Source organism: Tenrec ecaudatus, chromosome 13, assembly GCF_050624435.1.
Source record: "Tenrec ecaudatus isolate mTenEca1 chromosome 13, mTenEca1.hap1, whole genome shotgun sequence".
In the NCBI taxonomy this organism is placed as follows: domain Eukaryota; kingdom Metazoa; phylum Chordata; class Mammalia; order Afrosoricida; family Tenrecidae; genus Tenrec; species Tenrec ecaudatus.
Window position 1 is genome coordinate 69266804 of NC_134542.1, and position 251732 is coordinate 69518535.

The window sequence follows — 251732 nt, forward strand, 5'->3', positions numbered from 1 at the left end:
GAGGAAATTTCTGTCGTGGAACCAGTAAGAGATACTTGCACCCAGAACAAAGTCAGGTCGAGTCTACAGGGTGGTCAACTGGCCAAGTGTCAGGTTGGATCCAGCATAATCAAGCTTATAGGGGTCTCTGTTTGAGAGTAAGGCTGTTCGAGACTCTTGATTGTCTCTAGATCGGCTAGAGCCCATCTGTGCTAGTGGCTCAGTCTGACCAGATACTTGCAGATAGGTTCTTTGGGCTCTCACCATCCCTCAAAAGATTTTTGTTGTTGTTATTCAGAAAGGTAGACTTATCCTAACTCTTCATGGCTAAGAGCAGGCAGATCTGCGTTCTGATCTGTCTTGACATTTCCAGGGTCTTGGAGCTTGGGCAAACAGCACAGACATTCCGAACCTGCGTTCCCTTATGTAACTGGCATTAAGACTAATCTCTCTGCCATAGGTCTGTAGGGTGCTGCTGGGAAAGGTCCTCAGTGCAGTCTCTGACCCCTGACCCTTCAGGAGTGGTTAGCAATAGGGATTGCTGTAGTTAATTGTGTGAGGGAGCAAGAGATGGACTTCCAAGATTGTGGACTCATTCAAAGTGCTATCATCTGGAGAATGGACAGGAAAGTAGCTTTATTTCTCTTTAACTGTATTTTCAAAGATTCAACCTGCTGAGGTGGAGAAGGGACTGGACTTAACTGACTGAGCAGCATATTAACTGTACTGCAGCCCTAGCTTTGCCACGAACTAGCTCTTGTAAGGGCAAATCATGCATTTCTTCTTCTTCTTAAAAAAAAATCATTCTATTGGGGGTTCATACAACTCACATGCATTTCTTTCCTCCTAAAATCTAGGACCGTAAATCCAGTTATGCCTTCTCTCTCTCTCTCTCTCCCGCCCCCCCCCCCACCGCCCAGTTATGACTTCTCTTAAGCAAGAGTTTCATCACCAGGAGTTCACAATGCCTATCCATGCGGAAGTCCCTGATTGGACTAGAAAACAATACAGCATCTAGGTATCTTCAATCCCGCCAGGGTTAAGTATTTAGACTCTGGGAACAAGCTACCATGCTTAAATTCTGACAGTACTTCTCAGCTGTGGGATCTTGGACTGGTCATTTATCATGCCTCAGTGACCTCATCTGTAAAGTGGGGGGTAAAAGCTTTACCTGCTTTATGAGGTTACTGCTAGGAATAAATGAAATAATAACTGGGAAACATTTAACATGTGCCTGGTAATTAGCCAATAACTATTCAATCTGTATTACCCAGAGAGGTCAATGTATTTTTTTAATAAATCATTTTATTGGGGCTCATACAACTCTTATCACAATCTATACATACATCAATTGAATAAAGCACCCTTATAGATTCGCCCTTATAGATTCATTGCCCTCATCATTCTCAAAATTCACCTTCCACTTGGGTTCTTAGAATCAACTCATTTTCCTTTTTTCCCTCCCCCTCCCTCTCTGCTCCCTCCCCCCCACGAACCCTTAATGACTTATAAATTATTACTCTATCCTATCTTACACTGCCTGGCGTCTCCCCTCATCCACTTTCCTGTTGCCTATCCCCCAGAAAGGAGGTTACATGTAGATCCCTGAGACCAGTTCCCCCTTTCTACACCCCCTTCCCTCCCGGTGTCACCACTCTCACCGCTGGTCCTGAGAGGTTCATCCGTCCTAGATTCCCTGTATTTCCAGATCCCTACTGCACCGCTCTACATCCTCTGGTCTAACCAGGTCCACAAGGTAGAACTGGGATCATGATAATTGGAGGGGAGGAAGCGTTCAAGAACTAGAGGAAGGTTTTGAGTTTCATTGTTGCTACACTGAACCCTGAGTGACTCATCTCCTCCCCACTACTCCTCTGCAAGGGATGTCCAACTGTCTACAGATGGGCATTGGGTCCCCATCATGCACTCCCCCTCATTCACGGTGATGTGATTCCCACCACCACCCCGCCTTTGTTGTTTGAGACCTGGTCTCCTCTGCCCTTCACGATCACCCATGTTGGTGTGCTGCTTCCATGTGGGCTTTGTTGCTTCTGGGCTAGATGGCCGCTTGTTTACTTTCAAGCCTTTAAGTCCACCATCAGCCTTCTTCACCACACTAATGCACACATTCGTCTTCAGTGTTTATGTGGGGAAGGTGATCACACAATGATGGTTTTTGTTCTTTGGTGTCTGCTACCTGGTCCCTTCAACACCTCGTATTCACTTAGGCTGTGTGCTTCTTCTCTGTGGGCTTTATTGCTTCCGAGCGAGGTGCCTGCTTGTTTGCCTTCAAGCCTTTAAGACCCCAGATGCTATATCTTTTGATAGCCGGGCACCATCAGCTTTCTTCACCAGTGAACCATGTTTTTGTGGATGCTTTTTTTACCTCCAATTTCCTTTTTTTTCAGTCTCCCATGTCCTTAAAATTTTTTTTATTAGTTGGGATTTAATGCATATATCATATAAATGCATTTTTCAATCACGTGAAGTAGAATTGTACAATTGGTGCCACAGTTTCCAAACATTCTTCTTCTACATGGACCCCTTCCCCAAACCTCCCTTTAACAAACTTCCCTACTGTACCCCCACCCCTCTGGGTCTCTTATTCTACTTGCTGTCCCTATAGACTCATCAATCCTGGGTTTCATGTACAGAAAAACAGAAAAGCACGTAACACAGCTTCAAGAGGTGACCTCCAATGACATAACAATTCTGAGATACACTCTCATATGAACAAACAAACCAAACCAAATATACAGAGCGTTTTGGAAACCAGATCAGGTCCAGCCTGTATTATAGGGGATCTACTGGCAAAGTTTTAACTGTTCAGGTCAGATTTATGTCTTTGATCTTCTCTACTCCTCTCTCCCATGCTTTCTGTTTAGTGACCACTTTCCTCCCACCCCTCAACTGTAGATAGGGAGAGTTCTCCAGAGGCTTAGTTCCTATGCCATTTCCACAAATGTCTCCTGGGCCCCACTGTCATCCATCACCTTCTGCACACCGGATCCTCACAATGTAGACTCTGGCACTACTCCCTCCTTCAGCTTCGGATAATATGGATTCCGATCCTTCGGTGGTTGATGATGGTGTGCTTCTTTCTTTTTTAAAAAAAGTTTATTTATTTATTTATTTAGATTTTAACAATTTATTAGGGGCTCATACAATTCTTATCACAGTTCATACATATACATACATCAATTGTATAAAGCACATCTGTACAGTCTTTGCCCTAATCATTTTTTCTCCTCTTTTCTTTTTTTATGATGGTGTGCTTCTTTCATATGGACTTAATTCACATCTCACTTAGATGGCTGCTTGTTTGGAGACAAACCTTTAAGACACCAGACACTATTTTATCTGATAGCCGTGCACCATCTAAATTGTTCGTCACATTTTACCCATGTATCAAGCAGGGCCATGAGGTAAGACCTAATTGTTCTTAAGTTGGAGCTAGGATTTCATGTGAGCCCAAAAAAACTCATTCTTGGATCTATGCTTTTTATGTTTCCTATTAATTTACTGTAAGTTGGGAGTTAATACATTTGGCCTATCATTCCATAGTTCAATCACTTCAAACAGAATTGTGTACCTGCTCCCATAACCAGTCTCCAAACATACTTTTCCTTCCTGGACTCCTTGATATCATATCCCCTTTACTTTCCTCACTCTCCCTTTCCCCACATCCCCCTCCCCACCAAATCCTTGTTCTATTTGGCTTCCTATAGGCTCAACATCCATGTCCTTTTTAAAGGTCTGCATTTCAGTAAACCCTTGCACACCATTATGACTTTGAGCTAATATTCTCCTTAATCTGGATGATTTGTTTCTGTAGTTATCTTGTCCTTGTCCACTTGAGACTTAATACATGTTCTTTTTAAAATGAAAATAAAATATTATCAGCAATGTTTAAAAGAAAGAAAATACTAGAAAAAATACCATGCAATTATTGTGTGTTAAATGAAATAATTCAAATAAAGTATTTTATGTGTGCCTAATTTTAAAATAAAACAGTGATTATTACCAGCTCAAGGAATTTTACTAACCAAGAAATCCCTTATAATTACTTTAAAGAATTTTTTAAATTAAAAGATCATTTTATTAAGGGCTCTTACAACTCTTATAACAATGCATACATCAATTGTATCAAGCATATTGGTACATATGCTGTCTCCATTCTTTTCTAGATATTTACTTTCTATTGAGCCTTTGATATCAGCTCCTCTTTTTTTCATTTAAGAATTATTTTTTTTCACAGAATATTTCCTAAAATTCTGAGATGGGTGGTAAATGTACATATCTTATATGCTCCTCTAAATGTTATTTATATATTTGCTGATTGGTTATAATAAGTTAACAATTCAGGGATGTCTTACAGGGTGAGATAGTTAAGTTTTATTGTGCCAACCTGGTTGATAAACACATTTGGGGTTAATTGAAGGGTGGAGGGATAAATGGCTTGGTGGGCCTCACCTTTCTACTTCTTGGACTCTTGCTCTCTGATGGTTGGACCAGGGTGCAGCTGCCTTAGCCAGTTCCCTGCTTCAGTTGGCAAGGCTCACTTCCTGCAAGACATCCTTGAGGAGAAGCCACATGGACCTTCCACGATGCAGTCCTGGGTGCTGGAGCACCCGTGTGGAGACCCTTGCCAGTGCTGAGATGCTTACATGTTCACTGATTTGGTTTTCCTCCTGCAGTCGGCATCATAGTGTGTGTTTTGTGAGATGGACGAGGACTTTATGAATTGGTGTCAGATATATGGGTTAATGTTGGACTTGTGGGCTTGGGCAGCACTGGGTTGGGATGTTTCTTGATGTGCACTTAACCTTTATATAAATCTCTCTCTTATACATGAGTTTCTGTGGATTTGTTTCTCTAAAGTACCGAGACTAACACACAGGGAGTCCGCAGAGAGAGAGAGTGTGTCTTCCATCTCCAAGGAGGAAAACCACCAATTCCCAGAATTCTCAGGAGAAGGCCACACTCACACAGAGGTCTCACTGACTGTCTCCAGATTGACAGGCTAGACTCCACCCCTACACTCTTAATCCTCAAATTGACACCAGATTATGTAACTACCACACATATAGTAAGAATTTTTTAATATGCACAAAAAGCATTTTCTTTAATAAAAAAGCATATTTTATTTCAAGGGAAAATCGATGACCTAAAAACTGCTTTCATAGATACATATTTTACAAAAGAAATTCATAATGAAGATAACAAGAATCTATACTAATTGACTGAAAATCCAATCTGCTTCAAGTCATTTTTTTAATTAACCTGTTTGCACAGGGCTATAAAGTTATTAATATTGTTTAAGCGATAGCATTCTCCATCTGGCTGTACATTGGAATCAATTGGAAGATTTCAACAGTTGGCGGTGGCCAGCCCTTACCTCCGGAGATCCTGATTTAGTTGGTCTGAGATGGATCCTGGGCTTCAAATCTTGAATTTCTGTCACAGGGTCTTCAGCGAGCACTGGGTGCTGATGGGGAGAGGAAAGGCAACTCTCACAATGGTAAAGGTCCAGCGATAGAGCTGTCTCTATCAAGCCGGTCTTGTATTCCTGACATTAGAGAACTACAGCTGTAGCCGATGGCTGCATTGACCTGCACTGTCCTCTGTTGTTAAGGTGCCATTGAATCAGTTTTGCATCATAGTGACCCCATGGACAGCAGAATGAAACACTGCCCGTCCTGCACCAGCCTCACAACCATTGCCAGTTGATCCTCATGTGGCAGTCACTGTGTCAGTCTGCCTCATTGAGCATCTTTCTTTCTTTTTTGCTTACGCACCATAGCAAGCATGCTGCCCTCCTTCAGGATCTAGCCACTCTTGATAACCTCGCCAAAGTATTTGAGATGAAGTCTTCTTCCCAGACAGATTTGTTTGTTCTTCTGGCAGTCCATTGTCTAGTCAATCTTCTTTACCAACACTGTAATTCAAAGCCATCAGTTCTCCGGCGTTACTTATTCATTGCTTTCCCATGCATATGAGGAGATTGGAAATACCGTGGCTTCTGCCTTGGACGAGGTGCACCTGTGTCCTCACACTGACACGTTTGCTATCTAACACTTTAAATAGATTTTGTGAAATCGATTTGCCCAAGGTAAGATGTTGTTTGATTTCTTCATGGGTGTTGATTGTGGATCCAAGCAGAATGCCTTGACAAATTCACTATTTTCTTAGCTTATCAAGATGTTGCTTATTGGATTAATTGTGAGGAATTTTGTTTTCTTTACCTTGAGAGGCAATCTACCCTAAGGACTGTACTCTTTGATCTTTATCCCTAAGCTCTTCAAGTCCTCGCCACTTCTAGCAACTACGGTCGTGTCATCTGCACATTGTAGGTTGTTAAATGAGCCTTTCTCCAAAACTGATGCCACGTTCTTCTTCATGTAATCCAGCTTCTTGGATTATTTGCATCAGCATATAGATTGATACATATGACAAAAGGAGACAACCTTGACATATACTTTTCCTGAGTTTAAATCATCCATTATTCCCTTGTTCTATTCAAAGGGCTGGTTCTTGGTCTACGTACAGGTTCCATTGTTCTCCATGTTATCCACAGTTTCATATCATCCACACAGCCAACTGTGGTTGCATAGTCCATAAAAAACATGCAAACACATTTCTGGTATTGTCTATTTTCAGGCGAGATCCAGCTGATATCAGCAATGATATCCCTCCTTCCACGTGCTCCTCTGAATACGGCCAAATTTCTGGCAGCTCCCTAATAATGTGCTGCTGCAAATGTTGTTGCAAAATCTGACCTGCTTGTGGTATTCATGGGGCTATTTGGCCATTTCCGAGATCTGTTAGACAATCTTTTTTTTGGAATAGGCACATGTATGAATCTCTTCCAGTCTATTGGCTGTCTTCCAAAGTTTTGGGCAAAGATGAGCAAGCGCCTCCAGTGCTGCATCTATTTGGTGAAGCATTTCAATTGAAATTCTGGTGCCTTCAGTGTAGCTTGGACTTCTTCCGGTGTCACCACTTCTTGATCATACGCTACTTCCTGAAATGGTTGAACACTGCTTCTTCCTGGCATAGTGACTCTATGTATTCCCTCCATTTCCTTTGCCAAACCTTTGAGAATCAGAGCCCGGCCAAGTTGGCATAAAACCTTAACCATCATAGCCAGCGCAACCCTCACCTAGCCGCCGGGCTTTTGTTACCACCAGAAGGACATTGTTCATGTTCAAAGTTGTTGGATTGATTGTAGGTATTAAAAACGACTGTGGCAAATGCAAATGTCAGATGACAAGATAGTCCCTGAGTCAGGAGTAGGTGTATGTGAAACATGAGGTAAGGACTTTACACAGTGTAGCTCACTTGCTTACACCTATAACTTTTGAGGTGGATGCTATTATTATTCATGTTTTATACATGTGTGAATGGGTGAGTAAAATAGACAGACCTGAATTTCTCCAAAATAACTTGCCATTTTAAAAAGTACAATAGAATCTACTATGAAATTCCCATTTTCCATGACCAACAAATAATTCTGTCGAAATCACTCACCAGCTAGGGCTTATTCAAGGTGTCTGGACATGGTGGAGTGGGTCAGGTCCGGAGCCACAGTGATTGCCACCATTAATCCAATCATCCCCTACTTGATGCTTCTGCTCCAGAATGGTCCTTCACTGTTCACTGGGTCACTTTGGCCCCAGAGATATCCTTCATCAACGTCCATCCTGATTTTGAGAGGGTGTATAGCTATTCCCATGATCTGTTCCCCACAGGCCCCTTCGACACCCAGGACATCTTCAGGGAGCTAGGCTAGGCCTCTTTTTCCTCATAGGATTCCAACCCCATCTTCTTTCAACCTTTCATAGATCCAATAATACTTGGGAGTCCAGGCGAATGACCTCTTTTCCTTGGACATATAGAAGCCTTAACATCATTTTCTGGAACAGAATGAGCCCTCATTAAAAGAAAGTGTAGGAAACACAAATCATTATTGTCTCTTCTGGGGCCAAGAAACACAGAATTCAGAATACAGAGACCAAAAAAACCCATTGTGGTCAAAGTAGATTTCAGTATATAGCAGCCCTACAGGATAGAGTCGCCAGGGTTGTCATCTTTCCCAAAGATGGCTACATCTTCCTTCCATGGAGTGGCCGGTGGACTCAAACCACTGACCTTTTGATTTGCAGCCAAGTTTTTTTTTTTGTTTGTTTCATATGATGCAGCCAAGTTCTTAATCATTGCACTACCACCTGGATGTTTGAATATTTCTTACATGAGAAAAGGGAGAAAGACAGACTTTGCCTCATTTTGCTGATGAGCCCACAGCAGCCAATATACAGATTAATCATTTACAGTTCATTATGGTACAGTGCTCAGAAACTTTCAAAGCTGGTGAGACTGCATCCTGAGATATTTCTCTTTTCATCAGAACGAACCCATTGATCCCAAAGACTCTCTGGTCCCTCAATCCAAAATATGACATTCTCACTGAGAAGGTTTAAAATTAGACACTATAACCTGTCTTGGAGAAGTAAGAACAAGCCAAACCCCAATAAATAACACTCCTGTGAAATAGCTCAGTCTTCACCCACAGTTCTTCAACAAACTCTCCTCTGCCTCTTTGAATTTTTTTAGATTGTGGTGGAAATACACACAAGAAAACGTTCAGCAACACAACACTATCTATAGGCTTAATTCAGTAAGGATCAGTAACACTGTATTGTTTGTTCTTCAAGCAATACATGGCTTGGTTTTTAGGAGACTTCTTCAGTACTTACAAGTTAGGGCCTTCCCATTAATACTATTCTAATAGTAACATGCCTACTTCTAAAACCATAGGACTATCAGTTTAGTCAACAAGAGATTATAGATCTTTGGGGACCTCTGGAAGGATGTCAAGGGTCTTACTTTTAGCCTGGAGACCATAACTGTTAACTGTACAGTTCAGCTGGTTTGTTTCTGATAGTCAAGCTTAACAGTTCTTAATTTTTTTAATTTAAAGAGAACATTTTTAAGTGTTAATGAGGCAAGGACCAGATCAGTACAGAGACATATCATACAAATGAGGGAGCCCATTATCATCATGCTATCCAAGGGTTTGTCCAAGACACAGAGCTTTAAAAAGAACAGGAGAAGAAAAATAGAAAGAACAGGAGAGGTCAAATACCACTGTCACACGTGAAAAATGTTTGGCAGCAGATCAGTACTTCCTAGGTTCTGGTTGAACTCCCAAAGTGGGAACACAAACCATGAGTGGGACCCACACAAACACTTGTTAAACAGAAGAGCTTATTATGATGCCAGTCCAGGGGATAAGTCTAAGGTTTGGAAGCTGCTCATCCTTCTTTAAAAATTAAAGGGCAAGCCTTTCTAGAGCTGAAGGTATTAGATTTCACAAAAGACTTCATTAGGTCTGATGAATTAGTGGTAAGCAAAAAAACAAAAACAAACAAAAAACCCTCGGAAATGAAAGTTTATAATATATGGTGAGAATCACGGGGCCATTAATTCAACAGACCCCAGCGAGGACTGAGGACTCCTTGGTAGGAAGAGAGAGTGGACACTTTGATTTTCTAAGGGACTCATATAGGAGCCTTGGTGACACTGGGGGATAAATATTAGGCTGTTAACTACAAGGTCAGTGGTTCAAACTCACCAGCTGCTCCTTGGGACAAAGATGAGGCTATCTGTGCCTGTAAAGATTTACAGTCTCGGAAACCTTATGATATGGCTACTATTTTCAGTCCCATTTGTTTTGTACTTCCAAAGAGGCGGAGTCACACAGAGGTTTGGTGAAATAAGAGTTGGGGTTGAACTCAGACTGTGTAGCTCTTAGTCGGGAAAGTTAATTATGACAGGCACATTCAGACTTTATTATTGGGAGGATTGGAGGGATTTTTTTTCCTGAAAATATCATCTTTATTTTACACGCAGCCTCAGCCAGCCTCCCCTGTGGGGTGCTACTGTGCCCTGGTGCAGTGTGTCCTGCAGCGGCGGTGCTGCACCATCAAGCTTGCCAATGGAGCACTTTACACTTTTAATGTGTACAAAGGCAACAGCAAGAGTTAAACATCCTTTTCCAGCCTCAAGTAAAACAATTACCTTAATCATCCCAGGGTCCAAGGGTTGGAGCTTTGTGGGTTTTTTCCTAACAAATGGTTTTCTGGGAAGGCTCCTAACTAAGAAAACACCTTGGCAGATGGGTAAAAAATTGACTAAGTAGTGACCATCATGCTGGGGGCCTCATGACCTTTGGATTACTGACAGTCCATCTACTTGGCAGTCTTACAGGCCTGCTGGCCATGAGCACAGTTTTAGTAACTGGCTTTCAAGCCAACACCTGGAGAGACTTGCCATGCCACAACACAACGACAAAATGTTGGAGTGATATTTGGCTAGCGTGGCACATCCAATGACTAAAACCATACATGTTCATGTTCACTTTATTCAAGTCACCAGCAGTGTGACTGTTGACCGACCAATCCAAGTGTCTCCTTTGTACAGATTAGACAATTAAAAAACGAACAACAAAACCGTTTGTGTGTGTGTACGTGTTGGGTGAAGGTTTAGAATGCAAATCAGCTTTCCATTCAACAGTTGACACACACTTTGTTTCCTGTAACTGATTGGGATCTCTACAGTGTAACATCAGTTACCCACTTCTCGTGACCTTGGGCTCCCCGTTACCACTCCGCCTTCTCTTCTAGCCTTTCTGAACTTCGTCCTCTGCTCCGTGCTGCCCTTTTACTCCAGTGGTTGGGAGTTGTAAAGACGCTTGCCTCCTCTGGTGCTGTTGTTTGCCTTACGTTGAGGAGTAGGTTCCTACTCAAAGCGACCCAGTGCACAACCGAGCAAAGCACCGCCTGTCCTGTGCCGGTCTCACAATTGTTGCTATGTTTGCACCCATTGTTGCAGCCACTGTGCCCATCCACCTCCGGGAGGGCCTTCCTCGTGCTGGCTCCCCCTACACTTTAGCAAGCATGACACCCTTCTCCAAGAGTAGTCTCCCCTGATAATACATCCAAAGTAAGTGAGATGGAGTCTCGCCATCCTTGCCTCTAAGGAATATTCTGGCTGTACTTCTTCCGAGACAGACCTGTAAAACTATTATGTGTTCATCGCCCTTGCTGAATGGAGGCTAAGGTCCGCAGGCGGGAGTACCACCAGTATCTAGCAGACCAGTAAGTTTAGCCTTTTTTGTAACTCTACTTAAATTTTATTTTTAAAACTCAAGATACTCTTTTCCATTTAATAATAGGTATGTGCTGTTTAAAAATGGGCAAAGACTGCATCTTTAGTAATACCTAATGGTCTCTGGATTTCTTTCCACCCCACCTTCCTTACTAACGTGCATTGATTTGAAAAGTAATGAACCACTTTTTTATCCTTATTGTTCAAATTAGTCAAAATAATATTCGTATGAAGACACTACACCACTACCGTTAATACTACAGTCTAGCAGGACAACTCAACATCCAACTCCCTTTAATACTGTCTAGCAGAAGAAAATAACTAGTTTAAATTTTAAAATACATTTACAAATCAAACCATCCCACCGACTATGGCCCTTGGACCGACAACATGAGTAGTCTGCTAAAGCTGCCTAAGCACCTGTGGATAGTGAGGAGTGGGTGCGTGTGGGAGATCACAGGCCAGACCGCTGGGGTCTGGGAGGATGGTGGGGAGCCAGGAAGGAAGGCACAGAAATGTTGGGTCTTGCTTGTCTTTGGGCCAAAGAGCGGGGGTGGGATAGGTGGGTGGGGGAGCGGGCCTTTCCACTGGCATAGAAAACAAGCCTGGTTTGGTTTGGTTTTTATGATTTTGAGTTTTACTTCATATTTTTCTCCCACTGTATTCCTTTCTGATTCCTTTCAGAGCAGTTAGTAGTGATAGCGAGACATCAGTAAGTTTCTTGGGTTGTGCATGCTGATGCTCCTGTGGTCCGTCACTCCATGAGACGAATGGTTTCCAGGCATCTCCAATTTTCTTTGCTCTTCATCTGGACAGGGATCGACCCATGGGTGCAAGACCATACATGTTAACACACTGTCCTGTGGTAGCTTTTGAAATTCCGTGTATCCCAGATAGAGTATTGGGTGATAATTCGAGCCCCATCATTTAAAAGAGTATCTGGTGATTAGTAATGATTTGTAGTATGTAACGAAGTGGACACCACCACTGTGCTGTTCACATTGTTGCTCCCAGTCATTCTGTCTGCGTGTACAGCTGGGGTGTCTTAGCTTCCAAGCTCTTTCTGGCTTCCATGTTTCTCTCTCTGTGTATGCTGATGTGAACCCTTGGTTACAGTCTTCTTCCTGTGTGGATAGTCATTTCTTGAGATGCTGCTTGCCCTTCAAGGACCTCCTTGAAATGCTGCCTCTTTCGCAACGTCTTCTTCGGTAAACCCAATGGGTTTGCTCTCTTCTGCAATCCCTTGGCACTCAGTCCTGGGTGTGTGACACTAATTTAGTGCTTGAATTTGCTCTTATTTCCACATGTCTTTCACTTTCCTTTATAGGTCGGTCAGCGGCCAGAAAACTTGCTCCGTCGATGGACAGACTAGTAAATGTCTTCTCAGCTTTGTGAACTGTGCTTCAGAGCAAAAGCAGCCAGGGAAAGTCTGTACATGAACTAGTGAGGGTGCGTTCTAGTAAAGCTTTATCTTGTGACATTAAAAAAAAATTCTCAGCCATATAAAAACATTTAAAGCAGATTGTGGGGATGATTGTACACTCTTCTTGATATGATTGAACTATGGAATTGTATGATATGTGGATTATGTCCCCAAAAAACTGTTTTTGCAAAAGTGAGTGAGGTGGGATTTGTGTCATCTTGCAGAAGTGGAGCAAGACATTCTGAGGTCCTGAGAAGAAAGCAAAATAAGCAAGCCTGAGAAGGACATTTTCGTTTACATCGATTGCCACATAGGCAGATTTTCTAGCAAAAATAAAGCCAGGAAAAACTGGCTTTCCACCTCTGGCCTTCATTACATTCCTCTGAGCTAAAATGAAGATGAAATAGAAAAGCCTTCGCTTCTAGTACTGTTGAATAGTTAGGAGAATTTCTTTTTTTATTATGGTAAATATAGATGTAACAAAACATTGGACACTTAAAAAAAACATTTGACATGTTAGTGTCCTTCACCAGTCCAGTTCAATGGCATCGATTATGTCTTATTACGCTGTTCAATACCCCCAATGAAAGATATGAAAATAATAATAATTTATACTTTATCCAAGGATCGTGAGTGTGGGTAGGGTGGAGGAGGGAGGGAAAAAAAGAGGAGCTGATACCAAGGGCTCAAGTAGAAAGCAAGTGTTTTGAAAATGATGATGGCAACACATGTCCAAATGTGCTTGACACAATGGATGAATGGATTGTTATAAGAGTTGTAAGAGCCCCCAATAAAATTGCTTATTTTAAAATATTGCCTTGTTTTTTTTCTGAAAGAAATAAATTATATCCCAGGAAACAGGTAGAATTAAAGACCTAAGTAAACTTATTGCCAACCTCAGATTCCTTACTCCTGCTGATATCAGGAATGCCACCGATCGCTGTTCGCTAATAGCAGTATGCTCGTGTGGACACAAACCAGTTGGTGACCACTGTTTGCACTGCGGTGAGTCAAGGCATCCGAGTAGATGTCATGGAGGTGAAGAGCTAGACTGAAATCTGTAGACCACATTCAGTGATGGTCTGCTAAGAACTCATCTCCTGGACAGTCACATTTTTTTGCCTTTTCTGTAATATCTGCACTGCTAAGACTGGTGTCAATCTATTATTATCCAAGGAAAGAAGAAATGAATATTCTTGCCTTCCACTTCCACCTTCCATTAAGGCACTCTGGTTTTCATTTTAGATTGGTTTCAACTGAAGGGGCTTATGGCTAACAAAAAATGATATAAACTTGGCAAACAGAGAATATTTTCTCAAGGAGAAAAAGCCAATCCTACAAGTCCTGAGTGTCATAAAATGCAGAGTCAGGGACTTTGACAGAAGAGCACAGGTCACCTTCCCTCAGGGTCCTGGAAAAGTCCACTCTCTTGTGGTCTTCAACCTGTTACAGTGTAACCAACTATAAGAAGGTAGGAATCCGGTTGAGCAGTCAGGATATCTGGGTTTGGAGTCTGGCTGTTCATCAGTTTCGTTGGTGAAATTTAAGACATTTCCTAAATGATCTTACACTGGCTGGGAGGAATAAGGTGATTAAATAACCTCTGGAAAATAAATTTTGGCTGATAAAAAAACAAAACAACAAAAACACCAAACTCATGGCCATCGAGTCGATTTCCACTCATAATGACCCTGTAGGACAGGGTAGAACTTCCGACACTATCACTATTTACGCAAGTAGAAAGCCCCTTCTTTCTCCCTCAGAGCTGGCTGGTGGTTTTGAACTGCTGACATTTTGGATTGCAGCCCAATGCATAACCACTATGCCACCAGAGCTACTGCTATGGCCAATAAGTATTCTTTTTCTGTTTCATAAAGATAACATGTGTTCATTGTAGATAGTTTAAGGAATACAGAGAAGTTTAAGAAAGAGACAGTCACCCCAGGTCTCACCATCAGGAGCCAGCCACTCCTAGTATGTCTTACAATTGCATGCGTTCAGACTAGCGCTCAACCTTGTCCTTGATCGTAGGCATAACTCTGTCTCTCTTTACACACACACAAACACACCCCACCCCACCCCACCACCACCACCACACCCCCATCACCACCCCCCATCACCACCCCCACCCGCAAGCGCAAAATTTAACTTTGCAGACTAATGTAAAAGACGTTATTGCCAACATCAACATCATGTTTAATGCTTACAATAAGCTAGCTCTTTTCATTTCTAACAACTGAACTGACAGCAAGTAAGTTAGAGCCAATTTAAAAATAAGGTGCTTTTGCGAACAACAAAGGTAATTAAAAAAAATTATAAAGTCCTAGTTCTAAGATACTTTTTTCTGCAACTGTGGGGTGGGGGCCGGGGGTGGGGGACATTGTCTAATGACTGGTTAGAAGAATCATACAAGCAAGAAGGAACAACGGAGAGCGGTCTCACTCCCCGCGGCTGGCGAGTGGAGACAGGGTCCAGATGAAAAGCAGCCGACTTTGAGGCCATGGCGGAGAAACCACTCCGGGACGGCCAGCACCCTTATCTCTCCCGCCCGCTGGAAGGGGAGGAGTCAGGAAGCGCCTCAGTGCTCCAGCTTGAGAAATAACCAGCATGTTCTTGAGAAATCAGCCACAGAAGGAACACGTCCAGTCCTTTTTTCCTAAAGCAGTAAATCAGTTTTAAAGAGTGTTGTGGTGAGTCACGTGTTTAGAAGCGTTCTCTGTCAGTGTACCCATAATTGACATGGCCAGAGAATCGAGGTGGGGAAGAAGGACCGATGGCCTGCTGCTCCTCCTTCCCCCTTACTGTTCATGGCAGGTTGCACTTTTACCCCGACCCCATTTTAGGGACCTTTCTAGCAGCTTCATTTTCCTTTTAGGTTGGGGCATTTCACGGGTTATGTGTGACTTAAAGATGTCATGTGTAAACTCATTTGAATTAAATCTAAAGAGTAAGTGGGCCCCGACAGCGCTGGGAGGAGTCCCAGGGTGATGTAAATGGGTAATTGTGCCAGGTGCTAATCAAAAGGTTGGAGTCCAGGCCGGTGGAGAGAGAGGCATCTCGGGAGAAAGGACAGGCAAAGCTCCAGCCATTGGAAACTCCTGAAAGTACAGTTCTACTGGCCACATGGTACCACCATGAGTTGGAATTGACTTGATGCTAACTGCTACGTCTTCCTTCCCCCATTAGTTGTACATAAATAAATATAGACATAACAGAGATGTAACAACGTCTGCCAATTTAATGTCTGACACATGTGCAATTTCATGCCACCCGTAACATTAAGCATGTTGTCAATCACCACCAATGTCTGGCTTCTGAAAACATCTGGGAAGTCTCCTGCAAACTTGTAGCATTCCCTCCTGAGGATTCATGCCGGGATTAGGCCAAGGCAAAGACAGTCACACTTTACATACATACTAGTACAAATGTTACTCTCATTTACACTCCCATCAGCAGAGTATGAGCGTGCCAATTTTTTTCATGTCTTTTTTGTGATGAAGATATTGTCTATAATTCAAAACAAGAGAAAGAAATAGTATTAAAGCTTAAATTCTGAGCACTAAATTTAAAAATATCACTTTATTGGGGGCTCTTACAGCTATGTCTTGATCAGTACAATTCCTAGCAGTTGTCTTAAATATTTAAAAAAATTTTTTTTGCACCCCGCCCCGAGCCCGCCGCCCGCCCTCCCTGTCTTAAATATTTTTTTAACCTTTGCTCATAAAATAGGCAAGAATGATTTCATTCCTATTTCCCCTTAATTTTCACATTTTGAGATTACTAATGTGGACTTCTCTTTTTAGTGATGATGGGATACCTTGTATGGGACCAAGTCTAATGGTTTACAAACATTAAGCAGTGCTTAAAAGCTTTGGAGAGCACTTGAAAAAGCATGGTTCAATAGAGTAGGAAAACCCCGAAGTTAAGTTGGAAATTTTCTGCTACATTTCCAATCTCAAAGCATTTCCAGTTTGTCCAGTGCATTGAACAGGGAGATTGAGCACGAGCTCAAGATCCACAAAGGAAGAGGGAAAGTCCTGCAGGCACTCCGTGCTCTGCATTGCATGCCTGAGGAGCTGTACCCGAGTACGCATGACAAACCTGAAACAGGTGAGCCCTCAGGACGGCTGGAAGCCACCTGTGATACACCGACTCCTGAAGGACCCAAGGTTGACCCCTTTCCTAACTTTCTGCTTAAAGGAAAAGAAATCCTTTGTAGAGAAGAGGTCCTTCCAACCTGGAACTGAACCTAAGGATCATCTTTCAACCCAATAAGAGACAGATCTGTGAAGTGAATAATTATACCAGCGAGGAACATACTCCTCGGTCCCATCAACCAGATAGGACCAAAAGGACAGCATTTGCCAACAAACACAACTCAGAAGGCCCGAAGTGGACCAGCAAAGAACCATCAGTAGTTCTTCTGGCCCTCGGGTAATGGAGGCTGTGGTGGGCCTAGCCCATTGGACCTTCCCCGAGTCTTTGCTTTTCTTTACCCTCCTTTGCTTCAGACAGGGAGAGAGACCAATAGTTGTGTTTTAGATGGCCACCTAGGTTATGATATTTCTAGGAGAACAAAGTAACAAGTGTTTTCTCCCATGAGGCAGTTGGTGGGTTCAAATGAATGGCCTTCCGTTAGCGGTTGAGCACTTAAGCACTGTGCACCATGCGGGCTATAGCAGGGACCCTTTGCCTCAAAGGCGTGGAAGAAAGCTTGGTAGTCCTTACCTTCACTTAAAGAATTTGCTTCCTATGCCAGCCATTTGAGGCTTTGCTGGATTAGAGATCCCGATTCCCAGAGCACGGATTCAACTAAGGGACATATTCAGATGGCCACTGAACCTTAAGGTATGACAACTGTCTGGTTGCTCGGATCCCTCATACGGGCTTCAGCTCCAAGTGGAAGCTGTACACCGCCACTGCCCATGCTGTATCTTTTACCGCCTGCTCGCAGCTTCTCCTGCATTGCTGCAGACACTGGCGGATTTTACAAGCTCACGTGCATACATACAGTCACTCATTGAGGCCGTTCTCCCACTGAGTCAATTCTGACTCACAGAGCTTTGATAAGCAGGGTAGGATTAACTGCCTCTGTGGGTTTCTGAGACGGTAACTCTTTACAGGAGTAATAAGCTTCATCCCCCCTCCCCCCACTGAGTGGCTGGTGGTTTTGAACTGACCTTGTGGTTAGCAGCCCAGTGTGCAGCCACTATGCCCCCAGGGTTCCTATACACAGGGTACAAGGGACTTAATGCCCATATGGAACAATCTCGACCAATAAGGAATGAGAGTGCATGGGTAACTGCTTCTCCTGGTGGACAATTCTGGGAGGCACTCAGTATTTTCACCCTTCTTAGAGGGTCCAAGAATGACGGAGCTCCAGTTACCCATAGCAGTGACATGATGGTTTTTCCTTCCATCCTGCCTCACTCTCTCTAATCCCTCACTCTTACTTCCTGGAGCATCCCTTGAATAAATTATAGAGTCTTTGTATCATGGAGCTACCTTCAAGGAACATCCAAGCTGAGGTACTCTGAAGGCGATCAAAACGGCATCATATTCAAGAGCTGCCAACTAAAGCTTACCCTTTCTAAATCACTTAATCTTTTGGGATTCCGCTTTCTTACCTATAAAATAAGAGTAACTATAGTACCGACTTCACAGAGTTGCTCTAAGGATTAAGAAAGTAAATACCCATAAAGAAGAAGAACAAAAACCCCAAACCTTGCTGTGGAGTCTATTCTGATTCACGGTGGTCCCTGCGACAGAGGAGAACTGCCCCAGAGGGAGGCAAAGCCAGGATCTTCACAGAAGCCCACTGCCACATCTTTTCCCTGGGAGCAGCTGACAGGTTTGAATTGCTGCCTAGGGTAGAGGAAACACTATGTAAGTGTTAGCTATTGTCAGATGATTTTGCTAGTGGAGTTCTTAATTTTTTGTTAGTTTTCAGTATTTCCCCCTATAGCATTACATCAGTCCTCTTTGGTTGCTATTGGTTGATACTGTCAAGTGAGTTCCGACTCATAGGGACCCTGTGCATAACAGAAGGAAACCCTGCTCATAGAGACCCAGTGCTCAACAGAAGAAAACCTGCCCAGCCCTGACCCATCCTCAGAATTGCTGCTATGTTTGAAACCATTGTTGCAGCCACCGTGTCAGTCCATTTAGTTAACACTCTGCCTCTCAGGCATGATGTCCTTTCCCAGGGATTACAGATGTAAAAAGATGCTTTCTCAGTGGGTTTTTCAGCATGGCTCATGCTGTGTTTTTGAAAACCTGTAGATAACACCACCAGTGCCAAAAAAAATAAGGAGGTGTTCTAAAGAAAATAAAATTCTGCATAAAACAATGACAGAAGAGCCAGGTCGTCAAGATTAGCACGGACACTAGTAGGTCATGCTGATAGTATTGACCCTTTTTACCTTTGTGGTTTTGACCCCCCACGCCCTAGTCTGTCATGAGGAAAACATCAGACAAATTCCAATCGAGGGAAATTATACAATATACCTGCCCAGTCCTCTTCAGAACTGTCAGCATCGTCAAAGACAAGAAAATTCATTGATGAGAAACCATGAAAGCCAGCTAAGAGGAGCCCAAGAGACACAACTTAATGCAATGCCTGTATTCTGGGTGAGATACGGAATAGAAAAAGGATGCTAGATAAAGACTAAAGAAAGATGAGGGAGGCATGTTAGTGTCATGTCCTACTGAGTCAATTTCAACTCATAGCCACTCAGTAGGATGGAAAAGAATGGTTCCATTGGGTGTCCTAGGCCAAAATCTTGACAGGGCAGATGGTCAGGTCTTTTTCCCCATTGAGCAGCTGGTGGGTTTGAACCATTGACCTTTGGATTAGTAGTCTAGTGCTTAACCATTGCATCACCAGGGATCCTTCTTTCCCTCTTGCTTCAGGTGTTTTGTACAAATAACACAGGAAGACATCTGCCCCATTGGTGATGGCAGCCCAGTCCCTCTGTTGTAAGATGGAAAATTCTATTCTCGAGTCTTTCTGGGGTCAGGACACCTTTGGGAGCTTCACCTGGAATCTGAACTTGGATCATGTATCAGACCCTTTGCAATGAATGCCTGAGCCTGCTTGCTTCCCAAGGTTGGGATTGGCAACGTAGGAGAGTGGACTGAGCTAGCAGGTGACCCACCTTGGTATCTTAGGGCTTGGCATCTTTGGGCTTAACAAGAGTCTTGATAGCCTTGGTGTAGTGAGAGTCCTGGCCTTGGCCTTGTTGGCCTACATTTGCTTCAGGCTCTTCTTGTGCTTCTTGGAGACGTGTATGATCCTCAGAAACTGGGGTCCATCCATGAAGAGATTCATATAGTTGAGATCAGGGTTTCTTGCGGTCATTTTCGTTATTGGTTATGTGTGGGCGGGTTACTCTTAGGTCGGCACTAATGAGACGACCAGTTCTGACATGGGAGAGAGAGGAGGCTTCTCATTTCCATAGAGCGTTACAGTCTCGGAGACCCACAGAGCAGCTCTACCCTGTCCTGTAGGATGCTATGACGCCATGGCAGTGAGTTTGCTTTGGAATTTGATACCGATGCCCACTGATCCTGAGCACCAGGGACCAGAAGAGAGCCAGGGATCCTTTTAGAATAAAATAGTCTTACGTTAATAATTATGTGCCAGTGGTTAATTAATTATGAAAAGTATATCAATGATTCATTAATTTTTGAAAAACATACCATCCTAATGCACGATGTTAATGATAGAGGAAATGGTGTGAGCTCCATGGAGCTTTGTACTGTCTTTGCAATTTTTCTGTAAATCAATTCTAAAATAATAAAAAGTTTATTTTAAAAAGTGTAAAGCTTAGTGGAGGAGGCATTGGTGTAATCAAGTAATTCGTGCCATGTGACAGGACGGAGAATAGAAAAGAGACTCTGGAAGAAGTGGAGGGATTTCATTACACAGGAGAAACATTTGATCTGGGCTTGAGTCAGCTAAAGAGAACAGAGCAGCGGGGAGGGAGTAGAAGAGGAGAGGAGAGGAAAAGATGTAAGATGTAAACATTTTAGAAGAAAGGAATTGTAAATAAAACAAAAAGTTATGTTACATGTACTTAAATACAGCATTAAATTGAGCGAGGCTTCCGTCTGTCATGCATGGATCCCTATGAGTCAGGTGACCTAACATGGCATCTAACAATGATGTGAAGATGCAACCTTGCATGCCGAAAGTAAAGAGGACTTGAAACACGGCCTCACAATGGCTGCTAGGTGTGAGCCCGTTATTACAGCCCCATTTCAGTTCATCTCATTGAAGACCTTCCTCTTTCCTCCGACTTCTACTTTACCAACCACAATGTCCTTTTTCAAGGACTGATTCTTCCTGGTAACATGTCCAAAATATGAGAAACAAAATCTTGCCATCCTTGATTCTGAGGAGCAATCCAGCGGTCCTTCGAGGACGGGTGAGCTAGGAAGGCCATCGCTACAGTGTCGATCCCAACTCTGAGTGAGCCGATTGGACTCACAGGATTTCCAAGGCTGTAGTTATTACAGGAACAGATGGCCACATAGTTCTCCTAGAAACAGCTGCTGGCTTTGAACCAATGACCTTTAAGTTTGTGGCCAAGTGCTTAACCACTGTGCTACCAGGACTCTATACAAACCAATAAAACTAATATTCATTGTCCCTATTTTGAAATGCTGCTTGAAATGCCTCTGCTTCTTTTGGTTGGTCTTTGCTGTGTTGACTTGTCTTTTTCTTCTGGTTTCATCTTCTGGTTTAGGAAGATGAAATTAGCAGATTTAAAAAATAATAGATTTAAAGGTTTTATTTTGACCTAATGTTCCCGTTAGGGTGCTTTCTTTGAGGGTTTCTCAGTATTGCGCTATTGAACTTGTGAGGCAGATGATTCCTGGTGTGTCTACTCGCCTGTACGTTGTAGGTGCTCAGCAGCACCCCAGTCAAGGACAGTAGAAGCCTCCATTCTGAGACAGGCAAAATGGTGTAATGTTGCTAAATGTCCTTGGGACCATTTAAGACTCCTTAGGCTGCTAACTGAACGATCAGTTGTTCTAAACCACAAGCCACTCTGTGAGAGCAAGCTGAGGCTTTCTACTCGGAGTAGAAAGGTATACAGCCTCAGAAACCCACAGGGGCAGTTCTACTCTGTTCTATAGGTTATTATGAGTTAGAACCAACCTGATAGCAGTGAGTTTGGTTATTTGGGATTCTGTTTTTAACTCACATTGGAAGGATAAATGATAGGTCTTAAACTCAAAAAGCAAACTCACTGTCATCGAGCCATTTCTGACTCATCGGGATACGACAGGGTAGGGTAGGACTGCCCCTGTGGGTTTCCGAGACTGGACATGTTCACAGAAGTAGAAAGCCTCGTCTTTCTTCCACGAGTGGTTGGTGGTTTCAACGGTTGACTTTGTGGTCGGCAGCCCAACACGTAACCACTATGTCACCGGTGCTTCTATAGGCCCTAAAGCCAGGTTGAATGATGGTGTTGGTGAAGAATATTGAAAGTACCTTGGACTGCCCAAAGAGCAGACAGATCTGTCTTGGAAGAAGTACAGTCAGAATGCTCCTTAGTGGGAGAATGAGGAAACTTCATCTCACATTCTTTGGATATGTTATCAGGAAAGACCAAAAAAACCCAAACCAGATTGTGGTAGTTACATAACTTGTTGTCAACTTGAGACTTAAGAGTGAAGGGGTGGAGTTTAGCCTGTCAATCAGGTCGCAGCTTGAGGACCTCATTTGGAGGCACTAAGGAGATAAATAGCTCACTGGAGGCGGGACACACACTCACCCCCTGCGAGACATGCTTGCTGACATGGAGTTACACTAGAGCCCTGGAGCTGAAGGAGCCACGTGGAAACCCCTGTCAATGTTGAGATTCCTCTACCACCACTGGATCCACAAGACTTTCCACCCAGTGGCCTGTGATCTTCCTGCATTCGGCATCATTGCATGTGTTTCGTGACTCTGAAAAGGAATTTATAGATTGGTATAGGAAAATATGGGCCAAGATCAGACTTATGGACTTGATCTGGACTGGGCTGGGATGTTTTCCCAATATTCAATTGTTCTTGTAGATAAAGCTCTTTCTTACACACCTGTGACTCTCCTTAGATTTGTTTCTCTAGTCTACCCAGACTGACACAGACTCACTGACATCTAGTTGGTTCTGACTCTTAGATGCCCTATCGGACAGGACAGAACTGCTCCTGAGGGTTTCCGAAACTGTAACTCTTTATGGGAATATGAAGTGTCATCTTTCTCCGGAGGAGGAGCTGATGGTTTCTACCTGCCAACCTAGCCATTAGCAGGTGTAACTGCCCAAGGTGTAACTGCTACACCCCCTGGGCTCCTGGTCAGGAGAGACTAGTCCTTGGAAAAGCACATTGTGTTTGGAAACGTAGAAAGGCAGTGCAAGAGGGAAAGCCCCTGGAGCTGGATGGACACAGTGCTTGCAACAAACGACTATGAGGATGATGCTGGAACTGGCGGTGGCAGTGTTCTGTTCTGTTGTGCAGAGAGGGTCATTCACTATGAGTCAGAAATGACTTGAGGGAACCGTTATAAAACCACAGAGCCAGATCTTGCTAAGAAGATGGTAAAAGTCTGAAATGATTTCAAGATTTTTTTCCCATAATACTCAAGATCTCAAAATCACTTCAACATAAATTGTATCCTGTAAGGCCCCTCCTAGTACTGGTATTTAGAGTTTGATTCAGGTGAAATGCCAAAAGTTACCGAGCTTACACCATTTTATGGAGTTCATGCACCCAATGGGCTCTGAGTACCTGCCATGTCCCAGGTCTTATGCTAGGCGCTGGGGATTTGGTGGTCAGCAGGACAGGTGTGGTTCTTCTAATGTAGATTCTGACTTGAGCTTTTGTGCCAGCCTTCAAACCTATGGACAATGAAGACTGGATTTATATGTCACAATGACACTGAAATAATTGTCCCAATTATCATTCTGCCTGTATGTACACCTTTTATTCATGCATACACCAGCTCTTATCTTACACCTTCCCATAACTTCCAGCCCTTTCACAAGCCTTGAGATAAGAGACAGATTGTGAGACTGATAGAATTATATTGGTCTTCTCACCCTTAAGAGTCACTACCCAGCCAGATGTTCCCATTGACCTGTATCCTAAAAAATTGCTGTTAAGGAAAAGGAATTTAAATGCAGGGAGGTTAACCATCATGACCCTGCTACTGAACTCCTGAAGGCAGTGGTGGTTAAATTGTAGATTCTCACCTTCCATGCACTATTCCTGGACAATTTGCCTCATGTACAGCCACTGTCTATATGCCAGTGATGGCTGGGGGGATGCTATGGTGTTGGAAGGTTTCGATGCAGAAGTGGACTAAGGTGAACTAGGAAGAAAGGCTTGGCCATCTACTTCTGAAAAATTATCCAAGGAAAACCCTAGGGGTCCCAACAGGAGGCTCCCCAACTATTCAGGGGATGGCGTGGGATTGCTCCATGGCCCAACAGCAGCTAACAGCATCGACTGAATTGTGCCCAGCCTTCTCATCCCTGAGCGCATGCAATTCTTGACGCCTGCTACTGGTCGCACCAGAACCTTCGTGCCGGCCTTAGTCCCAGTTCACTCTGAGACCCCTCTTTGTGATGGGTTTTTTCATCAGGAAATGTCTTAATTTGGGGAAACTTTTTTTTTTTCAAGTTAGAAACTTGTCACGATTCCTGTTATTTCTTTAAACTCTTGCCAAGGCTGTTTACACTCCATCTTAGCCCAAAATGTCAAGGAGCGACGTCAGATCTCTTGATGTTAATCTATTGGGAACTAGGAGGATTCCTTGCCACATTCTATCTGGTGCCCCCGTTTCAGGTTTGGAAAGTATTGTTGCTAAACTGGCTGTCCTTCCAGGTCTCCTGTGGCTTTCTCGACCTTAGCCACACAGCAAGCACAGGCACTGGCGTATACTGCAGCAAACGATGCCTCCCCATCACCTCCCCCCAAAAAGGAAAAATAGCTCTTCTGGGCAGAGCTTTCATAGTATGCATTTCCCCCCTAGATGAGCATTTAGCAATCTCTCTCTGAGTTAGTGCACCCAGTGGCGTCTCCTGGGAAGGTTCTCTCTGGTCACAGTAAATTTTTATGTAAAAGCAGTTTTGCTTGAACTTTGTTTTTGGTGATGGCTGAAATTTTGTTTTCTGTTTGGGGAAAATGCCACAGAAACTGTTGTGATGCTGAACACCACTTACAAGGGCAGTGCTATGGGAAAAACTCAAGTGTAAGAGTGGTTTTCTCATTTCAAAAAAGGTGAAAAAAATGATTAGGGCAAAGACTGTACAGATGTGCTTTATACAATTGATGTATGTATATGTATGAACTATGATAAGAATTGTATGAGCCCCAATAAATTGTTAAAAAAAAAAGAAATAAAAGAGAAAAAAAAAAGGTGAAATGTCGATTGATGACAAACCTCGTTCTGGATGTCTGTCAACTTCCTGAACAGATGAAAATGTCGACTTATAGTGCATTTGGAGTTTGTTTCACCAGGTTAGACTGTTAATCGTGTTTTCTATTTAGAGGCTATGAAGAGATATCCTAACAGTGTGTGACAAAAAGGCCTGATTTGTGGCAGATGGGGGGCTGGTTTTGCCACCACAACAATATACCTGCTCATGCAGCCATCTCAGTGCGTCAGTTTTGGGCGAAAACCAGCAGGCCTTTCTTGCCCCACACACCTGACCTAACCCTGTGTGACTTCTTTTTGTTTCTGAGAATACAGAGGGACATGAAAGGACAGTGATTTGATGATGTAGAAGAGGTGAAGGAAAAAACGAGGGAGATACTCATGTCAGTCATCCAAACAGATGAGTTTGAACAATGTTTCCAAGAATGGAACTTCAGATTTGACAAATGTATTAAGTGTAATGAAGAGTGCTTTGAAGGTCATAAGGTCGTTTTGTTTAAAAAATCCAGTTTTTTGGGGGGGCACCCCCTCGTATACTTGCCAATGTTTTCATTCTCAAGTACAGTGTTTCTCAAATGTAACCGTACCTGCTCATGAGGTTATCAAGCCAAATGTTGGTTTAAAAAGGGGGCGGGGGTGAGCAGGGAGAAGTGTAAGTGTTATAATGACCCAGGGCTCTTTTCTTTTTTTCCCTTAAATCACTTTATTGGGGGCTCGTACAATTCTTATCACTATCCATACATCCATCCATTGTGTCAAGCACATTTGTACATTTGTTGCCCTCATCACTCTCAAAACATTTGCCTTCTACTTGAGCCCTTAATATCGGCTGCTCATTTCCCCCTCCCCCCTACCTCATGAATCCTTCATAATTCATAAATTATTATTATTTTGTCATATGTTACACTGTCCAACGTCTACCCCCACCCTCTTTTCTGCTGTCCATCCCCCAAGGAGAAGGCTATCCGTAGATTCTTGTAATGAGTTCCCCCTTTCTACCCCACATTCTCTCCACCCTCCAGGCATCGCCACTCCCACCACTGGTCCTGAAGGAGTCATCTGTCCTGGATTCCCTGTGTTTCCAGTTGCTATCTGTACCTATGTACATCCTCTGGTCTAGCCAGATTTGCAAGGTAGTATTGGGATCATGATAGTGGGGTGGAGGAAGTATTTAAGAACTAGAGGAAAGTTATATGTTTCATCCTTGCTACCCTGCACTCTGACTGGCTCATCTTCTCCCCACAGTCCTTCAGTAAGGGGGTGTCTGGTTGGCTGCCCATGGGCTTTGAGTCTCCACCCAATGCTCTTTTCTTGTGGATTGTTGTTGCTAGTAGCTCAGAGCATACTAGGGTTGCTTGATATGTGAAATACCTTAAGATCTATTTGAGCATATTTTAAAGGTGGTTTCAGCCTGGATCCCTGTTCTGCAAGGGGTAGTGATCCTCTCAAATTTGCTCAAGTCCATGGGGGTGGGATCGGGTGGGTGGTTTCTACCTTACAACAGATGAACTTCCAGAAATTTAGGCAGCTCCATGAACCTCTGTCTCTCTCTCTCCTGGTCCTTAATCTCACCCTCAAGGCTGGGAAACAGGTAGAAATCTGGGTTAAATAACTACTCTATCCTAAGTTGGTTCTGACCTACACCGAATGCCTCATTTTTAATTTAAATGTTTTTTAGTTTCCATTAATATTTCCTTTTATGATCAGTATTTGTATAAATCTATCTTTATTTGTCTTTGGGGTTGGCAACATTACATTTGAGAATGAAAACAGTGGCATGCTTGTCACACTGTATGAAATACATCTGCTAACAAGATGTGACCATAAAAGGAGGGCTGTGGTCTCCTTTAAGTAAGAATATTTTGTGAATTGGGGACGACCTGCTGTGGAGGTCAGCCTAGCTGGATTGTCATGTGATGTATCAGGGAGACGAGGGGGCCTCATCCTGCAGGGGCTCATAGGCCCCTATTGGATTCTCTCCCAGGAATAATGGATTTTATGATCAGGGGAGTGAGTGACATGGTCAGTTTAATGACTACAAAAAAAGTGGTGTTTTTTTCTGTTGCAATGGGGAGAAGAGCTTCGAGGAGGCCAAGAAAACACACAAAAAAAACTCTGCCAGCTGCTCGACTGAAGGAAGTCAAGAGAGGTCTGAGGGCACAGACTGGAAAGTCTCCAGAGTCAGCATGGAGGGCCAGGAAAAGCATTCTAGCGGAAGGAAGATTTTAGGATGAGACAAGAAAATTGAGTAGGAATTAATAAGAATTTTGGAGGGGGGGAGAATGTTCTAACGAGCTGTAATGACAGCACCAACACTGCGGAGAGAAGAGGGGAGCTGCTCTTGTGGAATGGACCAGCTACTGCTGCGCTTTGCAAACTTAGAAGAACTATAAGAAAATTTTAATATAATTTTAAAGTTACAGAAAAGTACAAGAATAGCATAAGAATTCCTCACACACCTTTTCCCGTTTTCTCTATCATTTTCCCTCTCTTCCTAAAACACTCACACTTCAATTTTTTTTTTTAATCATGTGTGATTCAGTCGCAGAATCACGCTCTCAATCCTTGAGGGTGTATTTTTCTAAGAGCAGGACCGTTTCTTTATTAACTATAGTTATCACTGTCAGAAAATTTTACTATTCAATCTAGAGTTCACATGGAAATGTTCCTGTGTTTTTTCTGTTTTTTTTCCCCCCACTAATGTCCTTTAGCGCCAAAATTACCCTCTCACTCTATGATCCAATCCAAGCCTGTGCATTACATTTTTGTTGTTGAATCTCTTTTTAAAAAATCATTTTATTGGGGCTCATACAACTCTTATCACAATCCATACATCCATCCATTGTGTCAAGCACACTTGTACATTTGTTGCCATCATCATTCTCAAAATATTTGCTTTCCACTTGAGCCCTTGGTATCAGCTCCTCATTTTTTCCCCTTGCTCCTGCTCTACCCTCCCCTGTGAACCCTTGATAATTTATAAATTATTATTTTGTCATATCTTATAGCATCCGACGTCTTCCTTCACCCACTTCTCAGCTGTCTGTCCCCCCAGGGAGGAGGTTAGATGTAGATCCTTATAATCTGTTCCCCCTTTATCCCTCACCTTCCTTCCACCCTCCCTTAGTCTCCTATCTTTCCAGTTCTTCAGCTTTTGTCTTTCATGACCTTGCCATTTTAGAAGAGGCAGACAGGTAATTCCTAGAAGGCCCCTCAGTTAGGGCTTGTCTGATGTTTCCTCCTGATTAGGTTCAGATTTTGCATTTGGGCTGGGCTATCTTGGAAGTGCTGCTGTGTCCTGTCAGGAGGCACCAGTTGTCGTATTGTCTCTGGTTCACTTTGCTTGCTATGTTGATGTCATTACTTGGTCACTATGGCATCTGCTGGCTTTCTCCACTTAAAGTAACTGTTTCTCTTCCTCACTAAAAAGTAGTTTGTAGAGATGTATTTCAAACTTTACTTGATTCACATGCATAATAAGAAATATATTATACACAGTGATACAGTATATGCACAGGTACTTCTACATACAAGGAACTTTCTAAACGCTCATGGAAAAATGGGATTAAAAGATATTAACTCTAGGTGGGACGGGAAGGCAGGGAAGATAAAGCAATGGGCTAGACAATTCATGGGTGTGAACTTGGGGTCCACAAGAGAGAAGAGAAATCAAGGAGCAAATGAAAAATAAATTTTTGATGGATTTGATTAGTGGTTTAAACTGTTGACGACCAAGTTGATTATCTGAAATGTACACCCTCACCTAGTTTGCAATAACAAATGTTATATACATGGTGGTGTTTTCTCACAAACTTTCTGCTATATGAGGGCATAACTGAAACAGTCGTTTCATAAGAAAACAAACCCTCTGCAGGTTATTTTAGTGTCTATTCTGCTTTCAATTCAGTTGAAAATAGAACTTGTCTTGGTCTACTAACTGATTTCCTAACTTTCTAGTGGTTTCTTTAAAAATAGTTTGTATTGACATATTTCACATATACAATTTTATCATTCAGTCAAAGGAATCTTTGTGCAATCATCATCACAGTCAATCTCAGAACATTTTCTTCTTGTGTCCATTATCGCTAGCGCCCTATTTCCCACCATCCTCCTTCCCATGTCCCTGTACAACTATCAATCCAGGGACTGTCTCTATAGCTCTACCTGTCCTGGTTTTCACATACAGAAAATCACACAAAACATAAATAGGAAGCGAGCAAACAAAGCCCAACAACAATGACTAGACATAATATGGAAAACATCAATAAAAAAGAAAGCAGATATGACAAAGCAATAATAATTTATAAATTATCAAGGGTTCATGAGGGAGGGGGAGAATGAGGGAGGGGAAAACGAGGAGCTGATATCAAGGGCTCAAGCGGAAAGCAAATGTTTTGAGAATGATGGCAACAAATGTGCTTGACACAATGGATGGATGGATGTATTGTGATAAGAGTTGTATGAGCCCCAATAAAATGGTTTAATTAAAAATGTATAATTGTAGTTTATACTCCCACAGTGAGGATAAAAAAGGTAAATGGATTTGGAAGACAAATAGGTAGATTCAAAACTTAGAGCCAACAGAATTCCATGTTGATTCCACATGGGAGTGGGGAAAACGGGCAAAAAGCAAAAATGAGAAATTCTGGCTTGGTCCCCAGGGTGGATAGTGGCGCTCCTTACTGATATCAAAATCACTCATGTTGAATTTGAGGGCTGGACACTGGGTAGGAACTGGCCAGTGGGCAGTTGACTGATGGTGCTCAAGAAGCAAATCTGGTTGGATAAGGAGCAAACTGTGGTTGGACTTTACCCAAGGATGTTTTATAACTTCATGCCCACATGAAGCAGGAAGCAAGAGTTGCTTCAGGTGTTTTGAAATTGTTTCCAGGAGCTTAATGATAGGAGAATATGTAAATCAATACCAAACCAAAAATACCTAAACTCACTGCTATCGAGTCGATGCCAACTAATAGTCATCCTGCAGGACTGGGTGGAAGTGGCCCCTGTGAGTTTTAGGAGACTGTAACTCTTCATGGGAGTAGAAAGCCCAACTCTCTTTTGTGGAGTGGCTAGTGGTTTTGAACTGTTAACCATGCACACCGCAGCCCAAAGCATAACCACTACCCAGCAGGGAAAACAACACAGACAAGTCAAACAGAGAGAGAGAGAGAGAGAGAGAGAGAGAGAGAGAGAGAGAGAGAGAGAGAGAGAGAGAGAGAGAGACAGAGAGAGACAGAGAGAGAGAGAGACAGAGACAGAGAGACAGAGAGACAGAGAGATTGACAAGGGAATCAATTAAGTTAAAATTTGTAGGGCAAACTTCATTTTACAGCCCTTTATCCCTTTTCTCTTAATGTTCAAATTTTCCATAAGTCTTGTAAACGAGGGGGGTTCAAGACATCCAGGGAGAAATTCCATTTTTTTGCATACGGTTTTCCACAAACTTGTGAAACAAAGCCCAAACCCAAACCCGCTGCCATGGAGTCCATTCTGACTCCTAGAGGCCCCACAAAGAGGGTTTCGGATGGTTTGCAAATCTCCACGAGGTCAGACAAGTTTCTTCGCAGAGACAAGTTCTTCGCAGAAACAAGTCGGGGAAAGTACACTTTTGCATTTTATCGAAAAGCGCTGGCTTTTTTTTTTTTTTTTTGCCGGTCCAGAGGTTTCATTTGCCACACCTGCCACAGGCATTTTCCTGGGCACATTCTGGGATTAGCACGAGTATAGATAGGGTAGGCTGCGGAAGACGCGTTTTCAAGCGTCACGAGCGTGAGACCGTAGTGAGAATGGGATGCGCGAATGGAGAAGTATGGATGCGTGCGTGTTCCCACACGGTCCAGAGGATGGTCGCTGGGCTCGGTTAAGGGGCCTCCTCCGCTCGCCGTTTCCCTCCCTTCCTGGGCAGGCCCCTCCCACCTTCTCCCCCTTCCCCGGCGTTTCTCTGGGATTAACCGCGGCGTCGGCGGCGGACACAAACGCAGCTGGCGAGTCCGCTCCGCCAGAGCCCCGCTGCGCAACCATGTCAGGAATTCCAGCGAGTTGGCCACACAACACAAAGACAACAACCGCGAGGGAAACCCTTCAGGGCAGAAAGGAATGTTTGGAGCCTGCTGCAGAGAAAGGACACACACACACACACACACACACACACACACACAGCCTCTCACATGCAAACACGCACGCACACGCACGCACTCTTAATTCCGTCCCCGGCTCGCGCCTGCGTGCAACACACACACACACACACCATCTCACATGCAAACACGCACGCACACGCACGCACTCTTAATTCCGTCCCCGGCTCGCGCCTGCGTGCAACACACACACACACACACCATCTCACATGCAAACACGCACGCACGCACACGCACTCTTAACTCCGTCCCCGGCGCCGTGCACTCCCACGAGCGCGCTGAGCGCCCCGAGCGCCCGAACCTCCCGTGCGCGCAGCCCTCGGTTCCTCCCACCGGGCCGGCCGGCGCGCAGCCCGGGGCCGGGCGGTATCTTTGTAGCTCCGAGACGCCGCTCCTTGAGCATTCAGCGCGGCCCCAGCCGGCGTCGGAGCGGCGTGACCCCGGCGCGGTCTCGTACCACCGCTCCGGCCGCCCGGAACCGGCATAAATCACCCGCGGAGACTGGAGCGTAGCATCTCGGGCCCTCACCGCGCCCCTCCTCCACCGGGGTGGCTCCCCTGGCTCCTCAGCCCCCTGCCCCCTCCTGTCCCCGAGCCTGCCTCTGCCCAGCGCAGCCCCAGCGCCGCGCGAGGGGACGGGCGGCGTTCTAGGGACCGGGCCGGGCTAAAACCTCCGGACGTCCACATCTAGCCGCGAGTGCTCGCCGTTTCTCCTAACTCAAAAGCCTGCTTCCTCCCGGTCTCAACTCACACGCGTTAACCTCTCCGCCCCCCAAATAGCACCTTCCCCGGAGACTTCTGGGACCCGTGCGCTTCGGACCGTTGGGGTCAGCAGAAGTCAGGGGGAAGGGCTGGCAGGTTCTCCCGCTGGGGCCGGGGCTGGGGGCCTCGGGTTGCCAGCGCTGCCGCCTGCATGCGCCCTCAGGCTACGGGGAAGGGCTCCGGGAGCAGCTTCCCTGCACCGGGACGGGACGCCTGGGTCGCGCGGGCGAGGTGGTGCGGGGACGACGCCAGATCCACCCACACGCCTCCCTCCCTCTGCACTCCGGGACGGAGCTCCAGCAGCGGCTCAGGCGAAGCGCTTAGAGAACCGGTTCTCAACCTGTGGGTCGCGACCCCACTGGGGGCCAAACGACATTTTCACCTGGGCCGCCCGGTTCATAACAGTAGCGAAATGACAGTGATGAAGTAGCCATGAAAATCATGTTATGGTTGCGGGTCATCACCGCACGAACTGTATGAAAGGGTCCCGGCACCAGGAAGGCTGAGAACCTAAACCGCCCAGGCGGCTTCCTCTGAAGCTGTGAAAGCTGGGTCCCGGCAGCCTCTTCAGAGTAGGACGCCCCTCCTTGTGTTTCTCCTTCCTACACGGAGGCACCCACGCACGGGCTTGGGTTCATTCTTTTTCAATGTTACCTGCCAGTGCACGTGTGCTGCCCTTGACACTTAAAAGTTGTGGACGTTAAGAAAAGCCAACAAGGAGCCAGCCCCACTCCCTAACTTTCAAAAACAAAACGTACCCCCGTCTCCGTAGCTTCATGGAAATCGGGGTAACCAAGAGATCATGGACACTCAAGAACCAAGCCATTCAGCTCATGGATGGGGGTGAAAAATCTCACCAGCAGGTTCTTCTCCCCTCTCCCTCCACTCGACTTTTTCTCTGATCGCCCCCTCCCCGTCAGTCCACACCCAGCTTCTCTTCACTCTGCATCTGGTTTCTAAGACTGTGCCCACGCAGAGTTGTGCCGTCCAATCTACTTTTGCGTGGAGGCAAATCTTTCTGAGGAGAGGGCAGCGCGCGCGCGCGCGACGGCGAGGAGTGTGTGCGCGAGTCGTCGTGCTTGCCGGACACCGGGGAGCGTGCGTCAGTGTGCGTGTGCAATCGAGCACCTGTTCCCGTGCGTGGGCCAGGCGTGGCCCTTTGCAGCGCGCGCACGTAGAGTGCCTGCTCTTCGTCGAGTTGCAAAGTGCAGGGGGCGGGCCGGGCGGCAGGGGGCCTGCCCCGCTGGATTCCCGCATGCTAGTTCCGGGGCGGCAGGGTCTAAAGGGCTTTATACTCTGCCCGGAGGGTGGGGACTGGCGCCGGTAGAAGACTGGATGCCTGGAGGGCCCGCGCCGGCTTTCTGCCACTGGGAGCCGAGCGAGGCGCGGTGCTGAAGGAGCGTCTGCTCGCCGGACCTCTGCCGGAGCCGCGCGCCCCGCGCGCCCACCTTGTGCGAAGAGGAATCGCGACGCCCCTGCAGCCGCGGCGGCCCAGCGGAGAGACCGCAGCGGGGATGCAGCGCCCGGGCGCGGCCGCGGTGTGCGCGCTGGTGCTGACTCTCACCGCCTGCGTGCCCCTGGCCAGTGGCGCAGGTAAGCACACTCGCCCGTCCGCGCCCAGCCCAGCGCAGAGCCGGGAGCCTTCCGAGGGGTGGCTGGGTCCCATCGCGGCCGGCGGGCATGCCGGGCGGCGGAGGGGAGCGCGGCGCTGCAGGGGCCAGGGCTGGGCTGCGGCGCCGGAGCGGCTCCCTTTGGGGCGCTCAGGTTGCCCTGCGAGCCGCTAGCTAGAACGCCTCGCCAGCGCACCGGCCCCGGGGCGGCTGCCCACTTGAGAAAGCAGCCCTGCCGGTTCCGGTGACAGCGCACCCCACCGGGATCCCCTAGTCTTTGTTCCCACGGGGGGAGGGGGCATTTCCCCACTCTTCTGGAATGTACTTTATGGTTGCATCTCAATCCGCTCGCCCCCCGGACTTACACTCGCCCGGGCCGAGCGGTGGTCCGCTGCGCTCCAAGCGCACATTTTCACCTGCCACGGCCCGCCCGGGAGGTCCCTGCGCGCGCCCCGCGCCGCGGGCTGGGGCAAGCCCCTCCCCCTCTCCGGGGAAACTCGGTCCTTCTGTGACCCCCAGGGGACCGCATCTCACGGCCCAGATCGTTTACGAGTTCAGATAAGTTTGGAAGGTGCGATTGGCCGGGCGAGCGGCTGGGACACGGGCGGGTTTTCGGAAGGGGTTTCCTTTCCGAGCCGGGCGTTTTGTGTGGATGAATGGGTTTGAGAGCGCGCCTGCGAAACTTTTTGGCGAGAGTTGCTTTGCACTCCTTTAGTTGTTGGAGAGGCGAAGGAGGGCGAGGGAGGACGCCGGAGAGCGTAACACAGTGCAAGGGAAGAGGGCGGAGGACCAGCGAAGCAAGTGGAGAGGAAAGGGGAGAAGGGCCGAGAGAAAGCGAGTTAGGGAAGCGAGCGTGCAAGTGAATTTGCAAAGAAAGGAAGAGGGAGGGAGGAGGGAGGGAGATCAACCCGCGAGGGAGAGCGGGGATGAATGGGAAGGGCGAAGGGAAGGCCGGGGAACCGGCGAGCCCTCCCTGGGGCTTTGCGTTGCTAGGTAGCGGCCGGGAGCTGCGTGTGACCGACCACCAGACAGACAGCGGACGCTGCCGCCGCCACGGGACTAATCTGTCTGTGGGGATGGGAGCGTTCCCCCTTTCCCCGCCTGCTCCGTCATTCCCGTTGGACAACTTAATTGTCCTACAACGAAAGTGAAGTCCCTATTGTTGTAGGATTAGGCAAAGCAATAAATTGATTTCCCCGGATCACATATTGGGGTTGACCGGTGTTGAAGCGGTGGGGGGAGGGGAAGGCTTGTGGATGGGCCGTGGCTTGTATTCAAATGGTTAATCTGCTTTCTTTTCCTCAATTCTTAGCTTAAGCTCTTTAGAGGGAATCAAGTAAGTCATTATACAGCAGCTCCTAGCAGCACCCATTTCAGACTTTCTGGGAAGAAGGTTGGAAAACCAGCGCCGGTGGCATTGCAAACTTGTTCGGGAAAGGAAGGGAAACGGGAGACTTAACTTCCTTTGAACATCAGAGTTGGTAACAGTGGTTTTAATCAGACCCTGCCTAGGGTTACATATAACGCCCTAAATACAGCCGTATGATTTATTATATACTCCTTTCAGTGATTGACCAAAGGGACCCTTGACTGTATCTGGGAATATTCACACACAAGCACACACGCTCAAAAACAAGCAGATATCTATTCCCTGGGTGGATGGTAAAACCACTCAAGTAACCTGTATTTCTGGGAATTTATATGTACCTTCCATTTTTTAATAAATACATATATAAAGTTAATGCAAAAATCCCACGATCTTTTATTCCACTTTTCCATGAACTTTTGGAAGGCTGCCCTTCCCCAAACATAATTACACACAGGCCATACACTTAATATATGTGCCAGGCCATATTGCCGCATGTTACATTTAGGACACCATGTTCGTGATACGCCTTTGAGGTAGTAGGCAAAGTACAGAATAATTAAGTTACCCACCCATGTCACACTGCTAGACAATGGCAGACCCAATCAAGCCTGTAATTTACTGTTACAGCATGATCATCTCTGATGCTTTATTTCTCTGTTCTTGTATATTGAAACATCATCTAAGTTACTGGTTATATAGGGAGCCGAGGGCTATTTGGCAAAATTTTACTATATAAGGTGTAGACATTCACCTGCTGCTTTATAACTGTGGGCTTTTTTTTCTTAGAAAAAATTTTTTAGATTTCTAAAACCTGAACCCATTTCTCATTTTTCTCCTTGACCATTTTAATTAATTAATGTTTTTCCTTGATTATTTTTATTCCCCCAATACTTTTATTGGCATATCTTTCACATATCACACAATTCAATTAATCACATCAAAAAGGGTTGTTTAATCATTACCACTTTTCATTCTTGTCCTCATCATTATTTACTCCCAGTTTGCCCCAACTTCCCCTGCCATAACCCCAAGGAACCATTAATCCAGTTACTGTCTATAGATTTATCTGTGGCTTTCCTATACAGAAAAAATAAAATAAAAATAAAGAAAAAGAAACTAACAAGAATAAAAAAGTAAAACAGATATAAACCTCCCTTGAAAAGAAAGCAGAAAGTATGAAAAACTAGAAGAGATTTAAGTAGATCACAAGGAAGGCCAAATGACAGGGTGTTCCTTGACTACTTGCCTTGTGATAGCTTGAGATTTCTAGATTCCTGTTTTATCCTACTTATCAGATGAAGAATGTTGACATTGTGGATGCCTTCTTTAAAAGTACCTCATTCTAGGTGAGTTAGTTTGAGTTTAGAGTAACACCAAGGAGCCCTGGTGCTGACTTCGGGTTGCTTCTGGAGCTGCTAACTTCACGGTCAGCAGTTCATAAACGCCAGCGGCTCCGAGGGAGACACCGGAGGCATTCTGCTCCCTTATAGATTTAAAAAAGCCTCAGAAACCAAAAGGGGCCGTCCTGCTCTGTCTTACACAGTCACTATGAGTTGGAACCCACAGTAGCTTAAGGACTCCTGGTGGCACTGTCAGGTAAGTGTGGGATTGCTAACCTCAAGGTGGACAGTTCAAACCTACCAGCTGCTCCCTAGGAGAAAGATGAAACTGTTAAAGACTTCTAGCCTTGGAAACCAGACGTAGCACCTTAGAGTTCGAATTAACATGAGGGCAACAGGTTTGGTTTGTTAAAGTAGCATTCTTTTCTGCCTACTACTCACTCCAATTTTCATATGTGCATAGAAAGGCTCTGTAGATCTTTCCTACTCACTTTTCTTTGAGGAATACCAGATCCAGAACGTGGCTCAAAGTTGTTTGAGAAAAGGATATAGACCTTTAAAATCATATTTTTAAATCCAATACAAGTTCATGTTCTTAATAATATTAGCCTGTACGGCTATTCCATCTCCCAGGGAAGACCATCTGCTTAAAAGAATTGTGGGACTAATAACCAATGTGCAACATTTGGGTTCTATCACATCTCCTATTTCGTAAATTCCTAACATTTCCATCTTTCCTAACTGTTGACTTTTCTTTCTCTATGTGGAAGGTCTTCCTTCTCAGTCCTTATGGAGCCTCTACCTTAACTCCATTCATTCAAGTTCTATTTAAAAAGGAATTTAGACATTTAAGGCCAGATGAAATGTTAGCTAGTCAATTTGCATTATTTTTCAGATAAGCTAATTAAACCTGGGCGGTGGATAGGGAGGGGGAGTGGGCTGTGGAATGTGACGTTGCCGAAATATGGGCCCAAGCCGTATCATTCAGTATTTCTACGCTTGATCTTAGCCAAAATGCCGAGAAGCATTCCTATTTGAGCAGTTTAAGATGCAGATCCTCTGAAGGCCTCATTGAGATGGATTGACACAATGGCTGCAATACGGGCTTAGCATTAATTGTAAGAATGATGAAGCAACCCCCAGCATTTTGTCCTGTTGTAGGTAGGGTAGCTGTGCGTTTGAGTGGTCTCTACCACGTCTAACAACATCCTCGGAATGTCTGCAGTGCGGTCGGTTGAGGAGATTAATTCTAGAGTCTTGTTGTGATGATTCCAACTTCATCTGGTGACATTTAAAAAACTGGATGGTTATCAGTTTCAGGCTTCAGGGCACTTGTATGATAATTAAACACAGTCATATGCCTTGGCTTTCGATTGGCCCACAGTTAGGTCACAATGCCCCAACTCCCAAGAACCTCCGTATCCATTTGACTAATTCTTGGGTTAACCTAGCACACTTCTAAAGATCTTTGGATTTTGTGGTGCAGCCTGATATGCCACCAGGTTGTGGTTAGGTGCCAGCAAGTTGACCCTGACTCATAGTGACCCATGGCAGCAGAATGAAATGCAGCTGCTCCTGTGTCATCCATCCTCACAATCCTTGCAGTGTTTAAGACCCTTGTCGCAGCCATTGCTGATCCATCTTGCTGATGGTCTGCCTTGTTTTCGCTGACCTTCTACCATGCATGATATCTTTCTCCTTCATGAGCATGGACCCTCATGCCCAAAATACTTGAGATGAAGTCTAACCACTCTCTATTCTAGGGAGCATTCTAGCTCTATTTCTTCCAAGACACAATTGTTTGCTCTTCTGGCAATCTGTGGTATAGTCAATACTCCCACTAACACCGTCATTAAGGGAGACTCCGGATAGGGCAAGATATGACAAAATAACAATCTATAAATTATCAAGGGCTCATGAGGGAGGGGGGAGTGGGGAGGGAGGGGAAAAAAAAGAGGACCTGATTGATGCAGAGGGCTCAAGTGGAAAACAAATGCTTTGAGAGTGATTAGGGCAAAGAATGTACGGATGTGCTTTATACAATTGATGTATGTATATGTGTGGATTGTGATAAGAGTTGTATGAGCCCCTAATAAAATGTAAAAAAAGAAAAGAAAAAAAAGAAAATGATTAGGGCAAAGAATGTACAGATGTGCTTTATACAATTGATGTATGTATATGTATGGATTGCGATAAGAGCTGTATGAGCCCCTAATAAACTGTTTAAAAAAAGAAAGAAAAGGTTAGATAGAACAGAGGTGGGCATTTAACAATTGCAAAAGCTTCCTTTCTGCACTTAAACCAATGTAGAGAATACAATTATTCTATTTGGAAAAAAAAATGTAGATGGCTCACAAAAAAAATGCACCCATCCTTTCATTCTTATTCGCTGTCCAGCTTTTGCATACAAGGCTATTAAAAACACCGTGTCTTAGGCTAGACACAGGTTAGTCCTCCAAATGACATCTTTGTCTTTTAACCCTTTAAATAGGTCTTTCAAAGCACATCAGCCTGCTGCAATACGTCATGTGAATTTTGACTGGTGCTTCCAAGGGCATTGACTATGGATCCAAGTAAAATGAAATTCTTGGCACCTTGAATATTTTCTCTATTTATCATGATGTTGCCTATTGGTCCAGTTGAGAAGATTTTGTTTTCTTTATGTCGAAGTATAATCCATACTTACAGCTGTGATCTTTGATCTTCATCAATAAGTACTTCAAGTCTTCTTGCTTTCAGTAAGCAAGGTTGTACCATTTGCATATCACAGGATATTAAGTCTTCCATCCTGATGCCACATTTTTTCATGTTGTCTAGCTTCTTTGGATTATTTCTCAGTATACAAATTGAATAAAAATGAGGGAAAGACACCTGCTCTGCATGATTCCAAACCACCTCTTGGTCTCTGTACAGGTATCTCATGAGCATAATTATGTGTTCTAGAATTCCCATTCCTGACACAATGTTATCCATAATTTGTTATGATACCTACAGTGGAATGTCTTGACATAATCAATAAAACACAGGTAAATATCTTCCTGATGTTCTCTGCTTTCAGCCAAGAGCCATCTAATATCATCCATGCTATCCCTGTCAATGTACTGCTCCAACCATTTTAATCTTTAAAAATTTACCTGCATGGGATAACAGTAAAACTGTTCAATAATAGTTGCAGTCTATTCTTTGGAATAAACACAAATATGGGTCTCTTCCAGTCAGGTGGCTTCTTCCAAATTTCTTGATATAGATGAGTGAGTTTCAATTATATTGAAACACTTCTTGTTTGTTTTTGTTTTTATTTTTTGGGAAACATTTCAGTATAGTTATTAGCACGGAGGAGCCCTGGTGATGTAGTGTTTATGTGTTGGGCTGTGATCCGCAAGGTCAGCAGTTCAAAACCATCAGCCAGTGATACATGGGACAAAAACAGGGCTTTCTACTCCTGTAAAGAGTTACAGTCTCAGAAACCCTGATCTATAGGGTTGCTATGAGTCAGTTACTTCTATTAGCACGGAATAACTTTTTTCAGGTTCTCTCTGTGAGTACTATCTAAGAATATTGACAGGTTTAAAAGTTGCATTTAAAAAAAAATTATGTTATCACTTCTAATAATGATACTGATAATGTTTCGTGGGTAACCAGACATACATTGTAATAATTGACTTTAAACTCACTGCCATTGAGTCTGTGCTGATTTACTCAAAGCAACCTGCTGTGAGTGTCCAAGACTGTAATTGTTTACAGGAGTAGAAAGTCCAGTTACTCTTAAGGAGCTGCTGGTGGTTTTGAACTGCTCACCGTGTGGATCTCAGCCCAATGGATAACCACTACACTACTAGGATTCCGCAGAGGGTGTCTGTTACATCCTAATAGCTAGGATAGATTAAAAAGAAAACAGAGCGTGCTTACAATTACACAGGGTGCTGAATTGAAAAGGACTATACAGACTGACTGCATAATGGCGAATAACTGAGTCGCGAAGCCTTGTTCAGTGTGGGAAAGTGTTTGGAGTTTTCTTACATAGCCAAATGGTTAGATCAGATCCTCATAATTTTATGATTTTGAGGGACTTAAAATAGTTTCTACTAGTATAGCAAGACATGTCTACAGCATCTGCATTTATTGTCGACAGGAGGCTCCTCCATACGTACACTCAGCATTAGAGGAGGCTCAGGAGGATGGCCAATGACAAGAGTCGTGTAGATCTAGAGCTAAAGTGGGCCGGCCGCATCTTGGCATTTAAAGCCCTGAGGTAGGCATTCACCAGCTTCTCAGAGCCCTGCCCTGGGTACTGCCAACATCGAAGAGGATCTGTTTCTGGAAAATGGTTAGTTTGAAATGTCAAGGGCACTTCTTTGGTCCATATGTCCCATGGGGGCCCATGCAAGCATTTCCTAAGGAATTGGTTAACTGTCTTGGCATTGTAAGACAAAGCTGGAAGAGCTTGGAGGATCTGATTTGAAAACTGGCTCTGCCACCTACTACCTGGGCCATTCAGTGTAACTTTCTGGGTTGCTTGGGCCACTTTCTCCCTCTCCTAAATTCGTAAGATCAGCGTGTATTTACCCCTCATGGTGAAGCTATGCGTTGATGTGATGTGTGAAGTGTTTTATGGACTGTGAAGTCTCCTGCCGACTTCGGTCCACCATTCCTACCCTTCTTCATCAATTTGACTTTTTCCAAACTTAACCCTGAGATTGCTTGGCTATGAAACCACACACGCTTGCTTTCTCCAAATTCAGAGGAGAAAGATATTGTAGTATCTTGGTATGCTCTTAGCAGATGATCTTGTGAATGATACATCTGTGCAGATCAGCACATTGTTTTGCGGTAATAAATAACCTTATCTATTCATCAGGACTCTGATGGAAGTCTTATCTCTAATAACATGAGATAATAACATGTTGGCAAAATACAGAAACCGAGGTCAAGCCTCCTGCCGTCCAAAGGGATACTCTCTGAACAGGCACAGAGATGAAGCTGAACTATATGAAATCACTGTTTTCCTAGATCAGAAATAGTCCGATGCTGGCAGTTTCATTTGGTTCAGCCTCCTATAAAATGGAGGCTGAGGTTGTTTTGCCAATCTGAGTTCTCTTCCTCTCTCTTGGAGAGGTTTTGAGGAGATTTCGTTGTTTCAAAGCATGGCTGTTAGAGGATCCCGGAGCCACATTCTTTCCTGTCGTTTCTACTGGGAAGGAGCAAGGCTTCTTGTCTTTCTGCTTCCAGCCAGGCTCAGTTCTATCTTAGGGACTCTCTCTGCCTGGGTTATGTATTCACTGGGGATACAATCACTATGTCAAGGGCCACGAAAGTTGCTTATGGCTTAGGCTTTGGTCACATGCCTGATCCTTGAGGTCATGTCAAGGGTGGAGGACATCAAGGGGAAATTGGAGTAAGGCTATCAGCAGAATGGTGAGTGGATACTGGGCTGCACAAACAACAGGGACCCAGTCCACTTTATCAGATAAAACCGACCCATGACGTTATTTAATTTTATATGTGAAGACAGACTTGAAAAGGCTATAGAATTTCTCAGGAGTGGGCTGTCCTGGGATAACTCCATTAATTGAAGGAAAGAAGGACTAGAAATACTCAAAGACACGGCATCCCATGTTCATGTGGTCATATTGTAACTCAATAGGACAGGAGAAAGAGGATTTTAGAAGGTTCATTTGTAGCCTAAAAGATTCGTGTTTGGGTCAAATCTTTGTGATAAACAGGGAGAATTTAGAAAATGAGCTGAATAGGATTTAATTTTTCTGGCAAATATAGTACTTCGCCCCTTTCCAAACTACCCCCTTCCCTTGTTGATGTTCCTAAGACTTTGCTTTAGGAATTCCAGGCACAAGGCCTTGACTTTGAGCATGTGGAAGAGAGAAAATAGAGAAGTCAGGTTTGGAGACAAGTTCAAATGCTTCTTGGTGCATAGCCAAGAGTCGTTAGCATTTAACCTAAGGACTTCTACCACAAATGGTTGAATAGATACCTTTCAGACTTCACTGGATTAATCCAGAACTACCAAATCTAATTACTCTATGCTCAGGGATATTTTTGCTTCTCCTTAAGTCTTATTTCTAAAAACATGATATAGGAAAATGGCAGCATTTACATTTCAGAATTAAGGGCACTTCGGACTCTGGACAGGGCTGACACACAATACAAGGAAGTGTAAGTTTCCTCAAGAAAATGACAGGTCAGACAATTTGAAGTTTCACATGAAATCTCAATGCGTTTGGTCATTAGCCCTCAGGTCATGCCTGACCTCAAGGTTATTAGAAATAGTGAGAAATGAATGAAAGGAGGAAATGTAATTTCCACTCTGCGCATTGAAAAGTTAAACCACTTGTTACCATGGATACAACGGCTTGTGTATTGTGCAGAGCCTGAGATCCAAGTTTGTAAGCAATGCTGGCGGTTTCCTTTAAGTTTGTCTACCATCAGTTGGTAACACATTACAATTTCTAGTAACTTTGGAAATAAACTGTTACTCATTGGTCTATTGATTTTCACTGAGTAAGAATAGAACTACTTTTGATTTATAAATCACTGATGTGGAAAAATCTGGAAAATGAAAAAGAAGGTAGCTATCAATCTTTTCGGGAGCCATGGTGCTGTAGAGGGTTAGTTGGTGGGTGATAACCAAAAGGTCAGTAGTTTGAAACCACCAGCAGCTCCAAGAGAGAAAGATGAGGATTTGTACTCCTGCAGAGATGTACAGGTGCAGTTCTAGGAGTTTGAATCCACTCACTGGCAGCAAGTCTCTTGGATTCCCTTATCCCGTCTTATAGGGTCAGAGATTTGCAAATAACTTATGGCCCATGCTTTGTTTATTTCATTAAAAAGGGCTTTTCCTAAGTAAAGACTGAAAAAAGACTTCTAGGAGCTTCATTTGCAGCCTACAGGACTTTATGGGTACGGATTTATTGCACAGGGAAATTATTAGAGTTGAGTTTAAGAATGACATTAAGCTAATGGACTCCACCTTTCAACGTCACTCAAGGAGGAGAAAGTGCTAGTATGTACTTTCACACTGGCTTATTCTTGATGTGGGGAAGGGTATGGAGGAGAATTTTCGTTTCAAGAAGCAGAAAACCCAACACAAAGTGACCTCCGCTATAAAGGGCATTCATCAGCTCATGTAAGTACAAAACTTCCTATTTGGGTGGGACTCAGGCGAGGCACAGTCCGGGCTCTCCAGCTCCTTTCGTTTATGTGCCTGTGGTTTGACTCTTTTTTTTGTGTTTTGTTTCAGCAATATTTCCAGTCTCTCTTTCCATATGGCTGTCATATGCCTGGCAGGGAAGATTGGGCTGCATGTGTCCTTGATCAGGTCCCTGGGGATCTAAACTTGAAGACATATTCAGCTATGTCCTCAGAATAATTCTTTCATTACAATTACTTATAAAGGAAGAACTGAACTCACTGCTGATGAGTCAAATGAGACTAGTTCTAGTGATCCTGTACCCTCTGCATTTCTGAGGTGGTAAATCATTACAGGACAGCCTCATTTTTGTCCCTTGGAGTGGCTGATGGTTTTGAACCCTCAGTTAGCATTCCAATGCCTAATCTTCTGATAGTAGACCAATTAACTCAGATATCTCCCATAAAACCATGACCGAACCCTCCAAACCAAGGAGCCAAATCCTTGTAGCCAAATTAGCTAGCTACTTTTCTTGTTTTCCTCATTATTTTAAATATATGAGGGATGGGTAGCGGTAGAAGTTGAACTGTGGCAGTTTCAGCCAACCTATAACATGTATGGGCCAGGGGGATGTGTCCTGGGTCAGGCTAAAATGGTCCTGCTCAGCTGGATGTCACATGACTTTGATTAGGCAGCACTTTGCAGCTGGTGTAGACCCCGAAGGAGCGGAGTGCAGGTAGAAAATCCTTTTCAGCATACAGGTCATTGCAAGGTCTTCCTGGGAGGAGAATCTGGATGATGCATCTCTGAGTCTATCCCAGATTCCCATCCAAGTCCAAGTCTACATCCTCACATTGATCAGCAAGACTCTCTCTGGCCTCACTGTAACCTCTGTCCTCATTCCCAACTCTTCTCCCTCTACTCAGGTTGCTTCAGGCACCGGGATGTCCTATCTTCCTTTCTAGGACAGAGTAAGCACCTAAGGCTTTGTACTTGCCTCCTCTCTTACTGAATGCTCTTTCCTCAGGTTGTGCATGACCTGCCTCCTCAGTCTTCACTCCTAGGTCACCTTCTGACCACTCCCTTTAGTCCAACTTAGGTCAGGGACATTTCTGCTTCCTCTTTTTTTAAATTTACTTTCTCCACCCCACCCCCACAAAAAAGAGGAAAAAAACCACTTAGCACTATCTGACAAAGGATACAAATATGTGTATTTACTTACTTATTATCTCTTTAAGATGTAAATTCCAAAGGGGCAGAGATTTTTAGCTCTTTCATTCATCTCAATGTCCAGAATAGAGCTGAATAAATACAATTTGAGTTGAGTGAATGACTGGATACGACCATGGTTGATACCCAGCCTAAGAAGAGGTATCCGCAGCACATCACCCTGTCCCTAGTATTATAATCCCACCATCTCCCTTGCCAGGTCTGGAGGCCCCTTCAGGGTCCCGATGAATAAAAGGAAATTTCTCTCTGTATCAAAGTGAAGTGGCTTAGCAGTGCTGCCTTTCTCTTCATTTGACTCTCCCTTTGTCTCTGACTTGCTGTTCCTCTCTCCTGGATATTCTCAATGCCTTGACAGTGGCTGATACTGTATTAGTCTTTTAAACTTCCATCACAGATTCTTGGTTGCCCTGTGAGAAAGCCCTGTTCATACAGAATGGGTCTTTATGCTATTTTTAGGACCGATTTGATATAGTAGCTTTACACAAAGTCAAGCCCAAGTTTTGAAGACATTATGCTAGTGGCCTGTCATTTTGTGTTTAAGCAGAATACAAAGGAAAGCTGTCTGAGACTTGGGGCACAGCAAAAACACACTTGATCAAACAAAAGACCCTCTATGAAGAGGGGCGTGGTTTCCCACCTCTAGGAGGCAGCACGGATTGTGGTGGAAAGGACATCATATGTCAAGTTAGGACTTCCATGGATTTTGATGAATGAAGAACAAAATGGGCCCAATTAAAGAGGTGCCTGGCCTGCTGAAAAAGCCTCAGCTGCTTGTCCACTGGGCATGATCTTTCTTCAGTCAGACTCCATTCTTCCCGGACTGCCTATGCAAGTGTGACAAATAGGTTGAAGTAGGACAATAACTCAGTTACACGCGTGACCAGGAAGGGAAGTTGGGGAATGAGCTACAGTCAGAGATCGAGTTTTTGGAGTACTGCTATGTTCCTGGCACCTTCAAGTGCTCTACAGGCATAAATGTACCTCTCCAATGACCAGTCTGAATTTCATGAATGAGGTGGGACGGACCGAATCAAAGGCAGATAAGGTAATTTTGTCCAAGGTCATCCAGGTAGTAAGTGGTTTAGATTTGAACCTAGAGTTTATGTTCTTTTACCTTTTCATTGTGGATAAACTAGAGCAAGTAGTCGTTCCTCTGCAGGGTATCAGATAAAGCTTCGTTTTAATGGTTCATGTTATGGTATGATAAAGTCATCGCGTTTCAGGGTTGTGCCTTTGTAGCCCATCAGCCTTTTGACGTTTGAGGGCTACTTTGGGCAGTTCATTCAGCTATTCAATATCGAGATCCTATGGCTGAGACCTCACCTTGCTCCAGGCATGACGTAACTAGCTAGTACAAAGGCTGAGAGGTTCTAGAGACACGGGCACTGTCCCTTCCTGTTGAGAGTAATGTGAGCTTTCCTTTGGAGACCGGCTGATTTCTGACTATCTGAAAAGTTTATCTATCATAATTACATGTCTTTCAATGGGAAGGCATTCTTATCTAATCAGAATTCCATTCTAATTTTCTACCAGGGATGGCAGTGATGCATAGATTTGCAAAGGGGTGTTGTTATTTAATGAGAAGCCCTCGAGGCATAACAGTTAGGCATTGGCCTGTGATCCACAAGGTCTACAGTTCAAAGCTGCTCCATGGGAGAAAGACGGGCCTTTCACTAAACAGAGTCTCAGAAACTCACACACACACAAAAAGAAATGCGCAGGGGCAGTTCTACCCTGTCCTATAAGGTGGCTATGAGTCGGCATCAACTTGATGGCAGTGAGTTTTTGTTTGTTATTTAATGTTGATTAAAGTCCCCAGAAAGACCTCTTCCTCCAAGTCTTAGAAGAAAGTAATGAAGTAAATCTGTTTACACCTCCGAGGGAGCTGCTCTTACAGAGATGGAGAAAGCATTTACGGATGTGCTAAAAGGTCTCTTGGTCCGAAAGCACTTTGCATCCTGCCTAAAGGTGTCTGCTCTGTCACCTTGAGAGCCACCTTTTAAGAACAAGACAGGGCTTCTCATGACCCTCCTGTTAAAATGAAGAAAGGCTCCCCCTGTACAAAGACAATGAGCTGCGAGACCAGTTTGTTCTGATGGACTGTGAGAGGGAAGAAGTTCCTAGGAGATGAGACACAGTCTCGAAAGGAAGCCAACTTCATCGTGTATTTGTTTTGTCTGCATCCAATCTCCCACCTCCCACTCTGCACAAAGGAAAAGTATTGCTGTATGTTTGTTGTTTTTCCCTTAGTTTGGTTTTATGATAGGGTTTCTGTGGCTGGTGGTGTCGTGGGTTACATGTTGGGCTGCTAACCAGGAGGCTGGCAGGAGGCTTTCTGCTCCTTTAAGATTTACCGCCTGAAGCCTAAAGGGGCTGCTGTGAGTCAGAACTGACTCGCTGGCTGTGACTTTGGAGTGGGTTCTCTAGGACTAACCTGTCAATGGCCTTCAATGGTAGCATTGCTTACTTTCCAGGGGGTTTCCTTTGTTTAGCTCAATTGAAATAGGGTTGTTAGACTATGAAGGACATTGATCTCAGAATCAACCAATATCGTGTTCCATGGATACTCGGCAGTGCCAGGTGGGAGTGAGAAGAAGCTTTTGGTTTTGAATGTAGGTGACAGTTGCAGTTTTTTGCCCTAATAATCACTATTCATAGGAAATCTTATTTGTGCTTATCTTTATAGTGTATAATAAAGCAATAATTTATAGATGATTTAAGTACTAATTTTAATTGCTAAATGGTTAATTTCTATGTACCAACACTTTGATTTCTTCCCCATTCTCCTGAAATAAAAATTTTGCTTCTTCTGGGTGCAGTGAGGTGTTGAAAGAATTTGCTAAGTAATCATTAGAGTCTGTGATTCTAGAGAAAAGCAAAATGCACTGTTTAAAAATTGAACCTAGTAACTGGAAGACAGTAAGAACCAGATGTCTCCTGCTGTGAATTATTAAACCCAGTGCCAACAAGACAGGGCACCAAGTGGAACTTGAACTAAGAAGGATGCATATTGTATTGAACTCTTTCACGCCTCTGTAAGGGAGTCAAAAGATCTTTCTTTAATAGCTCCTGCTGATTGTGTGTACATCAGGATTCCACTGTGATCCAGGTTTAGTTTTCAAGCATTTTGCTGTGATTTAAGGAATGCAAAGTGGAGAGAAGGGTTTGATGCAGATGGATCTTAGTATTCTTTCCTTTTAGGAGCAGTCCAGGCTCGACTTGCCAAACCACCTGGAACTTTTGCCCCTTCCACTGTCCCCTTGCCCTATTGGCTCATCTGTGCATCAAACACTTTTTGTTTCAGAGAAGCTGTGGGCTTACTCATTGAGAACTGGTGTCAGCAAGAGACACATAGAACATTGCATTCTTTCTGATTTTAAACAACAGTGGTGGTTTTATTTAAAAACACTTTTCTGGGGGGCAGGGCCTTAATTAAACATCTATAAAAAGATAACACGACTTTACAATTCTTACACGGGTGAGATAGGAGTATTGGCATTGATGTAGTGCTTTATTTTCAAAATTAGCATAGCCTAAAATTGACATTTTGTGCATAGTTCGATGATTTTTAATACATCTATAGCTTTGTGTAACTACCACTACCAATGAGGAAAAGAGCAGTTCATCACCCTCCAAATAGACTCTCTTGTGCTCTTCTTTTATAGTCAGAACCTCCCAATTATTCACGATGTGTGGCAGCCCAGATGGCAAGGTGACGAGGCTTGTTTTTCTTGAGTATAAGAGAGAAACACACTAGACCAACAAACAACCCAAAGACCCTGGGAGTATGGAACTCCTAAAGTAGAGTCATATAACATGTTATCTCTTTGACTGCATCTGTACCCCCAAAGTTGGCTTCTGCCTAGTTTGGAATCTGCAAAGAAAATGCATTCAGAAACCTCCCACGAAGAGGACAGAGGCTTATTTATTTATTTTTAAATAACTTACCCCTTTGACACCTGGAAAATGATTAGTTGATGTTTTCAAAGAAGATTAAGTCAGTGGTTAATTAACTGTGGTAATCAGATGATTGTAGGCAATTAACTCCTTGTTAACAATTTCCATCAATTTTGTAAATAAATGGCTAAATCAGTAAATTATATTCTTAATGTTAAAGACTCTTTCCTGATATATTTCATTGATAACAAAGTGGAGATTTCTTTCCTTCCCAACTTATTACCCTCCACCTCCCTCCCTCCCTCCCCCCACACACTCCTTGACTCTTACTAATGAGAAACTCCAAGCCAACTTCAGTTAGAGAGGAGATGCAGCATAACTCAATATATTGTTTTGAAGGAAAGTCAGACCCCAGGACAGACACCTTTGCTCCTTCGTCTCAGCACTTTCTAAAAGAATGATTTAGGGAAAGAAAACTTAATAAGTAAGTGTGTACATGGAAAGATTAAGGAGGAATGAGGGTAGCTGCAACTCATTCTTGTATGAGCTTTTACAATTAAGTCTTTTAATCTCTTGTTTCCTTTCTGGATGACGAACATAATAAAATGAAGCAGGGTTGGGCTTTTAGCTACAGGTAAACTTTACGTGCTCTAGTTCAAGGAAGCTTATCAAATATCTTGGATCTATTGATTGCATTAGTCTGTCATGCTTGGTTGCATTTTTTGAAATCCTATTCAGACAGGCAACTAATGTGTTACTTTTTAATTTTCAAAAACCTTATATTGTGATTTGGGTGAAAAGTTTTAAGCCCATTGGTTTTGCATTTAGCAATTCATACACATTTGATTGGGAACATTGATGGCAATCTCCACACTGTACCAGCACCCATCCCACTCCCCCTCCCATCATGTTTTTCTCTTTCTGCCCTATCTCCTTCTTGCCTCTGAGCTCTATCCCTCGGTGAACACTGCTTTCTTGATCTCAGGAGGATGTACTTCCCTGGTGTTACTCTTCACCTTAGGAGCTGCTGGGGTGAGTTCAGTTCTAGTTCTCAAGGGTGTCTAAGAGCCATCGTCTCCAGTTCCACTAGTTTCCATCAGACCAAGCCCAACCACTTGGAGTTTTGTTCCACATTTTCTCTCAATCAGTCCTTTGGACTAATTGTTTCCTGTGTCTTTGATTCTCTCCACTCTGGGTCGGGAGAGAGTAAGAGGGAGTCTTAGACAACTGCTCTCAAGTGTTCCTTTTTCACCCACAAACAGTTTTCATAGCATGTATCCAAAGTTTTTAAGCCCCCAGTTGCTACTCACCAAAGTAAGGCGTGTTAATGCTGTCTTTGTGGACTGTGTTCTATCGATTGACCTTAGTGTTTCCAGAATCCGTGCTGCTGAGCCCCGGCGTTACTTTCTAGAATCATCATGGGAAATTCTCGTATCTGGTTACGGGATTTCATTCTGTTTTGAAACATATGAGCAAGAATATTAAAAAACTGATGTCATAACCATGCATAGCAGAGCATATTCTGAAAGGTATTGAGTTCTCAGGGGGTGTGCATTGCCGGACAGATGCTAGAGGGCCGTTTAGGGTTGCTTCAAGAAAGAATATGTGCCTCTTTGAATAGCTTTTATGGAGTTAATAAAATGTATGCATTTGAAAAAAGTCTTGGGCTCAAATCATTTCAGATTTGTAAAGATATTCAAGAGAAAACCCCTACAGTTTCCTTGAAGCTCCAGAAGCTGGTCTAAATTGTGGGAATGCACTGAGACCACTTATAGAAATTTAAACCTCAGATGGCCAATCAGGCCTTTGGGCTTTTCCCAGCATTATAGATGTTCACTGGCTGTGCCTCACAACTAACCGCCCTCTACCCCTGTCTACGGATCAGGTGTCCCAGCAGATGCTACCTGGGACCGAGTTAAACTGTGGCTGGGCCATTTCTGGTGCTGGGGTGTAGCCTGGATCTTGAGCGCGGAGATTTTTCAGTCCAGCTGCTTTGCTGTTGGTACACCACTGAGCCACCTGACCCACATGACTTCCAGCTTCCTGGACCATACTATGGGGGTTAGCAGTTTCTATCTTATAGGTTCATGGGAAGATTTAGAAGCAATTGTGACTATGCAAGGTTCTGACACTTGATGAGTATTCAGTAAACACTTGGCCCCACAGGGAACCTGGGCCAAATCATTCATAGTTGACCAGTCTTGGTTAGGTCAATGCAGCGACGCAGCCACCATGCTGTGGTCTTTTGAAATCAAGAAAACTCTTGTCAACTTCTCTATCCATAGGACTTGCAGGAGGGTGGGTGGCGGGGGGGGAGAGAAGGGGGAATGACACACACACACACACACACACACACACACACACACACACACCCACCGGCTTATTTTAGGAGGTGAAATTTTGGGGAGTGTGGCAAGGGGATGAGGGCACACAGCCTCTTTTTAGTAATTGTGAATGGAGACTCTCTGTTTGCCTTTCTTTCTGCACCACGGCTAGTTTTAGGGCCTCCCTAAAGACTTTGTAACTTTCATTGTACATACTCAATAAGAGAAAAGAATAAATAAGAGAAAAGAATAAACCAACTTAAAAATTAAAGGAGAAATACATTTGTTTTGTACTTAAGAGTTTATGAAATCTCAGGATAGACTCCTTGAAAACATTTCTGTCAGATGGATAAAATATTAGCAAATTAGCAACCTTCAGGGTTTAAAAGAAATATGCAAAGTGGTGACATTTGCTTAAAACTAAGGTGGCCGTATGGATTAGGAGAGGCTCCCATTTGATGGTTAACAGGTCAGTTGGTGCTCAGTAAATACCTGGAGAATTCACTTGACTCCCCATCGGCATTGACTAGCATTAAATGGAGTCTTGGATGTTGAAAATTTATGTATTATTTCACCAAAGAGAGACTCTGCCCCAAGCCCAGTCTTTGTAGTTTGAAGGGACCTGCCAGGACACAGGATGACATGGAAATGTGTCCTGACTATGCCATGTCCTTCTCCTGCAAGTTGCGGTTTGGGTCCTCTACCAAGCAAACCCTTATGCCAGACCCAAATATTCCAAACTTAAGTGCCCTTTCCTCCACACTGCCCTTCTCCTCCACCTCCTCCTGCTCCTCCATTTCCCATTGTAGTAGTTTTATTGGCATAAACACTGCCTTTCTTGATTTCTCCTGGATGTTACCTGAATCGTGTATAACAGTTGTCATTAAACCAGGAATTACAATTATTTGTATGTTTACTTCATAATAAGACCACTGATGCTAAGAGTGAATCCTGTCTGGAATCCTGTGGCTTAGTGTCATAACAAAGGATCACAAGATGTCTTTGTTGAATGGAAAAGTAAAAATTCAACCTCAGTTGTAATAAAACATCTTTATCTCCTCAAGTTGGTGGAAGGCTGGGCTGGTGTAACAGAGATAACTTCTGTTTGAAGAAGATAAACACTTATGGTTGTCTTGCATGTATAGCCTATAGGGGAGGGCTACTGTGGAAGGGCTAGGGATCTGGCCATTTATCTTGCTGTTCCACTATCCTCTGCTAGTGACTTCCAATCTTAAAATCATCCCATTGTCCACGGTGACTGCTGTAGCCAAAGCTATGTCTTCTCTGTGTCGGAGAATAGAAGAGAAGGAAGACAAGAAAGGGGTGCCTTCTCTCCTGATAGGAGACTTTTCAGAAGAAGGAAGACAAGAAAGGGGTGCCTTCTCTCCTGATAGGAGACTTTTCAGAAGAAGGAAGACAAGAAAGGGGTGCCTTCTCTCCTGATAGGAGACTTTTCAGAAGAAGGAAGACAAGAAAGGGGTGCCTTCTCTCCTGATAGGAGACTTTTCAGAAGGCTTACACCACAGTGTCCGTCACACTTGGTCCCATGACCATACTGAGCTGGAGAGACTGACCTTTTAGCTGAGCACATTTTCCCCTTTAATACAGCTGTGGGACTGTTACTGCTGGGAAAGGGAGAATGACTGGTGGTACGCCACTAGGGTCCTGGCCACAGCTGCGTAAGTGACACCGGTCATCTTGTGTCAGCCTTCAGACCCACATTTAAGGAGAGTCCTAGACAATTGGAAAAACTGGGGATGATTTTTTTGGAGAACGATATCATCAGGAACAAAATGGTTATATACGGTAGTCTTAAAATATTTGAAGAACCCTGTGGAAGAAAACAATAGAAGCTGAATGTTCCCAAGGGAGTGCATCATTCCAGTGAAAGGAGATTATAAGCATGTAGCATGTGGTGAAAGGATGCCAGAATTTGACCTTAAGGTTTCTTTTAATCTTTGACCTATAGGGATAGATTTAACATAAACACATACCTCTGTGAGTTTGTGATTTTGAGGTTAAAAATATCACCGCTTCTCTGACTTCTTTATACCAGAGCCTCATCAGCCTGTGTTTTGTATGGTGGTGATACCATTACGGTCTACATTTTGAAAAAGCATTAGACTTTTTCTTTGGTCAGATGTGGCATCTAGATTCCCTCCATTTTTTGGCCTTTTTTCAAAATGTCAACAGGTCAAAAATTCCACATTTATCCAGATGCTGTGAAGAGAACTTTTAAAAAGGTGGGGACTAATATATCAGGATTAAGTAATCTCTTAATGCATAGCTCAGTAATTCAATAGATGTCACTCTTAATGCCTTTGGATTATCTATGTTTAGATAACCAGTTAATAGTATTCAGTTAAACATAATGTATTTATTATTGCTAAATGTTTTAAACACTCTTGAAAATGTCTTAAAATCAGCTATACAGATCAACTGGAGAAATTGCCTACCAAGTTTATGTCAGTAAGTAGTTGTTAGGCTCTCTGGTGGCGTTGGAGAGCTGCCCGCAAGGCCAGCAGTTGGAAACCACTGATTGCTCCCCGGGAGAAAGAGGAGACTGGTTATTCCCATAAGAGCTACAGTCTCAGAAACCCACAGGGGCAATTGTGCGTGAGTTAATGAGTGTGTGAGTGCGTGGAGGAGGTGTTAATAGCCATGCAACTGGCCCCCAATGTCTAATGAGGATGAATTGCTGTCTAGTCCTGTGCCATCGGAAGTAGGTCACCAGGCCTTTATTACGTAGTGATACAGTTTTGAAAGTGCATGCTATAGATCTGTGCCCCATGTTGTATCTATCCTTACGAACTCTGTTATTTTGCTAGTTCCCCTTTGAGTAATAAACTTGCTTTCTTCTTTGAGTTTCTGCTAAAAGAGATAGAGAGCAAATAATTACAAAATAAAAGTGATACTTTAGTAATAACTTACTCAGCTTTTTCTGGGGGTGGGGGACAGGTAGCATAATAATCATGTACATTTAAAAAATGTTCAAAGTGAGTTTCAGATTACGAATATAGGAGGGCAAGGAATACATTAGGTGGCACAAAGAGTTAATCACCCAAGGGAAAGCTGAGAAGTTGGCGGTTCGAGCCCACTCACGGCTTCTGAGAGATTGCAGCCTTGAACAATCTGTGGGGCAGTTCTGCTCTGCACACCTAGGGTCCCCGTGCACTGAACCTGTCTGGATGGCGATTAGCAACAGAAAGCAGAAACACATCTGTGTGAAACCAGAAGCATTTCAACTTTCAAAGGAAACCATCTTTCTAGTTTAAAGGATCAGAAAACACTCCTAACATTTGTTGCGCACTGACTTCTAGGCATTCTGTTCTCATCCTTCCCATGTTTCGCTGTGGAAGCGGAGCCCCATGGAGATTAAATAACAGTTAAGATGAGGGTCTGGAGGCTTGAACCCAGGCTGTGTACTGAAGGCACTCCACTACACACAGTTCCTTGACATCTAAGTCTCTTCCCACCATTCCCTATCATGCAGCCTGTAAATCTCAACCCACTGTAGAAGCTGTTGGTGCTTCGAAATGGCGGGAAGCAACTATGTATTCAATATTAACATTGAGGTATTTAAGTGGATCCTGTCTCTAATTTGGGGGCTGGGGGAAGGAAACCACACAGTTACTGAAGCGCCGAGTTGATCAAGTGGTGGGAAACGCATGGCTGAGTGAGCACGCTGTGGGGTGAGTATCAAGTTCATTTCTCGATGGGCGACCTTTGCGACCCTGGACTTCCTGGGCGCCATCATGGGCATGCACGCAGGAATTTCCCATCGGGAGGAGTTTGTCCATCTTGTGTTTCCAGTGGCAGGATGGCTTCAAGGGCGAAATGATTGAGGGAAGGGGTGTCAGCTTACCGAAAAAGACAAAGCCGCGGCGGTGCTTCAATAAATCATGTCCATTTGTTAGTCGGCTCTCTTTAGGCCTTTGCTGGGACCTTTTTTCACCACCCAGATTCAGAGCCAGAGATGCCACCCAGTTCTCCTGGGAGGCCCTTGGAGAGTGTTCTAACTGGCTTGTCTCTTATGCCGGAATGCGATCTCACTGCCAGCGAGGTTTCTGGCAGCGGCAGAGATGGCGGTTTATACGTACCATAACCGTCCATTCTTAGGAGCGCTCATAAGGTACTCTTTCCCCCTGAAATCTGCTCGTATTTGGGCATGAGAGGACGCCTAATGTCGGGGAAGTCATCTTTGAGGACTTCCATTTTTGTGCTGAAAGTCCAAGTACCACGAGGAAGGCGCAGAATCCCTGACACCTTCCTGTGAGTGGAGCGCAGCCGAGGGTCGGGGTGCTGAGCCGTGAAAGCTCCGGCCACCTCATGTCAGGAAGGTTTTCGGGCTGGGGCTGGGAGCGACGCAGCAGAGGTGGGGCCCTTCACTAGACAAGGCCCCGCGTCGCCTCCTCCCTGGACTATTTGAAGAATCATTTAAAGTGCAATTCTTTTTCCTTCTTTTTAACTTCACCTACCAAACCTAGCGACGCATGGAGTGCTCGCAGTAAATAGCCAGCCGAACCTTCTCAGGAAAGAACAGGTTGAATTTAGCCTTTGGCGAGAGATAGGATGGGCGGTTTTTTTCAGAGAGCCAGCTGTGTGTTTCTGCCTAGAGCAGTTTGCTGACAATTGTTACTCTGCTTCTTCAAAAGCTCAGAGACACAGGGTCTACCAGAGCTTCAATATCTGGCCTGCTTGTTTGTTTCTTTTGGGATTGCGTGGACTTTGGAGCCTTTCCTCTGGGTGGGGGCCCTTACTCAGGAGGATGATAAGGTCTCTCTGACGGTGGGATCAAGCCCCTGGGCTGTTTCATTTTTCCTTTAGCAAGCGCTGGCTATCTAGATTTGCACATCCTCATTCAAACAGAAGGAAAGCAATCCCATAAGACGATAAAGTTTTCCTTTGAATGGGACTTCCTGTGCATAAAGGTTATCACACTTTAGTCATAACAATGGGCACTTGCTTTTGCAGCATTTCAGGATGAAATATGTAAGAGAACATTTAGCGAGCGAGGAGAAAAAGAGCATCTTTACGGCACTGGGGAGACATCTGAGAATGTCATGCCTCTGAGCCTGAGGTCTAGTTGCTGTTGTTAGTCGCAAGTCTACTGGAAGATCAGTGCCGATGGTCGGACTAGCACTAGAACCCTTTAGGCTAGTGGCTGAGCGCCCACCACCCGTGAGTGCCCCCTCAGCTTAGGGACCTGGAGACTCTCAGAACTTTGTCTCTGACCAGAGAGCGACTCAGCTTCTTTTCAGTTAACTAAAATGCGTAATTCTTCTCAGTTCCATGCCTCCTGTTAGGCATGAGAAGTGTCGGGCCCTTCTATGACTAGAGAAAAACGACCATGTCCAAGTTGAATGTGCATGTAGTGGAATGGTTTGAGGTGATTGTGGGAAAGCCTTTATATTGAACATTACTTGATCTAGTCTTGCGCAGTAGTTCACATCACAGTTCCAGAGGATCACTTGAGATCGAGGGATTTAAACTGATGAATTAAAAAAAAACCAACTTTGTTGGGGCTCTTACATCTCTTACCACAATCCATACATTCCTCCAATGTGTCAAGCATATTTGCACATATGCTGCCATCATCATTTTCAAAGCATTCTCTTCCCACTTGAGCCCCTGATATCAGCTCCCCATTTCTTCCCCCTCCCTCCCCCACGCGCCCTCCCTCCCTCCCTTACCCATGATAAGTTTTAGATTATATTTTCCATATCTTACATCATCCTTCATTGCCCCTCACCCACTTTTCTGTTATTCATCCCCCTGGGAGGGGGTCATATGTTGATCCTTGTGATTGATTCCCCCTTTCTCCCTCTACCCTCCCCTAATCCTGGTATCTCTACTCACCTTGTCCCTGAGGAGTTTATCTATCCTGGATCCCGTGTGTTGCTGACTCTTATCTGTAACAGTGTGCATACTTTGGTCTAATCTGATCTGTAAGGTAGAATTGAGGTCATGATATGGGGTGAAGGAAGCACCAAAGAGCTAGAGGAAAGTTGTGTTTCATCGATGCTATACTGCACCCTGCCTGGCTTCACCTTAGGTATGGTTTTATTCTGGGTCTTAGAAGTCTGATACCTGATCCCATCGACACCTCGTGATCACACAGGCTAGTGTGCTTCTTCCATGTGGGCTTTGTTGCTTCTGAGCTAGATGGCTGCTTGTTTATCTTCAAGCCTTTAAGACCCCAGATGGCATATCTTTTGATAGCTGGGCACCATCAGCTTTCTTCACCACATTTGTTTATGCACCCATTTTGTCTTCAGCGATCATGTCGGGAAGGTGAGCATCACAGAATGCCAGATTGTTAGAACAAAGTGTTCTTGTGTTGAGGGAGTACTTGAGTTGAGGCCCAGTGTCCCTGATGACTAATTTTAAGTGTTCCCCGGGAGAAGGAACAGGAGATGTAATAGATAGGGTGTCAGACATCAGTGGCAGGAGACTCGCTCTAGTCTTTGCTGTGGGGCTGGGGTCAAGGCTCTCTCAAGGGTTAGAGCCCGTGCGCTTGGGCAATGAGTCCAGTATTTTCTTTCCTTTGGTGTCTTCTTTCTTTAGGTGTTATTGAAAAAATTCTTTCCCTATATAAATAAAAATTATTTAATTATTAGATATTTTATTATCCTGGATATCAGCCCATTCACAGATCTAAGACTGTAAGGATGAGTACTCCAATTCCCAGAATTGTGGCAGCTCCCGAAAGCTATATTTCCCGCCAGGTCTCAGCTGTCACTTTATTTTCTTATGATTGCATTTTTAAAAGTGTAATACAGACAAAACTCCTAGTGACTTAAGTAGTTTTAATTGTGTTCCATTGAATAGAGACATTATGGTATGCACTTTTTTGGGAGGGGGTGTGTGTTATGCACTTTCTAGTGGAAGTTATTCCTGAAATCATGATTTATTTTTTTCCACTACTAAAATTCTAAGATTCCACTTAAATGCATGCTTCAAGTGTTCACTTTAATAGTGTCAATCAATTTTTACTCTCATTACTTATACTTAAAATACAGATTAGCTAAAAGCTTAGGAAACATTACTTTTTTCTTCCTATTTACATGATAAATAAATGATAAAACTTATCATTTTATTTAAGCTGCTGTTCATATTGGGACATAATCAATTCATCATATGTGCAAAAACCCGAACACTTTCCCATTACTCCTAGGTATCAGTGGATGACAATATAATATTGTTGATGCTGTGCCAACCCTCTGCTGATTTCCTTTAAGTCCTCACCGTCACATAGTAACATGAAGTGATGACATTTCTAGATAGTGTAAGTGATTTGGAGACCTGTAAACGCTATTGTAGCAAAGCAGGGCCAGAGAACTCCTGGTGCAACAGGGCCCTTGCTGGCGAGGTAAGTAGAGCTGAAGTTCTTTGTACTGCGGCTGCTAAAATCTATGTCGAAGAGAGACAGAGGACATACGTGACTCCACACGAAAGCAAATATAGTAGGTCTATTTCATTTGTTCACAAGTTAGCAAAACCACCTTTACATTTGAATCCGTTACAAGGAGACTGAAATTTTGATTCTGTTATGCTAACAACTTGCTTATAGTAAAAATTTTTGTTTGTAGAATCAGATGTGCTCTTGTGGCATTTGTTCTTTTGGGTGCAGTGGTAGAGGTGGGGGCATGCGGGGGAGGGGGGGAGTGTGCTTGTAAGAGGGTAACAGTAGTACTCTCTCCTCTAGAGTAGTGTTTTGTGTAGCATTGAAATTTTCAGCTTTCACCGAATTAGCAGAGAGTGACCTGAACAAATAAACAGGCTCTCAGGGACTTGGGGAGTGACTTCACGTCTATAACACAGAAGATGCTTGCTAAATTGTCAATTAAGTTGGAAGACCAACCCAAACTTAGATTCTGAGATGCAGACCCCTAGCAAGCCAGTGGAACTGCCCATGGGCTGCAGACTGCCCGTGTGTTTCTCCTGCAGAACTGTCGACCTTTAACCCCAGCGTATCACCGAGGCTCCTTAAATTGGAAGAGACTAAGCAGCGTGGTCCATTGTAAAAGCCTAAAAATTCAGGATCTCAAGACTTTATCATCTTCTGGAAATCATTCCAATGCAACATGTATTGTTCTTTTTTATTTAAAGTCAAGGGGGTACCAGGAGGCACTGTGCTAGTGCCAGGAAGACCAGATTACGGACTATTGATTCCTTTCCTTAGCAGCTAATCGTTTATGATAAAATTCTTTGCCTGCCAGAGTCACAATCAGTACCTGTCACTTCCCTTCCACCCGTCTTTTAGTCACTTCATTTGGTCTGCTACTTCTTTTTCATTGTTTGTTCCCATTCAGCCATTTCATTTCTTACAGATCAGGTCATGGCAGGAGAATTTGGATCTTCTGTGTGTAAAGTCTTTCTGAGGTATATCTTGCCACTAGAAGGGAACTCCTCCCCCCACCCCAAACAAACACAAACAAAGTTGTGTGAAATAATAGCAAAGCTAATTTTTTGAAAAAGGGATTGACCTATGATACATTTAATGTTTTTAAAAGGATGACTTGAGTTTACTAGATAAATAGCAGTACCTTTTGCCCAAGAAAAGAATTGAAAACTTATTGGCTGAATTCTTTTGGGCATTCTTGCTGCATAGTGTTTCATAATAGCTTAAGAAAATTCTTATGAAACCATACGTGTCCATGACGAAACTATCACGATTGGGGGGGGTGTTTGCACACATGCTCTGCAACTATTTTCCAAATACTTAGACTATTGATATCCAGTGTTTTATAAACAACAGTGTAGAACTCATCACCAACATCATCATTTTTGATCAGAGATGTCGTCCAAGTTATTTCTTGATACTGAAACACTGGCTGCTTCAGAAAAAAAACGATATATTTCTGTTTATCTCTATTTACTGAAAACGTAGAACAAGAGGTCATTTAGTTCCTACCAGATAGTTTGTGATTGTTCACTCACTTTGCAGTAGCGTACTGGCTCAATCCGGATGTGAGGTCTAGTTGAGTAAGGACTAGTAGCTGGATTGTACCAGTTTGAGAGTAAGGTCTAAGGTGCCAGGGCTCATCAAATTTAGGAGCTGGACACTGATTGCTACCTTTGACGCCCACGTTTCCTTCCATTCCTCTCTCTTGGGCTGCCTTTCTCTTTATCCCTCTCCACCTCTAGCTCTCCTCCTGTCATTTCACTGGCGATCGGTGTCATACACATTGGAGTAAGAGAAGGAATACACACAGCAAGGTGCTTGTAGGATTCACTCAAGAAGCCCCATTTGGTAGACAGCAACACTTTTGACTCAAGAAAATCACTGACGTCTTCCATCCCCTTCCTGTTGCTGTTGTCCTCATTTCCAGTCACCAAACAATTGTTCATCTTATAGCATGGCAACGTCATCTCGCTGTTAAGATGGTCACAGTGACTGCGATGTTTTCAGCTTTGATGCATCAGTGCCCGACACGACACTCGGAGTCTCATGACCAAGAAGCCTCCGTTTGATAAAGGCGATGTGTGAGAGCTGGTCTACCACACTAGAGCCTCCAGCATGAAAACTGCCCGTCTGGAGATGTGTATTCGTTTGCTCCTATTGTGTGTCTGTTTTCCTTTTCATTGTTTGTTTCCATTTAGCTCTTCCCCAATAATTTATATATTACAAGTCAAGATGCTCATATAGGAGTCCTTTGTGTGATTAGGATGGAAAAATCAGCTCTTAAATGGGGGTGATTTATAGTTTCTGGACAGGACGTGTTAAATGGTTAAGTGCTGACAGGCGTTTACTTTTTCCTTTAAGGCGTCTGATTCATTGTGTCCTTATTTAACCCAGACTGTGTTAAATTTTCTTCTGTTTGGGAGGTGTTCTTTTCAGTGTCTTTTAAATATGGTTATTTGAGGATTAAAGGGGTAAGTAATCAGTTAGTCCCTGGGGGCGCAGGGGAGAGAGCAGAGTTCTTTGGGCTTGGGTTTCTTTCTCCTTGAGGGGAAGCCCAGTGACTTTGCTGGTAGAGAAACCCATGAATTATTCAGGGAAAGTACAGAAAAGACAAAGACGAATGCAATTTCAGTGTTTTGGCTCAGGCTGGCAGGAGATTTTCATTGTCGAATATTCTTAGAGAGTTGTTTGGATGCATTAAGCATTTAAATACTTGCCAATTAATAAATACACATATATATATAGTATGTATATGTAGCAGGGTTGAGAAGAGGAAATAAGTTCTTTTTCTGATTCTAATATGAAAGGGACAACTATGTACTTATAACAGTTTTCCACTGCTACGATCCTTTATGTTCGTTCAGTATTGCCTGAGGGTTGTAGCGCTGCAGCCTGGGTTTTCTGACGTGACCCCCTTGCCACCCCCTGGACTGGGCATGTCTGTGGCGTCAAACTGGCCTCCCTGGGACGAGATCCCTTATCACCTCTCCAGAGGAGTTCATTGAAGCTGCTGGTATTGCATCTGCAGCAAGACGTTACTGCCCAATCCCAAGTCCTCTTATTGACGACCGGGAAGGAGTGGGGTTGCTGCTTAAGAAATTGCCTTGAGAAGGGAAGAATTTCTGATAGGGGTTTTCTTCCACGATCTCTGTCATGTGAGCTAAGACTTCTGAGCTCTGAATGGCCAAGCGGCTTACAGGTTCTAAGTGGCTCTCAACTGGGAGGTGGCACCGGCACTCTCACAGGGTGCTTGGACTCGCAGAGAGGTATTCTCGGTCGTCACAGTCCTGGGGGAAGGGCACTGCTGGCATGTGGCAGGTGGGGGCCGGGGAAGCCATCATCCTGCTTTGCCTAGGACAGTTTTGCAAGATGAATAATTACCCCACCATAAACGTCTGCTGAGCCCTCTTGAAAACCCTGCAGAAGTGCGGCTTTGTTTATACTGCTTTGCCAGGGAGACGTGCCTAACCGCCTGGTTGTAGGGGTGGGGGATGCTCACTGAGAAGTAAATGGATGTAAGAGACTGCGTGGAGGGGGAGGGGAAAAGCAGGTAGCTAGTGTGTAAGCCAGTGGATCTCTACCTTCCTAAACCCGAGACCCTTTCATACAGTTCCTCATGTCGTGGTGACCCCCAACCATAACATTATTTTCATTGCTACTTCACTGCACTTTTGCTACTGTTATGAATCGGGCGACCCCTGTGAAAGGGTCGTTTGACCCCAAAGGGGTCGCTACCCACAGGTTGAAAATGGATGTGAGTAGGCCAGGAGGTAACCTAACTTACTCATTTCCTAGAATCAGGAGGTTCCAACAGAAAGAAAATACTGGTGGCCAGGCGTGTGCCATCCTCACGACTGTTTCATTGTTGCAGCCATGGTGACCGCCCATCTCATTGAGGGTCCTCTTCTGCTCCTGCTGACCCTCTCCAAGCTTGTGACCCTCTTCTAGGGACTGGGCCTTCCAGACGACATGCATGTAAGACGCGTTTTGCTGTCCTTAATTCTCAGGACCGTTGTGGCTATAATTCTAAGACAGTTTGGTTTGTTCTTCTGACAGTCTGTGGTGTGTCCAGTGTTCAACATCTCAATGAATCCAAAGCTATCGATCTTTTCTTATTGTCAGCTTCTGCGTCCCTGTGCGGCAGCTGAGAACACCATGGCTTGGGTCAGGCATCCCTTGGTCCTCCAAGGGACATTTATTATTATTATTTAATCATTTTATTGGGGGCTCGTACAATTCTTATCACAATCCATACATCCATGTGTCAAAAACATATGTGCATTTGTTGCCAGCATCATTCTCAAAACATTTGCCTTCTACTTGAGCCCTTAATATCTGCTGCTCATTTTCCTCCTCCCTCCCAACCCCCCCCCACCTCATGAACCCTTCATCATTCATAAATTATTATTATTTTGTCATATATTACACTGTCCGACGTCTCCCCCTGCTTTCTTCTCTGCTGTCCCTACCCCAGGGAGGAGGCTATACGTAGATTCTTGTAATCAGTTCCCCCTTTCTACCCCACATTCTCTCCACCCTCCAGGCATTGCCATTCTCACCACTGATCCTGAAGGAGTCATCTGAATTCTCTGAGTTTCCAGTTGCTATCTGTACCTATGTACATCCTCTGGTCTAGCCAGATTTGTAAGGTAGAATTGGGATCATGATAGTGGGGGGGAGGAAGTATTTAAGAACTAGAGGAAAGTTATATGCTTCATCGTTGCTACCCTGCACCCTGACTGGCTCATCTCCTCCCCACAACCCTTCAGTATGGGAGTGTGCCAAGTGACATTTTTGTTAGGTAAAACTTTGGCAGTAGATTTGCCCAATGAAATAGCCATTAAAAAAACAAAACAGATTCATTGGCATATACTTCACGTCATGCAATTCAATCGTTCAGCGATGGTAGGAAGGATTATGTAGTCAACACCATCAGTTGGTCTTTGGTGGCAGTCTCCCTGTGTGTCAATTGTGGATCCAAGTAAAATGAAATCCTTGGCGACTTCAATATATTTTTTTTCTGTTTCTCATAATGTTACCTATCGATTCCGTCATGAGAATCTCTGCTTTTGTTATGTTGAGGTGTAATCCAGACAGGAGGCGATGTAATCTTTGATTCTCACCAGAAGGGCTTCAAGTTCTTTTAGCAAGCAAGATTGTCTTATCTGCATAATTCAGGCTGTAATTAAACCATCTCGCCATTCAGATGCCTCTTTCTTTACATAATCCAGCTTCTCTGATTATTTGCTTAAGCAGATTGAGTAGGTGTGGTGAAAGAATACAACTCTGATGCACACCTTTCCTAGTTTGAGACCTCGTCTGTGTGAACGGTTGCTTCTTGGTCCATGTACAGGGCCCACATGAGCACAGTGAGACATTCCGGAACTCGTTTCTCTCGATGTTGTTGTCCATACTTTCTTATGCTCCACACAGTTGCTTGCCTTTGCATCCTCAACGTAACATAAGTAACCGGCTTTTCTGGTATCTCTTTTCAGTCAAGATCCATCTGACTTCCGTAATGGGATCTTTTGCCCCTTCTGGGGTACATAGACCAGGCGTGTGATTAGCCTCTCTATCATGCAGAACGCGTGGGAGAGTGGATGATGGCAGATGCAGTTAGGAGTTAAAATTTAACAACTTATCATTTGATCTCCCTTTTGACCCATTTAAAATTTGTTCTAGTCTTTAATATGTTCTTTCTTTTCTATTGAGATTTGTCCTCTGTTTCACTTTGTTATTATTGTTAAAAAAATTTTATTTTTGGTATCTGAAATCCTGGAAGGTAAGTCTACAAAGACCTAACTGGATTAAAGATTCCTTGGGGATATGGCAGGAGAGGTTGGCTGGAAACCGGGACTACTAATGATGAGCATAAGAATGAAGGAAACGTTCTAAAATCGCTTGTGGTGGTGATTGTAAAACTTCTTAATGTGATTGGACTATTGAATTGTGTAGGTTGTGAATTATATGCCGATGAGACTGTTACAATGCTATCAGATAGTCTTCGTTCCACGTCCTCTTCTGTATCTGGCAGCTCCCTGATGATGTACTACCCCGATTTTTGTTGGATTATTTTCAGCAAAAGTTTATTTGCATGTGATATGATAATGTCATTCAAGAATTTCCTCCTTCTGTTGGCCTCGCTTCTTTAGCGCAGTCGCAGATACGAATCTCTTCCAGTCAGCTGGCTAGGTAGCTAGCTGTCTTCCAAATGTCTTCACATAGATGAGTGAGTGCTCCCAGTAGTGCATCTGCTTCAAGAATCTCAGCTGGTGTCCAGTCAATTCCTGGAGCCCTGTTTTTTAAACACATGCATTCAGTTCAGCCTAGATTTCTTCCTTGAAAATCACTGCTTCTTGATCACATGCAGCCTCCCGAAATGGTTGATTGCCGACTACTTCTTTTGGGAATAGTGAGCTGGTATATCATTTCCATCTTCTTTTGATGCTGGAAACATTTTGTGCATCCTTTGATTTTAGTGGTTCGGGGGCATTGAAAAGGAGCTTCATCTTACCTCTCACTGTTATCGGGTCACTTCCGACTCGTAGTGACTCTACAGGACAGAGTTGAACTGCCCCTGTGGGTTTCTGAGACAGTAACTTGTGGTTTCAAATTGCTGACCTTGGGGTTAACAGTCCAACTCGTAACCACTGCACCACTAGGGTGCCTTTCAACGTAGCTACTATACTATATATCACGGACTGTCTGATCCTGTTGGCTTGTGCTCAGATGAGGGGCCTGGGCGGAGGGACCGGGACTGCTTTGGCAGCATGGAGCACGGTGGGGAAGCTGGGGACAATTTGCAATGTAGGAGGAGGTGGTCCGGATCAGGCCTGGGACGCCAGGGTGAGATCTGCCTCTGCTCAGGGACCTCTTGACGAACCCCTACCAACCCTGCTCACCCAGTTCGTGCTCTGCTAAGGTTCTCGGGAATGGAGTAGAACAATCGTAGCTCGCTCAGCGTTTCCACACACAGAGCGACCTTTGGTTTTCACACAAGCATCGGCACTCAGTTGATCATGCCACCATTGCTTGGAATTCAAGACTGCTCTCGAAGAGGTTCCTACCCCAGGGCCGTGGAGGCCTGCTAGCCAGGCTGCTCTGCTCCCCGACTCGTCTGGACTTCTCTCAAGTTGTTTCAACGCCACGCAAGGTCCTGTCCAGCGTCGTTCTCCTTCTCTGAACCCTGTAGCCCATGATGTGATTTTCCCACCACCCCCGAGACCAGCTGATTTGTAACTGTTTCTGCGTAATCTAAGTATTGGGAACCAAATAGCTTACTCCGAGCAGCATAGCTTTAAAGTCAGGCTGGTTAGGTGTGAATCCAGGTTCTACCACTTACAGTGAGGTTTGATCAGGCCTCAGTTTCTTCCTCTATGGAAATGGGGCTTCTAACACTGTCTTCTCATTGGTTATTATGAAGATCATTGAAAGACTACGTAGAATACCATTCATTTTGTGGGAAGTGAGGTGATAAAAAGAGGAATTCCACAGGTCAGGCAGGGTCAGACTTTTTATTCACCTCTGTGACCAGGACGCCGTAGTTCCTTAAACAAATTTACCTGTCATTTGTACAGTTTCTAAAAGGATCCAATGGGTGTATGTGAAGCTTTGCATAGTGCCCAGCACATAGTAGGCACTTAGGAAAGAACAATTATTATTGCGTGGCTATTTAATTCATAATGTACAGCTAACTTCTACAAACAATATGTGAATTCTGTGAAAATTAAGGGCCATATTATTTTGGTGTCTTCCCAAACAATTTGTGCGGCATTCTGTGAATTGTGTATGTGGCTTTGGTGCATCTGTCATTCATTGTGTTCTTTTAGTTCAGCAGTTTGCCAACCTGGTCGAAGTGCTTGCTCTCTTGAAACATTATCTTGAAGTTGCTTTGGTAGAGTTCTGAGCTGATCGTTTGGGAAAAGCAGTTGACTCACTGGTTTGTAAAGGGGACTGAAAAGAACCAAAATAAATCCCAGCTTCCTATTTGAAGACCAGCAAGCTAAAACATTGCCCAGGAAGAAGGTGGCAGGTTGGGTTGCTATGCAAATCTTGGGCAATGTTTTAGTTTCTCGGTGCTCAAAGTAGACTGCCAAATCTTTAGGAACTCAGTGCACGGACTTGATTCCAACTCACAGGGACTCGTACAGGAGCAAGTAGAACTGCCCCTTTGAGATTCCGAGACTGTAACTCTGTACGTGAGTAGAAAGCCTCATCTTTCTCTTGAGGAGCAGCTAGTGGCTTCCATCTGCTGACCTCGCAGTGAGCGGCCCAATGTGTAGCCCACTACACTACTAACGATTCCTGAATTGAATCCTTCGTTCCATCAGTTGACATTAGACAGGGCAGGGTCCCCAGGCAACTTGTTTGTCATAGCTAGAGGATAAAGTTTCAGAAACAAGCAAGTGACTCTAAATCTTTAAAAAGTGACTGGCCTTGTTGAGGATCAGGGGTAGAAATTGTTGTAAACCGAAGCCCAATTTAGAAATGGCATAACTATGTTTATTAAGGGAACAACAATGTCGGGAGAAAGTGAAGTAAAAAGTTATGGAAGAACAAAGGAATGACCTCTTAGAGTTACTTGCTTCTTTGAGTTCACAGAAGGTAGGATTATTAGCATGTGATTTAGTTGAACCCATGTTTTTTTTTTAAAGAGCACATGTATCCCTCATAAAGACCAAGTGTCTGGAAAGATCAGCAGATGTGAAGAGGATCTAGCAAGGAAAAAGAAGAATTTGCCATATAAGTGACCTTACTCTGTTAACGTTGGGCATGGTCTCATTGACTGTGACTTGCCCTTCTCTGCTAGGAAGAGGATTCAGGGGCCAGGAAAGAAACTCTTTTAAGCAATAGCCACTTTTTCATATGACTTGTTAATTTTAACATTTTTCTTAAAAATTCTAATTTATAATCGCCCCCTTCTAATGAGCTTCACAAAGAGTAGTTGTCTTCATGTAATGATCACTCCTTGATTATCCCTTGGGTACCCAGGGCTGTGCTGCAGGCTGAAGGATAAAGAAGTGTATCCTCAGCCCAGAGTTGTTCCCTGGAAAACAAGCAAAAGGCCACCCCCCTCCAACTATCTGGTACTCTAATATCTTATCTTAACACATTCTTAGTTCAACACTTCCACTGGGGAGTTTGGGATGTGACTGTTTATGGAGAAAGGATTACTGTTGTTTTCTTCCAGCCTTGGGGATCTTTAACGTTGGAAAGCAAGTTTATCCCCAGGACTAGCATAAATTCTCCTGAAGAGGCCAAAAGTCTTCCTGGATTTCCCTGCCTCGCGTTTGATTGCTGCGGACTTTCCTGTCTAGGAACATTGAGGTGCAAAGTCAGAATGTAAGCGATACAAATTCCCCACCCAACGGACTCGATAGTAACTTTGGGGAGGGGGAAAAAGAAATTCTTCACATTTATTGTTGAGTTTGATGGAAAGTGATTATTTTTTTGATCATAGGAAACATGTTTTAGTTGTCAATGTAGCATGGGTGTTAGAAGCAGACGTCCAGGTTTAAACTCTTTCTTTGCACATATTTGCTCTGTGAGCTTGAGTGAGTTGCTCAGCTACTCTGGGCCTCAGTCTGTTTATGAATCCTTCATAGAGATGGCATCTGGTCTCCTGGAGCTGTTCTGAAGATTAAATGAGTCAATATTGGCAAAGTACTCAGAACAGTGCGTGCCACTTAAGCAGCGCCGGAGCCCTAAGCACCACACAGGCGCACTTTAAATCTGCGCACCGTGTCTCCTGGTTCTGAGAAAGGCAGTGGCCAGTGCCGGGGAGGCAGGGTGCCCTCCTGGTTCCTTCTTAACGACAGGCTGGCTCTTAATGAGGCTTTCCTCTTTAGTTTTTATTTGAGGGGACATATTCTAAAGTTATGACAGTACTTGTTCAGAAACTATCTTTTGGTTAAAGTGGTAATGACTGGGTGTTTAGAGACAATTTACTGAAAATAAAGTATGAAAAATTTTACTCTCTTTAGGAAGAATATTCATTAAATTTAGTGGTTGGCTCCAGTGTATTGAATCATCTCCCTGCCACTTTTCCCCCCTCTTCACATTACTAAACAATAAAGGGCAGATATGTCTAGTTATGTTTGGAGAGGTGGTGGTATGCTACTTACTTAATTAAAATAAGACATAACGTGCATATAGATCGCACGAATGAAGACACCTGCAGGCCTTTCCACCAGCCGTTTGGTTTTAGACTCAAGGAATGAGCGACAGGCTTCAGGCAGCAAGGAACACAGTGGCTGGTTGCTAAGAGGTCACCCAACAATGATAGTGCATGAGTTTGTTTTTTCTGGAGAGAGATTTCCAAACATTCATCATTCTGGACTTATAACAGGCATGGAAGTTACTACTGAAAAGGCACATTTGATAAATGAATTATGGTAGATCTGTAGGGGAAATAAAGGAATAAATGGGGTTTAATGTATTACTTTTGATAATTGATCTGGGAGATCAGTTGCGAAAAAACATTAACTATTGAGAGTTATTTACTTGCAAAATTGTGTGTGTGAGAGAAAACTTCAACAGTTGACTCGAAAGTGTCTTTTAAAAAAATGATTTTGGGAAAAAAAAATGATTTTGGGGTGTTTTGTTTTATCTGTTCCTCCCTCCCTGTTGAGATGTGTTTGACTCATATTTTAGCAGAAAACAAATGCTTAAAATTTAACTTGTCATAAATGTGCAGAAGAAATAACATTCATTATATTAAAGACAGACCATAGATTCTGAGAATTTTCTCCTGCATACACCAAAATTAGACCTTTATTTTTCCCAGAACAATATGAAACTATTAGTGAGATTGTTATAATTTTCCAATCAGAAGCCATCAGATACTAAGGGAGACATACGTGCTTAATTTACAAATGTATTACACTGGATTACTCACAAAAGACTTCATTGATAAATGTGATTTAATATACGTTGTAGTCATAGCTAAACCGCCAAAGCCCCTAATCTCCTGTGGAAATATTGCTTTGGAGAACAAAATCCAATGAGAAGTTCTGGGATTCCAGAGTGAATTTGTACATTCCTTAGGGGCATTTTTGCAAGGGAGGTTGTTGTGTTTTAAAGGTAGTTGATAAGAGACCTGCACCACCAACCCCAGACCTGCACCACCAACCACCACCATGCATTAGTCTATGGAAGGTATTTGGGTGTGCGGACTCCTGTACCACTCGGTACCACCATTTAGCCAAGCGAAGTTTCTGACCATGTGCGGCATACATTATAAATCAGGATGTCACTGCCAGACAATCAGATTCGAGCATTCCATGAACAAAGTAGCCTATATCCCCTATGAATAGATCACTTCACTGTGTTTATATTATGCTGTTGATATGCTTGCATTTACACCAGTCAGAATCGAACATTGTTTATTTATCTTAGGAGTGGGCAACTGATCTGTATGTTTACCTTCTTTTGAGTTAATTAAGCCCTAAATTGAAACGAGTAATTTAGCTTAAATGGTTGCTTAAATACATGGGGGAAATGCAGTTATTCTTCCAACATGGAAAATTAACCCTCTTCTACTTTGAGTTTGTGAAACAATAATTTTGAGTTTCCTCCAAGTTGGGCTGTTGTTGGCTGCTCTCCTCTTTAAAAACAAAACAAAACAAAACAAAACAAAACAAAATTCTTTTTGGGGGCACATGGTTCCTGGAAGTCGCTGGCCAGGTACGAAGGGAAGCTCAGAGGACGTCCAACTGCCAAATTAGTCTTTGAGGGAGACTCTGGGGAATTACTGAATATATTTGTTGACTGAAATGAACTTGTTTTAAATTATATTCTAGTATCCCTAGGAAGACTTGAGCATGAGGCATCTTCTGTTGCCAAGTTTGTGCATTCTGGCTGATAGCAGGGTTTCTTCTTTTTCTGTTGTTTGTAGAGATGAACCTACAAACCTGGCAGCATATCAATTATTACATATTTTAAAGCCATATTGGTCTGTCTAGGGATGAGGGACTTATAGCTTGATATACATGAATTAATAATAGCCACATAAAGCATAGGGCAGAGAAGTAGGGAAAGAAAAAAACCACATTGTCATGAATAAAGTTATTCATGATATCATTTAGAGACAATCCCTGGTAACCAGTGTTAGTTTTTCCCCTTCATATTGGGCCTTATTATAGGTAAAATCTTGTATACTTACCTTCATTGTAAATGTTTCTCTAGAATAGTTAGAAGGTCTTTGTCACCAATTTTTCCCCAGTTCATGATATAAAAAATGCAATTATTTTCCTATGATTGTGGAATTAAAATCTAATGCACTGAGTCAACTCCACAGGGGTTGTGAGGTGTGGTCAGCCTCATCTTTCTTCCAATGATCAACTGGTGGGCTTGAACCGCCAACCACGCAGCTAGCAGTTCAACACTTAGCCAGCAGTTCCACTAGGTTTCCTCTCATGAAGGGGTTTGCAATTTCCATTTTTATAATGAATATCGTAATGAAAAACATATTAAGACCCTACATAAATCATTGTCCAGTCATCTGAGAAAAAAGTAACTAGAAATAAAAATCCCGAGTTGACTTATCTGTATGCGGGACCCTGCCTAGTTGCTGATCCCCCTATAAAAGTCATCCTCTGTAGAAATCCACTTCCCTTCTCCCAAGCCCTCAGGTGCAACAGGTTCAAGAGCTGTCACTCAAATCATGAGCCTTCTTCACCACGGACATTTCTCTCCTTCGCACAGATACTCGAATAATGACTGAATCCCTAAAGCATTGGTAGCCCAGTGGATTGGGTGCGTGGCTGCTAACTGAAAGGTTGGGAGTTTGAACCCGCCCAGCGCCTCCTTGGGAGGAAGCACTGGCAATCTGCTTCTGTAAAGCATACGGCCAGGAAAACCTTGTCGGGTGCCGTTCTGTTCTGCTCCCTGGGCATCAGTCTGAGTGGAAACCGAAAGGACAGCAGCTCCAACACACAGTACCATCAGTAGGTTCCTATCGTCAATTTTGCTTTCTCGAGTTTCGGACCGTTCCATCACTGTACGCGGTTATCAACTATGAGTAATAATGATCTCACTGCTGACCCCAGACAACATCGCCATTCGCAAAATTGTCATGCTACTTTGCTAAACAGTTCCCATTCCTTTTTTATTAGTTGGATGGTTTTGTGTCCCCCCTCACCCCCCAAATGGCCTTTCTTCTCCAGTGACATAAATCTGTGTGGCATAAGGCTTTAGCTGCCTTCCCATTGCTTGTTGTATTAGAGCATGTGACGGTGGGTTCCTTCGCTGTGGAAATGGGCACTGCATACCTCCAACGTGGGTGTGTGTTGGGCCAGAGACTGTACAGATGGCTCGATGAAGCTGACTGCCGTTAAGTGCGGAGGGACCCGGCTGAGCGCCCTCTGTCTTGCGTATCGCTAAGAACGTCACGGTCATCATTCTATCTGTAACAGAGAAAGAGCTTTGCCTTCCTTTACTATTGGGCCCCGGAATGAGCCCAGGCTTTTGGTCACTCACTCCTTTCTCTACCTTTATTCCGTAACCATGACCTGGTCACGGAAACACATTTAGAAAATGTTATCCAAAGCCTATAAACAAATATTTCTGTTGATTTACTCTGGAAATTCTGTACATCAAGAGGATCACACACACACACACACACACACATATACACACACACAGATGATATCTGAACTACTGTGATTTCTAACTAAAGAAGAAATCTTTTTTTATCTAAAAGATGCAGGATAATTTATATGTGTTATCACAAAAGGATCATGAGTGGTGCATGTGGGTTTCGGTTTTCAAAAATTAAGTTAAAAAACACAATACTAGAGTAACTCAACATTTACCTAATTATAAAATTATCTTCATATTTGTATTTTCATTTGTTCTCTGAACAATACTCTGAGTTGGGTTTCAGAAACACTTGGCGAAGCTAGGCCATTTGCCGAAAACCCCAGGGTTGGTGAGCAGACGTGAGCAAGGCGCAACCCTGAAGTCTCCCCAGTTTGGCCGAGCTGCTACTGCAGTTTCCTGCACTTTGACAGGTCAAGGGTCAAGGACTAGCATCTAAAAATCAGGATGAAAAATTGAATCATTTTTGAATTGCTGGCCATTCTACAGCACAACACAACAGTCAAAATTTGGTGTGTTGTATGGAATAATAGTCCATCCCCAAATGGGGGGAATGAAAACGGGGGGATAGATCTTAACAGATTTGATTTGGTGTTTGAGATGAGGCCTGAGCTGCTGCTTATTTCTAAGCTCCCGCGTGATGCTATTGGATCACATTTTGTCGGTTCATGGTCATGTGCCACCTCTGCCTGCCTGCGGTGTACCGAATTCATTTTAAGTCACACATTTGGAGCAAAACCACAAAAACAGTGGATGCTTGGATAAAGGAATAAATGAGTGCTTATACCAACAACTCTACATGGAGGATTATGGCATTTCAGTACTCCACAACCATCGCGAAGATAGCAGAGATAGCAGCTAACATTTACCAGGCACAGGCATATCAAGCTTGGGGACATGCAAAGAAAAAGCACAATCGGGAGAGTCCACCTTTTAGGTTGCATCACGGGAAATGGATCTTTCCAAAGCTGATGGGCTTTCCGATTCATCAGTCTTAATTCTTCACTCTTAATTGTGATAAAAATGTTCAAATATAGTTGATTTATCCTTAAAAGTTCTAATTTAATTTTTTGTTATAAATTTGTATTTTAGCCGTTCTTTTTAATATGGTACTTTAGATCTTCTGGTTTGTTGTAAGACCACTGCCAAGATTTTCTGACTGAGCTCTGATTAAAGTCCACAGGCTTTCCTGTGAGGGCTGTTTACTGTTTGCCTTAAAGTCTACTGAGCAAGAGTTCATTATCTATGTTTGAAAATAAACATTGCTTGTTGATACCTGGAGTGGTCTGGATGTTTGCCATAATGAATGCTTTTCTTTCTTTCTTTCTTTCTTTCTTTCTTTCTTTCTTTCTTTCTTTCTTTCTTTCTTTCTTTCTTTCTTTCTTTCTCTCTCTCTCTCTCTCTCTCTCTCTCTCTCTCTCTCTCTCTCTCTCTCTCTCTCTCTCTCTCTTTCTTTCTCTCTTTCTCTCTTTCTTCTCTTCTTGTCTTCCATAGCTGTGAAGTAAACTTGTGTGTCTCTAAAGATTCCAAGTCCACTTCAGTTTTAGTTTTCCTCCTTTTGAACCGCTCAGACCGATATTTAAAATCCTTTTCTGTATTATGATTATTTTTTAGCTTGCCAGTCAAGCCAGTTCCGGTGTGAGAGTACAGGGAGGTGTATCCCTCAGGACTGGGCGTGTGACCGGGAGGTGGACTGTGAAGACGGCTCGGATGAACGTCACTGTTGTAAGCATTTCTCCAAGAATCTTGTTTTGTCTCAATGGACACTTGACATCTAATGGGTCACCATTATACAACACAGTGCAATGATTGCTGATAAATGCTGAGCTGATCCTTAAAAGACCAGGGAACCTATGCAAGCAGTCTTATTGAGGGGTTGGAGGATATTGAACATGTGAATGTGTCTTCCTTCATATATCCAGGCTGTTCACAAACAGGATAGGTGTACAGTATATTAATTTGGACTATGTTGCACACGAGGAAGAAATAGAACAGTACGGGCCGAGTTCTTCATGGGCTTGGAGGCAGTTGGATGAGATCTGCTGCTCGTTTGGTACACCCTGCATTCAAATCTCCCCCAGAGCATAAACCCGTCTGCTTTTGTATTGAATGAAAGTGGGAGAGAGCAGGTAGGTCTGTTAAAGGCATAGTTTATGGTGACTTCAGTGACTGCAGCTGCAGCTACCACCAAATGAGCTGCAACAAGGAAAATTGTCAACAGCAACGACATGAACTTTGGCAACTACTGTGTACCTCGACAAAGATGGTTACCTGGAAGAAATCCTTAGATTTGAATATCTTTAAGATCAAACCATAAAAGAGTTGTTTTGATGGAGTTGACAGTAATTTTGGTTGTGGGTAATCTTGGGGAAATGTAAAAGATGTCTATAATGTGTGTCATTCATTCCACTGCTGTCTCTATTAAGGCTATCAGTATAATTGAAAACGATTTTTATGTCCACATGGGTGTTTTTAATGACAGTGAACCAAGACCAGTTATCAAACAATTAAACAAAAAGGAAATTATTATCATGCAGTAAGAGAGTCAAGGTGGAGTTCTCACAGGACTAATCAGTTCCTGGCTCAGCACAGGAACACCATCCAATTTCTGTCCATTTTTCTGCTCCACCCTTTTTAGCCTGTTGGCTTTTCATGGTTACATGAATGCTGTAGATGTGCCAGCTTTTACACCTCCATCACGCCCCTTTCTGTACCTAGAAGTGAAAACGTCAACATTCTTTCTCCATGTTTCCTTATATGACCAAATACAACTTTCAGAAAGTCTAAGTTGGACTGAGTTAGATGCTGAGAGGAAGATATCAGCCTGGAAGTGGCCACCACAGCCTCCTCATCCGGACTGCTTCAGTCTTAATTCTTACGTGACCTTGCACTTTGAATGTCCCACACACATTCTGTCTCATGAAATATCACACATCTTGGACACTTGGGATCGTTCCGTGTCAGTTTTGAGATGTCAGCAGAGACCCTGCTGAGCATTTTGGTGTAGTTATTTATCCTCAAAGATCGAAGAAGAAAAAGATGTTTCGATTGAACATATGCGAATGTGTTGTCTTTAAATAGATAGTGATGGAGGACCCACGGCTTTCAGCAGGTTCTGGATACGTTTATAGAAGGTTGGAATTTAGTCCCAGACTTTCGAGTCCAGCATGGAGTATGTGCTTTTTCAGAAAATAGTAGATCTTTTGAAGAAAATAGTAGAAATTCTTAAAAATACCCACGAGTTTGGCTTTAATTTAAATCTAGACTGAAGGCTACAATTCAACAGCCTGGTAGGGCCCATCAATGCAAGGTGGTTAAACCGGAAGCCATCAGACTACGTAGGGCCGGGAGATGGGCAGTGGCTCTAAATGGCCGTCCCAAGGAAGGCGTGTATAAGAACCAGCCAAAACAAACAGGAGCATGGACAAGGCCCAGCTATGGGTCGGTGTTTGAGATGGAGTCAGATCTTGTCCTGAGAGCAGAGTCGATGGATTGTAGTTTCCAAATACTGAGGGGAAGGCTAACCCAGTAAGAAATGCTTGTTTTTGGGAAACCCATCTGGAAGAACAAGCTAGCCCTGCAGGATCCTTAGTGATTCAAGGGTATGATTGACCTCAAAGTATATTGTATCATAGGGGATCCATATGATCCCATGGGGGAGAAGGGACAACCTTAGGGTAGTTGGTATTACTTGAACAGTCAGGATAGAAGAATCTTTATTACGTAGAAGTGTAAGAAGCTCGGTGTAAGAATGCCCCCCTTTCTTTAAAATGTAGGGGACAACGTATTTACTCTTTGGGAGGATTATATTCCTTCTTAGAGGATTACATTCCCCCAAATGTTTCTCTTCTTATGTGGACAATTGAAAAATCTCATAAGATAACCCTAGCAAGTCTGGGTCATTCCCGCCTCAGATATGCAGACTAGTTCCACCTCATTTTCACAGGTATCCATTCATTTTGTTTTATCCACTTCGTATCCAAAGGCAAACCCGACAGACTACAGATGGCCTGCTTCCACCGATATCAATAAATCTCAAGCTAGCTAAAAATAACTTTTTCCTGTTTATGAAATAGATATTCGGTAGTTGATGCAGAAAATTCATGTAAGAGAAAATTAAAGGAAAACTCATAATCTCACCACTCAGGAGGAACCACTGTGAATATTTGACACATTTTATTTTTGTGTAAATTGGGATTTCTATGAGAAGGACTTATCTTCACAGAGCACCCATATTTTCAGATCCTTGAAGTAGTAACAGTAGCGGCAAAATTCTTATTTCATCTATCCTCTTTAGAAGCTTCTTGGTCTATATTGCGTTTTCCACACATTCTCCTTGATCTGCGGCCCTAATAATTTTATGTTCAATACACTCTCTAGGGGCTTTGCTTTAAGTATCCTCTTTGATACTTGGTAAATGCCAGTGTATGGACCTGAGTTTGATAGCCCATATACATTAAAAATAATAAATAAAAGCCCACAGACAAGAAGCACACGGCCTAAGCGAATACAAGGTGTTGAATGGACCATGTAGCAGACACCAAGGAACAAAAACAATCATTGTGTGATCACCTTCCTCACATAATCGCTGAAGACGAAAGTGTGCATAAACAAGTGTGGTGAAGAAGGCTGATGGTGCCCGGCTACTGAGAGATATAGCATCTGGGGACTTAAAGGCTTGAAAGCAAACAAGCAGCCATCTAGCCCAGAAGCAGCAAAGCCCACACGGAAGCAGCACACCAACATAGGTGATTGTGAAGGGCAGAGGAGACCAGGTCTCAAACAACAAAGGTGGGGTAGTGGTGATAATCACATCACCATGAATGAGGGGAGTGTGTGATGGGGACCCAATGCCCATCTGTAGACAGCTGGACATCCCTTGCAGAGGGATAGTGGGGAGGAGATTAGTCACTCAGGGTTCAGTGTAGCAACAATGAAACTCAAAACCTTCCTCTAGTTCCTGAACGCTTCCTCTCCTCCCAATTATCATGACCCCAATTCTACCTTGCGGACCTGGTTATACCAGAGGATGTACAGCGGTGCAGTAGGGATCTGGAAACACAGGGAATCTAGGACAGATGAACCCCTCAACACCCGCGGTGGGAGTGGCGACACCAGGATGGAAGGGGGTGTAGAAAGGGAGAACCGATCTTGGAGATCTATGTGTGGCCTCCTCTCTGGGAGATGGGCAATGGGGAGGTGGGTGAGGGGATATGCCGGGGAGTGTAAGATAAGATATAATAATTATTTATAAACTATCAAGGGGCCAGGGGGAAGGGGGGAGTAGGGAGGGGGTGGAGGGGGAAAAAAAGGGAAACCGAGCTGATTCCAGGAACCCAAGTGGAAGGTGAATTTTGAGAATGACGAGTGCAACGAAAGTATAAGGGTGCTTTGCTCAATTGATGTATGTACGGATTGTGATAAGAGTTGTATGAGCCCCAATAAAAAGATTTATTAATTAAAAAAAAGAATACATCATTTTACTGGGGGATCTTACAACAGTTTATGTACATTAAGCCATGCTTTTCTGCCTCACAGCTGGGAGCACATGCTCGAGCCATCAGATAACATGTTCCGACGGTGAGTGCGTCCCGCAGGAGTACAGGTGCGACCACGTCCGAGACTGCTCAGACGGAGCTGACGAGAGAGATTGCCGTGAGTTCATTTCAGCCTCGGCGTGGTATTGGGTTTCGCCCTTGTCCCTCTGGCATCTGAATCAATTTGTTAGCATTGTTGATGGACAGAAATGTCTACAATATGCCTCTTGTTATTAATCGGGTGGCAGATTCTTTGGTGGATTAGCGGTGATGTTCTGATAGGAGACTATTTTTAGCAAGACATACCGAGTGTGACCTGCCGTAGCACATGGGGTTTCTGCCTTTTCTGAAGCGAGGGATTTTTATTGTTAATATGGAGCCCCTAAAGGTCACTGAGCACACCGAGCACACATTTGGTCAGTTTTAACTTGTGTTCTTGTGGGAACTTTCTGGGTAGAAGTTCTCAATGGCTTTTCTAACCCAGGGATTCCTGGTTTTCCTGATTTCCTTGGGATCACACCTTGTTTAAATACCCGGGTTTGAAGCGCTCGCCTTGTCTCCCTTCATTTTATGAACAGCACAGAGAACCCAGACACACTGCTGGCAACTTTCTAAGGGTACTGGGTGTCTGGATGCCACAAATTGGCTCGGGAGATGTTTGTGAGCTACGGGGTCTTCTTTTAGTACCGGTGGAGAAATAGATAGCAAAGAGTAGCTCTTTTGCAAAGGCAAGCGGAGGAAATACGGTTGGCTGAAAATAGTGACAAAATCAGGTGTGTCATTTTGCTGCATGATGCACACTGTAAAGAGCTATGTAAATTCCAGTTATTAGAGTAGCTGGTTGTATATGAAGACAGACGGACCAGCGACCATGACACCTGCCGAAGTTCCAAGGGCGTGTTCTAGGTTGCAGAATGAGTGGCAGCATTAAGGTTCAGCCCAAGTCTCTGGCTTCCAGGCTGGTGATTGGTTCCCATGAAGGTCTTTATTTGGAGAACGGCGAAGCCTTGCCTTATGCACGCTTCAGCGAGAACCAGAGGTCTGTGCCACCGGCCGACATCTGTGCCTTTGTCCCTTATTTACGACGAGCGGATAAAAAACGAGCGCTTTAATGCAAATGCAATGAGACCGAAGGAAATGCTACTTTAGGGAAAAGAAAAGACAACCGAAACAGACTGTCTGGATTTTTTTCCATGTGAACGCTTTGCAGCCAAGTCTCAAGCTCCTAATACAACAGCCTGACGACTTGGCCAATGGCCCTTCCAGTGACAAAAACAGAAGAAGAAGAAACCTGGCAGGAGACGAGTAAGGAGCTGTTATAAAAAGGAACGGAAAAAAGGAAGTGAACTTTATAAAATGTCTAGAATGTCTGGACAAGCATTTTCAATCAAGCTTTTAAAAAAAGTTTAATTAATTTGTTAAGGAAGACGTGCAATGTACACATTGTTCTAGAATCATACAGGTCATGTACCCTTCAGCCACACCGTGGCTCTGAAAATAAATCTAGCTATATTAAGGGGTTTTCCAATGATATATTATTATTTTCCCTCCTACCCTGTATATGGAATTACGATGTTGTCAACATCCAGCATCATTGCTGTGCTCTGCTCGTCGCAGGTAGATGCGCACCAGGTGGGCGCGAATGGCCCGCATCAAGGCCCTGAGGAAGAAGTGCTAGTGCGGTGGTGAGGGGTGCGAGGGAGCGGAAGGGTGGCAGAGGCAGGTTTCCCCCTTTCATTTTCACTCTTTGTTTGAAACTGTCGTGGGAAGTGGGAAAGGGAGCGGTTGGTTGTGCACTAAACACCAACTGCTATCTTATACTTTTCACATAACTCATCTGTTTTACAACGTTGTCGTCCCGACTGCCCTGGCTTCTTGCAGAGCCTATGGATTTCCAAGAGGCAAGGGTGCAGGCACCGGGGTGTTTTAATTTAGGGCCAAATCCCGTGTCCAAGTTCTTGGAATCCTTTTCTGTAGCCATCAAAGTTGACAAAATGTTTTTGCCTAAAGGTTGCATAACTGTTTTGTTTAAAAAGTTACTGTTATTGGAGGAGGAAGAAAAGAGGAGTTGTTACCAAGGGTTTAAGTAGAAAGACAATGTTTTGAAAATTTGATGTACAAATGCGCTTGATACAATGGCTGTATGGATTGTTTATAAGAGCTGTAAGAGCCCCCAGTAAAATGATTTATTAAGAAAGAAAAAATTATTGTTTTCAAGCTCTGTATCTTAAAACTTATACACATATACTTAATTAAAATGCAAATCTACTGCATATTTTATTTATAATAAATAATTACATATATTATTTATTTATAGTCTTTTTTTAAATGGAAAACCAGAGTATACTTCAGCATAGGATTATGTTAATTTAATGAGACTGAATTTTATCAAAACAGTAATAAATTCACTATATTGTTTTCATAGATGAAGAAATTTCTGTCACGTCTCACTGACATTTTTATTATGAGTTACACTTACTTACTTACATGCTCTCACTGCCATCGAGCCAAATGCCGACTCTCAATGAAACTATGGGACAGAGTAAAAGTGGCCCTTCAATTTCTCTGACTGTTTTTTTCTCCCTACCAAATAATTTCATTAGGAGCTAATCCAGACGTCATACCATTTCATAGTTCAAGCAGTATTGTGCAATTGCTACCAATTAATTCTTTCCTGTAGAGGGCTGTGCGTTGTAGGTTGCTTGGCAATGTTCTGTGCTCAGCAGTTGCCAGTGACAAGCAAAAATGTCCCCAGACATTGTCAGATGTTCTCTGGGAAGCATCCCCCTCCACCCCCAACTTCCGTGAGAACCACTGATATGGAGGCATGAACAGAGATAAGGCTATGTTATGTGGTGAGGCAGGAATACTTACCGTGTATAAAAAGCCATTGTGCCATCAGGTTGAGGCCGGTGCGTGGCATCCCTGGTGCGTCTTAGCAGAACTGCATTTCATAGGTTTCCAGCGGCTGAGTTTTGTCTTCCTAGTTGCCTCTAGGTGGACTCAAACCTGCAAGGTTAGCAGCTGAACACTTAACCATTTGTCCCATCCAGACTCTAAGGAGTGTGGTTCAAGCAGGAGGCATGTCATGTACACCAGTCTCGCTCTTTGGGATAGAGATCCAGTTATACGCTTGGGCTACTTAGTGATTTTAAGTACTCATTGAAATATACTGGGGGGCTTCGGAAAGTCCATGGAAGAGTGGAATTCAAGATAACAGAGTGTTTGTAGTAAGCTTTTAAAGACTCCCTGCTTTAGGTGAGAACATCCCCACATGGACTAGGATTCAGAGTCATTTTTGGGAGGTGGATACTTTACTCCACGGCACACAGGAATGGTTATTTTTGGACAGACGTAGGATCACCTTTGACTGGGCTTTCATTTTTCCATTTCTCAAAAATAAGTCTGTCTGTAGCAGTGGTGGGAAAAACTTTGATACAGTAGGTACTTAGAAACCACCTACATATAGTAATGGTTGTTGGAAAAAGCTCCAAAGAAGGACTTATTTTTCCCCCTCCCCACATGTTTGGCAGGGTCAGAGAGCCGACCCCTTCATTCAGAGGCCTATCTGTCAAACCAGACCCCGTGGCTATAGGCCTGACCCTCCCAAGCTTCTAACATCTAGACATGGAGCTCTGGGGCAGAGCCCTTGTATCCATTCCAAGCATTCCTTTAGAGAACAAAGGCCGATGTGCACAAGCCCTCCCAGAATCTCTCTCTCTCTCATGGCGGGGCCCAGTGGAACGATTCTTTTGGAAATAAACCTGGCACACTCGGTTTTCGATGACTTGGTCTTTTTGCCTGCTACGTGACCAAATGCACAGTGTACTTTTGATTATTCTGCTGCTTTGAGAAACATTTCTGAAGAGAGCAAAAACTTTGCAACAGGACAAATCTTTTCTTTTGTCTTTCCCCCTCTTTCCTGATTTTGCTACTCGAGCTGATCATCTGTGAAGTAGCACCTGATATTAAGCAACGTGTCAGTGAAAGATTTTACAAAGGCGCGGAGAGGCTCAAGCCGCCAGCCCATTGGCCTTCTAATGGGATTAGCATCAAGGGGGACAGAGAGAAGAAACCCACTCATGCAAAGTCTAAGATAAACATCAGATCAATGCGGCAATTATTGTCACACTGAAGGGACTTGCTCAAAAATAGTAGCTTCTCCCCTCTCCCTGCCCAGGCAAACACGCAGGCTGTTTTCCTTTCTCCACTGCCTGTACCAGAATGCTGGAGGCCCGAGTAAACGATGCTCATTTTCCTGGGCTCCCAGCCCCTCTTTGCAGCGACGTAGGAATGCTAGAGAAAGGGCGAAAAGTCCGGCTACAATGCGGGCGTTCTGGTGGGCGCTCAGTGGTGTTTGTCCTGCCTGTTGCTGGGCTGCTCCTGCCCCTGCGTTTGTCTCTCCACGAGCGTTTCCTTCACCAGCATGTAAAGGCTTTCCTTTCTGCAGCAGACAGGGAGCGTGGACTCGAGGGGGCCATGAAATAAAAGTCCCTCTGTGCCCAGGGGAGTGCTAGGGAAGGAGGCGCTGCTCTTCCGACTCACAACTCACGTCTGCGTTTCAGCTGCTCCTGAACCTTGGTCTCTGCCTGTTCTCCACGAGAGGTGCGAAAGAAGGGAGGGAGGCCACATCACAGAGCCCACTCTGCAGATAGGATTAAGAACCCTGAACACTTGAGGAAAGAAAGAAAAGCCTCTCCTTCACTCGCTGCCACGCCAGCACACGACGGACATTTCCCAGGTGTCACACGGAAACCTGGAACATAGCCACCTTGCATCCTCTCGAGCTGCTGGCCACGCTTGCCGCTGCTGGCTGTTACAGCGGTGTCACCTCGAGCTGCTCTTCATGACTGGCGCCTCTCCCCCCACAGAGCACAGATTTTAGTACTGCCCCTCTCCTGAAGACGTGCTTGCCCATCCCGCCCGTGGTCTCCATGTTTTCCCCGGTTCAAATATCACCTTATCAGCTACTTCCCACTGGCACAGCTGGTACTGGTCATTTTCCTCCCATTTTTGTTGTTGTCACATGTTTCTACCGTGTATACTTATTTTCACATCTGCCCCCACTCCTACCGTGAGAGTGTAAGTTCCAGAGAGGGCTGGGGCTGGGGGAGGGCTCCTCTCTAGAGCCAGCACATCTGAAGGTGCATAGTCGGTATTCGTTGAACAAAAGCTTTAAAAAGACCTCTGAGAATTCCTGCCTTTTTTTTTTTTTTTACCTCTCAGTGTTAGGCTTGCCCTATCTGGGAAGCTGGATCTTCATAGATAAGCTCATGCATTGGCTAAAGAGATTCTAAGAGCAAGATGTTCCTAGCACATTCACGCAGCGTTGATTTATTGAGGAGTACTGGAGAGGTCTGGAGCCAGGTTCTCATGGGGTGGGGGTGGGGTGGGGAGACTGACCCACACCTGTTCTGGTTGTGATATGAAAGTGCCCTCTCTCGTACCCCTGAGGTGCATGCAGCCCCACTTCCCGTCTCCTCTGTTAGATGCTGGCTGCGTGCCCTGCTCCACCGCTTAACCGGGGTTAACCAGAAAGAAGTGGTAAGGAATGGGACCAAGGTGGGCTGCGGCTCTGAGTGGAATCAGAGAGCCTCAGAGCCAACACCCATTGCCATGAGGTCGATGCCAACGTAGCAGCCTTACAGGGCAGAGTAGTGCTGCCCGTGGGTTTCACAGAGCAGCGCGCCACGTCTTTGTCCTTGGAGCAGCTGGTGGGGTGGAACCACCAACCATTTGATTTGCAGTCGAGTACTTTAACCCTCATGCTACCTGAGCTCTTTTAGATAGAACCGAACCAACACCAAACTCCCTACCACGGAGTCCATGCTGACTCATAGCGGCCCCATAGGACAGGATGGACTGCCCCGGTGAGTTTCCCAGACTGTTTATGGGAGTGAATTTGGTCTTTCTCCCTGGGAGCAGCTGGTGGATGGGAACTGCTAACCTTTCGGATTGCAGCCCCACATGTGACCATTAGGGGACCAGAGCTCCCCTATATGTAGTACCAGTGCCATGATCAGCATGTGTTTATCATCGAGACTGCATCTCAAATCCCCATCTTGGTGCTCAGTCCCTATATTAGGACCTGTGTGAGATTCCACATCTATTATGATTATCATAGAAGAATCTGGAAGTATGCAAGTCTTTAACTCCTTCGCACATTCTAGTGATAGCTCTGTGTATGCAAATAGAGGTGCCACAGATCTAGTGTCTCGTGTCATAGAAGTTGACCTCTCAGCCACATTTAGGTCTAAGATCAGTGAACCTGGGACGGAGACTAGGTAAGGATTTGAGATGTGAGACGCAGACAGTGACAAAGCCAACAGGTAAGGAAAACTAGGTAACTGAAGTGGTTTTGCCATTGGGTTCCTGAAAGCTGCTCTACGCAGTAGATACATCTGTGTTAGATTTAGAATCCTGATTGCAGAGCTTGATGACCCGAGTGCGCATTATTTAAACAAAAAATAATTTTATTGGGGATTCTTACAGCTCTTATCACAATGCCATCTATTCTTCCATCCATTATGTCAAGCACATTTTCATTTTTTTTTTAACATTTTATTAGGGGCCTCATACAACTCTTATCACAATCCATACATATACATACATCAATTGTATAAATCACATCCGTACATTCTTTGCCCCAATCATTTTCAAAGCATTTGCTTTCTACTCAAGCCCTTTGCATCAGGTCCTCTTTTTTTCCCCCTCCCTCCCCACTCCCCCCACATTTTCATCTTCAAGCACATCATCATTTTCAAAACATTTTCTTTTTATTTGAGCCCTTGGTATGGGCTCATTCCCCTACCACCCCCTGCACTTTTTCCCTCATGAACCCTTGATAAATTTATAAATTATTATTTTTTCATGTGTTACACTGACCACTGTCTCCCTTCACACACTTTTCTGTTGTACGTCCACCTGGGGCGGGGGTTATATGTCAGTCATTGTTATCGGTTTCCCTCTTTTGCTCCCCCCCCCCCACCTTCTCTTTCCCCTCCTGGTATCCTTACTCACATTAGTGGTCCTGAGGGGTTTATCTGAGTGTGAATTTTGACATCTTCATTTACCGCTTGTCTGTACTTTTTTAGATTACTCTCTGCGTCTCAAGCTCCATATGTGTAAAATGAGTGTCATACTAGCATGGCAGACTTTTTCAAAGAATGAAATGAGTTCTTGCAGATGGAAATTTTAGGCATTTTTCTGATACAGTACAAGGGAGCGTCAAAATTTTTGTGGAGAAATGGAATTAAAAGGTAATGGAATTTCCCCCCTGACAATTATTACTATTACTGCTTCTTTAGCGGTGCAGATTGTACTTGCAACTCCATGCTGGTGGCTAAAATAGTCAACCTGGCCTTACAAATCACGTCTTTAACCGGATTAGCTTTTCCTGGAGCCAGAGTGATGTAGCTACAGCGTAGCTTACAAGATGGACACTAGGACTTTGAAAAGCCCCAGGTGTTTGGACGAGACTGGTATCAGGAACTATTTTCTTTTAATCCACCTTGAAGGGGCCTTCTCTTTCTTGATAATCAGTTTGTCATCTTTTCTCTCTTTTTGTTCATTTTGCCACAAAGTGAGAATAGAATGTATTCGCCGACTTCCTGTTGAGATAATGGAGAATAGTGTTCTATCTTTGTATCTCATGGGCCTGGAGGTGATTTCCATTTGGGCACACCTCCAGAGCCTTCAGATTATATTCTTATAACTTCTTCCCTGATTATATACACAAGAACTATAGCACGGGAGCTTCTTGCTTCAAACTAAATCACTAGTAGAGAAAAGATTAAAAAGATCTTCAAGCACCAATCTTGTGGTATGAATATTTGAAGCAACTCAATTTGGTGGGAACAAGCCTGAAGATATACCACTTCCAAGTGGGAGAGAGCAAGGAACGGTGTGATAAAGGCTGTTCTCACAATGGACCTTTTCATCAGATGAACCTCAGAGGGCTGAGGCTGCTTGTCAACCTTGCCATTACAACAAAATCCAGCAGTTTCCCTGATAGTCTTTTATCTCTTTCTAGACTTTTTCTATACTTTCAATAGGTGCGTTTGTTTCATGGGGCTTGGGGAGCAACAACCCCAAGGATAGATGTAGCCTTGCCAAGCAAATAAACAGAAATTTTAAAAGTGCGAAACAAGATTTTAGATGCCCCCAAAGGACTGTGCCTCACTGCTTCCTGAGGCGTATGGAACCTCACAGGCATCTAGCAATAGCAACCATCAGGGCCAGTGGAATCTGTTTGTGTCCCACTTGGCCCATAGTGCCAAGTATGTGTGGGTCCCTTTCCCTCTGTGTAGGTCCACAAAGCAGGCAGACCTTTTGGAATCAGGTTTTCATGTGTCTGGTGTCAGGTAAGCACTGGGCTGCTGACTGCAAGGTCTGTGTTTCAGACACACCAGCTGCTCCTCCAGAGAAAGAGGTTATCTGCTCCTTTCGGAGATAGACTACCTTGTTGATACTGTTGCTGTCAGGTGCAGTCAAGTCAGTTCTGCATCTTCGTTCAACAAGCCCCCCTGGTGCTGCCCCACCCTCACGCCGATGATGTTTGTACCCGCTGGTACAGCCTGCCTTGTTTTTTGCTGCCCCACCAAGCCCGGTGTCATTCTCCAGGGACTGTCACTCCTGATAACATGTCCAAACAACTTGAGACAAAGCCTTGCCATCCTTGCCTGTAAGGAGCATCCTGGTTATCCTTCCAAGACAGATCTGTTTGTGTTTTTGGCAGTCCGTGGAACGTTATAGGGTCGCTGTGAGTCGGGAGCAACTCGATGGCAGTGGGATTTAGGGCGTACTTAGTTGAGCCAGGGAGCTTCTTGCAACGGGTCTTAGGTGTGTGCTTCCAGGATAGCAATCTACAAAAGAGACCAGAAGGTGTGGTGGGACTGCAGGGCAGTCCTTGCTGGTGGGAAGAGATTCATTGTCAGAGTGGGTGGAGACGAGGAAGTTGATCATTCATTCAGCGCTGACCTCTGACCATCAACGCTGACTGACATCAAGACAGCTTGGTTCTTTTTTGGTGGAGTGAGTTGGGTTAGTGTCTAGTCTTGTCAGTGGGTGCTGTTTTTTTGCTTTTGTTTTTCCCCCCACCCCTGCACATTGGCACCAAGTTAGGGAGTATTTTATTGTATAGGAAATGCATAGGAATACAGTGAAAATGGTGAGAACCAGAAGTCTGTAGGATAGCCTTGTATTTTTGGGTTTTGTAGTTTTCCACTTTTGAGAGGGTGCCAGCTATGGTAGGTCTTACTGCATGTACATTTTTTTTTTGCATTTCAACACTTTATTATTATTATTATTTGTTTACATTTTATTAGGGGGTCATACAACTCTTATCACAATCCATACGCATGTACATTTTTAACCCAAATCCTTTATCTATGGCCAATGTGATTGCCTGTTGTTTTTTTTCCCCAATTGCAGTAACAATTGGTAGCACCCTTTCATTTTTATGGTACCGGAAAAGGGAACAGGATCCCCTAAATACATCTGCCCCAGGTGTGTGTCTTTGATTGGATTTGAAGTCACGGTGACCTTATAACAAAGAGCAGAGCTGCCCCCACAGGGATGCCTAGGCGGTATAGGGCCCATATGGGTCGATGGCAGTGAGTCATGGGGTTTTCTTTTTTTCCCAAGGTGTTTGATATTCTTACAGAGAGTTCATCACCAGGTCTCTTCTCCCTCCGAGTCTTGGGCTGTGTTTGAACCGCAGACCTTTGAGTAGGCAGCTGAGACACAGTCACCTTAGATGAGAGCGCCACAGACCACACTCCAAAATTGCTTCCCCATAGACAGCTTATCGATGGCAAAGAAGTTTTCTGTCTTCTTGCTTTTTGCTGCTCTTAAAAGCTAGATAACTGCTGACCCCAGAAGCAGCCTGCCCACGGGATGAAGGGAAAGCCCTTGGTGGATTTAAGTGGCCGCCTGAGTCATGACGGGAGCATTAATAAGCAGACCCACTCTGAGGGGGATTTGCAAGGCATACCATTGCCATGATAAACACAAAGCAGTAACCCGAAAGCACTAGAACTTGCTTCGACCATTTAAAAACCAAATCCAATAAGAAATGAAATAAAATTCAGTAGAGAATAGATCGTTGCTAAGTTACATTTAAAAAAGATGACCTACTGTTTATATCTCTCTTCCATTTAAATATGTGATGGATTGTTCTGTGACTTTGGTATTTTGAATATTTAAAGACACTTGATTTATTTGGTTTTAAAAGTTTTGAATTTCTGAAGATAAGATCTGAACCCATTTCTTTTTGAAATAATAATGATAATAATGATACAAATAGCCATCCTTTGAAAGGTATAGGTTCCTTCCACCAGACAGGTTAATACAGTTGGAAACAGAGCTTTTGTGCCTTGTCCTGCTTGATGGAGTGTCTAGGAAGATGCGAGGCGCCATCTGAGGAACCCGTTTGTCTGTGGGACCTCCAGTGAGGCGCTGGAGTGCAGAATTCAGCTTCCCAGTGGGGCTGTGCTGTCTCGGCCAGAAAGAAATCTGAAGACGACTAGCCGAGAACCACAATAAAAGCAGCACGATAGCAAAGCCAAGGAAGATGTTACGTTTATGAGGAGGGTGTTCGCAAAACATACAAGGCAAATGGTTAAAACTCTTTTAAGAAAGTTCTTAACTGAAAAGCCCCCTTTATTATCAGCTTCAGCATTGCTATGTACTGTTAAAATCAGTTATGATTCCCAATGACTTCCAGTGATTTGAAGTCTTGGAAGATCCTGAGATCCGCAGTAAAGCAGAGCACCGTAGGATAATTGTGCCGGTACTCTGGGTGGTGTCATTGTTGTGTGCACTTGCTGCCACCTGAAAGGTTGGGGGTTCCAGCCCACTTAGAGGTTCCTTGGAAGAAAGTCCTGCTGGTCACTGAAAATCTCCCCACGCTCATAGATTGAACCAAACCGCAGTTGCTGAAAAAGAGAAAAATGGAAGCAATTATGAAAAGGTATGGTTAAGGAAGCAATGGCATGGAGAACAAGCAGCTTGCTGAAGAGTAAACAGCTTCTGAGCTACATTCCAGTGGGTTCAAGTCCCTCTCCCCTGCCTGTCCCAGGCCTGCATTCCTTCTCTCATCCTCCAGTGAAAGAAGGCACCCTTCATTTCCCAGTGCACATGTCCTGTAAGTTAGTTTCTGACATTCGCTGCTTCGTGTAAAAGATGGTTCTATGCTGAATTCCTGTCAGCTCGAGTCACCTCTCCCTGAGCTCCTGGATCCCCCATCTACACAAGGGGACTTTAAAAGGTTCATGGAAAACACATTATCTTTTGTTTTTGTAGATTTTGTTGGCGTTTAACTCACATCCTACCTGACCATTCAGTGGTTCGGTCACAGCAAGAAGGAGCTGTACAGTCATCACCTACTCAATGCACTTTCCTCCTGACTTTTTTGAAGACTCTTCTTATTTTTCACGTTTTGTAACTTGCCATTTGAGTCAATGCCTCACCGTTTCTTTCCTCTGCATAACAAGTGACATCCCCATAAGAACAGGGAACCGGTCTGTGTTTGCCTATCCAGGCATACCCATCCTTCAGTGTCAGTCGTATAATATTTACCCCATAAATATTTGCTGAAAGTTTAATTTAAAGGCAGTTCATTTTCGTTTTTGGTTTGTTTGTTCAAATAGGGTACCCAACATGCGAGCAGTTGACCTGTGCCAACGGCGCCTGCTATAACACGAGCCAGAAGTGTAATGGGGCATTTGATTGCCGGGACAGCTCCGATGAAGCCAACTGCAGTAAGTTACATGCGTAGAATGTGCAGTGGTTCTTATTGACCGAACGCCCAAATTAGGCACATCACTTCCCAAGTCCAGCTACAGTGCACTCAGTCACGAGAGACTGTTTGCACCATGGAAAGCGGGAAGCACTGCCAATCAGGCCCTTTTCGTTCTGGGAGAACTGGTTGTTAACCCATCACGCATCAGCACACTTCTGTGGAATAAAAATCCCCCTTTTAACTTGGGGTCGGCCCAGTCTGGGCGGCCGGGGACAGTGGAACTGAACTTTCTGGTCTTTGCGTCCTAGCTGGAGTCTGTGATCACTCCGAATTTCAGTGTCACAACGAAGCATGTATTCCTCGAGCCTTTGTCTGCGACCACAACGACGACTGTGAGGACAGCAGCGACGAGCTCTCTTGCAGTACGGTGATCCCCTTAACCTGGCCACGTGGTTAGGAGTCCCGTTTATTTATTTATTCATTGAACCACCCTTCTCAACAGAAGGAGTGGATGGAGCCAGAAGATCATTTAGGGGCTTTGGGAAGAGCCGTTAGCAGTGCTGCTGGGCCTGAGCAATTTTATCTTCCAAGGATCTGTGTGAAGTTGAAGCATTGGTGATAGACAGCTCGCATTCTTTGCTCAGGCCAAGGCATTGCGCACATCGTATCACCAGACTCTCAGGTTACCCTGGTCTCAGAATGAGTCTGATAATCTTCATAGAATGAGAGGGGCTGGAAAGGGGCGAGGGAGGTCCTAGGAGCACGAGCTCCTCCCCGCTCTTCACATTCTTACTGTACAGAGAGAGCGCCAGGGACGTCTTCAGCGGGTACAGGCAGTGCAGGCGCCTCTCGCCCCGAGTCTTCATACTGACCTGCTTTTCCTTTCCTGCTGTTGTCCTCAACGTGTGTCGCCTTTCTCGTACTGGTCTCACCTCTGGGCCCCAGGTATCACAAAGTGTATAGGTCAGGGGGCTCCACGAGACACTTGTACCAATTTCGTTACGTGGGCTCGTTGTGATCACTTATTGACTAGAATGTGTGTGTCCCCCTGTCTTCTCCCCCCACACTCTTGTTCAGATCAGTTAGCGCTCAAACTCACTGCCTGTTTTGACTGGTAGCAACCCTCGAAGACAGCGTGGAACTGCTCCTAAGGGTTTCCAAGGATCAGGCGGCCTCATCTTTCTTCTGTGGTGTGCTGACGTGGCCTAAGCCACTGTGCCACCAGGGCTCTTGCTTACACCTTAGGGGATTGTTAAAATATTTTAAGCATCACTCCAGCTTCCAACGAGCCATGCCTGGTTTCTTTAATGGCACCTATTTCAGTGACTTGTGGAGAGTAGGAGGCATGGCTGTTGTGATCCAGCAGGATTTGGCCCTACATCGCAAACGACTGTTGTGGTCCTATATGTCGTTAGCATCTTCATTCTCTGTTCTGTGTCAATCCATTGTGTACACCATCTTGTGGGTAACAGGAGACTGGAACCTGAATTAATTTTCTGGACCCCAAGCTGCTCTCATCTCCTTTCCCCTCCTCCTCCTCCTCCTTCTCCTCTTCTTTTCAAAATGTGGTCCAGATACTTGAGGGATTAATTTATGGAGGTCTAGGCTCAGGGCAGACAGGGAGGTGAGCAGTTTGGATTGCAAAGGATTTCTATCTGGAGTGAACCTGCCATTTCCTGCTGCCAGACTACGGGACCTGTGGAAGCCATCAGTTCACGTGCCCGAATGGCAGATGCATTGATCACAATTGGGTTTGTGATGGAGAAGACGACTGCAAAGACAATGGAGATGAAGATGGATGTCGTGAGTGGTTTGGAACTTGCTTTGTCTTGCGTTTGATGTTAGATTTTTTTTTTAAATGTGAAAAAGACAGGTTTAGGGTTGAGTAGAGTTTAGGGATTTTTGGGTGGAGGAGGAGGTGACCCTAGTAGCTTTCCCACCCTCATACCCTGGCTAGTGATTGCTTCCTCCTAGAAAGAGGGAAACCAACAATTCCATTTTGCCACTCCTCCAACTTTCAGTAAAAGGGGTGACGTTTAGACACTTATCATAAGACGGTTATTATAAAAGCTTATATATTTCTGTCAGCTCCTCTGGTCTAGAGCCACTTGGCATAAAAACCAAAAAAAACCCAAATAAGCTCTACCGCTCATGGTCTGTAACTTTTTCACCCCCTCTCAGATAGTAGTGATAACCGTAAGTGCTACCCGAGAGAATGGGCTTGCCCAGGATCCGGACAATGTATCCCAATCGAAAAACTTTGTGATGGGACTCCCGATTGTCCAGCCGGAGAAGATGAAACCAACACCACTGCAGGAAGATCGTGTGGTGAGTATGGGAATTAAACTTTCAAATACAGATTCTCTGTTTCTCTATAAGAGATTCCCCCCCCCCCCCCCCCGCTATAGAGCTGTATCAGTCAGTCCATAACAACCCCACACCCACACTCCAGCAAACCTGTCTTATTTCTACGAGCTGGTTAGGTAGTTCTTCTGTGCTGGACTGGTTCGCTGCCTTGTTAGAATGCTGACTTGGTGTTAGCTTATAAGACATGGTGTCTTCAGACCTGTGTCATCTCCAGTTGGCTAACCCAGGCTTGTTTACAGGGTGGTGAAGGGGCAAACCCCACTGTATGAACTTCTTTAAGGGCTCTCCCTACGTCATGTTCTTTAACATGTAATTGGCCAAAGTAAGCCACTTGCGCAAGTCTAGAGCCAGTGGACTGGAGAGAAAAAATAGACGAGAGGGGCTTCCAACACATCTGTGTCCTGCCCCCTCCTGCCCACCCCCCACAGGGAAAATGGTTGTCATGCCCATTTTGATGACTGTTTCTGGGAGCCCTGATGGCACTGGGCTGTTAACCCCACGTGCCATGCCTCAGAGAAAGGTAAGGCAGTTTCTCCTCTAAAGACTTATAGCTTTACCCTAGCGGGTCTCTACGGATCAGGATTGATCATGAAAATGGGTTGGACTGGGTTAGGCTAAAGGTGTTCGAGAAATTTTTGGTTTGTATTGATGGAAAAAGAGCTATAATAAAAAAGATGCTCTGGTTTTGAGGATAGCTGAGGGATATAGCTTCAAAAATAGTTTGCAGAAAACTGGAATTCAGAGATAAAAGGAGTTTTCCCATAAACTTTGTGAAGCCTCCCTCATAGACATTGAGAAAATTTTCCAGGGGTGGGGTTGAAATGACCTGGCTATGCACAGTACTGTGAGATGATGTCTGGGGTTACTAAACTCATTTATGAGGAAACGGACTGGTTTTGTGTGTGTGTGTGTGTGTGTGTGTGTGTGTGTGTGTTACACTATAGATATCTACTATCAACCTTGTGGACACCTGACTGACCTGTAAGAATAAAATGTGTGACTCTGAGTTTACAATCGCACACTATAAACACATTATCCAGTGTTTGCCTATAAAGGGGCATGTAGTTGAAAATCCCCAAGCCAAACTCAGTGCCTTCGAGTGGATGCTGAATCATAGCGACCCTACAGATCAGGGCAGAACGGCCCCTGTGGCTTTCTGCGATGAACTCTTTAATGGAGTGGAACCCATCCTCTTTCTCCCAGGGAGCAGTTGGTGAATTTGAACTGCCAACCTTGTCATTAGCAGCCCAACTCATAAGGTCCTGTGCCACCCGCTCCTCTGCTGAAACCCTTAGCGGCTGAAACCCTTGATGTGTCTTCCTGACAAAATGTAGGAGATTTACATATGCAGAGAGTTCTGTGACGACCTTTGCCATTTCATTTTGGACTTCTTTTCAAAGGGTAGAGATTTCTGTCCATCAATCATACAAAAGCTAGAAAATAAAATTAACAGACAGAAAAACAACCACCTCAAATCTTGCCCCTTGAAGCTAGCCGTGGATATCATTGTAATATGCGGAGGGGCCTCAAAAAGTGTGTGGAAAAGTAGAATGAAGAGGTAATGGACTTTTTTCATGAAGTTTACTTCATCTAATTCCACCTTGGAAATTCCTGGGCCCTTCCACAAGGTAGACACAAAATTGAATTTATGACATGTGATTTTTCTCCAAATGTAATTTCTAATGACATACACATAGCCACAGACACGTGAACAAGTTAAAACAATGTGTTGGGTTTTCATTGTGTCATACAAGGCGTGAACACTGACAGGTCTCTCATTCCTCTGTTACATGCACGCCTCTATGAAAAAATAAGCTAGTGAAATGGTTCATTCACTCAACAAAAATATTTTTGGCTGTTTAGATGTGTCCTTGTGTCCTGTTCTGAGCTGTCAGCACCAGTGCCACAGCTCCCCATCCGGAGGAGTCTGTTATTGTCCCGAAGGTTACACCATCAACAGCAACGATTCTCGCACCTGTGTCGGTAAGTGACACATCGGAGGGGTCACCTCTTGCGGTGGATTTTGTGATCACAGACTTCAGGGACTTTGCCCTTTGGGTCCAGAGAATCTGGGAATATACAAAGTTAAAAAAAAAACAACTCTTAGAAGCTTTTGTGAAGGGTCACAAGGTAAAAAAACAAACAGTGGTTCTGTGATGAGGGAGTTGATTAACTATATAAAATCTACCCCTATCTGCTAATCGAGAACCCCTTCTGTGTTCTCTTTGAAAATATTTGGAAGCAGGAGCCATCGGGCCACGTTGGTTATTGAATATGGAAATTTCTTTAAGGGGCTTGCTAAATAACGGCTTCCCCAAGCCCACTGAGTGCCGCTGCTCTGTTCCCCTGGCCTCTCCTCCAGGATGCTTGGACCTCCCCACAAGCCAGCAGGAGACCACCAGGCAACTGCTGCAGTGACCATGCTGGTGTGTCAGTGTCTTGTGGTGCTGGTCGTTCATTCCAGTGTACACTATCTAGCATTGAACCAGCGCACCACCTATTTCTCCACAGTTCCTATCTGATTGATAAGAATGATTAAAATTGTTGATGTCGATTCATATGTGCCCCGACTTTGCATCCAACTGTGCTTAGAATGAGGTTGTATCAGGGGAGAATTAGACATGGCCAAATATTACTTAAGCTATTAATTTTTAATATTCTGATTTATATTTTTTTCCTGCTTAGAAAATTTTTTTAAAATGTTATTTTTGGTGAAAATACACACAGTACAACATAGACCAGTTTCCACAAGTTCTACGTGTGTAATTCAGGGACATTGTTTACATTCTTTAAGTTGGGCAATCATTTCCCCATCCTTTTCTAAATTATTCACCCACATTAACCTATAAACTCACTGCTCTCTAAGATTCTCACTTGATCTTTTGTATTGCTGCTATCAGTTTGATAATATAGACAATTCTTTTTTTAAAAGCATACTACGCAAGGCAGACATTGTCTACTAATTAATTAAGCTATTGTTTGGTTTAAGAGAGACTTTCAAGCGGGTACTTTTAGTTATCACAGAACATTAGGATCTTTCTAGGCTCCTAAAATGCATTCCATTCCATTAGACTTTTCTGTTCTGTATTTTCTCCCTTTTGATCAGGATCCTTCTATAGAATTTTCGATCCAAATGTTCAGTAGTGGTAGTTGGACACCATCTAGTTCTTAGTCTCATGGCAGTTGTTCATGGAATCAGATAGACTTACATTCGAGCTTCCCCCGAGTGTACTGACTCTTCTGCTGCTCCAGGTGCACAGAGACCAATAGTACTTTGGGCGGCCATTCAGGACTCCAGATACTAACAATGAGCTAGTCGGTAGAATAGAAATTCTAAGAACAGTATTAGGCCAATTCACTGGGTTGTGGCAGGAAACCCGTGTTAGGCTGGGTTGCCTATAGAAAGAAGACCAGCGGATATGTATAAGAAAGAGCGTGAGATCAAGAAGTCATCTTATGTTAAGAAGGAATCTCAGCCCAGTGTAACTTAAGTCTGTGGGTCAGATGGTTGCCAGAGCCCTCTTTGGCCTCACCTAGCTGCAGGAGACCGCAGAAAGGAGAAGTGGGATGCGGGAAGATCACAGGCCGGTGGGTGCAGAGTCCTTTGGATCCAGGGGTGGTGGAAACGTGGCAGGGTGCCACCAGTCCTCAGACTCGGGCGGCCACCCCTGGAGCTTGGCACAGAATCACAGCAAGCAGAAGGCCCAGGGCCAGAGATAGCAGAGGGGTCCCCAGTGTCTCCCTTAAAAAAAAAAAGGCCACACCAGGAGGGAATCATCAGGCTGTGCACTGACTGACAGGTTGTACTCCTCAAGTACGAGTTGACGTAGACATGCCACAACCATGGCTCCAAACAGATAAGCCAAGGAAGCAAGTTCCACGAGGCACACAGCAGCGGCTTTATTTCTGGACCGTTATAAAAACAGACCACGCTGACATTTTCCCATCCAACACTCTTTCAGTTGTTCCTTTTAGCGATACCAAATAATCAGCACCCATAAAACATGCTTTTGCAAAAGTATTTCTTCCTAAATAATCTCTAAACTATTAGTATTGCTTGCAAAGAACGAATGAATTCAGATAACCAGTGAATGCCTTCCGCCTTTACTCTCCGCTCCTAACTTGTGGCTTTAATTTTCCAAATATGGCTGATCCTCGTGTTTACTCATAACCCGACAAAAATGTGGGCACCAGGAACGAGCCAATTAAATGGAGACCCTTTGAGAGACCTACTCCTCAATACTGTTGAGGTCAATTTATCTGTCGTGCCAAGAAACACTGGACTCATACTCAGTCCATTTGAGGCAGAACTTTGAGCTGGTTTGAATCAGTTCAGTCATGACTGAAGCAACAAAACCAGAAGAGACTTGGATTCGTCAAATGGGGATCTACTGGAACAATTAGCGAGCGGGACAAACTGAAGCTTTACGCTCCGGATGGGATACTTGGCTGAGGCTCCGTAGACCCTGTCAGGATCCTGATTCAGGAGACGGGATTATTGCCAAGAATATGGGGTGTGAGACACACGCCTAGTGGCTGGTAGGCTGCCATCTTTCAGGCGTTGTAGTTTTCAACTCTTCCTGGTCAAGAGATTGGGTTGCGTGCAATGTATATGCTGCTCTTATCTTCTAGGAGGGAGGCTAAGTTTCCAGCAGGGTCTAGGTGGTAAAATCTGTAATCCCCCCCCCCCCATTTCACTGATTAATCCAACACACCCACATTAGGACTGTGGGTTCATTACACTTCACTCAGCCTTGACTGCCCTCGCTCCGAGCTCTGAACTCTGAGTCCGTACGTCCAAAGCAGACAGCTTTAGGTTGTTCATAGCAGGACTGTGACCCCACATGTGCCCACGATAGCTTCTGTATTTGATATGTGAAAATCAAGGGATTGATGTACATCAGATCCAGAGATCTTGGAAACTCAGCGAGAACACGGAATTATTTAAACTCTGCCCCTGGCCCCTTGAATCACTTTACAAATATCTTGTAAATGAAACCTTATAATCTGCAAGTGACATCTAGTGGAATTGCAGGACCGTGTCCATGTTGCCGTCATGACTCTTATGTCACGGTGATTACGGTTGGGATGCTTTCGGGATAACACTTCCAGAAGAGCATCCTCATTTGTTAGCGGGCTTTTCATCCGGGGCACCCCTTTTTCCTGCCATCCTTGCAATGGCAGCGCCCCTCTTTTGTCTCCAAGTGGTGCTCATCTGTGAGTGTGAAGCCGCTCCTTTGTCTTAGGCAAATGTCAGTCCCCTCCACCCGCCTTTATTGCCACCCAGCTGCCAATCCCATCTCTGCTCGCTCAGCAATCTGGGCATTTCCCTTTTCTCTTAGTTGAAAAGGAATTCCAATAGAAATACCAGAAGACACATGCTCAGAATTACATTAGCTTTTCTCTTTCTCTCTCCCAGCTTCCAAAGAGGAGTTGGAACTGGGACTGCCTTGCAGTTGGAGTGTGGTAGGCAATGACATCTTTTCAGTAAAAAATTAACTTGCTCTTTTGGAATTCCTCATTCTGGTCTGGTGATGACCCACAACCTGTTCTCAATGATTTTTGTACCCCCAAACAGTGAGAGCTCATTTTCCAACATCTTTTCCAGGCTCTAGATTTGAGCTGAACATTGGGCTGTATTGTCAAGTGCCAAGGGCTTCTCAAACATTAGAGGTCCGGGTAACTTCACATTTTTTGGTAGTGTTTAAAAAAAATCTGTCATCATGAGGTTATTGTGTTATGAAAATTGTACATTATGGCTATTAAGTGGTGCAGCCTGGAAAACATCAGTATTTTGCCGTGCACCAGGTAATGTCATGATTTATAAAATGATCAGTTCTTAGCACACAGTGGGAGTAGTGTTCACTGTAACGATGTACTTAGTTTTTTTGTGATGTGACTGTAGCAGTCTTGTATTTGAATTTCAAGAAAGAAAAATGTGTTCCCAAATAGCTAGATACGCGGGTCCAAAAAACAAAAAAAGAGAGAGAGAAGATTTTAACTGCCACACTCACTCCGAAGCCCATTCATCTCCTTCCGCCTCCCAAAGTTAGCACGTTCCGCTTGGCTCTAGTAAGAGCGGCAAGCACGCTGCACCACTCACACCACAGGACAGTTGCCTGTAAAGCTAGACTTTGGACGCTGGGCTCCAGCTTCCTTCTCTCCCAGGCCATCGTCTGCATGCGGGAGAGCGGTCGTCTGCACAGCCTCTAACTCATGCTCGCCCTGCCTAAGCTGGGTTCCTGACAGCCTCCGGTGGGGCAGGAGCAGCCACGGCAACAAACTCCAAGTCGTACTCCACTGAGTTTCCAGCAAGCCAGAGGAAGGCTTCTCAAAGTGGTAGTTCCTTTGGGCAGAAATGGCATAGCACTGACGGCTCTTCTTTCCCTGGAAGATGATGGATTTTGCCTTAACATCACTTTGCTGCCACACAGCCCGGTGGTTATGTTTTCACATGCTCGAACCAGATCCCTTTGCCAGGTGGGCACATTCTTGTAAGTAACCCTTGAGGTTACATCAGACATTACAACGGCACACTGGGCATGAATGTAATAGTCGCCTCTCAATCCTCCAAAGATTTCTTGACCATCGTAGCGCACACGTTGAATGTCATAGGTCCCCTGTTAGTGTGGACCACAAGGGGATAGAGCTCAGTGCATAAGCCACAGACTTCTCAAAGTCACAGCTCAGGTGACCTTTCACAAACGTCGCTCTTCCTGCACCACCACCACCCACTGAACTTGGGGTTCTCCTTGGGCGGCCATCGGATGCACTTAGTTTTAAAGTGCTGAGAGCAAAGGTTTTAAGTTTGATAACGGACCTTTGCTCTCGGGCCTACACAGAGGAGCTTAGGACTCCGTGCAGATGGCTGGCGTTTGGAGATCAATTTGAAAATCTTATAAAAAAAGAAAAGAAAAGATCTACATTTGAGAGTCTGTGGATATGTGGGGCCTTTTCTGTGATGTTTTTTTTTTTCTTCTAGAGTGTATCATTTTCCCCTGAGTTTTGAAGCCAGGTGAACATTTATTAAGCTCATCTTAATACACGAGAACTCGTTAGTTTAAACAGGTGGCATTCAGAAACTAGTTACCCTTGTTTCAGCTGAGTTTCCTGGGAAATTGCTGTTTCGGTTTGCTCTCTCAAGTGTTGTGAGTTAGCGAATGCTCCCCTCCTCCTGCGCGTGGCTGGCTCGTAAAGAGCCTTCAGGTGGAGGAAACTCTCTGCACTTTTGATCAGTAGAGGCCTGGCTTCCGGCGAATGCCTCAGTGGGTGACCAAGAATAAAGTTGAATAATCCTTACATAAAATCTTGTGTCTTTCTACCACGTGCCTGCCTCTGATAGTCTTGACCTGGCAGTGGAGCCTCTGAGGCTTGCTGAAGCACCTACATCGTGTCCGATTGACAGGACATGCTGTTTGTTGACGGAGTGGCACCGAGGTGCTGAGTCAGGGCAGGAAGGTCCTTTATTTGGCATGGTGGGATTTCACATAGCCGGTCCATCAGAGAGTGTCCAAACAGGTTTAAGCTAAATAAGATTCGTCCCTGCCCCTTGGGTATTTTAGCTTTATTTCTGAAGCTGTAATGGCTGGTAGGAGAGAGAAAGAATACGAAGGACAGGCAGGGGGGCTGCACTGTGGGTAAAGCAGTGTTTCCCTGCTCTTCCCTCCCCTCCCTCCAACACTCAGTTCTACTCTCCTCTTTCTTGGCTTGGGTTGGTGCCCTTTAGTTGATGATGGGTATTAATTTGAAGCCACTGATTTTGACCTAGTGATCTTCAGGATCGACTCTCAATCAGTCATTACAAGTGGCAGAGCTCTTCCGTCCTCATTTGGGTCTTTAACGTTCACAGCGCCCAGCTGATGGAAAGTACGTGAACGCGGGATAGTTATAGAACTTCTTCCCACCCCATTGTCCTTCTGCTTGATACCAGGGCTCCTGCTCCCACGGCGACTCTGCACTCTTAGTCACCGTCTCCCTCTCTCGAGCCTTGCATTCAAAATGAGGTCATGACATTCTGGGGTTTAAAAGGAAGAATGTCCTGTACTTTCATTCCTACTGGGGCGAAGCCTTGGGTAGAGCTTTCCCAGGGCTGAGCAGCGGGCGCAAAAGAGACTGGTCCATCAAGGCCGTCTATGACCACGTCTGAATACCTTGTTACTTCCTGAATGGATTAGTGTTTGCCTTTGATCAATCATAGTGCTTGAAAGAAAAGTATACTGTTCCATGTTGGTGTTATATTTGGCGTGGAGGGACAAGCGGATCCATTAGCTCACTATGGTCACGGTCTCTGTAGATTCACTGATCCTAGATTTCATATAAAGAAAATCACAGCAAAAACAGACACCAATAACAAAAAACCCTCCAAAACAAATCCGACAATAACGAAGCAGAAACACACAAAAACCTCAATCTAAAAGAAAGCAGAAAATAATAAAAAACTAGAAAAAATGAAAAGTGGGTCCAAAGGAAAGCCAAACAAGGTATTAAATTTTAACCCAACTATTCTAACTAAATACGAATTTGAATCACAACAAGGGGCTAGTGTCCACAACAGGAAAGCACACTGTTTTGATGGGAAACGTTTATGCCAAAGTGTAGATCTCTGCCAACCCCCATTAGTCAATGTAATTGCAACGCCATGGGGCCGCGAACTCAAATAATGTGCCGCATCTTCTGTAAAGCGATCTTCATGCAGATTTCAAAACCGATCTCAACACAGCAGACATAGGGAGGAAGTGAGAAGAGTGTTGTTCGCATTGAGGGGGTGGAAACAATGTCCCCAAACAAAATTTGTGTGAATGGTTGAGAGGAAAAAAGAGCTTGTGTCGTAAACTTTCCCCCGAATCACAAGAAATAAGGATGCAGATTTAGACCTGGACATAACCAGGTTGCTCCACATCTAGATCAGGAATTTTGTCCATGGGTAGACTGCAAATGCTGACAACCCCCCCTTACAAATGTTTATTTCCCATGTGGCAGATTATGATGATTGTCAAATATGGGGCATTTGTGCCCAAATGTGTGAGGACCGCATTGGGCACCACCAGTGTCGCTGCGCGGAAGGCTATGTCTTGGAGCGGAACCGGCACTGCAAAGCCCATACTTCCTGTGAGTAAAATACAGACACCCGTCTTCTGCCTGAACAGTAAACTTCGGCCCCCGCTGGGCCTTCCAAAGCGAAGGACAAGATAGCTGCATGGATGCCGAAGGCCGGCTTCTGCCATCGCCAATCTGGAGTGGTCCCTGGCATTCGATTGCCGTTAGTAAATATGGGCCAACATTCGTTTGATTCTTAAATTTTTGGTTATTAGAGGCCGGTTTGTGGCTTACTGATGACCTTTATTAATAGGCATGTATACATTGGTTGCTGGTTTATTTTGGTCCTGCCCTATCATGCCACCATCACACCTAATTAATTACATAAGACATTGTTGTCTCTATTCAACTGACTCTCGCTTATTTTGTGTTAAGTTAAACTGATCCACCACAAATGCAGAAGACAAATACTCAAACGAATACTTTTGAGGATTAGTCCTACCAATATGTTTGGCATATTGATGCAATACTTAAGAAGAGGTTCAAAATAGACCTACTAAATTCAGATTAAAAGAGGTGAAATGATGTGCTCGACACAGTGGGCGTATGGATTGTTACAAGAGCTGTAAGAGCCCCCAATAAAATGGTTAAAAATAGAGAGAGGTGCAGTGCCCTCACTGTGCATGTTCTGTTGGATTTGGGTTAAGACGGCTGGCGTGGGGAAACCTGCCGAGGAAGCCATTGAGTCACTGTAGATTTCCGGCCGAGAAGCCTCAGCTTTACTCCTTTTTTTCTCAGCTGCTATCTCACCCGTGATTGTGAAGCCACTTTGTGGCTTTATCTTCAGTTTTTAGTGCGTTTGCAGTAGAGATACCTAATTTTTTGTGTATGCCCTTTTATGTGCAGTTGATTTTTAATAAGTACACTGATTTCTACGACGGGGCTTCAAAAAGTTTGTGAAAATAACCTGATGTATTTTTCTCGGCATCATTGAAAGTGCATAGCTACAGTCAGGAATCTTGAATTCTTGCTCAGATTCTTTGCATCACTGTGATTTTGTACACATTCTCAAACTCGGTTGGGCACCTCAGTTTGTCCATCTGTAAAACAGGTGCAATGATACCTGCCCTTCAACATCCACTAAGATAACATTGGAGAAAGCATTTGACAGCCTCCCCATGGTCCTTGCTCACCTGAGAGAGTCGTAACGCCTTCTGTTTTCACGTGTAGCGGCCCAGGCCTCTGTCCTCTTCTCCAATGGTCGCGATTTGCTAATTGGTGATATTCATGGAAGGAGTTTCCAGGTCCTGGTGGAGTCTGAGCATCGAGGAGTGGCGGTGGGTGTGGATTTTCACTATGACCTCCGCAGGGTCTTTTGGACAGACGTCGTGCAAGATAAGGTAAACAGAACTTTCAGGAGTGTATCCTGGGAGCGGACTAAAACCTTGAGCCCAAAGTGTTGATGGCTGTTCGCTTTTGGGGGAGTCGAGAGGAAAGTTCCTTTGTTTTCTAACAAAAGAGGCCCTTGAGATATTTTATGTTACTCAGCACCCTTTCCATGCTATACTGTTACATGTGACCTGTTAAACAAAGCGCTCCATTATATGGATAAGCCTCATGCAACTTTTAATTTTATTCGAAATGGAGTCCAAAAGCCTAATTAAAAGAAATAGTGGACATTCTTTCAAAACTGGATAGATAGGTGGTAGTGATTTTTGAAACTTGATCCTTCAAACTGTAAAAGTACTATGGCTTTCCTGGATGATAAAAATCAGATTTTACTCGCATCTTCTGAAATGGAACTATAATTGAGGGTCTGGTAACAAAATTGACAGCATTTTGTTTCACGGCCAAAATTGTATTTTACACGATCTCCTTTGGAAAGTGTGAGGGATGTAATTTCAATTTTTTAGTAATGCAAGGAGGCTTTCTAAAGAGAAATGTTAGAAACCCCTAACTCGTTATGCATTTGTCTTACCTTTCCTTGTACGATTATTACCATTTGAATCTTGGTGACCGGCGCACATTAATAGCAGTTATGTTGGCTTTCTGCTCCTGTAAAGAGCTCTCGTCTGGGAAACCCACAGAGGGTCGCTGTGCTGAGAGGGGACTTGATGGCAGTGGGTGGCTTTATGATGTGGCTGCTGCTAAAGATCAAGCCACCATCTCCTCTGCCCCAAACACGTCACATTCTTTTGTTAGCCTTTTCAGGAAAGCCACGTGTACAGACTTAGCTGCCCTCTTGATGTCGCATTGTCCTTCCTGAGTTTAGAAGTTAGTTTCCTCCTTTGAATAGGGATGCTATGTGGGTCAGTATTTATAGAAGCACAGCATTGGCGGACACAACTTAAAAGACGATGCCGCAGATGCATATGCTCCAAGGATTGAAAAGAAAGATCGACCCTCTTATTCCCGGGGCCAGAATACTTGCTGGTATCGAGTGTAGGCACTTTGTTTACTCTCAGGCTGTAAATTGCACTCCTAAAAATCTATAGGCGTGCCGTGACAGTGAGAGAGATGGGCTGGCTATTCAAGCAGCAACATGGCTGGGGGGCATCGTGGGAAGCAGAACCTTGCTGCATGTGGAGGGCCCGTTTCCACGCACTCCTGATCACTGTTGCCAAGTACGCTTCGTGGTGAAGCCTGGCAGTGCCAACTCTTTTCCATTCTAAGGAGGAGTTAGAAATCCGGATTTTCCTGCCTGGTCTCCTGAAGGTGGTGTAAAGTGCTAGGAAACAGAGGGAAGGGGCCAGAGACCGCGCTTCTGTGTGTGCGCTTTGATTTCTTTCAAGGATCGCACTCGTCCTTTGGAGGATGCGATTTATAAAGTTTCTCTTTCATCTGCCCCCTGGGCCAGGAGCGATAAGGGACGACGGGGAGGAATTGGTGGCGCTTTTGGTCTGATTTCTGTGATACTGGCTTTCTGAGGTCTCTTCTTGACTAGAAGACCTTCTTGAGTCTAGACTTAGAGTCTAAAATGTGGGCCGTCTTAAAACTTTTAACAGCCACCTCTTGTTTTGAGAAGTGCCCCCAAATATAGAACAAGACTGCCTTTTCACCAGATGCCCCTATCTGTTCCACAGGTGGAAAATGGGAGAGATCTTAAGTGCCTTTCAATATGGAGTGGTTTACAATGTGGACTGGTTGTGCATAGACTCTAACAAGATTGTATTGTTTTTTTTTGGTAGGCCATGAAAAATACTTTAACCAAAATAGATTTGTGTAACCAAACACCTTGAGGGAGGGAATGAGTCACTGGGCCTGGGGCTTAGGGCCCTGGTCTTAGAGGACACTAAGGTCCCTTGGCATAGACAGTGTTCTACATCCCACTGAGATCTTTTAAGCCTTCGAGTGGCCATCTAGATGCAACTGTTGGTATCTCCGTGTCTGGAGCAAAGAGGAGTGAAGAAGATTGAAGACACATGGAGAGAATTAGTTCAGTAGACCAAGAAGAACTGATTGGTGCCTGGCCACCACTACCAACAGCTCAGAAAGGGATCACATTAGAATATGTGAATATTCCAATATTGAATAGAGTGGGAGAAAAATGAGAATAAAGCCCCAAATAAAAGATCATTCTTACTGATTAGATGGAGACTGGTGGGATGCTTGAGCCCTGGTGGCGTCCTGGTTATGATTTGAGCTGCTAACTTCAAGATCAGCAGTTCAAAGCCCCCAGGTGCTTCTTGGAAGAAAGAAGAGGCTTTCTACTTCTGTGAAGAGTTACAGTTGTGGAAACCCTCAGGGGCAGTTCTACCTATAGGGCCTTTGTGAGTTGGAATGGATTCACTGGCAAAGAGATTGGTGGTTTGGGTTTGTTTATTTGTCATTCTTCAGATCTGTAAGTGAACTCAGCAGGTTTTCAACTGAACAATGGACAGGCCTGAGGACAACAGTAATACTAGGGAGACAAACACTGTAGAATAACCAGCCATTTGAGTTTAAAAAGGCAACGTCCATCTAAGGACAAGAGGTCCCATAGGGTTAGGAAAGCGGGGAATGGAGGCAGGAAACAGGGAAGAAGTGGGATAAGTCATGGTATGTTAGGGGACTGCAGTCAATAACGGAAACAGTAATGGGTATGCATTTTCAAACAGGACACTGATTTGCTCTGTAAACTGCCACCCAACTCACAATAAAGAGCGAAAAATTTAAATACAAAGAAACAAAAAAACAAAATGTATGTGTGTCTCTAGGCTGCTGGTTACGAGGGCAGACCTTGAACCCATGTTCAGATCTTGAGTGTAGCATCATCTGGACTTTTGACTTTGTGGAAGTTACTTGACCCGGTTCCTCATTCGTAAGCTGCGAGCCGTCTGTGATCTGGTACTTACCTCACAGGATTATTTAGAGAACTAAATGAGATATTGCACATGAAGATCCATATACTATGCCGTTTTTATTATTAATGTTAAGGTTATTTTGACTGTTTTTGTCTTATTAATAATAACTCACTGGTATTGAGTCCTGAATTATATTTTAGGCAATCTATAACATAATGATATTGGATATATTTTTGAAAAACTCGCTGTTACTGAGTTGATGCCGACTCATCAGTGACTTTATGGGACAGGTTTGAACGGCCCCTGTGGGTTTCCCACAATGTACCTCCTTTTCTTTTGTAAAGGGGGTTTAATTGGGAGTTAATGCCTATGTCATCATTCCACAGTTCCGTCACACCCAGCAGTACTGCACACTTGCGACCACAATCAGTTCCCAAACAGTCTCTTCCTTCCTCTAGAAAGCCTCTTCTTTTTCGCTCAGAAATTGGTGGTTCTGAACTTATTATTTTTTTAAATTTTGGTATTTCTTTTGGTTGTTGTTGTTGGTTCTGAACTTCTGACCTCCTGGTTAACAGCCCAATGGGTAACTGTTACTCCACCAGGGCTCCTCTAGTGAGAGAAATTCGGGCTTGAAAGAAAAAGACAAGAACAGAAACAGCTCATATTAGCTTCTGTGTATATTTCAAAAAGAAGGAAAATGATAGCTGCATCGAATGACGTGTAGGCAAATGTCCCCAGTTACGTATGCTTGCTCATTAAAATAGTTTTGCTTTTATTTTCAGGTGTTTTCAATTGACATGAATACTTTTGGCATCCAAGAAGTTCTCAACGTTTCTGTTGATGCTGCAGAGAATTTGGCTGTGGATTGGATTAATAATAAACTTTATATAGTGGAGACCAAAGTCAACCGCATTGATTTGGTAAATCTAGATGGAAGTGACCGGGTTATCCTCATCACTGAAAACTTGGGCCATCCCAGAGGAATTGCTGTGGACCCAACTATGGGGTAGGTGATGTGAATCTGTCCCGATCCCTTCCGATATACATTGAACATCTGTTGGATGAACGGTAGATTGATTCTGATACCTTTTCGGCTCTCTACTCTAGAACCCATTCCTAGCAGCTTAGAGTAACCATCTTTTGAGGATATGATGATCTTCTTAGGGTTTACTGCATTTGATTGAGATGTCAAATTCTTTGCTAGCACTTACTGTTGCGAGTGCAACGGATCATATTTTTGTCTCCCTGCGACGATAAGTCTTAATAACAAATCGGTTGGAACTGTTCCTTTTCGTTCTGTCTCATTATATTGGGTTGAATATCAAATGTTAATATCTTTTGACAAGTTATTTAGTGTGAGTCATCCAGTGTTGGGTGCCGATAGCCATTAAGACCCTGGCCTCAGACACGTAGCTGAAACTGGTATGAACAATGACTGTTCTTCAATTTTGAATGTAAACACTCCTGATCATTGTTTGCACATTTTCCCGAGTGCAAGCAGAGAAGTGAATGCCAGAGCCAGGGAAGAGGGAAGGCCTTCAGGAAGGGAAAGGAGATTTTTTTTTTAAAGGCTCTAATGCCCCATGGTTCTCTAGTCAGCCCGAGGAGATTTTCATGAATTCTAATATACAGTCTAAAAAAATAGTTTCTGGGCGGTAAAATAACAGATTCACTTCATCCTCTGTTTTTCTTCTGTAGGTATTTATTTTTCTCAGATTGGGCAAGTCTTTCTGGGAATCCTACAGTGGAAAGAGCTTTCATGGATGGCAGTGCCCGGAGAGAACTGATCAAATCAAAGATGGGATGGCCCGCGGGGATAACCCTGGATTTGGTATCTAAGCGTGTTTACTGGGTTGACTGCCGATATGATTACATTGAGACCGTGACCTACGATGGCCTTCAAAGGTAGGAAGCCCTCAAGTTTTCTTTTCTTCGTGGTGTTCTGCATTTGAGAAGCAGTGCATACAACTGATGGAGAGGGCGGTGGAAAGGACCAGAGATAAGCGATTGCTCTTCGGTGGATTTCACAGTTGTATCTCTGTGGTGGCATTTCCGTGAAGTGCCAGCTGAGAACTGTTAGCTTTCTATGTCTTACCTTACAGCACACACCAAGGATTGCATCAAAGCATTTGTTCTGCCATATCCCCTTTTACTTCGTCTCCCAACCCCAGATGGAGCACAGACGTTCCTTAACGTCAGAATCTCAATCGTGTCTGGCTTCCCTATGCTTCCTTTCCTAGGATCATTTTATCCAAGGGAAGTGATTGAATTTTACTCTGCCCTCATGGGTTTCAGATTTCAAAGAAAATTGCTTACTTCTTGTATTTTGCAGCAATATTTGAACGTACACGGTGGCATATTTTCTGCATCTTCTTCTAGGTCTCATTAGAGTCAATGATTGTAGACAGTCTCCTTTTGATATTTAAAAAAATTGATTAAGGTATAATCTTAACATTTTAGCCATGAACGATGGCTGTGAGTTCAGTAACTAGGTTGGCCGGTTTAATTTTCTCAAATGATCCGATTTTATCACTTCCTCAATGAAAGGACTATTATGACTCTGTATTTTTTAATTTCCATTTTACAAGGATGGCAGCACAGCTTGTCACAGATTCTATGTTCTGACCAATCTCGGCTACATGGGCTAAATGAGTTGATTTGGGTATAACTCTCCATCACCGAAACTGGCCCTGGTACTAAGAACATGAATTAATGAGAACAATCTTGTTCTACCCGATATGTTTTTTTTGTATTTTAAAAATTGCCAAATGCCCTAAATTTCTTTTTCATTGTCATTACATTATATTTTTGAAATACTTTCATGCCAGGGGTAAAGTACAACATAGAAGAGGAAAATCAATAGCGTTTTGGAAATATTTAAGTGGTTTGCTAGATGTGAAGAAACATCAAAGATGTGAAGACATCTTCATATCATTGCCTCCTGCTTTACTGACAGGTGGCATTTGGGGTTCTGGGATTTGGAAAGAAAGCCGCTCTCTCCTCTTAACGGACCATGCTGACCATTTGTGCCCCGAGGCTCTTTGTTTGCTCAATGTTCACGTGGCGGGAGTAGCTCATTGTCCTGCTCCCCAGTTGCTGAGAAATGGCATCCATAACATAGTGGGAGTAATTTTGGAGGGCACCTGACTTCCATACCCAGGGTACTCGCTTTCCTCCATGGAGTCACACTGTGCTTGCGCATCTTCGCCTTTCTATCCATGAGGCAACCCTGAAAGGAATGAAGGGTCATGAGGATTTATAGAAGACATGGAAAAAGTTAGAGAGTTGACTGGGTTGAATGCAAGTCTCAAGGACCTTTTAAAAGAGACAACGCCCATTAAATCTTGGTGGAAATACACATTCAGAAAATATGTTTTCTATATATTCTATGTTTGCTATAAGACCATATTGATTTTTTAGGCAGTTTATTGAACCAATTCTTATAATCAAAGCAAAACCTATATCTATGTGTATGTGTGTGTACATAGATAATTATCTTTTGTTAACAGATACCTATCTTTTGTAACAGACAGACAATAGTTAAAGGAGGCTCCCTTGTTCCACATCCGTATGGAATAAGCTTGTTTGAAGAACAATTGTTTTTTACTGATTGGACAAAGATGGCTGTAATGAAGGCAAATAAGTTCAGAGACACAAATCCACAAGTGTACTACCAGTCTTCCCTGAGACCTTATGGAGTTACTGTTTACCATTCCCTCAGACAGCCCAAAGGTAAGCCTTTCCCAGATCCTTAGGAACGATGCTTGGTGCTCAACTTGGTTTAGAAAGGTTTTCTCTAAGCTCATCTCAAAATGATGAGGTATCCATTGAGATGTGAGTGCTATTCTGAAGTCTGTGAAGGGTTACCTAGATGGGCATTCTGTAGACATTGGTGTAATTCATATCTAGATTGATGGACCACATATTTATTGGTACCAGCAAGTGACCGGGGGTATAAAAGCAAAGAAAACAACTCAAAACATGTTCCCTCAGTCTAGTAGGAGAAGTCTGTTTCAATTCTCTAATATGTTAGGTGAGGAAACTGAAGCCCAAAAGGTCAAAATGACATGTTCAGTGCTCAGTTTTGGGGGTGTCAGAGAGATGGTGTTACGACCCTTTCCTGCATGTAGTACGTATGTGCCGTTTCTCTGGTTGGCATTGGATCTGCCACAGACCAGCTGTATTTAATGTCTCTGGCTGATGATTTAGCAAAGAAAAGAGCACCGGTTAATCTCCTCTTACTTTCATGATCTGTATGGAACACTGGCATGTGTACTTGGAACACAGTAACTTTTTTCTAAGTTGCTTATGAATAAAAAAAAAAAGCCATAGCAGGCTAGGTTGGTATAAAGTTTGCCATTGGTAATTGGTGATTTAGCTTTAAAATTCTCACGTTAAGAGGTCTGTTTAGGACAGAAATCGACGATAAGTCATATTAATTTACAAAGGAAACAACCCAAACCATCAGAATTCAGGCGACTCTCTCTCAAAGTAGTCACCCTGGGCAAATACTTGCCCTCTCTGTCCAATCAAAGCTGTGACAGCTGTGTAATAATTATACAGTGGGCCTCCAGGGTTGCTACTTGGAAGGTGGCTGTTAGAAAGATAGGGTTCCTGGTGGCACAATGGGTTGAGCCTCAGGCTGCTAACTGAGCGGTTCACACACAAGACACAGACGATGTCTTCTGCTTCCGCTGGCAACCTTATGGGAGCAGATCTACCTTGTTCTCTGGGGCTAGGATGGATCAGAATGGAATCCGTGATGGGGAGCATGGTTTGGTTGGGGAAGCATCAAGTGGTTTGTAGTGCAGACCTCTGTAGGGGTTTCGAATCAGACCTGGATTTGGATCCCACTTTAGCTAGAAAACCATAGGCAAGTTGTCTCAACCTTTTTGAGCCTTAGTTTCCTCTTACGTGAACTCCAGATGGTCATACTTATGGGGTGCAACTTGGCATACTTTCAAAGTAAGCAATCAGTGAGAACAGAGATTTATGATATCCTACAGATGGTAAAAACTGCAGGTAGAGTTTCTTTGGTAGTTATTTCTAATCAATGGGGTTGGAAGACAGAGCCTGACATAATTATTGGGTGGGGTGTGCAGAAAAACCTTGAAAGCCATTCAGCTGTGGGAGTCCAGTTTTCCTGCCACTACTAATTGGAGAGCAATGAAATTGGGAGGGCCAGTGCACCAGATGTGGATATCGATAAAAATGGGGGATGATAATTCCGCTGGATTCAAACCCATTAATACTCTTATTTAACCTATAGGGCTCAAATGGACTTTGCATTTCTTGGTTAATTATACGGTTCTGATTTGATTTTGCTCGGTGCATTGTTTTATTCCAGTTGCAAATCCTTGTGCAAACAATGGAGGTTGTGAGCAGGTCTGTGTCATCAGCCACAGAGCTGATAATGACGGCTTGGGTTACCGATGCAAGTGTGTCATTGGCTTCGACCTTGCTGCCGACGGCCACAGCTGTGTTGGTAAGAAGTCTTTCTTGCTGGCAGGCAGCACACAGGTACACGGATGCATGCCTCTAACAGAGACCTGCTGCTTATGGACCGGGCCGGTTCCCTGTCTTTACCATGGATCAGCTTTCTGTGACGTCTCCCTCCTGTACATGCAGAGCTGTGTTTGAAGATGTAAATTTCTGTCCTTCTCTGGCTTTAAATACCATCCCTTCCTCTTTGATTCGTCCATCATTTCTTTACCCTCCTTTGAAAAATTACCTACCTTGTCCATCCCCCTAAACTACAGCAGAATTTTTGGTGTTGGCCTTTAACCAAATAAACAAGAAAGATGTCAATAGAAGTTTGGGGATTTTCATGTAATGATTAGGGATTTTGGTTTAGAAATGAGGCATTTGGACATCTTCTGTATAGATTCCTTCCCCTTCTCCCTCCATTATCTCCAAGGTTTAAAAAAAGAATGTTCACGCACTCATATCTGAAGTTGTGCCTTATGGGCAGTTTCTCAAGAATTTGGGGCGGCCACGGACCACGCCCGTGACTGATTGCCACGTGTCCCTTTTCCTGCAGCGGTCAGGAAGTTTCTGCTCTTTTCCTCACAAGTGGCCATTCGAGGGATCCCCGACAGTCTCCTGTCCCATCAGGATGTCATGGTTCCAGTGACAGCAAGCCACTCTTTCTTTGTGGGAGTTGATTTTTGGGCCCAGGAGAAAACGATCCTTTTTTCAAATACGGCAGATGACACAATTTGTAAACAAAATACTGATGGCACAGGTAAGGGCTTGGTTTGAGGGGGGTGGGGCGGGCGTGAGTCATGGTATCAATAATGCTATTAATAGTTTTGCTAGTATACAGCTTTTCATCCACTTAACTAAGATCTTTTGCTAAACTTGCAAAAAAAAAAAAGATTTTCTCATGAATTACGTCAAAGCAAACACCTTTCACCTGTTTCAGGCACAATTTTCAAATGAAGGCGTATTTTAACAGTGGTAAAATTAACATTGCAGTAGTTTTTAAAAGCAGTTTTATTGGCATGTCATTCCCAAATCCTACGATTCATTCATATTAAGCTTACATCGCTCACTTCAGCTCACTCATATTTTTATTTTTTATTTTTAAAATTTTTTTTTCAGCTCACTCATATTAAAGTTGTGCAGGTATCACCAGAGTCAGCTTCAGAATATCTTCTTTCTTATACTCATGGTTCGCTCCCCATTTCACCCCAACCTCTTCTGCCTCTCCCCAAGAAATCATTAATCCAGCTACTGCCCCTATATATTAAAGTAGTTTAATGTGGGTTTTTAAGCTGTGGCTAGATTATTAGGCTAGAGGCCAATCCCCATCTTCCTGCATCCCACTTGATCCAATTTGATAATGATACTGGAATGTCTTTGCGGATACCTGGGTTGGCATCATTTTTTTTTAAAGTCACGAGTTATATGAAATATTGATTTACTATAAATTAGTGTTTGGCTGGAATTCCATTAAAATCTATAATCACCACAGAGATGAATTATGACCAGCGACACTTTATTAGATGATGACATGTCTTATGGTTGGGAGGCTAGACATTTGAATTCAGGGAGACACGTGTATTGGAAGGCTCTCTGCCTGCTCTGTGGAAGGTCTTCGCCTCTTTACAGCTTCTATCCCAAGAATTCTGTCTCATATGGCATATTTGTGATCCATTAGTCTACATGGATTATATCCTACACTAATATTGCCCTATGAACGTACATCAAAAAAGAAAAAAAAGAAAAAGAAAAATTCCCAAGTGGGATTCGAACCAGAGGTAGGGGTGAGGAAGTACAACATGCCTTTTAGGGGGGAGACAGCCCATCCATAAGAACAGCAAGGAGCCCCACCCGGAGGGAAGAGATGAGCTGATACTCCCCTCTGCTGCCGATAAGATCCTGAGATTAGACGACCCCTCCGAGATTTCCAGCGACCATGTTCTGAGGGTCTTTGAATGAGTGGTTCCAGCCAGGAGAAAGGGTGAACGAGGGCCGGGCCCTGAGTTCTGCGTTCACTGTATTGCAGCACATATGCGCTCTGGGGTCTTCTGAAGTCCTCAGAGACAGAGGGTGGGTGTTTTCTCTCTTGAAGACAAACAAATGCATAAACAAACTTTTAAAATAAAAAATTTGCTGATGGGTTGAAAACCTGCAATTTGAAATAGCCAGTATAAGACAGACTCAGAGGGCCAACTGAGGAGCAGGCTGGCCCGGCTTTTAATCCTGGTCATGTACCTGCAGGCAAAGCATTGCTTCTAAGTGGAGTGGAAAGGGACTGAAGGAGCTATTACCTAACTCAGAAGGTCCTTCTCTCTCCCTGCCCTCGGACCTCTTCCAAGTCCTAGCGGCTCTAGAGGGCAGGGTCGAATGGTTTCGTGGATTTCCTAGGCTGTAACACTCCCTCTCTCTTTAAAAAAAAAATCATTTTATCGGGGACTGTACCGATTTGTGCCTTGTCTTTTTCACCCTCAGAGCAGCTAGTGGTTTTGAACTCTGTCCTCGTGGTTAGTAACACACAGCATATAACCACTATACCGCTCGGGCTCCAACTCGTAGGGGAACTGAGAAAAATTTAAGTGCATTCACATTAAAGCGCCTAGAATAACGCCTGGGTGTTAGTAAAGCTTCGGCAACTGTTGATTATCATTACAGCTATCACGAGTGAAAAATGCTTCCTGTTCTACGGAGGCAATCGTTTGCCAGTGGTTTCTTTCTCTTTTTAATTGTCCATGTGCTTTTATTTTATTCTCCCCATGTTTTAAGTGCTTTGCTTGTACCACCACTCTCAGTTGATCCATGCACTTGCCTGCTATAGATGAGATTAGTTCTCTTCACTCGTCTCCCCGTCTCACTCTCCCACCCCCCGAAGGGTCAGGTTGCACTGAGAGCATGAAGGCAAGCAGTGTTCGCATAGAACTCGATTTAAATGTTATTTTCTGCTGAGCCAAGTGTCATTGTGTGATAACATTCTTGAACGCATTCTCTGGGGTTGAGAAGTTGCAGGAGACCTCTCTCCCTTATCCAGACCCGGGCCCGGTTCTTGGAGCTAGTGTTTCCGCCAGCCGTTCCCTTCTTTTCCAGACGGAGTTCCTCGATTTGCTGACACGCATTATCTTCCTCAGAAGGCGAGTGAGGTGGCTTACGTTTTTGAGCCTTTGACTTGTTGAGAAAGCTGTAATTTTGTCTGTGATTTTGACTGGCTGGCTGGCTGGGTGTAGAGAAATGTTAATTTCAGAAATGCCTTCAGAGATGGTGTCATTTTAGCCTGTTACAGTAAAGCCTTATACTGCTTTATAAATCTACTTATTACTTGTTGAATGGCATTAATTTGATTAAAAAAAATCAGTTTTCCTCTTCTTGTCTTTTGCATTTATTTCCCCTTTGAGCTTGTTTTTATCTTTTTGTTTCACGAAGGAAGCTTTCTTCAAATTTCTGAGTTTTTTTACATTAGACAAATTTCTGAGATTTTTTTTATATTAGACAACTATTATTGAGTTAATTCCAATTCACGGAATCCCTCCGGAGGGTTTCTGTAGTGGCACGTCTTCACGGTAGCAGCCCGCCTCGTCTTTTTCTCATGGATCGGCTGGTGGGTTTGAACTCTTGACTCTGTGGTTGTAGTCGATTGGAACTCCTGGTCATTAAGGGTGAGGCTGAAGGGGGAGGTTATTAAAAGCTGACCGGAAGGTCTGTGTGTGAATGGCCCTCATCACCAGACATATTTCAGCTGATGAACTAACCTTTTTGTCGGGGTATTTCCAAATGCCAGTCTTTTTTTTGGCCATCAAAATTTTTGTTGTTTTGTAGATATTTCCATTCTTTTTTTGGTGGGGAGACCGGTGGGGATACTGACTATCTATGGCGTTTCTGGCCAGTGTTCACAGTCTCCCTACATTCAGTTCTGTGTCGACCCTAGTCGCCCGTATGCACCCCCAGGCCCACAGCCTCTCTGCTGTTCTTTCTACAGAGAGTGTACTCTCTGATCTGCTAGGCAAGGTGAGGAGCAGAAAAGCATAGCACAGGATCTTGGAGCGACGAGATACAGCCGTCCCGTTTAGTGATGTAACTGATACCCCTTAGTTCCTTGCGCCTGCCTTTCTCAGAACTTGCTGCTTTCGAGTAAGGCTAGAAATGCTGAGGGCTTCTGCCTGTGTGGGCTTGTGTCTCCTCTGCAGGCACCCGGTCTGGTCTATCGCGTCCTCTTTCCACCCCTCCTATGCATACCTGTCTACCCGCCCCCTCACTCATTTACAGGCCTTCACGCCGTTTCTCTCCCAAGCAGTATGTAAATCACATCCACAGCCATTCTCATGGATTGGGGGGGAAAGAGGAGACCCTTCTCTTCTGTGTAATCGCTTTCGAGCTTGGACCATCCGATGACGGGTTGAGCTTAGCTTCGGGGTCTTGCACATCAGAAGGTGCTGTCCTGTCTCTAAGCCACAGGCCCTTTGGTCAGCTTGGTACGAATGGGATTCTCATTGTGTCCTTTAGCAACGTCACCTACTGAGCAAGACACCTTTAAAATTATTCTTACGGTCCCAGAGTATGACAGTGCCCTGAGAGAGAAGATTAAGTCTCACCGAGCATGTGGGCTGAAGATGAGTTAGGAATCAGAAGGTCAAGATTGACTGATTGAAGCCCTTGGGGAGCCTGCCCCGTCGATCCCTTTTCTCCTCCAACTTATCTTTGCCTACTGACTGAAGCCTCTCCCCCACTCAGTTTCCTTTTTAATTGTAGTCCTCTCTCCTGACCATTTTATGAACAGACATCTTGAAAGAGGCCTCTTATCTCACACACCCCGTTCTGACTTCCTTCCTGGTACTGTGGCTGTTTCCCCCTCCAGCTTGGCAACCCTGTGGCAGTGAGAGGTTGGGCAGTGATCTCTCAGGGCTACCCCCTCGTTGTACCTGGCGGTGCCAGCTCATCTCGGTTGTCTGTGGATGGTATTTGCAAGTAGGTGAACTCAGGTATCTCTTAGTCACATCTTCTGCACTGAGAACCTCCCCCCCCCCGCCCTGAAGGGAGTAAATCTAGGCCACACCACTCCAGTTCTGTTTATCAGTATTATTATCTATTCTTGGAGACCCAAACTTTTGAAGAGAGAGATTTTAGGTTTGCACCATGCTTTATGCTGTTACTTGCTAAGTATTCCCCTCCCTTCTAGAATTCCACACGTATTACCGAAATATGCTGTAACACAAATTAACTATGTAACCGTAAAGTGCATATCTGGTATCTTTATGCTCTGTTGACATTTTACTTTACAGGAAGAGAAATTCTCGTAGCTAACAGGGTGGAAAGCGTTGAATCTTTGGCTTTTGACTGGATTTCAAAGAATCTCTACTGGACAGATGCTTCTTACAAGTCTATCAGTGTCATGAGGGTAGTTGATAAATCAAGACGAGAAATCATCCAGAAATTAGATAACCCACGATCAATTGTAGTTCATCCCATCATAGGGTAAGTGTGACGACGTTTCCACAGTTGGAAAACTGTTGTCTTTTTCAGTCTTTGAAAAGTGAAGCCATAGGGATTTGGCAAGCTCAACACATGTAAGATTGAACGGTCTAAATTAATGTCCCTTTAATATTATCCCTGTAGCATAAATGAACCACTTTATCTGCTTTAAGAACAAAAAAACGCCCACTCATCTATGTTTCAGCCTTCTCACTCTTCACTGCAATGTGTGTGTGGTGTGTGTGTGTGTCTCCACAGTTGCTGAGGACTGAGCAATGTGGTTCAGATTCCGTAGGAAAGGAATTAATATCTAGCAGAATTATCAGGAAAGGCTTAAATTCTTTCCCTGCCTTAATGTATTGATATGAAGCTTCACCCCAAGTTTCATGTTTTACTCTTCTATAATTGGTAGTGTCAGACAAGACAAGAGTAGTTCACGATATCTGTTCTTGCTGTTTACCTTTAATATTAAATTTGATTAGGACTGGACGTGCCTGTATAGAACATCTGAATTAAGCAGCACTGGCTTAGCGCGCTACATTTATTTTCTCATTTAATCCCAAAGTTAGCTTATGACCTTTTGAATCTTATGTATTTAGAACATTTGAGATTCAGAGAGATAAAGTATATCGGCCCAGGGTCCGGGGCTATTTAGTATCCGACTGTAAGCCTGCGTGACTAAAATGCCAAGGTGCTCTGGGGATGCTGCCGGGTAAGTATTAGCGTCTTAACGTCGAGGTTGGAAGTTCAGACCAACCAGCCTTGCTCAGGGAGATAGCTGAGGCTGTCTGCGCCCATAAAGATTTACAGCTTCAGAAACCCTGTAAAAGGCCTCTAAAGAGTTGGGGTTGATTCCATGGCGGTGGGTTTGGCTTTGTGGTTTGGCCACAACGCTCATGTTTCTTATAACTTCCTGCATCACCTCTGGAGCCTTTTCATTTACTCTTTGTACAGTTATACGCAAAAACAAACAAACCACCCCGCAGGCCAGTTATTCTTGCCATTGAGTTGATTCCGTCTCTTGGTGACCCCACGCGTGCCAGAGAAGAAATATGAGGGGGTTTCTCAAAGTTCTTGCCGAAACAGAACGAAAAGATCCTAGACTTCTTCTGTGAACATTTCGATGCCTCTGCAGTCTTCCGCAGGGATGACACGTTTTCTTGAAAATGTATTACTTCTTTATGGAGCTAGCAAGACAGGGTTAGTGGATTCTGGATGCATAAAGAGAGAGATCAGTGTGTGGATTAGGTGGCAATAAAAATGTAAAAACAAAATAAGAAACCCTAAAAAGGGAAAAAAGATCAAAATCAGCCTGGCTACTCATGACCTATGATTTTATTTCAACAACATGGACAGAAATATCGATAGAATTATGGTTTTAAAAAATAATCTCATTGATGTTAATGACTTTAGGTCCAACAGTTTAGGTCAATGTCTCTCTTCTTGGAGTGGGCAACTTTCACAAACAAAACAAAACAAAAACAGAGCTTTTTAGAGGGGATACTGGGCATCAAATCTATTTTAGTCATCAACTTTTCTTCTCAAAGAAAGCTAACAATATTATGATCAATCTAATGAGTCAGGAAAACCTGTTTGTATTTATTTTAAAACTTACCAGTTCAATTCTTGGTCCCTACACCATTTGGAGTTAAACATTTTTTTAGGATCCTGCATGCCATTTATACTTGTGATTTTAACCACATCTTGAAAATGGACCTTGTAATTAAGAATTAGATTCATTGTCCACTAAATGGGTTAAGCACAATACCATGTAGAAAGATTGAAATTAGTTGCACTGAGTGCCTGGAGAATGTGTGTTTGTGTTAATGATCTTGAAGCCATGTATCTTTCACTTCCTTTTCTAGGAATATATTCTGGACCGATTGGTTCCGTCCTGCTAGAATCATGAGAGCATGGAGCGATGGATCTAATGTTTTGCCTATTGTAAATACTACTCTTGGATGGCCCAATGGGTTGGCCATTGATTGGGGGTAAGTAGGAATTGTCCACCTTGCTGATTTCCCTCTTACTGTGGAATACATAGGAGGCATACTCGGGTAATATGATGGAATAAGAAAACTGGCACTGCCCGCCCCTAAGATTTTTAAAGAATGTATCAGAGAAAGATATAGAATGATGTAAGAATACAGCAGTTGGTGCCCGGCTATCAAAAGAGATAGTGTCTGGGGTATTAAAGGCTTGAAGGTAAACAAGCGGCCATCTAACTCAGAAGCAACAAAGCCCACATGGAAGAAGCACACCAATCTGTGCGATTACAAGGTATCGAAGGGATCAGGTATAAGGCATCATCAGAAAAAAAATCTTACCATAGTGAATGAAGGGGGAAGTGCAGAGTGGAGACCCAAAACCCATTTGTCGGCCTCTGGAGATCCCCTTGCAGAGGGGTCTAGGGGAGGAGATGAGTCAGTCAGGGTGTGATGTAGCACCGATGAAGAATACAGCTTTCCTCCAGTTCATAAATGCTTCCTCCCCCCCAACTATCATGATCTGAATTCTACCTTGCAGGTCTGGATAGAGCAGAGGATGTACACTGGTGCATATAGGAGCTGGAGGCACAGGGAATCAGGGTGGATGATACCTTCAGGACCAGGGGTGTGAGGGGTGATACTGGGAGGGTAGAGGGTGAGTGGGTTGGAAAGAAGGAACCAATTACAAGGATCTACATGTGACCTCCTCCCTGGGGGATGGAGAAAAGGGGGTGAAGGGAGACGCCGGATAGGGCAAGATATGACAAAATAATAATCTATAAATTATCAAGGGCTCACGAGGGAGGGGGGAGCGGGGAGGGAGGGGAAAAAAGAGGACTTGATGCAAAGGGCTTAACTGGAGAGCAAATGCTTTGAAAATGATTAGGGCAAAGAATGTACAGATGTGCTTTATACAATTGATGTGTGTATGGATTGTGATAAGAGTTGTATGAGTCCCTAATAAAATATTAAAAAAAAAAAGAATACAGCAGTTGGCTAGCCACTGCTGGGAATAAGTCTGACGCATTCATGAATATTCTCTGCATGTTGTCAGGGAACCAGAATTAGAGAAGTTGTGAAGGAAGGTCATTATGGGGTGAGGTGAGTGCCTCCATCTTAGTAGTGGGATAGGGATTTTATCAATGGCTAGTCATATATATATTTTTTGAGGGGGCACCCGGATGTGAACTGGGGACCTCTTGATGCTAGTCATATTAATTTCATACAGGAGCATCTTGAGACTAAGGGACATTTGGATTTAATCAGCAAAAATATATTTGCTTCTTTGCACTTTGGGTGGGAGGATTTTTAAAGTACAAGATATAGTTTACCAACATTAAATGGTAATTTATCGGACAGAGACAGAAAGGCAAGAAATGTATTGTTTGTTAGGTTCTGGGGTGTCAAGTTTAACCAGTAGGGACCCCGGGTGACAACACAAATGGTCAGTTAGGGTTTTATAGACTGTACTCTGTACAGTAGCAGATTGCCAGATCTTACTCCTGCAGAGCCTTGGATGGGTTTGAACCACTAGCCTTTCCGTTGCTTATGGGGCACTTAGCCGTTGTTCCATCTGGGATCCTTAAATGTTACTAACAGTATTTTTCTTAATGATTTAACCAGAGAAACAATTTTAAGCTTTCTAAGACCATCAATGGAAACCACTGCATGGAAAGTAACTTTCTCTCCAGGGAGCTTTACAGTATTAATTTGTAAAGGAATGTAATTCAGACTTTGAGTTTTGAAAACTTTGTTTAATAAACGTGTCAACATACTGATTTTGAATGCCCTCAAGGGTTCCTCTGCTATTTCTGACAACATCTAATGAAGTACTTTGTTATTTTAGTGCTTTGCGACTGTACTGGGTAGATGCCTTTTTTGACAAAATTGAGCACAGCACATTCGATGGTTCCGATAGAAGATCGCTGGGCCACATTGACCAGATGACACATCCATTTGGACTCACCGTCTTTGGAGGTAGGTTTGAAAGCCATAAAACTGTACATTGTAGCAGTACCGTCATCCACTCACATTCCGGAAGAGTTGGTCATATGAGAATAGAGAAATTAAAATGATGCCATTTTATAGACAAAACATTTGCTCTATTGGTCTGCTTACTGGATATTTCCCTTTGGACGTGTTTTGTTTGGGGCCCATGTAGATAATAACACCAACAACTTGTATGAGTGTAGAACTTTGTAAATAGACAGTTCAGCACCCCAACCCCTAAACCAAACTCACTGTCACCAAGTCAGTTCAGACTTACAGCACCCTATAGGACACAGCAGAACTGCCCCTGCGGGCCTCTGGCATCCCAAGTACCCTATAAATAAATAAATAGACAGATAAATAAATAAATAAACAAACAAACAAATAAATAGTATTGCACGAGGAAACAGGGACCCTATTAACACCCACCTCCACCTTTTTCAAGGATAAAATAGTAAGATCTGTTTGTAGTTGCTTATAGCATTTTCTTGTTCCTCCCAACCTTTTCAAAGAATTGATTCCTGCCAGTAGAGATTGTTGGGAAGCACAGCTGTCCGGGAAACTATAGCAATAACTGCCTTCCTGAGTGCAGGCACGGTGTTAATCGAGCTGCTGAGGAAAGACTGGTCTGTCACCATGATGCATAGATTGGTTAGTCCTGAAAACAACTTTCCACAATGGAGTTGTAGCTTGTGCACTGCACAAAAGTGCCAGGCTGAGGGGACGGGGAGGGAATGAAATGTGCCTCAGTTTGACTCGAAAAGCCCCAGTTAATGTAGTCAAGAGGGGTCCTGTTTTGTGATCCTTCAAAGACCCTCGAACGCTAGTTGCATTTCTGGGTGACATCTTTTATTTTGGATAACATGCGTAGTGCTTCAAAACACTGCAGACTATAAATCACATCATGTACCTCATAGATCTACACCATGGAACACATATTACACTGTGATGCTAACAGCATGCAAAACATTAAAAATGCTTTTATGAAGGAATGAGCTAGTTACCAACCCTCATTTCTTTCCCACACATTGGGGTTAGCTCTCTTTTCACACTCCATTTATTGTGAACATGGGAACATTTAAAAAATGTTCACTTTTCTTTGTTCAGCCCTGAATGTTTGGGTATTGAATTGAATGCAATTTCAGTACCTTTTGGTTTCATCGGTATGCAAGAATTTGAACGTGCATTCTCAAAATAAAAAAACTACTTTCTCTGCCTTTCAATGTGTTATTGCTTAACACCATGAGAGACTTGCATGTTTTTGGGGAAAGGTTTATTGACCTTCTCTATTTAAGCATGTTAATTTCTTGAGTGAGGTAAGTAGTTAGTGTAGGTCAGATTGAGGGAATACAATAATTGTGCAGTTATTAGCCTTGATATGGAGAACTGGCCTAATGATTAAATTTGTGATATTTTAGGAATTTTAAAAGTAACTAAAAATAGCCACTTGGATTTTTACAGTTAATTAAGCTGTTGTTGAAGAGAAAAACCCACTTTGATTCAATCCTTGTTTTTGAAAACCATTGAAATGTACACAAGCAAGTAAAAAGTTTCCCTACTAGGTTCTAGTTCATATGTGCATGGGTTCTCTCTGAACAAAACATGTTTAGAAGAATCACAATTATCAGTGAATTGCTGCAGATTTTCTGAGTAATACACTTGTTTTAGTCTCAGAAGGGTTTCCTTCAAAAGCACAAACCAAAAAAGGTCCAATCAGAAGAGCGGCTTCCATGGGGATCTGATGGACCAGTTAAGTTCAAGTCAGAGCGGCTGGTCCCAAGGGCATGGCGACTGTTCTTTGCTGTGGTTGGTGTGGTGTAACCTGAAGAACCCAGAATTCTTTGGGAGGAAGGCTTTTAGAGAAGGAAATACTGCCTGCAGAAGTGTTCAGACCTCGCTGGGGAGGGAGTGTTGAGAAACCAAAAAACTTTTGATGATTTTAATAAACATTTCTATGATTTTGTGTCACTGTTTTTAGATTGATCCTCACCCACTTCCCTGGATCATTAGCTAGTGTAAAGTGCACACGATTCAATGATTAATATGTCAACTCTTGATATTGCTCTGTCTTCCTGCTCCTTGTGCAGACTTAGGCTGATATTCTTATCAATCCCACAAGGTACAAGTTGGACAAATTTTGTACTTTTCATTCTTATCGACCAGTTTCTTAATAAAGTTGAGTGCAAACTTTAAGTCTTCTTATTTAAGGCTTGGGATTTAGGTGTTTGACCTGGTAGCAAACTTGGGGATGATTTACTCTGTTTTACAATGAGAAAAATTAGTCCCCCAAAGTTATGCATTTGACCGACAGCCCCCAGTAGGTTCATGTGTTAGTTTTACATCTTATGATTCCTAATGGAAGGATCCTGAATGTTTTTTCCAATCTGTGGAAGTCTCAACCTATCATCACTTTCCTCCATTCCTTCTTGCCTAAACCCGAACCCTGGTGTGTAAGTTTCCAGAGTCATTTCTAGAGATTGTTTCTTTAATTGAAGAAGATCCTCACATTTGCAAGCCTATTTTCCCGGAGGGAGTTAAAACGGCAGCAGTGACGAAACAGACTAATTGCGTGCTTTCCTTCTTGTAGAGCACGTGTTTTTCACGGACTGGAGACTGGGTGCTATTGTTCGAGTTCGGAAGATTGATGGTGGGGGGCAGGCCCTGATCCGAAAGGGCATCAGTAACGTAATGCACGTGAAATCGTATGATGCTGACCTCCAGACAGGTGAGTCGGACTGCCACATACCTCCTGTGAATGGATTTATTTGATACGGTGGTTCCCTTTCCCTTTAAATACATGTGATTTTATATGGCCCCTGAAAGTTTTATACTCCTGTCACCCAGAGGGGTTCACCATATGCCTCCAGGCCCAGCTCTGCTAGCCCTGCATGTGTTCCTGGTGGAGGGCAAGACAGACCCTCTCTGAACAATTTCTGGTACCTTTTTTGCATGTCGATCCCCAAAAGGAAGCAACTTTTTGGGAACCGTTCTGAAAAAATGCCCTTCGTTCTTCTTTGCCAACCTGTGACCCACGAAGTCCAAGCGCGCATCACTCAGCGGCTCTCTGTCTTGCATTTTCAGGTTCTAATTACTGCAGCCGGCCGACCAATCCTAATGGCGACTGCAGCCACTTCTGCTTCCCGGTGCCAAATTTCCAACGGGTGTGTGGTTGCCCCTATGGAATGACCTTGGGTCCCGATCACATGACGTGTGTGCCAGCCCCGTCCCTAGAGCCGCCCATGCAGCAGTGTGGCGAGTTTTCCTTCCCCTGTAAGAACGGCAGGTGTGTGTTCAGCCACTACCGCTGTGACGGAGTCGATGACTGCTATGACAACAGTGAGGAGGAGCAGTGTGGCGCGCTGAGTAAGTAGCTGCGGGCAGACAGGTGCCGGTGAATGGCTCGGGAGCGCTGCGCCTTTACGCAAACAAACAAATGCGTAAGAATACATCGGGCGATCTGTTTGAATCCATCTTTTTGACGGAGGCTTTTGGGAAGCTAAACATTACGTATTGTCCATAAGTAACGTTATGAATAGTTGGTGCCACGGATTGGGGCCTGATGGGCGCAGATGCTGCCGCGGGGGCAAAACCCAAAGGACACTCGCTGCCAGCCACTGATCATGGCGACCCTGCGGGACAGGGTAGAACTGCTCCTGTGCGTTTCCACGCAGTAGCGCTCCCGGGGAGGCGAACGCCCCATCTTTCTCCGGTGGAGCGGCGGGTGGTTTCCCACTGCTCACCTTGTGGCGAGCAGAGTATTCCATTAACATTTTAAAATGTAATAAAAAATATTAGAATCTCTGTCAAGGTGAGATTAGTAATAATAATCAGTGCTTGTGGAGGGAATGTCCTTATTTGATTTGGTGACTCCTTACCCCTTTAAATACTTATGATTTTATAGAGCTCCTGAGAGTTTTATGTGCCTTCCACCCAGAGGGTGTTAAAATATAGACTCCCGGCCCAGCTCTGGGCACCGCCCCACCGGCCTTGTAGGGCGGAGGTCCAGACAGACCCTTTTGGAACACTTTCTGTTACCTTTTTGCATGTTGATCCCCCAAACGAAGCTACTCTCTACTAGCCAATCTGAGAAATGTTCTTTAGTCTCTCTCTCTCTCTCTTTTTTTTTTTTTTTGGCCAACCAAACCAAACCAACCAAGATGGAAAAAAGTGCCCACTTGGCACAGTTTTCTAAAATTGTTCTCCTTTTCGGCATCATCTTCCTGTTTCTGGGAGTGTATTTTAAAATCCACTTGCATTGTTCCAAGTGCACATTTCCAGGTGTCTGTTGAGTGCCTTTGAAATCTTGCTTGGAGTGGGTCCCTAATAAAATGTAAAAAAAGAAAAGAGGAGAAAAAATGATTAGGGCAGGGACTGTACGGATGTGCTTTATACAATTGATGTATATATATGTATGAACTGTGATAAGAATTGTATGAGCCCCTAATAAATTGTTAAAATTTTTTAAAAAATTAAAAAAAAAGATTAAAAAAAAAAAGAAATCTTGCTTGGAGGAAGTAGGGCTTATGTTCAGGATGGGTCTTAGACTCCACTCGTGCTTACGTCTTAGGCAGCTTCCGCCTCAGCTTTCTCATCTGTAACATGCAGCTAATGATAAGAACCCCACAGTATACTTGTGAGATTAAGAGTCGTAGTAAACACATGGAAGTGCCCTGCACGTGGTAGGAGCTAAACTCATGTCAGCCACTGATGTTGGTGATGATGATCTTGTTCACATCCTCTCGGAGAGATCTTGGAAGATGGATTTGGTGGCCTGATACTGAACGGTCACTCCTGGCGGACGCCATGTAGCACTTTTCCTGTGCCCACCTGGGGGTGCCCTGACTCAGCTAACAATAATCCGGTGTGAGGAAGCGGCACTGCTCCCTTCTCCCCTGCACAAGCTGTACAAACCCATGTTTCAACGGCCCTTTTTTTTTGTTTTTACATCATTTTACTGGGAATTCGTATAACTCTTATCACAATCCATACATACATCCATTGTGTCAGGCACATTTGTACATTTGTTGCCCTCATCATTCTCAAAACATTTGCCTTCTACTTGAGCCCTTGGTATCAGCGTCTCATTTCCTCCCTCCCCGCTCCCTCCTCCCTCATGAACTCTTGATAACTTATGAATTTTATTATTTTGTCATATCTGACACTGTCGGCCCATTTGGCTTGCTGCAGATAGTACCTGTGCATCTTCAGCCTTCCAGTGCACATCTGGGCAGTGTGTCCCTTCTGTCTGGCACTGCGACGGACACAGTGACTGCGCGGATGGCAGCGATGAGCAGAACTGCGCTGCCCAGAGGCCTGTTTCCTGTTCTGGCGGCGAGTTCACCTGTGAAAACCATCGGTGTATCCCACGAAGCTGGGTCTGTGACACAGACAACGATTGTGGGGATGGATCTGACGAAAGGAACTGCGGTAAGTTCTGAGCCGCTTTCTCCTGGAGGGCCAGTCTACCAAGAAGACCTGGGAGAGTCTCCAGCAGGCCGCATACCATTTGCACGGCATCCCAGCCACTTCTGCTCCATCTGTCGTTTTTTCTAGCCAGCACCAGGAGGCTATGAAAGAAGGCGTGCGCTTGCCTACAAAAGTAGAGTCCTTTCGAAACAATTCAGCGACTCCTCTAATGGCGAGCATCTAGATTGAAACTGAGGAGGCAAAAAAAAAATCCCTCAACTAAGTCTTGTTATATGAGATGAATATACTCATACCTAGGCTTTCAGCTGTGTATTTTTTTCCTTTTCATTTGATAGAAGTAAAAAAGGCAACTGAACAAGAGGCACTGAGAGTTTACATGTCCACGCTTCCCACCCACCTGCTTTGGATCTTGCTAGTTTTGATTTCCTTTTACTTCGAGCTGGTTCTCATGTCTGCAATCCTAGTTCAAGACGGGGCAGGGTCCCTTGGCTCAATTCTAGTCTTGAATAGACTAGTCAAGTCACCTGCCTTTGTGAGGTGATGTAAAAGGAAGCTTTCAGGTGCCTGCCAGCCTCTGCATTCTCTATCTTTCATGTAACCAGTTAGCACATCTGACTCTAAGCCTATGTCTTCTCAGCAGAGTAGGCACCGGCTTTGTAATCATTTCACCTTCAAAGACTGCATCAAGTGGGGTCCTTGCGATCCGTCTACGCACAGTTGCTATCGGGCAGTGGGTCATACCAACCCTGCTGCTTCTTTTCCTGTCAGTCAAGCATCCTGCACTTAATAGTCGTTATGAGGTGCTTCATGCTCACATTCTATGTGCGTTCTCTTTTTCTAAGTGTGATCAGTTTTGGGTTCTGGCCTGTAATCTTTCTATTCCTCCAAATTGTGTAGCCGACTGGAAGAAATCCTGAATGCTCTTGTCACTAAGTCAACTTTTGTCACTACCTAACATTTTTAAAGTTTATCTCTGGTAACCACTGGCCGAGAAATAAAACTGTGAATTGGTTTTATCTTTGGGTGACATTAGGATCTGCAGAGACTTGCCACGTCACTCAATTTAAATGCCCCGACCACCGTTGTATTGACTTACCTTATGTCTGTGATGGGGACAAAGACTGTGTTGACGGATCCGACGAGGTTGGTTGTGGTAAGTGGATCGCTTTGTTTATATATGTGATGCTTACATAATTTTCAGTGCCGAGCAGTTTGCCCCTCTGAGCCGATTCCTAAGGCCTTGTTTCTTTTACCCTTAGCATTGAACTGCACTGCTTCCCAGTTCAAGTGTGCCAGTGGGGATCAGTGTATCAGCAGCATGGACCATTGTGATGGTGTTCATGACTGCCGTGACCACTCAGATGAGACAGGCTGTCGTAAGTACTGTTTACCCAGCATGCTTCAGGAGATGGGATCATTTCATATTTACCAATGTGGATATCGTAGGGAGCGCACACACACGCACAAACCTGGATAATCTAAAACTACATAGTATTCTCTAAAACTACAAAGTTTTACAAAGTAAAACTACAAAGTAGGAAGGCAGTCTTGAACATTCAGTAAGGCTGGGTTGGCTTTGCCTAATAATGAGTTGTAGTCACAAATGAAGTCCAAATGAGCTAAGGGAGGCTTATTTCTCAGTGATTTTGGGTCTTGCTATCTTTTCCCCCCAAAAGCCGAAGTCATTGTCAGTGAGTCCCTGCCAGCTCATAGTGACTCTCTAGGATAGAGTAGAACTGCCCCGGTAACTTTGCAGGACTTTCCAAGCACTGTCTTTCTCCCTTGTCATGACTGGTGGTTTTGAACTGCTGACCCTGGAGTTAGCAGCTCAACTTATAACCACTACACCACCAGGGCTACTTACTGTCTTCTAGCAAATCTCAAATAATTGGTTTCTTAAAACTTCCGTAAGCAGCTCAGATCATGGTAATAGCAACGGTGTATTGAGCTGTGTTTGGAATTGATTTTAATGGATCCATCACAGAAGAGGTCATTGCTTTGAGTAATAAAGTTTGGTACCAGAAGCGTTGTGTCTCATCAATTCTCCTTCCCAGTCAGGAGTTTTGAAACCGATAGATTAAAAGAAAAATGAAATATAAAGCATGCCCTTTATAGACTTGCAGAAGAACCTTCAGAAATTCCTTGTTTCCACTTTTCCTATTAAAGTGCCAATTGCCCCCGGCTCGACTTGGGAGGTCACCTGGAGAGAGTCTTGGTTGTTCTTGTGACAGGTGTAGCAACGATTTTTACAATCTCTTAAGGATTGCTCAGTGAGCCGTAGAAAGTTTTGTTTCCTTAATATGTATCACTTTCATTAGGTGCCGCTTAACTGAGGGAAATTTATAGCATCTGATATCCATCTTAGATATATGCCATTCAAAATAGTCAGGACTTTACCGAAATGCTCTTTATGATAAATGTTAGTTCTGAACCTGCACCTGTCTGAACAGTACGAGAGGTAGGGAAAGAATATTCTTTTGAATGTTATCTTCAACTTAAATTGTACAGCATCTTCTTAGACTCACTAATCTTATTGTCAGACCCATTGGTCTGACATATACCCATGTTTCTATGTACTGTAGTGCATGAGAAGACTGTTATTTCATACTGTAACATTAATTTTGTTATAGTCAATATTCTAGATTTCCTATTGACCTGGCATAATCTTCTCAGAATCCAGCCTCTACCATATGGATGGCCTTCGCAGACTCATTTTCCAAATGCTTTCCCCCAGCCACCAGGCCTCCTGGTATATGCCACCCAGATGAATTTCAGTGCCAAGAAGATGGTGTCTGCATCCCGCATGGCTGGGAGTGTGATGGGCACCCAGACTGTGTCCGCGGGTCTGACGAGCACCAAGGCTGCCTGCCCAAGACCTGCCCTTCCACTCACTTCCTCTGCGACAACGGAAACTGCATCCATAAAGCATGGATCTGTGATGGGGATAATGACTGCAGGGATATGAGTGATGAAAGGGACTGCCCTACTGAGGCCTTTCGCTGCCCCAGTTGGCAATGGCAGTGCCCCGGCCACAGCATCTGTGTGAATCTGAGCGCAGTGTGTGATTCTATCCCTGACTGCCCCAATGGGGCAGATGAGTCCCCACTTTGCAGTAAGTTTCTTAACCACAGTTTACTGGCCCTAAATTCATTTTGAGCAGTAACCTGGTGGGCACCACCATTGTTTCTGTGTAGCTTTTTTGGGGGGATGGGTGGGCAGGCGGGGAGCCAGTTCATTTTTAGTTTAGATCTAGATAGGCTTAACTCTAATGAAATTCAAATAAATCATCACCGCATAATACTTCTCATTAAATCCTTTGCACTTGATTGTGTGTTTTTACTTCTTCTTATGTTTGGAAAAATGAGACTAAATGATGCCATTAGATGGTTAAATTCAAGTTGATCTCGGTGTATAACATGCTTGTATATTTTTCTCTCTGTAATATTTTCTAATTCGATCAGAGCTCGGCACAAAACAAATGAAGCCTGGGGGGTTGCGTTTGCTGTGATTGGCATGGAACCCTAACGACTGTCCTTTCTTTCTTCCCTCTTTAATCACTGCCCATTCTCAGATGAACTCCAGCCAGGTATGATTGTGAAGTAGCGTAGATTCGTGTGATTTCATGTTGTGTGTTTGTGCAGAGAATGTCCTACTCATTTGGACTTACTGCCCTTTCTAGTGCATGTTCTGTATCACGACTACTGTAAACAACTGACGCACACATGGAAAGAGACGGCACTTGGGTGGCTTCAGTTTTGTCCCCCTTGGCCCTGAAAGTAAAGCATGATGATACTAATGTTCCAATTAACCACCCTCTCCCATAGATCTATCTTCTAGTTCTTTCTCCTGAATGCCAAAGTGCCCTGTTCCACTGCTCTCTAGGTAGAAGAAAGGCCGAGGAAGCCAAGTGAGCAATCATGTAGATGTCGCTGCATGTGTTATCAGTGATGATTTTACTTCCCCTTGTTACCCTGTCTTCCCGATGTTCTAAGTCCACTCGCTGAGGAGGCTAGTCAATTTGTGGGCAAACCAGAGCAGATAAATGACTAGCCTGTAGCGCTCGTCCAGGGGAAGGACTGCTCTCTTAGCGCTTACCTGGACTCACCATGACGAGAGCATGAGACTGTGCCATATAGGACCTCAAGCGCATCACGGAAGCACAGATTCCTGACTTTCCCCTCTGTGATGCTCTTCCTTTATTCCAGACCAGGACAGCTGCTCCGTGAACAATGCTGGCTGCACTCATGAGTGCATGCAAGGTCCCTTCGGGGCTGAATGCATATGTCCATCGGGGTTCCTACTTGCCAATGATTCTAAGACCTGCGAGGAGGTCAATGAATGTGAGTTCCCGGGCTTTTGTAGCCAGCACTGCCACAACGAGCGAGGTTCCTACCGGTGCTGGTGCGATTCAGGCTACGTGTTAGAAGGTGATGGGAAGACATGCAAAGCTCAAGGTAAGAACTGAATTTGGAAATCAAGTACCTCTCATCAGCTTACAGCACATCCTAGAATTTAGGATTCTTTGTCAAATGTAGACAATATTCACTAGGATTCAAATGGGTTTGAATTCTGGGCAGTTCACATGACCTTCCCAAACCTCACTTTCTTTTGCAGATTAAATGAGGTAATATAAAAACAAAACAAAAAGCCGTGTAAAATATAGCATTTTCCAGTTCACCATTCTCAAGTCTGCAATTGGATAATAACATCGGTACATCAATCATATTATGTAACTGCCAGCCTTCATTCTTTTTTTATTAAATACTTTTATTGAGGGCTCTTAAATCTCTTATCACAATCCATACATTCATCCATTGTGTCAAGCACATTTGTACATGTGTTGCCATCATCATTTTCAAAGCATTTTCTTTCTACTTGAGCCCCTGGTATTTTTTCCCTCCTCATTTTCCCCCTCCCTCCCTTGCTTTTCCTCCCTCACGAATTCCTGATAAGTTATAGATTATTATTTTCATATCTTACATTGTCCTCTGTCACCTTTCACCCACTTTTCTGTTGTTCGTCCCCCTGGGAGGGGGTTTTATGTTGATCCTTGTGATTGATTCCCCCGTTCTCCCCCTACCTTCCCCTTCTCCTCCTGGTATTCTGCTTGTTGGCCCTGAGGGATTTATCTGTCCTGGATTCCCTGTGTAGCAGTGTGCATGTTCTGGTCTAATCTAATTTTTAAGGTAGAATTGAGGTCATAATGGTTGGGGGCTGAGGGGGAGAAACCATGAAAGAACTAGAGGAAAGTTGCGTGTTTCATTGGTGCTACACTGCACCCTGACTGGTTCATCTCTTCCCTATGATCCCTCTGTTAGGGGAGGCCCAGTTGTCTACAGATGGGCTTTGGGTTTCCACTCCACTCCTCATCCTCCCCTGCCCCCTTCACCTTGGGTATGATTTTGTCTGGGTCTTTGATGCCTGGTACCTGATCCCATGAACCCCTCGTGATCACACAGGCTGGTGTGCTTCTTCCATGTGGGCTTTGTTGCTTCTGAGCTAGATGGCTGTTAGTTTATCTTCGAGCCTTTAAGACCCCAGGCACAATATCTTCTGAAAGCTGGGCACCAGCTTTCTTCACCACATTTGCATATGCACCCAGTTTGTCTGCAGCGATGGTGTCGGGAAGCCATCCATCATTCTTGCCACATATCCTGTCACCACTCACTGCTTCCTAAGCTAAACCTTTATTATTTTGGTACTTTTAAGCCCCTTTGCATTATACTTAATAGTCATTACGTTTCTGCTCTACGCAGATACAAGGAATTGTTCTGTGTATGACGCTGCGGGTTTAGCAGTTTTAAGGCGTGTGGCTCCTTTTTGAGGAGCTTGATTGGTAGCACAGAGCAGAGTGCGCCTGCTTCCTCGTCCTGTGGTCCCTTCTAGAGAAGTCTGCAGGCTTTGCCCTCTCTCAGAAGGTAGGAAAGGGAAAGGCAAGGAGACATTGTCCAATGCATCATTTCTGTTCGCATCTCATTGATCAGAACTTAGGCATGTAATGACTCCAAGTTCTACCACAAAAGAGAAGTGTCATAGCTAGAGAGCCCTGTGCCCAGCTCCTAAGAAGAAGAGGAGAAACCTGTACTCTTGAAAGAGAGATAAGCAAGGTACAAAAAGGGCCGTAGTAAAAGAATGCCTTCTAATACATGTGTACTTCACACTGGTCTTCACGTAGTTCCACAGTGAGGTCCTCTGATTCAGGTGAAACTTGAATCTCATAGGAGCTGCAATTGCTGCCCCCTGCCCATGACCCTTTTAATCTATCATTTTTTGTTATGAAAAAGTATTGTAACAAATATAGCAGAATCATTTTTCACCCAAAATCCACGGCCACGTTTGCTTTTTCTTCCACAGCATCTGACAGTCTGCTGCTGCTGGTGACCAGCCGGAGCCACATCGTGGCTGACAATATCACTGGCCAGACCCACAGTATCTACTCACTGGTCAGAAACGGGTCTCGCATCGTAGCCCTTGATTTTGACTCCATCAGCGGTCGTATCTTTTGGGCTGATAATGCTCATGATAAAATATGGAGTGCATTTCAAAATGGAACAGACCAGAAAGTAGTGAGTACATCTTTCCCTTGTTTGTGGTCTATGTGCCTTTTTCTACCCTATATTCATCTTCGACCTGCCATTGAGTCCATTCTGACTGCTTGCAACCCTCCCCTGGCTTCCTTTCTGGGAGCTGGGGGCCTCACCGTTTCCCACAGTGGCTTGTGGATTTGAGGTTAGCAGCCCAGCACTTAGTGACAGTGCCACGCACACTCACTGCCGTCCAGTCCATTCCGACTCCTAGTGACCCTGCAGAGCAGGCTAGAACCCCTGAAGAGTTCTGAGAGCAACTCTGGGAAGATGGGCGTAGAAAGCCTCATCTTTCTCTTTGTGGAGCAACGGGTAGTTTTGAACTGTACCTTGCGGTTAGCAGTCCGACATGTAACCACTAAGCCCTGGTGGCTCAGTCAGGGCTCTGTTATATGTTCTGCACTGTGGTTCACCACAGGAGAGGCCCTGCTTTCTGGATAGCCGTCAGGGTCTTCTGAATCTCCTTTCTAAGACAGCTGGATGCTCAGTGCTCCACGTCTGCGGGTGTTTTTGGTAAGAGTGTGGTCGCTCAAAATCACAATCCAGAATTCCAGGCAACACGATGTGGAACCTGCACAGTGCACCTGAGGTCCTGTCTGCCGACTGTTCTAGGGGATGAGAGCAGAGGAAAGTGCAGAGAGCTAAATTGGCATTAATTGAACATTAAAAACCCGAAATCAATGCTAATTTAGTTCCGGCACTTACATTAATGATAGAGCAGCGTTACCTTAGCTGTGCTTTTCAATTCATGTCCTAGAGCTTTCTTTTTGGACCCTTGTTGATTATGTTGGTGTTTAATCAATAGAGTTTTGACTCTTTTTTTTGCAATTTAAATACAGCTTTATTCTCAAGGCACTGTATCTTCTACTTACAAGTTATGACTCTTTACACGCCAACAATATGATGTTTTCAGGACTGTCAATTTAGCAAATGGATATTGCTTTTGCTGATCTTCAAGAACTCAAATTTGAAAACAAGAAGAAGTAGTACACTTATTTGATTCTATAAGATACTACGACATGGTTTGTTAGCGAACAGGGGAAGACAGACTTCCATGTGCTCCTACACAGTCTTAGGACAAATGAGATGCCTGATTCTAGACTTCCCTTTCATTTCCATGTTTATTCCCCTTTGTCCTTTTGTGTCCAGGTGCTTGACAGTGGGATCACCATGGTTGAAAGTATTGCAATCGATTGGGTGGGTCGCAATATGTACTGGGCAGACTACGCTCTGGAAACCATTGAGGTGTCCAAAATGGATGGGAGCCACCGGGCTGTCCTGCTCAGTGAAAACATAACGAACCCAAGAGGACTGGCATTAGACCCCAGACCTAAGTAAGACTTCTTCTTTTTAGTTTCTTTGACATGATTTAATGGACCGAGAACAACAATAACATGAAGTAGCTGATCAACTTTTACGTAGGCCTGTTAAAAAATATCTGTAGAAAGGGTTGGCAGCCAATCGACTTGTACCCTCCTTCCTTTATCTCCCTTCATAAAGTAAATCAGAACAACCGGTTGAATGCTTTATCTTAAGACCACATTGGTCTATCAGCTGGGAAGTAGAATTATTGAAGTGATTCTGACAGGTGGATCGGTTTGCTGTAGCTTTGGTTTATGGAACTACAACAAGAAAGCCATGGTTGTCTGCCTTTTTCATGTTGTTTAGCACTTCCTTGACATTTGTTCTAGGAAGAAAAGGTTTTGCCTGCTGTTCCTAAAAGAAAGAAAGGGAATTCTCCATATAGTTAGCAGCCTTGGAGGCTCTCCTTCCTTGAATTTATATAGGCTCTATCACTTAGATCCTATTCTACAGAGCGGGACATTAGGTGAGCTATGACAGGTCATCCCTGATATACTATCCCTGATATACTATTGGATGACTTTGTAATTAGATGATTCTGATATAAGATGACTACCTCATCTTTTTTAGTCTTTATTGTTGCCTTTTATGATCTGTCTAAATCCCATCTTTGTCTTTGGGGGGCACACGAATGATAACAACATGCTGCAACATCGTAAGTAGTTCATATTACTAACAATAATATGTACCCTCCCCCAAACAACACCAAAGCCCTGCATGTATATAAACGTGGCTACCGTCCGTCCCTCCAAGTGTCGTCCGTCGGAGCCTGCCAGCGTTCAGTGCAATGCTGACTATCTGGACCGTGTACTTTTGATGAAGCACGACTGATGAGTACACGGACTGCTTCGTCCCAATCAGAGCAGCGTGGACAGACAAGCACAGGCAGCCTTTTCTAGATCGGCTGTTTGTAGAGTGTACACCAACATGAATCGGCGTGGGAGACATTTCAGGGATCTGATGTGCTACATGTTTTATGCACATTAAGAAAACCCCTGATGGCTAGTGATGGCATTACGATTAGCGCTTTAGTTCGTGACACTCAGGAAATAATAAACACAGTGCCGATCTTCTGACCTGGAGAGGATTTAATTTAAGCAGGGCGGCAATAGGATCCTGTCGTACTTAGAGTGAGCCATTTTTCATATCGGAAGAGGTCTTCTGCAATGGTTGGCTCATTTCTCTTCACAGTGAACATCTGCTGTTCTGGTCTGACTGGGGCCGACACCCGCGGATTGAGCGAGCCAGCATGGATGGCAGTGTGCGCACAGTCATCGTCCAGGACAAGATCTTCTGGCCCAACGGCTTAACCATTGACTATCCCAACAGACTGGTCTATTTCGTGGATGCCTATCTGGATTATATAGACTTCTGTGATTATAATGGGAACCATCGGCATCAGGTGATAGCTAGTGATTTGGTAAGTTGACAGAGAGAAAGAGGAAAATTACAACACCGGTTTGGTAGAAAGCAAATGGAATAGCAATAAAGTGAAGAAATGGTTATTTGCATGACCCAATGGCTAGTTTAATGAGGGGCAATTCATTTTTTATTACCAACATCGATAATAGGTTATGGTGATAGGTCATTGCGCATTGTTCTTTGTGTGTATGTGTGTGTGTGTGCTTGGTTTGTAAATGTGAATGACCAGTCACTTTTATAGCTTTAAAAATCATGTGGATCAAAAATTAATAAATTCCATTCCATTAAAATTTCTTAGTTAAACCACAGCCCGGCATATATTTCATATTTTTATTTAATAAGTTCTGTTGATTCTAACTCCACCAGTTAGATGGGCTAACACAATAAATATTTCCTCTCTCAAAGAGTTGTTATGACTTTTATTTAAGATTGCCATTGTTTCTAAGCCATGAGATTGGAAGAGGCTCTGGGTAGCAAGCAGCCTTATCTGTGGGTTTCAACGGTGTCAGATTGATGTACTTCTCTGAGCGGCGAAGCTGGTGGCGGAAATGGCACTGGGCAAAGCACGGTGACAGCGTGCGTAGAGCGGAGGAACCTGCAAATAGTCGATGCTTTGTAATGCTTTCATTTGCAAAATGCAGGTCCAGTGTAGTTACAAGAGTGAAAACGAAGATGGACGTGTAGGTGTAAGCATTTAAATTAGTATGACATAGGTAAGGGTAGTCTTTGAGGGCCCTCTGGTCTCTATTCTTTTATTACATCATCCAGTATGAAAGAACACCTTCTCTACCCCGTTCATCTGGACGGCCAACTCTAGGTGATGGCTCACTCTTCTCTTCTGCCTCCCAGATTCTCCGGCACCCCCACGGGATAACGCTCTTCGAAGACTCCATGTACTGGACGGACCGCGCCGCTCACCGGGTCATAAAGGCCAACAAGTGGCACGGGGGGAACCAGTCAGTCATCATTTACAATGTTCCCCAGGCCTTTGGAATTGCTGCGGTGCATCCTGTGAAACAACCACCTAGTAAGTGGGGCAGAAAGCCGTCCTGAGCCTGCCAGTAGCTGGCAGAGTACGTATTCTGGGGATGCTAAACACACGGTTCAGGTGCCACCTATTTTCGTTTGCGTAATAGATTTTCCTTTCTTCGTTACTAAACGCCCCACAGTGCCTTGCCCCCATCCTTTTGTTTACCGTGGAAAACGCAAACCTTACCTGCAAGAACACCCCACAGTCATTCTGTTCATCAGTTTCCTCTGGGAGCTTTCTCTGAGGCTGTATCCTCAGCTGATGTATAAACATATAGACCAGTTATTCCCCTAGGTCTTCTAATCTGGTCCAGCTTATGTATTACGTCACCTCTCGGTGACCTGCCGTGGCCTTTCTGAGTCATCCTAGGGGGTGTAGTGCTGGGTGATTTAAAAATTTACCCTTGGTTGTGTCTTTATTAAGGGAGAAAGGGACAGATCATTGCAATTTTAATTAACCTTTTCTCCTTAAAATTTTCCAGTGGGTTCTCATTACACTCCAGAATCTGCCCCTCGCTACCTTCTGACCACAATGAACTTCATTGTGTCTTAGGAACTAGCATACCTCCCACCTCCGAACACTCGCACCAGGTCTTCCCACTGCATGCAGTATTCCTCTGCCAGATTTCTGCATGAGCTGCTCCTTCAAACCACTTGGGATTCGGCCCAAATATCACTTTGTTACAGAGTTCTTCATAGACCTCCGTGTCTTAAATAACTTCCCTCCCCTTACGTAATTTTTTTTTTTGCTTTTTATTACCATCACATTCAAATTTCACATGCACTCCCTCCTTCCACTATGTTTCCTGTTCGCGGTGTCCCTAGTACTAAGAATGGTACACCGCGAATGCCTAGCTGTTGTTTCGTGAGTGGATGAAAGAGAGAATTTAATACGGTAACATGCTGAGAAGTAGGGGACCTCGAGTCTGGCCTGTGAGCCTGGGCTGCACACTCAGAATCACACTCAAACTCACTGCTATCACGTCTGACTCACAACTGCCACATAGACAGCGTAGAACTACCCTTGTGGGTTTCCAAGCCCGTACAGCTTTATGGGAGTGGAAATCTACTTCTCCCTCGAAGTGACTGGTGGTTTCCCACTGGGGACCTTGTGGTTAGCAGCCCAATCCGTAGCTCACTACCCCACAATGGCTCTTCTAGGATGCACACAGAACCCCCTTTTCAAGGAGCAGAGACACAAAACGTCACCAGTGGAGAGTAAAGAAGCATTGTGTGACCAAAGGTTGGGGGACAAGACTAGATAACTGCCAAGGGCATTTAGCAAGCTCACAACTTCATTTCATTTTAAGGCAAACAGAAATTGATCTCTTATAGGTCAGGCAAGGAGACACATTTCCATTACTCAGTGGCTGTTTGTTTATAATCCAGTTATAGACTGGATTGACCTGTGACCTTGGGCAAGTGATTCTTCGCTCTTATGAGTTTTAGGTTGAAAGCATGAGGCCAGGAAAGGATAAGGTAGCTCAGGGAAGAAAGCAGAGTACTTGTGTTTCCAGATATTTGGGGAGGATCACAACAGCGTGACTTTGCTGTTCTCACTCACCAGTGCATTCTTCTCTTCCATTGCAGGTGCGAATCCATGTTCCAGTGCCTTCTGCAGCCACCTCTGCCTGCTCTCCTCTCAGGGGCCAAATTTTTACTCCTGTGTGTGTCCTTCAGGATGGGTTCTTTCTCATGATGCTCAGAACTGCTTGAGAGGTACCATACACTGCACTGATAAATTGTCCCAGTTTGCACCAAGCAGTGGGCTTCCCAGCCTGCCCGCCGAGTTAGTACATGCTGTGTTCTCTTTGACTCCGCACGTGTTTGCGCAGTTCATGTTGTCGTATGGGGCGGCTTAATGCAGCACCTTGGTTGTAATATGGTTCCTTTATGTGAGCCAATGTTAATATGTGCATGTGACTGAACAATATTTATCTTCCTATTTTCCCTCACCTGGCTACAGTTAACTTTGCAGACAAGCTACGAGAGTGGGAAGTTTCATATCCTATACTTAAGAAGTAAATTTTAAAAATTGTTTTATTGGGGGCTCATACAACTCTTATCACAATCCATACATACGTCAATGTGTAAAGCACATTTGTACATTCATTGTCCTCATCATTCCCAAAACATTTGTTCTCCACCTAAGCCCCTGGCATCAGCTCCTCTTTTTCCCCCTCCCTTCCCGCTCCCCACTTCCCTCATGAACCCTTGATAATTTATACATTATTATTTTGTCATATCTTTCCCTGTCCGACGTCTCCCTTCCCACTGTCTGTTGTCTGTCCCCCAGGGAGGAGGTCACATGTAGATCCTTATAATCAGTTCCCCCAAGAAGTAAAAAAATGTGTGACCTTTGTATAAAGTTTCATTGTTTTCAGGCCCATTACTTCATTTTTGGTCTCACAACCATGGGGAGGGTTCTAGCCTACGGTCTTCTGCCTCTAGCTTTGGTGCTTTCCGATGACTGCGGTACATCAGAAAGGTGAGCTTCCTTTGTATGAACTCCCATGTGTGTTTATTTAATTGTGTCAGTTGAAGCATATGTGGGGAGTTGGACTAAATAGACTAGGGAAGGAAGATTCACTGAACCCACAAGAGAGATTTCTTCTAGAGCAGTGGTTCTCAACCTTCCTAATGCTGCGACCCTTTAATACAGCTCCTCATGTTGTGGCGGCCCCCAACCATCAAATTATTTTCATTGTTACTTCATAACTATAATTTTGCTACTGTTCTGAATCGGGTGACCCTTGTGAAAGGGGTGTTTGACCCCCAAAGGGGTCTTGACTCACAGGTTGAGAACCGCTGCTCTAGAGTATGTCTGTATGGTTAGGGGCTGTCCTGTGTACCACAGAACAACATACTGCATGGTCTCGGGCCATCTCAGAGTTGCCTAATCTTTGAGCCCAGTGTTAAAGCCATTGTGTCCGTCCACTTGGTCTTTTTCTTCTTCTTTTCCACTGACCAAGCACAAGGTCTCTCCAAGGACTGGTTGGTTCCTTCTGAGAACATCTCCCAGGTAGGTGAAATGAAATCTCATTCTCGCTTTTAAAGAGCATTCTGGCTGTATGTCCTCCGGGATGGAGTTGCTTGTTCCTCGGGCCGTCCATGGAATAGTCAGTGTTCTTGGCCAAGACCACTGGTCAGAGGCCTCGCTTCTCTTCGGCTCTTCCTTATCCGTTGTTCAGCCGTTGTATGAATACTAGATGATTGAAAGTACCACGGCTTGGGTCAGGCACACCTGAGTCCTCAAAATAACATCGTAGCTCTTTAACACATTAAGCAGGTCTCTTGCATCAGATTTACTAGATGCAACACGTAATTTTATTTCTTGACTGCTGCTTCTTCCATGAGTGTTGATTGCAGATCGATGTTAAATGAAATCCTTGACAGCTTCAGTCTTTCTCCATTTAACATGATGTTCCTTATTGGCCCAGCTAGGAAAAGTTTTGCTTTCTTTATGTTATGATTCATACTGAAGGCTTTAGTCTTTGACCTTCATCAGCAAGTGCTTCAATTCCTTTTTTGCTTTCAGTAACTTATCTTGCTAACATCAGCGTATTGCAGATTATTAACGAGTCTTTCTCTAGTCCCGATGCCACAGATTGAACAAATACGTTGAAAGTATACAATCCTGATGTACACGTCTCCTGATTTTCAACAAGGCAGTGTTCTCTTGTTCTGTTTAAATGACTGCCTCTTGGTAGATGTACAAGTTCTGCACGAACACAGTTGTTTGGGAATTCCCATTTGTTGCGATGTTAATCCATAATTCGCTATGATCTGCACAGTATAATTACTTTGTGTGGTCGATTAAATACAGGGAAACATCTTTCTGTTTTCTTCTTTGGGCAAAACCATCTGATAATATCAATGGTATTCCTCCTCTCATGTCCTCTATGGAATATAACTGGACTTTCTGGTAAGTTCCTGTTGGTGCTTTGCTGCAACCATGTTTTGGATTATCTTTAGAATTTGACTTGTGTTTGACACTAATGGTATTGTTTGGGAATATCTGCTTTCTGTTGGATCACTTTTTTTGGTAATGGCACAATATGGGTCAGTTGGTGGGTAGGTGCTGTTTTCAGAATTTCTTGTCATAGACCGTTGAGGCCTTCCAGAGTTGCGCCTCTTTGTTGAAACATCATGTCGGTTGGTGTTGGCCAGTTTCTTCAGGGCAGCTTGACGCAGGACTCCGTGCATTCCTCCCACCTTCTTTTGATCCTTCCTGTACTGTTCTTAGAATTCTTCAATATTGCCACTCGAAGCCTTGCTTTTTCCCAGTTCTTCCTGTACTGTTCTTAGAATTCTTCAATATTGCCACTCGAAGCCTTGCTTTTTCCCAGTTCTTCCTGTACTGTTCTTAGAATTCTTCAATATTGCCACTCGAAGCCTTACTTTTTTCCAGTTCTTGTAGCTTGAGGAATGTCCAGCCGCACATTTTGCTCTTTTGGTTTTCTCACTTGGGTCTTTACTGTTTCCTTTTAATACCTTGTTATGTCTTCCTGACCGACCCTTGGAATCTTGTGTTCAGTTTACTTACTGTGGCATTTTTCCCCCATTTGCTTTAGCTACTCTACCTGTAAAAACAAGCCTCAGATTCCTTTTTAACCTCCATCTTAGCTTCTCCACCCCTGCATTTTTAATGAATGTTTCTTCGTTCATGATTCCCTTGGCATTATTTCATAGTTCGTCAGGTCTCCTGTCATTAATGTTTGAACGTGTCAAATCTGTTCTCAGAATGGTCTCTAAATTCAGGTAAGATATATTCACGATTGTAGTTTGACTTTCTTTTTTTAAATGAATTTTAAAAATTAACTGGGAGTTAATACATATATCATATTATTCCATAGCATTCTTAATAATTATTTTCTTTCTTTAAAAAATCATTTTATTGGGGGCTCATACAACTCTTATCAAATCTATACATCCATCCATCGTGTCAAGCACATTTGTACATTTGTTGCCATCATCATTCTCAAAACATTTGCTTTCTACTTGAGCCCTTGGTATCAGCTCCTCATTTTCCCCCTCCCTCCCCACCCTTCCTCCCTCATGAATCCTTGATAATTTATAAATTATTATTATTTTTTCATGTCTTACACTGACCGGTGTCTCCCTTTACCCACTTTTCTGTAGTTTGACTTTCATGGACTTTTAAAAATTGTCTTCCATTTCTTTTTGCATATAAACAATTTGTGGTTGGTCCCACACTTCCCCCTGGATGGTGATAACTAAGATTCTCCACCACATCTCTCCACGATGTAGTTGATCTGACTCCGATCTATTCATCCGGCAAAGTCCACACGTATTGTCGCAGCATACTCTCGTGTGATCTCTGGCCTATTACTGAGGCCATCTTTTGCAATTGTCGCTCCTTCTTTGTTTCAAATGTTTGCATTCCACTCAACCAGTAATTGCTGATGCCTCTTGATTGTATGCTTGATCAATTTCAGAGTGCAGAAGTTAGTCAAGATCGTTGGCATCCGTAGTTGATCTATAACAAACTCTTAAAGTATTCTCTATTGCGTAAAACCTAGGTTTTGTTGTTATTCATTTGAATGTGTTTTGGTACTGATAAAAAACAGGTATCAAACTCCAAATCACTGCCTTGAGTCAATTTCAACTTATAGCGACTCTGTAGGACAGAGTGGAACTGCCTCCTTGGGTTTCTGTGACTGTAACTCTTTATGAGAGTGGAGAGCCTCATCATTCTCCCACAGAGCGCCTAGTGGTTTCAAACTGCGGACCCTGCTGTCAGCAGCCCCACGCATAACCCACCATACTGCCAGTGTGCCTCAGAAATGGTGGAGAGAGTTAAAATGTTTAATCGTATTCCTAAATTAAGAGACAACTAAGTTCTAATCTACAGAGAAATGAAAAATATGCATAGATACCGAATCTAGAAAATTAGTGCTGTTTACAGATGATACGGACGTACGCTTACAAGAAATCAAATCCTGTCAGCATGTGATATTATACAATGATTTTTTCATGATGAAAGCTTTTAATTATTGGTCATACTTACAGAGACATTGGCATTTGCCTTTCTTCCTCAGAGACTCACTGTGCAGCTAATCCTTGTTGACACTATTTAATTTAGCGTGTCTTCAGAGTCTTTCAGCAGAAGATTAAACTGGGATATAGACGTTTGTATCAGAGCATTCTTTCACCCAGAAATATTATTGAGCTGTGCAGTGGGGGTTGATGTAATCAATATTACTAATCTGATGGTGACTGATAAGTGTTACTTCAGATAAGTGTTCCTTGTGTTCTCTCGCATGTGACTCCACTCGTGTTTTTCCTATGGGCTGACTTTTCCTAAGTGGAACTTTTCCCATAGTTCCCAATTGGTTTCTTCTGAGTACTAACTGGGTACTTTGAGTACCAATATATGTGAATTAAGAGGTTAGTCTCTCTTATGTTTTTAAAGCAGCAGCTTAGGATATTTATTTGCATTTAGAGATGAAAATATTTAGAGATGAAAAATTACCTCATTTTAAATATCAAAATAATGTTCATTGAGTGCCTATAATATACTTAGGCATTCTACGTGATAGTGTTGAAGTATGATGGCATATACTGCCTAATATCTGCCATGTAAAAATATGCATTCAAAAAATTTGGAAGAAAGCACACAGGGTTATAATCGGGTAGGAAAACTTAAGGGACATTTCTATTTTTTCTTATTATCACAATTTTTTTCCTGTTTAAAAAAGTTTCTTCTCTGAAAAAAAATTAGTTGATGCCGTGACAAGCCCAATACATCGATAGCAAATAACTTCAAATCTGAAATAGTCTGAAGACCACAGGTAACTGCGCGTAAGATAAAGAAAAACCACACTCTTTCCCGCTGTTAGGTGCCCCCGACTCAGTTCTAATTCCTGTGGCTCCGAGCACCACATAATGACCCGCCACCCGGAGCTGTGCCATCTCATGCTTGTGCTCATGTTTCAGACCACAGTTGCGGCTGCTGTGCCGTTGCATCTCATTGAGGGTCGTCCTCGTTTTCCTTGACTTCTGTTTTACTAAGCATGATGTCCTTCTCCAGGACTGGTGTTTCCCAGGACCGTGGCCAATGTACATGAGACATAGTTTCACTGTCCCATTTCTGAGTAACCAACTGATGGTACTTCTCCCCAGACAGATCTTGTTGGCTCCACAAGCGGTCCATGGCACTTTTAATATGTTTCGCCAACAGCATCATTCCAGTGCATCAGTTCCTCAGTCTGCCTTCTTCATTGTCCAACTGTCCCATGCACACGAGCCCATTGAGTGCGCCAGGCCTTGGTTCAGGCGTGTCTCCTTCCTTCATTGCAGTCTGTGTCCCTTGGGTGACCTTGCTGGAATTTGAAATACCAGCATGACAGCAACAGGCAAGCCACGGAGAGTGACAGATCAATAGGCAACGGGTGGCTTTTCCAAGATAGCAGTGGTGAAATTATTTTTAACAAATCACTTCAACCCCTTTTACTTATACAATCCAGTGACATCCTTATATTCACCATGTTGCACATTAGTCATCGCGATTGGCTCCCGAGGATTTTTATCACCCTTTACAAAAACTCTGCCCCCAGAAGCACTGTCTTCTCCCCTTTCTTGATATTAGTGGGCTCATACAATACTTGTCCTTTTGTGCCTGGCTTTATTCTGCACGATGTTCTCAAGGTTCATGGACGTCAAAGCAGGACTCAGAACTCCATGGCTCTTGCCGGGCCACGTCTGGTCCAAGTGGCACTTCTTTCCAGTGTCCGCTGGCTGTCTTCAGCCTTCACCCCATGCTCCTACGTCCAGCCTTCATCGGCCCAAGCACCCACCGGTCAGTTTCCCACAAATGCGCACCGCTGGCACCTCCTCACTTTGAGGACTCGGGAAGGCTCGCATTTCATGAATGAGATCCACAAAATGTTCACACCTGAAGCAATGCTTCAATTCATCATTTACTCTTAATCACAGCAGAAGGAAAATTACCTATTTAAGAGAAGTATCAAGTTTTGAGTGAATACAATTTTAAACATTCCCTATACAGTTGGGAGAGGTGTTTTGCTTTTACTGAACCCATGAGAATGTATACCATATAATCAATAAGTAATTACGTCCTGCATCCATATAACTCCAAGAGGCATCCAAAACTAATCAAGCCTTCGTTTCTTATTTCTGCAGTTAAATCAAATTGCTTGAGTGCTAATTTGATATTCAGTAAATAGCGCCTGATCTGCACTTTTTGTAGAGTAGGGATTTATAACAGGCGTCAGAGTCCGAGAGACCTGGCTATGTAACCTTGGTTAAATGAATTTCTTTTGCCTCCTTTGCAATTTGGCTTTGATGTCAAACATCTAACAAACAGGCACACGAGGGCTAAAGCGTATGAAGCTTCGGGAGATGAGATTAGTGAAGGAATACTTGCCTGGTACACACAGAACATGTATCTCTGTGGCACGATGCTCGGAAGAGGGCAAAGCCTGCAAAACAGAGGTCAATGAGTCAAGCCCCATGTGCTGCTCCACGGGAGAACCATGTGGCCGCAGAACTCCAGTGTAGTCCTATAGGGTCGGTATGAGCTTGGTCTGAGTGACAGTGGTTTTCTGTCCTCAAGGAAAAGAGTGTTCCAACTGGTTAGTGCTCAGCCACTGCCCAAAAGGTTGGCACTTTCCAATCCACCCAGTGGCTCTGTGGGAGAATGGCCTGGCCTTCGTCTCTGCTCCCAGACCCGGTGGGGCTGTTCTAATCTGCACACCTCTGGTCACCCGGAGTCAGGGTCGATTCCACACCCACCAACCACAGTGATGCTCAGCAAAGGGAGGGCGTTGCACTGGTCAACTGTAGCTGTCCGGACGAGAGGTGATGCGGACCCACTGAGAGAGCTGGGCTTCCCCGGCTCCCACTGGCTTCCGCTGAAAACAGGTTTGCAGGTTTGTTGTGATGGTCTGAGGCAGTGGCTCTCAACCTTCCTAACGCCATGACCCTTTCACGCAGCTCCTCATGTCGTGGTGACCCCCCAACCATAACATTATCTTCGTTGCTACTTCATCACTGTCATTTTCTACTGTTATGAATCAGATGACCCCTGTGAAAGGGTCGTTTGATCCCCAAAGCAGTCGCGACCCACAGGGTGAGGACTGGTGGTCTAAGGAATCTATGTTGCTGCACCTTTTAGGAACAGAGCCAATGGATGCAAAAATAGCAATTTGTACTGAGCTAATGAATGCTGAGTTATTCTTAGCAAGTGAGATGTCAGGAACAAGGAGAAGCTGGTGAGATGGGAGAAAACAGGAGAAACGAAAGTCAAATAGTTCCCCAGATTATCAAAGTAACGACACTCTACTTTTTCCCTCTTGAGGTGCATGTATAGCATGTGCAGTTTGTTTTATAACAGGAAAGCTCACTTCTAAAGCTGTCCTTTTCTCAGAAGACTCCAGGATAAAGAGCACATTATCAGCATTTGTAAGGAAAAATGTGTCCTCCTTGGAAAAGGGGGGTGCCCTGCGTGAGCCCTTAGTTAAGCGCAGTGCCGTGGAATGCTTAAATTGTCTCCAGGCAGAACTTTGCAGGTGCGCGTTTGAGAAGCGTAGTGGACACTGCAGTCTCTACACATTCATCTGCGGAGTCATGCATCCGTCACTTACTCACAGACCTTCATGGAGAGGCATTGCATCTGGTGCTGGAGCAGGCTGTGGAGACCCAGTCCTGAGCAAATTAGACATAGTCGCTTAATCAAAACTCTGTGTGGATGAAGTTCACCTGCTGATCAAAAGTTTGGCAGTTCAGCCCTGTGAGAGGTGGTGTGGCAGAAAGACCTGGGAAACCACGTGTGTAAAGGTTCAAGCGTAGAAAACCATCCGGGGCATGTCTCCGTGTCACATGGGGTGACCGTGTGTCAAAAATAGACTCCGTGGCTTCTACCAACAAGCTTTGTTTTCTTTCTGATTTTGCCTAAAACTAATAAATTGCTGTTTGGCAAACATATCCTAAAATTACACTTTCATCTCCCGGCTCCTCTTTTCCCGAGTTAGGCAGTATTACTGAGGTCTGTCTGTCTGTAGGGAGAGAACTGCCTGATGAGGAAGCTTATCAGCTACGGATGGTTCGTCCTGTAATTAAAGACTCAATAAAGTCTGGGAAACACCGGCGTGTTATTAGTTAGTGTCCCAGAAAGTCAGGAAAGTATGGAAGGCCCAAGCTTGCCTGCTGATGTAGCTGCTGCAGATTATATTTATGACTGCAGTGGGGATTTATTCTCTCTGATGGTAGCAATCCACTGCCGTCCATTTCCCCACATGACCAACCATAGTGGAATATAACGTGGATGGATGTTCTGCTGTTTTCACAGATGAAACACCTTTCTTAATAACGGTAAGACAGCATGTAATATTTGGGATCCCCCTCAATCCTGACGAGAAGGGCAACGATGCCATGGTTCCCATAGCAGGGCTGCAGAGCGGCTACGATGTGGACTTTGACTACTCAGAGCAATTCATCTATTGGATTGAGTACCCAGTAAGTACCGAAAGGCATTCCATGTGCTTTGAAGGACTGTGCCGGCACTGATGGCCTATTATACAACCACTTTGTCGGGTGTATAAAAGGGAAATGGTCCAGAAAGAAATGAATTTACCACCAAGTTTGTTTGTTTTTTTTAAATTCAGTGAGAGGTATACATGTGAGGTTTACCAGGGGTAAAGATCAGGCAGTTCTTTATCCTCAGGATAATAGATAACATTGAAGCCATTGGGTGTCATTTATTTACCCAGCAAGTACTTGTTGAGTGCCTACTCTTTGCCCTGCCTTGAGCTGGCTGAATTCATGTTAAGAAGTGGCCATGAAGCTTGTAATCCTCACTTGTCAACGGTCTCATTATTCGACAGTTTGCATTTATAGCAGTAGTAACAAATCTGCAAGATAACTTTCTGTGCATTTGTTACATCACCAATCTGCTGCTAGTGAATTTGGAAATGTGAGGCTGTGATGGTTAAAGTTATACAACTTGGCTGGGCCTGATTCTCTATAGTTTGGCGGTTATGCAGCGACATGATTTAATGGTTATGTAATGATGTAATCATCTTCTGTTTTATGATCTGATGGGTCATACTCCGTTTTCCCTGATGCCTAGGAGCCTGATTTGAAACGGAAACACGTTGATGAGTGAGCAGTGGGTGTGGAGGTTGGTGCTATGAAGGCCAGCATAAAGTGATGGCCACTGAAGTTGGAATTCTTGATATCCCAGCTAGAGCATTTGATGTCTTTACTCAGTACCTCACCCAGAATCGTTAGCCCCGTGGTGAAAATGATTAGCCCTCAGTTCACCCTGTCCCCTGGGGCTGCGCTACTCTACCGGGGAATGGATCGTTCAGAACACAACTGAAGAAACACAAATTATTGATGTGTTTGACACTTTTCAGCCCTACCTTAGACATATCCTTGGCCTCCTCATGCAAAGGAGAGTTTTACAAAGCGCGGCTGGCATGAGCATTAGGCACAGTACGCCTGTCTAATAGCACTGGACATTTGTCTGTCTTTTATTAAGCGTGAAGGCCGTCAGAGAAGCACAGCTGCCGGCAGTAGCTACAGTGAAGAACCCGCTTTCATTCAGAAGTTGTGGCTTGGAAGGGCTCACCTCCTGTCCCTGTTTGTCTTCCCAGGGTGCAATCCATAGAGTGAAGACAGACGGCACCAGCAGGATGCTGTTTGCCCCTGCGTCTCTTGTGGGATTTCCCAGAAGCTTGGCTGTGGACTGGATATCAAGAAATCTTTACTACACTAACCCTGGAACTCAGTCAATCGAGGTAATGAGCCCATCGTACTGCTTTCACCAACGCTGGTTTCTGACTTATGTAAAATCTCTTCTCAGAAATGCTTCCCTACGGATTTTGAAATCATGTTAGGGGAATGGGGAAGAGCTGTGACTATTGACTGTCAGAGTGTCTGAAACTAAGGAGTCTTCCTTCTGTCCTGTTTGGGTCTTCCTAAATATATATACTACCTTATTCCGTACAAAAACACATGCACACACAACGGAACTTTAGGTCATTTATAAACAATTTTTGGGGAGGTATTCAGCATAATGGGGAAGCTTATAGCAGGAGGGGAACTTTTGCCACAATGCTATTTAGGTTCTAAATCATTCGTAGGTTACCTCAGCTCTTAGATGCAGATCTTTCTATGGCTCCAATGTAGTTTTCTAACCAAAATAGAAAGTAGAAACTTGATTCTAATTCCTTTGATAGTCTCATCTTGGCGATAAATGCCATTTCTACTCTAGTTCTCAGAAGAAATTCCAGATGGAGAGTAGGTATGAAATCACATGAAGTAGTTCAGAGGTAACTTGACCAGTATTGGTTTTGACCCATTATGGGACCAGGTTAAGCTATGTCAGGGATTATGAATTCACAATCATTAAATCCCCTACAGAAGAGGGAAAGTTTTGTGGGAAGCATGATTAGCAGGGCTTTTGAGAAAGATGCTCTCCTGCTCTGGGCGGGTGGTTCGTTGAGGCTTTCAGAAAGAGGTGCTGAAGATGAGGATGTATACAACCGCCCGGTGGCGGATACAAAGCAGATTTGCTAGTGGGGGCTCACAGGAGGCTAGTGTCTGTTTGATTGTAGATAGGAACCTGAAGCTCACAGAGGGTAAGCAAGCGCTCATCCGCTCTAACTACTAGTGTTCTATGCATTTACCTAAGCCACCACCTAGCAGTCCAGACTTGTTTAACCCCTTTGACAGTGACAAAAGGTACTTTTGTAACAAAACAGCAGCAATAAAAACAAATCCCACGCGCTCTTCAAAATAAAATTCATTGCCTTAATTCCAAACCCACATCGCTCTAGAATATGCTCCATGCAAAGGTGTTTTAATTGCAGATGACAACACATCCGTACACACAATCCCTTGGATTCTTGCTTTGTGTGTGGGTGTCTTCCTAGAAGCAGCAGTCATGCTGTCTCCATTAGGGTGTAGGGTACAATCAAAGACAGTCCAAACATTGCTGTGAATGCACGCATGTCCTCGTAGGTATGAAAGGGAGCACGTCAACAATGAGATGAAAAGGTAGCGACATTTTTCAGTGAACTCTTTGAAGCCCCCTGTATTGGTAAAGTCACTGTCATCACCAATATGAACAGGCGTGGTAAGAGGAAAGAGCTTGGTTTGGAATGCAGAGCCTCCGACGGGTTTTGAGTCTGGCTCACTTGCCCCTTTAGTCATCGAGCGAGGGGGATGATGCTCCTTTTGCCCTGCTTCTGAGCGGACCACACATCCACAAGCCACACGGGCACATTCCTCTGACACTAACTGCCACAACAGTGGTACACGCTCTGCGCTGAGGAGAGGGGTAGAAAGGGGCGGGGCAGGGTCACAGGATTCCCATCAGTGGCCACTCGTGCACCGAGTCCGAGGGACAGATGTTCATTTCTGCCAAATGCAGAAGTAAGGAAAATGAACCCAAGTGGAGACACCTGCTTGGATGAAGACCCGCCGCTGTGAAAACAATTTCGAAGGACAGCACTGTACTTCGTTCACACTTTTGATAAATTGCTGAGCTTCGGAGCCTCTAAGTCCTTGTCTATAAACCATGGGGCAAACAGCTCAGTAAGGACAGCTCAATGCTAAGGTAGCCTATGGATTTCAGCGCAGTTTCCCGCAAATCACTAATAGCCTTAGAATCTCCAAAAACCATCTAAGAGAATCACTTTTCATGCTTCCCTTGGGTTCCCCTTAGTCATTTTCTTTTAACTCTTAATTTGAATTGGGTGGAGGTTTACAGAGCGGATGATCAGTCTTACTCTCAGTCATTTGCATACATTTTGTTCCATCTCATTCATTATGATCCCCCTTCAGTTGTTTTCATGTCAACTCAGTGGCTATTTCCTGGAAAATGTTAGATTACAGGGTAGTGAGGTGTATAGTATGCCTTCAGCACAGACAAATTTATATTTAATTTCAACTTGAACTTGGAAGAGGAACATCAAAGGCATCGTTTTCCACTAGGGGTAGCTGTGTACCCATTCACTGAAGAAATTTTTGTAGTTGAAAATTGAAACTAGTCTGAAGGGGAGAGAGCTTGATGTATTCTGGGAAACAAGGAAAGGCATTTTCCTTGAATCCAAGAAAATTCAGGTGCCAAAAAGGGAGATAAATTGTAGCAGAGAGAAGCAAATTGAAAAGGGGAAAAAAATTATTTCAGTTCATGTAGGAGTAACCAAACCGGAGGGCAAAAATATCAACAGAAGAGAGTGAAAGAGAAGGGTGAGAAGAGAGGGAGGCAGACACACATAAATAATACATTTTTGTATCGAAGAACAATTTTAGAGAAAAACCTTAAGGCTGAAGGCATTCCTTCAGTATTCCTCGTTCCTATAAGAAATTGATGAAAGAATGCATTCTAGTCGAACAATGTGTATTTCTATGATACATTTCAAGGCTCAGTTAGCATTGTGAGTACTCTCAAGGAATAATATAGCAATAAAAAATAATTTAAAAATATAATTTGGGGTGGCCCAAAACCAAAAAGATTTCCCCATCATCTTTCATGTGGGTAGCACAGAATTATTGTGCTGATTAAGCATGGTAATGCTAAGCAAAACGCCTGTTCCATAGTAAGTGCTCAGTAACTCGACCAGTAAAAATATTAAACGCATTTGTGCTCGGGGCAGTGTTTTATGTGTACAGTGAAACCTGCAGGAGCTGGAACTTGATGGGTCTGTTTTCCATCTTTGACAGGGTCCGTTGTTAGCACTTTTCTGTTGCTTTCCATTAGTAGAGAATATCTGAGTTTTCCTTCTCTGACAGGTTCAGCCTTAACCAGGTGCTGGCTCTCACAGGTTTTACTGTCTTGACTCACACGCCTGTGAGCTCTGTGTGGAAGGCAGTAATACCTGGCTTCACATCATATAATCAGGACTTGTCAGGGCAGAGAATTGAACTCAGAAATCTTTTTTTTAACTCATACCATCGACTTGCAACAGAATTCACTTTAACTCCGAATGAATTTAGATAACTTCGACTCACTGTGTTTTCAGTGACCTACACCTCGATGCCATAGCCTGGTTCTTGGGGTGCAGGGGGGTTGCGGAGTTTATATTTGTCTTCCGGGGTTTGCTCTTGGTGTTGTTTTCAGGTACAGTCAGTTGGTTCTGACTCACAGAGACCCTGTGTGCAATGGTACAAACCGTGCCGTGCCCCGCACCATCCTCAGTCGACCCCATGTCCCGCCCCTGTTGCAGCCACTGTGTCAATCACGTTCAGTTCTCCCAGGCGGTGATTCTGGGTGTGCTACCCGCTTGACACGTTCCCTCTTCCATGTCACTTTCCGCTTCTGAAATTTAGATGAACGGGAAATAGGAATTGGGGTGGTGGTTTTGCTTTTTCTACCTCCATCTTCTGTTGAGTAGACTTCCTCCTGGCCCTGAAGCACACTCAGCCGTAGCCCTGCTTTGGCTCTTGCTGCCTCTGTGGGGCTCCTCCACCACAGCTTTCTTAGTTTTGTGCTCGATTCTGTGCTCTAGGTGCTGACACTCAGGGGAATGCGCCGATACGGAAAGACTCTCATCACCAACGATGGCACAGCTACCGGAGCCGGCCACCCCATTGGCATAGCCGTTGACCCTGCGCGCGGGTGAGTGTCTGCGGCTCGCATTTCCTTCACAGCTTCTTTCTTGTTAAGGTGATGGTCTGGTATTTCAAACGAAGGACGTTTTCTGACTCCACAGGGCAACATTTGAAAATAAAAATCTCAATGCGAAAGTGAGCTCTGAGTTGTATGTAACTTGTGTTTTATTCTGGTTGCTCTTTAAGTTAATAAAGTGAATCCCCCAGCCAGCCAGAATTTCAGGAACTTGAAAAAGGATCAGAGAAAGAACATGGATACATTCAGAATCCGGGGCTCTGTAGCATGGGAAATAGACTTTGAAGGATGAGAAGACTCCTAAGGGGTGAAAAATGGATTGCAACCAGAGAGTGGAAATGGAGGCAAAGAATCATGGCAGTGTTTCGTGTGATTGTATGATTGTGATTGTGTAGAACCAGAGGCAAGCTGACCAGATGGGAGATCACAGCTCAGGTGACTGTCACACTAAGGACCTAGACATTATTCTTTTTGGACATTATTCTTTTGAGTAGAAAGGAGTTAACAGAGAAAGCCGAGGAAAAGAGTGAAAGAACCATGTATGTATTTCCGAAAGATCGGGTCCCTGGAGAGAAACCTCAGAGACAGGTAGGAGAAACGTAGCTTAATGAGCAGAGACGTGAGTCCTCTGCTCCCTTTGACTGGTTATCTGTTTTAGTGATCTGCGGTACTGTACTGTAAACTAGAATAAGAGATTCTAAAATGTTAGCATTTTTCTTCCAAAAAAGAGGTAACCATCCCTTTCTAGTTTGTATTGAAAGCCAGCCAAGAACTGGGATAATTTGATCAGCTCTCTGCTTGGAATAAGAATAGCATATGCGTTTCCATTTTTTGGTATATGAAATCCAGGATTGATGAACCTATAGGGAACAGCAAGTAGAATAAGGGGTTCAGAGTTCTGGGGTACAGTAGTGGAGGTGGGGTAAAAGGGAGACGATGTCAAGGGGTCCATGTCGAGAAAGACTCTGGAATCTGATTGTGGTAGCAATTGTACAATTCTATTTGATATGATTGAAATATGGAATGATAAGAAATATGCATTAAATCGCAACTAATATAAAAAGAAGGAATGGCATACAGGTGATGTTTAAAAGGCAGAAAATTCATTCGTAGGCATGCTAGTTTTGACCGAGTATTCAGTTGTCCTTTCTAGCTTTAAAGTCCCCCTTTGGAACCTCAAGCCTGTTCCCTATTCATTTTTCATTCATCAAGCATGTATTAATTATGCAGCTATTATTTGGTGATGTATTAGTTAAACCAAATTTCTGGCATCAAGTCAGTACTGAGTCATAGCGACCCCCCTGTGGGTCTCTGAGTCTGCAACCATTTACGGGAGTAGAAAACCCAGTCTTTCTCCTTGAACTTCCTGCCAGTTTCGAACTGCCACCCATGCAGATCACAGACCAATGCCTAATCATGACACCCTCAGGACTCCTGGTGTATTAGCTAGGATACATTAACTATTTAAACAAACTCAGCAATGTGCAATGGCTTTTGAAAAAAAGAGCTTATTTCTTTCATTTGGGTGGAAGTGTAGTCATTCGGGGAGGCAGGCTGGTGGGAGCTCCGCCTTCTTCAGGAGGAGGTGTACAAGGTCATCCTGAGGATGAAGGTCAAATTCCACTTGAAAGAGTTGACTGTCTCTTAAAAAAAAGAAAAGAATCAATGCTAGTGTTTTACAATCCATTATTCTGGTTTCTAGGATAATTCAGTCGATCTGTACATGCATAGCTAGTCAAACAGACCAGGGGTATTTTGAGTGGTCAGAGAATGAGCACATAGGGACGTGCTTGGAGTGTTTTATGGATCAAGACCACGAGTGGCACAAAGGACCTTGCTCTTGTTCCCTCAGCTGGGACTCGCACTGCGTGGAAAGCAGGCAATGGAGTACAGCTCATTTTCCCAGAAGAAAGAGGCGGACATGGGATTTTGGGAGAGGAAGCTGTCTCTTCCCAAGGTGCCAGAGTTGGGGCTATCAGTGGAGGGAGTAGTTACAAAGGGGAAAGGCATAATTTAAACCTTCAAAAGCGTACGTGGAGCTGTGGTAGTCCACTGCTAGCTGAAAGGTTGGTGGTTTGAACCCACTTGCCGCTCTGCAGGAGAACGATGAGGCAGTCTGCTTCTGTAAAGACGTGTAGCCCTGGAAACCACAGGGGCCGGTTCTGTTTGGTCCTATAGGGTCACGGTGAGTCCACAGCAGTGGGTTACCAGTGACCCTGGTTATGTGCTGGGCGGCTGACTACAAGGTCAGCAGTTTGAAACCACCAGTCACTTCTTGGGAGAAAGGAGGCTTTCTACTCCTGTAAAGAGTTACAATTTCAGAAACTCACAGGGGCAATGCCACCGTGTCCTATAGGGTTTCTGTGAGTTGGAATAGATGGCAGTGGGATTTTGGGGGGCATATGACTAAGGTTCACAAGGGCTTAAAAAAGCAGGATGGAAGTGCATCAGAGAGATGGCGACGCCAGCGTGATGGAGGCAGTGCTGTTTGAGGGAGTCCTCAGGGACACCCAGCTTTCTACTTTGGCTTTAAACACTCAAGGCCGGAGCAGAAAGACAGAAAACTGAGGTAATTGGGAGCAACCCAGTTCGGTGAGGAGGCAGTTGAAAGAACTTAGAATTTGGCCAGAGGAGGCAGAAGGAGGCAGAGGACAGTTTTACACACATAGCGTTGTGGAAGGTCAGAGAAGGGCAGGTTTTGAGAAAGCCATGGTCAATGCTATTGAATCCGTTGCTGCAGAAAGATATCTCTGTGGACTGTCACTAATAGAAGGCACTGGTAACATTTGGGACAAAACGCTCAGTAGGAATGGGAAGGAGGTGAAGAATGAGAGGAAGAAGCTGAGGAAGCTGGTATTGAGAAATTGGGTCAAAATACAGCTGGTAAAAGAATTTTTGAAGATGGGAGACCTGATTTTATTTTGGGTGTGGGAAAGACCAATAATGAAGATGGGATTAAAGCGAAAGGTATGGGGCAGTCACGAGCTAGAGAGTTATGAAAAGTAGGAATGACTACAGAACCACAAAGGGGAACAATGATATGCCGTATAATTTGCATGTCTCCATGTAAGTAGCACACACGTGCCTAAAATGTGCACAGTAAACTAATGCAGAAGAGGGTTGCACAGTTTGCAAAAACCTGTATAATGTCTATGTTATTTGTGTAAAAACACACCAAACACCTAGGGATTGAGAGGCCTTAGCCAAGGTTAACTTGTTTAAATTGAACTCAGAATTCATGAGGGTTTTATGATTTTGTCAAGCCAACTTTTGGCAACCTGGCATGGGCGTGGAGAACTACGAAAGAATAAATAGCAGGAAGTGAAGGTTAGGAATTTGCAAGGTGGGCATCTGAGAATAGTGTTCGAGTGGTAACGCGTGTGGAAAGCCGCTGGAGTTTAGGCAGAGCTTAACAGCAGGGAACAGCAGGAGAAATCAAATGGCAGTTGGGAGAGGGTTTGGTCAAAGCAGAGAATTCCAACATTCGAGACTTTAAAGTTGAGTAGGTGGTAGCAGAGGTGTGTGGAAAAAGAGGATTAAAATTGAGGTGATTGAGGTCTTTTAAGGGGGATTTTCTTTATATGTAAGTTAATTATGCATTATATATGAAATTATATGTTATATGATAGCACGATAATTACACAGATGTATTATGTTAGATGTAAAACATTATGTACAGATTTATACAACACACATATTGTTTACCTATAATATAGAAAATAAAACATATTCTCTTTCTGGATGTTCAGTCTCTGATACTGGAGCATGAGGTGAAGTAGGAAGGAGTTGCAAGTTGGGTCCCGGGCTGGGAGAGTTAAGTCCCCAGAGATATGCACAGCAGCTCCTCCACCCTGGAAGGTTCATCCATGAAAGGAACACGAGGCATATGCCTGCCGAGACAGGATGCTAATAGGATTCCACCTTCTCCAAACAATGTTGCCTGTTTTTTCTTCTATGCTCTGCTTTAAAATTTAAGATCGCTTTGTTTCTTTTGTCACAGAAATCCGAGTAGGTAAGAAAGTGACAGATGATTGATTTGAATAAGAATGAGATAAGCCCGATTTAAAACAATAAAAAATTAGTTTTGGCCATCCCAGTGTATTAGCTTGCATGTCATTGTTCTCTAGCCGTTGATTATTGAAAAGAGATCTTTTTTTCCCCTAAGCTTCCTGATGTGACACCATTTTAAATGGCCTGGACCCCACTGACATTAGAAATACACGGGAATTCCACATCACTGGTTCAGTACCCCTCCATGGTCTCCGCACCAAGACATTTATGTTTCAGGTTTATGTCATTGGGTTATGAACACTTGGAGACACACATTTTTCATTAACGTAGTTACATGACAGATGCTTTACCCCAGCCCGCCTCTGATCCATTAAGTGCTGGTGTGTTTCATGCGTGCAGGAAGCTGTACTGGTCAGATCAAGGAACGGACAGCGGGATTCCGGCCAAGATCGCCAGTGCTAACATGGACGGCACCTTTTCCAAAGTTCTTTTCACTGGGAACCTGGACCACCTGGAATTCATCACGCTTGACATCAAGGAGCAGAAACTCTACTGGGGGGTCACCAGTGTGGGAGTGGTAGGTGCACCCTGTCTTTTGGCCTGCACTGCTAAGCTTGTGACATTGAGCAAAACCATGTGGTATCTGTTTACTGCCCTTTTCCCCATATCCTTCCTGTTTTAGTGATTTAAATGCTGGTCTTTGAACATTCTCTAGTCGTCCCAATTACGAAGACTCCGAGAGTTCAGTGCCCCTCATAACAACACGCTTCTCTCATGTCCTTCTAAAGTAGAGTCACACGTGGAAACTTCCGTGCCTCGTCGTGTCAAACTCCAGGAGGGTTGGAGTCATTGTCCACTGCAAGGAGCAGCAGAAACGATGGGGTTCTTTGCTGCAGTAGCATTTGACCTTTCCTGCTGTGCTTATGTGGATGATCTGAGGGCTGGGCACATCACCCCAAATATGTACTGATGGGGGTTTAAAAAAAGTGGGAAAATGGAGTTCCAAGAGCCCCTCCCCACCCCTATCATGCGAAAGCACTTTTCGGACTTTGATGCATTTGTGCAATGAGAATGCTTGTCACATGAAAAGGATCCCGGGTACAGAACGGGACCTGGAGACTGAGCTTGCCCTTGACAGGGTCGCGCCCTCTCCCTCCCCGTGCGGGCCTGTGAGCTGCTTAGTGGTGTGCCTCTCCATCCTCAGACTCAAACGCTTCTAATCATCGCGCATAGTCCTGGCAGCGTGTCCTTAGCCTCTCCTCTCAGGTACGGGCTACATCATCCCGAGCCTCTTCTCAAGCCTTGACTTGGTTGTTAGCCTTCATTCTCGAATCCTGAGTTTGTAGGACGCAGACATGTCTTCCATGTTGTTCACAGCAGTGACTTCTGGTCACTGTTCAGAACCCTGGCCTACGGTTCTAACTCTTCAGCTGAGGTTAGCCAGCTAATCTAGATGTGGCCACTCCCATTTGATTTCCCTCCAAGGGTATAGTCTGTCTGCTCTGTCTTTCTTGAATTAGGCCAGGCATGCCAGCCCCTACACCAACCTGCCCTTGTAAATGCTGGGCTCCTTGTTGAAAGACTGAGCCAGACTTTATTTGTCTCTCTTTCCAGTGCCCAGCTCTGATCCTGCCACACAGGCGCTCGAGACAGGTTTGGGATGAGATTAAACTGGCTCTGTTTACATGGACAGGAGCCCTGGTGGCATAGGGGTTATGCATTGGGCTGCAATTCGCATGGTTTTCCGTTCAAAACCACTGTAGCAGCTCTGCCTGAGAAAAACTGGGTTTTCTATTCCCATAAATATAGTCTTGGAAACCCACAGGGACTCTCTGTGAGTTTGACTCAATGGCAGCAAGTTTGTCTGTCTATATTGAGGAGCCCTGGTGGCAACCTGGCGACACAATTGTTATGCATTGGTCTGCTAACCACAAGATCAGCCTTTCGAAACCATTAGCTGCTCCACAGAAGAAAGACAAGGTTTCTTACTCCTAGAGACATCGGACAGTGTAAGACATGAAAAATTTTTAAATAAATTATCAAGGATTCATGAGGGGGGGGCAGGAAGGGAGGTGAAAAATGAGGAGGTGATACCAAGGGCTCAAGTAGAAAGCAAATGTTTTGAGCATGATGATGGCAACAAATGTACAAATGTGCCTGACACAATGGATGGATGGATGGATGGATGGATGGATGGATGGATGGATGGATGGATGGATGGATGGATTGTGATAGAGTTGTACGAGTCCCCCATAAAGTGGTGTAAAAAAAAGTAAAAGAGTTACCGTCTCACAGGGGGAGTTCTCCCCCGGCCTGTAGGGTCGCCGTGAGTCAGAACAGACTCAGTTGGCGCTGGGTTTCCTCTAGCTCTGTGTCTGTTGAAGCGCCCTGGTGACGGTGGCTTACCCAGGGGGCTGCCGGCTGTAAGGTCATTGGTTGAGCCCATCAGTTGTTTGCAGGAAAAGGTGAAAGTATTTGCTCTTGTAAAGAATGGCCGTCTTCGAAACCCCAAGGGGTAGTTCTCCTCTGACCTGTGGGGTTATTGAGTTGGAACGGACTCAGTGGTAGTGGGTAGAGCTACCTTGTGGTTTTTTGTTTCGTTTTGCATTTTGTTCTTAACATTGTGGTTTCCCCCTCCCCACCCCCACCCTGAAGCAGTCTACTATTTATCATTTCCCTTAGAAACTTCATTCTTTTTATTTAATTTTCAGTATCTCAAAGTCATTTTGATGAATGCTCATTAAAACGAACTAAGCTAGTTGCTGTTGAATCCATCTCCACCCACAGTGACCCACCCCCTCTAATAACTATGCTGCATAGGGCTTTCCATGACTTGTCTTGAAAGTAGATTGCCAGACTTTTCTTCTGGGGCACCCACTTCCAAAGTGCGCTACCTTTTCTTTTCTCCCTTTCCCCCCTTTTCTTGTTGAGGATAGGCATAGTGGAACATACCAATTCTGCAGTTACTACATGTTCGATTCAACGACATCGATAACACTTCAAGCTCTTCAGCCCTTCCCATCCTCTTCTCTGAGTCGCTGCTCCATCAGCAACATACATTCATGGCCCTCGAAATGTCCTATCCAATCTTGCTCATGTCAGTTTGATCATATACAGGTAGTTCTTAGAAGAACATTATGATCAAGATGACCGTCTTTATTGGTTAAACTATTGTTTAGTTTTAAGACGATTAGGATATTTTATTTTTTGCTTAAAGTTTAAAGATTATCTCAGGGCAATAGTGACAAGGGTTCACCATTCTCCATGGCTACAGAAAATCCATGAGAACTTGAAATCCTTCCTTGTACTTTACCCCTTTGGATCAGGATTCTTTAACAGAGTCATTGATTAAAAAGCTCTGTCCTGGGAGCCAGGCACCGCTCTTTTGGTCTCCTGGCCAAAAGGAAGACGTTCATGGGGACAGCCACCCAGTCCACGTTCTCCTCCCGCTTCTGATGCTCTTGGCTCTCTCTGCAGCGCCCTATGAATAGAAGCCAATTGTGCATTGAATGTCCCCTTGATGCCAGACCTCTGTACTAAGTTAAGAGCCAGAACAAAAGCACCAAACACATCATTAGGCCAATTAACTGAGATTTCCTGTGAACAAACATTTGGTTCTACTGTTAGTAGCTTGAGCAGATATTCTGTTTTTTCTTTTTTTCATTTTTGGGAAGATGCAGATCACATAAGTGTTGACCATTCAACTTTCTACAGATGTACAACTTATTGACAACAAGGACACTTACTGGCTGTCCAACCCTTCCCTCAAGCAGCAAGGGTCTTTCCATCACACTCACCCTCCCTTTCCACCATCACTACACTTCTTCCCTTGGTAACTACAAATATATTTTGCCTCTTTATATTTCTTTTTCTTTTGTCCGTTGTGATTGGTTTATCTTATTTAGTATGTCTTCATGCTCCACCCATACAGAAACATGTATTTGTTATTTTATGTTTTATTTTTGCTTAAAAAAATAAAAATCTTAGCATTCTCAAAAAATCTCACTTCCTTGGTATTAAAAAAAACCCCTCACTTCCATTGATTCCACCTGAGTGTGACTGTACATGACAGAGGAGAACTGCCCTGCAGGTTTCTCAGGCTGTGCATCTTTATAGGAGTAGAAAGCCTCCTATTCCTCCCTTGGAGCAGCTCCTGGTTGTGAACTGCCGACCCTGTGGATTGAAGTCCCGTGTGTCACCACCAGGCCACTGAGGCTTCTCACATGGCCATCCTAGGGGGAGTGAAATGGGATCCCATTGTGGGTTTGATTCTGATGACACTGAGCACCTTTTCATGTTTGGCAGCAATTTGAATGTCCACTTTGGTGAAATGTCTATTCAGGTCTTTTGCTCATCGTATGATTGGGCTGTTTGTGATTTTATTAAGTTGCTGGGGTCTTATATATGTATTGCTTATTAGACACTTGATAGGTACCTGGTTTCCAAAGATATTCTCCCAGTTGGTAGTTTTTCTCTCACTTTTGTTATTATATTAGATGGATGTTGTTGTTTTAATACAATAACACTACCCTTTGTCCTCATCCAATCTTGCTATTTTCTGTGATTATATGAAGCATGATTATATATAGGAGTCCTGGTAATGATGTTAACTTGTTCACAACCAGATTATTATCTGATTTTAATTTTCTATTAATTCCTTGGGTTTTCACAAATGCAGTCATGTTGAAATTAAGGGGGGAAAGTTTTAAAAAAATAAATTTTGATACAGTTATGTGGGACACATCTGTCCTAAGAGGACTTTAGTATTAGGATTGATGGAGTGAGGCTTGCTTCTTTGATTCATGCAGTTATGCATGTCCCCACCAGGTGTCAACATGTATTATAACTGGAGATGACCCTTTTCCAAGAAACCCGAGAGGCTGAAAATGTTTGGTGGGAGCTATTTGTCCCATTGGTATGAAAGGGTTAAGCACAGGGCGAATCAGCGCCTTTGTAATGGCTGACAGCTAGACATTAACTTTGTTCCTGGATTAAAATATTCATAAAGGGACTAGACCTTCAGTTGTGTTTTCTTCAACAGCCATCAAAGGAAGCTAGGTGATGCATTTGAACTGCAGCTTCCTTTTCCAAACCCTCCTGACTGAGTAGTTGTGTCCATCGATTCAGAAAAGAGAATTCTGTTACTGGGGTAGAGTGCTGTACAACCGTGAGGTATTCGTTTAAGTAAAACTAATGCAAAATCTACTCCTTTAGATTGAGAGCGGAAACGTGGATGGTACGAATCGAAGGATCCTGGTATACCAGCTCTCCCACCCCTGGGGAATTGCTGTCTATGGTTCCTTCCTTTATTATAGTGATGCAGACTATGAGGTCATTGAACGAGTTGACAAGACCACGGGAGCCAACCAAGTAGTCTTGAGAGACAATGTTCCAAATCTGAGATGCCTTCGTGTTTATCACAAGCCCGGTGAGTGTTTGTCAGGGAAACGCAGTACGGCTCCTTAGCTGGTTATCATGACAGTGAGAATGGCCAGATACAGATTGCTGGACCGGGAGTAGTAAGCCTCATGTTTCTCCCAAGAAATAGCTGGTGGTTTCAAACCACTGGCCTTGTGGTTAGGAGTCCAAGTCATAACCCCCTGTGCCACCACGGTTCCTTATTAACAGGACGGAAATTTTAATTGTAAAGGAATACTCTTAGACACTACATATTCGAATGTTTCTCAATGTTTTAATATACTTTTTATTTGCCCTTTAAGTTAATGTTATGATACAGAGATCATGTTTCATAGTTCATAATTTTTAGTGTCTATCTAAAGATTACTAGATGCGTTTTTTTTTCCTGGGCTGTAACCGGCATTTCACTTTGTGTTTGTTTTTATTGCATGTGAATAAAAAGTTTCAAATATTCTTTTTTTTTTCTTACACTGCCCGATGTCTCCCTTCACCCACTTTTCTCTTGGCCATCCCCCAGGGAGGAGGTTATACATAGATCCCTGTGATCGATCCCCCCTCTCGACCCCACCCTCCCTCCACCCTCCTGCTATCTTTTCTTCTCACTCCAAATATTTTAATATACTTTGATTTTTGTAATTGAATTGATATGCTTTTAACTTCCACGCGGTCAGCCTTCCTTAGTCTTCTGTCATTGGTTGGAGAAAACCAATTGTTTTTCCCTATTTGCTTTAGAAGCTTTAGTCTCTGCAGTACTGCGTGTAGGTTATTGAACACGCAGATACGGTGCGTTTGTTGTTAGTAGTAGTGTTTTTTGGGGGTGGTAAGTAGGTCAAAAATTCCAGACCTGATTTCTTTTTTCCATTTAGATTCTGCTGATTCCTCAAATGGCTGTAGCAACAACCCGGTTGCCTGTGAGCAGATTTGTCTGCCTGTCCCCGGAGGGCTCTTCTCCTGTGCCTGTGCCACTGGCTTCAAGCTCAATGCTGACAATCGGACCTGCTCTTCCTACAGCTCTTTCATTGTCGTATCAATGCTTTATGCAATCAAAGGCTTTAGCTTGGATTCATCCGACCACTCACAGGCCATTGTGCCAGTGGCGGGCCCAGGTGTGTCAACATAAGTAAGATTCCACTTCATGAGGTATCGGGCAGACACCCTCGTTGTTATAAAAGCATTTCTCTGGAGTTTGAATTCAAAGTGCTTCTCAAACTTTAATGTGCAGCAGAATCACCTGGAGGGCTTGATGAAACAGATAAGGGGTCCATCTGGATGGGTCTGATTCAGTAGATAATGAATTTGTACTGAGAACATGATGGTGTTGCACCTCCATGGACCACACGGGCTCAGGACAACCCAGAGTGGAGCACGGCTTGCAAGAAATCTTTCAGAATTGGTGTTCGGAAGCACGATGCCTTATTTCTGACTGTTAGTAGGGACTCAGGGTAGAAGGACTACCTGTCAGGCTAATAATGGTCTGCAGTCTGATTTATTGTTACATCTGTGGTGAATGAGCTCACTCTTAATCTCGCATCTTCAGCATGTGTTTGCAGCATGTAACTCTTGAACTCTGTGAGTGTAGGGAATAACTTGCCTTCTAGATGAACCAAGAGGTTTCTAGGCCCAGAGGATCTAAATGTTTACTAGCGTCACAAGGTGTGTGCCACAGGATGGCGTTAGAGGGGAGAAAGAGAAAAAGGAAAGAAAGAGGGGAAATGGAGGGTAGGGAAGATGGACAGAAGAAACAGAAGTGCCTCTGGGGTGTTGAGGCAAGGTGTGTCTGGTCGCCCTGTGCTCACTGTCCCACAGACCTCACTCCTGCTTGTCCACATCTCTGCTAATGTCCAAGTTACCATCTCGAAACTCTACAGAAAGGCTGTAAGAAAGGCACAGTGCACATCTTTGTCATCGCCAACTGGATCCAACAGTTGTTCGCATCTCACCTCTGAGCTCTCAGTCTCTGTGTCTACGTGCGTATGCACCACATGTGGGTCTAACCCATCCAATGCCTGCGGTTGATTTGCATGGCCATTTTCATGAGCCTTTTGTAAACAGACTGCTCATACCATGACTCCTCACCTTTACACTATTTAACACTTCCTGAGAATAAGGTCATGGTCATCCAAGTCCAGGCATTGCGTTTGCTTATGCGTCTTTTAATCTAGAGTAGTTGACACGTTTTTTTTTTCTTTTCTTCTTGTGACGTTTGTAAAAAGACAGAGACCCCTTGTGCTAGAATCTCACATTGGGAATCATTTCTCATAGGGCTACTGTCATTCACTTTATACCCTGAATGGCTCATGAAATGGAAGGTGGAGTAAGCAAACCTAAAACCCACTGCCATCCAGTCAATTCTGACTCCAAATGACCTTCTAGAGCAGAACAGAACTGCTTGTTTGGGACCCCCAGAGAGTAAGCCCTGACAGGAGCAGAGAGTCTCATCTTTCCCATCTTTTAGCGGCTTGATGCTTAACCCACTGTGCCACCAGGGCTCAATGGATTTGATGCAGGTTAAACGCTTCATGACCAGTCCTGGGTGTTTTATGTAGAATCTCATTAGAAGAGCATACTGCTGACTTGTCCGACTCTCAGAAATACCTGTGCTTGATCATTTGGCTGAGGTGGCCGCGTCAAAGCCCGCCTTTCAAAAAGAGAACTGTTTTCCTTGTGCAATTTGCATGAAACTTGTGGGGTCCTGCTTTACCTCCTGTGAGTAGCTTGCTCCCCAGGGACTTTCGTTCTGTGCTAGGAGCCATGAGTGACCTCGTTTGAAACGGCTGCTGGGCTTCTGAACAACTGGCAATGATCTGACTGTGCCGTCTACTCGTAATAGTCGACATTCCTCCAGGAAGGAGACGCCTCAGAGGCTTCCCTGCTATCAGTGAAGTGTTGTTTTTAAAACTCCAGGTGTTATAGTCAGTGATCATAATTGATCTTTTCGGGCTCCAATGGGCTGTGAATCCATTATTACTAGTAGGATATTTTGCTTTTGACACATTATTTTGGGTTCAGTTGTACATTTCCTACCCCACACCTATAGTCATCCATTTCCCCAGGAGCTCGGGTTGCTTATGGAAGGAACTAGTCCTCAGAAGCAGGACCTGAGTGGTGGATCGTTTGTGCTGCAATGTGGAGATGATCAGATCAGGGGCTGGCAGTTAGGCTAGAAGAGTCAGATATTCAGACATTGCCGTCCCAGCGAGAGCATTGCTTACTGACCTTTCTTCCCTAAATATTTCAGGACGGAATGCATTGCATGTGGATGTCGATGTGTCCTCTGGCTTTATTTACTGGTGCGATTTCAACAGCTCGGTGCAATCTCAGAATGTGATCCGAAGAGTTAAGCCAGATGGGTCCAATTTTACGAACATTGTTACAGATGGCATAGGAATAAACGGAGTCCGGGGCATTGCTGTGGATTGGGTAGCAGGTAGGTATGCCACAGATCTGTCCTGTCCCCCCTCCCCGCAATTAAGCAAGTCATTTAAGACGTACCGAACTATCTTTTTTAGGATAAGCTTTATGTATATTAATAATAAGGTGTTACAGTTGACAGATTAACAACAGATTCATGTTCATATTTACCTCTTTTATCACCATAATTAGAATTGTAGGCAACAAATGCATCTAGTTTCTGAATTTAAGAAAGCACTGCCAGTGAGTTTCTTTTGACTCATCACGACCCTCCTTGACTGGATCAGAAAGCCTCATCTTATTCCTGCAGAGCAACTGCTGGATTTGAACCACTGACTGTAGTTAGCAGACACTTGTGCCTAACCCATGTCACCACCGAGGCCTTAATTTCTGAATTAGAAGTGTCTAAATAGTTCAAAACCTCATCATTGCCATTGAGTCAATGCTGACTCATAGCGACCCCCTGTGGGTTTCCAAGACTGTAACTGCACTAGGGGAGTAGAAACTTCAGTGTTTCTCTTGCCGAGCTGCTGGTGGTTTCGAACTGCCAACCCTGCGTATCAAAACCCAACTCGTAACCACCATGTCTCCTTAAGTATTTCAAAGTCATATGAAAATGTATTAAAAACCATAACGAGTGTCTATTTACCTTATAGCCTTTTTAGCCATCAAATTAGCAATTGCTTATTCTTGTTCACTTATAAAAATCTTTCTGATCATTAGGTCCTTTCCAATTACCACTTGGAAACAAATATGTTATCATTTTTGCATTATAATCACCTTCTGTATAAAATAGATGTCGTTGTGAGAGATCGTGCTTGTCAGCACATATCACTTAGAAAGGTTAACATGCATTATGAAAATGTGAATATGATGATACCAGAAACCTAACCCACTGCCATCAAGTCAATTCCAACTTGTAGCAATTCCATTAGACAAATTAGAACTGCTCTTTAGGTTGCTAAGACTAAAGATCCTTATGGCAGGCGGCCTCACCTTTTTCATAGAGTGTTTGGTGGGTTAGAACCACTGACCTCATGGTTAGCAGCCTAATTCTTAACTCACTGTACTACCAGGGCCCCATAGGCACCACAAGCATTTGTGGCAAATGGTAACTGTCATAGTGTGGTTAGGGTTTCAAACTCCCATTTCTGATCACAAATGTCCTTCATTATTTCTGAAGGCTGGGTAAAGCAATCTGATGCTTCTAAGTCAAATCAAGTTCACTGCCTGCTTTCCCAAATATAGCTCTGTCAGAGCACGGCAATGCCCATTTGTATTTGTGTAACCTATGACTGCCTTCTTGTAGCAATGGCAGGCTTGTGATAGAAACCGTAAGACTTACAAGACTTAGAATATTGACCATCTAGCCCCTTACAGATGGCCGCCCCTAGATTGGCGTGTGTGTCATTAGGAAAAGGCAATGAAAAAGAGAATGGATCAGTAACATCCCATATCAAGGTTATTTCTCAGTGCAATGTTGATTCAACTACAGGAGCAAAGTCATGTATAGGCCTCCGATGGACACCAGCAATTCGGCGTTAGCCTTTGAACTGTATGGCATCAGTTTGGGCGTCACACTGCGTTCATACAGGGATGTGTACCCGGTGGTCTAGTCTCCCTAGCGTTTCCATTGTGTTGTAAAATCCAAGTGGGACTGGACCCCACTTTTGCTGGTTGGGGGGTCCATGGAATGAAAGCACGGACACTCACTAGAATGCAGAGACCCTTTGTTCGTCTCACCCATGAAAAGCCTGTGATGAATGGTAGCCCCCGAGATACTGCTGGTGGTCTCTCTTTGGCTCTGCCATCATGCTGGAAGAGAAGGTGTTCTGTGATCACAAAGAGTCCAGTTAGATTCATACGCTGACTGTGAGTTCAAGCTCACGAGGGGAGGACATTCTGGAAAATACAACTTTCAACAGAAAGTAACCGTGACATTTGCTGTGGGTTCTAATCCATGCCAGAAGCTGACGCTTGCTACCATCACTCAAAAGAGGCTCTTTGGCTTGGAGGAGTTAATCTTTTTTTTCCAATTCAGAATGGAGATTTTTATTTATAATTGTGCAAAAGACAACATTATTAATGCCAGTGTCTTCAATGTTATTGTTGTGAATCCCCTTTTGTCTTCTTGATTTTCATGCATCCTCATGCTTTTTAAATTTTTTTTCCTTGCAGGGAATCTATATTTTACCAATGCTTTGGGGTCCGACACACTGGTGGAAGTTCTGAGGATCAATACCACTCACCGCCGTATTCTCCTTAAAACCTCAGTGGATATGCCCAGGCATATTGTTGTAGACCCCAAGAACAGATTCCTCTTCTGGGCTGACTATGGGCAGAGCCCGAAGATTGAGCGTGCTTATCTCGACTGTACCAATCGAACAGTGCTTGTGTCAGAGGGCATTGTCACACCGCGGGGCTTGGCCGTCGACTACAGCAACGCCTTCATTTATTGGGTTGACGATTCTTTAGATGTGATCTCAAGAACCCATATTATCAGTGGGGAATCAGAAGTGATCCGCGTTGGCAGTCGTTACCCAACTCCTTATGGCATCACTGTGTTTGGGAACTCCATCATCTGGGTAGACAGGAATTTAAAAAAAATCCTCCAAGCTAGTAAAGAACCAGGGAACACAGAGCCACCCACCGTGATAAGGGACAATCTCTTTTGGCTAAGAGATGTGGCGGTGTTTGACCAGCAGGCCCAGCCTCGGTTGCCGGCAGAGGTCAATCACAACCCTTGCATGGAAAATAATGGGGGGTGCTCTCATCTCTGCTTTGCTCTGCCTGGATTGCAGGCCCCCAGATGCGCCTGTTCCTTTGGGACGTTGGAAACAGATGGGAAGAACTGTGCCATCTCAACAGACAATTTTCTCATCTTTGCTTTGGAAAATTCATTAAGAAGCTTATACTTGGACCCTGAAAACCATAGCCCACCTTTCCGTGCCATAGAAGTAGACAGAACGGCTCTGACTCTGGACTATGACAGCCTAAATAATCGAATCTACTTCACACAAAACACAGCCTCGGGAAGTGGTCAGATTTCCTATGTCAGCCTGTACTCAAAGGATGCTTCTTCGACAGTCATTGTTTCAGGTATGTGTTCTCCAAATGCAGCCAATTGTGATGTCCTTGGGCCAATGCGCATGGAGGAGCTGGGTTGTTCTGAAATGCCCATTGAGACTTTAATGCCTCTGTGTGTTTGTGTTTCCTGGCGTATATCCAGATATGGACAGTACTGAGGGCATTGCCTTTGACTGGATCAATAACAGGATTTATTACACCGACTACATCAACCAGACAATTAGCTCCATGGCTGTTGATGGCTCTCACCGCACCGTGGTAGCCCGCGCTTTAAGACCAAGAGCCATTGTCTTAGATCCTTGCCGAGGGTACGTCACAGTCTTCTGTCTTTGTGCACGGGGGAGGATGGAGCCTGGAATGGTTTTATGTTCATCGAGAACCAACATTTACTGAGCTTGTAACGCTGTGGCTTCCATTTCAAGAGTGAAAGGACATTGGAGAGACTTCACTTGGGTGTGAGGGTGCAGTGCCTGTCTCCCTTTGATGCTAGACAGGCTAGCAGCCTACCAGGGAATCAGTGCTCTGACTCAGTCAATCCTGGTTGGACAAGGTGTACTTGGGAATGGACTAGGGTTTCTTTGGCAACATCATAGGCAATTTGTAATAAAAGGATGCTGCTGTTTTAAAAATAAAAGGAACATGGGTGTGTTAGTCTGGGTAGGCTAGAGAAACAAATTCATAGACACTCACATGTGTATAAGAAAGAGCTTTATATGCAAGAACAGTTGAATATTGAGAAAACATCCCAGCCCCATCCAGATCAAGTCCCTAAGCCCGATAGTAGCCCATATGTCTGATACCAATCTATAAGTCCCCAGACTCTCAAAACACATGCAATGATGTAGAACGCAAGAAGATCACAGACAAGTGGGTGGAAAGTCCTGTGGATCTAGTGACCGTGGAAGCATCTCAGCACTGGTGTGGGTCTCCACGTGGCTCCCCCAGGTCCAGGGCTCTTGCTGCCATCAGCATAGCCCCATGTGTCTTGTCAGCTGCAATGTCTCCCAGGGAGTGGGTAGAGAGAATATAGGAGTTCCCAGAATCCTCAGGAGAAGGCCATGCCCACACAGAGACCTCACTGGCTGTGGCCTGATTGACAGGCTAGACTCCACTCCTTCACTCTTAATCCTTTCAAATTGACAAACGATTATATAACTATCACATGGGGTTCTTGGTGCCACATCATTATGACTTTTTTCTTTTTTGATAACTAGGTATATGTACTGGACTGAATGGAGTTTTGCTCCCAAAATTGAGCGAGCGACACTAGGAGGAAACTTCCGGGTACCCATTGTGAACAGCAGCGTGGTGTGGCCCAATGGGCTGACCCTGGACTACGAGGAGGAGCTTCTCTACTGGGAAGATGCCAGTCTGTATGTCGTTGGTTCCCGGATGGTGCTGAGGGAGAGGGCTGGGTGCTGTGTGGTGAAAATGCCGTAGGCCAAACAGGATGTCCACGATGTAGCGATACCCTTTCAGGAAAGACTCTCTAACTTGGAAAGCAGTCTTTCGAAAGCTCTCCTAGTGTCATGAGATTGAACAGTTACGATGTCGAAGATACCTGAAGAGGCCTTACTTGATAAGAAATTCAAGAGTAATTTCAAATATGATTTAACCATTCAATGTATAGCCCCCCCCCCACTACTCTAAAACACGAATGATGTTTAAATGTGCAACAGTCTGATGTGGATGTATCACTTAGTCTTTCATAAATGCTTTGCTTTACCTTTGGCTTTTGGTCAGCTTCTCAGACGGACCCTCTACTGAACAACTGTTCAATAAGATCCATGTTTTTCATTCACTTTTGTTCACCTCCATTTTATGTGTCCTCCCGGGCCCCTAATGGAATCACCTATTTAGTAGATGGGTCCCTACAATGTCGGGAGATGTTCTTGCCCATTCCCCTTATCTTGGTCTTCTAACTGAGCCGCTAATTACCTAACTGGTACTCATTTTCTCTTGGAAATGTGGCGTTCAGATCATTCTATGTAAAATCCTCAAGGTATTCAGTTATTAAACGAGGCGTCAAAACAATCAAAACAGCAACTAGGGAGTGGGCACTCACTAACTCACAGATACTGAGTTAATTCTGATTCATAGGGACCCTGTAGGACAGGGTAGAACTGCACCTGTGGGTTTCCAAGACTTTAATTCTGTACGGGAGTAGAAAGCCTCATCAACGCCCCTCAGAGCAGCTGATGGTTTCAAACTGCTAACCTTGTGGTCAGCAGCCCAGTGGATGACCCACTATGCCTCCGTGGCTCTCGGGCGTGGGAAGGAAAAAATAATTCACTTTTTTATTGAGTATATACTGTGCCTTAAGCAGTCAGGTCATTGTTTCTACGTAGATTATATAAAAATTTCCTTCTGTTTCTAATGTCAACCTAGCCTTTCCTGAAGGATTAGTGTTAGGTTATATTAATATTTGGAAAGCTAGTAGTTTATGTGTCATGGGATGATAAGCAATAACTTCCTATCATCAGAAAAAAAAAGAAAAGCCCCAAACAATTTTAAGCAATCAGCTCACTTTGGTGGGGATGTGTGTGTGTGTGTGGGGGGGGAGGGTGTTGTGTAAACTGTAGACATTGGGAAACTTTTTCTCGATTTCAGCTTGATTTCCTTCCTTACCTTGATTCTAGGCAGCGGATTGAACGCAGTTCTCTGACGGGGACGGATCGCGAAATTGTTGTCAGCACCACCCTCCATCCCTATTCTTTGACTCTCTATGGCCAGTATATTTACTGGACTGACTGGTCCACCAAGTCCATTTACCGAGCCAACAAATACGATGGGTCAGGTCAGATTGTAATGACGGCCAACTTGCCCACTCGGCCCATGGGCATTCACATTTCTGGGCGCAGCCAGCAGCATCAGTGTAGCAACCTTTGCAGTCAGTTTAATGGGGGCTGCAGCCACGTCTGTGCACCAGGTGAGTCATTGTCATGTGAAGACAGAAATGAGCATGGAGCACAATGATAAAGAGGATGGTGAGGATGGTGATGATGTCATGTGGTAGAGAAGGCGGAAGGAGTGGTTCAGTGGGACACAAGTTGACCACCAACCAGCCCCTCAGCTTTCCTAAGACGCACCTATTCCAGTAGCAGGGTCAGTGGTGAGGATGTGGTGGGGCCCCGCAGTGTCTTGTTGTGTTGTGTGTAGGGTTGCTATTAGTTGCAACTGAGTCCATGGCACCAAACCTGGTGGTAGCGCGGGTAACAAGTTGTGCTGCGATCCGCGAAGCAATTTGAAAGCGGCCGCCACTCCTGTGTAAAGATTTACCGCCGCGGAACCCCCAGGGGACAGTTCTCCTCTGACACTGGGGTCTCTGTGAGTAAGATTCAAAGCCTGGCAGCGAGTTAGTTATCCCAGTAGCATGTGCTGGCACCTGGTGGGGACCAGTGAACCATGTGAGTTTAAAGAAATGGGCCTCATCCCTCCAATCCTATCAGGAGTCCTCTTGGGCCTTATGCATCCCACATAATCACATTAAAGCCAGTCGCTCCTCAACAGAAATTTCCCCCTTGATTTCAGCACGTATTTCATTACTGTGGAAACACGTGCCATCAATAAAAATGACTCAAAGCAGAAAATAATTTGGTCATGAAAAGGATAAGGAAAAAAAATCCACGTTCTCCTTGATTTCAGGATAATCGGTATCTTCCAATAATGGGGTTTGGGTTTCTAACGAGAGGAAGAGTCTGTCAGGCTTCTTACAGGGAACCCTCTCGTCAATATTTCTGGTGGAAAGACACTTAGCTAACTATGAGATGAGCTTCACAATGAAAAGATGATAGAACTTTCCCATAAACCCATTCAAGGGGTTCTGTACATTCTGGGACACGGGTGACGTTTTCCGCAGCGTCATCATTTTTGTTCTCTCTTCCCAAACGCTCTCACCACTCTTCCTATGGACTCCCTGCCCCTTCAGCTTTTCGTCTTTCTTTAAAAGGACTCTTGTCAATTTGATCCCCTAGATGTGTTCAGCACACTGCTACAGCCAAACATTCCTTTCCAATCGAGCTGTTCCTTGGGAAGGTTTCATTTCAGGATTTCAAGTCCCTTCACTCTCAGTGATTCCAGGGAATCTGAATCCCATCAGAATCTAGCTGTTGGATACACTGAGCCATCGTTTCGGGGCACCATCCTGTTCTGTGGTCTCATAGTGAAGGCAGGCGGCAGCAGTTCGTGGAAGCACTTAGCCCCGTGGTCTAAAGGGCACATTGTAAAATCCCACTGAGATGGAGGTGGGAAGCGAGATGATGGCTTGACCTGCTGCTGTTGTTTGTAACGTCAATAAGGATTATCTTGAATGGTTCCATTCGGGAGGGCTGTTTTATAGTTTTCATTGTTCCTGGAGATACTTTGGGTGTAAAATTATCTCATAGGGTGTTTTATAGAGAACAATCAGCTCATTGGGAGATAGATATTCCTTTTCATGCCCATTGCTCTGCAAATTTATGCTGAGAAAGAAGGATGCTGCCGTTGGTTGGCTAGATGTTATATATTTATACAAATAGCATATGTCTGTGTGCTGTTTGCTGTTTGCTATGTAGGTCGCGGTGAAAAGATAAGGGTGACTTATCCGTTCTTTGGAAACGGCACGGTTGGTTTTGATGGATATCAGAACGGTGACCTGACACATGGTCTGTCTCTCTGGGCTTGCCTTTCTCCAGGTCCGCATGGTGCTGAGTGCCAGTGTCCAACGGAGGGCCGCTGGTATCTGGCCAACGGCGAGAAGCACTGCATCGTGGACAACGGCACCCGCTGCCGGGCCTCTGAGTTTACCTGCCTCAGTGGGCGCTGCATCCCCGACGTGTGGCGATGTGACAATGACCTGGACTGCCCCGACGGCAGTGACGAGCTGGAGAGCGTGTGTGGTGAGTGGGGAGCAGTCAGCAACGGTGCGTGAAAGACGGGGCTCGGTGCTCGGTGCGTGCCAAGCAGGACTTAGCACCGGAGGGACGGCTCCAGCAGCGGGTGATTGTTACCATCTCACTCATCTTCTGGAAGCAGGGCCATTCCTCCCATAAGTTCATTGAAATGACTTCCAGTCCTCCGTTGACCACAGTAGACTTGCCCAAGAAGGGTGGAGATGCGAGACCTTTTTGAACAGATCACGTAGAGACTAAGAGTTTTTATTTCCCACAAACAAACTCTCTTTGCATTCTTTTCGCCAGTTGAGATGAACAACAATTTTTCTCCTTCTCCAAAAATATTTAGTTGTTATTCTTGATGAAAGAATATTTTTGGCATAAGCATATGCTGCAAGATGGGCTTTATTCATGGACACATCTTTAATTTTTTTTTAATTTAAAAATCATTTTATTGGGGGCTCATACAACTCTTATCACAATCCATACATACATCAATTGTGTAAAGCATATTTGTACATTCTTTGCCCTCATCATTCTCAAAGCATTTGCTCTCCACTTAAGCCCTTGGCATCAGCTCCTCATTTCCCCCTTCCCTCCCCGCTCCCCTCTCCCTCATGAACCCTTGATGATTTATAAGTTATAACTTTGTCATATCTCGCCCCGCATGGACACGCCTTTCTACACAGATTGCTCCGTCAGTGACAGTAGGTACATACATCGGTGACGTTGTGAGAACTTCCTTTCCCGCTCGCTTCCTCTCACTGCCTCTCAGCCTCTACGGTCTGCATTTTCAGTGACGGTTGACCGTTGGGTCTCATAGAGTGAATTTTTCTTTTTTAAAGAACGCAGGACTCAAGAGATAGACTTAAACTAAGGTCATAGAGAAGTGGAATGGCATTGACAGCTATGTAAGGGGTTTATTTTTATGGCGGACACAAAGCACGTGGCCTACTTCCCTGGAAGTTAACTAATGTAATGTCTTTCACTTTCCATGCAGCCCGTCTGCGCGGTTTTGGCCTCGGAAGGTAAACTCCATTTGAGCTGATTGTCTCTTTGTAGGGATTGGGACGGCGATTTAACGCAGGGCTTTCTCTCATGTTTGCTTCTCAGCATTTCACACCTGCTCCCCGACGGCCTTCACCTGCGCCAATGGGCGATGTGTGCAGTACCGCTACCGCTGCGACCACTACAATGACTGTGGCGACAACAGCGACGAAGCCGGCTGTCTGTTCAGGCCCTGTAACGCCAGCACGGAGTTCACCTGCAACAACGGGCGCTGCGTAGCTCTGGAGTACGTCTGCAACGGGATGAACAACTGCTACGACAATGAGACCTCAGACGAGAGGAACTGCCGTGAGTGCCCTTCACGTGCTTGCTGTGTTTCGGGGATTTAAGTGGCGGGGATCGTTTTTTTAAAATCATTTTATTGGGGGCTCATACAACTCTTATCACAATCCATCCATCCATCCATCCATCCATCCATCCATCCATCCATCCATCCATCCATCCATCCATTGTGTCAAGCACATTTGTACCTTTGTTGCCATCATCATTCTCAAAACATTTGCTTTCTACTTGAGCCCTTGCTATTAGCTCCTCATTGTTCCCCCTCCCACCCTCAAAAACCCTTGATAATTTATAAATTATTATTATTTTTCCATGTCTTACACTGCCTGATGTCTCCCTTCACTCACTTTTCTCTTGTCCGTCCCCCAGGGAGGGGGTTATATGTAGATCATTGTGATCGGTTTCCCCTTTCTCCCCACAGTGGTGGGAAATTTTATGGGGGGGGAAAACCCCAGAAATTTCCTTTTGATTTTTTTTTCAAAGTAACATTACCTGATATTTGGATTAGTCACTGAAATTGGATGCATTAACCAGTGAATAATTTAACCTTGAAGACTCTATCCCTTTTTTTTTTTTTTTAAAACATTTTATTAGGGGCTCATACAACTCTTATCACAATCCATACATATACATACGTCAATCGTATAAAGCACATCTGTACATACGTTTCCCTAATCATTTTCTTTCTTTTTTTTTTTTTAAAAATTTATTGGGGCTGAGACTCTATCCCTTTTTTACCCATCTAGCAATGGTTAAAAACTCTGGACACAGTTTTGAGGGTTCTTAAGCGTTACCCACTGGGTTTCACAGAGATCATTATATACAGGTATTGTGTTTGATGTTGTACCAATGCCTAGATAAGAATGGAAATCATCTGTCTCTTTTAATTTTTCTGGTGAATAATCTTTTTTCCCCCAAGGTTGTAAATTTTTTTTTTCATGTTGATTTATTTTTATTTTTTTTTAATTTTAACAATTTATTAGGGGCTCATACAATTCTTATCACAGTTCATACATATACATACATCAGTTGTATAAAGCACATCTGTACAGTCCCTGCCCTAATCATTTTTTTCTCCTCTTTTCTTTTTTTACATTTTATTAGGGACCCATACACCTCTTATCACCATCCATACATATACATACATCAATTGTATAAAGCACATCCATACATTCCCTGCCCCAATCATTCTCAAGGCATTTGCTCTCCACTTAAGCCCCTTGCATCAGGTCCTCTTTTATTTTTTCCCCTCCCTCTCTTTCCCCCCTCCCTCATGTGCCCTTGGTAATTTATACATCATTATTTTGTCATATCTTGCCCTATCCGGAGTCTCCCTTCCCCCCTTCTCTGCTGTCCCTCTCCCAGGGAAGAGGTCACATGTGGATCCTTATAATCAGTTCCCCCTTTCCAACCCACTCACCCTCCACTCTCCCAGCTTCGTCCCTCACACCCTTGGTCCTGAAGGTATCATCCACCCTGGATTCCCTGTACCTCCAGCCCTCATATGTACCAGTGTACAGCCTCTGTCCTATCCAGCCCTGCAAGGTAGAATTCGGATCATGGTAGTTGGGGGGAGGAAGCATCCAGGATCTGGGGGAAAGCTGTGTTCTTCATCGGTACTACCTCGCACCCTAATTAACCCATCTCCTCTCCTAAACCCCTCTATGAGGGGATCTCCATTGGCCGACACTTGGGCCTTGGGTCTCCACTCTGCACTTCCCCCTTCATTTAATATGGTATATATATACATATACACATATATAAACATACATATACACACTTATATCTTTTTTTTTTGCATGATGCCTTATACCTGGTACCCTGGCACCTTGTGATCGCACTGGCCGGTGTGCTTCTTCCATGTGGGCTTTTTTGCTTCTGAGCTAGATGGCCGCTTGTTCACCTTCAAGCCTTTAAACCCCCAGACACTATCTCTTTTGATAGCCGGGCACCATCAGCTTTCTTCACCACATTTGCTTATGCACCCATTTGTCTTCAGCGATCCTATCATGGAGGTGTGTAGTCAATGATATGATTTTTTGTTCTTTGATGCCTGGTAACTGATCCCTTTGGGACCACTTGATCACACAGGCTGGTGTGTTCTTCCATGTGGACTTTGTTGCTTCTGAGCTAGATGGCCGCTTGTTTATCTTCAAGCCTTTAAGACCCCAGTCACTATCTCTTTTGATAGCCGGGCACCATCAGCTTTCTTCACCACATTTACTTGTTCACCCACTTTGGCTCCAGCCGTTGTGTCGGGAGAGTGAGCATCATAGAGTTCCAATTTAATAAAAGAAGGTATTCATGCATTGAGGGAGTGTTTGAGTAGAGGCCCAAGGCCCTTCCGCCACCTTAATACTTGACCTTTAAATATAGACACATAGATCTATTTCCCCATCCTCCTATATATATTTGCATGTACATGTCTTTGTCTAGACCTCCATGAATGCCCTTTGACTCCTAGCTCTTTCCTCCATCTCCCTTGACTTTCCTCCTGCCCTACTACCATGCTTCGTCGCCACCTGGGCTAGAGTATACCTCTTCTCTAAGCAACCTTACCCTTGATCATTTCCCACCAGGCCTGCCACTCCCCCTTCTCTACCATTTGGGATCCCATGTTTTTCCCTTGTCCCTGGGTTTGTTAACACGACTTCCTTACCCCCCTACCCCCCCACCCCAAGTCCCCCCCGGAACTGTCGGTCCCGTTGTTTTTCCTCCAGATAGTTCATCCAGCCTATCCTATTCAGACAGACCTGTGGAGACACTAACATACACGAAAACAAGACAGAGGAAAACAAAGCAACAGTATGCAACCAGACAACAAAACAACAACAACAAACCACTGACAAAGAACAGAACAAAACAGTTCACAAGAGAAAAGCTTGTAGTTAGTTCAGGGATCGTTTGCTGGCCCTTAGGAGCGTTTTCCAGTCCAGTCTGTTGGGGCACCATGCCCTGGCCACAAAGTCCACTTAAAGCATTCCCTGGGGACCTTGCCACTCCATTCCCTTGCTGTTCTGCTGCACTCCCCCAGTGATTTTCCTCGGTGTGGTGGGATCAGGTCTGGTGCGCTCATACAACTCTTATCACAGTCCATACATACATCAATTGTGAAAAGCACATTTGTACATTCATTGCCCTCATCATTCTCAAAACTTTTGCTCTCCACCTAAGCCCCTGGCATCAGCTCCTCATTTTTCCCCTCCTCGCTACCCCCTCCCTTCATGAACCCTTGATAATTTATACATTATTATTTTGTCACATCTTGCCCTGACCAACGTCTCCCTTCACCCACTTTTCTGTTGTTCATCCCCTAGGGAGGAAGTTATATGTAGATCCTTGTAATCAGTTCCCTCTTTCCAACCCACCCTCCCTCTCCCCTACCAGTATTGCCACTCACACCACTGGTTCTGAAGGGATCATCTGCCCTGGATTCCCTGTGTTTCCAGTTCCTGTCTGTACCAGTGTACATTCTCTAGTCTAGCCAGATTTGTAAGGTAGAATTGGGATCATGATAGTGGGCGGGGGAAGAAGCATTTAGGAACTAGAGGAAAGTTGTATTTTTCATTGTTGCTGCATCGCACCCTGACTGGCTCTTCTCCTCCCCAAGACCCTTCTGTAAGGAGATGTCCAGTGGCCTACAGATGGGTTTTGGGTCTCTACTCCGCTCTCCCCCTCATTCACAATGATATGATTTTTTTTCTTCTGATGATGCCTGATATCTGATCCCTTCGACACCTCATGATCGCATAGGCTGGTGTGCTTCCTCCATGTGGGCTTTGTTGCTTCTTAGCTAGATGCTGCTTGTTTACTTTCAAGGCTTTAAGACTCCAGACCCTATATCTTTTGATAGCCGGGCACCATCAGCTTTCTTTACCACATTTGCTTATGCACCCATTTGTCTTCAGTGATTATATCGGGGAGGTGAGCACACAATGATATGACTTTTTGTTCTTTGATGCCTGATAAATGATCCCTTCGGCACCTGGTGATCAGTCAGGCTGGTGTGTTTCTTCCATGTGGGCTTTGTTGCTTCTGAGCTAGATGGCCACTTGTTTACCTTCAAGCCTTTAAGACCCCAGACACTATCTCTTTTGATAGCTGGGTATCGTTAGTTTTCTGGTGAATAATCTTTCAGTTCAATACATTTCTAGGGATTTGTGATTTTTCCTTTTGCCTTGGGAAAGTAAAAGATCAGAGTATCAAACCAACCATGGTACTTTCATTGTGGGTATACCACCATGCTCCTCTGCTTTTGTAGTTACACACATTATTTATTTGACTCTGCTTTTTATCTACATGCAAATATATATAGGAGGATGGGGAAATAGATCTATGTGTCTATATTTATAGGTCAAGTATTAAGGTGGTGGAAGGACCTTGGGCCTCTACTCAAACACTCCCTCAATGCATGAATACCTTCTTTTATTAAATTGGAACTCTATGATGCTCACTCTCCCGACACAACGGCTGGAGCCAAAGTGGGTGAACAAGTAAATGTGGTGAAGAAAGCTGATGGTGCCCGGCTATCAAAAGAGATAGTGACTGGGGTCTTAAAGGCTTGAAGATAAACAAGCGGCCATCTAGCTCAGAAGCAACAAAGTCCACATGGAAGAACACACCAGCCTGTGTGATCAAGTGGTCCCAAAGGGATCAGTTACCAGGCATCAAAGAACAAAAAATCATATCATTGACTGCACACTTCCATGATAGGATCGCTGAAGACAAATGGGTGCATAAGCAAATGTGGTGAAGAAAGCTGATGGTGCCCGGCTATCAAAAGAGATAGTGTCTGGGGTCTTAAAGGCTTGAAGGTGAACAAGCGGCCATCTAGCTCAGAAGCAAATAAGCCCACATGGAAGAAGCACACCGGCCAGTGCGATCACGAGGTGCCCAAGGGACCAGGTATAAGGCATCATGCAAAAAAAAGAGATATAAGTGTGTGTATGTATGTGTATATATGTGTATATGTATATATGTATGTGTACATATGTATATATATATATCATATTAAATGAAGGGGGAAGTGCAGAGTGGAGACCCAAGGCCCAAGTGTCGACCAATGGAGATCCCCTCATAGAGGGGTTTAGGAGAGGAGATGGGTTAATTAGGGTGTGAGTAGTATCGATGAAGAAGACAGCTTTCCCCCAGATCCTGGATGCTTCCTCCCCCCAACTACCATGATCCAAATTCTACCTTGCAGGGCTGGATAGGACAGAGGCTGTACACTGGTACATATGAGGGTTGGAGGTACAGGGAATCCAGGGTGGATGATACCTTCAGGACCAAGGGTGTGAGGGACGATGCTGGGAGAGTGGAGGGTGAGTGGGTTGGAAAGTGGAACTGATTACAAGGATCCACATGTGACCTCTTCCCTGGGAGAGGGACAGCAGAGAAGGGGGTAAGGGAGACTCCGGATAGGGCAAGATATGACAAAATAACGAGGTATAAATTACCAAGGGCATATGAGGGAGGGCGGAATGGGAAGGGAGGGGGGAAAAAAAGAGGACCTGATGCAAGGGGCTTAAGTGGAGAGCAAATGCCTTGAGAATGATTGGGGCAGGGAATGTATGGATGTGCTTTATATAATTGATGTATGTATATGTATGGATTGTGGTAAGAGTTGTTTGAGTCCCTAATAAAATGTAAAAGAAGAAAAGAGAAAAAAATGATTAGGGAAAAGACTGTACAGATGTGCTTTATACAATTGATGTATGCATATGTATGAACTGTGAAAAGAATTGTATCAGCCCCAATAAATTGTTAAAAAAAAAAAGTCCTTTACTTTGGGAGAAATTTGGATCATATACAAAAATAGAAATAATATTTCTATTCTGTATGCATACACAGCTTTGATAATTATCAATAAAAAGGCAATCTCTTTTCATCTGTCACCCCCGTTTTCCTGAGTATTTTAAAGCCCCTCACAAATAACGTTTATCACTGAGATAGAAAAACACGGTTGACATGTTACTTTGATGGTTAGCAAAACCAACAAGAATTGCTTGATATCCTTAAGTGCTCAGTCCATATTCAAATTTTGTCATTTCTCCCCACTTTTATTCCACACTAGTTCCTAACCTTTTGTGACATAGATTTATTAGTAAAACTTGGTGATTTGTCTTATGAAATAAACTAATAATGTAATTGAGCCAATGATTTCTTTTAACGGGGATTTGGATACAGAGGTTTGATCACAGTAGGTTTAGGTCTTTGGGTGAACATTCTTTCTAAGTGCACTCTGCATTTCCTGTGATAGCACATTAGGGAGCACATCAGTCCTGCCTGTCCCATTTTGAGTGCTTAAACATATATGATGAGTTTGACCTAAGGAAAATTTAATACAGTGCGTTCATTTGTTACATTGGTAGTCAAGTGTCCTAGCCTAGGCCCGTGGGAACACTTCCACATTAGCTTCTGGATTCCTTTGACATGACTTAGGCTTAGGCTTGCCTTACACTCACTGCCTGTCGAGTTGACTCCCATTCAGGGACTGAATAGTTCAGAGCTACCTCTGTGAATGTCTAATACTGTAACTCTTGCATGGCTGAACTTAACGTTGAGCAGTGTTGTATGGAACCACGACTCCTGTAGTGAGCTACATGTTGAGCTACTAACCCCTTAAAGAGTTACAGCTTTGGAGACCCACACGGACAGTTCTCCTAAGTCCTATAAGGTCGCTATGAGTTGGTATAGACTCAGCGGCAGTTAGTTTTTGTCTCATACATTTCCTATCTCAGACCTGGAATAGGCTGGTTTGCCAAGCCAACTGCATATCTTTTGTGGTGGTTAGAAACTGCCATGTTGTTAAGGAGGAGCTCTGATCGTGTAGTGGGTTACACATGGGGCCATTAACCACAAGGTCAGCAGTTTGAAACCATCAACCATTCCATGGGAGAAAGAGGAGGCTGTACCCACGTAAAGAGTTACAATCAAATGAACACTTAATTAACCATCAACTCAGGGGTATCAACTTTGAATCTAGAGACAAGGAGGAAGGATTATAATAATATTTAAAGTTTGTATTCAATATCTAAAGCTCATTAAAATAATTAAGTTGAAACTATAATTGAAAGGAAAATAAACTGGGAGGCACAGGGAATCCAGGGTGGATGATACCTTCAGGACCAGGGATATGAGGTGCGATACTGGGAGGGTAGAGGGTGAGTGGGTTGGAAAGGGGGAACCGATTACAAGGATCTACGTGTGACCTCCTCCCTGGGGCATGGACAACAGAAAGGGGGGTGAAGGGAGACACCGGATAGGGCAAGATATGACAAAATAACAATCTATAGGAGGGAGGGGAGAAAAAGAGGACTTGATGCAAAGGGCTTAAGTGGAGAGCAAATGCTTTGAGAATGATTGGGGCAGGGAATGTGCGGATGTGCTTTATACAATTGATGTATGCATATGTATGGATTGTGGTAAGAGTTGTATGAGCCCCTAATAAAATGTAAAAAAAGAAAAGGGAAAAGAAACTTAAAGAGATGTAAACACATAGAAACAAAGAGTTGCAACCTTGGAAACCCACCGGGGGAGGTTCTACTCCATCCTGTAGGGTCTCAGAATCATGGATGCTCATTCATCTTTGCTGTTTATTGCTCCTAGGCTTTGTCAGCAGACAGAGCTAGGAAAAATAATTTTTAAAGAAAAAATTAAATATATCTTGGCATTTCCTATGTAAGATTTCCTCCCACCCCCTTAACCTCGTAAATTTTATAATCATACCCTTCTTCGACTTAGAATCTTGTTCTAAAGTCATTAACCTAATTATTTTCTTCCATAGTCATTTCAAAGGGTTTGTATTCCAAGTAGCTACACAAATATTGCTACTAACAAAATAGCTACTAAAGTCAATGTACCGTTTTAGGTCCCTTTGTCCTTAGATTGTATCCTGCTAAGACTATACCATCAAAGTAGCATCCTCTGCTACTGTTTCTCAAATCTGGGGACCATTTTCCTTTTTCAATTTCTGTTACTTTGCTTTCATTTTTACAAAACAACACGCCCACTTGCAAAATACGAATGATGCCACAGAGACATAGATATGCAGAGGTCTTACATTGTTCTCTCTACCCTTCACCCTCCTCCATGGTATGCCAAGCTTTCCCGATGAAAACCCAAAGCCAAACCCACTGCCGTCGAGTCTGTTCAGACTCCTCGAGCCGTGTAACAGCTCCGTGGAGTTTCTGAGACTGTCGGTACCCGTGAGAGTAGACCCCTCACCTTTCCCCCCTGGAGCAAAGAGTGGGCTCCAACTGTTGACAGTCCCTCACCCACAGTGACACCAGGACTCATTCTGTATCGGGTGATATATTTTATTAGTTTATCTTGTCATGGTTTTAAATATGAGCATCTCCCTTCATATAGATGTATATTCACATGTGTATATGAATGCATATAAATGTATACATACACACACATTTATGAGAGGTCTTCAAAAAGTCCATGGATCAATGAGATTGAGCGATCGTGATGGTTTCCAGTGAACTTCCTGAAACCTCTGAGCTGCTGTGGTCCAGTCTGTTCTGGCTCTTGGGGACTTGTGCATGTGCTCCGAGTGTTTGCCCGGTCCACATGTTCCAGATGTTCATCTGCTTACCTTTCCCCAGCTGACCGAACTTGCCCGTCTGGATACACAAAATGTCAGAACAACAACATCTGCATCCCGCGCACTTACCTGTGCGACGGAGACGACGACTGTGGCGATCAGAGTGATGAAAGCCCCACGCACTGCGGTGAGTGAGACACGGACCCACGCCTCTTTGGGGGCTCGGGGGATGTATATCTTGAGTAAAATGAAGATTTAGGACCTTGGTGTTTGGGCTAGTCTTCATTTCTCAACTCCAACCGCCCTTGTCAGGAGAGACAGAACGCGATTGAAAGGGCCTTGGAAACCCCTTCCCTCTGTGGCCTGGCTGAACCCCCAGACCGCAGATATGTCTTCTAGAAACCTACTTTGGTACCCCTGTCTGTACAATGGTAGAGTGATTTCTCACAGAATTTGCACGTTGAATTTCTGTTATTTACTTTAAATGTGATGATGGTCACTGCTAAGGCAGGGAAGCCTGTGGAAGCAGGCTTGTGGGGCCTGCGCTGTTTTTCTAAGTCGTCCACGTTTTCCACCTTTGACTGGGTGCAGCCTGACTCTTTTATAGCTCAGGCTTTTACGTATACGGGCAGACTTTACAGTCATTGAGCGTGCTTTTACATCTGCTTAGAATGTGTGAATTTCAGAACACACCAAAAATATTTGTTCATTTGTTTCCATCAAATAACGGACCATGTCAGTATAGCTCAGGTTAAAAGGCCCTTTTTAAACTTGACAACTTTGAGAATGCTTGTGTAAACAGATAAGTTTCCCATTGAAGAATTTAGTAGTGCTTATTATTGATTAAACCTTAACATACGTTAATGGTATCTGGCCCTGGTCCTCTCCCGAGGAAGCCACAGGACATCGTCGTGAACAGGAGTCCGTTGTTATCCCAGCAGAGTGGGAAGCATTTGTCAGTACACTGACATCAGATGGGGTCAGACGGATTGGAGCTATTGATGACCTTTCAGGGCCCTCTGCCTCTCTATCACGATTTTTCTTCCTGGAAAACCACCAGATATCCTGGGCCAAAATCAGGGAGGCTTGTAGACCAGAAGACTTGATTTTGGATGGGCCCACATCACAATTTGTGAAATACACTTGACCCAGGACCACCTAGGGTTACTCTGGTAAAGAACATTGGTAGATTCTTCCATTACCCAAAGAAATGTTTTATAGCACCCAGCTACGGAAGAGAATTTTGCCAACTCTCTTCTCATGTGGGGTACCGCAGCTAAAAGATTGGTCTGGGGTAAGATCAGAGATGCTCATCTGGCTGTTTTTGCCTTTGATTATTATTTCAAAGGATCCTTGAAATTATGCATGCTTGACGAAAAAGGAAAACTGAGCCTTATTTGATATTGCTGATGTAGCTGATTTCATGGATGTGTAGTACAGTTTATTTCTTAATTTGGACAGTTACTGCAATGATGCCTTTCTTTCCTCTCTGCAACATTCCTCTCATCCTGTTTCCCACCCCAGTGTTCCCTTTTTGGCAACTAATATCCAATTGAGGGGAAGAAAAGAAAAGCAAATCACAGATGTTCCAGGCTGCTGGGAACAGAACAGCGTATGCTTTGCTCAGTGGCTTTCTTTTCCGTATCTCCTCCAGCTACTAACACGTGCACCGACAGCGAGTTCCTGTGTGCATCGGGGCGGTGCATTCCTTCCCGATGGTATTGTGATCAAGACCAAGACTGTGGAGATGGCTCTGATGAGCCTCCCTCTTGTGGTAAGAGAACAAGCAAGCTTGACAAGCACTGGGGTGCTGCTCAAGGGTTACGGTCTCTTACAACCACTCCAAACACAGAGACCAGGTTCATGCTGCCAAACGATGCCTCTTTCTGCTCTCGCTATAGGCTGGGAAGGTGAGACTCCCCAGCAGTAATAGGGGGCACGTTGTGGAGAGCTGTCACTGGATTGGCACATGAAGTTTGCTGATTGATACTGACAAATGAGATGATGCCTGCCTGGAAGCACTCAGTTAATTTTAGTTAACTCAGAATTTCGGAATTTGACCTAGTCTCGGTCCACAGAACTGTGGAAGGAGCCAAAACGAATAGAATCATCATCCATGCAGGGGAATGGGGCCACACTGTGTGCACACATCCCCTTTCTGTTCTGCTTTTATTTTAAAAGAGCCTGCCCTTAAGTCTTATAGCCATAGAAAGAGGAGCAAGCTACGACTGGCGCCCAGTCACCTGCTTTGATAGCTAATAAATAACATATTATTAGAATACAGCCCACATAGTAGAGTCAAGTAGATGCAGTAGAAACTGTGTGGCCTACAAGCCGCAAATATCTGCAATCTGGTTAATAGAAACTTTGCTGATGCCCATTAAATGGTCTTTGTATTCTTCTAATTGACCCAATGGCTGCAACAATGGGCTCAATTACCCAGTCAGAGGTTGGCGCAGGACTGTTTTGTTCTGTTGTGCACCAGATTGCTATGAGTGAGAGCTGACTTGGCAGCACCGAACACTATTCTTTTAGTGGCTGTACACGATTTTATTGGTTATATTAACACTGAGTTAACCGTGTCTCGATTATTAGGCACTTCAATTATCTTCAAACTTTTCATCTATTGTGAACAATGCTTCAGCAATTTCTAACCTGTGTAGAACTTTTTGAATTTGGCATATTTCTTTGGGATTATTAGCAGAAATTTGCAGGTGAATTCAAGATATTTTTTGTGCTCGACTGAAACTCTGTGGCTGATAGTTTGAGCTACTTGATAAATTCCCCATTACCACCCCTCCCGCCCCCCAATTCGGAATGTTTTCTAGGAGGAAAGGGGTGTTTGGAGTATTGAGGATCAGTCAAGGGACTGAGTGGAATGGTGGAGAGTGGCTTCAATTACAGAGGAACCATATGGAAGACCATGGTATAGAAACTTCAGGCCAACTTAGGGGAACCACAGTTCAAGGAATAGCAGGCAGTGCCAAACTCAGAGCTGTGGAGGCATTCATCCTCACTTACTCTAGCAAGTCAGATAAAAAGTGTTTGTTTGTGATTTGTTTTCCATTGCTTTACCTTTCTCCAAATCCCCTCGCTCCTTAGAGGTAATCATTATTAATTATGGATGTGCAGTCTCCTTACCTTGATCTAGTTATCATGAGACATGTGTTTTAAATGGGATCATGCCATGCAATTTGCCTTGTGTGTGTGTGTGTTTTAGTATAACAGCATCTTGTCGGCATCATCCCAGCTGACAGAGATCTGCCTCAGTCCTCTGTTCCACTGAATATGACCCCAAATATGGATGCTCTGTGGACTTTTATCCCTTTCTTAAAATGAAATAGGCGGGTAGGTTGTTTCTACTTTTCCATTATGCATGTGTCGGAAGATTCTTTTAGGCTAAGATTGCTGGAAGTGGCTACTGTGTCCAAGAGGCTCGGTCTCTTCCAAGAGGCCTTATTAATGTCCACTCCTTTCAGCATAGTTTCTTCTTCTTTTAAAACAATTTATTAGGGGCTCATACAACTCGATAGTTTCTTCTTAACTGTTATCATGGTGTTGTTTATCAATCGTTCAAATTAAGCATTCTGTTGTCTTTAAGTGCATTTTGAAAGGGTCCTGGATTTATGGACCTGTGATGCTTTGACGAGGGCCAAAGATGGAGTAGTGGTGACATAGTGTGAATCCATAATGACCACTGTAAAGCATGAATTTATTATCATTCTGGTGCAATGGATGTTTATTTACTAACACTTTGTTCACTTGAGCTATATCTGTCAATGAAACCAAGTCTCTACTCACAAGGAGCTTATATTCCGGGGAGTTGTCACATGAATAATATTCTGAAAGGTGTTTCATGCTCAGGAGATAAGGAAAACTGGAGCAGGGACGTGGGGATCAGGTGCACCAAACAATGATTTTGGTGAAAAAATAGATTTAATAGTCGGAACATGTGAAGCAGTATTTTATATTCCCTTTGGAAAATAACGTCCAGAGTCTCTCGCACCTGAAAGGCAGCAGCAGCTCTCCTCTTAATCACCAGTTAATTAGGACTTTGCACTGTTGATTGATCACTTCAACTGTTGGCCACTGGTATCGACCTCCTTGGCGCGCCTGCCTGAGAGTGCACACAACCAGCTAGCTCTGCTCCAGGCCTCCATGGGACAGTAGGCCGCTCCCAAGATTTTTGATCTGCAGTGTTTTTTTCCCCTTCAGAGAGTGCTTTTTATCATTTTGCAGAGTTCCATGAACCCACCTGCTCCAGCGGACAGTTCCAGTGTGACGATGGCAGGTGCATTTCTAATAGCTGGATCTGTGACGGTGACAATGACTGTGGGGACATGAGCGATGAGGACGAAAGGCACAACTGTGGTAAGTGACGCCAGTGAGCTTCTCTCCAGAGGTGCATTCCCGGGGTCCCCAGTGTGGGCTTGTTTCCCGGTGCTTGGTGAGCACGATGCTCAGACATCACTGATAGAAGGTCCCCTTTGTTTTCCACCCGGTCGCCCACGTGGTACTGTGCCTTCATCCTCTCTTGCATGTGGTTGATGGCAATAAAGTCTACAATTCGGCTGATCACTCTAAAAAGCAGCTTTAACAATGTGGCAACAGCCCCATCTCTTAGGCTTGCAGGGGCCTGTTCTTAGGGACGTTTGCCTTAGATGGATCATGAACACTGGGTTGGAATCAGCTCAACAGCAGTGGACTATTTCTTGTTGTTTCCTTTCAATTGCCAGCTTTGCACGGGCTCTTCAGCTGAGGAGGTTAGTCAGAGAAGGATGTCCACAGTAGGACAATCGGTCACAAAAGGGGGTCGCTGATGCTGCGGTTGATTTTGATCTCACGCCGCTGACTTTGGTAGTGACCCAGCGCTCCACATAACCGGTTTCCACAGTGAGGCTGGATAGAATACTCATTCTTTCGTTCTGTGGGTTAATGGTGCTACATGAGAGAAGTCAAGGAGTCTTGCCACTAGAGTCCCAGGTCCCCCAAAACCACATCCCACTACCACCGAGCTGCCCTTGACTCACAGAAGCCCTCCCGGACATCACAGAGCGGCTCCTTAGGGTTTCCAAGATTGCCTGAAGGACTAACCCGCTGTCGGCCAGGTCTCCTGCACGCATGTGTGTAATCCAGACAGAACATGTTCAGAGACGTCTCTGAGTAGTGGAGGCCTGCAGATGCGTCCTCTCAGCAGTATACCGATCTTAGCCGCAGTAGGGTGCCTTGAAATAAAGAACATTATCAAAGATGATCTTGAGGTCAGGCCTAACATCACGCTGTTAACAGAATTCAAGTGGACACCACCCAAGTTCTCGAAGCTTTCTGTGTGTTTATGGTCATGCTGCCCCACGGAACACAACAGTTTTTGGATGGATCAAGCATTTTAAGGAAAGTCAGGAAAATTTGAAGGTGAGCCAAGAGAGGGAAGAACAGCATCCGTGATGGCTGAAGCCCAAGAAGTGGTGGAAGAAGATGGTGGAGTGACTGTGGACTAGCTGTTGAAGTTGGGGTTCCTCGTGTCATGACCTCCACAATTGCATGGCTTGATGCCTACCAGAAGCACTGCGTGGAGATCAGGTAGTGCCAACACCTGGTCTTTCCATCAGTCGTTCAAGCAAGGAGTAACTCCTAACCAGATTCACATCTTGGATTCACTGTTCTCATTTAAGGTTCAGGCAAAACTGTGGCTTCTGACGAGAATCTCAGGGTCAGTTAAATTCAAGGAATAGAGGTAAATTTCAAAAGATCACAGTGGAAGCTTTTGGGGATTCCAAATGGGCCATGCTGATTTTCTTGAAGGGTTATGGGATTCTGAAGTTTTAAGGTAACTGAAAACTGCGTCGGTGAGGAAAAGGCCAAGAGGCTGCTCCAGGGACTGTCATGATGACGTACCTGCTCATTCTTCGAGAGAAGCAAGCGTGACCTTTGCATGGGCAGGTCTACACCACCTGCCCCATAGCTGGGATCTCATGGGCAGGTCTACACCATCTGCCCCACAGCTGGGATCTCATGGGCAGGTCTACACCATCTGCCCCATAGCTGGGATCTCATGGGCAGGTCTACACCATCTGCCCCATAGCTGGGATCTCATGGGCAGGTCTACACCATCTGCCCCATAGCTGGGATCTCATGGGCAGGTCTACACCACCTGCCCTATAGCTGGGATCTTGCTCCTTCAGATTTATTTTTCTTCTTCAAACTCAACGAACATCTAAAAGGAAGATGATTTGAGTCGCCTGTACATGTGTACACTACTACTGTCTTGACATGGTGCAAATCATAGAGCGTAGAATTCTTCAGAAGGGCATAGACCAGATGGAGACTATGTTAAGACACAATAAATTGACATTTTGATAAATATTTTTCTGTAATAAAGGTTTCTATGAATTTTCAGATTTTATATATATGCGTGCCTTCATTTTATCTCTTAGTTCTTTGGTGTCCAGGTAATAAAAGGAAGTGGTTTTCTTAAATATATGGGAAATACAATGTGCGCTGTTGTTAATGTTTGCTTCTTAATTCTGAAAGCTCTAAGATGCAAAGCAATTCAAATGGAATTTTGAGAGCTGTTTTCTTTTTTAAAATCAGGATCCGTAATTATGACAATGTAATCTGGTCACCCCTTTCTACTCATTCCATTTATCCCTCGGAAAACCGAGCATCCTCAAAAGCAAGAGGAAAAAAAATGACGCAGAGTGAATAAACTCTCAGGTGACCTTTGATCCTTCTGCTTTTTGACTTCAGGCAACCATACCTGCCCAAGTTCAATGTTTTCATGTGTGAACAGCGCGCCTCCCTCCAGGCGGTGCATTCCCCAAACCTGGGTGTGTGACGGTGACGCAGACTGCAGCGATGCCCTGGACGAGCATTCCAATTGCACCAGGAGACCGTGCTCTGGAAATGAGTTCACCTGCGACAACGGGCTCTGCGTCTGGAACTCATACAGGTGATTGGGGATTAGAGGGCCCCCAGCAGACCTCAATGTCCACGGGGCTCCCATTGCCACTACCCACACTGACTCAGAGCAGAACTACTCTTTTGGGTTCTGAAGATTGTAAATCATTATGGGGGCAGGTAACCTCATCTTTCCCCTGTAGAGCAGCTGGTGGGTTTGAATCTCTTACAGTTAACCCAGCAGCCCAACGCTTAACGCGCTGCACCACCAGGGCTCATTGGCCATGAGCGAGTCATTCCGATGACATCGCAGATGCAGTGCCTCAGGGCCGCGACAATTTAGTGACTGCTGAAGGGTTTGAATTTCTTTTAAAATCAGATGAAAAGTATCCTAATATATGATATTGCCATATTTGCATTTATGCCCAAACTTACTGACAGCGAGCCATTTCTAACTCGTAGCAACCCTGCAGCACAGGGTAGAGCTGCCCCTCTTTCTGAGACTGTAACTCTTCATGGGAGTAGAAAGCCCCATCTAAAACCTCATCTTTCTCCCAGAGAGCAGCTAGTGGTTTCAAACTGCTGGTTTCTCAGTTAGCAGCCAACACATTACCCACTACATCACCGGCATTCCCTTTTAGGCCAATGCAGTCCCCGAATTGAATCTTTAATATGCTTTTTATGGAGATAAGGAGGACCGTGGAAGCCGTGTGTCCAGAACCCACAAAAGGCATCATGTCCCCAGGGGGCCAAGGGAATGAGTGTGGAGAGGCTTTGCTGTAGGACAGGGCTTTCCGGAAGCAGATGGTCCTTGCCTTGTCCCCTTGACTGGAGGCCTGGGCGCAAGAAGGAGCTTCGTTTCCTCTCTCTTTGTTAAAGCGCATTTCCTTGTTTGCTGGCAGAGCACGTATGTGCTCCCCTTTTGGGTACAGTGGTACAGGGGACTGTATTTCCTATTCGGGATCATTACTGGCATTTCTGAAGAACCCGTGAGCAGCTTGCTGGGATACTGAGGTGCCTATGTGTCTACAACATGGCGTATGCTTGCCTCATGGACCTTTCTCTTCTTCATGCTTGGATCTAGACTAGAGAGAATGAACTCTTGATGAACTATTGATCATTTAGAAATGAGTTAAATAGCTCCCAGGAGAAAATGAGGCCAAGGCAGTTTCTTTGGTGACTGCTGTCGTCACAGTTACACGTATATATTGAGTGTCAATCACATTGACAGTCCTGTCTTTGTGGATGGCAGACTTGACCATAGGTCTGTTGAAAAAGTTGGCCAGATTTAATTAATGCTGGTGCTTTTATATCGCCTCTGTCTCTATAGTGAAGAGCCCTCGTGGTGTAGTGTTTACGAGGGGGGCTGCTAACCTCGAGGCCCACAGTTCAAAACCACTAGTCACTCTAAAGGAGAAAGGTGGGGTTTTCTACTCCCACGAATAGTTATGGTCTCATGATCCCAATTCTATCTTACAGATCTTGCTAGACCAGAACCTGTATACTGGTACAGATAAGAGCTTGCAACACAGGGAATCCACAACAGGACCAATAAGGGGAGCAGCAATACTAGGAGGGTGAGGGAGCAGGGAGGAATAAGGGGGAACCGGTCACAATAATCGATGTATGACCCTCCTCCCAGGGGGACAGACAGCAGAAAAGTAGGTGAAAGGAGACAGCAGTCAGTGTAACATTAAAAAAAGAAAAGAATGTATAATCTATCAAGGGGACATGGGGGAAGGAGGGAAAAAATATGAGGAGCTGATACCAAGGGCTTAAGTAGAAAGAAAATGTTCTGGAAAAGATGATGACAACATATGTACAGATGTGCTTGACACAATGGATGTATGTATGGATTGTGATAAGAGCCCCCAATAAAATTTAAAAACAAAACAAACTCATGGGAGGAGTTCCATCTGCCCTATTTTGTAGGGTCACTCTGCGTTGGTATTGACTTGATGTGAGTTCATCTTTAATTTTTTGGTATGTGTCTATGGAAAATCGTTTTATGATCAAACACTAGTTTTGATGATCTTTATCGACCTTTCATGGGTTCTCGGCATAACATATAAAAGAAAATCCTTTCTGTCATACACGATTTACGAAAAGAAGCCTGGGGGTGTTAGTTCCTAAAGCAGTCAGTATATTGCACAGTGAAATGCCTCCTTCCTTTGCTGCCAGTATTTCCGTCATCACAGCAGCTCACTTGTGTAACAGGAGGTTGGAGCATTAAGATGGAAACCGGGAGGAATGGGAATGCCGAAGTCACCCGCGGTGAGGCAGATGCTTGTACAGGCTGCGTCCGCTACTCGTGTCATTTACAATGTAGAACATTCACGCCGTGGTGTCCAGTTAGGTGTGGACGCTTGTCGTCCTTGGACCGTGAGGGTAGTGCCCGTGCCCGTTAGCTGCCTCCTTATCTGACGAGTTGCTCCAATAAGCATCAAGATAATAGGAGTTGTATTTAGTTAATATCCCAGCTGGAAGAAAACGAATGCAATTATTTTTAGTAGCTATAGGCTCCAATTTCCAGTAGCAGCAAATGGCACCTGCATGGAAAGTAGTTCTATGAAGTTCATTGTATGTATGGAAAGTTGTTGTATGTATGAAACTTGTTGCATGTATGGAAACTCATGTTATATGTATGGAAAGTTGTTGTATGTTGTCTGTATGAGACTTGTATGCTGTACGTATGAAACTCGTATGCTGTATGTATGGAAAGTTGTTGTGTGTTGTCTGTATGAGACTTGTGTGTGTTTTGTATGAAACTCGTATGCTGTATGTATGGAAAGAAGTTGTATGTTGTTCTTTTCTGTATGGAAAGAAGTTGTATGGAAAATCACATACAGCTAGAGTTTGAGATTGGTAGAGTCGATGGAAGATTCCGAGGGGAAAGAAGATGGGGCTTGTGGTGATGGCATCTTGGAAATGGTTGACCCGGCCTTCACCTCGTTAGAGACGAACAAACAGAACCCCGAGTGTGTCAGAGTTGAGGCGTGGCCACCTGTCCGAGCATGGCCCTGCTGCTCTTTACACAGGTGTGACCGACGCAACGACTGTGGTGACTACAGCGATGAGAGGAACTGCACATACCCCACGTGCTCCATGAATCAGTTTACCTGTCAGAATGGGCGCTGCATCCACAAGAGCTACGTCTGTGATGGGGACAATGATTGCGGAGACGAGTCTGATGAGTTGGAGCATCTGTGCAGCACCCCAGAAGCAACATGCCCCCCTCATGAGTTCCGATGCGACAACGGGCACTGCATTGAGATGGCAAAGGTCTGCAACCATCTGGATGACTGCACGGACAACAGTGATGAGAGAGGGTGTGGTGAGTACAGCACAAGACGGAGGAAAAGAGGGGGGGGTAGGGAGGGAAGACTGAATGTGGGCACTCAACCCCTGAGAACTGATTAGGAAATTACTATTGCTTGTGAATCAGAAGACAGGGCCTCCTCGATATGTAAGGCAGTGAGCATCTTTGGCTCTGTTTGGGGTCTAGTCATTTCAGGTCCTCTGATAACTGTCTTTTCCCGCCAGGCATTAATGAGTGCACGAACCCTTCCATCAGTGGCTGTGATCAGAACTGCACAGACACGCAAACCAGTTTCTACTGCTCGTGTCGTCCTGGTTATAAGCTTATGTCTGACGGCCGGACCTGTGATGACGTTGACGAGTGCCAGGCAACGCCCTCTGTCTGTAGCCAGATCTGTGAGAACACGATCGGCTCCTACATCTGCAAGTGTGCTCCGGGCTACATTCGGGAGGGAGATGGAAAGAGCTGTCGACAGAACAGCGACATCGAGCCCTATCTCGTTTTTAGCAACCGCTACTATGTGAGAAAGCTAGCGCTCGATGGCGACTTTTACACTCTCCTTTTGCAAGGACTGGGCAATGTTGTGGCCTTGGATTTTGACCGAGTGGAAAACAGACTGTATTGGGCTGATACGGAGAGGAAAGTCATTGAGAGAGTATTTCTCAATACGACAAACCAAGAAACAGTCATGAGCCACGATCTACCAGCTGTGGAAGGTCTGGCTGTAGACTGGGTTACCAGGTAATAAAACATCCATCAAACATTCTAATGACCTTTTCGCCTGAGTAGAAAATTGATCTTCTAAACGTGGGACAGTTTGAGAATATAGTGAATTTTTGCCATTTTAAAATTTTATTTTCTGCTGTGTGCTTAATTCTCAACATGGGATTCCACGAAGCCTATGATGCGATTTTAGGATTGGTCGTGGTGTCGTTTTTATGGGGAAGGCAGGCCATCATCAAGGTGGAATAAGCTGCGCTTTTGCTGACTGTTGAGTTAAGTCCATGCAGATGATATTAAGGACGGCTTCATTTAGGCATTCTGCAATTTAGAAATACTTACCTGAGCTGCTTCTGTTCTGGGCAACTTCAGGGATGCAGTTATGTAGCCAGTCTGCCTGATCAGGCATGTCTACTGGGCAGTGCTTCCTCCACTCCACCCCTTAAAGTATCGTTCATGATCCCATTGCTTCAAGCTTCCTGCTCTTCTAAGCTTTCCTGTTGATTGGGAAAGATTCCGATGCTTCATGCAGACAGTAAAAGCAGACTCCCGATGTGACAGATGGCCCCAGAATTCCCTAAGAGACCTGACTTTAAAGTGGAGAGGGTATCGCACACCCATACTGTTGCTTCATTGCAAGAAGGCCAACTTCCTGTGTCCCCATCCTCTGCCTTCGCTTCAGGAAATAGCTGACTGAGATTTCAGGTAGCTAGGTAGGAAATCCTGCAGTAGAATATGAACGGTTCACTGGCAACATGGCCGTTATCAGTGACGCTCGGCATTCAATTTTAGGAAACTCTATTGGTTGGACGCTTCACTGAATGGCCTCTTTGTCTCCGATCTCAATGGTCGATTCCGTCGCCGGCTGGCCGAGCACTGTGTGGATGTCAACAACACCTTCTGCTTTGAAAATCCCCGGGGAATTGTCCTTCATCCACGATATGGGTATTGTTTCCTCGTCATTGTTTATGCCCATATTCTGCCACTGTTACCCCAAAATGGCTGTTCACGTGATTATCTCAAGACCAATATCTAGCTGGGATTGGTCTTTCACTTTTCCTACCTGGTAAATGATTTAGTCCAATGGGTATTCTCTTCCGCCTTCCTGTTTTAATTGCCACAACACACTGTCACCTTTCGAGTCATGCTGTAGTGCAAACAACATTGTGATCAGTGCACAGCTTGTCATATTAATTCTTCAACAGTTCCCATATATTATCTCCCACCTGCCCACCTTTTCTCTTGTGGATTGATTTCTTGTTTGCTCCCTTTCCTCTCTGAGAGGCTCCACACAGAAGAAAGACCTATGGTCACTACGACGGGATCCTTGGGGCTTCAGGAAGTAACTGTGTTTGCTTGCACAGGCACGTCTACTGGACAGACTGGGCTCACCCTGCGTACATTGGGAGAATAGGCATGGATGGAAGCAACATGTCTGTGATTATCTCCACCAAGATAGAGTGGCCCAACGGCATCACCATCGACTACACCAATGATAGACTCTACTGGGCAGATGCCCACCTGGGCTACATCGAGTACGTACATAGAACGGACTAAAATCACTGGGTAACATTGGGCTTTGAGTTTCCAGTGTGCGAGGCCCATGCGGCTCCGACCTGGACTGTTTAAGACTACTGTTGAGCTGTGATTTTTGTTTTGAGCACATGGTGACCAGGTCCTTGTCATGAACCTACATTCCTTATCGACAAAAGGCTAAGCAAGTCTTCTCCTTGGAAAAGCTTTTTAACAACCCATGGCTAACATATCACGGTTTGTAGGGGCTCGCTTGCCCCACTTCTTGCTCAGGTTGTCAGTTCTGACATAGAGCCATAGTCATAAGAATGGGGAGATCTTGCACATCTCCAGAGTTCCTTGACTGGAAGTTTCATCCTCAGGAAAGAGTATTTACTCTGGGTCCCAGGGCTTGCTGCCATCGTACGTAAAATCAACCCTGCAGGTCTGTAATTTAACTCAGCGAGAACATTCCTCTCAGGTTTCACTAACAGCCCCGCTGTCCTCTAGAAGAGCTTCCCTTAGACAGTGTTGACCGCACATCACACTTTTGCGTTCTATCGCCATCTTTTGATGTCTTACAACGACTTAGGTAACAAGGAAGAGGTTTGCCACAGCATGCTAGAAGGATGCTTAATGGAGAACGCCAATATGAAAGATGACAAACCTGCAGCTGCTCACCTGGAGCATCTGCGGAGAAGCAGCAGTGGTTAGGAATCAGTGATTGTTGCAGCCCTTTTCCACTATTGCTTTTCAGCATTTACAAAATATCCTTTAGGCGTATTGAAATATCCTTTAGGCTGGGCTCCAGTTGTGTCTGTTGGTAGTGGTGGTGCCACCGCTTCTATTTTGCTCTCAGGATGAACACACAGGAAAGCATGGAACTGCCCCATCGGGTTTCCTGGGCTATACCCTTTACAGGGCAGAGTCCTGGTGGCACAGCCTTTAACGTGCTTGAACACTGACCAAAAGGCCAGAGCTTTGAACCTACCAACTCGCCTGTGGGAGATCCATGTGGTGGACGTCCTCCTTAGAGATTTACAGCTTTCAAAACCGCATCAAGGCCATACTGTTGTGTCGCTATGAGTCAGAAAGGAATCGGTGGTGATGGTTTGGGAGATTCCCAGGCCTTCGAGCCTCTTGAGGTGGTGGGTGGGCTTCAACCACCACCATTTTGGTTAGCAGCTTAGAACTAAATAGGACTCCTTCATCTATCTCCATTGTTGCGTTTGCCATTGAGTTGATTCTGTTCTTAAAGGACACAGTGGAATGGCCCCATAGAACTTCCTGGGCTGTAATCACCAGTAGACGTTTCTCCATTGAGTTGTTCATTCAATTATCTTTAACGGCACTGGAGAAGTGGGGCTGTCTTCTCCACGGAGTGAGTGACTGTTTCTTTGTCTGACTGCCAGGTACTCTGATTTGGAGGGCCGCAACCGGCACACAGTGTATGATGGGATGCTGCCACACCCCTTTGCCATTACCATTTTTGAGGACACTGTTTACTGGACAGATTGGAATACAAGGTCCATTGAAAAGGGAAACAAATACGACGGATCAAGTAGGATGTTGCTCATGAACACAACACACAGACCATTTGACATCCACGTGTATCATCCATACAGGCAGCCAATCGGTGAGTAGATGATGCCAAAGTTTAGCAGAGTTTTTAGGTTTATATGTAATTTCATTTTTATCTCATTAAGCATGAAATCCATAATTTTTGAAAGGCATTTATGTTTTCTTCAAAGTGTATGCTAAGAACTAAGTGGCAATTGAGGGCACGAAACACATTTCCTTACCTCCAAGTAAGGCTGTTAACCGGGAGGTCAGCAGTTCAAAACCATCAGCTGCTCTGCGGGTGAAAGATAAGGTTTTCTATACCCATCAAGACTTACAGTCTCAGAAACCCACAGGGGCAATTCTGCCGTGGCCTAGAGGGCCTCTGTGAGTTGGAATTGACTCAAAGACAGCAAGTGAGTGAGTTAAGGTTCTTTGAAACTTTTCTTTCAGGGTTTAAGACTTGATATTTGTTATGTTGCCATTTTTATTTCTATTCTGGTGAGAGGATTAAAATATTTTTGACCCTAAATATGAAGTAATGGGATTTTGGAAAAATAGGAGCATTTCATCTATAAACCCACCTAATGGTGACACCTAAAAAGCAAATGATTGCTTCTCAGTACAAGCTCATCTACTTTAGAAAAGTGCTAAAAGGACTACTAGGATCATTGTAAAGCACCATTTATTAAGCACTTATTTGTGCACAGCATTGTATCACGCACCAAAGAGATCTAGTTCCTATTTGCCCACAAGATAATATCACTGCGAGCAAAGCATTTCAGTCTGTCTTAAGTTGAATGATGTTTTTATTTGTGAATTTACATTCCTCTTCCTGCAGTTAAAGCCCTTTTGTGACTTAGAGATGAAGCAGCAAAGGCTCATACCTGGGCATAAATTTTGTTGTCTTGCTTTGTTGCCATGTCTCTCTGAATACAATGAACTTGGCAGGTCAGGGAAAGTGAGAATTAGCCAAGTAAAGGTGCTCATTGTTTCTTTCTGGAGGTTAGTACCCCTCATTTAGCAAAAGTCCAAGCTGATCTTTACTTCTCCGTGGGGACCCAGAAAATTAGTAATGACACTGCGCATTATTCTTGACCAAATGCTATTGCTCATAGCTTTAGAGTGAGGGCCAGAAGGGCCTACTGGAAATACAGTGCTACTTTTGATTTTGGATTGAAGCAGAGTCCCCCACCTGTTCTCCCGGGCCTTTGAGAAACCCTTATTTCCTAGCCCCCAGCACAAGCGCCCGGGCCTCACTTCTGGTTTTCAGTGGCCGCAACACTGGGCTGAAACATAGCAAGTGTGAGGACGGAGCGGGACTGGCTGGGGTTTCCTTCCACTGTACACCGAGCTGTATGACTCGGGACTGGCTCGGCGGCTCCTCAGGACAGCAGCAATAACAGCTGGGTGTAGTGACCCCATGGGCAGTAGAACGGAACACGGCCCAAGAACAAGTCTGCTATCCAGGCGAATGATCCGTTCACCTGTGTCGGATGCTCTGTTCGAAAATCGACATGCATTTTCTTCCTTTCTCACTAGTGGAAAATCCCTGTGGCGTCAACAACGGTGGCTGTTCTCATCTTTGCCTCATCAAAGCGGGAGGCCAAGGATATACCTGTGAATGTCCAGACCACTTCCAGACGCTCCGCCTGGGGGGGAGCACCCGCTGTCTCCCCATGTGTTCCAGCACCCAGTTCTTATGTGCTGACAGTGAAAAGTAAGACGCTCTCTGCCCCGTGTTTCCCTCTCCCTTGGACACACACGGAGCCTCCAGGTTCCAGGGGGCTCAGGTTTTCTAATTCACCGAGAGCACCAGGCGCCTCCAACACTGGATAGGCTCCTTCATGACTATGAGGAACTAGCTAACCAGATGGTTCTGCCCACACGTTCTTATATCTATAGAGAGGAGGGAAACTTTGTAGTTCTCATTTTCAGGAAATTTTCTTAAATGTTGATAGTGAAAAGTAGCCAGTAAGCCTCTCGCTTGTCTTTTCCACACACGCTGACCCGTCCTCCCAGTTAAGCACTCCAGAGGCTCCAGGGCAGCACCTCTCATCTCTGATCGTTTGTGTTTGCTCTGAGACGCGGTCTCTGATTAGTTCCCCAACAAAAGCCACGAGCCGTTTATGATGAAAGGGGTTCAGAGGCAGACTGTGGGATGCGTAGTAGAAGCTTTCATGCAAATCATAGCACCCGAGGTTCCCCCAGAGTAATATGCTCATCAGATGAGATTTATGGAGAATCTAGCCAGCGCCAACCATGAACGACCACACGGCAGACGTTTCTACCTCCCAGCTTCCCAGCTAACAGCTTGGGAGCACCCTGTTAAGAAGTAAGAACTGCTCCAAGAAACCACAGCTCCAAACACGCTCGTGTGTGTGTCTTGGTAGTAGGAGATTGTTAGCATGTGTTTGGAGCGTAACAAACCTGTTCTAGCTGATTGGTCATGTTTTTCCTGCAATGAGGCCATTGTACCCTCCGCTTACTTGCGAAGCCTGGATGCCTCTCGTCAAAGGACAGCGTGACCCCTTCTCCCAAGCGCCACCCTTTCTCCGCAGGTGCATTCCGATCTGGTGGAAGTGTGACGGGCAGAAGGACTGTGCCGATGGCTCTGACGAGCCGCCCATGTGCCCACCGCGCTACTGCCGCCTGGGGCAGTTCCAGTGTCAGGATGGCAATTGCACCAGCTCACACTTTCTATGCAATGCCCACCAGGACTGCCCGGATGGGTCTGATGAAGACCGGATTCTTTGTGGTTTGTTGCACTGACTTCTGCCCTCTTCTCTACTTCATTGGGGACAGATGGGATCCTGTAGGGATTTATGGAATGTCGTAAACCACAAGTGGGTCAACCATCCAGGAGAAAAGGAAGGCTTTAGAAATGAATCCTAAGGCGTTGTGGAGGGGTGGTTGATTACTTGTGGGGTGCTAACTGCAAGGTCAGCAGTTTAACCCCACCAGCTGCTTTTCAGGAGGAAGATGAGGCATTTTGCTTCCGTAAGGAGGAAGCTGTTCTTGGCCCTATAGGGGTTAGACTCCATTAGAGGGTAGTGGGTTACAGTGGGTTTCAGGTGTCCACAAGGCGAACGGCGGAGGCAGATAGGAAGTTGTCCGTGCTGGTGACTCATCCTGAGTGTGTAGAATCCTTGCAGCGCTGACGTTGGGAGTAGAATGAGGGCTTCACAAAGAAATGTTCAATAGCATGTGTCCATGTTTGATCCTTGGCTTCTAGTTCTTCATGCAAGAGAAGATAGTTAAGATGACTTGGCTGTTTAAGCATGTAACGATGTTTGGGAGACAGTGATCGTCAGAGGAAAGACTGCCCATGCGGGTGACTGATTGTAGCCAAATACATTAGGACCTTAGTCCCCGAATGCAGTGGTGAACCAACTCCCTTGGATCTTTCGAGGCAAATTAGGAGCGTATGTTCTCCTGGTTGTCCAGGCTGATGAGCAACTGTCTCTGCTGACAGAGAATCACCAGTGCGGGGCCAATGAGTGGCAGTGCGCCAACAAGCGCTGCATCCCAGAGTCGTGGCAGTGCGACACGGAAGACGACTGCTCCGATAACTCCGATGAAGACAGTTCCCACTGTGCCAGCAGAACCTGCCGCCCAGGCCAGTTCAAATGTAACAGCGGCCGCTGCATCCCCCAGTCTTGGAAGTGTGACTATGACAACGACTGTGGCGACTTCTCAGACGAGCCCATCCAGGAGTGCAGTAAGTCCCCGGGGGAGGACCAAGAGGGCAGTGAGTCCCCGGGGGAGGACCAGGAGGGCAGTGAGTCCCCGGGGAAGGATCTCCAGGAGGGCAGTGAGTCCCCGGGGGAGGACCAGGAGGGCAGTAAGTCCCCGGGGGAGGACCAGGAGGGCAGTGAGTCCCCAGGGGAGGACCAGGAGGGCAGTGAGTCCCCAGGGGAGGACCTCCAGGAGGGCAGTGAGTCCCCAGGGGAGGACCTCCAGGAGGGCAGTGAGTCCCCGGGGGAGGACCAGGAGGGCAGTGAGTCCGTGGGGGAGGAGCAGGAGGGCAGTGAGTCCCCGGGGGAGGACCTCCAGGAGTGCAGTGAGTCCATGGGGGAGGACCTCCAGGAGGGCAGTGAGTCAGGGGGAGGACCTCCAGGAGGGCAGTGAGTCTATGGGGGAGGACCTCCAGGAGGGCAGTGAGTCCCCGGGGGAGGACCTCCAGGAGTGCAGTGAGTCCTGGGGGAGGACCTCCAGGAGGGCAGTGAGTCCATGGGGGAGGACCTCCAGGAGGGCAGTGAGTCCCCAGGGAGGACCAGGAGGGCAGTAAGTTCCTGGGGGAGGATCAGGAGGGCAGTGAGTCCCCGGGGGAGGATCAGGAGCAGCGAGGCAAAGATAAACTGTGGGGAATGAGCAAAGTTGAAGTTCAGCTCGGTGGGGCTCTTCAGGTGACTCTAGGACCTGTCAATGCCACTGAATGCAAACATGACCTTCTTGTCGCCCAAGCTGCTTGCTGCGGATCCCAGTGTGGGTCCAGCGAGTTGCAGTGTGCCAGCAAATGGGGCCACAGCGCAAATGTGCCCAGCAAGGCAACATGTAGGTGTGTGCCGTGCCATACTTTCTCTCGATACAAGGCGTGTCTAACCACTCAGAATGTGATAAGAATGTACAGCTTGTATGAATATCCATACAGATATGGCATAGACTGTGTGATAGATACAGTGCGTATTGTATAGATGGATACACACACAATACCTGGTCACATACACTTTGTGGTTAAGAAGGTGGGTTTTACTGAGAGAGGAGAAATCTGAGTCTCAAGGGACGTGCAGGAGTGCCTATCATGGCAGAGACGACGTTTCAAACCCAGCCCACAAAATTCCCCTGCCACACGAGTGAGTGGTGTTGGGGTCCTGAGAAAACATAGGGATGCCTCTTTTTCTGCTCTTGGTGAGCTGATCACCTCTCCACCACGTGGCCAGAGTCTGCTTAGCTGGTACTGTGGTCTTTGCTACTCGACAGTCGTGCTTGCTTACCGTGACAGTGGAAACAGTTACTGTGTACTTTGGGAGCAGGATGGGAACTTCAGTTCTGATGTTGCTGCCTCCTCCCTTTCCAGTGGGGTCTGCATATCGCTGTGATAATTATACGGAGTTCAGCTGTAAAACCAACTATCGCTGCGTTCCCAAGTGGACTGTGTGCAATGGTGTTGACGACTGCAGGGACAACAGTGATGAGGAAGGCTGTGGTAAGAGGGCCGCAGAGGGTGGGGGGTCGGGGGGGGGGGGTGACCAGGGCGGGTAGCTAGCTTCAGTGTGAAGTGCCACTCGTAGGGGATGAGAATGGGTTTTTCATGTTTACTCTGAACAAAAGACCATCAGCGTATGCTGCTAATCCCACTTTATACCTTCATAGTATTTGCCAGAATTTTAATTATATTCTTTTAAATGAAATCCTATTCTAGAGAATGCTGTAATTGGGGGTAGACTTATTAAAATTATGGGAACGTGTGGAATAATTTTTAATTGACAAATTTTGTAATTAGAGAAATATAGGAAAAGGGTGGGGAAGAAAATAGCCTTGGTATCTATCGTCAAAACAGGATAATTAAAAAGAAAAAAAAAGTATCTCTTGCTTGGGCATCTCCCTGTTCTGAATGCCTGCCTCTCAGACTTTCCAGGATCATTCACTGGGCTGCTGTTGTCAGACAACTTGGAGGAACGCAGGGATAAGAGACCAAATGAATGAGTGGAGTGCCACGCCCCTAGATGGGGTGCTGGCTGGTGTCCCCCCAGTGCACCCCGGGAGACAGGCCTGATGGTCTGTTTTCGAAAGTCACAGTCTTGAAAACTCTAAGGAGCGGGCCTGTAAGTCAGAATCGACCCAACAACAATAAAAGACAACATGGTATAGATGAGAGGGCTTTAAAAAATTCACGGAAAATGCAATTATAAGGTTAGGTAACTTTTCCTCGACTTTTTTGAAGCCCTCTTAGGTTCTCATTTGAAATCCAAGTGACGTGTGTGTGTTGGGTTTTATTGGAAGAGAGGTTAGGAAGATGATGGATTATTTTAATAACACTTTGTTGAACTGACTAAAGACCGTGGACAAAAATGTTCTACTCACTGGTGGTAATTGCCTAGCCTCCCTTAATGGGTCTGGGTCTCACATGCCAAAGCAGATATTACCATTTTGACTTTTGAGTAGCTTCTTTATTGGAAGGAGATCTAATTTCAAGCCCTAGGATTGGTTCTCTTTAGCTAAAAACAGCAATGAATGTGGCTGGCATTTCTCTAGCAGGTTCAAAATTCCCAAGGAAGCCAATTTGGTGCATTTCTCGACCACTGGCTTCTCAAGTCTTTGCAACGGCTCTTCTTTGCAGAGGAGGTGACCTGCAATCCTTCAGGGCACTTCCGCTGTGACAACCACTACTGCATCCCTCTTCGCTGGAGATGTGATGGCCAGGACGACTGTGGCGATAACTCAGATGAGGACCGGTGTGGTGAGTGTCCACCACAGCTGGCGTAGTTGCTCTCTGTCCACTCTCCAACCGCCCCGTCCTTTCTTCCCTGACTGGTAGGATGGGGTCAGCTGTTTGATCACACGCTGTCAGTGGCTGGTACTGGCTTGACTTTGTCTTAACGTTCCACCTGAGCTGTTTCTAGTAAAGCTTTGGGAGGCTTTATATAACAGGACAACACACGATAATGCGATAATAACAGGTGCGGTGACGGAGAAAGATGAGGCTGTCTGCTCCGTCTGGTGAGATTTGCCCTCTCAGAAGCCCACAGGGGCAGTTCTAGTCTGTCCGATAGCATTGCTCTGAGTTGGAATTGACTCGATGGCCATGAGTTTTGGGAGTATGCTTTTTAGTTTGCGAATTCTGAATCCACCAATACTAAATATAATCCACCTTAGTTGTCTTTTCAAAGAAAGAGGTGGTAACCACTTGCCATGGGCAGTTGGAAAAAAAATCAGGAAGGAGATTACACCTCTAGATATCAATGGGCTAAAAATCTCTTACACAATGGGGGATTTAAAAAAAGTCACTTAAAAGGGATTGGGATTTTATTGGTCATCAAAAGGTTTATGTTGATTTCCACAAGAGGCTAACTAGTTTCATGAAGTAAAACAGCACCCTTATAAGCTTAACTCACCTTTGGACTTCCCAGATTTAAACACTGAAATTGAGGGTGTGTTTTTGGAGGGCAGACAATCTGCCCAAGCCGACCTCTGGGATGTTGGACCAAGCAGGGCTGGGGTGTGGCGGGCGCTTTGATCTGTGTCTGGGGTGTGAGCGCTGGTGTCCCCTGATGGCACGTGACTTCCCTTTTCAGTCCCTCGGGAGTGCACTGAGAGTGAGTTTCGCTGTGACAACCAGCACTGCATTCCCTCTCGATGGATCTGCGACCATGACAATGACTGTGGGGACAACTCGGACGAGCGGGACTGCGGTAACTGCAGAATGTGCTTGGGTGGGGGTGGGGCCGAGGGACTTATCAGACTTCTCTACTTTTCTTTGTATTATTTATTTTGGTAATCCATCTCAAACTAACACAGTACTTTCCGTTGTGTGTGTGTGTGTGTGTGTGTGTGTGTGTGTGTGTGTGTGTGTGTGTGTGTGCTATAGGCTTATAAACAGATCAATGAGAACAGGGGGAAATGATGAAGAATTTAAAATATGTAATTTAAACTTGAAGGTCAGGTCAACTTTTCAACTTTCAGACCTTGTAAACCAAAAGATGAATCTTTCCACAATTCTACACACTATGCTTTTGTAGCTCCTGGTGTAGATATTAGAATATACAAACAGGAATTATAGGAGTTGCGTCACTGTTATAGACTGATCAATTGCTGGGTTGCAGAATAAATCAGTAAAGATCAAGGCTCGGGAACGCTGATTTCTGAGAAGTGTAGCAGTGGGGCCTTCTTATGGAGGGTGCAGTGCTATGCACGGCCGGCTCCATCTCTTGAGCCGAGAAAGGGTAAATGTTAAGACTGCACTAGCCACAAGCTGTGAATTTGCTGTGAGCCAGTCACCAGGCCTGAGTAGCAATATTCACTCCATGTAGCGAATACCTGTGTGGGAGTGACCATATTCTCTCTTCAGAGCTGAGGACCTGCCACCCTCAATATTTTCAATGTGGGAGTGGACACTGCGTGCCTGAACACCTGAAATGTGATGGATTCGCTGACTGTCTCGATGCCTCCGACGAGTCCACTTGCCGTAAGTCTCTAGATACCCATGGGGACGTTGACCCGGAGTGTATATCATACAAGTAGACCATAGCTCTCCCATCAGCTGCCGCTGCTCAGATTCAAAGGCCTTACATCGCTGTTATTTTGCGTCCATTGATAATGATGACTTCATTTCTTCATTTTGGGGGTGAGTTTCCATATATATATATATAGCCATTCAAGGGCATTTCATTCACAATATATCAAACAAAGGATACATTACGTAATTTGTGCTGAGAAAAAGTCTATATTGTCAGCTGTTATATATATCATTAATTATATAAAAACATTGCAGGTGGGAAAGGAATATTTGAGCCATGAATTTACTAATGCAAATAAGTTGAGTTGGTCTTTGGACATACTAAATTTATCATAAAAACTATCTGAATTGTATGATGCAGTAACTATAAAATGTGTGAAACCTATGTCATCATTCACGTTCTAGCCATTATGAATTGCTGAATAAATACTAATTTGTTGAGGACTTTCCATGATGGCTCGTATAAATGATGTGTTTCCATGAGCCTAGATAGATCTTTGAGGAATAATGCAAGTCCTGATACACTGGAGGAGTTGAGCTCACCTGTAGCTGTGGGTTAGGCACTGGACTTCTATTTTCAAGGTCATCAGTTCAAACCCACAGGCCACTCTGTAGGAGAAAGATGAGGCTGTCTGCTCCCATAAAGTCTGGCAGCCTTAAATCTATGTAGGGTCTCTGCGATCAGAATTAACTCAGTGACAGTGAGTGTGGAGGGAAAGCCCAGTGCTCTCCCAGATGATCATGTCATGGAAATTGTGCTGTGCACGGAACCCCACGAGCATAGACACGCTCTTAAGAAATAATCCAGCTGAAGCCCAGACAGTGCATCTGGTGCATAAAGAAAGACAGCTAGAGTGCAAAGAGCTGATGGAAAAACAGCAGGGCATCCTTCCAAACCAGCGAGTTCTTCTAATCATTTGAATACATATCCTTCCTACCAACAGCCACCCGCTTTCCCAATGGTGCCTACTGCCCAGGCAGCATGTTCGAATGTAAAAACCATGTTTGCGTGCAGTCCCTGTGGCAGTGCGATGGCGACGACGACTGTGGAGATGGCTCTGACGAAGAGCTCCACCTGTGCCGTAAGTGCAAGAGGCTTGAGGTCTGGCAGGACCTCGGGGTTTCTTACAGGCAGTATGTAGGCAGGGCGGGAAACAATCCCATACCCTGACCTGACCTCACGCCGAGACCCAGTGCGCCAGAGTCTGCAGGAAAGGGGCCTGGACAAAGCTAATGTTTGCAAGAAAACTGAACTAAAACCAAACCCAAAGGAACACGCTGTAGCTGATTTAGTTTAGTCTCCTGAGTGAAAACCTGCTGCTGTTGACTGAGTACTGATGGTGCCTCTTGCATGCCTTTCCCACACGCGCCGAGCCACTTGAGAAGTGTCAGGCCAGCGGCTCTGGGCTAGGGGCGCCGGCAGCACTTGGATATTACTACACATGCACATCCACGAGCCCACTCCAGCCCCACTTAAGCAGAATCTCGGTGGGAGGTCCTGGCCATCCAGGCACCACCATGCCCTGCAAGCTCAGCGTGAGCACTGTGTGTGGGTAGAAGCCCTCATCACAGGGCAGGGGGTCCCCAGCAGCATTTCTGCGGAAACTCTTGGTCAGCGCCCAGTCTGCTCCTGCTGTCACTTGCCGCTGACGTTCGTGTTGCTGCTGCTTCCTGTTCTGCTCAGTGCCCCACGACTTGTGTTAATCCAGGGGTCTGACTCTCGCAGAGGACACACAGAATATGTCCTTTTTCCCCAAAGAACTCTGATGTATGTTTAGCTTATTTTCTCGGTGACAGCCCAGCGTTTGTTTCTTTCTACCTTCTTACTTAATTAGGAATCATGTTTTATTTTCTTTTTAACTTGGTGAATTTTGGAAACATCTTCAGCATGTATAACCTCCCATAAAGAAGTCCTTTGGAAGTAGCTTCCCCTTACAAGACAAAATTCTCATTGCAAGTAAAATAAAAACATGCGTGAGGCAGGGACATTGCCCCTATGCCAGTGAGACAAAGATGAGGCTTTCTACTCCTACAAAGAGTTACAGTCTCGGAAACCCACAGGGCAGTTCCACCCTGTCCTATAGGAGGCGTCTCTATGAGTTGGAATCAGCTCAGTGGCAGTGAGTGTTAACTTTTCATGATGCTGCCCGTGGCTCCACAGCAAATGCCTCCTGCAGTGATTACACTAATAGTACAAGTCTCAAGAATAAGCTCTTGGATCTGCAGTCTCTAAAGGCTCATACTTTACAACAATGTTCCATGGACAGGCCCACGGGCTTCTGCACTGTCCTGGCCACCGTGTCCTCCTCACTCACTCAGGCCGGATAACTGCCCTGTGCCGTCCTGACTGAGACCCTTCCCATAAGAAGCCCTCTGACCCCTCCCCACTCCATTCTATACCAGACTCCCTCAGCAGATATTTTCAAAGCACTGCTCCTTTGTGGCTCATACCGCCGTTAAAATTGAATGATGAACCCGTCACGTCTGTTGTCTACTAGAATGAATGGTCCGTGAGGACAGAGTCTGCGTCTCTCTGGTTCCCTGTTGCATCCACTACCCAGTGCAGTGTCCTGGGGTGAATTCGTTGAATGGACGAGTGAATAAAAGAAGCAAGTCTGCCAGTAGCATGAGAACATGTGTAGACCTTGGCGCGTGTTCCACTTTTAACTCATGACCGCGTCTTTTTCATCTTTCAGTAAACATTTCCTGCGACCCCACATCCCGTTTCCGCTGTGACAACAACCGATGCATTTACAGACATGAGCTGTGCAACCACGCGGATGACTGTGGCGATGGAAGTGACGAGAAGGAGGAGACGTGTAAGTCAGCCTCAGGCGCCAGGAAGGCCGGGGAGGGGCCCACACTGGGATCTCGGTGACTACCAGAGTGAGGCTTGGGTTGTTCCCGGGGCCGACTGCTGGTATGGCTGATCGCTGCATGCTGATAGATCTGTGTTCAGGACCCTGGGGATGCATGCTTTTCTTAGCCAGGCCCTGCCACTGCCCACTTATTTCCATTTTGTTTGAGCAAGGTGTGTGCAAGACCCTCTGTGTAAACATTTTGTCAGCGTGTCTTCCCTCATAGGAAGTAAGAGCAAACACGAGCTGTTATCTGAGTTACTTCCTGGGCTCATCACTGCTTCGCACGTTCCATTAATTAACTTTCTCAAAGAAAGTTGGGCTCTCCGACCCAGAGCTCCTCCTTGCCAGTCTGGGGATGTTAATGAGCCTCTCTGGAAAGATCGTGTTAAAGAAGGCAGCTCGGTGCTACCAGCTGATCTGATTCCCCTCTTTCAGATGAAAATGCATGTTCCGGAAGAGAAAGAGGATAGATTAGTTTGAGGTAGAAATTTCAGACTGACTGCACTTAATATTTCAGATATTGGAAAATCTGTGAATATCTTTTACTTTTAGAACGTTCTAAATCTACCCATTGAAGGGAAGAATTGATCAATTTTCTGGGCAATTTAATATAGAAAGGCCCATGAAGAAAATTATTTCCCCTGGCTTTAATTGTGCTTCCTCCTTTTCCCTTCCCTCCTAAAATGACACTGCCTGGGAACATTTACATAAATGTATAATTTCCCCATTTCTTTCGCTTCTATGCAGCAGCTGTAGGTGTCTGTGCCTGGCTCCTCGCCGGCTCCATCTTGCAGGGGCTGCGTGTCCAGGGGACTCTGCCTCTGTGACAGCGTTTAAGTTGGAACAGATTTATTCTGAGCAGAGCTGAAGCTGCGGCTACAACATTGGTATATTTATTTGAGTCACAATAGAAAAAGAAGTAAAACTGAAAATAGTCTTTTTCCCCACCAGAAAAGTGGAACATATTTCCCCTCCCCACCCTTGCCTACTAATAAAGCTCTGTGTGTGAGTGTGTGTGTGTGTGAGTGTGTGTGTGAGTGTGTGTGTGTATGTGAGTGTGAGTGTGAGTGTGTGTGAGTGTGTGTGTGAGTGTGTGTGAGTGTGAGTGTGTGTGTGAGAGTGTGTGTGTGTGAGTATGTGTGTGTGTGAGTGTGAGTGTGTGTGTGTGTGTGTGTGTAGCACAAGGCATTTGTGGGGCTCCGGTCAAAGCCAGGGGGGAAAGGGGAGCAGTGAGCTTTCCTTCCCATAGTCCTTGAATCTGTTTTGTTTCTTTGTCCTCTTTCACGCATCGAAGCCACCCAGAACAATAGAGGCCAATCTTTAAACAACTGAGATCGGTCCCATCTGAAGTCTGTTAAGATTCAGACTATCATTGTTGACAAGCTCTTCTCATATTGCAAATTTCTGGGCTTTATTTGCTTTCATTTAATTTACTTGTAAGTCAGACGGTTTTCCCTGAGCTTACGTCTTCCTTTTCTACTCTGCCGCTCTCAAGTAAGGCAGCCGGAGTTCATCACCAACACCCTATTTCTCACCTCCTTCCCTTCTCTCCAAGTTCAGTCAGCGTGGGGTCTGTCTGCCCGTTCTTCACAGGTGACAGCTTTGAGATGCTTTGTCCTTGTGTCACACACATCTTCGTCTTTCTTGCCTCCCAGATCCGTTTCCTCCTCACTTCCCGTTCCTTGTCAAGCCACTGCCAAGTAATCTGTGGCTTCACTATGGGGCTAGGCTACTTCTGTCACCATTCCCCGTAGGACTCAGGGTAATGAGTGCAGCTGCGACACACACACTTTCCCAAACTCTGGCAGAATGTGCGGAAGAAGGTTGTGTCGCCCTTCTCTGTTGTGTAATTCTGCTACCTGGTGTAAGTGCTTCCAAGGGTGTCATAGCACGGTAAGGGGTGGGGAGGGGGCGCCTGGACTTACATTTGCGTCTGTACAGATGTGACACAGTGACTTGGCCCGAGCCAGTCACGTTTGCTGGGGCACCTGAGAAACAAGAAGCAGATGGAGAGGTGGTGAACAAGTGTTTCTACCACAGGTGTTTCTCAGAAGGACCAAGTCGTGACTTTGCTTTATTCTTACACTATAGGTAGGGCCCCAACCCCCAGTCCTTGTACAGAAGATGAATTTAAGTGCGGCGGTGGACACTGCATTTCAATGGCCTACGTGTGCGATGATGTCGATGACTGTGGGGACCATTTTGATGAGACCGGCTGCTGTAAGTAGACTCCGTTTGTAGGTCCGCGGAAGTTGCCAGCTCACCAAGGAGGTCGGAACCACGGACCGTGCTCAGCGCTGCAGACTCCTGTGGCCGTAGCTTGGTCTCATGATGGCCCTAGGTGTGTTGAAGTAGAACCGGGCTTCATAAATCCGTGACTGAGTTTTCAGAAGTAAATGGCCGGGGCTTTATTCCCGGGTGCTCTGGGTCCAAGCATGCATGCTAAGCATTTGCACCACCCAACGATTTCATTCACTCCATAGCTACCTGCTATGAAGCCCTTCATCTATCTATATGAGACACTATGCTAAACGTTCTGCACCAGTCACTTTATTTCATCCGGAAACCCTCACTCCTCTTACATCTCCTTCCTCTCCACCTTCTCTTTTTAAAGCCACAGCTGAGAAAGGCTTGCACGTTAACTCAATTGTCCCCGGCCCCTACCTTACTTGGTATAGTCAGGACTCAGTCACAGCATCTAATGACTGGTACGGCGGTGTACTCTGGTGTCCCTATCCAGAGGCAGCCTCCTAGCAGCTCATTAGATGCTTCTTAGTGTCTGATAATTACTTGTTTCCCTCATTACCGGCACACCTTTTTTTCCATCTTAATAAGGTAAGGGCAGGACCTTTCACACTGAAGGGAAACGTTTCAGAGTGTGGCTTTGGATGTCAACTAAGGTTAGAAGTAGTAGGTTGACCAACCCACCTGAGAGCTAGTACGAGTTCGGTACTGGGATGGAAACGTGGACCCCGTGTGCTAATAACCCAAACCTTTCTAAGTCCTCCATAGCTGACCAAGTGCTTTCACTCCCTACACTCCCTAATTTGCCGCTTCCGGAAGCAGCTGATAAGTCAGCATCCTAGAGTGCGCGCCATTTGTCGAGGCTACCCAGGGTGACAGAGGCTGGATTTGGAGGGTCCTGGAGCCTCGGGCTCGGATATCTGCTCTCTAGTTCTTTTCCCACTAGCCGGGCCTCTCGCCGGGGAGGCTTCTTAGCCTCAGTGTCCTCACAGGGAAACGGGGGAGTTCTTCAAACTCTAGGAGCCTGGGGCTTACTCCTCAGCTCCACGTGCTTTCTGTTCGTGAGGTTTTCCTCCCTTGTCTGGTCCTCCAAAGGATTTCCCTGCAGCGCTTCTCCTTCGTGGGATGAGGAACCTGTGATCGCGGGCTGGCTTGCCATTTTGCCTCACCTGTTGTTCGCAGTAGGGCTTGCTGTGCCGTTTTAAAGCCTGCCGGGCGGGGTTTTCAAAGTTGCCTAGCAGGTCTGCCTGGCTCTGCTGTCGGAGGCTGGCGTACACTGTTGCAGGACTTTGGACTATTTCTGTTCAGGCTCCAGTTGAACCGTGGTTTCTGATTCCATTGCCTGTGTCTGTTCAAGGGCTTGAAGTGGACCACAGTCCTTTGTTAGATGGCATCTAATTGAACATGAGACTTGTTTACAGGCAATAAGTACCAGAGACTTGCATTTGGGTACAAAGGCAGCCTCACTTCTCAGTGGATAGAGCACACAGAGTTCCGTTTCACCGCTGGGGGCTAATACTCTGTCAGCGGCATAACATTCTTATTTAAAATGCCAGTGCTGGGGTGCGGCGGATGCACCTGCCTCCCCCCATCTCCACCTCTCGTCTCTTCCTTTCTCTCCTCCTTGCCTTCTTCCCGTGTCCTTTTCCTCCTCCTCTTCACGTGGCACTGGAAGCATGTCTGAACTTTGAAAAAGCTTTAGCACTCAGGGCAGACATCACTGTGCTGAGCACCGCTGGACGGTACAAGAAAGACCTGAGCGTCAGGGTGACATGCTTGCTTCTCCACCTGGTAGCTGTTCTCCCTTCTTCATGAAGTGGGAGAGAGAATGAGTTTATATGTCTGGATTGGGGGAGCCAGTTGTGAGGTGAGTGAAAGATCACTGTTGCTTTCCAGTGAGAGGAGTTCCAATGTTAACACATTTGAGGCAGACACCCCCCACCCCCCACCCCATTCCTACATGGTTTCTGCTCTTGTTGGAGACCCTTGCTCCATGAGCCTGTGGGCACTTTGTGGAGTGCTTTGTCCAGAGTTTCTTTTACCCCACCCCTGGGTCCTTTCGTCACATCACCCATTTTAGAGCCGGGTGATTGCATACTTGAATATTCACAGTGAAATGCAGAAGGGCCATGTACTTGGCTCAGGACTCAACGTTGAATGGATATAACTACTGACCTTTCCGAAATTAAAGGTGTAGCAAGGGAGTACCTTGAACAACTTTATAAGAAATGGATAAATTCCTAGAAAGACACAAACTTTACACAAGAAGAAATGGGAAACATCAACAGTCTCATTAAGCAGTGTATAGTTGTTAATAGCTCAAGCTAGAACGGTATCAGAAGACTTTCATGTATATATTTTTTAAAGCATTCCAAGGGCATTCCGTTCATTGTCATGAGGGTTTTCCCAGTTATTTTTCCATTTTTGATGGAGTCATTGGGCCCTAAGGGGCCTTGTGGTTAAATTCCACCTTATTGCTTGGTGTGGAAGATGGGTATACCCTGAACTGAAAGAGTTGGATCAGGAGATACCACAATTTCTTTAACTCGAATATTTGGAGTAGTGTGCGATCAAGACACATTTTCTTCTAGAGATAGGTGAGCTTAATGGTTTCTGGAGATAAACCATGCCCACCCTGTTACTTCTCACGATCTGAGTTCATCTTTGTCAGTTACCTTTCAAGATCTGGATATGGAGACAGATAGAGACTGAGGAGGAGAGGAGCAAACCGCTAAGAATGACAAGAATGAGAACCACATGGCTTGGATTGATGTCAGCAGAGATAAGAACTTTGGGCGATGAGCAGGGTAGTGTTGACGGGGAGCCCGAGCTGGTGAAGGTCTTCCCGGCTACATCTGGATCCTGAAAGAGCAGGAAAAACCTGCGCCAGGCTTGTGGACACTACAGAAACCAGCTATCAGTTGAATGTTTTCCCCAGACTATGAAAGTTGTATTTGTTGCATAAAATCTGGAAATATAAACATACAAGTCACTTGATGTCGACAGCTGAAAGAAAATCAATATTAAGTTTGTACTCAATCCCAGAGCATCCCAACCCTGAACTTCAGTACTGTGGGGAACTGAATATTCAATGACTTTTTCCTATCGTCACCACTTGGTTAATACACACTAACCTCGATGATAGCAATATCTGCTTCCTGAGTACCTACTTCGTGTCGGTAACTATACTGTTAGATTATGTAATCTTTGCAGCAAGTGAGGGGATGATGTACTTAGAGATGAGCTGGGGAGTGGTTGAATATTTGGTTTAGGATTGTGCAGCTAGAATATGACACAGCAAGGTGTCAAATCAGCCCCCCCATTTTTATTGGGTGCTCTTACAGATATAAAAATCCGTAGTTCAGTTAGATCAAGCATGGTTCTATAATTGCTGCCACCATCCTTTTCCAAACACTTTCTTTCTTCTGGCACTCTCTGATGTCAACTCCCTTTTATACCTGCCTCCCTCACCCTCTCCCCTAGAACCCGTGTTATTATAGTAAATATTATTGTTGTTGTTCCTTTTTTTCTCCCGTATCTTGCACCATCCAGTATATCTGTTCACCTGCCATTCTCTTATTAATTCCCCTCGAGGGGGCTTATAGAATGAACCAGTTTCCTCTGTGTCTAAAACCACACTGCTTTGACTTTGCCACTCTCTGTCCTTATGGGCGCTAGATTACGGTCATTGATAACTGGTTTTTTAAAAGTTCCAGGAGGAAATTATAAGAGTCTATAATTTGGAAACACTAATCACCTGACATATACACATATTTATTTCCAAGTGTGGGCCAGGATGCAGTCAAGCACATTCTTAGCAATAGTCCCTTGTTAGGACAGTAAATTGGTACACATGGAGAGGAGTCCTGCCATTAGCACAAATGAGAGCTTAGAAGCCTAGGTTCCCATAGTCTCTACACGGGCTTATGTCAAGGGCTCATCTTTAAATAGCCAATCATTGGCAGGCAGAGAGTACTTTCTAGACGGGTAGGCATTCCTTCGCACACAGCCTCACTACTCATTTGTGACTGACCTGCCTTTCGTAATGCTGGGATTTTGCTTTTCAGATGTAGGAGAACAAAGATCATGTGCTGAAAATCTATGCCAACATAACTGTACCCAATTAAATGAAGGAGGGTTCATCTGCACCTGTAGACCTGGGTTCAAACCAGGCACTGTGAACAGAAATTTGTGTATAGGTAAAGTATGTTGTTCCTTTTTTTTTTTTTGCTTTCTTTTTTTTTTTTAACAATTTATTGGGGCTCATACAATTCTTATCACAGTTCATACATATACATACATCAATTGTATAAAGCACATCTGTACAGTCTTTTCCCTAATCATTTTTTTTCTTTTTTTACATTTTATTAGGGACCCATACAACTCTTATCACCATCCATACATATACATACATCAATTGTATAAAGCACATCCATACATTCCCTGCCCCAATCATTCTCAAGGCATTTGCTCTCCACTTAAGCCCCTTGCATCAGGTCCTCTTTTTTTCCCCCCTCCCTCCCCATTCCCCCCTCCCTCATATGCCCTTGGTAATTTATACATCGTTATTTTGTCATATCTTGCCCTATCCGGAGTCTCCCTTCCCCCCTTCTCTGCTGTCCCTCTCCCAGGGAAGAGGTCACATGTGGATCCTTGTAATCAGTTCCCCATTTCCAACTGTTGTTCCTTTTATACTCTCCATCCATCCAGCCTTTTTATTTTTTTCATTTCTGAAATCATGCTTAATTCTGTTAATGAGATTAATATGTTCAAGAGTATCAATTGCTCTTCCCCTCTGTATATGGGTGTTCTTATTAGTGCCTGCTATGGAGATGTTTGTGGAATTGATATGAATTTTAAAGGTCAGATTATTGGTGAGATGGCTGCTATTATATCAGCAAGTCAGCTTGTTAAAATAAATAAGTAAACACAAGCTGTACTTTCTTCATCATATGCAAAGCATCCCATATGTATTACATACCTATTGAAGCCAGGCACATGAGATGGAATTTAAATGATGAGATTGATTTTAGTTGTTTAGTTATTTTGAGGATTTTTTACTTCCAACTCATGTTACGTCACATCCAGAAGTTTATCAGAATTCATTGGAGAGCTGAAGTTTCAGACCTCAGTTGGAAATCAAATCAATGACTGTCATTGATGAGCAAAAGGAAGAGCATAGCAAGTAACAACAATAACAAAATGACAAGGGACTGTCCTGCAAGGGACATTCTGACTCGTCTATTAGGAACCCTGGTGGAGGAGTGTTATCCATTGGGCTGTAACCACAAGGTGAGCAGTTCTAAACCACCAGCCATCTCCAAAGGAGAAAGACGAGGAGCGCTCCCCCTGCCCTGTGGGACCGCTCGGAGTCAGAATGGACTCAGTGGCAGAGAGATTTTGCTGTTGTTTGAAGTGGAACAGATCCGCCGGCTTTAGCTTGAACCCTTGTCTGTCGCTCATTAGCTGTGGGCTTACTATCAGTCTATGCCTCGTGGAGTGTTTTTGGAGGATTAAATGGGAAACAAAAACCACCGTGTGCCACAGTAGCGGAAGCTTAGTAGGTGTGCCGTGTATGCTGGCGATTGCCGCTGCTCCCCCCGGTGCTCTTCGCGGTCCTCTTGGTGAGTGTGGGTTCAAACAGATGCAGGGTCTGTGGGAGGAGAGGCGCTATTTCGATTTTATTCTGCCTACAGACATCAACGAGTGTGACCAGTTTGGGACGTGTCCCCAGGAATGCCACAACACCAAAGGAAGTTTCGAGTGTGCATGCGCAGAGGGATTCACGTCTATGGGCGAACACTTTGGCCAGCGTTGTGAAGCCGAAGGTTGGGCGGTTTCATATTGGGGTCCATTGATTTGCGGGGCAGGAGTAAGGGATACACTGTAACCTTATTCTAGTATCTGAGAATCTGACCTGATATAAAGCAGTCATGAGCACTACCCAAAAAATACAAGAGAAAGAACATGCTGTAAGTGTAATGTATCGCGAAGTCGGATTTAAATCAGCATCCCTCCTTTAGGAGTATAGCTCATTATGATTTACAGATTAGGAGTTTGTGCTAGAGTTTAAGTGACTTCATAAGAAACAGTGGCTTTATTCTGTAAGTTAAGGTATGATGGCGGCTCGGTGTCTTCAAACAAATGGGGTTCTTAATGCATACACATTACTAACCCAACTTACATAGTTTGTCTTTCAAGCCTTTTTGATGTGAATGAAAACTAGGGTGACAGCATTTGTATAGTTTGTCTGGTAATTAAGTAGCAAATTAAAAATGTTTTAATCTTTGAATGGAGGAGAATAAATTAGAATAGTCCAGAGAGAGGTCCTAAATAATGAACTGTTACAAAGTTACTTAAATTTGATTCGATTGACATTATTCAAGTAAATGAAAATTTAAAATTTCAAGCAATGAATCTTGAGATTCATTAGCAGTGAAATAGCTGCTTTAGATGAAAATCAGGACCAAGCGGTGCTCTCCCCCCTTTTTTTTTCTTTCCCTCATTAGCTAGAAGCTCAATCAAGTTATAGAGCTGATTAACCTGTAAAAATCTACCAGTAAAGTGTAAAGAATGAGAACTCACTAGTAGATTTTCAGAAGGATTGATGGCCCTGGTGGATAAGCACTTGATGGCTAAGCCCAAGGTCATAGGTTCAAATCCACCAGCCACTCTGCTGGAGAACCACAAGACTGTCTGCTTCTATCGAGATCCCTAGTCTCAGACACCCTGAATAGGTCATTATGAGCTGAAATTTACTTGATAGTAATGGATTTATTTTTGTTTTATTAAGCATTTTTCCCCTGTGAGAGATGGAATGTCTATATATTGCCTGCTTAATGAGAATGGAGTAAGGAGTAAAAACCAGTGAAACTGAGGTCATTATATTGTAAATGGGGAAAAAATTCCTTCTTTGTCTTGCCTCATTCCTAACTTCTTTCGGAGTAGAGAACCAAGGACAAAGAAGTGATCATACATCGCAAAAACGATGCCAAGTTCTCCCCCTGAAGTAGAGATAGCATGCAAGGTCATCGATTTTACAACCAGGGTGCGTAGTCAGCTCTGGTGATTAGCAGGAAGAGGCAGATCCCTCCAAAGTTTTGTGAGTTGGGTACCTGCTATGCATTGTTGACATCACTATCTATAAAAAGGCTCCCTTAGAACACGAAATCATAACGCAGCTCTTCATTTATTGACAGGAAACCCTCCTCTGTTACTACTGCCCGACAACATTAGAATTCGAAAATATAATCTCTCCTCTGAAAAATTCTCCGATTACCTGGAAGATGAGCACATTCAAGCCCTTGACTATGACTGGGATCACGAGGGCACAGGCCTCAGTGAGTACACACCTGGACGTCTGTCATTGGTATTCATTGAATTAATTAAATTTTAGGTGTTGAATTCGATTTACTTTAAATTTTAGGGAGTGGATTTTGTTGTGTCACTAGAAGATGAAGCTCATCTATTTAGCTTGTTCCTAACACCAATTATGACCTTTCATCCCAGCCAATTTTTTCTTGACTTCTCACCAAATCTCGTCATCCACCACTGGAGATTATCTCTGTAGGACCACCTCACGACCCCTTCTCTTTACTGTTTCGCTGTCTTTGTTTAGGAAGATGCTCTTCTTTGCTGCTATTGCACTCTTCGGAAATTCCTACTGGGACTTCAAAGATGCCACTCCAGTGCCATCTCCTGTCATTCCTTCTGTCCTTGTTCCCTGGTTACGCACACATGAGCCCGGAGTCTTTCATACCTACCTTTACTGATGGGACCTTGGTGTTCCAGTGGGTTATATGTTGAGCTGCAAATCTACCAGCCACTTCTCTGTCGGGGGGAAATGGGCACCCAGCTCTCATAAAGTCTCAGAAACCCCAACGGGCAGTTCTACTCTGTCCAAAAAGGTCACTAGGAGATGGAAAAGGCTCGACAGCAGTCTTTCAAAGGGAGGCTGCTAACCGGGAGATCAGTGCTTTAAACCTGCCAGCTGTTCAGATAAGGCAGTCAGCCTCAGCAAAACTGTGAGTCCTAATTGACTTAATGGCAGTGGGTTTACTGAAGCCAAGGAATCCTGGTTGCCAGTGTTGGCAGTTCAAATCCATTAGCTCCTTTGGAGAGAGATGAGGCTGACCGGAAGTTTTATGGTCTCAGGAACACCGTATATTGGGTTGCTATAAGTGGGAGTTGACCCCATTGCTGTGGGTTTGGGTTTGGGTGGGCTTTATGGAGCAGGGGCTTCATTGGGTCATCACAATGAATCCATAGAAGACGATGCTTTGGAATCCAGGACAGATAAACGCCTCAGGATGATGTTGAGAATGGCGATACCAGGAGGGTCAGGGGAAGGTGGGGGAGGAGGGGGATCATTGTGACAATGATCTACATATAACCCCCTCCCAGGTGGATGGACAGCAGAAAAGTGGGTGAAGGAAGGCATCGGTCAGTGTAAGACATGAAAAAATAATAATAATTTATAAATCATCATGAGGGAAGGAGGGAAACAAGATGAGGAGCTGATTCCAGGGGCTTGGGTGGAAAGAGAATGTTTTGAGACTGGTGATGGCAGCAGATGTGCAAGACACACTGGATGTATGCATGGATTGTGATAAGAGTTGTACAAACCCCCCCCATAAAACGATGGGGAAAAAAAGATGCTTCAAAAAATTTGTGGAAAAATAAAATGAAAAGACGATGGAATATTTTCTTGAACATTTTGAATCCCCCTTGTGTTTTTCTCACAATCTACCCTTTGGAGACAGAGATCTAGCTCATCTCTGTGTGCCTCCATTTACATCTAAGATAGTGTCGGGATCGATGTTCAGGAAAATTCACTGTGTGAGTGACATGCCTGCTGTGACGTCTCTCAGGAGTAATGTCTGGAGCCCCCAAACTTAGCCCTCTGCACTGAGTCCACTGTGATTCCTCGGGACCTTACACAGAGTGTCCGAGACAGTCCATCTTTTCAGGACACAGGGCCTCACCTTTCTCCCGTGGGTCGCCTGGGAGAGGTGAGTCAGCGTGATCTTGGAGGCGGAAAGCATGCCTCCTGTGCCTTCCACCTCAGCTACTCACTTTACGGTCTTAAGCGGTTCTGAAGACCTCATATTTTAATCTATAGCAATTTCGTTCTGCCTCCCTCCCTCTGAGACTAACTGCCACTGTAAGATTTATTGTTGCAATATCGCACTTAGTCATGCAGTCCACCAAGCCTTTCAAGAGTGGTGCCTGCGGCAGGTGCTCCGCACATATCTTAAAAATCCTGGTCTTCCTGCGTCTTTTACGTGCCTGCCTTCTACTATCCTTTCGTTTGCACATTAGCTGAACTCCTCCTCGCTTAGATGACTCTTTTATTACTACTCAGAATAGCCTGGCCCTGGTGAATCGACAGCGTCAGCCCAGACTACGGTTTAGAATTAGCATGTGAGAGTGAGCAGGCTCTTCTTGAAATTCTAGGGAGCATCACAGAGTTCATGGAAAGATGCTATTATTCTTCGTTAGGATTCTCAGGCACTGTGAGCAAGTGACAATGTTGATCATGAGCCTTACTCACCTAGTCCTCCATTAGCCGAGGCTTTTAAAAATTTAATTAAAAAAATTTTTTTTGCTGTTTGATCCCAAACGGTGGATTATTCTAACATGTACATACCTCACTCAGTGGTGGAATTCAGATCGTTTTACAATTGGCTCACTGCCATGAGGACCATCGAAGGATAAGAAAGTGATGCACTGAAAGGTTGTTTCATTACTTCATACAATTCATACTTAAATAAGAACAGTAAGAGAAGTAAACAAAACTAAGTTATGTTTTAAGAGAGAGTTTTAAAACATGAATGAAAACGTATTAAATAACATCTGACAAAAAACTAACTGTTATTTAAGGTATTCCCCTAGTGCTTCCTGATTGGCTTCCTCACTTGCAAGCTTCTTTGCTATTGGCCGAGCCTCGGGGCGGTGTGGTTCATCCCTAGCCCTCTTTCCCTGGAGGAGCAGGATCCCATTCCTCCAGAGCCGACCCAAAGGCAGTCGTCCTTGGGCTTGACAGATCAGCAGCAGACGACTTCTCTGGAATTCATTACATCCCTCTTTGCAAAACCCCTTTCTGCTTCTGCTGAACTTGTAGCACTTTTCCTGACAATATTTTTAGGTCTTTGAACACTTTTAGTGATTGCATAATTCACTCATGGGAATTTGGGGCTTATCACGAAGCTGACATGAATGGCAGCATGTCACCCTCTGGTCGTTTGGCACTTTTTCTCCTTAGGTTATGCTTGTTTTCTGAAGTAACACACTTAAGGGAATAGAAATGTAGTATTTCATCAAGATTATAAGGAGTTTTATGAAATGAATAAATAAGTATTACAAACATAGCTCTGTCTAATTTTCATACCTATGGATAGAATGAACATTACTGCCGTGTTTCCAAAATGCGGTTGTGCAGGCGAACGTTCAAAAAAGGAGCAAGGAACGTAAGTTTGTGACTTCCATGTTTAGAGAGAGCCCTGGTTCCAAGTGCCATTTTAACACCCCGTTCACTGGACTCAACTGAAAATTAGGCTTCGTTCCTGCCGAACTGGAGCGAACCAGCTGACTCTTACCACTGACATCACTAGTGTTATTGCTCTCCTTTGAGACCCGTCTAGTATTTGGCTGACCAGGTAGCCATGAGGGTGAGTTCATTTCCAGACCTGAATGGGGACTAAGAACGATAGTCCTGAGTCTATGTTTCTCCGTAATCTGGGATTCCACTAATCTCTAGCTGAGCAGTAAGTCTAGTTTCCTTTATGATTGTGCATTTTAAGCTACATTTTTTTTCCTCCCACTCTTTCCAGGAATTTCTATTAAAAAATAATTTTATTGGGGGCTCATACAACTTTTATCACCATCCATACATCCATGTGTCAAGCACATTTGTACATTTGTTGCCATCATCATTTTCACAACATTTTCTTTCTACTTGAGCCCTTGGTATCAGCTTCTCATTTTTCCCCTCACCTTTTCTACCCCACCCTTCCTCCTTCCTACCCTTCCTCTCTCCCTCTCTCCCTCCCTCCCTCCTGCATGTACTCTTGATAATTTATAAATTATTATTATTATTTCATGTCTTCATTGACTGATGTCTCATTTCACCCACTTTTCTGTTGTCCATCCCCCCTGGGAGGCGGATATATGTAGATCATTGTGATCGGTTCCCCCTTTCTATCTCCCACCTTCCCCTCACCCTCCTGGTATTGCTACTCTCATTATTGGTTATGAGGAGTTTATCTGTCCTGTATTCTCTATGTTTCTAGCTCTTATCTGCACCAGTGTACATGCTCTGGTCATGATAGTAGTGGTGGTGGGGGGGAAGCATTAATGAACTAGAGGATAGTTGTAGGTTTCAATGGTGCTATACTGTACCCTGACTGACTTGTCTCTTCCTTGTGACCCTTCTGTAAGGAGATGTCCAGTTGTCTACAGATGGGCTTTGGGTCTCCACTCCGCACCCCCTCATTCACAATGATGCGATTGTTTCCCAGGACTTTCTAATGTGGTCCCTTCCAGAGCAGCTGGCAGTGGTACCAGGCACTGCAGAGCTAATCTCAGTCATGGAGACTGAGGTTCCTGTGGTCCATTAGTTCACTGGGCTGATAGTGTCCATGTGTCTTTAATTTTCATCACTTGTCTTCCCTCCAAACAGGAAAAGCCCAACAATTGTACTTTAGATGACTGCTCAAGAGATTTTAAGACCCCAGTCACTGCTAACTAAAGTGGGATGTGAACATTGCCTTTCTGGTGAACTCTGTCATGCTAGTTGACCTGGTTTCTTTTTAAACCAGCTTTCTTGGGGTAAAATGCACATATAATACAATAGTTCAATCATATCAGGAAGAGTTGTATAGTCATCAACCACAATTAATTATCGAACATTTCCCACTTTCCCGACTCCTTGTTATTAAGCTCCCCATTTCCCTCCAACCTCCCCTGCCATACCCCCCAAAAACCATGATAACTCTCTCGATAGAGTCACCCATCCTGAAATTCATATATGAAAAAAAGCTAAAAATAACAAAATAAAATAGAGAAAAATTTCAATTGAAAAGGAAGCAAAATTATGAAAAATAGAGCAACTTTAAAATGGGTCAAAGGGGAGAGCAAAGGATAAGGTGTTAAATTTTAAGCTAACTGCATTTGCCATAATCCACTTTCCAAGCACACTAGCAGACATTGTTACCATGAAACTGACCCACGTGTCTCGCCTTTGCAGGTATGGTGTACTACTCTGTGCTAGGGGAGGGCTCTGACTTTGGTTCTATCAAACGCACGTACATCATGAATGCTGAAACTGGTGGCAATAATCTGGTGCAGAAAGTTGACCTGAACCTGAAATACATAGTGCAGCCCGATGGATTAGCAGTGGACTGGGTTGGAAGGTACGTTGACCACCCTCTCGCCTGTTTTTATTTCCCTCACCAGTGCTCCTTGCCATTCTCCATGCCGCCTCAGGTCTAGCTGGGTCCAGAGAGCGACCCACTCAGCCCCTGGTGCCTCTGAGGGATTCGCAGGCCGGCGTCAGCTCCAGCCCCCAGGACTCCAGGGTGTTTTCTAAACAGTGTTATTGCTCGCCTTCTGTGTGTGCCAAGGAAAAGTCAGGGAAATCACCAACATGTTGATCAGGCTGTGTAGACTGAACTAGTTGGAAATTTGACTCCCATTTCATCTTTGGATTTGAGTTACTAGAGATGTGAGTTCTCTTCTACTCTAGAAAATGTCTAGACTCCCAGGATGAGCCTTGAATGCGAAGCGTACATAGGCTTGTCATCAGATAGGTGTATGAGATTGCAAACTGAGGCGGAGACATTGCGAAGCCCCCTCTTCAAGGAAGCGCTTTTGTTGGAGCGGCATTTCTAGGCAAGGGACTTCCTTGGAATGGGAGCGGAAGCATCCCTAGTAGCCCATATGCTCTTGGAAATGAACCAACAATAGAAAATGTTTGAGAGAGAGAGCGAGAGAGAGAGCCAGTTCAGAGACTCACTGCTGTCCCGGAGAATGGAAAGTCATTTGCAGTAGAAATTAATTTTCACCTTTTAACAAACTTGTCTGGTGTTTCTGAAAGACTTGCACATTTCTGAAGAAGTTAATTAGGTCCCCACTGTGCCTTCAGGCCCAAAGGAGGCACATGTTAGCATCTCTTGCCAGAAAGCCAGGCCTCAGAGTCAGGACCGTGAATCTCTCAGCTTCAACATTTTCTTTTGAAAGTCATCCAAGCAGTGGCAGGCCTGCCTTCTTGTTGGAAGCATCACCTCTTTTTGAGCCGGAATCAATTATTGAATAAAGAAACGCCTGGGACTTTTTCTGCTCATAAAAGCCTGAGAGCTGCAGCTGGCTATTTCTTCTCATCTCTGGAGGCGATTCCAGATTCCTCTTGATTACAGCAAGGCCCTTGCTGAAAGAGGAAACGCAGGTTCTTCATGACGTCTCCCTGAAGCGCATGCTTCAGAATCATACAGATGTGAGCTGCGTCCCCCATTATTCTGGGTCCTGGAGGGAGGATTCAGCTGGTTAGGTAGTTCCCTGGCTGAAGAAATTGGGGCCTTCCTGACAGGGGACTATATGTGATGATCACGGGTCTCCAAGACGCCATCTTGCCAGCTAGAATTTCCAAACTAGATGATCTTATCTTGAAACTTCATCCTCAGGAGTCGCCAGTCTAACCTGTTCCATTATTTCACGTTGTCCCACCACATTCAGGCATATTTACTGGTCAGATGCCAGGACTCAACGGATCGAGGTGGCTAAGCTCGACGGAAGGTACAGAAAGTGGCTGATCACCTCTCAACTGGATCAACCTGCTGCAATTGTTGTGAATCCCAAACTAGGGTGAGTATGCAAAAGATCCCTTGGGTTCCAGATGTTTGCCAGTGGATCCCGTGAAAGTGCTTGTCTTTGGCTGCTTCTTTTTTTCTGTAAGTGCACTGAAACAATCCTTTGACAGTAAAGACACCCACTCTTCAGGTGTTCGTCCAGTGTGCCCGCTACTATGCCAAGTAGTCCATGGATGTAGGCAGGGACTTCAGAAAGTTCGTGGAAAAATTCGTTTATCTTTTAATTCCATTTTTCCAGGAATTTTTTGAAGACCCCCCTCATAGGAATCAGTTAAACCCTACAAAACTCTTATGAATTAGGCAAAACTTTCTATTCCCTGTTTAGGCATATGGCTAAAATAACAGGTTGCTTTATTCAGCAACTGCTGGCTTAAATATAAGGGAGAAAAGAATGCCACATCACAAGGAACGAACCAGAAGGCTGCAGGAGGCACCTTATTGGCAGGAATGAACAGATAATGGAGAAAGAGCAGCACTGATCCGAGGACAGAGGACAGAGGCGTGGAAGCAGGAAACGGGGCGGAGGTGGGATAAGAGATGGTCCGTTGAGGGGTAGCAATGGATGAGTTGAAACAAAATAGGTATGAACTATTAAATGCGCTACTGTAGACCTTCACCCAATTCACAATAAAATGTGTTTTAAAAGAGAATGGGATTTTTCCACAAACTTTGAAGCTTCACCTCATATATTACTTTAAAAAACCCACCTTTATTGGGATATAATTGATATGCCATAAAATCCACCTGTTAAAGCATACGATTCAGTGGCTTTTATATTCACAGAGTTGTGTTATCTAGCCCACATTCAGTCTTGGAAAATTTCCATTACCCTAACAAGAAATCTTTTACCATGTAGCTGCCACTCTCTAATTTTTTTCTGACGTGAATAATCAAAGGAACTACTGACACCAGGGAGGCCTGCATTCCTCAATGCAGTCTGGGCTGAAACTGGGTAAGGCCCACCTTTTAAAATAGGGCCTTGTTCTCCCCATCTCTCCACTCAACACGTTTATCTCACCTGCCCGGTCCAGCTCCTCATCTAGATAATTCTTGAATGTCAGGTGCTTAGACTCTTTGATGCCAAGTAGTCCTACCACAAACCAAGTCCACTGCCAGCCACTTAACTGATTGCAACTCATAGGAAACTGTGGGTTCTCAAGAGCATCAGTCTTTTCCCCCAGAATCAAATCAAATGCTTCAGGTTTTATTATATTATTGTCAAATACTAATATTTATATAATCCTCTTTGATTCGCTGCATATAGGCATTAGAAAGTGTGTAACTTTCGAGTGTATGTTATTCACTGATTTTTCTTTCAAAGGGAGCGGGCAGACTCATCTTTCTTCCTTGGCTGGTGGGTTTGGCTAAGGCAAAAGACAGATGATAAGTGCCCCTCGGGGAAAGAATGTCAAACAAACTTGGACATGAATAAATAAACAGCAATCACAAATTATGAATAAAGAAACAGACAGTGGGATCCTACGCAACATTAAAGAATAACGATAAATCACAGAAATACATCCTGACATGGGTGAACCTGGAAGACATACTGAGTGAAATTAGTTTGTCACAAGAGAACAAATATTGTATGAGAACAAATATCGTATGGCCATTGTTATAAAAAAAATTAAGAAAAGGGTTTCACATTAAATAAAAACAGACTGACGAAAGTGGGAGAAGGAATAGATAGGAGTTTATTGGGTGAAGGGGAAGACGATACTGAATAAGAGAGATGGGCAAAAAGCAATGGAAAGGGGCAAGACTTTGAGAAGTCTGATCTGCTCTGTAAACTCGCATCATTCACATTAAAACGTTAAAAAAGCACGAGAACATAAGCTCCGCGAGGACAGGAATGGTGTCATTCTCTAACGTACCGCATTGTGTCCATCTCACACAGGAGGCAAGCAATAGACTGTGACTGAGGAATAGGCAGCCCTTGTCATGCTATGTTTTCAGGGTCTGGATTTGCAGTCGTTCCGGCTATTAGGGAAATTCCGTTTGGGGGAAGGAGTGCTCACAGATATGTTAGCGTTCCCTTCTCGCTCCCCATCTTCTATAAAGTTTAAAAACAGTGCCGCTTAGCACCCAGGTTGGTCCCTGTGACAAAGAGCGGGTGCTACAATGAAGAGCCCTTCTGTTGCAGGCTGATGTACTGGACGGACTGGGGGAAAGAGCCCAAAATCGAGCGATCCTGGATGGATGGGCAGGATCGGCAAGTCCTGATTTCTGACGACCTTGGTTGGCCAACCGGCCTTTCTATTGATTATTTGAACAACGACCGGATCTACTGGAGCGACTTAAAGGAGAATGTTGTTGAATCCATAAATCATGATGGAACTGACCGGAGACTCATCTCAAATGAAGGTTAGCAATGAGTTCGAAGCTGATAGGTTTCCCATCTCTTGGCTCATTGTTTAAAGAAGGACATTTCTTAGCTACCCTCAGTTCCTAATTGCTGACTCCAATGCAAATGAAGTCACTAGTAAGATTTATGATCTTATTGTCTTTTAAAAATAATATTCTAGAAAATCTATTCTCTGCAGAAAAATAATTGAGTTTCCTGGTGGGCTGTTTGGTAGATGTTTGTGCACAAATAGTAATACACGTACAAGAACCCTGTCTAGACACACTCCATGTTAGTGCGCTTCATTGCATACGTACAAGAGGTGACATCGAGAAAGAAAAGGGCACCTGGTGTCCTTTACAAGCCCTTGCAGAGCTGCGACCAAAGCACCTGCCACTTTTTTGTTTCCTACCTGACCAATAAATGCTAGTGTACATAGTACACTAGTACAGAGGGGGAGAAAAATCTCTGCTATGTGAGCTGTGTTTTACAAGTAAGATAAATTGAACTAAATCATAGGCTCCCTATTGGACAAAGTAGAACTTCCCCATGAGGCGTTCAGTCTTTGAGGAAGGCGATTGCCTCCTCTTTCTCCCAAGGAGCAGCTGGTGGATTTGAACTGCTAACCTTTCAATTAACAGTTGAGTGCCTAACTGCTCCAGCCCCAGGGCTCCTGAACACAAACTCAACAACAAACAAACAAAAACCCCAATGCAGTTGCCATGAAATTAACTTTTTGTGGGAGTAGAAAACCCCAATTTTGCCCCTAAGAGCAGCTGGTGGTTTTGAATTGCTGATCTTGTGGTGAGCAGCCCAATGCATAACCACTGTGCAGCTAGGTCTTCAGGTGCATCTATCTAGTTTGGCTTTTATCATCGTGATCGCCCAGTGCCGTGCACTCTCATGACCACATGTACTGAAAGCTGAGTTCTCTGATGACAGTCCACCAGAATGTTCGGGAATGAATTAGATGCTACATTCGAGAATTCAAGCAGAAACTGTGCTGGGAACTTCTCTTTTAAACCACTTTGCCTGGTTTTATTTTTTCCCATGGGTAAGCAGTAAGGAGCCCGTATAGCCTGGATGTCTTCGAAGGCCAGATCTACTGGACATCTAAGGAGAGAGGAGAAGTGTGGAAGGAAGATAAATTTGGAAATGGAGAGAGAGTGAAAGTGCTGACAGTGAGCCCTTGGCTCACTCAAGTTCGAGTCTTCCATCAACGCAGATACAATCAGTCAGGTAAACACCTTGCAACGAGATGTTCCTTGTTATCTGTAAACGTTCTTTATTTTAAATGAATGTTTTCACCGTTGGAGAGTGGGAATGCCGAATAATAGACCCTCCTCTCGGTGCACACAGAGGTGTTGGTGTTAACCATGTGCACCAAACAGAGATGAAACTGAATGCCAAAGAGAAGTGTGCAGCCCCCTAGAGGATTCGAGGTTAAAATATTTCTGTCCTTCTTGTTACTTGGAGTGCAGGAGCGATACCTCTCGCAGACAGGACCAGCAGGCATTAGACCCTTGATAAGTGCAAATTGGGTTGCCAGGTCAGCATGAGTTTCCTGGAAGCACTGTCTGCTAGCCAGCTCATCCTGAGATGCGTGAGCCGTAGCTCCCGTTGTCCTGCCTGTGCATTGGTCGCTTCTCCTCTTAGGCGTATGGTCTTCATTCTGGGCCCTGCTTTGTCAGGTGACCTGGGTTTTAGTTCACCCCTCAGTGTAAGAGGGAGCAAAATATAAGGTGGAGCTTTGAGAGGAAGACAGGAAGAAATAGGCGTGGGCCGTGTGTCACATTTGCTCTTTGGACATCTGTTTTTTACTATCAATTCTCTCAATACCTGGACAAAGAGGAGTTTTTCCTTGTCACACAAATAAGGAACTGGAGCCTGGGAGATTAAGTAACTGCATGTGCAGTTCAAACAACCAGGGGATGCATCCAAGTTCAGAAATTATTTGAGCTTACATTCTGTCCAACCCAAACTCAGTGTCTTTCTGATCTTGCCCAGCGGTCAGCCCACTGAGGTCCAGGCTGAATTCTGTAGCATAAGTCACCTTTTCCCCTTCGGAGTGGAGGGGGAGCTTGCCATCCGCATGATCTCAGTGCTACCCAGGGCCCTGCATCAGCCTTAGTAAGCTGGAATTCAAATCTGAGATCCCAGGCGGACCACGCATTGCAGTAAAATCCTTTTTTAGGGCGTCAACTCAGCTAGTACAACTGACAGTGACTGCCCCTCTACAGCCCATCTCCAAATCCTCCAGGCCCGGCCAGTAATACACACTCGTGTGGTCTAAGTATTTCATGGGCAGAGCACAGTACACCCACATGGGTGTCTTCTTGGGTCCTTGCCGAGAAAGACGTTTAGTAGTTCAGAGAGCGGAGAACCTGCGGCTGAAGGAAAAGCCCTTCATGCGCAAGGCCCTTTGGGAAGCCCTGGTACCGTGCAGCTGGGTAGATTCCCGTCGACTCTGCCCAATGGTTCTCAAACCTTCCCAAAACAAAAAAACTCAAAATCCTAAACTCCCTGCCTTCAAGTCAATGCTGATTCATATTGACCCTATAGAACAGTGGTTCTCAACCTGGGGGTCTTGACCCCTTTGGGGGTCGAACAACCCTTTCACAGGGGTCACCTAAGACCATATTTCTGAGGGTCTTAGGAACCAAGACACCGCTCCTCTATCTGTCTCCAGGTGGGTCCGCCCACATGCGGATAACTCCCACCATAACATGAGGAACTGTATTAAAGGGTCAAAGCATTAGGAAGGCTGAGAACCACTGCTCTAGAACAAGGTAAAACTACTCCTGTGAGTTTCTGAGTTTGCAGTGGTTGGTAGTTTCACACTGCGGACCTTGCAGATCCCGACCCAGTGTGCATAACCACGAAGCCAACAGGCCCCGTATAACCAGTAGTCATGCACACGGGGCAAAACCACCTGGAGGGCTGGTTAAGCACAGTTTGCTCTTCTATAGAGTTTCTCATTATAAATGCCCCGGGTAGACTGAAGAGTGAGCATTGCCAATGAATCCCCACGTGAACTTGATGCTGCTGGGTCAGGGACCACACTTTGAGAACCACTGTCAGCCCCTTGCTACTCCAGAGTCTGGCCTGTGGGCCAGCATCATTCCTGTGGGGGCTGATTCAGAAGACATATTCTCAAACCCGCCTCAGGCCTCTTGAGTCAGACTCTGAATTTTATCAAGATTTCCCAGGTAGTGTGTGTACAGATTAAAGCTTGAGAAGCTCTGTTCTAGAAGGTTTAAAAGAAATGTCAATGGGACTGGCTTTAGATGAGACCTTTGCAACATGTCTTTTTATAGCCAAGCGTAGAATCCAGAAGCGACTAGGATCACTTGAAGAGCTTTTAATGACAGTGTTGGAACTCCATCCCAGATCCATTGAAATATGAGCATCTTGGAGTAGATGGCCATGCATTTAACTAGCTCCCCAGACGATTCTGATACATAGCCATGGTTGGAGATCATACCTCTAGATTCCCTTGCCTTCCCTATCATATCACCAAAAATCCAGAATAAAGCTCCCCTCGGTAGATTAGGGTGGAAACCACACCTTCTGGATTGTGCCTTCACATATATTCGGGTTTAATCTCGTTTGGGTCATGGAAAAGCTTGAAACAAGAATGGGCTCTTTTAAGCCATCTCAAGTTGCTTCCGTTCTGATTCGTTTGGGGGGTTATGCTATGAGCCCAGGAGATGCAGAAGCAACCCTCAGTGAAAGCAATAGGAAAGGTGCTGGGTGTGGTCATGGGCACAACATAGGCACAGCAGGGCAGCCCGGGGTCACTGGGCTCGGCTGGAGAAGACAGCAGGGTACGTGAGGATGAGTAGTCAGGTGGCACATGGCCTAAAGGTGATGGAATGTCCCTGGCCTCTGCCACCACTTGGCAGCGTCACAATGCAGTTGACAGGCAGATGCTAGGATGACGTTTTCACTCTTGTCTCAGGACTTAACCTCACTAACCCCTGTTCCCCTCTGCTTTCCAGTGCCCAATCCCTGTGATGATGCCTGCAGTCACCTCTGCCTACTGACACCGGGAGGATACAACTGTGCCTGTCCTGAAGGCTCCCACTTTATGCAGGGGAGCAACACTCAGTGTGACGCAGGTAGGACAATGTCTGCGTTTCATGGGAAAGCTTGTCTGTCCATGTGTAGCCTTCTGCAGGCGTCCCTGGGTGCTAAGTACTTTAATTGGATGAGGGGGGGTGGTAGATTTAATTCAATAATACAGTGAGGACAGATAATGAATGCACTCGTATGATAAAATGAAGATGGCTGGAAAGGGAGGAAGAACGTAGGCGGGGTGGACCAAGCTGAATGGAACTCATGTCCCAGCGATTTCTGAGAATGAGTTGAGAAGTGCTGGAGAAAGAGTGATCGGACCCAGTTCCCCTAAATCTACGGCGGGGTTGTTTTTTAAAGAGATTTTGGAGAGTAGGTTTTCTGTAAGACCTTCCTCCACCTCAGACTGGATTCCTTCTGCCTTAGGGATCTGCGTGGCCCTTGTTGGAGCCCATGCTCGGAGATGGGAGGGGTCAACAGGGCGAGGGAGGCCTCACTGATGACCATTGCTTTTCTCACATGCCGATCTGGACAACTAAGTTCTGACCCTTGAAGAGGGTCACCTTTGGAAAGGTGCCTTCTCTTGGGAGGAGCTGGCACCCGGAAGGAGGAGTTGTTGATTGCCATCAAGTCAGTTAAGACTCCGGGCAACCCCATGTGTTAGAGGAGAACTCTGGGCCAGGGGGGTTTGAAGGCCGTCAGCATCCGGAAACAGATCATCAGGCATGCCTTTTGAGGAGACTCTGAGTGGATTCCAATCACCAACCTTTTGACGAGCCCTCCAGTGCCCACCTGTTTGCACCACCGCAAACTCCTTTTTCATCCCAAGTGCTGTGGATTCTCTTCATAGGCAAGACCGTCTTCAACGTTTCTTTTAAGCCACGTCTCTATCCGATTGTCGGACTGCGGCTCGTGCGCTGCTGTGACGTTGGAAGCTATGTCACTGATGGTTCAAACACCAGCAGGTCACTCCAAGTGAACAGGTTTCAACAGCGCTTCCAGACTGAAAGCAGACACGACAAGGAATAGGCAGTCCACGTCGGAGAATTAGCCATGGAAAACCTTATGGAGAGCATGGGAACACCGGCATGGACTGAAGAGCTCTGGAATGGAAGCAGGGCTTTGTCAGAGAGCATGCCAGAAGAAGAGCCCTCTGGTCAGAGGCACTCAGAATGCGGCTGAGGAAGAGCAGCCTCCCCCAAGCAAAGTCGGCCGTGGAGACAGACAGTAAGCCTGTGGGAATACCTTCATTTGATGACAGGGCCTGATTCAAAATCAGAAGAAACCTGTGTAACGATCTACTCATTGAAACTTGGAATGTACGAAGTATGATCTAGGAAAATTGGAAGTCCTCAAAATGAAATGGAAGCCACAAAGAGTGATCCCCTAGGCATCATGAGCTACAATGGACTGGTTAGTGACCATTTTGAATCAGAAAACCATCAGTTTGCGATGCTGGCTGGGAATGACACCATCGAGAGGCATGTGTTGCATTCATCATCCAAAAGGACATCTTCAAGATCTGTCTTGAAGTACAATGCTGTCTGTGATAGAATTAAATCTATCCACATTTAAGGAAATCCAATCAATACAGCTCTCGCTAAGACTTATGCACCAGCCATGGGAGTTAGCCATGAGCAAGTGGAAGAATTCTACCAACATCTTCAGTCACCATAGATGGTGAAAACAAAAGCAGCATAAAGCAGGTGGGAGGTGCTGGGGCTGGGTGGGAGGCAAGGTGTCCAGGGAAAGCCTTTCTGATAAAGTCAAGTTTAAGTGGAGACCTAGATGGAGGGTCTGAGCCAGGACTGTGTAAGCTCCTCCCATCAAGGCCTATGAGCATCTTCCAGGCAGTGGTCCATCTAGGTCATGGCACTTCTGTAGCTGAACTGGGAGCAAGGCCCAGGGTGAGGGCAGTGTGGGAGTTCATCATCTCTCTAGCCGTGCCGTGTGGATCAACCCGAATGTGTGTTGACCAACCCCTGTTGCTTTTGATCCTTTGGTTGCAGTTCCAAACTGAGCCTCACTCGGACCCGACTTTCACTGGGTTCGGCGAGGAGAGTTCTGAAAACTTCACATGAGAATGCAAACAGCCTAAGAAATCCCTTTACTGCCAAGTTCTTTTTAAAACTCATCACAACTGCTCTGGTATCTAGCCCTCTCTCTCATTTTGGGGGCAAAATGATGTCATGCTGCCTCCCCGCTCCCTCCCGCCCAAATAGTTACTCTTCTAAGACCATATCTTGATAAAGAATTTGTTTGCCTAAGAAGATAATGTTGTGATTGGGGTTCCCCCACCACCGCTGGCCCAGAGGCAGGTCTTCATGGGGTGGAGTGCTCTGCTGACTGTGACCCCTAACCCAGACCTGGCTTTCCTTTCCTGCAGCCATCGAGTCTCCTGTCACCATGCCCCCCGCATGCAGGTGCATGTATGGAGGAACGTGCTATTTCGATGAGAGTAATCTCCCCAAGTGCAAGTAAGTCTGCATGCTGACATTGGAGCTGTAACCGTGCCTCTCCTGGAGGAAGTTTAGACATACGATCGTTTTTGGATGTCAGCACGCTTGCCTCCCTGGGGAGCATGCACAGAGAGCTAAGGTGATCCTTCTCAAACTGTGAAAGGTGTCGGGATGAGCCGGGTCCCTTGTTCAAGCATCAGTTCTCCAGCCCCAGGGATGGTGTGTTCCTACCAGGCTCCCGGGTGATGTCGCAGGGGCCACACTCTCGGTCGCAGGCAGTGGTAGAGGTGAAAGCAGCGTGTCCCTGCTCACCTCGAACTGTGGATTGCAGCAGGGGTCGTGGGAAGCAGCTGGCGGCAAGCCTGCCTCAGTACCAGATGCCCATGAGCTAGAGAAAGGCGGGGCTACTGACTTGGAGGGAAGAAGATTCTTGAGAGAGAGGCACGAGAGAGGGATGTCTTTAGATGAGATATAAGGGGAGCGTATCAGACCAGAATATGATCGTGGTCTCCATTTTTCTCTTAAGAAAGATTCGCGTGGTTAGAGAAGAAATCACCGGGTTTATTGGATGAGACTCACCCTGTGGGTGCCCCCTGTACCCTGGGCACTGCCCCGCCGTTCTGCTTGTCATCTCTCAGCAGGAGAAATAAAAGCCCCACAGGCCACATTGGCCAACATGCCATTTACTGAAGCACAGCTTGTCTCGTCTCAGGTGTGCTTAGAAAGTGCAATGCGAGCCCAGGACGGGAGGGTAAATGCTTCTCCCTTTCCTTTCAGGTGTCCTAGCGATTACACTGGAAGCTACTGTGAAATAGGATTTTCAAAAGGCATTCCTTCGGGAACAAGTAAGCTTTGAGAAGACGAGTAACCTAGAAACAACTCCATGGCCCCTGAATTGAACGCTGCCATCTGCTCTATTTCACGCGGTCTCGGGAAGAGCATGGGAGCCCTGGGGGAGTGGGGTGGGGTGGGGGTGCAGCGGGCTATGAGTTGGACCGGAAACCACCAGCCGTCCGGGAGAGAGAGATGAGATCTCGGGAACCCACAGGGGCAGTTCTATGCTGTCCTAGAGGGTCACTCAGAGTCCACATGGACTCCGTAGCAGGGGCTTGAGGAGCAGGTGGTCCCCGCCCACAATTGCTGCTGATCTGCTGGCCCTCCCCCCTACACGTGCTGCATCCTGTGCTTCCCTCTTGGATAGGAGCCGTGGCGGCGCTGTTGACCGTCATCTTCATCATCATCGTGGGTGCATTGGCAATCGGAGGATTTTTCCACTATAGGAAAACTGGCTCCCTTTTACCTGCTCTGCCCAAGTTACCAAGGTCAGTTTTATGATACAGAGTCAATGTGCTATGACCAGGCTAATCACGTCGTTAATTTTTTTAAGTTAAAGAAGAAATGACAGCACATGGGAAAATTGCAGAAACAGCAAATATTTACTTAATACTTAGCACCAAAAAAGGTACCATGCACACCGTTCACATCATCTGTAGGAAAAGAAAGTCATGAGGACTTATAGCGGTCATGTTAGATCGCAGCCTCATGACCGTGTGTCTCTGAAGCCTGAGTGGCGAGTCTCAAGGCCAGATGGCTGTGCTCACTGGCTGGAGGGCACGGCGTGCTGGTCATCCAGACGCCACTCCTGTAAGTGGTTAACCTCCAGGGTTCAGGCACACTTTAACAGCTTCAGTTAACTGACATCCTGGGGTGGCTTGCTCTCAGCTACCAGCCAGAAGGTTGGCAGTTCAAGCCCCCCTGCTGGCATCATGGAGGAACGACCTGGTGATTCCAGCCGAGAGTTCTGTGGTGTGCTCAGGTCTACACTGGGTTGGAATGGGCTCTATGGTAATGCATTTCAAAGGAACCTCCCACCATATTTGATGTGTATCAATTCAGACTGGGAATCGAGCATTTTATGTAAGCAAGATTTATGGTGAAAGGATGGTTTTAAAATAAGAGGAGCAGTGATACTAGGAGGGTAAGTGTTAGGGGGGGCGGTAGTAAGGAGGAACCGATCACAATGATCGATGTATGGGCCCCATCCCAGGGGGACGAACAGGAGTAAAGTGGGTGAAATGAGACAGCAGTCAGGGTGAGACATGAAAAAAAAAAAGAATAATTTATAAATTATCTAGGCCACATGGGGGAGGGAGGTGGAGGAGGGAGGGGGAAATGAGGAGCTGCTGTCAGGGGCTCAAGTAGAAAGAACATGTTTTGAAAAAGAGGACAACACATGTACAGATGTGTTTGACACAGTGGATATATGTGTGGACTGAGATAAGAGCTGTAACAGCCCCAATAAAATGATTTTTTTTAAAGAAAATGAGCTCATTTTGTTTTCACTGCTTCCTTCTAGCTTAAGTAGTCTGGTCAAGTCCTCTGAACATGGAAATGGGGTGACCTTCAGATCAGGGACAGATGTCACCATGGACATTGGAGTGTCTGGTTTTGGGCCCGAGGCGGCTGTTGACCAACCAGTGGCGATGGTGAGTGTTTTCAGAACGATTACTTAGAGGGTGGGCCAGTTGTACTGTCTCCCACACTAGACACTTTTTATTAAGACTGCGATTCACCTGGTGGATGAAGAAATACCCAACACCTCTCAGGATAAAGTCCACACTGTGGTGAAAGGGGAGATGGTAGGCTTTGATTCAGAAATGCGTAGAACAACATTAATAAAGAGACGCAGGTTGACACCCACTCTAAGATACTGCTGTTAAGTGGAAACTTGCACGGTCTTGGCGGGGTTGTTTGTTTGCAGGCACGGAACATGATGCCTGACGTTTATCGGGTGATGTTATGTTTGTCCCCCATATCATGTATTATTTCACCAATGGTGGGAAAAACAGTGATTTTAGAATCAGACTGGTCCAAATCTCCCTTTATGGTTCAAATGCCACTTCCCGCGTCTGTAACACTGGGCGCGGAGCATCCTCTCGCTCTCCCTGCCCCATCTCTACTGCATTCTGGAAAATAGCTTTCAGTGCCCTTCTATTCCCTAACCTTTTAATTTTTTGTCTCCGCATATATTACCCATTCCCCTCGGCCCTGCCCCTCCACCTTGCTCTTCCTCCGCCAACCCGCCCTTTCCTCTGTTGTCTGTGCTCTCCAGGCTCCGGTACCCACGTGAGCTATTTGCATTAAAGGATTGGAGAGAATTTAGAGTAGGAAGAACGTTTCCATTTCCTTGAGCTGACTCGTTAGTGTCTTTGTTACTCTAAATCATGATGTACCCCAGGGAGGACTTATGCTTCTGTTTTGGGGTGCGGAGGGAAGGCAGTTCTCCGGACCTCATATTTGAAGTGTATTTGGCCTACCCTCTAGCACGCCTCCAGGTGTGAGGATACTGCGAACCAGACCATCCTGGTGTGACCTCTCTCCTCCCTCACCCCCCTCTTTTACCTATTAGAGTGAGCACTTTGTCATGGAGCCAGGGAAGCAGCCCATCATCTTTGAAAACCCGATGTACTCAGCCAGAGACAGTGCTGTTAAAGTGGTCCAGCCGACACAGGTGAGAGAGCATGCGGCGCGTTCTGTCAGGTGCTGCTGTCGCTGGCTTGCCTTCTACCAAGCAGCGCCCTCTTCAGAATCGTCCTGACCGCCCTTTCCGAATGCAGGGAGCGCAGAGGGCCCCTTCTCAGTGTCACCATCTGCAGGGACAGGACTGGCCTGACGTTGCACCCTCCAACAATCACAGCCCTTGCTTGCTCAGTGTTGAGTTGTTAAGTGTTGGCACTGACCGCTGACTGCCCTTTATTCGGAGTGGGGTCGGGCAGAAGGTGTAAGCCCATCCTCAGGCCCTCCAGATATGAGTGGGCTTCAAAAAGTCCATGGGAAAACGCCGTATAATGTTTTAACGCCATTGTTGCACGGGCCCTTTGAAGCCCCCTCATCTGTTTGTGAGTGGGTGAGCGAGTGACTATTGGGCCTCTCTCTTGAGAGTCTTAGGCCTGTGTACACCGAGTTCATGCTGGTCTCCCCAGGCTGTGGTTTGCAGTGGATTAAGGAAGACACAGGGGGCTGTCCTGGTTATGTTTGCTTTTCCTGTGCTTTTCTGAAGGGCGCCATGTCTCCACAGCGGACAGGTGGATATGTAAAGTTCCTTTGGGCTACCATAGGCAGCTATACAAGGAGCCAGTGATGAGACAGAGACCTCTGGATCAAACTTGCTGCCTCCGAGTCACCTCACTCATAGGGCCCTTCCCGGACAGCGGAGACCGCACTGTGGGTTTCCAAGGCGCTGCATCTTCCTGGGAGCAGCAAGCCTAGATTTTCTTGGGGACAGACGGTGGCTTTGAACTACTACAATTCAACTGGTGCCCCACTGCACCACCCGGGCTCCTCGGACGCACGGAGGGAAGGAAAGAACTCCCCCATAGGTCTGGACCAGTCGGCACAGCACCGCATCCAGTGCCTATCCGCAGCTCGCCTATTCCTCCTCGGCTGACACAACTCACCTTAGCAATGTACTCACTCGTTGTCAACACTTTATGGCTTTTCAACGCATGGGCTGTGGGTACATTTTAAGACAGAATAGAAACGTTTATTTTATGACTCCACTGATGTCAAGGTGCTGCCAACTCAAAGCAACCCTACAAGACAGCGTTGAGTCGCCCCTGTGGGTTTCCGAGGCGAACGCCGGGAGTAGAAAGACCCTTTCTCTCGGAGTGGCGAGTGGTTTCGAACTGCTGACTATGCAGTTAGCAGCCCAACCAGTAACCCCTACACCTCCAGGGCTCCTCATTTTAGGAACAGATTTCCTAAGGTCAGAAATATTTGAATCATGAAAACATTTTGCCTGATCATCTGGTATCCAGATTTTGAAACATTTCCCATGGATTCCCACCGCTGCAGACCCTGTAGGTGAGACTGGAGCAGCCCATAGGCTTTCTAAGGCTGTAAATCCTTAAGCACTTGCGTGCTTTCACGCCTGTGCCACCACGGCACCTTTGACTTACAGGTAGCGAAACTTTAATCACGCCGTGAGACAGATAGGGCATTCCGTTCGGCGTTTTCACTCAAACAGTATGTGACCAGGCATGCAAATCCGAGAGGTAGGCGGGGACTGTGCAGGTACGGGAGCAGGAGTGACCTTCACACTGTAGGCTGACAGGCACACCTCACTGATGAGGCCTTCCTGTAATGCTCTCCTTAGGCAACGACCTGCGTTTTGTTTTCTGCTTGAAGGGTCGGGCCAACCCTACATTCCACACGGGGATTGGGACCACTTTCCCCAGCATGTGCTCCCTTCACGGTTCTTTCACCTTGTGGTAATTCTCACAGCTTTCCGACCTTTGTCGTAGGTTACAGTGCAGTGCAAACATTTTTATGTACGTGTGTGCCTCATCGTATTCCGACATTTGCTCGATTGTGGTGGTCTGAGAGCAGAGCCACGCCGTCTCCCAGCTGTGCTTGTGTGGATTCATGGGCCTTTGGGCAAAAGGCCTGGCTGTGGAAGTGTCTGGAGAAGTATGCATTTGATTTTGCCTATCGTTGTTTTATAAATTTAACTTACTTTAAGCAGTCCTTTGAAGTTACTAGTTTATTGCAAACATCCAATGATATGATTCTCATTTTGCCAGTGAATTGGGGGAATTATTTATGTTATCCTGCTGGTCAAGAAAGAACTAGAGTCTCTTCTCCAGAACTACAACTGACTGTGGGACTAAGGGGAAACAGAGCACACACATACATCACTGTTACTGGGGACAGTGTATAGCTGCCTCCCAGGATTAAGGTGTGAGGTGTCTCAGTGTTGGGGGTTCTTAAAAAAATCGTTGTGAACCGAGGGAAGGTTTACAGAGCAGATCATGAGCTTTATATCCAACGATTCATACACACTTTGTTTCAACTCACCCACCGCGATTTCCTCAATGGACCATCGCTTATCCTACTCCCCCCCCCCCTCCTGTTTCTGTTCCTGTCTTTCTCCCCTCTGCACTCTGTCCTTGGGGAGATGCTGCCCTTTTATTGTAAATGGTTGCTTATTCACAGATGCGTGTGCGGAAGGGATGGCCAGTCCTGCAGTACCAGGTCTGTCTCACACGGTCAAAATGGCCCCTGGGCACGGCTGGGGGAGAACCGTGTGGCAAATAAGAACCAGCAGAGTTGATGAACACCTTTACATCGCCAGGACTGAATTCTCTCCTCAAACCGGCTAAAAATGCTCAATCTGTTCACAGGCGGCGGAATCTGGGAATGTGGTGAACGAGAATTATGGCAGCCCCGTAAACCCTTCTGAGTTAGTTCCGGAGACGACGGGGACTCCCCGCGGCGCTAACGGCACTCAGGTAACAGGACAGACTGGGAAGCCGTGTGGCATGTGGGAAGGACTCTGCGGAGGCTCATCTGCTGTCAGTCTTGGGCACATGGGGAGAAAACCTGACAGGCTCACAGAACCCAAAATGTGTAGGCAGTTAAGGAGAACAATTAAAAACAAAACAGTTTTATCGGCACTACCTCCACATTGCATACGTTTCAGTAGCTCAAGCATGCCAAGAAGGAAGAACTCTTAGAGCAGAGTTGAACTGCCCCACGGGGTTTCTGAGGCCATGCATCTTTCTAGAAGTAGACTGCTTCCTCTTTGTCCAAGGGGCAGCTGGTGGGCTTGAACAACCAACCTCCTAGCTAGCAGCCCTACGCTTCTCTCCGCACACCGCCAGGGATCCTTTGCATGGTAAGGTTTTACATCTAGGAAAGCGACATTCAAACAGTGGCGATAAAGCTCCTCTTGACGTTGGAGCCGATGCTCCAAAGGGCTGAAGGTTATGCCGGATCCAGGAAGCATGTAAGAGAATGACTTAGTGTAACCGGAGACTTCCCTGTGCCGCGGGTACATAGTAAGATGGCCCTCCCACGGGCGATGCCATTTTTCTAGTGTAGGCACGTAGTTCTCTCACTAGTGGTTTGTTGTTTGTGGGTCTACTGAGGCTACTTCTATCGACCACTAGATGGCAGCGACGTACACTTCCAGTATCGTCCATTCAACTCCATCCATTCATCAACCGATTGTCCAACCAGTGCCGCTTTGCCAGGCTTAATTCTGGACATGGGTGGGGGTGGGGTGGAGGCGGGGACGCAAGAAGACAACCACTAGATCAGGCGGGAATGTATCTGCAGAGAGAATTCTGTGTAGTCACTTGATAGGGGACTCCTATCAGTAGAAAATATATCACTAGCATTAATGGATGCATGTCGCGCTGCCCCAGACCTAACTTTCACTCTGGGAAAATCGCTGGAGCCACTGGGGACCATATGGACATCTTTTGGGGGATGGCTGTAGGAAACAGCCCTGTCTGCTACAGGATGTTTTAGTATTCCCAATCCCGGCTACGAAGCGGGAATGGGGTTCTGTCATCTCTTCTTCAAGCCCACAGGCCCAGAACACATGCATGCATTCCAGGGTCTGGAAGTCTATGTTTGGTCCAAGGCTGTAGGACGCCCTCTGCAGTCCTGTACAGGAACAACAGTCTAGGGATAGTTGGAGATGGTCTCCTTTTATACAATCTTATTTCTCAAATTATGGCATCTCTTGGTGTCCATATGTCAGTTCATCTTGGATTTATGACTTCTAAGCATCCCAGGAATTGGTTCTGTCTTGCTTGTTTGGATCAACATTTCCACAAAACAAAAACCACAAATTGATGCTAATGAGCAAAGCTAGCCTCCAAGGTTTCTTTGCCTACTTTACTCTTTCTTCCCGTTTTCTCACTCCTGCCAGACACGCCACGCCCACAGAGGCCTTAGAAAAGAACTTTCAGTTTCATATTTCTGAAGGGCCCGGACTTCTTTTAAGGTGCATTTTAAGGTGCTCTCTGCAGTGCATCAGCCATTCCTCTTGGCTGAGCGCCCCAGCGTTTGCCCTCTGGGAGTTGTCTTTTGTCATGGAGAGCGCAGCCACTGGAGCCTGAAGGCCACAGGGCCCCTTAGCTGACATCAGCCCGCCTGCCAGGAGCCTGCCACGTATATCTTTCATCTATGGACAGGCTCCCAAACTCCACGGACATGACCGCTGGAGACTGCATTCCACCAGTGCTCGAGTTTGTAACTAATTAACTCCACGTCCCTGGTTTGTACTGAAGCAATGACGTGTGAGGGTGTTGACCTCCCAGAGGCTCTGACCCAAATGTCATTTCCCCATGGTGACGCCACACACAGAATGGGCACTCACTTGGTGGTGGGTGAGTTGTGAGGGAGGGGCCCCTTCTCTCCCTTTGCCATCATCATGTGCTCCCTGCTCCTCCATGTCTTTCTCTGAATCGCATAGAGCAAGGGGTACCCATCAAACAGGTGGGTGGCCTCAGCTGTTGGCTGGAGCAGGCTCTCACCTGCTGTTCCCGCGTTTCCTACTGGCAGCCAGAGCAGAGTCTACTCTGCAGAGAACCATCATGAGGAGCCCACCACAGACAGTGTTCCAGCCAGGCAGAGACCCCCCGCCACAGGCTAGGGGGACTTCTCTTTGGAGTCTCAGTCTCAGGGTGTCTGTGTCCTCCTGGCTGATGACGCCTTACTGTTTCCTCTTGCTGTGCCTGAATGTTCTGATCAGCAAGATAGGGGGTAAGACAAGTAGCTGCTGCAGTAGGTGTTGGGAAGGTTAGGAATGTGTAGCATTCTGAGATTCGGAATACTACATGTTCCTAACCTTCCCAACACCTATTGCAGCAGTTACTTGTCTTACCCCCTATCTTGCCTCAGCAAATGTTAGTTGCTTGTGTTGCCCATTGGGTTGCTAACCTCGGGGTCAGCAGTTGGAGACCACCAGCCATTCCTCGGGAGAAAGATGAGACTTTCTACTCCTGTAAAGAGTTAATAGTAAAAACCAAACAAGACAAAACAAACAAGAGCTGTCCCAGAAACCCACAGGGGCCGGCTCTACCCTGTTCTGTAGGGTTGCTAAAGTCAGAATTGTCTCCACAGGGAGTGATTCTTATGACTGCAAAAGAATGAGGGGAAGACCAGGGATCCCCTTGAATTGACCCAGGATGAACACATTGGTTTAGGAAACAAGAATTACAATTGGGTTTTCTCTTACCAGTTTTGAGGAAACCCCTGGAGAAATCCCCAACCCATGTGCATTTTCTTTGGTGAAGCAGCCAGGGAGATCAGCTTGACAAATCTCCTCCTGGTGTAGGCACAGGCTGTAAACGCTACATTTCGAAACAAGAAGTGCCTTGGAATTCCCAAGTGAAAAGAGCCCAATGAGTCTAAGCTACTGCTCTGGGACTGTCGAAAGTATCGGGCAAAAATCACATAGCCCCACATTGATTTGTCCTTCAGAGAGAAGACATTTAAAAGCCTAGACAAGGAAATAGAAACCCACCCAAACATTTCATTTGTATCATTATTTTCCTCTTTGTCACTTAGGCCACAAAATGGAATTTCTTCAAAAGAAAATTGAAGCAGACCACCAACTTTGAAAATCCAATCTATGCAGAGGTAGTTATGTCTCCTCCTCCCGCCCCTCCTTTTTCCTCAGCCACACTTGCTTCTTAGAAACAACCCACGTGGCTCAGTGGGACATTCCTCTGTCCTATGGGACCCTGATTACCACCCCAACCACCAACAACCACACCCCCCCAAAAAAAACAAACAAACTGACAAAGGTTCATTTTTCTCTACAACACTCTTTCTGGTCCTGGTGGGGAAATAACTTATGTTTTAACTGGTGACTTGTGGGGTTTTAAAAATTACGTACTTATTATCATTTTATTGGGGGCTCGTACTGCTCTTATCACCATCCATCCATCCATCCATCCATCCATCCATCCATCCATCCATCCATCCATCCATCCATGTCAAGCACATTTGTACTGACTTGTGTTTTGTTGTGGTCTTAGATGGGGACAGAGTCAAAGGACCCTGCTGCTGAGGCTCCGCCCCCCTCACCTGCCTTCCCAGCCCCAGGGCCTCTGAGATCCCCCGCTCCAGCCTACACTGCCACGGAGGATACCTTTAAAGATACTGCCAGCCTTGTGAGGGAGGACTCCGAGGTATAGCTGGGCCAACCATTTAGGGAATGATTAGAGACACAAACACACCTTTGCACATATATTTTTTACAAACAGATGGAAAAAAAAGTTAACATTCAGTACTTTATAAAAATATATATAATATAAATATATTTTCCCTTTTTGCCTATAGTTGGAATTGTTTATGGAAAATGTGCCTTGTGCGTATGTGTTTTGGGTTTTCTTTTTTTACCATCTTATATTTTTACAAATAATTATCACGATGTACTATATGTATATCTTTGCACTGAAGCTGTCTGAGGGTAATGCTATAAATACATTGTACATTTGTAAATCTTGGCAAGACGGAAACATCGCAGAACTTGCTGAATAAAATTTCTGCTGAATCGGTTGTTGATCCTGACAGTGAATGAATCGGCGAGGGCAGCAATGGACTTGGGGGCCCTCCGGCCACTTCTGAAGAAGGGGCCCCACTCCTCCGTAGTTCTCGCAAAGTTTTCTGGGAAATTAACCTCTGCTTTTACCCGTCCACACTGGGTCTTCAAATCTCATGTCGATCCAGTCCACAGCTGTACCGAATGAGGACACCTGTGCTGGTCCCACATCTGCGAGTGATTGTAGCCGCCTGAGAACATGTGGCAGAGGGGAGAGAGTGCAATTCAATCTCGCCCGCCGGTGTTTGCATTGCTTCCCCAGCATGCTCCGCGACAAATGTGTTCTCTCCAGCTAGCTTCTGTTGGCAATGACTGGGAGAAAAATCCCACGTTAATGAGTGTGCGTGTTATGCAGTGAGTTTATTTCATTGAAGAGCTCCTTCACTGGGCAGACCCAGCTTGGCGGCTCAAGTTCCTGCCTACCTGGTAAACTGGAGCTCTGCAGCCAAATTACTCAAACCGAACCCGAACCTGTGTCTGCTCACAGTGAGGTGCCAGAGTAAGCCAGTAAAACCAAGTCTATACTAGACTTTCCTGAGTGTGAATCTGTCACTATAATTTATTTCCTAAGGTGAACAAGAAAGGGAAACTCTTAGTGAGCCTTTTAGAGGTCCTTTGGCTAAATCCATACATTTGCACCAGAATGGACTGTACTGTCAAACTCTTTGGTTTCTGATCATGGTGTGGTCCCTTCAGCAAGGGCTGCTTTTTGCCCCGGGGAAGCTTGGCGGGAATATACAGCTCACATAGATGGCAGCATCTGGGTTCTCTGTGCCCGTGTTGCACATGGGTTAGATAGTGAGTGAGTGGACGCATGGATGCAGGAAAGGAACCCATACTACTGATGATTTTATTTCTGGGTCCTTGAAATACTTGTTGCTCATATTTTGAGTGCTTTTGGTAATTACTTTGAAATGTACGTTGATTAGCAAAGCACCTGGAAATGATGCTGCTGAAAATTTTCTAATAAATGTGTATTTTATCAGACTTCTTCAAACCTGTGTGCTTTATTCAACCCTGATCATAAATCGGTTCTGTTTTGCTGTGCAGACCTTGCGGTTAGCTGCTCCACACAGAACCACTGGGGCTACTTAGTCTAGAGAACAGATATCCCCAAAAGTCAAATGAATTCATCTTGGTTTTCCATTCTTTAAAAGTGAAACCTGAATTTTTAACCATTAATTGGGGATCTGGGAGCTTTTCTGTTTGCACTTTTCCCCAAGAGATTCCTGGCATCGTGACTTGTGGAAACACAGTTCGGCTGAGCTCAGCATGCAGGGCCCAGAATAGCTGTGCTGTGCCTGCGGATTGCTACTCAGGCCAAGGCTCGGGGGTTAGGAGGGTAAGCCACGATGTTAATAACCTCGGCCAGTGACCCCAACTTCTGTTTTAGTATCTTAGGGAGTGAACTAAAGCTGGGACCCACAGATGTGCGGGGGGATCATGATTGTAATCACCGGACCCTGGGACAGTGCTGAGCATCAGTTTCTTATGCAGAATCTGAGAGAACAGGCTCTATGGTGCTCTGCTGAGGGTAATACTTACTAATTAATCCAACCGAGATGACCACCTACTGTTCCACGCCTCTCACTGCCACCGAGCCCGTTCTGACTCACAGGGATCCTCCGCGACAGGGAGAGCTTGACTGTGTACAGGAGTAGAAAGTCTCATCTTTCTCCTGAGGAGCACGTAGTGGTTTTGAACTGCTCACTTGGTGGCTCTTGGCCCAGTTTGAAACCACTCTTATGCTGTCAGAGTTCCACAGAGTAACTGGAAATCACAGCAAGAAGTAATAGCCATGTTTCAAACTCACTGTCATCGAATCAATTTGGACTCCCAGCGACCCTTTAGGGGAGGGTAGAACTGCCCCCGTGGGTTCCAGATACTAACTCTTGGTGGGAGTAGAAAGCCTCCTCTTCCTCCCACGGAGCCCCTGATGGTTTCAAACTGCCAACCGTATGGTTAGCGACCCAGCACTTAACCTACCTCTCCACTAGGGAGCCTAACATTTACTGAGCACGTCATATGTCATATGAAACCTAGAGCCCACTGGTGCAGTGTAATATACACTGGGCTGCTAACTGCAGGGGTGGTGGTTCAAACCCACCAACCAGACCTTGAGAGGAAGAGGAGACTTTCTGCCCCTGCAATTAACAGCCTTGGAAACCCACAGGCAGAGTTCATCTCAGATGTTGTCCACTGTAAAAGAGTGAGTCACTGTGTGGATAACTCAGCTTTGAAATCAAACATTTAGGATCAAAGATACCTTAAGTGGCTACTAGCTATAATCTGCACAAGTTATAGGAAAATAAACAAAAGTAGAAACAGAACAATTCCCATTTTAAAACCCAAGGTGAGTTAAAGAAGTTCAACCTGCAGGCTTGGACATCCAGAAACAATGGGCCTCAGTTTCCTCCTCTTGACGTTTTGAGGAGGCTAAAGAAACCCTGAGTTAGGATCATGGAGGCTGTGGGCCAGCAGACCTCTGCTCCCAGTGCACATGTCTCTTGTGGTCCCAGCCTTATGTCCCCTGCATCCCCTCCCTCTCTCTCAGCATGGGAGAAAAGTTTAATCTCCTGAGAGTCCATGAATTCAGCCAACAAGGGAGGGAAGAGAGAGAAAACAAGAAGAGCTTGGGCCCCTTGAATCCAGCGAGTTTGGCCCCTTTGGTGATACTGGCTGCGCCTGGAGGCAGAATGGAGATTGTCTGTGGAGAGGAGCATGATGGCGGCATCACCGTGAACCTGGTGTGGAGGATTAGCTTCTAGACTCAGCAGCTATGTCCTTGGGGTGTGTTATTGAATCCCTCTGACCCACAGGTTTTTATTGCGTCCACTGGGCACAAACACCAGCCTCCTCGGTTATTAGGAAGACAAGCAAGGTAAAAGGAAGACCTTTAAAGAGATGGATGGACACAGTAGCCGCAACAATGGACTCCAACACCGATTGCGAGGGTGCTGCAGGGATACGTTCTGCCATGCCCTGGGTGTGCGAGTCAGCCGACTCCACAGCACCCGACTGCAAGAACAACTCAGGATGTAAGCTCCCGGTGGGCGGAGCGCTCTAACTCATTCCTGCTCTACCCCCAGTGCTTACAACAGTCTCCTTTTTGGTTTTTAGAAATCAATTTTTGGGGGAAGGTGTCTTACAGCTCTTATAACATTCCATACATCAATTGCGTTACAATATGATCCTTGCTGCTTGAATAGCTGCTGAACCAAGGTAAACCACTTAGCAGATGCCCTGTCCTATAACACGGCCCAAACAAACAAAAACAGGGACACGCACGGCCATCAAGTTGAGGCCAACTCATTTAAACCACAACCTGGATTCATTCCCACCCAGTCGGCTATGACCCCTCAGGGACCCCAGGAAGGTCAGAGGAGACTCCACTCTGGTGTTGTCAAATGAGTGCTTTCTTGGATGAAGGTCACCAGGGTTTACTTGAGGTGGCCTCGAGTGGACTTGAACCTCTACCTAGTTGGCAGCTGGACAGGCCGTCAACCTTTCCCTCTCCTGGGGACTTCAGCGCCAACGTTGTTCTGTAAGAGATGCTCTCTTGGTCTGAATAGCAGTGATTGCCCAGCGTGGGAGTGTTATTAATGCCACTGAGTTCATGGGCAAAGAATAGCTGAACTGGTAAACAAGAACCATACAGAAAAGATATGGCGAAACACAATCCTGTGTCACGGGGCTTGCACCTTCTGGGCACCTTCCACGAGCTCTTGCAAGCACTCACGAGAGGCTCAAAGCACGTGGGTTTGTCCCACACGTTTGAGCTCGCCTGGTTTCCCTCCACCACCTGGAGGAGACTGTGGATGTGGGCAGAAGGACGGTGGACGAGAGCATTGGAGCACCCCGATGTGCAGGCCTGCCTGGGGGTGATTCTGGGGTAGCAGTGGCCCTGAAATGCTGGAGGAAGGATGCATGGCAGAGAGGGGGGCAGGAAGCCAAAGACACGTTGGTTTGTTTCGGAACGTTCCCAGGGGGACCCTGGACCCAGGAAAAGAGAAGGACATTCTCATTTTCTTGATTCTGCCCACTCCTGATGGTGTGCCCTGCTGGTGCCCACTCGCAGAAGTGAACGCAGCCCCCATCCTGTTAGTTCCACAGCTGAGCCACGTGTGGATACAGTTACTGGCTGTGACGAGCTGAAGGTGCCCCGGACCCCCAGTAGACCTATGGTTCCTAGGAGTAGGTTAATTCTCAGGCCCAAGCAGGTGATGAAGTGGGAGAAATCTTGGAAAGAAACCCGGTGGTTCTTCCCTGGAATTCAGACAAGTCTGAGTTTGTCCTAGTGGGTGGACAGTGGGGAGTTCTGTTTGTATAATAAAGAGTCCCCTCACGCGCACACGTGCGCACGTGCGTATACGCACACACACCCTGAAAGAAGGAAGGTTGGCTCTTTGAAGCTGACGGACAGATCCAGGGTAGAAAATTCCTGAATCAATTGAATGTGCATTGCTGTCAAGATTCCAACTCAGTAAGGGGGGTGGGGGCGTCCCGTGTGCTTATAGGGCAGAACTGTTCAGGAGGGTTTGCAGGGCTACTAGCCTCCCAGAAACCGATCGCTAGGCTCCCCTCCCACGGCACTCTGGGTAGCTTTGCACTGCCAAGTGTTGGCATCACCCAGGCCAAGGATGTTTTAGCTCCTCAACATTCTAGAAGGGGTTCACAGTTGAGGAGAGAATGTGGCGGCACCAGTGGCCAGAGCGAGCTGCTCTAGTGCCAGCAGTGAGGGGCATCTTGGGAGTGGTCATCACCTTCTCCCTCAGCCAGGCTCCTGTGCTTCCCAGGGAAGGAAGCCTTATAAGGTAGAAAACCAGGCCAAGGAAGGATGCGTGACATTGGACAGCCTTTGAAAGTTGGGCATTTAGCCTGTGGAGTTCAGCGTGGGGTCCCCTCCCATGCCCTCCCTCCTTTAAAGAGGAAGAATACGAGGAGTTGATAAGATGGGTACAGATTCAAATGCCTCAAACAGGATATATAAGCAGTGACTGTTTCCCGTTTGTCTCCTACCTCCCTTTGTTAGCCAGCGAACACAGACTGGACAGTTGTTTGCCCGCAGGGCAGCCGAATCACTCCTTACGTCCTCTTCTCCCATTCCTGTCTACAACCAGAACACTGGGACTCACTGCCAAAGGATTAAAACACCTGTGATCCTGGAGACGCATTAAATACAAGTAACGGCCAACGTGCCATCTGAACATCATATATCTCTAGAACATCTCAGTTCCTTCAGAAAGGTCGAGGGAAGGGACTCAAGTCAGTCACGAGGCCAGGTAGGTTGCAAACCAAGTTTCTTTCTCACCTGGGTGCAGACGGGCTGAGGCAGAACACCGCATCCGCCCCGAGCTCAGGGACTCGTGGCCCTGAGCTGCATAGAAATGAGGAATGGGCGTGGCCCCTCTGTGCTGGAAAGTACAGGCTGAAGTCTTCTTGATCGATTGGCATCATAAAGCTCCAGGTAGTCATTTTCAGTCATCATCATTCGTGGTTCGCTGATTCCTTCATGGCTGTCGCTGTCCTTGGTTTGCTGGTTTCTCACAAAGGCACATTCTTTCCCGTTTGTACAGAACTTTTTACAGGGTCAGCCTTGGGGTAGAACTTTATAGGGTGAACTCAGGAGCAAACATGGAGAAACTTTGGTTCTTAGCAGACTCTATGAAGCCTTACACCTTTCACATGTTATAAATGGTTGGGTTGGCTTAAAATATATCCCATTTTGTCCATAGTAATAAAAGCAGAGGGGAAAAACTGCATTGAGAAAACAAAAGAGAGTTTGTAAACCAAAACTTAGTGAGTCATTTCAACTTTAACCACTTCCTGTGCCCACCTCACCCGAGGCGGTGAAGAAGAAAAGCAACAGCAGCAGCAGCCGTGTGTCTGTCTGTTAGGTAACAGGATCGGGACAGTGTTGTCCCTCCACATGCCTGAAGGAAGGCCCCTGTGCTAGTCTGGGTTGACTAGATAAACAAATTCATAGGCACTCATACGTGTGTAAGAAAGAGCTTTATATAAAAGAGTACTTTAAGAAAACATCTCAGCCCAGTCCAGATCAAGTCCATACGTCCAATATTAGCCCATATGTCCAATACTAGTCCATAAATTCCTCTTTAGACTCACCCAGGCATGCAATAATGCCAAATGCAGGAAGATCACAGGCCAGTGGGTGGAAAGTCTTGTGGATCCAGTGACGGTAGAAGCATCTCGGCGCTGGTAGGGGTATCCATGTGACTCCTCCAGGTCTCAGGGCTCCAGCGTAGCTCCATGCGTCTTGTCAGAAGGAATGTCTCACTGGGAGTGAGCCAGTGTCCTGCCTCCAGCAAGCCATTTATCTCCTCAGTGCCTCCAAATGAAGTCATCAAACTGCGACCTGATTGACAGGCTAGATTCCACCCCTCCACGCTTGTCTCAGATTGACATCAGATTATGTAACTACCACAGCCCCCTACAGGAGGTTGGAAGGCAAGCAGGTGAGCCCTTAACCAGCCATAGAGACTAACTGGGCATGCTCCAAATTCAAACCCCTAAGCCAGGTGGGTGTACACCTGGGCGGCCCAAACTAGGCCCAGGTGGGCTGAATTCGGCCAATGGGGTCAACCAGTACCTTCAACCATGCCTTCAAGCCAGAGGCCTCAAATACCATGGCTGTGGGACCACCGCCCCTTTCTTCTTCGTCCTTCGACACCCATCCTGCACCTGCTGGGGGCTGGGGACAGTCCCACGAGGTTGCCTGTGTGCAGTAGCGAGCCCAGTTTACTCGGGGTTTGGCATGCTTTCCCCAGATAGAACCTGAAACTTCTTCGTCCTGGATCAAAACTCACTTGAATCACAAACCAGACTTCCGAGTGAATTCTTTTTTGGGTGAAGCCAAGAACCGAGATATTCCTACCCAAGAAACCTAACCTGTCCATTGTCAAGGCTTTCAAGAGACCCGACTGATTTGTGGAAGGAAGCAAACGACCAAAGCGCACGGAGAAGGACGTGCAGGCGCGCTGCTGCCCCTCGAGGAGACGACCTGACCGTGGTCCCGGGCAGCGGGAGAAGGAAGTGTGGCTTCTCTGAGGTAGCTCGAGGCCCTGCGCTCCTGGGAAGGCAATTTGTTTCCCTTTTCCACCTCAAAGAGCTTCAACTTGTGTTCTCTGTCCCCGCCTTCGCAGAGGAAAACAAAATTAGACAAGAAATATCAAGAGGCGGGGAGGGCGGGCTCGGGAGAAGGCATCTGTATGGAGGTGCAGGGCTGGCCGCAGCATCAGTAGCAGTTACTTGCCACCAAGATTCAAAGTGCAGCAGAAGGAGACCTGGCAGGCGTCCAACGGTGTTGGTGGCTGCGGGCCGGGGACAGGACCACAGAGGGCCGGGGACCAGCCAGGTTAACACGGCAACAGCTCTGCTCCATTAGGGAGGATGCTCGCTGGTGCAGTGGGTGGGTGACACGAGGGCCGGGGGCCCTTGCTGACCCAAAGGTCGCTGATTCAAAAGCACGAGTCAGCCTGTGGGAGAAGGGTGAGGCAGGCCGATGTTGGGAAGATGGGCAGAACCTCAGAAGCAATCTGAAGCAGTCCAGCTCCGTCCCATCGTGGGGCTGGGTCCCCTTCATCCCTGCAGCAAGAGCCAGAAAGCCCGCCGCACTGATGGGTACCAAGGCAACGAAGGATCTGCTAACGCACATTCCTCTCAAAGGGGGCCAGGCGTTTTGAAAGTGGGGCAATTCATCTTCTCAAGCCTGAGCAAGTGTTTCTGTTTCCTCCTCACTCGGTTGTCCGCGCAAGCTTAGGGCTGACAGTCGGTTCAGACTTCCTTTCAACTGACCCCAACTCTCCCCCCACCCTGCCCACGACCCTCAAGGGCCTGGCTGTCAGTCAGCACCTGCTCTGCACTGCCATGCGGGCATGGGGATGCTTCACAGTGTCCACCAGAGTCTCAGAAGAGCAGTGGCGACAACATTCTATTTGTAACTGCATTGGGCCAGTCAATCCCCCCAACTCACGGTCACATCACGTTAGAGAGGCGGATTTGCCCGGGAGGTGCCTGCTTCCAGGCCTGGGTCCCCGGAGGCAGACAAAGAGGGCGCATGCAAGCCAAAGTGATTTTGCAGACCCGAGTGACAGGATGCAGGGGCGCTAAGGAAATGATATGCACGATTAACGGGTTGGCAAGCTTACAGGCTCTACCTCAGTAAGCCTGCCCTGAGCCACCAATGGGGGCTTTGTCACCAAGTGTTGCTTTTCAATGCAGCGCCACTGAGATTGATGGACAGATGGGAGTAGGCCCTATTTCTCGGTGGCAAAGCTTTTGTTCAGGAGGGGCGGTGGAATGTCTTTGCACACTCAGTGGGCCCGTCTCGGAGTTGGGATTCCAACCCTCTTTCTCTAGGGTCTCAAAAATGCTGCTGGCTTCTGCACAAGGTCAGTGGGAGAGACAGAGAGGAGGTCAAACTACGGTTTCTTTTCTCTTTTATTTTGTTAGTCGGTTAGTGGCTGAATTAAAAAAAATATATCCAAAGGATGATTGGCATAATTCGTATTTACATATTCATGCCGGGCCTGGGCTGCCAGCACTGGGTTATTTCAAAGACTGTTGCCAAGGACCCAGCTTTGAAAGGTCTCAGCAAGTAGTGGGGGCCCCTGGGCCCTCTCTGCGGGGCTTCACAAAATGAGGAAACTGCTGCTGTCCCTTCTTTCTGCTGCTCTCTGGGCTTCCCTGAGGGGGACCAGGCACAGCCTCTTCAGGTGCCCGATTTCACCCACCTCTGTTTTTTTCTCCATGCAGGCATATGAACATGGTGAGCTCAGGGCTGGGCAGCTTTGGAGATCTATCTATCTATCTATCTATCTATCTATCTATCTATCTATCTATCATCTATTTGTCTGTCTATCATTTACCTTTCTATCTGTCGATACATACCTTGGAGTAGTTTTCATCACATGGGTTTGAGTACAGTGATTATTGACCCTTTGTGTCCTGTGCTCCACTCTAGGTGGAGGACGAGCAGTAGCTGGGCTGGCTGATGTTGGTTTCTCTATGGCTGGATCAATACCAGGCCGGCTTCAAGCAGCAAGGGGTCTTCAATCTCCTCCACCGGTGCGGAGCTGACCAGAGCTGGCAGAAACAACTAACAGCGAGTGACCTTGAATCTCCCACACACACCTGCAGAGCTGACCAGAGCTGGCTAATGTAAAGCAGCTTTGCACGCCTTTGGTCTTTCTTTTACTCACAGCCTGTTTGGCTCACGGCCTGTTTGGCTCAGTGCCCCATTTGTTCTCGGCCCACCGCTCTGCACCCGGCACGAAGACACCAGGAACCAGGAAGACACCTTACATTCCAGAAACACGGACATACCTGTATCTCCCAATCCCTGACTACTTTACCTTATAT

At 45.0% G+C, this 251732-nt stretch overlaps 1 protein-coding gene across 1 annotated transcript; it reads left to right on the forward strand.

Moving 5' to 3' along the window:
* The first annotated feature begins 33416 nt into the window (after nucleotides 1-33416).
* LRP2 (LDL receptor related protein 2) lies at nucleotides 33417-241944 on the forward strand. The gene is made up of 78 exons (XM_075529132.1): nucleotides 33417-33495; nucleotides 73438-73548; nucleotides 77362-77478; nucleotides 89012-89122; nucleotides 89412-89525; nucleotides 90790-90906; nucleotides 91285-91431; nucleotides 93334-93453; nucleotides 100450-100578; nucleotides 101737-101906; nucleotides 105572-105795; nucleotides 106488-106694; nucleotides 108319-108521; nucleotides 110137-110274; nucleotides 110830-111033; nucleotides 115541-115733; nucleotides 117596-117721; nucleotides 119565-119695; nucleotides 122295-122432; nucleotides 122789-123070; nucleotides 124895-125134; nucleotides 126168-126287; nucleotides 126394-126510; nucleotides 127869-128246; nucleotides 129340-129588; nucleotides 131489-131700; nucleotides 132868-133052; nucleotides 134272-134500; nucleotides 135352-135529; nucleotides 137122-137250; nucleotides 145865-146031; nucleotides 147174-147317; nucleotides 151035-151144; nucleotides 155564-155741; nucleotides 160379-160592; nucleotides 161449-161688; nucleotides 163821-164009; nucleotides 166172-167092; nucleotides 167223-167388; nucleotides 168295-168453; nucleotides 169720-170009; nucleotides 171754-171957; nucleotides 173065-173307; nucleotides 181914-182039; nucleotides 183507-183626; nucleotides 186092-186223; nucleotides 188600-188801; nucleotides 191788-192083; nucleotides 192293-192809; nucleotides 193581-193733; nucleotides 194153-194323; nucleotides 195713-195936; nucleotides 197403-197580; nucleotides 198422-198618; nucleotides 199336-199581; nucleotides 200941-201069; nucleotides 202204-202323; nucleotides 203159-203275; nucleotides 203932-204048; nucleotides 205044-205181; nucleotides 206796-206918; nucleotides 209052-209180; nucleotides 213272-213403; nucleotides 214901-215032; nucleotides 216404-216544; nucleotides 221452-221617; nucleotides 222936-223064; nucleotides 225213-225433; nucleotides 226476-226652; nucleotides 229415-229534; nucleotides 231877-231967; nucleotides 232727-232794; nucleotides 233151-233271; nucleotides 234306-234435; nucleotides 235359-235460; nucleotides 238132-238239; nucleotides 241313-241384; nucleotides 241786-241944. The coding sequence occupies exons 1-78, from the start codon at nucleotides 33417-33419 to the stop codon at nucleotides 241942-241944; spliced, it is 13827 nt and encodes a 4608-aa protein (XP_075385247.1).
* Nucleotides 241945-251732: the final 9788 nt, after the last annotated feature.

Bases quoted from the DNA above. Each gene is read 5' to 3' on its own strand.
- LRP2 (XM_075529132.1), top strand. From the start codon at position 33,417: ATGCAGCGCCCGGGCGCGGCCGCGGTGTGCGCGCTGGTGCTGACTCTC. The intron at 108,522-110,136 runs GTAAGCCTTTCC...GTTTTATTCCAG, and splicing joins TTCCCTCAGACAGCCCAAAG to TTGCAAATCCTTGTGCAAAC. The intron at 232,795-233,150 runs GTAAGCTTTGAG...CCTCTTGGATAG, and splicing joins AGGCATTCCTTCGGGAACAA to GAGCCGTGGCGGCGCTGTTG.